At 46.2% G+C, this 288358-nt stretch overlaps 1 protein-coding gene across 1 annotated transcript; it reads left to right on the forward strand.

The window, feature by feature from the left end:
- The first annotated feature begins 5788 nt into the window (after window positions 1-5788).
- Window positions 5789-203164, forward strand: ABCG4 (ATP binding cassette subfamily G member 4). Its single transcript, XM_085645910.1, has 16 exons — window positions 5789-6746; window positions 54076-54313; window positions 56053-56151; window positions 123416-123533; window positions 129382-129514; window positions 157825-157875; window positions 160955-161100; window positions 163094-163217; window positions 167515-167629; window positions 168237-168379; window positions 168748-168846; window positions 182903-183071; window positions 183938-184038; window positions 185531-185689; window positions 193636-193754; window positions 199322-203164. Exons 2-16 carry the CDS (start codon window positions 54085-54087, stop codon window positions 199545-199547), a joined length of 2031 nt encoding a protein of 676 aa, XP_085502036.1. The 5' UTR covers window positions 5789-6746; window positions 54076-54084; the 3' UTR covers window positions 199548-203164.
- The last annotated feature ends 85194 nt before the right edge of the window (window positions 203165-288358 follow it).

Here is a 288358-nt window from a genome sequence, read left to right on the forward strand (position 1 = left end):
ATATGCAGGGATGCGTCAGTTATTATAAATATGCCCCTTCATCCTTAGCCAAAGTGTGTTAGCCCTTTGGGATACAATACTCAGGGCTTTTAGTGAGCCTGGTCCATCTGGGCCTCAGATACTGGAGTAGTGAAACAATGGACATTGCAGAGGGTCCCTCTTGAACCCTATATCATCCTCCTTTTGAGCTTACTGGTAAAAACACCAATCGATTTCTGACCAATTAATGTAAAAAAATGTTAAGTTAATAATCAGCTATTTAGCTCCTGCTTCTATTTTATACGTTTAACTTAATTTTGCATTGCTTAAGACTATCAGCTATTTCGAGGATGTCTTTTTTGTATTTTTTTCCATTCAGTATATTACCGTTATGTAGTACTTTAGCCTAAATAGCTGGTAATCATTGACGAAGCCAATAGTCTTGGCTGGTTTTAGGTGTATATCAGTAGTTGTATTTTTTTTTATCTGAATGTAATAACAGAAAGCTCAGATACGCCCCAAAATACCAGTTGGGTGGCGCTCTATAGAAATCACAGAAAGTTAGTTTAAATGTTGCAGCCACGTCCTTAATGATATAGGCCACGCCCTTTTTAGAGCCCCCTTCACATTTTTCATCCCACTTAAAACCCTGACTATACCACTGTTTAACAGCAGGACGCACATTAATTCTGCGACTGTGCTACAAGGATTTGAAAAAGGAGCTCAGGTGTTGTCCTCCGCAGCCGTCTGTGCATTAGCCCGGTGGTCTATCTTACATGATTGTAAACTGTAGGAAAGGCTCTGTTTTAAGCTGCAGGTACTTTGGTCCCTGGAGCTTCATGGGTCTGATCCAGCATAAGAGTGGCTTTTCTCATCAGCAGGTGTTGTAATCCTTTTTTTGTGATATTTTGGTGTTGTGACCTGCAGGACAGAAATTGTCCTCTACTGGAAGGGGACTAATCCTTATTCTGGTAGGGAGAGGATGTAGTCTAAGGGCTAGAGCTGCCAACCTTGGACCTGGGGAACCAGTTTTGAGTCTGGACAAATCACTTAATCTCCCCGTGCCTAACAAAAAATGAATGCATACCAGCCAACTCACACAGTGCCACCACTGTGTGACACACGATATCGGCTTCCGAGCCAATATCACATGGTGGCAGGGAAACCGAGCAGAAAACCGCAGTAAGTAGTGGTTTTCCAGCTCGTTTTCCAGGACTTTGAAGTACTGCCGATGTTCATTAAGTGGTGTGAAAACACCCCAGGACATGGGTGCCAGCCTTAACAAGCTTTTTTTTAGGAGGGGGAGGGGGTGGACTTGGGGCAGGGTGGTGTTCAAAAGTTTCAGGTAGATATATTTCTTGGCACAAGGCCCCATCCCCTTCAAGGCCCCGCCCCCTCCTCACAAGGTGAGATTGTTCCTCAAGTTAGCGGGTATGTCAATGTGTCCTTGTGTAATGTAACTGGTGCTCACGTAAAGCGCTCCGATACTTGACCCTTGACCCCTTAGGCAGGTCGCTCCCCACACCGCACAGCACCACCTGTGTGCCCGTGCCCTTAGCCCAGCTGCCGCTGCTGCTGAAGGAAGTTCGAGGCCCTCCTCCACCCGCAGGCTACCACCTGCGCCTCATTCCTGGTGGCCAGTGGTAGGCCATAGGTTGCTCAGTGTTATTGCATTGCTTGTTGTCTTTGTTGTTTTTTCTCTTCGTTTCATTCCTCCCTTTACCCTCTTGTGCTATTCTGTGCCCTGTGCCCTGTGCCCCTCTCTCCTTCTCACCGTTCCTCCCGTGGTTTTCCCGCCGCTGCGTCCCCTGCGGCCCCGCTTGCTTCACTTTTGCCTTAGAGTAATTGTATTGCTTGTTGCCACGGTTTATTTTGCCTTGTGCCATCCTGTGCCCTGTGCCCTTTTTTGTCTTCTGTACCCCTCGCTGTTCCTCACTCCTGTTTCCCGCAGCTGCGTCCCCTGCGGCCCCACCCCCCCGCTCTTCCGTTCGTCCGCTCCCACCTCCCAGCTGCTCCTCCCTCCCACCTCCCCTTCTTATGGCGGGGGCTGCGCGGGCGCGCCTAAGGCAAGCCCGTCTGCTCCCGTCGGCGCTTGGACAGCACCCAGCGTCAGAACCCCTGGACCCACAAACGCCACGACGCCCGTCTCCGCTACGACTCCAGCACCCTCCACGCACTCAATGCCAGACGATCACGCACCTGCTGCCTGGCCGCCCTGAAGCGCACCCAAGGACCCTTCTCCTGCCGGAACTGCAGCTTCACCAGCATCCAGCCTGCCAACCCACCGACCAGGAAAGAACCCTACTACCTCAGATGCATCCTTCTCAACGCCTGCTCTGCCCGCAAACACGCCGTCGAAGTCTGGGACCTACTCGACGCAACCTCCCCAGACGTTGCCTTCCTGACGGAGACCTGGCTGAACCCCTCCTCGACACCCGACATCGCTACAGCCATCCCGGAAGTCTACAAGATCACCCGCAGGGACTGCACCAACGGAGTAGGAGGAGGAATCGCCATCGTCCACAGAAACACTCTCAGAGTCTCGACCAACACCGACGACACCCTCAGCACCGCCGAACACCTGCACTTCCAGATCCACACCGACCCCAACACCACCCTCAGAGGAACCCTCGTCTACAGACCCCCCGGACCCTGACCACAGTTCAGCGACCCTATCGCCGACTTCGTCAGCACACACGCCCTCACCTCCACGGACTACATCCTCCTCGGGGACCTGAACTTCCACCTCGAGAACAACAACGACACCAACTCCACCACCCTGATCGACAACCTCGCCAACCTCGGACTCAGACAACTCGTCACAACACCCACCTACTACGCCGGCCACACGCTTGACCCCATCTTCTCTGCAAGCCCCCACGTCTCCTTCAACCACACCACCGAACTCCACTGGACCGACCATCGCTGCATCCACTTTACCTTCCGGAAACCCACCACGCACCACCGCACCCAACAGATCCATCGCCGCGCTGGGGCAGTCACCGAAGACCAGCTAACCACCGCCCTCGCCCGGAAACCACCCGCCGACCCCACCGACCCCAACACCGCCACCCGCAACCTCAGACAGTGGATCGATGACTGCGCCAACACACTTGCCTCGTTCAAGAAACCCTCCAACAGCCACACCAGCAAGAAAGCCAGCTGGTTCACTGAGGACCTCCGGGCCTCCAAGGAACCCTGCCGAAAGCTTGAGAAGAACTGGGACCGTGAACGAACACTGGACAGCCGCGCAGCCCACAAGTACGCCACCCGCAGACACCATCACCTCATCAGATCCGCCAAAAGGGCCTCCTTCAAAGACCGCCTAGACAACAACGCACACAACAGCAAAGAGCTCTTCAACATCGTGAAGGAACTCTCCAACCCCAGCTCCAACACCATTAAAACATCCCACCTTCGCAAGACCTGTGCGACTCGCTTGCCATCTTCTTCCATCGCAAGATCTCAGACATCCACGACAGCTTCAATGCCACGACCGTCCAGACAACCACTTAGACCTCCGCCCCACCACGACCACCATCCGCACTGACCGCCTGCTCTCCTGGACCAACATAAACGACGACGACACCATCAAAATCATGAACACCATTCACTCCGGATCTCCGTCAAACCCATGCGCACACCACATCTTCAACAAAGCCAGCACCGCCATTGCACCCCATCTCCGGAAAGCCATCCACATCTCCTTCGAGACAGCAACCTTCCCGGAGAGCTGGAAGCACGCCGAGATCAACACCTTACTCAAGAAGCCCAAGGCGGACCCCAAGGACCTTAAGAACTTCCGGCCCATCTCCCTGCTCCCGTTCCCGGCGGAGGTCATTGAGAAGACCGTTAACAAACAACTGATCCACTACCTCGAGGAGAACAGCATTCTGGACCCGTCCTAGTCCGGTTTCCGCAGCAACCACAACACCGAAACTGCTCTCCTCACCGCCACCGATGACATCAGGGCCCTGCTAGACAACAGAGAAACCGCAGCCCTCATCCTCCTGGACCTGTTAGACGCCTTCGACACGGTCTGCCACCGCACACTACGCACACGCCTCCACGACGCCGGGATCCAAGAGAAGGCCCTGGACTGGACCACCTCCATCCTCTCCGGCAGAACACAGAGCGTCCGCCTCCCCCCCTTCCGCTCCGAAGCCACCAAGATCATCTGCGGTGTACCCCAGGGCTCATCCCTCAGCCCAACGCTGTTTAACATCTACATGGCACCGCTCGCCCACGTCGCCCGACTGCACGACCTCAACATCATCTCTTACGCCGATGACACGCAGCTGATCCTTTCCCTCACCAAGGACCCCCACACCGCCAAAACCAACCTCCATCAAGGAATGAAAGCCGTCGCGGAGTGGATGAAGAACAGCTGACTGAAGCTGAACTCGGACAAGACAGAGGTCCTCATCCTCGGATCCACCCCCTCGGCCTGGGACGACTCCTGGTGGCCGACCGCACTGGGAACAGCTCCAACACCCACCGACCACACACGCAACCTAGGGGTCATCCTCGACTCCACCCTCTCCATGACAAAGCAGGTCAACGCTGTCTCTTCCTCCTACTTCAACCCCCTCTGCATGCTCCGCAAGATCTACAAGTGGATCCCCACCGAAACGAGAAGAACGGTCACCCAGGCCCTCATCAGCAGCAGGTTGGACTACGGAAACGCCCTCTACGCAGGAGCCTCGGCCAAACTCCTGAAACGACTTCAACGCATTCAGAACGCCTCGGCTCGCCTGATCCTCGACATCCCTCACCGCAGCCACATCACACCCCACCTGAGAGACCTGCCCTGGCTCCCCGTCAACAAGAGGATAACCTTCAAGCTCCTCACCCACGCACACAAGGCACTCCACAACACCGGACCAGCGTACCTCAACAGACGACTCAGCTTATACACCCCCACCCGCCAGCTTGGCTCCGCCGACCTCACCACCATCCCCCGCATCCGAAGAGCGACCTCTGGCAGAAGATCGTTCTCCCACCTCGCCGCCAAGACCTGGAACACCCTCCCCATCCACCTATGGCAGACCCAAGTCCTGCTGACCTTCAGAAGACTCCTCAAGACCTGGCTTTTTGAGCAGTAGCAGCATTCCCCACCCCCCAGTGCCTTGAGACCCTCACGGGTAAGTAGTGCGCTTTACAAATGCTAGGATTGATTGATACTTTCGGGTCCAGTTCGCGCTGAATAAAACTCCCCCCCACACAAAAAAATTGCGATGAGACACTGTTCTCCGCAGCAGATGCGTTACCCTCCTTTGCTATTTCACAAGGGTCACATCCCGCCTGGCAGGCACGTTCCTCCTCCGCAGCAGAAGCAATAAACGCCCCACCTCTTTCTCAGTAATTGGTGCTATCTCAGAGGGTCGGAACCTGCAGGTGAGGCATTGTGCTCAACCGGAACAGATGATCACCTACCACCACCTACCCCCATCTTCCAGTGGATGGATTCTGCAGGCAGCAGCGGTAGCCGGTTGGAGGTGCATTAACCCTCTGATCTATCTAACAGCGGTTATAACCTGCAGCGCAGCCACTGCAATCAGCTGGGTGTTCATAAGCCTCCTGGCTTATGTTACCGTTTTTGGCACCTGCAGGTGAGACGCTGTCCTTGCTGCAGGTGGCTCAGACGGAGGTGGATCAACCCCCCAGGCTGATTTACAGTTGTCGAAACCTGCAGTTCCATCACTGTCCTCCGCGGCAGGTGCATTAACCAGCTGCGCTCTCGCCCGCTAGTGACGCAGCCCCTTTAAGAGGATGCTGCGGTGTTTGCGCTCCTCCCCTCCGGACCATCAGAGGATGCTGAGCCGGCATAGATGGAGTCGGGCCGGAGGTGGGCTGGTGATCGAGGCGGCAAGGAGGGGGCCCGGGAACCGGAAAGGGCCCCTGCCGCTCAGGGTGGCACCGCTGGACGCGTTCACGCACGGACTCTAGGCGCTTCCCAGACATAAGCGTGACAACGCACTGGACACGCGTGACATCGGTCTCAGGAGGCGTCTGAGTGGACAGAGAGGCGCTAACCCTCCGGAGCAAAGCCTAGTAAGGGGGGTCTGTGAAGGGCAGATTCGTTCGAAGTGAAGGTCGCCTATGGGTATAGTGTCTGTCAGACTCGGGGCGGCCATTTGTCTTCAGAGGGCGGCGTTCGCCTGACAGGAGTTGGACCCGGGGGCTGGGGTATCGGGTAAGGGCTAGGGCTAGGGCTGGGTTAGAGCCAGGGTTAGAGGTTACGCCTGTGTTTGGGTCGGCAGCTCGCAGTGAGTAGAGTTGCTACAAATTACACAGAGACTAAGTGACGTGGAGGTAACCGGGAGTAAGGACTAGCGGATACTACTTAGGGGGTGAGGGCGCGGTTCTGGAACTAGGTGGTTCTGCCTAGGCGTCCTGGGACTTGAGGGCGAGGACTTGGGGGACTGGGGCTCGAAGGGGGGGCACTAGACCTCAGGCTAGGCGGTCTGATTCATAGGAGAAGACCATACTCTGAAGGGCTCTGAGTAGGATGTAGAGGGGCTGGAAGAGGGTCTCTCGAAGTGGGTGTCAGGGGAAGGGGCGAAGGCTGATGTTACTCATACCTCTTGGGACCCAGACTTAGGGTTCAGAGTGCGGAGGGTTGGAGTAGGGGGCCTCAAACTGGCGACTCCAAACAAAGAAGCGGCGTCTGAACAGTACGACCGACTTTGAACCAGCCCAAGCGAGGGCGCGACCACAGCGGCTCGAGTCTGGAGTCTAGGAGCTGACATCCGCTAAACATTAAGGTGAGTGCGCCATCATTACCGGGAAAGCTCCCGGTGAATATTGCAGCTGCATGCTGGATCAGTGCTGGAATAGAGGGGAAGGGGTGATCGGTGAATGATAGTGGAGCCGGAAGTGTGAGCTAGCGGAGTATGAACGGACGATGGATGACGAGTAGGAGACGAGTACTGGTGGAGTGTAGAAGGGTAGAGTATGGTTGGATATGAAAGCTTGTGGACAGGCTCGTAATTTCCATTGGTGCAGCAGGTGCAGTGGCACCGGGGCCCAGAGGTCTGAAAGCCCACTGAACCCGGGTTATTGCTGCATTTTTAAAGTTCATACAGAGGCCGGGAGGTGGTTCCTTCCTTGCACTAGGGCTCTTGGCACACTGGCTACGCCACCGAGGATGGGGTACTAGTAGTGAGCGCTGGTGAGATGTCTGAGAACAGAGCAGTGGAGTGAGCGTTTGAGCTGAGTTCTGGGGGGGGGGGGGGCTCTCATGGGTGAGTTACGGTGGATTCTCGATGGGTTGTTTAATTGGAGCGTCTCTGGTGATTCTCGACAGAACGGAGTTAGTGTCATGAGTGAGTGCGGGCAGAGTGCCTCTTCTGAGTGCCAGTGCAGTCAGTAATGATTGAGTGTCGGTGGTGAGTGGTGTCCGAGGTGCGTGTCTGTCGTGCATGCTGATCTGGAGTAACATGTGTGCTTGTGCAGCATCCGAGATTAGTGGTAGCAAAGTGTTCTTGAGTGCCTGTGTGGTTCTGGCTTGTGAGCCATAGAAGTGAGTGCTGGATCGGTCACTCTTGGTGAGTTCTAGCCAAGATCAAATATGAATGCTGTTTGTGAGTCTGGGGGTGGGACAGGTGTGACTGGTAGGGCAGTGTCAGGCGCCACTGCTTGTATGGTGTGATTGGTCAGAGTTTGTGGAGTGTGAGAGGCGATGAGATGAGTGTTGGAGGCGGGTGCTAGTGCGTAGTCAGTCCTGCTATACATTTTGTTGATATTTGGTGCCGGGTCAGAGGTTAGTGGCAGAGGATTGCCAGGGGTGACTGCTTGCACAGTGAAAGAGATATTGTTGGCAGAGAATCGAAAGTGTGTGCACACATTTTAAGGTATTGGCAAAGTGGCCAATTGCCCTGGCCACACCTTCCAGCCCCCCCTCCCCCCAAGGTAATCGTTTTCTCATCCTATCACACTTCGTCAGAACCTTTCTTTGCCTACGTCTGTCTCAGACTGTCTCTCTCACTAGCCTGTGTCGTGTTAAGAATGTGTGGGCTCCTGGGCAAGAAATACTGTAGGTGTTTTTTGTGAACGTTTAAGTATATTTCAATATTGTCTGGCATCAGGCAGGTTCGAATTAGTTGTAAAATTGAAAGTTGTTCCGAAAAAAACGACGCAAAATATATCTTTCCCAGAGCCCCATAAGTCCCTAAAATGACACGGAGTGAGTGCGGGTAATTTGCCAGAGGTGAGATCCAGAGGTGTGTCAACAGTTAGGGTTGGTGTAGTGCCAAAGGTGAGTGCTGGCAGTGTCAGAGGTGAGTGCCACTTTGGCGTCTCTCAGAAGGGAGTGTTGGCACAGGGCCGGAGGTGAGTGAGCGGCAGCGGAGCGTCGGAAGGGAATGTTAAGTTCTTTCTGCCCACTGACAGCAGCTTTTATTGGCACTGGTGAGGTAGAACTCGGCGGCCTGAAGCTGTCCCGCATCAGACGAGTGCGGCTACCCGGTGCTGACTTCTTCTTGCATGCTGGTACTTGTAGTTGTAAAGTCGGGGCGGGGGTCCTGCCGTCCTCTGGCTTGGAGTCACACTCTCTGGTTCCAGCATCACGCACGGCCGTTGAGCTCCAGGGCGCACCGCCCTTCTCTATCCTCCATTCTGACTGTCCCCACTCTGTGTGTTGCCCCCTTTTCACCTTGCCCTCCCTCCTCGTGCCCCTTTCTAGGCACCCTCCATTGTTTTTTGTCTCTCCTGGGATCACTGTCCGTCGTCTTCACTCCCGTCTGTCACCTGTCGGTCCTCACTCCTGCCCCCACCAGATCTTCCTCCTCCACCTCCAGACTGTCCTCGCACTTGTCCCTCTTCCCTTCCTCGCTTCATGTCCGCTGCCCTCTCTTGCTACAAGACTAATGGTATACCGCCTTTCCGCCCCGCCATCATTCCACCTATCTCTACCTATCCCCAGCCCCGCGCTGCCCTCCCTGGCGCCTGGCCTCATTCTCGTTCCATGTTTGCCCCGTGCCTGTTTCCCCATCAGTCTCCACACCCCGCCTTTTCTACTCCTGTGCAGGCGGTGCTCTCCCCCATCCCCAGTGCTGTCTATTCCCCTTCCGGGCCCGTCATTACTCTCCTGTACCTGTCTGTCGCCCGCCCCTTCCCTCACTCCCCTCTGGCAGCGTCTTTCTATTTCTGTCCTGCCTGCTGCCTTTTCTGCTTAGGTCCCATCTATCTCGCCCATAAGCTCCCTTTCCGTACCCCCCCCCCCCCTTCACACGCTCCCCCTAAATCTCCCCCCTCCTCAATTTTGCCCATCATTCCTCACAGCTGTGCGACTGGCATCCTAGCTGGCTGTTCCCTCCCACGAGCCCCCACCCCTACCCCCTTCGCCTCCTTTCATTCGTGGTCTCCCTGTTGCTGTTCTCACTCTTTTTACCTGCCTCCCCTTCAGTCCTTACCGTGGCCTGTCTCTTCCCGCCCATCTGTCTGGCTCCCCCTCCCCGGTCTGTCCTTCCTCCCAAGGACAGAAGCTGAATGTTCTCCCAGGAAGCACAACCTTGCTTCGAGGGCAGGCACGGGCCGGGGCACTACGGGCTCTCTGAATGGACGTGGCACGTGACGAGCAGGGGTAGTTCCTGTTTCTCACTTGCTAGAGCGGTGCAGTGCTCATAGGGTCTATAGGAGAGCAGTCTTTTCTGCCTGCAAGACGATACAGTGCTCAAAGTGCAGAATGAGGAAGTGGCGCTGGTGCCGAGGGTGCATTCGTGACCTATGGTAACACGGACTGGGCATGCAGTAATAACGGGACTGGGAGCTGTAGGGAGGGGGTTGTGATGGCGAGTCGCCTAAATCTGTGCTGGGCCTTGTTGCCGAGACGGAGCACCATACATGCAATTAATGGACAGGTCATTTACTATCTGGGAGTGGCCGTGGAACAGTGCACATCCCGTTTATTTACCTTCTGAGGCTGGACCCAGCGCCGTGCGCGCGTGCGACGTGGATGCACGCCACAAAGAGGTCCATCCAACCCTTCCTCCCTCCTTACGTTAGTTTACTTTGCATATCATGTTCAACATAAAAAGCAATCAGTGCACCACTGTATATCGATTCCATAAAATACAAGATCTGTATCCAATGTCGTGTTCTTCAAATTCTCCTTTTATTTCGACTCACAAACGATTCTAGTGTAACATACAACAGTAGAGTGGATCAGCCAATGCGTTTCGTCCACTACAAATGGACTTCTTCAGGGCATTCGCGGAGCCCTGAAGTGGTGCACCGATTGCTTTTTATGTTGAACATGGTACAGGTCAGTTGAGGACCACACCTTGACAGTGGGTGTTTATGACCGGGTGCACACATATTCTCTTGGGGGAACTCCCTCTATTTAATGTTCTTTGGGGATAGCAGGTTAGGTGCTAGTAGTTATAGGGCATCACTGTCAATTGTTGTTCTTTATTAGTTTGCCTATCATGTATTGACATTTTTTGTTGCTGTTTTGATATAGCGCAAACTCGACCCTAAGGAATTGGAGAGCTTTGCATGAGCACCAGTTACATTATACAAGGATATATAATTTTTTTCGTAGGCACGCCAGATTCAGTGATTTGCCCAGAATCACACGATACCTGCACCTCCCAGCCTCCGCACTGAGTCTTTGAGGACTAGACTGGGCGCTGGGTTGGGCCGCTGGTTACACGGTCATATCATCCCCTGGCCAGCGCCTTGGGTTTGGGGTATTGCACTTCCTCTGGTCAGATTGCCCTGCTGGGCTGCTCTCTCTCTCTCAGGGATGCGTCCTTCAGGAACGCCTTTGTGCTGCTGCTCTGGGTCGGAGGAGACCACTTTCCAGGGTCCTTTGGGATGCCGTCGGGCCTCCCAGTTCAGGACTTTCATGGTCACCTGTGCCTTCGGGCAGAGGTGACCATTATCTCTTTAATCTTGGAACTTGCCAGGGGTTCCTCTCAAATGGTGTTCGGAACTTGTTGCCTGGGGTGCGATCTTTGATAAAAGCCACATTTTCAACTTGAAGTGTTGGGGCAGAGGCACCTTGGGGACCATTGTGGGCGGTTGCCCTCGAAGACTGGTGGGGATGCCATCTGCCGCAGCCCACCTTAGCAGGAGATCCACGGGGTAGATCCCCTGATGGGTGCTGCGCAGCATTTGCCAGTAGGCCCTCAGAAGTTGATGGAGGCATTCTTTGAGGTCATCTCTATGTTTGACCCACTATCCTCAGTGCTTTTTTGAGGGAACACAGACACCTCTCAGCCTCTCCATTCGCTTGCGGCCGTCACAGCATGGTTTTCCTATGCCGTGCACTCAGGCTGTTAAATTATCTGCCAAAGTCCTGGCCTTGGAATGTTGGACCACTGTCTGTCTTTCCTTCTTCTGGATGTACGAATAGGATGAACGTTTTCTCCATCACAGGGTTTCCTCTACACTAAAGTCCATGCTCAGGTGAGCCCACAGGCGGCGGTGTAATTCTTCGGTGATAATGGGTGCCTGCTTTCTCCCATCTCCAGTGAGCTGGCAAGGGTGGCATCGACACACAGCGTCATCAACCATGACATCTGTTCCAGGAAACCAAACTTTTCTCCTGAGCCACCTTTGCTCTTGGCCATTCCTTGGTGGCCTTAATGTGCCAACGCAACCACCATGTTCCACTGGGCTCTCGGGATAATGATGTAGTACCCCAGCAGCAGGAGTCCATCCGTGGCGTGACTACGCTCGTATCGTAAGAGCTGCACAGCGGCGTCATGATCAGTTTTTCTGGGTGGTTCCATCCCATGGCTCCATCCAGAAAGTCTTGCCATGCTTTGAGCTGTAGCGCTTCCATCGCCTTCTTCAGGCATGCATTTGAGCAGATGGCTATCTCAATCTCTTCCTCGCCATGGTGTAGGCGCCTTGCACAATCATGCAGACAAAGTACTCGGTCACTCGTCCTCCGCCCATGCCTCAACCTCACCGACTTGTCGGTGTCGCAATAAGAAGTCGGCTGGATTTTGGGCCCCTGGGCAGTGTGTGACTTCAGAGTCGTACATCTGCAGCTGGATAGCCCATCACTCAATTTTCGGTGGTGGGTTACATGAGGTTCCCACGAATAGCGGGACCAGCTGCTTCTGTTTGGTGACGACCCAAAACAGTCTCCTACAAAGGTAGAGATGGAATTGGCAACAACGCCTCTGGATTACCAGCGCCTCCCTTTTTTTTATTTGGGTGTTCTGGGACTCGGTACCTGTCAGGGCCTGACTAGCGTATGCAATTGGGACCCACTTTCATGTCTCTTTTCTTGTAGCAGCATTGCTCCTAGCCCAACGAAGCAGGGATCCACCACCAGCTTTGTGTTACTGTAAGGAAAGTAGTACTCCATAATTGCATCCTTTAGCAAAGCGTCCTTCACATTCCAGAACGCTATATCCACTCTGGCATCCCACTCCCATGTTGTGTTGGCCTTTATGAGGGCCCTCGGGGGTATTGAGATGGGGGCTAGATTTGGTCTGCACCACCCACAGTAGGTGTCCATGTCCAGAAAGCTCAGAACATTTGATGAGTTTTGGAGCACCATTGCCTTTCGGGTGGCCACTGCTTCCTTTTAGTCCACCTATAGGCCGTCCATTTAGAAAATGTATCTGAAAAACTCTACAGACTGCTCAAAGAATTATAATTTTTGTTGATTTAGCATGAGGCCACGGTCTGCAGGGCTAGCTCGTGTCGCTCGGTCATCTGTGGTACTCTTCCAGCATGTTGGAGTATTGAAGAATATCAACACTGATATTACAAACCACTGCCAGTCCGGTTAGCTCTTCCCGAATTGTGTTCTGGAAGACCTCGGCAGCTAAGGAGATGCCAAAGGTCAGGCATTTGCATCACCCTAATCGTGGATGCATAGAGAAAGTTGTGATTTAGATGCAGACAGGGTCCAGGTCGAGATGTCGTACCCCTTTTTGAGGTCTAGGTTGGAGAATGAGTGCCCAGCGTTTAGTTCCGAGATGATGTCATCCATTGTTAGCATGAGATGACTCTCTCAGCGGATTCCATTTTCGGGAGACGCATCCCCACAGAGGTGGATGGCTACTGGCTGTCTGGGTTTGGGTACCACCACCATCAATGGGGATACTCACGGGGTTGGTCCAGTCACTTCCTCAATTATGACTCCAGCTGCTCAAGCTTTCATTGTTCTTGGTCCTCCAAGGGCCGTAGAAGGAAGGGAACTCACCGGTGGCGCTGAGCCAACAGTCATACAGTCGGTAATGTGGCAGTCTGACCTTTGTACCCTTCAGGCAGCCGAGGCCCTGGAACAGCTCTGGAAAGTCGTTCAGGACTGCCTCCGCTTGGGTGTTGTGGACGTGCCAGGCACAGAACATTAGCCTGAGGTCCTCTGCAGTGTGACATTCGAGGAGGGTGCCCGTCCCCTCCTCCATTGACAATGAATTGGGCCCACACACTGTGGCTGCTATTCGTCACCACCACGTAAATGACTCCAGATAAAGGCTGTAGACACCTACTGCCATAAGCGAATATCTTCGCTTTAGTAGTCTCCAGTGGGGGGGGGATCAACGTTGCAACTCCTCGAACTCCCGTATATCCATGATATTCATGGGTGCCCCCATGTCGATCAGGGCAGGGACTGTCCCCCCTCCCATCATCATAGTGAACAGCTTCATTTTGGTGTTCACGAGTTGTACCATGATAATCATGGAGACGTCTTTGTTGGTGTCCAGGATGCCTGCCCCAGAAAGTTGGCTCGCGCCTTATCTGAGCTCCTGCAGACACGGCAAAGTGATTCACCTTCCCACACCGGGAGCATGTCTTGCCTTTGGCAAGGCAGGTGTCTTCATAGTGAGATTCAACGCTGCAATTTCCACATTTTGTCTGGGTGCGCGTGGGTTGTGATGGTATTTGTGGGTACCCTGAACATCTGTAGACACCATCTACCCTATCCTCTTTGACCCGGCCAGGGCCCATCTCGTCCGATCCTGCTGAGCTGAACACTTGGAGAGGGCTAGTACCATATCCTCTGCCCTGCTGTTCGAGAGTTCATGCAAGCGAGCCAGTACAAGGATCGCACCAAACGTCATGCCATCAGACATCTCAACGTGGAGGAGCGACAATCATGTATGATATGGGCTCAGACCTTCTTGGCCTGGTCTTTGTCTATGCTCGTGCTGGCAAGTGTACGCAGACGGATGTGGAATGTCTCAATGTTCTCGTCCTCGCATTGTTTTGCCTGGCGCAGATTGAACCTCTCAAAATCAAAGTTTAGTGTGGGGCCAAAATAGGCATTGAGGGCAGCCACTGCAGCATCATGGTCATGGTCCGCCCCTCCCCCCGGCATAGTCTGAAATAGTTGTTAAATCTCCTCACTTCTGAGGTGCAGCTGGAGCTACCCTTAACAGTCCAGCTTTGCACGGAAAATAGTTGTTCAGCCTGGCGATCCACTGTGCCACCTTGGTGCTGCAATTGCCAGGTCTACCAGAGCGGCAAAAAGGGTCTGTGCCATCGGTGAGGCATGCACGTTCTGTACTTGAGGCAACAGCGGGGCAGGAGCATGCTGCTGGGGTGTCTAGTCCGCTATGGTAATGGCTCAGAGGAGATAGATTTTCCCAGAGTCCACCCCAACACACTGCACCTCAGGCGCACACCAGGAGCTGGGGCCCAGGAGGCGGATGGAAACATTCTTCCATGGAAGCAGACGCAATGCTGTTACACTGAAGGGGCAAATGCACTCCAAATTTTGACATTTGACAAGTTACTACTCTCTTTTATACTTTTAAATACGCCCGACTCAGATGGATTAACAACGTTAGCGTACAAATTAAGCCCTGAAGAAGGACGAAACGTGTTGGCTACTGTTCGTTGATGTGGTTTTAAAAGAAAAAAGACAAATCAAGATTTACTGAAAGAAGAAACCATTGTCATATGCATTTGTTGTGGCTCAGTGATAATGGTTATGAATACTGTTTGACATGGAAATCTATGCATAATATATATATGTCTTACTACACGTTATCAATAAATTCTGAATTTGGGTGCCTAACCACTATCTTGACGGATGGAAACAGTGCCGCTGCAGTTGGGAAGCGGGTGGAGATTCCGGCACAGTAGCAGCACCCTTCAGACGACAGGTGCTGGTCGTCCAGGGATCAAGTCCAGCATATCCATCGGTGGCGGTTGTGCACGCCACGCGATCTCACAAACACCTCTTTGTTGCCAGGGTAATTGTGCTTGTGCCTTGTTGTTGAGGCTGAGCACCCCACTTATTTATCCCCTTAGGCCATTCCCAGACCTCGGGTGTGTGTGACGTGACTACAATCCACGTTAAGGCCGGATGACACTCAGCGCCGTGGGTGGTCATAGGGTCAAAAGGCTTATTGTGTGTGCATATGATGTGCAGATGAACAGTGCTTTAAATGGAAATAAAGAAGTGCAGGTTCTCACTGTTTAGACTACTTGCTTGCTCCTGAGAAGAACTGGTCCTCTTCCAATAAATGTATTACAACAGTGTTGAAAAGGGCAGGTACTCTGTACTGGACAGTACTTGCCCATTTCAATGACTGCAGATGGGTGAATCGCAATGTTTTCAGCAGGCAGCAAGGCTGGACCAGATAGCTCCTTTCTGCTTAACCTGGGGACCTGGCCCCTGTGTCTGGGGACTATCTTGTTAGCCCAGCCCATGGCCGGACTGGTCGAAACCAAAGTCAGACACAGCATAAAGTTCAAACCAGCCCCACATGGGGGACTACAATGTAGGGTGACAACATTTTGAGAACCAAAAACCGGGACATTTAGCAAACATAGAAGAAGGACTACAATCTACCCTTCAAAGGAGCGGCAAAGAATGACAGCCCTCATCAACATAGAAACACAAAAGAGCACTAAGAAAATAAATAAAATGTCTTTTTTAAAACCAGCATCATACCTGTAAATTAAATTGCTTACTTATAACAGCTGCTAACTAGCCCTGCTTTGGAACACCTAGAAAAGTGCCTTTCACTGTTTTCAGTCAAACTTCTCTAAAAACCAGGACGTGAGCCAAATTTACCGAAATCTGCTGAGACAGCTGGTGAAACCCGGGACTGTCCCGGCAAATATGACTCTCCTGGGCACCCTGCTACAATGGGCTCCCGAACTTTCGTGGTTCGAAAGCATCCCCTAACCTGCAGCCGGCCGATAAAATGCGAAGTGCTGATTGGCCAGTTCGGCTCTTGTCCTGCCCCTCATTCAACAGGGGCATCTCTCACTCACATGCTTACAGCTGTGCTGCAGGCTCCTCTGAGCCCACTCAAAGCTTTTTTCCCCAACCGCCGACTAAAACTAGCTTTTCATTTTAAAAAGAGGAAAATTATTTTGGTGGAGCGTGGAATGAGGAATATACTCCGTTTAGTAAACCCTGAATGTTGTGTGCCTGCTTGCAGGTGAAAGTCTGTTTATGTGACAGTGTGTGTGTATGTGTAAGCATGTGTGTATGAGTGAAGGGAAAGGTCAAATGGCGTGTGATGTCACTTCTGTTACCCCAGGCAGTTTGGTGAATTGACGCTCATGGATAAGCCATTCGGTTTCTGATACCAGAGTGCACAAAATATGAACTTAAAGACTACCCTTTGAAGAATTTAGGTATCAGTCATTTCATAACATTTCAAATATCTTTAAAGGCAGTGAATCCCCCTTTGCAAAGTGAACTTTGTTATTCCAAAACAGTTCTTGAAATGGGAATAGTGAAGTGCACAGGATCCCAAAGTACCTGTTTGTTGCTGAGAAGGGCCGCTATTCTCCCATTATAGATTCTGCACCAGGCCTCGAAAAATCTACTCGCTCACTCACTATAGCGAGTCAGATTTTATCAGGTCAAGCTATTTTTAGCACCTACTCGCCCATGAGTGAATTTAAGCTGGAAAGAAACAGGTGTGCTGTTCATTCACAAAGGGAATCAGCAATAAAGACACTATTAAATCTTGTTTTTCTCTTGAGACATTTGCTGTCTGTTCATGGACAGAGGTTAAATGACAGTTTGTCTTTTTACTAATTGTTGCCTATCGTATCCTGGAAAATGCTGTTTACTTTTGAGGTTTTTGTTGAGTGAGCTGTCTGGCAATCATTGTAAAACAAAATGCTGTAAGATGTCAGTACTTTTTTTTCTAACACAACATTGAAACAGTTTGTAAATGAATAGCACGAGTATTTCAAAACATATCAGGAATTCTGAAATACATATTTTTTGTAATTCAGAAGCGTGATGAAAACAGAAGTGCTACCACTTCAAGCTGCAGGTATGAATTTATTAAATCTATAGTTTTTAAACATGATTCGAGAGATAGTCCTTCCCCGCCCTGATGAAAAGGCAATTAATGAACTAAGAGGCAAGTCAGCGGTCATCTGTATCTTGTATGTGGCTAGATTTGTATTCTATATGAAGCAAACGTTTTGTCTAATAAATCAAACCAAAATGTTTTTTTGTACAGCAGACATGCTGAACTCGCATATTTGAAGGTGCTCTCATATGTGATAAAGAAGAGAATGGCAGCTCAGTGAATTAAAATATTTCTCCAGGATCACATATTTTAAACCAGTTTATGGATCAAGAATATTATAATTAGGTCAAGTAGATTATTTAAGTCACTAGACCTGTAGGTCTCGTAAAGGTTTGATGATTTTTTTGAGGCCTGTGCACCTCTACTGAGAAGTGCCTGTATTCTTGCTTTACACTTTAAAGAAGTACAGGTACACAGTACATGACAGTATTTACCCATTTTAAGCACTGCTCTGAAATACATTTCAATTTGAGAGACCAACAAAAAAATCTAGCTACGATTTCACCATATTGAGAAAAGTGCAACTCTGTCCCATATCTTTCTAGAAATGTTAATCATGCGTTAGACTGTCCTGATCCTGAGCGAACAATACTGCTGTTGTCTGATTTGTTTTTATAGCATGAAAAGGCCCTAAGGGTACTGGAGCACTTTAAAACAGAATTACATTACGCTTTCTTTGGCACCGGAAGATTCTATGATTTGCCCAGAATCACAGGAGGTTGAGCCAAGGTTAGGATTCGAAAGTGATTCCACATCCAAAGTTGACACTCTAGACACTAGACCACATCTCCTCCTCCTATGTGATACTCTATCATGTTCCTCTCAAGTCCCACCCTTATAGTCCTTCTACCGTCCTTATTATCTCATTAAAACATTGAATCGGGGATCAGTCTCTGGCTTGCCCTCCCTTCCAGACGCTACACCCTCAGTTACCCTCCCCTTCCAGTCGGGCTGACTTGACTTGCACTCACCATAGTGCCAATATCGGCCACACGCACCAGCCCTCTCGCAGCAACATACAGGTAGCATAAATAAGCAGACAAGACAACGTTTTGGTGGAGAAAATTGCTGCAGGTTTATTAGCATACCAAATATGCCAACATGGTGGGTTATCTTACAGGCGATCCAAAGGCAAGCCGCCCCTCGCGGCCTACCACCTGATGGGCCAACTTGCATCGTGGTCTTAGCCAATCGGTGCTTAGCGGTTGTGGTGAGGGGATAGCCCCTCCCACTTCCGGTGAAACATTGGTCCACCATATAACTCACGCCCCCCCCAACGAGGGGCGGAGCGTTCAAGCGAACCCCGGTTGTACAGGTTTCCAACCGCCCGTAGGACAGATGGGGCGCCGTCGCGCCCCAGGGTCCACCGCACAGACTTCCTGGGGATATTCGGCCTAAGCACCCTTTGTGCTCCTGAAGAGGGTACCCCTGAGTACCTTTCCGCCTCTGGATCGCCATGTAACTCCGCCTGCAACACAAATAAAAAGATTAGAACATCCTTCCTCCCCTCAACCTGATCGCCGGGTAAGCAGATGGGAGGGAGTCGGCGTCGGGGCGAAGGGACAAAGAGGCCGACAGGGGGGCGGGGGAGGACTATATACCTCTCCCTGAACCCCCCCACGGCCGGAAGTGACGCGCGGGACCGCAGCAGGGGTCTCTGGCCAAAAGACTAGGCTGCCCAGTGTGCCATCTTGTGGCACTAAAGGGGCCGCACTCTTATGAGGGTCCCCTGCGGGGACTGTGTCGGTCAACCCGCATTTCTGTAAATCTTTCTCCTTCCCTCGTGCCATCCGGGGTAGTTTTATTATCACAAGGCCCTCCCATGCCCTGTGAAAATGCATATCCTTTTTTCATGCTTGTTGAGTAACCCAGTATTGGGAAATAGTTTGTTTAGCTGCTAGCAACAATCGCGATATTATCGTGGTCTTCCTCCCCCACGTAGTGGGTATATATTGAGGCTGATTGCTTTTCTCAGAATAACTACCCCCGACACTTATCTACAACTGACCTTGTTCTACTTTCAATTGCTTTGAAAACCTAGTAAAATCAGGTTTTGGGACAGATCCACAGGGTATGTGGCCTGACACCCCATTCCCGCCAGTACGTGTCCAACCTGTTTGGGCCTATCCGGTGTAATATTTCATCACGTCCGGTTCCAGATGGAACTCCATAATGGGGTTAGTGTTCTGGTCGCTCCCTCCCTTAATTGAGGCTGCATGAAGCAACACCGCCTGTGAAAATGTAAACAAAACAACATGCCTACCTAACCTGTAGATACCTACCCATTACCTCTATGCCCCTCGTCCCAGTCACTACTAATGGGGTGCCTGCCACATCACGACAGGCTAACAAAGCAGGATGATCCAAAAGAAACCTAGCCCTACTCACTTCCTGGGTGCCATAAAGAGGGCTGGCATTCGTGGCTCCTCCTGTTTTATTTTCCTGTCACCAGAAGGAGGAAGGCAGGAGGTCTCTGCTGGGCTGTAGATCTTAGCTGGGGCATTGTTACCTCCCTTGGTGTGCCTGGGAGTGGACGGGCCTCATTTGTGGGACAACAGTGTACAAGAGATGGGTTGTGGTGTTGCTCCAGTACTTTGGCGGTTTTCATTCTTCCCTTGTTCTCGATGGGGATGTTTGCCTCTGTGTACATTGCAGGGGGGCCCCTTAAACTTTCATTACGCCACTGTGTTTGCCGGCATGATTTCTCCCTTTTCCATGCTTTTTGTGGTGACAACGGAGCAGAGAAATGTTCATTGTTTGCGCTTATGCGTTCTGTCTTTGGTTTACGCATGCACGGTATAGCCTCTTCCAACTGAGCATCCTTTAATTTCGGACTTGCTTTAGTGAGCATGACACAGGAGGCATAAAACACATGCCAGGTAAGCAATTTCCCTTTGTCTGCGAATATTTTTGCTGCCTGGTCATTGTTCTGGGCTAACTTTAAATCTGCATTCCTTTATTTTAACGATGAGCAAACATCCCAGTAATTTGAGGCGTGTTTCTCCTTCTCCATCATCTTCCTCTCCTTAGTCCCCTAATCAAGCTCCCTCTTACAAGTAGGTGCTCCATATAAAGGAAAGAGGAGGAAAAGCAGAGAATTTGTAGGGTTGTGTTACAGACATTCTGTTCTTAGGGAGGGGGTAGGTCTTTAGTAAGAAAACGCTTGTGGTTCCCTCGGACTCTGGGGACCCTGATAGTGGTGAAGAGAGGCTAGCCACTATTGATCAGAAAGGCAAATATGTTTTGAAAGATGGCTTACCAGATGGCCCACATCAAGAGTAACATGAGCTCCCCTCCAGTTGTAAGACCAGGAACTTCAGATGACTCTCTTCTGAGACAGTTCCAGAAACCTCCTAATATGGTTTTGCAAATTCATCAATTTGTGTTGGATAGTCAGACGAGTGGAAGGATCCAGATAAGCTCATCCTTCCTAGATTCATGGTTAAACTTTATCCGTTGGAGGGATATGGATGGAGTATTGCCCGACAATGTTCACTTGGACTCTGGTGGCCAGTTTGGCGGGTCGGTCTTCAATGGCAGAAGAGATCATATTGAAAGATCCAGAAAATGAGAAAGTAGATTTTGATCTTAAAAATGACTGCACAAGATCCCATGTGGTTTTCAGGGCACAAATTCATGGAGCCTCAATCTTTGATTTAGGAAATGAAGGCTTTATTTTTGGCCATACTGGAGGAATTGGATTGTCTGCCTTTGTTAGAAGGCATGGAAAACCAGATAGAATTTCTACCAGACATCTAATTTGATGTTGCTAGGTCAGCCGCTTTGCCTGGGGGGCTTGTGTTGTTGCCACAAGAAGCCTATACCTTATGGACTGCAATACTGAAACTTCTCAAAGGGCAACAGCCCTAAAAATGCCATTCAAGAGTTCAGGTGCTGAACTTGAGGGCAAGCTTCCTCATATCCTGTCGGCATCCATCAAGAAGACAACAGTCACCAGATCAATCCTCTATGTTTCAGGGGAAGTCCACTTCTTTCAGATCTTATATGAAGCAAAAGCAGGACACTAGCACCAAGAGCCAGCACTCCTGACTTTGCCAGGATAGAAAGTTCTAGGTGAACGGTTGGAGGTCTAATACAAGCAGTTCATCAAAACAAAATGTTGGGTTCTCCAGGTAGTCAGCAGAGGCTTCTCAACAGAATTTCTGTCTCGTCTAGTGGCAACTGTGACCATTCACACTCTGCTCCCCTGAGACCAGATCAAGAGAGAAGCTTTCAAGAGAATGGCTGCTCTTCAGGACAAGGGAGCTATTATTCCAGTACCAGAGAAGGAGAAGGGACTGGGCGTGCACTCCATTGACTTTCAGGTTCTAAAATCTTTAGGAGAGTTTCATCCTGTGATCTATTTGAAGAACCTCAACACTCTTGTTTGCAATATCATATTCGATATAGAAACCTTGCAGAGGATTATCCCATTGATTCCGTTCGTCCATTTTCTTATAACATTGGATCTTATGGATGCGTATCTCCGTATTCCAATTGGAATCACCATTAGAAGTTTCTGCGGTGAACACAGTGGCGACTGCTGTGAAATAAAAGTGGGAGTGGCCAGCACGGGGGAGAAAAAGAAGAAATAAATAAAATAACACTTACCTGGCGACAGCTGCCTCGGTGCTCTTCAATTCCTCTGCTGCCCTCGACTACCGTGACTCCATGCACAGTCTCCCAGACTCCTATGCTGCTCTGTTGCTGGTAATGCCCAGCATGAGAGAAGTGCCGGGATTGATCTGAGCAGTCTGGTTTGATGCTCAGTCCGGCCCTGAGAGCCTGTGTCTGTTCTCCACTGGCTGTGCCACACAGCTCAGGTGCAGAGATCTAAGTGCGCATGTTGGTTTGGCAGTCCTAAGACGGCAGGCCAAACCGACATGCGCACTTGCAGCAGTGCCCATCACTTCTCCTCCCTGCTGCTGTCCATTAGGATGGCCAGCCCCGCCCTAGACTCAGTTCAGCAAGGAAAATAAGATGATAAGAAGCCATTTTATTATAATTTTATTTTCCATGCTTTACTGCTGAGAGAGCAGTGGGGCGACTCTCCTCCGCCTCAACGGAGTAGCCGCGGCTGGGTGAACAACCAGAATTTGCAGTTCAAAGTCCTTGCTTTCACGATGAAATTGGTGACGAGGTTCTTTACAAAAATAATGGCTCCACTGGTTGCTTATCTTCATCTGCAGGGGATTCCGGTCTTTCCATACCTAGACAACTGGTTATTTCATGCCCCAACAATAGAGCAGACCAGGGTCAGGTGGGATCAAAAGTAGATGATCACATCTCATCTAGGACTTCTTAACATAAAGAAATGCCAACTATCTTCATCCAAGGATCTAGTGTTCATTGGTGCTCAATTCAGGACGGATCTGGGAAGAGTGTTTCTCCCGGAAAAGAGAATCTTACACCTCAATTCTACAATTCACTAACTAGTATCCACCCGGAGGCTCCAGCTCCAGGGACTCATGTCCGCAACAGTGCACACAGTTCAGTGGGTAAGATTACACTTACGTTCTCTCTTATGGAATCTCAATAACCACTGGTCTTCAACCTTACATCATTTGGATAAATGAATGCCAATGTCATCAGAGGTAAAATAATCCCTAGACTGGTGGTTGGACATCCAGAATCTGATGAAAGGGGTGGGCATGCATCAAGACCCTCTGCTGATTCTCACAACTGATGCCAGTGAGTTGGGATGGCGAGCAACAGTCATAAACAAGTCTTGCCCGTTCAAGTGGTCATTTCTGAGGAGTTGGAGATCTTTGATTTGAAGAGAGTTGATGGCAGTATTTCAGGCACTGAAATTCTTTCAAGCTCTCCTGTTTCAAAAGTATGTGTTAGTGAAGATGGGCAACACTGTGATGGTCCCCGACATAAACCATCAGGGACGTACTCAGTCGAAGAGTCTCCATGATGTAGCAGTTTAATAGTGCTTCTGGGAAGAACAGGACTTGTTGAACCTGTCAGCAGTGCACATCAAGGAGACCAACACTGTGACTGTGAATCCGAGCAGGAGGTTTCCCTCATCACATGATCGAACTTTTTCCACAATGACTTGCAGGAAAATTTGCGCAAGGCTTGGGGTCCCGTTTCTGGCCCTCTTTGCAACAAAGGACTATGCGCATCTTCCAAGATTCTGCCCCAGGTTTCCAGAGGAGAAAGCCTGGGGAGTGGACGCTGTGGCAGTGAGATGACCAAAACAACTGCTCAATGCCTTTCCTCCTTTCCCGCCGATACAGAAGGTGTTCTTGAAATTTCTGAGGGAGAAGGGGGATCTCATCCTGGTGGTCCTCTATTGGCCAAGCAGTTACTGTTTCCTCTGCTCAAAACCCTAGAACTTTTTCCACCTCGGGAACTTCTGCAATTTCCATCTCTTCTACATCCCTCTATTCTGTCCCTCTCTTTCAAACTCACTATGTCAGTCTGGAAGTAGAGAAGTCCAATCTTTTAAAAAGGGGCCTTTCTCCTTCTTTGGTGTGGGTTATTCAGAATTTGAGAAGACCTTCCACCCTAAAATCTTACTCTGAAAACAGGAAAATCTTTTGACGTGGTGTTCTTCTCATAACTTATCTGCCCCTTCTTGTGAATTTTTGGCAGTCTCGCATTTTCTTCCGAATGGTTTTCATCTTAATCTATCCCTTTCTACATTAAGGTCTCAGTGGTTCGCCATTAAAGGCATGAGAGAATTTTCAGAACTACGAGGAAAAATGGAATCTTTGTTTTCCAGTTTATTTAAGAGTTTTGCGGTCTCTAGTCCGCCTTCATCTTCTCTTATCTCCTGCTTGGGATCTTTCAACTGTGTTGAAGGCTATATAGCTTTACCCCTTCGACCCTTAAGAGATGGTGGATTTAAACTTTGTGTCTTTCAAGGTCTTCTTCTTGGTCACTATTACTTTGGCCTGTAGATTCAAGATGTAATCCTCCTTTTATCAGGTTCATAAGCCATGGAGCAGTTTTTAGACCTCACCCTACCTTTATTCTAAAGGTTAATTCTATCTGTCACAGATCTCAAGAATTAATCCTTTCTGCGTTTCCTCCAATGATGAAGAAACTTTGTTGAGTACTCTCGATGTTAAAAGGGCTACTTTTCAATATCAACAGGGATGACTGATCGTTTGGTTGTAACTTTTGTCTGTCTGGTAGGCGGAAAAAGTCAACATCGATGACTCAAGGCAAGTGGATTAAATCAACCATTTTGACTGCAGGACAAGACAATTTATGTTAACTTTCAATTCAGGGAACATCCTTGAAGGGCATAGCTGCATTCTTGGCAGAGTTTCAGGAATCATCTATCAGGGAAATGTATATAGCAGCCACCTGGTCATCAGAGCATACGTTTGTCAGACATTATCATCTAAATTCTGTTTCAGGCTGTCAGGCTGTCAGCTGAATCTGGGAACAGGGGGTCTTACATTCTGTAAATTAGTTTAGAATTTGCAATTGTTTTTTTTCCGGTTATGCACAATTAAAATAGGGTGTTGCATATTTGACCCATTGTAATAGTTATTTTCTTTTGATATTTGTTTGACTTCAGTTTTGGTATACCGCATTAGTAATGACTAGGACAAGGGATATAGGGGTAATGCCCCATTTACTTACCAGTATTTGTCATTATACTTAGTCAATCTCTTCTTTGTCACAGTCATTACATCACACCCACTCTTCTTTCAGTCCTTTGACAGGGCTTGGATATATGCAGAATGAGCCAGGAGTGCCAGCCTCCTTTATAGCACCCAGTTAGGGTGGGTGGGGCTAGCTTTCTTTTTGATCCTTCTTCTTTGTTTCCTGTTGTGAGGTGACGGGCACCTACTTAATAATGACTGTGACGATAACGAAATGGACTAAGGGTATTAAAGATTACCTGTAAACAGGGCCACTGGAATTATGTGGCAGGGTTTAGTAAATTATGCGTCAAGAAAAGGCAAATTATGCAGTGAAAATCAGCAATTCTAATGATAGTATTACTGAATTTTTACACTTGTTAACACTTTCTGGGTAATGGTTGCACATCATTAATACCTGTTTAACATGCAAATATAGCAATGAGAAACCGAGAGGTGACCAGTCAATCTTTGCGAAGGGCCTTCCACTGTGCAGCAATTTAGTAACGTTATAACCGTTTGAGCTAGAAATACATTTTTTGTTAAAATCTGCTGATTATGCAGTACATTTATGTTTCTTTCCTGTCAATCCTTTTTGTGAACGTTTTACAGCAGTTCCCACAGTAGTGTAACACAAAATGATGCCCTCCCCGCCCCCACCAGGATGTGTTGAGAGACTCTTATATCTCAGAGATATTCTTAGGCCTTGTGCTGAATGGAGTTGCCCATGAAGGATGCTCCTCTGTGCCCCTTGCTACCTCCACCCACCCACATCCCCCCGCACAGCAGGAGCTGGCTTGTAGATAGATCCTTTTCTTATGTCATATGAAACGTCATGACATTTTGGTTAAAGAGAATCCCAAGTCTTGCCGGCACACACCAACTTCCTGAGTAGAGGCTAAGAAGTGACAGGCAGGTGCTGTAGAAAACAAATGCATACCCACAGATGGATCCCAGAAGCCTGCATCCTGCCAAGAGAGGCTGTCGGCATTAGCACTATCTCTGCCCTTCTCCCTGAGACAGCCCTGTCAAGCTCACAGGAAACCAGCCAATCTAGCCTACCCCACTTGTTATTGCATTTCATGGAGGGTTGATGAGTTGGGACCGTGGGTTGAGCAACAGAAGTCATTTCTTCAGTGCACAAACAATTGGCAAACATTCACTGTGGCACAATTTTCTTACCAGGATATTAATCCTCTTGGTATGTAAAGCGTGTGATTTTCTTTCTTACTGCTTCTGCCTGTGGTCTAGAATCCCCCACCCTTCTGAAGCATATGTTTTTGCTATAACCGTCAGGAGCCTTCACAGATTTCAAGAACAACACTGGAAAGTAAGGCTGTTTTTAGATCCTGATTGAATTTTGTAATGAGTTGTCCATGCATTTCTTACATCAGCCTTTCTTGGGGAGGTAAAGGATGCTGTGGGGCTCCTGCAGGGGTACCAATGTACTAGAGCATTCCCACCGTTTCTACTAGGTGTTAGCAGGGGTGACCATCCCAGGCTGTGGTTGCTTGGTCTAGACTGTCAACAGTTTCCTTCTGAACACATGATTCACTTTAGTACCTTAATGCTTGAAATTTGGGCCTAGACCCCAAATGTTCCAGTGATCTTCCAAGGAGTTTCTTTACACGATCACAACCCTATAGAGTGGCCTGGTCAGTGTACAGACTGGAACGCCTGCCTTTGAATCCAGCCAAGTCTGGGGCAAGTTATGTGCTCCTTCCATGATTCCTTGGTCAGGACAGTTGCAAGTAGCAATTCCACCAAAGCCCCTATTGTAGGCAGCAGAAACAACCAGGGACTGCAGGCCTGGGGGGTTGTCTCTCTGAACAGGTGCCTCCTGGACCTCTGGTGAGAATCCAGGGAGCTGGCCCTTAAAATCATGAATCAATTCAATGAGTGGTTTATGTAAATATCTTGCGAAAAGATGGCTCTACGGTGCTGGAATCCTACATTGTATTGTATTGTAATTGCATTTATAAAGCGCTTACTAACCCTGACGAGGCGTCAAATCGCTTTTTTCGGCGAGTAGCACGCTACTCCAGAACCCAAGAAGGATTAGTGTTGAATTAGTATAGTGAAATATGAAAGTAATTTGAGGGGTGGATATGTTAGTCAGTTATTTGGATTCAGAAGGATAGCGGAGGGATAGAAGAGGGAACAAGGTCTGCATTTATATAGCGCTTGTTACCCCTGATGGGTAGTGTGGAAGCGCTTATTTTGGTGAGTAGCACGCTACTCCGGAACCCATAAAGGATTAGTGGTGAATTAGTATGGTGAAATATGAAAGTAATTTGAGTGGTGGATATTGGTCAGGTATTTGGATTGAGAAGGATTCCGGAGGGATAGAATAGGGAAAAAGGTTTGCATTTATATGACGCTTGTTACCCCTAAGGAGGTGTCGAAGCACTTTTTGGGTGAGTAGCACGCTAATACGGAACCCAAAGGGTTGTGGCGGTCTCTTGTTTGTAAATGAGCAGAGAGACACTGCTCACGAGTAGACTATTGGCAGAGTATATGGAGCTCAGCACGATGGAAATGTAGCTAATTTACTGTGCATTAACTTATTTTGTCAAAAAACGTATTGATTAATGCTATTGTGTGACAATGTCTTTTGTTTCTGTTTGCACAAGCATGATGGTTACTCGACAGCTCTGCCTGCACAGTTGGTAATCTCAGCATCAGGACCTTTATTGAAGGAAAGTTGCAGGATTTAAAGTTTAGCATAAGTTCCTATTGAAGATGTTTATGAGCAACAACTACCACATGTGGATAATAATTCTCTTTCGACTGGATTTGCTTGAATTATTTTCTTTAATATCTCTTGTCTTCAATTTGCGTAATGTTATCAAACTTAAAGCGAAGCTTTATTATGATGCGGCTAGTTTCTTGAATACTTGCATACATAAACCTTCTCATTATTATTATAGGGATTTGTAGAGCGCAGCAGAGACTCGGTGAGTGTCCCGACGCTTGGCAGTAAAGTCTGATCCCATAATAACATGGGGCGCTAGAAAGCAGACCAGAAGGGCCAGGTCTTGAGGAGTCTCTTAAAGTTCTGGATGTTCATGGTGAAGCGGAGCTGTTGTGGAAGGGCATTCCCTTGAGGCTAGATAGAAGAGCTGCTGCCCCACTTTTTCCTTCTGAATAGAGGAATTACCACCAGCAAGGAGCTGGAAGACCATAGTGGCCTGGCCGGTTGGTAAGGGGTAAATTTGTTGGAGAGGTACTGAAGACCTTTGTGGTAGAAAGCTCTGTGTGTTAGAACCAGACCTTTGACCCTCGCATGTGCCTTGATAGGCAGACAGTGCAGTTCTTTTAGGTAAGGTTGGATGTGAACTCTCCTAGGGAGATGCAGCAAAATCCCGGCAGCTGTGTTCTGCACCAGCTGTAATATTTTCAGGAGGTAGGCAGGTAGACCCCAGTATAGAGAGTTGGCATAGTACAACCTTGAAGCGATCAGGCCTAGGATCAATGTTTTTGGCTGTGGAAGTGGGCTATGGTAAAAGAACCTTTTACCATCTTTAGCAGACCAAAACAGCTACCTACTACCCCCACAATCTGGGGGCAAACAAAGCAGTGTTATAGAATTTCACCTCCTGATTACGTGCCGCCGGGGAAGGTGGCGGCAGGACATAATTTGGCCGATAGCTGTTGTCCCAACTGGGCCGCAGAATCCCGAAGAGCAGGATTTCTGTCTTGCTGGTGTGGCATTGAAGGCAACTGTTGTGCATCCGTTGAAACACAGTGGTTCGGCATGCTTTGAAATCGCTTAATGTGTTGGGTGCATTCAAGTCCAGGGTGAGGAGCAGTTGCTCCTCTTGAGGATATATATGTTGTTTGCACAACCTTTTAATCAGATAATGTTCAGGAATCTCTGATTTACATTTCATATTTTGGCATTCTTTGGGCACACTTTATCAGAGCAGGCCTGCATTCAACTACTCAACTAAAACAGCACTCTCCTGCAAAAAGTGATCCTTTCAGGAACTCCTTTGGCGTGTGGATCCTGTTAGAACATTGATCATGTCACGGTTGGACTATAGAAATGCCTTGTACATCGGTCTCTACAATAAGCTGCAGGGTAAGCTTCAAGTGGTTATGAATAATGCTGCAAGAATATTGTTCAAGCTACCGAGACTGGTGCATGCTACGCCACTGCTGCAACAACTGCATTGGCTGCCAGTCAAACAAAGGGCCAGGATTAATGGCCTGTGCACAAGACGTTGTATGGCACGGTACCTTCCTATATTGAGAACCGGCTGAGGCACTATGTACCTGGGCGCTGTCTCCGCTCCTCTGAGGCAATCTTGCTGACCTGTCTACGCTTCAATAAAACTACCTTGGGCAGTCGGGCTTTTTCAGTTCGGATAACACAGATCTGGAATGGATTACCGGAAGGTTTGAGGAGAGAAACCACTCTTCTCCCATTTAGGAAGAGACTGAAAATATTTTTATTAGGACATGCTTTTGGAAGAGACTGACTTTCTCATTTTAATAATATCTGTTGCAGTATAGTTTCCTAACCCTTAGATAAGCGCCAAGAGACCTGTGGTATTTCTGCGCTATTATTATTATTATTAATTAACATTTGTTAAGCGCATAGCCACCCTGAGGCTTCCCAGTGCTAGCAGCAGATCAGGGAGTCAAGTGTTATTACCATAACATAACATTAGATCAAACTATCTCAGGTAGGTATGGTATGGTGATTGCGAAGGTGGGGAGAGTAGAGGCACAGTTTGGCCCCGAGGTAGCGATGCTCAGATTTATTTGGAGAGTGTGAGGTGGGAGAGACAGGCCAGTCAGATGGTTTAAGGGGGGGGGGGTTAGGTATTTGTTGAGGAGAAGTTTCAGTTTCTTCCTGAAATGAGGGAATGATGTTTGTAGCATAGAACCTTAGGCAGCGAGTTCCAGATTCTGGGAGCATTCCTGGAGAAGGAGCGGAATCAGGAGTAGACTGTTAGAGCTTCAAAGAGGTCTCTTTTGACCGGCTCTTGATTGTTTATTTGCGAGGTAGACAATTTTTTCTGTGTACAGAGCTTTGTGGGTTATGTGCAAGAAGTTTTGAATATAGATCTTGCCTCGATCAGTAGCCAGTTGAGTTTCTTGAGACTGGGAGTGAATTGGTCAAAGCCACTCTCCCCCGACAGTAGTCTGGCCACTGCTTGGAGTGTAGCTTTCAAAGGTGTATCTTTTGGGCAGCCGTGATCCTTGTGTTACCATAGTCCAGCTTGGGAAGGACTACGGATTGCATCACAGTCTTTAGGTCTTTGATTAGAATGAAGGGTTTGACTTTTAGGTGTTTCAATGTGTAGAAGGCACTTTTAGCTGAGGCATTCATATGCTCTTTCATGTCCCGGTGTCTGTCAAGAGAAATCCCCAGAGACTTGACAGAGTTGGAGATGGATAGTTTGCAGTTTAATGCAGTGAGGTTGTCTAGCCCAATATCTACGAGAAAGGACTTATCTTTCAGTTTGATGAAGAGAAGTTTGGTTTTGTTGGGGTTGAGCTTAAGAAGGTTGCTGGTCAGCCAGGTTTGAACCGTGGCGTATTATTTAGGTGCTGGATGTCTTTAGCTGATGAGATTTTAATGCAGAGTTGGGTTTCAGCTGCATAGAGATAATAGGCAATTCTGACTTGTGTCAGGATCATTGCAAGGGGCTCCATATAGATGTTGAATAGGGCAGGAGACAGGATTGACCCTTGAGGAACACCTTGAGAGACTGGTGTTGCTGTCGATATCCAGATGTTTAGTTTGATTAGCTGTGAGATTTGCTTCAGGAAAGATGAAACCACTGAAGGACAGTTCAATTGATGCCTGCATGCTGCGAGAGGGTGTTTAGGAGGATGTCATGGTTAACAGTATCAAAGGCAACCGAGAGTTCCCGGAGGACTAGGAGGCAGGCCTGGCCCTCATCTAGAGATCTGTGTAGGTAGCCTGTGATATTCAGTATTGCAGTCTCTGTACTACAGCCTTTCCTGAACCCATATTGGAAGGTGTTGTGCAGGTTGTATTTCTCACTGTGGTTGTTCGAGTTGTGGAAGCACACAATTTTCGATGGTTTGGGCAAGGAGATGGAGGGTAGTTATTGGTCTGTAATTATTAAGGTTGTTCTAGTCGGCGTAGGTTATTTTAATGAAGGGCGGTGTATTGGCCTAGTTTGGGGGGAGGCGGCATGGAGCTGTTTAATAGGGGGGTAATGATTTTCGTCATTATAGGAGAGATGATGTTACTGAGATTTTTGACCAGTGCAGCAGGGAGTGGTTCAGAAATGTGTGATGCTGGCTTTGTGCAAGTAATTTGAGATCTTCTTCGGGAAATAGTTGAATTTAGTCCAAATTGCATCATCATTAGGTCTCGCTGAGACAGCGAAAGCTGTCTCTTTGAGACATTTTGTAAGTGGGCTTTCAAAAGTGCTACCCACAGGGTTTTGCTGGCCTAAGGCTTGAGTGCACGATGGCGTGCACATGCACAGCTGCTCCTCTGCTCCTTGCATTCCCCCCTCCCTTCTAACCCAGCCCTTTGATGTTCTGCTCGATTACTTTCACTTTAGCCGCTTTGACCCTTGCATTCCCCCCTCCCTTCTCACCCAGCCCTTTGATGCTCTGCTCGATTACTTTCACTTTCGCCGCTTTGATGTTTGATCGCAAACGCGATCACTTCCGCTTGGCATAGCCTATACTTGTTCTCTTTGTCCTCACATATGCTCTTCCCTCTATGTTTTTCTCTCTGGTCTCACATGTGCTATTCCCTCTGTATTTTCACTCTGCCCTCACATGTGCTTTCCCCTCTCCATTTTTCTCTATTTCCTCACACATGCTATTCCCTCTGTATTTGTCACTCTTCCCTCACATGTACTCTTCCCTCTGCATTTTTTCTCTATGCTCTCAGATGTGCTCTTCGCTCTGTATTTTTTTCTCTGCCCTCGCATTCGTTCTTCTCTCTCTATTTTCTCTCTGCTCTCACATGCTCTCTTCCCTCTATGTTTTTATCTCCGGTCTAACATGCGCCCTACCCTCTGTATTTTTTGCTTTGCTCTCACATGAGCTCTTCCCTCTCTATTTTTCTCTCCTCCCTCACATGGACTCTCCCCTCTCTGTTTTTCTCTCTGCCCTCACGTGCTTTTCCCTCTCTATTTTTCTCTCTGCCCTCACATACTCTTCCCTGTATGTTTTCCTCTTTGCCCTCAAGTGCACTCTTCCCTCTGATCACATGCATACACAACTATGCACACATACAAACACACACATGCATTTACACACACATATGAACATATACAAACACACACAGACATGCATAAACATATGCATACACACCAACACACCAACCCCACATACACATATAAACAAGCACGCACACCAACATACTCAAACACATATACATACACAAACATGCATACACAGACATAGGTATACACACAAACATATGTGTACACATCCATGAAGACAAATGAACACAATGACACACCCATACTTGCACACCAACACACACATGCATACACAAACATATACACATACAAACACGCACATGCATACACACACAGATATATACATATAGACACACACACTATGCACACACACGCATCTCCCGTACTGTCTCAGGGGAAGAGTCGGTGTCAGCTGTCTCCTAGAGGGAGATCTCGCATGAGACAGTAAGACTCAGAGACATGTGGCGGTGGGGAGAGACAGACATGCCTCCCTTTAATTGTGTTGTTGCAAGATGATGACTATCTTCTGCCACTGGTGCATTCAGATAAGCGGCAGGAAGTTCGTCGGACACATGCACTGGTTTCAATTTCGAGAAAGTGGGGTGAACGTTTCACAGATCGGGAGTGTGTGTCAACACGTGTTTCTCCTTCACGGCAAGGCCAATCAGTACGTTTTGTTTAACCGTGTGGTCATGAATCCTTTAATTGCATAAGTGAGCGGGTATGGATGTACACAAAAATGTAACACTAATACCACATTTTCTGTCACTCTTGTGAACAGGTTTGCTGTGAATGTATGAATGAGAATGGCGTTTTAGAATATGTTGCATGGAAAAGGGTCAACATGGTGTATACGTGTTTTTTGGTGTTTTTTTATTTTTTTTAAATTTATTTTTTATTGCATGGTTAACGTCATGATATACCGGATTCGGATGCTTCATTGCAGATCAGTTGTTTGGCCCGTGGTTATTTACGAGTTTGGAAAATACTTTTGTATTGTTTCGATTCTTTTTGTCTCTGCCCTATCTCTTGGCTGCGTCCTTACTCTCTCCCATCTTCTCTCTCCACCTCTTTGCTACATGTTCTCTCATAATGTTTTCATTTTCCCCAACTCTCCTCTTTACTCTCTCTAATGCTTTTTTTGCTCCTTTTCTGTCTCTGTCCCTTCTCTCCTCTTTCTCTCCCCACCTGTCCCTTCTCTAACCCCACTCCTCTTCCTCTGCCCGCCCCCCCATCCCTCTCTCTCGCAGTACTGCAGCATAGGCAGCACCAGGTCTCTGATGCCTTCTCAGTGTTGGCCCTGGGGGTGGAGGAGGTAAGTCAGCCCCCCAAGTGAATCCCATTATCAACAGATAGTGAACCTCTATTTACCAACAAGTACGGAGCGGTCTCGGGTGACGGCTGATGCGAACAGTGATCTGCTCTCGGCCCCGGCAGGGCCTGTGGCGTGTCTCTCCTCACCCTACACATGTGTCTCTCCTCACCCTCCACGTGTCTCTCCTCACCCTCCACACGTCTCTCCTCACCCTCCACACGTCTCTCCTCACCCTCCACACGTCTCTCTCCTCACCCTCCACCTCACCCTCCACACGTGTCTCTCCTCACCCTCCACACGTGTCTCTCCTCACCCTCCACACGTGTCTCTCCTCGCCCTCCACGTGTCTCTCCTCACCCTCCTCACCCTCCACGTGTCTCTCCTCACCCTCCTCACCCTCCACGTGTCTCTCCTCACCCTCCACATGTCTCTCCTCACCCTCCACGTGTCTCCTCACCCTCCACGTGTCTCTCCTCACCCTCCACGTTTCTCTCCTCACCCTCCACGTTTCTCTCCTCACCCTCCACGTTTCTCTCCTCACCCTCCACGTTTCTCTCCTCACCCTCCACACGTCTCTCCTCACCATCCACACGTGTCTCTCCTCACCCTCCACACGTGTCTCTCCTCACCCTCCACACGTGTCTCTCCTCACCCTTCACACGTGTCTCTCCTCACCCTCCACACGTGTCTCCTCCCCTCCGCCTCACCCTCCACGTGTCTCCGCCTCACCCTCCACAGGTGTCTCCTCCTCACCCTCCACAGGTGTCTCCTCCTCACCCTCCACACGTGTCTCCTCCTCACCCTCCACACGTGTCTCTCCTCACCCTCCACACGTGTCTCTCCTCACCCTCCACGTGTCTCTCCTCACCCTCCACGTGTCTCTGCTGCACGCCTCACACTGCTGCACGCCTCACACTGCTGCACGCCACACACCGCTGCACGCCTCACACTGCTGCACGCCTCACACTGCTGCACGCCTCACACTGCTGCACGCCGCCCACTGCTGCATTCCACACACTGCTTTTATGCGAGTTCATGCTACTGACATTGTAAATGACAATGCCTTTTATTTGTTTTAAAACCAAAACATAAATAAAAGGCATTGTAATTTTACAATGCCAATAGCTCAAACTCTTATAAATGCGAGACCTATTGCATTGCAAATGCTTGTTTTTTAATTGCAAGTAGTTGAGGTTGGTGCGGGGGGGGGGTAATTGGGAGACAGCTATTAGTTGGAGGTAAGGCTTTTGTTCGACCGTTTTTGCTAGGGGGGCACCCTTGGTGCAGGGTGGGGAGGTGGGGAGGCTCAAGACAGAGTTCAATGTCAGATAAGGAAGTTGCTAATTCTTTGCATCGCTTAGTAGAGTCATTGATTGAGTGGTGAGGGAAGGATGAGATTTTCTGTTTGATGATGTTGGTAAGGTCTTTAGGTCTTCCTAGACCGGTCAAGTTGGGCTCGGAAGAGGGAGAAAATTTCTCTGAAGATGTGTTTTTTGTATTTTAGGCGTTCAGCTCGGAGGATCGAGAGATTGGTTAACGAGGGCTGTTGGCTCCAATTACATTCGGCAAATCATAGTTGTCACTTTTCTTTGTTAAGTTCTTTATTGAACAATGATCTGGAGGGGAGACTTCCTGATTTTTTGAGTTTCAGAAGGGCGACTGCTTCCACGAGTTCTGCCATTTTTGTGTTGTAGTTTTCTCACATCGTGGCAAGTTTGTTTATAGCTCGCCGCTTTTAATATGTGCTGAGTACTTTGTTTTTATTCTTCCTCTGTAAACTGTAATGTTTTGCACTTTTATGGTTGTTTGCTTTCAGCCGAATAAAGTTTGTTTTGATTTGATTTGTGTTGTAGTGGGCGGTGAGGTCATTCGCAGAAGTTAGGTCAGGCAGAGGTAGAATTTGGTAACTGACTAAGGCTTCTAGTTCTGCCTGGGGGATTTGATTTATGTTCCTCGCCCAGGGCCTGGTCCGGCTAGTTTGGGGGTGGGCCTTTGGTTGGATGGCATTGAGATCGAAAAGAACTAGATGGTGATCAGTCCAATCAGTGGGTAGGATAGAGTGGAGGGGATAAGGTGTTATGCTTACAGATGATAGTGTCAAGGGTAGAGCCCTTTTTGTGAGTTTGTTTATTGCAGTGTTGGGTAGGATCGTTCGTGACAGCTGGAGCACAGAATGCATTTGAGGTAAGTGACTACTGGAGACTGCGGGCGACTGTGTTGCTGAGGCGAGGGATTCTGTGCGCGAGTCACACGCTAAGCAGGGGCGTAACACAGCAGGAACCTGCAGGGCATGAACCCCTAAAGCTCAGGGCGCCCAATCATCCCAAAGTCAATGAATATCTGTGAGATACGGGAGACTTAAGGCCCCCTCTTCACACTCTGCGGGGGGTACAGCTCTATTATTTAGTGTTATGCCACTGACTAGAATTGAGGTAGTGTATAAGTCAAGACTGCCTTGACGAGTTGTGTGAGGAAGGATAGAACTGAGTATGACTCAAGCAACAGCGGGAGATAGCAAGGTCAGAGCGGTGCAGTGAGCTTGGCAGTGGAGTCGTTTTAGGCAGTGATGGGTGCAGGTGCTGTAGTGTTGCGGTGTAAGACCCTCATGTTGCATGTTGAAAAGATTGCAGTGTGGGACTGTACGAGGGCAGGCTGTCCCCGGCATAGTGTGATGCAGTGATGGTGCAGGAGGTGTAGTGCGAGGTTACAGGTGTGCAGAATGAAGCAATCATATTGCGAGCTGTGCAGTGCCTGATTGTAAGAGGCAGTAAAACCGCAGAGAGTTTGATTTGAGATTGCTAGTGCTGCAGTGTGTGACTTCTGGTGGTGCAGTTCTATCCAGTGAGGGGAGCGGTGCTGTGAGCAGTGAGGGTGACAGCGGGGCACCATGAGGTAAAGAGACAGCAGGTCGTGCAGCGGGAGGCAGTGGCTCTGCAGGTGGTGTAGTGTGAAGCAGTGAGACTGCAGGTCGTGTTCTGGAGGTAGAGAGGGTATAGGTATTTCAGAGTGGGACAAATACGGCAGATTATGCAGTGGGAAGCCGCGAGACTGCATGTCACGCACTGGGGCAGTGAGGCCCCAGATGGTTCTGTGTTAAGCTGCTGTGTTTCCAATGGCGCATTGTGAGAGTGAGGTTGCTAGACACTAGTGGTATGGGAAGTAGTGAGGCTGCAGGGCTGCATGTCGTGCAGTTGCTGCATATGAGGCAGCTTTCTTGGCACTATTACGGTGTGAAGCATAGTACCCCCAGGGGCACCCCGCTGTCCCCCCTCCCCCATAGTAGGTTACCCAAATGACACACACAAGACAGTTGGTGTTGGGTAACAATGCTGCAGGTTTATTACATAATTCCAGAATATGTAATGGGTGGGTTATCTTACGGGCGATCCAAGGGCAGGCAACCAACTGGGTCGCCTGCCCGCCTGATGAGCCGGGCAGTGCGGGAGCGATGCCCGCTGATGCTGCCATCCATGTGATTCTTTCTACGATCACGTGCCGTTGGTAACTTCTACTCACGCCCCCCTATCGGGGCGGAGCGTCGCTTAGCAAGCCCCCGGTTGTTCAGGCCCACAACCGCCTGCAGGACTAGTGGGGCGCCGACACGGCTTCCGGGACCCTCCCATGAGGCTCCTCGGTTTTGGCTCAGGCACCCCCAATGGTGCCGCGCAGATTGCTTCCAGATCGCCCTGTAACTCCGCCTGCAACGAAAAAAGAAAACATTACAACGCTCAGAAAACCCCCCCCACCCAACGCCTACGCCGGGTAAGCGGTAGGGAGGGAAATGGCGCGGTGGGCGACAAAGAGGTCGCCAGGAGGGTGGGGGAAGGCTAAATAGCCTCCCCCTCACCCCAGGGCCAGGAAGTGACACGCATTGCGCGTCACTTCCGGCCAGCCCGAGGAGGGGGGCTCCGGTCGGCATCCCCGCCCCCCCTGTGGGAGGGGATGGGGAGGGGTGACCGGTGCCCGGGGGCACTAAGGCGCCGACCGCCAATTGGCCCCCTGCGGGGGCCGCGGTCAGCGGCAGTGGTGCAGTGTGAGACAGCTAGATTCCAGTTGCGTAATGGAATCAGTATGGCCACAGGCTGTGCACTGGGAGGCTTTGAGGTTAAAGGTGGTTCATTGTGAGGTAGATGTACCATGTAGTGCAGTGTGAGGCGGGGAGTGTTCTATGTGTACAGCGTGGAGGGTGCAGTGAGCCTGCCTGTGGCAGGCTGGAAGGCAGTGGGTTGAAGGTAGTGAAATGGGGTTGAAGATAGTGCAGTGATAGTGCAGGTGAAGGAGTGAGAGACAGTAATGTTGCGGGTCACGCAGAGGGAGGAGCGCGGTTCAATGAGGACAGGATGAAGGCGGTGCTGTGGGAGGCAGTGACGCTTTAGGTGCTGTAGTGGGGCAGCAGTACAGGTGGTTCAGTGTCAGACACGAGCTGCAGGTGAGGGGCCGGTGCACAGGCTCCTGGGCTGCCCGTGCCTCCTCCTGCTCACTGGCAGCCAATGATGTCTCTCTGAGGTGCAGCTATTTATAGCGGCAGCTTCCTTTGTGCTGCTCCTGGGCCGGCCTTCTGCATGGAAACAAGGGGAAGTGCGCGAGTGGGGAAGAAGGGCTGTGGTCGGACCGCACCATGCCGGCCTAGAGATAGGGGTGTCCTAGGGGAAGGGCTGAGTGAGGTGGTGCAGAGAAGAGGTGTCCGGGGCTTGGGGATGTGGGGGATGCTTAGGGGCGGCGTGACAAGGAGTAGTCTAGAAAAGGGGTGTTAAGGGAAATTTCGAAAGGAGGTATCAAGAGCGGCTGGGGTCTCAGTCCGTAGGGGAGTCGGGTGGTGTAGGGAAAAGTAGTAAAGGTAATTGATTTTTTAGTGCCAGTTAGTGGCAGCCCCGACAGAGGGTTAACTGAGGTGTGAAAGGCACTCTGAAATGTGTCAGTGGCCTCCTGGACAGACATATATTGCGGCAGCCAAGTGGAGTGGGTGCCAGAGACCTCCCAGGGGGACGGACGCCAGTCAGGGCAAGCCTGTAGAGGGCACGGCAAGGGCAACTTGTTTGTTGTCGATGGCAGCGCAGGGTGGGGAGGGGCATTGGGGGGCAGCATGAAGCGAGTTTCAGTGCGGCAGCCTAGGAGGACGGGGTCAGGGGCAGCTCAGAACGGGGCCTGTCAAGGGCATCCGGGGGTGATATCAACTAAGAGGCAGGCTAGGAGACGGAAGAGTGCAGTTGGGTACTGCACGAAGGAATTGTTGGATAGTGCAGGCCAGGGGCGCGGGCCTATATTCTTCTTCTTACAGAGTTTTATATAGCGCGAACTTGACCCGAATCGGGTATCAGAGCGCTTTACATAGCACCAATTTCATTACACAAGGACACATTCATTGTTTTTTTTGTTTTTTGTTTTTTAGTCCTCATAAGCCTCTTTAATAGGAAGAAAAAGCAAAACGTTCTTCCACTTTGCATATCCTGATGGGCATCTAACGCCTCTGCCCTCTTATGCTTTTGGCAATACGGGTAGGTATGGATAAAGATAGGAGAAGGTGGGGTGGGGTCATGTGAGTTTGTCGGCTTCCTCCCTCTCATTTTCCGCCAAGCAGAACCAAATCACAAATACCAAAACCCGAATGCCGAGCGAGGCTGGTAAGGCATAATCATAGGACCGCTAGGAAACTATCTATTCTCGTTTAGATTGTTACACCATTCAATGAAAGGGAGCCAGAAATGTACATCTCTAGTACTCTTCCCATCTAAGGTGGCTATATATTTAACTGAGTTCAACAAATCATCTAAATTTGGAGAGAGATGGGATACCCATAGTTTACAGATTTCCCTGCGTGCAAGCAATGGAATGTAAAAGATAAGTATAGCCTGATCTTTGGTGGGTTTTACTTCAGGCTCCAACTGCCCAAAAATACAGGACACATTCATTGTTGTTAGGCACGGCGGAAATTAAGTGATTTGCCCAGAATCACAGGATGTTCAGTGTCACTGCAGAGACTCGAACCCAGTTCACCCAGTCGACCGCACTAGCCGTTAGGCCAACTCCTCTATTGGGCATCGTATGGGCGAAGGCGACTCAAGGATACCTAGGCAGGGGGAGGCCCTGGCGCACCTGTCGGGAGGAAGGGTTAGTGACGGGGTGGAGGGTGCAGGGACTAACTGTTAGCAGCAGCAAGGTCCGAGTAGGGATAAGAATGACCCCAGTTCAGATTGACGTCGGGGGGTCCCCTTGTTATTCCACGGACCAAATGCTGCCCACACGTGTACACCCCGACCCCCAAAACAAACTGTGCTGATCCATGGGGTGTCATTTCTTCTACACATGGGGCGTCATTTCCTCTGAATCGGAAAGGGTTTTGCAGAGCTGGCGCGGAGGCGCTCTCAGACAGCAGCGTAGCCCGTAAGTCATGAGACCCATTGCAAGGAAAGAAATGGGCCTCCAGGCTGCTGTGAATTACAGGGTGCAGTGCGCCACTCCGTTCTCTGGGCTTTGGCTCTACTGCACCAATTGCACTGATGGAAGCTAGGCCGTTGCCCCAATCTGTTTAATGTCTTCCTCGCACTTCCATTCACTACGTCACTCGTTCCTTGACGCTTCCGTTCCCCCGTCTCTTTTTTTCCACCGTGATACTCCCACCCTTCCATATACGTCTCTATCGTCCTCTCTCTCTTTTGTCACACTCTGCGATTTTTACTCTTTCCCCCCCTCAATGTCTCCTTAAATGTATTTCTCATTCTCTTTTTCGGCTCTCTGATTTCTTAGTTGGCACTAACTCGCCAACACCCTTTCCTCTTTCTCCGAATCCCTCAGCTCTTTTTTCTGTCACAATGTGTAGTGCCAGCTCTAGTTCAGGCGCACAGAGCATTGGCTGGGGGGTGGGGTGTTCACTCTGCAGGTATAGTATGGTTTTAGAAGCACCTGCTACCGCCTTTCTTGCCTCCAGCAATTTTCAGGCAACAATAAAAATATCAAGATAACCCCAGTGATTAATGTTCTTCTTGGAAAGAGATCAGAGTTGTGTCTTGTGGATGTTTTGATTAATCATAAAGTAGTGTGGATGGTTAACATGCCTTCTGCGAAGAATGTGTACCCATCAGATCACAAAGTGCATATAATATAAATAGGACAGTGGATTACTGCTTTTGTCAAAGCAATTCTTTTATTATTTGCAGTTTATAAGCTAAAATTCTAATATTGAATAGTGAGCTATTAACCGTTATCAAAGAGTTGCATGCAAATCCCAAGGTATCCAATAGAGCGTTATGATTTTTTTCCCCAGCCTTTCATTATCCTAATATTGCAAAAAGGGTTCATTTGGGTAGAAATAAATTCTTAATATTTTAGAGAACCACCAACCATGGAGTTACCTTTTAAAATCTGAGTTTATGTTTCTCTTCTCCAGACTAAGCACTCTTAAACTATCCTGCCTACCAGTAGGGATGACATGTGACTGCTACACCTTCTAATCCTCTGTCTTATGTAAAATTTCCTATAAACGGATTTATACACTTATGATTGATTGTCTCCGTGTAATGTGCTCTGGCACCCTGCACTGGTATGGGCGGTGCTATAAAACGCACTAAAAGCATCTGAGAGAGGTGGTTCTGGAGACTTGAGGGGCACTGTTAAAGGCTGGTAATAAAGGAATCGTGGCGGAGGTGGTCATTGGGGAGGCACAAACAAACACTGTCGCACTAGACACCACCATCGCTAAAGCTGGCCCTAACCCCAGGATGACCCTAGCTGTCAGGCCAGGTTACATTTTGCATCTGTTTTCTGATCTCTCACTCAATGCAAACCTGTATGTCAACACTCTGGAAAGTAATGCTAAATTTCACTACAAATGTTATTATTCAGAAAGCACCACCCTGTCCTCTCACAAAACAAAGCTCCTTCCATCTGACTGGATGGTTTCAGTGAGTTAATGCTCACCTGAGACATCTGATGTGAACTGCAGCTCATGGACACTGCCTACGCCAACTCAAGTCAAGCAGGGGACGAGTACATTTTTCCCATGCAATTTCGCAGATTAATTTTGGGAAGCGATACAGAAAAAACGGCTGAACAAAATGACTCCAAATTTGGCAGAAAGCTAGATCTTTTCTCAAAAAGCATGCTTAATGTGATTTAGTATACATTTGTTCAGCCGTTTTTTAAAAATTAAGCTTCAAAATATAGCAATATCGGGACTGTTGGAGTACCGTGATAAGAGTAGTGATACCCTGACCCCCTCGCCCTTGTTGCAGTCGAGGGTCCTTGAAGCCAAAATAAATAAAAAAAATCCATGCCACGGGTCTCGCGGTACTCCTGTGGAATCCAGCGAGACATCCTGTGAGGATTCCCCCATAACTCCCACAGGACCTAGCATGGCCCACTCCGTGCAGTCCCACGGTATTGTGTAAGCGTCAAAAAGTGAATCTTGCACTGTCCAGTGGAACCTTGGAGTGGCGCTTGTGCCACAGTAACATGGAAATACTGCCGTACAGTGGGAAAAAAATGACAAGGTTGGATGTGTTTCCATGGGGGGGATGTTTGTCAGCAACGGCGTGTCGGACAAAGGGCCTGCAGCCTACCTTACGCTGCATACTGTAAATGGCTGTGCGCCACGGGTGGGGTGTTGGTTGCAGGCCTGGCATCCAATCCCCTATTGCACACTGTCAAAGGCTGTGATCAGTGAGGGACTTGGGTAACTATGATAAAAATAAAAAAAAGAAATTCACTGAAAAAAATTCCAAAGGTTAAAGTGATGTTATAGTTAGATATGTTAATAAGATCTTACTATACGTTAAAAAAAACCTAGAAATTCATTAAAAAACAACGTTTAAAGTGATATTATCTTTAGATCTGGTAATAATAACTTACTTTATGTTAAAGAAACTTAGAAATTCACTATTCACCATGCACTTCTTATAATTCATATTTCCTCACATACTGCATTACCATACTCATGACATATTAAATGACATCTATAATCACTGATGACATCACCGATGACCAGGACTCCGGAAGGAGTTGAAACGCATCGTGTATCAGTGCCCGAATAAACCTGCTTTTCGTTAATAACTGCAGACCGGAGTGGCTTGTTTCTTTACCTAAACCCGAGGTGAGAGGATTTTTGTATATTATATATATATATAATATATATATTGCACTCCCAGCAACCATGAACATTTTTTGTGAAATACAAAAAGTAACTGTGCTGCTTGAAAAATGAGCCAACTTAATAAAAACCTCCAGTTTAGGATTTTGTTTCTCATAAGACTATCACAGACGGGTCATTCAGTTGTAAGAGAGTTGCAGATTTTGTTTCAAACTGAAGTGTTAATGGAATAAAGTTCAAGCACTAGAGGACAAAGCACAATGAATGAATGAAGTGTTGTTCAGCCTAGCAGGAGCGGCAGATTGTTGGGGTGGCAAGATGTGCGTAAAGGCAGACGAAGCACCAGACAGTTTCAGGGACAGGTCAGTGAGTAGGGAGTGCCAATAGGACCGTAAAGAAGAGGAGTGTCTGGGGCTAAGGGAAAGGATATTCACTGGCCACCAAGACAGATGGGGTATGTTTTGGCCCAGGATAGGTAGGATATGTTGAGGGGGCGGAGGAATGACAGGGTCGACCTAGGGAAGTGCTGTTATGTCTAAAAGTGAGATACGTCAGGAGGGATTGTCAAGTCGCGAGGGATTCAAGTGTCAGGAATCCAAGGGGCTTTGGTCTGTCGAGAGAGAGTAGCAATGGGTGTCAATGGTTGGCCTAGAGGAGGGGAGTGCCTGTGACCAGGGGACAGTCGCACTGCTCCGGTCGTTCCCAACGCAAAACGAGGGCGCTGAGTACTCTGGAAACGCTCTCGATTTCTATTGATTAGGTAACAGTTGAATGTGACCACTGTAACTAACAGCCTGTTATGTGTTTTTATAACTAGGTGTGCAGCCATTGTCCTTTATATGCTGCGCTGCTGCCTAAGGTGTAAATGATACCTCATCTCTCTTGAAAGTAGTGTTTCTATCTTGGTTACTCGTAGGTGTGGTTGGTGGCAGATACTGGTTACTATGTATCTTTATCGGTTTATAACTGAGCATACTCTGTCCATGCTCCCTGCTTTAGCCCACAATTCACCTGTACCAGCCGCTGCATATCACCTGTAACAGCGTTTGCCGTTTATTTTACTTCAGCATGTGACCCAGGTATGTTGTGCCAGAAAGGCAGCTTCCTCTACCCCTTTTTACCATCATGCATTGCAGCAGATGGAAGTTTAAATGAAGGATGCACGATTCTGATTGGTGCAAAAAGTTTGTTTCGGTGAAACCCACCCGCCCCTGGCGCTTATACTCTGGTAATAATGACCATCCAGTCATTTGTCGCAGCTGTCCCGCATTGCTGTTTTTTGACTTTTTCTCCTTTTCACAGCTGCCCACACACCTTTGTTTTTCACTGACTTCTGTGTGACCCTTGCGCGCATGTCAGCAGAGCCCTATCCTCTGGATAGCAACAGCCATAGTGTCCCCCGACATTGACCTGAGGGGAGTACATGTCTTTGCTTGGCTAAGGGGAGGCTGCATGGTTGTTGACATTTGATCAGAATCTGAGATGCAGCCTTTTACTGTAGCCTTGGAGTGAGGCCGCCACATTTATCTGTGTACAATTCACATGGCCACACAAAACTGGGATTGTTACTTCACTCACTTCAGAGTGTGGGTGGGAAGAATGAGATAATAAATGGCCGAGACTTCGACTTAAAGAGTACCTCAGTGCCGTCTTGCAGCAGAGATGCCGGATCGGGGGGGGGGGGATGGGGGGGCAGACTTGGGGGTTTCGCGACCACTAGGGAGAATAAAAATAAATAATACATTTTCCCTCGTCGTCGTCTGCCAACCATTACCCCACCCCACCGCTCTTACCTGCATGGGCCGCGGCCGAAGCCAACTCTTTTGATTTTGGAGCCACTGCCAAAATCCTACGTGACCATATATGGCATTGCTGTTGAAATGTCTGGCTTAATGCTTGAAGACACATTTTACCAGTGAGGAGACTCCGCACTAGTAACTTTACTGCACTTAAGTCCCTTTGTGAATTGGCCCCAGTGTCTGGTTATAGGATACTGAAGTGGTCTGCTGCCTGTTCCTCTACAGATGAGTAAAAGCTAAAAGTTGAAGGTCTGCGTGGACCCTGACAAAGTGCTTGCCTGGAGCCTGTCTGTGCACTTGCGGGCCCCCAGTGGATGGAGGACATCAGACTCAGACCAACCGTCTGGCTCCAGAGATCATATAAGCGTTCAAATAAGTGCCAGTTACTGTAGGGCCAAGTCAGACCACACCGACCCCCAGGGCTACGAAAATACAGATGAGCAACCAGGAGTAGTATCATAGGACATAAACCCTTGCACAGTTTATAACTTTGTCCCTCCCCCATCCCATAGGATATAGGGCCCCTAACTCACCCAACAAGGATGTAAATCTGCCCTGATGTTGACGTCCAACACATCTTGAAGCCAAGAGCCAGACCAACTGACTGAAAACTTTGCTGGAATTCAGGGCCTTCACCTACACTGGAAACCCCAAAACACTTCCAAAAGTGAGACCCCTGGGACTACCCCAGTTAAAGAACTATCCTGCTTTGACTAGAGAAGATTTATCAGTCTTTTCAGGTCTCCAGTGGTCTTTAATACTATCCGCAATATTCCCCTGACCCTATGGACCCCCGGGACTCTTCCTGGTAGATGCACACATCCTTGAAAGCCCCAAGTGCCTCAGAAAATGTGCATCGCTTGCAACCACTTCCAAGAATGTTAGCAGGACAAAACAGGCCTGTCATGCCCAACCATGCAGAATCCAAGAGAGGGTTCAGGGCATCAGAGGGCAATGGGCATTTTGCGGGTGAGGACCACAAATCTTTTTTAATAAAAAGAAACTTCGTTTCTCAAGTGAATGTGATATTTGGCGAGCAGCACTAAAGCTCACAGAGACCTTCGCTCTACATCAATAACTCCATTGTCATGTCTCACTGGCAGACAGTCCTGCCTTTTAAGCCAAAAACACACCGCATGCTGGGAATTTTTAGTGTACAATGTTAAAAGCGAAACCGGTTCCAGAATGCATTTTTGTGTTGGCTAAACATTCAGAGCTTTCTGAAGGTGTTATGCATGGCAGGAGGCTTGCAGTGGCTATTCAGGTTTCACGCCCAGAATTGCCACTTAGAATCGGAAGGCCTTTGTGCGCCATTGTCATTTCATTTATATAGTGCTTACTACGCCAGAGGAGGCATTGAAGCGCTAGTCCAAGACTAATGGTTAGTGGTTAATGATCTGATTATTGACAGAGAGCATCAAAAGATTATTAGTAGTTAAAGAAAACCAGGTAAGGGCTTTGGGTCGAGATGTGGACAATTCACAAAAGTAGGTATTGAGTATAAGCCAGAGCTATGTGAAGGGACTGAAGAAGGGAATGCAGTCTGAGGGTTCAAATAAGGGATGGGGCATGCAGAGGAGGATAGGTATTTATTTATTTTTGTTCTTGCTTTTTAAAGCTAGTGCATCAGGGTGTCTGTCCATGACGGTTAGTTGGGGAATTACCCGTCTTCAGCAAGACCAGTAGAAAGAGGCATCCTTCCAGACAGGCCTGGCCCTTACCACAGTTACTGTAACTTAGAAACTATTGGGAAGCAATGCAATCCCTCCAAGGAATGCTGCACATAGTAAACCAACGGACGTGCGAGGTCAAAAGGATAACAAGTAGTGTAGTGGATGTATCAGTAATCCTGCAACCACTTCCTACAGGACATAACGATGGACGGTGTTCTCTCCCTTCTATTTAATGTCTCTTAGTCAATCATTGGCAAAACCATGGATGACCTTTTGGCTTTCCGATGCATAGTGCTTATTTCTCTGTTTTTTATTTAAAGCCTCTCATTGTATGAAAACAAGCATTGTCTAAAATAAGAATAATTGCAACAACAAAAAATGTGTGTGTGTGTGTGTATAATATGCACTTGCACTTTATCTTGACATTTTCTGTGATCATCATACAACTCTGACAACAATAAGGAGTGACACATTTGTGATGATTGATGCACTTGCACTTTATCTTGACATTTTCTGTGATCATCACACAACTCTGACAACAATAAGGAATGATTAATTTGTGATGATTGGCAGTGATTTGCACTTTAGAGTAGTCTTTGCACTGTAAGATCGATACCCACTGATCTTGATGCACTTGCACTTTATTATATTTATATTATTTTTTTTGTCCATATACATTATTTGAACTCTGATATTTATTAATGGGTTTTAAATTGTGATGATTGGTGAAGATATGTACTTTAGCGTAGTCTCTGCACTTTATGCTTGATATATAAAGTGAGGTAATTTTATACACTTAAATAATTTCTATGATTCAAGGTTAGCATCCTCATGGCATTCTCTTCTTCTTCTAAAAAAACTAATTCTCCAGCTATTATTATGAAAAACTGTTTTTTAATGTGACAATGAAACCATGATGCAATGTGTTGACAATGTTCACCAAACATTCGCATATATTGCGTTGTTCTAGTTTACATGTTTTGACTATGATTGTATTTTATACAACGCAGTATTTTTTCTATTTCTTTGATTGTAGAAAAAATGTTTTACCAGTTTTTCTTCACCAACAAGAGTACTTAATGTGGATTGGCCCTTGGGGCGTCATGTGATCAAGACAGCGTCCTGCTGTCGAAACACGTCATGCTGGCCACTTGCTGTACGATAATGTAGCTGAGTAAGGATGCAATAAATCTGCACTGAAAACGCACGCTGTGGTCCGTACCTGTTTGTCGCTGATGAGAAGCGAGTCAGGAACGATAATCCTTATATATATGGAACGATAATCCTTATAGATATATATATATATATATATATATATATATATATATGATAAACAAAGCGCCCTTGCGGGGGGAGCACTCGATAGCTGGTGCCGGCCGTGAGGTAAGGACAAACCCCACGCGTATCTGAAGAACAAAATCAAAGCCGCACTCTTCCTGGATTTGGTAGTTGTAAATTTTAATGACCTCCTCTCCACCAACGCGTTTCGAACTTCAACAGTTCCTGGTCACGGTGTTTACACAAGTCCATCATTTATTTTACTTATTTATACCAACTAGTCCAAGTTGCCGATCATGAGGCATTATGGGAGTGGTAGTCTTTTACAGACGTTTATCATCAAATCAAGCTAGTGTCGCTCATCAATCATAAGAGTCTCTTATACGCATAAAATCTTTACGGCCAAAGTATCACATGACTTAAAAACATCATGGAACAAAGAGCAGCTAAAAGAATGGAGAAAGCAGAAAGCATGTTTGTCAAGTCATCTCCTATCACCTCGACATCCAAAGGAAGTACGACCGCATCAAATATAGCGACAACATTAAAACAACTATTGAACCAACTTGAGAAACTACTTCGGAAAGAAATATCACGAAGTTGGGAGATAATAACCCTGGAGAAGTATGTCGAATATGGTCTTGTACCTCGAGGATTTCGTATATTTACCCTTCCTAACCATCCTGATACCAACCTTGAAATGCTGGACGAATGGGGAAAAAATAACATGGATTGCTCGCGCACGATGATGTTAATCATCATCACGTATGCCAAGAAAAATGTCGAAGAACTGCATGGTAAAATAAATGAAGTAGAGCACCAAATAAAATCTTCTGGTCAAGAGGAAGAGAATATAAACAAATTACGAATAATAATGGAGAAAAACCTAGACAAACATGAAAGCGAAGTTCAAGAGAGAAAGCAACGGAAATTTAGGAGAGATGAGTCTGACTACGCAAATGGGACAATATTCACAATTGCAAAGAGATTTGACATCCTAAAGCAACAATGGGATAAAAAACAGCCAATTATAGAAGAATCTCCATACACAACGCCGAGTGAATCAGAGGGTGAAAAAAGTGAAGGAGAAGACCCATCCATTGCAATAACAACTAAAAAACTCTATTTTTTAGAAGAAATGAAAATGCTATACCAGGACCAACAAAACCCGAAAACAAGAGGAAGAGGACGAGGCAGTGGACGAACAAGGGCACGTGGAAGGGGCTACTTGGGAGACCAAGGCCGCAGAGAAAAACAAGAAGAAGCAGGAAAACAAAAATACTATCTACGCAATCGAACAGTGACAAGAAAATAAACTGCACAAGGAACATGCAAGCAGAACCGGATCTTATAATTAACCTGTCTCATCATAATCTATCTCAAGCAGAACGCACCCTACTAAATAAAGGACTAACATTCTGTCCTGAAAGATATTCAGATGCAGTTGAAACAAGGATAGATATGTATAAATATGTCCGCAAGTTAAAACTGAAAAAATTCTTTGCAAAACTGCCTGATAAAAATAAAAATATAACACAGGATATTTCAGCAAGAGATCCTGAATCCTCAATGACAACAGAAGGATATATTATAGCTGAAAAAATGGCACTCAGGACTGCGTATGAACTAGCTCACGAAATAGAGGAGACAGAATTAACGGACACACAAGTATTACAAGACATGGGGATATCAACAGATATTCACCCACGGACCAACTTTAAAAATAAATCTAAATTTTGTCCATCATTACATCCAGGAAATCGAATAGACATGTTCCAGGATCTAGTGGTGGCAGAACTGGAAACCCTGGAAAACACCAAATCAAGCATGAAAGAAAATCTATCTGTACAAGAACGTCAAGCACTACAAGCTTTAAAAAATAATAACAAAATTGAAATTAAACCAGCCGATAAGGGTGGCAACATTGTCATCTTAGACAAACAAGCATATATTGAGGAAGCACTCCGTCAGCTAAATGAAACAACAAATTATACTCTGGTAAAATCTAACCCCATCCCAGACATGACCAGAGATATACACAATCGTATATGCAACTGGTACGAACAAGGATTGCTCAGCCAGGATGAAAAAAACTTTCTGACAGTAACCAATCCTGTGACGCCAACTATATACTTCTTGCCGAAAGTCCATAAAACCTTACAGAAACCACCAGGTCGACCCATAATTTCCAGCTGTGGGTCCCTTTATGAAATCATAGCTGACTATGTAGATTACTTTCTAGCTCCCATTGTTCCAACTTTAAGTTCGTTCATCAAAGATACAGGTGATTTTTTGAGAATTTTGATGGAAACCCAATGGCAACAAGACTATCTTTTAGCAACAATCGATGTTGTTTCGCTATATACATTGATCGACCATAACATTGGATTGAGAGCTATTGCATATTTCCTCAAACAAAGACCAATCGGAGAATTGAGACACACTAACATGTTGATGCAAATGATTGAACTATGCCTGACTAACAATGTTTTCCTATTTAATAAACAACTGTATTCTCAAAACTGCGGTACAGCTATGGGAGTTTCCTTCTCTCCAAGCTATGCGAATCTCACCATGGGTTGGTGGGAGAGACAAATAACTTGGAGAGAGGAAAATGATCCATACACCGCAGACGTTGTATTATGGCTTCGATTTATTGACGACCTCTTCCTATTGTGGAGGGGGTCGAAAGAGAAACTAGTGGATTACATAAAAATCCTCAACTCAAATGATATAGGTCTCAAATTCACTTATAACATACAATCAAAAGAGATTGAATTTTTGGACACAAAAGTGTATATAAAATCGAACAAAATACACACGACAGTCTTTCGTAAGAAAACAGCAACAAATAGTATTCGGCACGGATCGAGCTTCCATCCACGCTCGTTAAAACAAAGTATTCCGTATGGAGAATTCATACGCATGAAAAGGAACTGCTCTGAATCTGAGGAAATGGAAAGAAAATTTTTGGACACCAAAACACGCTTCAAAGCACGTGGCTATAAACATGGTGATATCTTGCGGGGAGAAACAAAAGCAAGATTAAAGACAAGAGCCCAAACATTAACGGTGAGACACAAAACGGAAAAAAAGAACATGGAAGCAACAAAGAAAGATGATGCACCGCGTCTAATCCTGACGTATTCAAAAGAAAGCTTCCAAATTCGAAAAATTCTAATGAAATACTGGAACGCGATAAAGAAAGACCCTGACATCGGTCCCACAATGGGGAACTATCCATTGATCACATATAGAAAAGCACCATCATTATGTGATACACTGGTAAACAGCCATTTCCAAAACGTAAAACAACAAACATGGCTGGAAAAGAGACAACAGGGATTCACAAAGTGCACGTCCTGTAAAGCGTGTAAAATAGGCAGAAACCTCAAAACACTCAAGGATCCAAATGATCGAACTTTCAAAATTCAAAATCAAATTACATGCGAATCACAATTAGTGGTATACTTGATCGAATGCTCCTGCGGAAAACGTTATATTGGCTCAACAATCTGTCCACTCAAAAAGCGCATATTAGAGCATATACGCGCAATTCAGAACAACGATATGACCTATGCTCTAACAAAACACCTGCAGAATCACACTGGACAAACTTGGAAAAACATTAGCTATTCAGGCATAGCTTCTATTGATGAACATGAAAGAGGTGGTAACCGAACTGAAAGATTAAGAGGCCTGGAATCTAAATGAATAATTCGCTTCAAGACCCGAATCCCTCACGGGCTGAATGGAGACGAGGAACTTTATGTACATTTATGAAATAAGATTGGCATAATCTGATTCTCTTTAACAAATAGTGTCATCTGAATGTCTCTCTTCTTTCCTTATGAAATTGATAGTGCAGGTTGAGCTGCCTGTAGATGCATCCGTAACCTTTATTCACTGCTAGTGCTGCTCTCTATCATTACGTCTCGCATTAATTAATGGATAGACTTGGGGCACTCAGCCTTAACTCCTAATAACGCTGCATTTGTATTAATTCCGTGTATACGCATCAATTAACTGAAATATTTGGGGCACTCAGCCTTGATTCCCAATAACGCGGCATTTGAATTAATTCTGCATATACGCGTACACACAGATAAGCCTAGCACTGTTGAGCAAATCTGCGCACGCGTATAGACATGCCCAACACACCTGAGCAAATATGTATGCTCACTATATAAGGACTGACCGAATTAATAATGTGTCAACAAAATTCACCACACTAACTAGTATGTGATACTTTGGCCGTAAAGATTTTATGCGTATAAGAGACTCTTATGATCGATGAGCGACACTAGCTTGATTTGATGATGAACGTCTGTATACATTGACGTGAAAGACTACCACTCCCATAATGCCTCATGATCGGCAACTTGGACTAGTTGGTATAAATAAGTAAAATAAATGATGGACTTGTGTAAACAGCGTGACCAGGAACTGTTGAAGTTCGAAACGCGTTGGTGGAGAGGAGGTCATTAAAATTTACAACTACCAAATCCAGGAAGAGTGCGGATTTGATTTTGTTCTTCATATATATATATATATATATATATATTATACACACACACATTTTTGTTGTTGTAATTATTCTTATTTTAGACAATGCATGTTTTCATACAATGAGAGGCTTTAAATAAAATCCACACAAAGTTGCCCCTGTAGAAATGCCACATACGAGAGCTTTGACTCCTTTATTCAGCAGGTTGGCAGACAGAAGCGGCTCACTCCTCACGTGTAAATAATACGATGGCCTAATGCGATTCGGGCCGTCCTCTGCCCTTGATTACAGGGGCCAAGATGCTTTGTGACCACACCCACTGGGGCGGGACCCGGTGCTTTATTAGGTGTTCCTCATGGTAGACGGGACATTGTTGCCAGTGATCAAGGGCAGAGGACTGCCCGAAACGAGTTTGGTCATCGTATATATATATATATATATATATATATATATATATATATCTTCACGTTTGAGTAAAAGCATACTTTGCACATGTATTCCTGGCACTGAAAGGGACTACATATTGTGTAGAAGTGCACATTGTGTCACAGTGAAGTAAGCCAATGGCTGAAGTGGGCTCACGCTATGCCCCATGGTTTATGCTGTGATGGTCTGAGGCAAAACGGGAATGACACTGCAGGAGACCAATGGATCAAGAAAACTGATTGCTAGCCCCTATGACGAAGCATGTGTAAATAAAAAAGGTCAAGAGGAGAACATTAGGGGCACTTATAATCGGGTTTAAATAATCTTCTCAAGAAGTTTTAGGAGACCCATCCTGCTCTTTCCATTGTCATAGCAAGGTTTCCATGGCCCTAATGCAAGAAAGGATACATTGAGCCCTCTTACTTCTAGTTGGCTAGTAACAGACTGATAGAAGTGGGGTGCATTAGCTCCCCCCTCCACAGTTGTGGGCCTGGTGCCACTGCGCCTGCTCCAGCACAAACAGATGAGCTGGATCACTCTGACATTACCTGTGCTCACGTGCATCAAATGGTAAAGCACGTACTGGCTACCTGTTCCGTTTCAAGCAGTGAAGAACAACGAGCCGTGGTGAAACGCGCTGTGCTCAGGGACAGTATCTGAATCCCTTTCAAATGCCTCTTAGCTTGCTTGGTGCATATGTGTCAGAACTTGTCTAAGAGAATGATGACGTCAGGAGCAGTATGGCGCATGGTGACTGCACCGCAGTCTGTTATGTCTTTGGAGTGGGTGAAGGAGAAGGAAGAAAACTGCTGTCATGAGCTAGGAATGTTAGTTCGACGCTGCAGGGGGTGAATTCTGAGAGAAGTTTTAAAAACAGGTGTTGAGGCTACAGATCTGAGATCTAAGGAGGCATTCCAGTGGAGTGCGGAACGAGGCTGGAATGTGCGACAGCAAGATTGGGGCTGGAGGTTTGTGAACAGTGCGGATGTGAATGGTTGGCAGAACATGGAGGTGGGGAAGGTTAGTAGTGTGAAAGAGTATAAGCCAGGTAAGAAGGGGCTAGACCATGGATAGATCTAAAGACTACTAGCACAAGGGGCTTGAGTGGAGCTATGCTGTAGCGAAAGCCAACCAGTTTACTTACTGGCCAAGAGGCTGTCGGAGCCTTCTTCATGAGTCACACAACGATCACCCGCTCACAGTTGTCGGAAGGAACTCAAGGGTCAGCAGAGTTTCAGTTCCCTGCTGCAGTACAATGTCCATGGTGACTCTCTAAGAGTGGGGGTTTGGGGAGAGAAGGTGGCTACCACGCATGACTCTGACGTGCTTGTGGTCTCCCTGTTGCAATGCCAGGCCTTGTGGCTCATGTAGTGTGCCGAACAAAGTCTTGTAACAGCTGACTGGAGTGCAGAAGGATCGTCTGTTGTCGTGAGTAGTGTGGGACTGCTGACCGTGGATCAGTTGTGATGCCCGTGGTCACTCAAGGCTTGCTGGAATGACTGGTTAGTGTAGTGGTTCGAGGTCCACTGGAGTAATTATTGCTTGCTGGAGCTATTGACAGGTGTGGGTCTTCATGGTGTGTTGGAGTTATTGATTTATTTATTCATTCATTGCTTCTTGAAGCCATTTGCCAGTGTGGCGCTTCGTGGTCTTTTGCAGTTCATGACACAAGCAGTAATGCACAGCCTGTTGGTTTGATTGAACAGTGTGGCCTTTCATGGCTAGAAGTTACTGAATGGTGTGGTCTTCTATGGTCTGTTGAAGGCGTTGTGCTGTGTGGTCCTTCGTGATCTGTTGGAGTGAAATTGTGGTCTTTTGCAGTCTACTGCACTGACTGAACAGTGTTGAATTTCGTGGCCTTTTTGAGTGATTGAGCAATGTGATCCTCCATGGTCTGTTGGAGTGACCATCTCTTTCCATCCTGTCCTCCGCAGGTGCGAGTAATGGCTGAGAAGGGCATGGATTCCTCCGTTGTATCTATCGTCCTGGAAGACTCCGTGTGCAATGGCAGCTCCCAGGAGGCCCCACTCCTCACCACACATCTGAAGAAGGTAGAGAACACCATCATGGAGGCGCAGCGCTTCTCCCACCTGCCCAAGCGCTCGGCCGTGGACATCGAGTTCATGGAGCTCTCCTATTCCATCCGAGAGGGCTCCTGGTGGAAGAAGAGAGGTAGGAGATGCTCCACATTTATTTATTTATTTATCTGCCTATTTATACAGAACAACTCAGGCCCAAGTAGAGTTCCAGATCGGTCCACACAGCTTTGGGGGGAGTAATTACGTGTTCATAATTTAGGTTCCAGAGAGAAAAAGAGCAATCCAAAATGACTGAACTACACTTCGGCATCACAACAGTGCTCTCAGGGGGAACTCAGCAACTTGAAGAGAAACCACTGGTAGACATTTTGTCCTTCACATGGAAATCGGGAACAGAGACAGCCTGACACTCACAGCGATAACCATGAGAGAGACCCTCTCTTGGGGAGATATGTCACAGGCCTCCCAGTCCTACCGAATTCGGAATCTGACCACTCCCTTCCGCTGATGAATTAGGAATATACACCATTCGAGAAATGATATGCAGAGCCCTCACCATTCAGAAATTTTGAAAAACAGGAAACTGAACTTTTACCTTAGAAATCAGGGACCTGGCCTTCACCCCAAACAATGAAATATGCCACAGAACCGACCTTTTCACTGTGAAATCAGGGAAATACTGCTTACCCCACACAAAGAACTCTTGAGCAGAAAACTTATCTTCCACCGAGAAGTCCGTAACAGGCAGCTTAAATAATAGATAAATTGAGGTCTCACCCGCCTCGCCTCCTAGCAGATACGTATATAAGACAGCCCTTTCAACTTCAACAGAAGCATAGGATTGATCTCCTATTGAGAAGCCAGGAAATGACCCCAGTCCCACTTAGGAACTTAATGGACATCCTTCCACCTCTCACCTATTACAAATGAAGAAAGGAGAGGCTAGTCACCTTCCATCGAATGGGGGCAGGGCAAGTAAGTAGTTTTGAACATTATGGGTCTTCTATTATGTACAAGGATGAGTGCACACACATAGAATTTACCACGGAAGGGTTTAAATAGTTTTTGCACTACATATAATCTCAGACTCTTACTAGAAATACTTTCGGTGGACAAAACAGATGAACACAGGTTTTTTATAGCAAATTTCGGGATCAAAAGAGCTCCAAAATCCTTGGAGTAGAGCAGCTGTACGTCTGGTTTTGTAGCAATATCTGATCTGGCAGCTACATCATGTGGAAACTGGCTATGTGTTCTAAATTGTCTATGAAATGACCGCAGAAACAAATCTGCTTACTTCTATGAAAAGTTGTACCATTGCAGTAATGTTAAGTGTGGAGCAGACGGGTGAAATCATATGCAAGATACCGCCTTTCTTTGTTTAATACTGATGTTTAATTACATACACTTATCTCATGAGGTGGCTTGAGACCGTGACTGTGAGCATGTCCAACCTCTGGCTCTTATTACTTCGTAGTGGGACGGGGTTTTCGGAGAAAGGCATACAGGTTACTTGGCTGACAGCGGTTGTATGTTTGGTGGGAGCGACCTTCATTGGCTGGATCAAAATGGGCCCCTCTCCTCTGTACAGGTGGATCCTGTCTCAACTAACTCTACCTTCTTTCTTTTAAATTCAGCCTAGTTCAAGGCTCTTTCTGTATCATTATTTTCCCATATTTAAATCGCCTTCACTTAGGTCATACTTTATATATGTGGAAGAAAGGTGGATGTGCAACTCTGTCTCTGTGCTTTGGCCTAACTCTTTGTACAATGGCCTCTGCACTTTTTGATCAGCTTGCTTCGAGTTTGTCATTGTCACAATACCTGTGACTTCTCCAATGAAATCAGGGACTGACCTCTCACCTCCCACAGATACATCGTGGACAGACATCTCAACTCCAACAGAGGCATCCGAGAGAGAACCCTTACCTCCAACAGCGAAAGTGACAACATGTTGCTCACCTCCCGCAGGTAACGGACCCTGAGCTCTGCGCTTCTCTTCTGCTCAACTCTGTCTCTGTGATTTCCAACTCTACACTCTTGTGATCGTTGTGTTCATGTTCTTCCAAACTGTGAGTGGTGAGCGCTCACTCCAGGACCCATGCGTAGCGCTGAAACCATCCTGGACGGCCTCATCCTTACTGTATCATTCTTACAATCACCTCCTCTGGTTGGCTTCTATCCTGGATTGAATTCCTTGGATGGTCGATTTATCGACTTGAAAGTCTCTGTCTGGCACTCTCCTGACTGCTACTTCCACCTGTGATGGTACAGCTGCTTAGGCAGACTGTGTAAAACCCGGAACTGTTGGCACTTTAGATTTTTTACCCTCCTTTGACACAATTTACCACAACAATTTCCACAACACTGCCCGTCATCATATAGCTTGGCTGCTGTTGGGGAATTTTACATATAATTTGAATCAATCTAGAAGACTGGGACAAGATGGTGGGTCTATGCTCCAAGTGTGTCCCCCCCCCTACCCCCCCCCCCTCTAAGGTTAAACCATGTCTTCGGTCTTTCATATTTATGTTGTTCAAACATTGACTCTATTGTAAGTGCAAAGCATCAGTCTCCTCTCTTGTGCACCTGGCTTGGTACTTCCCGAGCCAGAAGTCTGCATGTTGCTTGTGTTGTCGCCAAGGGATTCTACTCAATCTTTTGTGGGTCCCAGTCATTTAGGCGCCTCTAAAGCACCGGGGCTGAAACACCATTTGTGTGCTAACTGACTGTTCCAAGCTCGAAGAGTTAGTCCACTCAACTCTCTGAGCGGTTTCCTAGGGTTCTGCTCTGCCTTCTTTTACTGTTGAGCGTTTCTCACTTTCTTGTTGGCTCTTCTCCAGTTGTGCTTCCTTATCCTTCTTCTTTATGTCAACTATGTGTTGCAAACATAGATGTTTTGTGTACTGTGTTCTATGTGGCTTTTCCCAGGGGCCTGATCTATTCCGCCCTCTTATTAACACCTCTTTCTCCCTTGGTGAACTTTCTTCACCATTGCTACATCACCCATCACTTTCATGCCTACTGTGTCTGTCTTCCAGGACTGGGCGATGAGTGATTGAGGCCTGTCTATGTACTGGCTTCAACACAACTAATGTTACAAAAATGCAGTATATCGAATGCAGGGTATCTCCTGTTACTTTGTAAATGTCTATTTGTTACCTTCCTCTTACCTACTGCTTTATTCAGGTGCTAAAATATGTGAGAATTTCACCTTGAGGGAGTACATTTCTATAATGTCATTAAAGATTGCGGCAAGACCTTCATCAACAATAGGAAACAAAACTCACATATTTTAATATATTTCAAACTTGGTGGAAATAATTATTTATCCTTAGTCATGAAGATATTAACGTCCGTTCATGTTTATATCACGATGACTTCAAAGGAGCTGATATTTCAAGAAGTCAAAAGAATCTTGAACACTTTGCACATCTTTTGAAAGTCCAATGTCTACAAATGTAAAGTACTTCCTAGTGAGAAGCGCACATCATATATAATGATATTCAATGCTGTTCTTTAGATGTTTCTTGTAGGAACTTGTACTCACCCTAGACCCATGGCGTGAAGCCAGAATAAACTGACGCTAATCTCTGATCAAACAGTTTTAAAACATTGCTATGGTATGGTGAATACAAGGGTAACACCATTTATTACAAGCAGTGTATGCAATGGGTGTTTGTTCTGCTGTGTATAACATAGTACATGTTTTGTACTGTTTACTTCAGTCCGTGCAATAGATAGGAAAGTGTTAATAAATGTTGTTCCCGTGCTTCCATGCACGTGTAAGTTGCATGCTGTTAGTAAACAGGCCATATTTGTAACTAGTGGTGTCCTCACGTTCTCCGCTTTTACGGCCAAAACTCCTTACACCCGCAGTCCAAACCATGTGCCTCGATCTCCTCCCTGTAGGTGCCCCAGTCGGCTCACCATGTCTATGCATGGGTTCAAAGCTTCACACAGTGCAAAAGCTCAGCACACTCTCTGCACAAGTGCCATGTCTCCTTGCACTAACTCCCCATGTCCCCTAAATTCTTTTCATTTCCAAACACGGGTTTCAATGTCTTACTGGTCCCTCAGGCCCCTCACACACCAACTTTTGAGCACCAACTTCCTCTGGCTTTTTATACACAAGTTCCTCTGATTGCCTGTGCACAGGTACCGAGCTCACCACTGTGTCCGTGAGCACCAAGCTTCTCACAGTGTCAGTATATGGGCTCAAAACATCTTTCATCTCCTTACACGATGTTCAGTCTGGTCACGCTGTCTCTTCATGAACCCAGTCTCTACAGTTGGTCCATGCCCTACTGGCACCTCACACTGTCTGCAAATTTACTATAAATACCTTACACTAGTTGTACACGAGCTTTAGCTCTTTACACGATCTGTGTCTTCATGTGAATCAACTCAGACACGGGGAAGAAATAGTGGCTAATCAGTATGTGTAGTAAGCATGGACTAGTGACATCAGTCTGAGCAGTAAGTGCAAGTCATTGACTTCAGCCTGAGTTTTTAAAAACATATTGGCATCATCACCCCGTTTCCTGGAAACATCCGGAGGTGACTAATACATGGTAGCATTTTGTAGAAGGAGGTCCGGACATGACCTGAGGTTACACGAAGCAGGTAAAATCCACGATTGTCCTACATTCCTGTGACTAGCTACGATTGTGGTTGTGAGGGAAGTTTTGGAGAGGGCAATGGTCCAGGCCGGACTGGCCATACCGGACATCAGGCGTTTCCCCGGGAGGCTGGAAGTGTGGGGGCCTCTTTTGTTACCTTGGACTGGTTTTGTAGCACTGCAGCAGTTTTAAAATCACTGCATAGTTTCTTGTATATCTAACAGTTTACAGGCAACAATAAATGGGAAAAATTACTCTGGTTATTAATGTACCTGCTGGAGAGAGATGGGAGATTTGTCTAGTGACAGTTTTGACTCATCTAAGGTAGCACAGAGGGTTAATCTGCCTGCTGCAAAGAACGTGTACTATGCAGATTACAGAACAGTATTTTATGTGCATAGTTGAGAGGGTTACTGCTTTTGTCACAGAGATCCTTTTGTTACTGTGGAGTGCATACATTATAATCGTAATCTAGGTTAGAAAGTAGTTTTTTCCCCCAGTCTTTTATTATCCTAATTTTGCTAAAAAAAAGGGTTTGTTTGGGTAGAAATACATTCTTAGCAGTAAAGTCAACCCTAACAACTGTGTTAGTTCTGAATCCTGAGTTTGTGCTTCCCCAAACCAAGGACTCTTGCTAATGTGACCAGTATGAATGACATGTGAATCCTACACCTTGAAATCCCCTTTGTCTTGGGTAACCTGTATACACACGTATGATTCACTGGCTCTGTATGTGAATGTGTGATGTAAAAATGCTCCGACGCCCTAAACTGGTTTCAGAGGCACTATAAAACAAATGAAATACACATTGGAGAGAGGCTATGGAGAGATGAGAGGCACTGTTGGAGGGTGATAGTGAGGGACTCATTGAAGCACCCCAATAAGAAAAATGGCGTATTCTGGTGCACCGTATGGTCATAATTTACTATGTTTTGAAAAGCTAATACAATTGAATATATAATGCACAATGTGTTGTAGAATGCATTTTTCTCCAAAAGTTGCTTGGAGGGAGACCCTCCCCCCAAACTCTCCTTGTAGTGGTCAGGCTCACTCGCTCGCTATGCACTCTATGGGGGGGCTGGTCTGACAAAATTTGCCATGGCTGCTTTGGGTTCCAAGTTCGGCCCCGGCAATGGTGCTGCTTGGTGGTGGCAGGACATGGCTGAGGGAAATATCCTGCTTCCAAAATGTAGACCAACTGAGAGTCTGCCAAGGGTAGAGGTAAAGTGGGCAGGGCCAACTGGGAGCGACATTTCCAAGCCTTTTTAATTTTATTAAACAGTTCCAATACTTTTTGTAATTTTTTTTTTTTAAACAACTTTTGCAGCATGGTAAATGTCTACCTTGTGTTTCCTTAGGGTTAAATGGAAGGAGTGGGTGCAGTGAGCGATAGGACAGGCAGATACCGAGACGCTTGGGAGCCCGTGTAGGCTTTAATTGATTGAATCATTTGACGCATCATGGTGACAAAGAGTTGTTTTTAAGAGGTACTGTAAGGCTATTACCTGGAACATGTCCTATAACTGGAAACCCGTAACAAAGTTTTGCAAAAGATACACTCTGATTGTGTATTACTAAAAATGTCACCTTTGGAAGCACTGAGAGCACTTAAACACTGATCTTTTTGCCCATTTTGCAGCAGCTTATCTTGTATTGTGTGTAATACACTTTTTAAACAAATGAGTTACATAGGGCTTTCTGTCACAGTCTCGGATCTCATAGCCCTACAATGCATGCCATTGTTCCCCAGTGCACCAGCTAGGATCTAAAGTGATCACATTAACCAGTTAAGCTTTCCTATCAGAATAATGCACTTTCCATAGAATGGTTTAACTAACATTTATTTTTAATTTAAGATGTATGTATTATATTTTAGATGTAGTCACCTGCAAGTGTAAGGCCAACCAAAGAATACAAAAAATGTATGTTATTTTTAGCTATGAATATGACCCTCCCCCGTTGTGCTCAGCATCACAGTTCCCATACTTTTTACGCACTTCGATCGCTGGCTCTAGTTACATAAAAATAACAATTCCTTTAAAAAGTCCCCTTTTCACATCTGATGAGCCTCTCAAAAAGAACATTAATCTTAAATGTAATGCCACACAGCTCCTCGTGTTTCAAATGTGTTGTGGATCCGCCGTCATTAAAGTGCTAGTCCCACTTCATTGAAATGAAGCGAATTTGAAGGTTATTAAAGAGAGCTGCAGTGCGAAAATAGTAATTTTCACATAAAAAATAGGTGTAAAATGCTGTATGGGCACTTAACACGATGAGAGTGGGGAGGGGAATCTTGAGAGATATGATGTTGCTTTGAACGCTGGTGACATTACTACCCCGCAGCACTTCCTTCCTGTTGGATGTGAGCCTGGGGCGGTCTGGCCTGCAGGCTTCCTTAGCATATCTTCAAGGGAAGAGAAACGTGGGATTCTATTCTGCGTGAAACTAGAACTACACATTCGTGCCTCAGACAGTTCCTGTTATTTGGGGGTGAGAGTGCTGCAGGTTATTCAAGTTTAACTGTGCTCGCCAGTCCAAAGCAGTTTCAACGGCAGGAAGTGGTTAGAGGCGGAAGGAGCCAAAATTACTGTGCTCGAAATGCGACTCTAACTATAACCACTTGACTTCTCATTTCAATGAAGTGGGACCAGGGAATCCCCAATAAAACTTTGAAGGGCGGGGAAGCTGTGTAATATTAAATCTATGGTGCATGTCAGTGGCGTAACAAAACTTCGCTCACCCCTCCCCCCAAGGTAAGGTGAGGGGGGGCCCCATTACCCATTCCCTAAATGCCTTGCTGCTTCTGAGTGTTTTATTTGTTTGCAGCTGGCCAGCTCAAGGGGACCCCCTTTGAGGTGAACACGGTGTGGGGGGCCCACGGGCTCCAGGAGCCTCCAATAAGCCCCTGGTGCTGTTGTTTTTAGGAGATTGTTACCTGTGAAAGAGGGGTTCTTTAAAAGGAATGTTTTGATGTCACATGTCTGTTAAAGCTCAGTCTGAGGAGGTCACCGACCTGCACTTACTGTTCACACTGTCGACGTCACGAGTCCATTCTTACCATACACGCGGATTAATCACTACGTGTGGTATCACGATGGGGGCACATGGACAGCAGGTGAAAGGAGTTAGGGACATAAGTGTGGAGAGCTTGGGAATGCTTGTAGGTACTAATATGGGTAAGGAAGCAGGGTTGGACTGGCCTACAGGGCAGTCAGGCAGTGCTCGACAGGCCGGTCTGACAAGTCAGTTTGTGGGCCGGCTTCTTGTCTGTTTTTGGGGCTGTTTAATCGTCTCGTGGGCCGTTTTTTAATGTTTGATTTCCCACAAGCATTGCCTGCAGCAAGCACAAATGTATGCAGTCCCTTATCCCCTGCGCAACAACTATACAAAGTGTCTTTACAAGTTGAAAACTTACCAGATTTGCAAATGTGGGCCACTTTTATAGCTATCAGATTCACTAACGGAGGCCACTTTTATTTTGGTGCCCGGGCCAATTTTCTGTCCCAATCTGACAGTGCGTGTAAGCATAGCAAGTCTCAGGGGGTCATAGCGCCTGCTAAAAAACTGCTGTGCAGCCTGCAGGTCACAGCTTTCAGTTACAGCAGAATTGCTTGACAGGTTGTTGTTAGTACTGTAGAAAATGCTAAGTAAAAAAAAATGTCCTTTAAACTGAACAGTCTGTTTACAGGCACACAAATAAAATTATTTTCTTTGCCTTAGCCTGATGCACCCTGCATGATTTTAGACCACTAACACGCTTGTGTTTTTTATATTTATGGAGGATTGTGCTATATATTTTTTTTTGTTTGCCAATTTCCTTTCCTCTAGTAGTAGTGTGAACATGCTGTATAACCTACAATAAATGCATGAAGATACTTCAGTTGTTAAAGCATCCAATTCAGACATGAGAGAGCATCTGTAAGCAGACGCAGTGTAGGTCACTGTTCCCATTCACAAAAAATATCGCTCATTGCGTCAATGTTTTCAGTGCAGAGACATGGGAGACAGGTACACAAAATATTGGTGGGGCCTCGGTCACAAGACCAATTTTGAATATAAATTAGGAAGTGTTGCAAGTTAGAGAGTATGCCAGATGTATAAACACGTGATATGGGTGCAGTTTGATTAATTTTAAAATTGGACTATTCCACTAATTTCATTGCCACATCTCTGCTCTTTCTTACCATTCACTGCTCTCTCTGCTCCTTCAGTTCACATGCTTCTCCTCTCTGCTTTATGTCCCCTCTGAACACTAACAGCACTCTCTGCTGGGATGCCATGGTGCACAGTACAGAGACTTACTTGGTGTTCAGGGTCAGGCTGTGATCACAATTAGGCCGGGGCACTTCCCCAAAAAAGTGGCCCACATTGCCAAATCGTTTGTATTTTTCTTGTGTGTCGTTTTCTATAGAGTGAACTCGGCCCAACATTGGAGCAATTACCATGAGCATCAGCTACATTGCATAAGATCAAATTCAATTTTTTTTTCGGTAGTGCGATTTAGGGCCTGATTACGTCTTTGGTGGTCTTGATACCGCCGTTGCAGTGGACTCCCTGACTGCCGACTAAGCGGTCCGCTAACCAAATTAAAATGTTGGTGGTCCGATTGATGAAAGTCCGCCCGAATTCCACCACATCTGCTGGTCTTTCCCTCCCACATTGATGGCGGTCACAGGCTACACCAGCTGACAGCTGGAGGCCGGTCTCCCTGTCCCGCAGGCAGGGGCGTAACACAGGCCCCTGCATCCCCCGCAGCGCGGGGGCCCCCCAACCTTCATGGGCCCACTCAGCACTGCACTTCGGCTGGAGAACTCCAGATTAAGTTCGGAGGGGGACCCTTCATGTACCCTGCAGTGGGGCCCCCCTCAAGTTTCGTTATGCCACTGCCCGCAGGCGAGATTATGATGAGGCTCACCCCCAAGCTGACTGTGGCAGAAAGACCTCCACACTCGACCTGGTGGGAACACGAGATATAAGGTGAGAACTCACTTCATATCTAGTTTCCACTCCTCTCCCCGTCACAGGCTCCTCATCCAGGTCCTTCCTTTGCTGCAGACACTTGCCCACGAAAAAACTGCACTCCGTTGGTGTCCACTCCTAAGGTAAGCCGCTCGTACATTTATTCACTGATACAATGGCTGTGGACCCGTGTTGTTAGGCAAGGTATGTGTTCCATAGCTGTAATACATCTGTGTATTTTCAGACTTGCTTTGTGTACATACACTCACATATGTATTTGCATTGTGGAACAAAACCTACAAATAGTGAGGTTCCTAGCGCCGCAGTCCAACTCTGTCGGAAGACAGGCGAGCTAGACCACCTGCACAACATTTACATCTTAAAACAGCGAGCGGGATGCTGCAGGCTTGGCAGCGTTTAAATGCCCGCTGCTGCGGCGGGCCGGTGGTAAGACCACCAAACTCGTAATCAGGCCCTATGTGATTTCCCCAGAATCACTGGATGTTGAGCTGGCGCCAAAACTCAAACGTACTTCCCCAGTAGCAACGTTAGCAGGTCTGAGATCATAAAGTTTCATTATATGTTACCCCCCAGCCATCCACCAAGGCCTAAAAGACACTGGAACCGAGGTGAAAACACCTGGCCCCTAGCAAGGCCACTTCTCTTATTCACCCCATCCCCAGCTCACTCTAGCCTCAGGGTATGATCTGGCAGGGGAGGGAGGGTCAAGAAAAGCACTCTGCTGCTACTCAAGGGGAGCTTAGGTGAGACTGCCCCCGTGAGGCCCCTGCATTCTCTCACACTCTCCATGCCCACCATTGCCTGAAAGTGATGGTCCAGAAGGAGAATGACACTGCTTCTGGGCCTGGCTGGCCACAGGAGGCAGGGGTGAAAATGTCTTAAGGGCCAGAACAACACCTGCCCCCACCCACAGTTTGACAGCATGGCAAGGGGGCGCCCATGACACTGGCGACATATTACAGTGGTCTGGTGGGGACTAGGGAAGACAGTAAGTCTCTGTGGGCCACTTTACAGATGCCCTAGAAAAACGGCTCACAGGTGACCATGAGGTCCTGGCTCATCGCCGTAAGCCCACTTTCCCAATCCTGCCCTGTTGGTGTCCATTGATTGCACGTTAAAAAAATCATATGTTGTACAGATTCTAATAGTCCCTATCAGAAAAACACCTCTTCTGGCACTTCATTTCCAGAGTCAAGCTTTGATGCCCTTTCACTTGCCTCACACCAGCACTTGTGCAACATGATGATACATGTGCTGCGGTGCGCTTCACCAATCCCGTCTACGAGCTGGGGAAAAAACAGCCCTTCGGCTGAAAATATTCAGCGCACCACGGAATTTAGTGCAGGCGTGCACAGATCTATGTTTATACTGAAAGTCACAGTTTCCAAATCCACACTCCATCCTTCCAAGAGAGGTGAAATGAGTAGCACTGACCGGTCAACCCCATCACCTGCTACTTTTTTTTTTTTTTTTTTTATATCTGTTTTTTATTGATTTTACACAACCAATCAAATAAACAACGAAACATGATACAATATCATAAGCATACGTGGCATAATGTCATACAGTCTCAGACAGCATAGTAGAATACACAGTTACAGTGTCGAAGCATCATGTGAGCAATTTAACCTTACTAAGTAAATCTCCTGTTGCTAACCAATGCGAGTGCTGCCAGCTTTCGGTCCCTCATCCCGTGCCCAACTACAGCCTACCCTGAGTACTCGAACCATCACCTGCTACTTACAGCGCATTAAAACTACGAGCTTGTAAAATAGCTTTATATTGTAAACACATACTACATGGTGTTACGCTCGTATGCTATCGTTAGCTGTGTTGTAATCATTATTCTAAGTCTTTATTATTCGTGTTTGTCGTGTTATCAAAGTTTCATTTTTTGCCTTGATGCACAGAACTCTATTTCGGTTTCTGTATATGGCCCTTCCTAAGATTCTAATAAAATATATTCGTGTTTGTATAGCGCTATGAGTAAGTATAGCTTACAGTAAAGACCCTTCTTTATTTGGCTATTGTGTAGCGCTGTATCTCATGTGTCAATAGGCACACAGATAGCGCTGGAGTGGCAGACTTAAGCCCCAGAGCAGTGTCAGGTTCAGCACAGTCTCTCACCGTCTACCATGATTTCTGTCATACACACACCCGCCGCCCCCTTTCCTCATCAGGCCCTCTCACCGCGAATCTTTCTTTCACTAACTACTGAACTAACGCTTATACCTCTGCACCTCTCTTGATTTATCTTTCGATTTATCTCTCGAGCTCCACGCTCTGAGGAACAGGGTGTCTTCTTCAGTGTGACCCAAAGTACTGTACTACTGCCAATCCTCCAGCAGTTTCACACGCGAGTCAGGGCGGGCGGCCGCGGCGTTCGAGGAGGGCGCGCGCTTTGCGCAGTGCCGCAGCGCCGGGGTTACTTCCAGTCATCGGACGCCAGTAACCCGGCGCAGCCGCAGTCGGAGCCCACGTCAACGTCAGTTGTGGGGAAGGCGCTGCGGCGAGCCGGGAGGGGGCGAGGCAGAGGGGAAGCGCAGGTTATTAATTAGCTTTCAAGTCTTTGTAGCCTACGGTGCCGGTCCCCCCAGCTGTAGGGATTCCTCTCACCCGCTAGGGGGCAGACGTGTTATGTTATGCTTCTTGCCATTTGTACAGGATGTTTCTGCTATTGGTATGACCTTTTAGCTAAAATACATGCTTCATAATAATGGCAAAAATAAGATCCTTAAAAACGCAATGCATTTATATATCAAACTACACAGTCGAATCGACCCTATTTACTTAACAGTGTTTCTGTTGCTCATCTAATGGTCCTCGAGTTTATCACCATTAGAAGCTGGCATGGCTGTGCTGACCCGTGGATGGTGAGTCATGGGGGCAATAATTTGTATGAAGGTTTGGGCCTGCCACCCATTGGTTACATGGTGGGCGCAGGGGGCTTTTTCTTTTTAGATGTTTAGGGCCCAACGTCCACGGGGCATGCTGTGGGCCGGGGTCATCGAGTCTTTGCGACCCTCACAGGAATGCAAGAAACCATCCTTCTATTTGCCCAGTGACGAGCCACTGGACCAATACAAAGGCGGTCACATTCTTACATTTTGCGGGCACTTTTATAAAAAAAGTGTAGGCTTTTTGCAAAATTGCCGATTTCGTTAATTTTGAAATCCTGGAAGGTCTGTACAATGGACCTGCTAATTCTCTTGATGTTTTTTTTATGCGGAACAAAAGCCGTGGGTTACAAGATACCTGAAGCTCAGTTTGTTGAGCACCTGTTGCATAACCCTATGTATTGTGCAGCTTAGGTTTCATTCTCGACAAGACAGCTCTAATGCACTTGAATCCGAAAGCTATATATAAACGCATGCTATGAGCCTATCAAGAGGCGAGGTGGTAAATGCAAGGCTGCTGGGGGAGGCGGTGGTGGGGTGTAACTAGCAACTCACAAGTTCTGATCCCAGTTGAACAGATCAGTGGCAGAGACGTTTTAAGGAGTGGGGTATTGCCCAGGGCCCCACCTCCAAACAGCCACCCTTGAAAAATAACTTTATCTCCATCTCACCTCTGCCTATTACTATTTATCAACGACTCTCCTTCTATTTGCCTTCCGCTAATTTCTTTGCCTAGTGTCATTTTTGGGATTTTTATGGCTTCTGGGAAGCCACAGTTTAACTGCTATATTGTGACTGTTGTGCGAAATGACTGCTAGACGTTTTAATACCACTAAAGCAACACAGTGTGTCAATGCACCAGATGCAGAGAGCTGCATATAACCTACAGGTTCTTGTCCTAGGAAAACAGCTCAGAGGGTTAATGCTGAGATGTGCATATACCCTTTAAGTCACAAGAGCTGATATCACTGATGCTGTTGAGTTGGAAATTGTGCCAGTTGCAGAGATCTATTTAACTTGCAACCCTCACACTTCAATACTAGTAAGGTTGTACCGTGGGTTAATGCACCTCCTGCAGAGGTGTTTAATGTGCTTTTTAGAAGCCTCACTATCAGCAAGATAACACACCTGCAGCAGAGGTCTGTAACTTGCAGGTGACATATTTGAATCACAGTAAGATAGCTCAAAGGTTTATTGTACAACATTTTTTTTCTTTCCAATTGCCGTATTTATGTTGTTAATCAAGTAGCTCTTAACCATTTGTTAAGATGGGCATTGTGCCCTGGCTGTTATGTTTTGATAGTAGGATATTATGCAATGGGCCTCAGAAGGTGTTGGTGTGGCAAAGCCTAGTCCATGGGAACTTAATTGATCAGAGTTTCTGAAACTGACTTAGCCAGGAGATGAAAACGCCTGTGGATAGACTGTGGATGTCTCTTCTGCACAAATTCATACTTCGAAATAGACCTTTTAGCCCCAATATGACTTCCCAATGGGGACCAGTTGCTGAAGTTGGAAGAGGAGGAGGAGTGTCCAGTAGCCAAATGGCAGAGTAGTCTGTTCTCTGCATGATGGTGTGAAGGGGCTAAAAGGGGGTTTGGGCTAGAGACTAGGGTGAACCGTTAAATACTTCTTGGCTGAGGCGGAAAGATGTTGGGTTGTCTGTAGGGTTAGGGGCCATGTATGACGTTTGTACTGGACACTGGCACTTGACCTTATCCAGCCTCTTTGCTGCAGATACCCTAGCATCTTTCCTGAACACCACCCCCATGCCCGAACTTCCATCATGCCCTGATTACTGGAGACTCCACTGACAGCATCATTTCTCCCTATTCTCTTCCATTCAAATGGAAAGTAATTAGTGCTGTTCATACCTCTCAGATTTCCCTTATGTAGCCACCGGCACATAAACAGGATAATGCAAGCCACCATTAGTTTGCTTGTCAATACTATGCCGAAGCCTGATACCTTGAGGGATCCCTGTTACCCTGTTGTCTGCTCGGGCATGGGTATTTTGATGTCAGAACATGCATATAGTAAGTTATTCCATGAAAGTTCTGAAGTCAGATTATTTTTAAAAGTTTACTCCTGGTGATAGAAATTGTCTTATGGAAATAATTTTCGGTAGTACACTATGGGGATGTGCAGATAGGACTCCAAAGAGCAGAGCTTGCCAAGTGACTGAGAGTGATCCAGCCCTGCCTGCTTCTCCACGAGCCTGGCAGGGTGGCAGCTAGGCACTTTTTGCATTGGCATCTCAACACCAGCTTTCAAATTAGGAACTGGGCATGAGTGGGAGAATATTTCCTGCCGCTTGGTGGTGTAGGAGCCACAGTACGTCATTTACATAGTGCACTCAACCCAGAATTTCCTTATGCATGGGACAGATTCAAAGATGACAACCATATTTGCTTATGGACATCAGCCCTGTGCAAAGGCCCGTTCTTGACCCTTTGTTTGAGATCTTGCGCCTTAGAGGGATCCTTGCACTTCATGGCCCACTAGGGTGACTCACTCAAATTCAGGGAAACAGCCTGTGTGCGGTAGTCTTGTAAAATAGTGCAGTGGCTGGAAGTGAGGGATGGCTATTGGTGGTAGACTGGTGAGAGGGCTGGCTACAGAGAGGTCACTGGTGTCTCTAGGGGAGAGAATTATATCTGCAAGATGCAATAGGGTGGTGTGGGGGGGGGTGGCCGGGATAGACATATCTCTGTCAAGTATATATCTTAGAGCCTTCATGCAGGACTTGTGACAGCTTTGGTGCAAACCCATCCTTAATAACCTGGCACTTTGAGACCTTTTCTTACAGTTCAGAGCCATCATGTGGCCATTTGGGAGGGGGCGTAAGATAGCTGCCTACGTTGACCACAGTGTACAACGGGCCCTTTATTTTATTTAATGCATTTATTGATTGTCTAATTTTGCACAAACTACACCTAAACACAGGATTTAGAGCGCTGTGCAATCAGTATAGGGATTTATAAAGCAACAGGTATTCACAAAGTTGCAGCAGCAAATAGAGAAAATAGGAAATAACAGAACTGTAGCATATAGGACTAGACCGCTTACAAGATCTAAGTACAACAATAACGTGCAGTGTGTATAGCTAGTTACATAAGGGGGTGTCATATTACCAACAAGAACTAAGAGTGCATATATATAAATTCAGATAATGGCAAAATCATAATAGGTAGGGGCGTGACTTGGTAAGTAAGATTGGGAGGTGAGCTGCAGATTTTCTAACAATCACACTGGCATATAATGTTAAACTACATTATATGACAATTGGGGCAGTGGAAAGGGAGACGAATGCAAATTGGTGCGGTACTACGTGAGAGAAAACAGAATATTTTGTAAAATAACCAATCTTTTTTGAAGACTTTCAATGCAGAGGGAGAGAGTGAGTGTGCGTTTTTGTCTGTAGCTGTGTAAAAATTCCTTCTGAAATCCGACTGATACATTAACCATACCTAACCAAAAGCACCTGTACCCAACTGTTTACCAGAAAATACATTTATTAGAGGAGTGTAACTCCCTAAACGGCCTGTTGAAGCTACGCCCCTGATAATAGGTCACAGGTAAGCGTGTGACGAGGTAGAAGCCACTGAGAAGTTAGGACAGTAAATGAAACAAAGTTGCAGACACCCTAATTGGTTAGTAAAAAGTGACGCAGTTAGCCATGCAAGTGGTAAACAGTAACATGAGCACTATGCTGACATTAACCCCTTCAGTGCCCGCCCCTTTCCCCGCCCTGTGCCGGCCGTTGTATTAGCGGGCGGGGTCTATGACGAGCTGGACTCGTCATGGGCACAGCGCCACCGCGGCCCATGACGAGTCCAGCTCGTCATGGGCACTGAAGGGGTTAATAGTATGACGACCAATGGCTTACCTAAAAAATAGGGGTGCGGGAGAGTTAACAGTGATAAACATAGAGTGGCAAGGGCATGAGTAGTGCCACGAGTGTGCAAAAGATAGGAATGGTGGGCAACAGAAATCATAAAAAAAGACATTCGTAGTGTGTGGCTTATTGAGCTGGCGAGCCACTAAGAGCTCAAACCAGGCTCGAGCCATATATCTAGCTCGAGGTCCTCTTGGGCCTTTGTGCCTAAACAAGCCTACCTTTCATGCGGCATTTGCCTGCCACGCGCTTTCTAACATCATGCACCAAGACTAAAAGACAAAGCATCAATCTTTATGTAAAAAATGAGCGCACAAGAGATAGCCTTCTAGTATATTAACTGCACAATCTGAAACCAGAAATACTGGGCTTAATCTCAGCTTACACTATTAATCAATTTGTGTTTTCTTAATCAACTCGTTTATTTCCCTTAGCCTCCTTTTCCTCATTATCACATATGAGAGCCCCTTCGAATACGCAACTTCAGGATTTGCGCTGTACAAACATTTCTTTTGTTATATTTAATAGGCTATAATGTTGCGCTACATATAAAAAGAATCTATCCACACATAGGTCACACATGATAACTGTCAGCTCACAAATGGCCAAGGCTGGACTGGGAACTTAAAACAGCCCTGGCAAAAATGATAAATTCAGCCCTCGTGTACAGACGTGCTAATGTGCGCTAGAACTAGAGCAACTCTTTCAAGTTGCCGCCGGGATCGCGTAACGTCCACCACCGCTCCTGTAGGCCGAAACCGGCCTCCAGGTGTCAAAACTGGCCTCCTGGGGCTCCAGCCTCCTGGGGGATTGCCCGCTTGCCCAGCTGGCCAGTCCGGCTGTGCAAATGGCATCGTTGTCAGGGCGGGTGAGCAGGGGAGGAATGCTTCTAAATTAATGAGTAAAAATTCATACTTTTAATAAATGACTCAATTTAGCGGTTTGTTGCATGATTTACATAGCAAATATTTTCATGGCTCTGGTCGTACACAGACTCTTAGAGACCGCCAGACCCTTGCCTTAGCTCTCCTTAGTAATTTGTTGGCTAAGCCACCTTTGGTGACTGGTGACTTGGCGCTCCAGAAAGAGATGATGGTCATTGAAACCTAACAGACGGGTGACAGACTGGGAGAAAATAACAGGTAAGGGAGACACTGACAGATTCGGCAGAGACTGCATGTTTATTATTCCAAATGCAGATAAGAGTAGTTTAAACTTTTAAAAATAAGGAGCATTGTTGTAATAAAGCGAGTGAGCATTCAAGAGTCTTGGAGTTTTGTCAGAGATGGAGCTGTAAACCGTTGTCTTTTTCTGGAAAAGGGAATTGCAGCTATATCTTCTGACTTAGCGCCTTAAGGTGCAGGAGCCTGCAGATAGGGATAACATCTGTGAAAGAAATTTGGGAGCCTGGAGGTTCAAATCTTGTACCTGATGCATGTAGCATTCATGGAAACCAGGGATGGGAAAGGTAGGTATTAGGCCTGTACTGAAATCCCCACCCTTTTCCCACAATCCCCTACTTTTCCCACAATGCCTCAGCCTACCTATGTCAATATCCCACAAGGCAACATTGCAGCGATCCCGGCCCATAATGCAACTGTAGCCTTCACAGCTCTCCATTCCTGTTTCCTTTTACCAATTACCCCACTTCCTCCTTCCACAAATCTCCGGACATTAGTTCCAGGTTGCTTGGGGCTCTACTAATGTCTTCTCTCACCTCACCTGTTGACACCGCTCTCAAGTGATACCACCAGCCGTCCCTCCTTTCCAAAATTGTACCTGTTCACACTTCTCTTTACAAGAGACATCAACCCATGGTTCACGTCCCACGATGCATCACTTTGCTCTCCTTTTCCTGCACAAGTCAATGCTTCTTTGCCTAAGCCCCCCTTCTAGGATTTTCACGCGACTCATTCTGAATTTCACTTTACACGATGCCCCAAAGCATCGTTTGATTGTTTACCACGTTTATTACTCTGTGCTTCACTTAGCACACAAACCCAGTGTAAGGTTAATTTCTTACAATGCAAAATTTCAGTATAGGTTTTGTTTCCCACAATGCATTACTCTATGCTTCAATTTACACAAGGCCTCCGTCCATTGCTTACTTCCCACTGTCTCGTCTTGTCTGTTGCCACAACGATATTTCTAAATTTGACTTTACACAATGTCCCAGAGCATGGTTTGTTTCTCACATTATCCCTCCAGGCTTTTTCCATAATGCACCGTTCTGCTCTTCTTTTTATGAAGTGCCTGGGGACGAGTAGCTCAAACAATAATGGCTGATAAGTCTCCACCCACTCACTCACAAAGCACTGATCTGTGGTTTCAGTCCCACAATGCATCTACCCGCCTTCACTTTACATAAAACTCTTCCACAGTTTGCGTTTGGTATTTTCCTGGTATTACTGCAGCACTGCGAAATGGTCACTTTGAAGGTTGACACGTTGAAAGTTATAGTTTGCGCAGAAACTTCATACTCGGAGATCGAGTGGTAGAGCTATAGAGAAAAAACCCACAAGGGGGAAGAAAAAACACACAACGAACACAGTGCATTAATACATTTTAAGAAATACATATTGGGAAGAGAAAAGAATTGAAAAGGAAAATAAAGAAAAATATATACGTAGATAATGAGAAGTTAAACGAAGTAGAAGTACATTTTTGAGGTGCAGTCATTGTCCCAAAATGCACTATTCTTTGACTCCATTTACAAATGGACCCCTGGCCATCGTGTCAGTGTTTAGTGCCGCTCCCCACAATGCATCATTCTGTGCTCCTCATTACGCGAGGAACGTGTCTGTAGCGCCACAACGAACCTCTTTTGTCTCTACCCACATTGAATCCTACCACATTTCTTTCTCCTCACCATCTCTTTCCGCAATACATCATTATGGTCTTTTTAATTACAAGGCACCTTTCTCTGGTGCCTCCCCCACAATGCCCTACTCCGGCCAGCACGTGCAATCCTTTACTCCATCCTTCCTGTAACAAAGTGACCCAGTCCATATTGGCTGTCCCACTGTATTCCTGTCTAGTGCCTATGACTGCAATGCAACATTTTCCTTTTTCTTTACAAGGCACATTTCCATGGTAAGTGCCCCACAATGCATCTCTTTTGAGTAGGTTCACATTGGACCATTCCATAGTGAGCAAACCCGGGTTATTCACACACATGCCACTGTCTTGGTCTAAAGAGACGATATCTTATTTTTATTGCATCAAGCACCAAACCTGGAATTTATCAGGTGGTATGCTAATTTGAGTGTGATAACTTAAGTTATATCAGTGCCTACAATTTGACGTATGACAGAAGGGCTATCATTTTTTTTTTTTTGTAAATCTTTTTTATTGTTTTCAGACAACAAATCATAAACAAGTCACACAAGACAGGTTTCTTTCATGCAATGCATCTGTGGTGGCGCAGCACCGGAAACTTATGAAGAGAGCCCAGAGACCAAGCTGGTAGACCGAAGCCAGGCTGCATCCTATGTTACGGCCGCACTTTCCAGGCCGGATAGACGGGCCCGCGGCGGCTCAACTATATATCCTCGGTATGCGTTCCAAAGCGACCATACCTCCTCCCATTTCCTGGGACACCCTCGTGCCATGTATACCGTCTTTTCCTGTAGCATACACCAGTACATATCGTTCTGCCACTCCCCCAATTTCGGCAGGGTCGACACCCCCCATAGACGGGCTATATTCCTTTTAGCGACCATTTGTCCCAGTGTGACCCATAGTCTCCCCCGTTGGGACAAGTCTGTGGGTTCCCAAATATTCAGCAAACATCTCTTAGCCTCCGTGCGTATCTCAGTTTCCCACACCTCCCCCATACATGACACCACTCGCCTCCAGTACCGCTGCACCCCTGGGCACTCCCATAAAATATGAAAGAAGGACCCTCTCTCTCCGCACCCCCGGCGGCACAATCCCTACCCTACCCATCGCCTGTAGCCTGGTGCAGGAGACATACACTCTGCAAAATTTTTAGCTGCACCAGTCGGAGTCTAGCTGATAAGAAGGGCCATCATTGACAAAATTGAATGATGGTAATATCTTATACAGCTTGATGTAGTTTAGTTTGCAACATCATTGGCAACTAATAAACATCATGTATAATATGATGTTAAATCTTTACCCTGCAGTACAGCCAGGCATTTAAACACTGATGCTAAATAACCAGAAAGGGCCACCCAGGACCGAACCCTAATATAACTCTCCAGGCAAACAAAATGAGGAACACTAGCATACAGCTAGAAGGTAGACCCCACCAGCAGGCCGCCCTTCTCTTCCAGCTGATCCCAAACCAACATCAGAACCACTCTGACCAACTATGGATTGACAGCAGTACACAATGAATGAAGAGCAGAGACAAAGGTGATTGGCTATAGGCCAAATTGATGTGTAAGCATGCTGCATGCTCATAAGGCCTTCCTTTCTGTGGATGTGTGAGACCCAAAACGCTTATTCCCTCCCCTAGGCCAACAATAGGAGTCTTTTTACCTCGGAAAAATGTAAAGGAGAAGGCCAAATGAAGATTGGGTAGCCCCAAAATGAGAACCCTTACCTTAGACTTCATAAAAGTATGGCCATGTATGTTCAGTCCCTCGTTGCTGACTATGGCCCTTCCCTCATCACTGATTGGGTGGCATGTTTCTTGCTCACAAAGTCCAGTATTTTACCCATAATCCCGTTGAAAAAGTGCTTTTTGGTTGGCCCTTCTGCTTTTTTCAATGTCAATCCTTGGTCATCTGTTGTCCATCTACTAGAACAAGCCCTTCAGCCTGGGGTTGACTGTGAATTACAGAGGCTCTCCCAGAGTGTAGGTCCCCTTTTGAAGTCTCTCCATATTGCCCAATTCTGAGCTCCTCTTTACTAAGAAACTTGACCATGGTTCCTGTCCCACAGTGCATGTGACCACGCTTCCCCGTTCCATGTCTTTTCGCACATGCTTCAGACATGGCAGAAGAGTTGCTTTTTGAGGACGCTATTGTTTCCTTTAACTACGCACTTTCTCCCAGATTGGTTTTTAAAATGTTTTTGATCGTCGTACTGTTAGTGCTTTTTTTGTGCAAATTATGGGCCTCATAAAGCACTATCGGATGAATCGAAGTTCACAACTGAGGCTGTGCAACAAATCAATGCATTCAAACAACATGAAGTACATTAGGCTTCACAAGGAAGACAGAGCATTATTATGCTTTCACACCATAAAGTTTTATTAATTCAATAAATCTTTATTTCGGCAATATTTCAGCCATAAAAGAACAGATAAAAGATATATACAATAAAAACATACAGTATTGGGGTAATAACTACAGTTTCAGTGTCTAATATAGACCAAAACTACTAACCACTGTTTGAAATTACGGAACTCCTTTTGATCCAAATAGTGTGCAAATACTTTGAGAGTGCAAACACAATGTGGCCTGCAGTGTCAGTTTTAAAAATCCTTAGTGCATCTGAGCATTTCCGGAAGCCTAAATTTCTACAAATTGGTACTATCCAGTACTTCCGGGCTCTACTATAGAGAGGGCAGAAAAATAAAATATGGCATTCATTTTCATTGTCCATTCCGCAACCTGGGCATTGAGAGGCCCTTGACGGAGACCATTTGCTGGTAAGGCACGCTATAGGAAGGGAGCCGAACCTCCATTGTATATAAAGCTTCCTAGCCAGAGTAGGGTAAATCACATTCAAATAATCTTCAAATGAATATACGGATTTAACCTCTAAGAATGCTTTTACCATCGAACCATTCTGCAACCAAACACTGGAGCAGCGAGATCTATGGTACTCAGTAAATGAATTCCCTGAAATCTCACTACAGGCTATTGCCGGGTTGAACCACATATCCGCAAGGCCCATTGTCAGGAGTTCTTGTTTGATATAAGAGAGCCAGGGAATATGCACTGCTTTGCTTAGACACAATATTTCTTGAAGTTCAGTTCTGTACTGCAGGAGTTCGGGCGTCAGCCATAGCCTCCTCCAAAACCTAAGAGGTTTAATGGCTAATTCCTCCTGGATGGGGGGTAGACCCAAGTCAAGCCTTAGCGGTAGGAGAGGTGTACTTTGGGGAAGCAGGAGCAGCTGCCGCAGAAATCTGTTTTCTACTTTTGTAATTTCAGGTCTAACTGCATGCCCCCATAATTCCCCTCCATACAATGCCGCCGCTCTTGCCCTCGTTTTATAAATTTCAAGGCCAGGGCTTATAGGCTTATATGTGGAGGCATTTGTCATTTTTAGTATTCCCCCAGCTATTTGGGTCAATTTGAGTTGAGATTTGGCCAGCTGGGGACCCCAGGAGAGATTTTCGCTTAATGTGACGCCCAGGTATTGAAATGTGTGGACTCTCTCCAATGAAACCAAATCCAAGGTGGGTGATGGTCTGGTGTGTGATGAGGGGTTAAAGATCATACATTTTGTCTTGTCTACATTTATCTGTAAACCATGTTCACAGCAGAAGTTGTTAAAACCATTCAATATGCGTTGTATCCCCATGGGTGATTTAGATAGTAGCAAGGTGTCGTCGGCAAACATTATAGCCGTCATTGTTTGGCTCCGCATCCAAGTAAGATATCATCCCATTTACATATAGACAGAACAAAGTGGGTGCCAGGACACACCCTTGCCTGACCCCCTTGTTCACCGGAAACCTAGCAGACAGTACACCCCCTCTCCCACACCTGACCTGTGCGAAATTTTGAGTGTGCAACCTCACCAGTAGCCCCAATAATGAATTCGGAACTCCCAAATCCTGTAAGACAGCCCAAAGTTTACCCCTGGGGACAGTGTCGAACGCTGAACGTAAATCTACAAACACCATATAGAGGCTGCCACCCTCTACCGTCACAGTCTTCCAATACAGCATTATTAAACGGAAGATCTGGTCCATGGTGGATGTTTTGCTCCTAAATCCAGCCTGGTATGGTGAAAGAATTTCATACTCATTGATCCACTCCTGCAAACGATCTAAAATGAGACGTGCGAATATTTTTTGGGGGACATCAATGAGACTAATGGGTCTGTAATTGACGGGGAGCAGGGGAGAACCCTTTTTATAAATTGGTATAATTTCTGCTACCAGCCAAGAATCCGGAACCTCAGCACCATGCAGAATGGAATTAAATAGAGCACATAAATATGGCGCCCATATCTTTGGCTGTTCTTTGAACATGTCCCCAGGGAGTTTGTCAATACCTGGTGCTTTACCCATCGTCAATTTTGCAAGGGCGTTAGAGACATCCTCTGGGGAAAATTCCAGGGCCTCATCATCCCCTGGAGGGAATGCATGGAAGGGCAAGAGATCTAAATCGGAAGTTGCTGCATAAAGAGATTTAAAATGAAGTTCCCACACCCCGCGTCTAGATTAGCTTCAATCGCGTTACGGGGTTCATCGCACCCTGTATTCACGATGGCCCAGAATCTCCGCGCTTCCTTATTAGTAAGTGCGGAGGCTAAATTCTCCCATCTTTCCCGATCCCAATCTATTTTAGCCTGTTTCATAACTTCTTTGTAGGAGTGCCTAAGGGCACAGATAGTTAACCTATCACTACCGTTTTTGATGGCATGAATCAAGTCGGATTTAGATCTCCTACACGTGGCATTATACCAGGACATTGGGGAATTCCTAAACTTACTAGAAGTAACAATAGGGTTAAAAATGCCTGCCAGAGTGTCTACCAATTCCTGGTGGACAGTAATCAGATTCATGGGTATACCGGTAGGCAGCCCCTGTGCCCAAATGTCACTAGCCATTTTAAGAAAAGGTAGGATGAGTGTATATAAATTTGAGAGAGCGTCCCTCCTCTCTCGCAGATTCCCCCACTTGACCCGCCTCCTGTTATTGGTAATGACCAGACCAGGGTCAGAGGTCGGTTCAGTGTGGCTTTTCAAGATATTAGGGAATTCCATTTTCAGCAACAGTGTGTTATGGTCGCTGTCCGTTCTATTCAATACCTCCAGATCCACTATCTTTTGCCACAACCTGGTCTCAACCATGACATAGTCTAAATGGGATTCCTGATCTTTTTTGTTGTAAGTAGGCTTGGAGGGAATGTCTGAGGACTTCCGACCATTAACCGCCCTGACCGAATGATGGAGAGTTAAAGTCATAATCTGCAAGGCCAATGGGGTCCAGGCCTTTGCATAAGTAGACTTACAAGGAGGGATTCCCCAGAACTCATCCTCTCCCGACAATGCCCCCTCATTCAGCCCATGCAGGGGCTCGAAATGGCAGTTAAAATCTCCTGCAATCACATAGTGAATATCTCGATTTAGAGTTTCAAGGAAAACTGATAGTTCCCCAATGGTCTTAGATTCCTTTGCCAATACAGTTGGTCGGGAATATACATTCACTACCGCCAATTTATATGAGGAGGGCCATGTCATAAGGACACATAGAATATCGTCCGAATTTGTTTGAATCGAATCCACCCTACACCCCAGATGTATACCGACCCACGTTGTCAGGCCACCAGAGGGGCGGCCTTTACCACCCCAACAGGCTGAGATATTGAAGGCCACAAACCCCAATCTGTGAGCCTCTTCCCTAGCCCAAGTCTCCTGGAGTAAGATCACGTCAGAAGTATCAATAAAGGTGCCCCATTCTGGGCAGGCTAACTTGTTTTTCAAACCTGCCACATTCCAAGATATTAAGTTCATAGGCTGAGGATGGAACGGAGGATTTGATACAGAATCTGATTGATGAGATGGACTCCTCTGGTACTGTAGTTCAATAAACCGCGGTGGAACAGCACTAGTACTTTCTGAGTTATCGGGCGAGCACGAGACACCAAGAGACAGTGTGGTATTCTCTGGGGGGAGACTGTTAGTAATCCCCATAGTATCAGAGGAGGGCCCCTGGTTGCAAGTTGACAGACTTTCCCCTATTGCCTCAATTAACTCAGGACCCAAAATGTTACCCCCCATTGTTCCCTGTGCTACTTGGGTATACCTGGGCAGTCAGTCAACCTGATCCAGAAGACTGTATCTGTTTGAGCAAGGGGTATAAGACCATTTCAGGGCGTATGGATCTCGCCTAGACTTCCCGTCGCCTCCCCTACGCGGATAAGGGATAAAGGTCCAGCCATTTCCCTCTATCCTCGATTGTCCAGATGGGTAGAAGAAGGAGAGGGGGCGCACCCCTATTTTTGTATCAAAGCGGGATGTTTCCCACTTGCAGATATAGTCTACTGTCCTGACATCCCGGAAATTGACTATAACGCAATCGCCAGTTAAATTTTTAGGGGTACACCCCACCCAACCCACCCTTCTGACCATGATGATCTCACTATTAACGTGAGGGGGCAGCGGCCTATGGATGCTAAGCCAGTGTATTGTCTTGTTTTTCAAATTAGTGAAGTCTTCACTGCTAGGGTCACTAATTTCTGGTACCCCTGTAAGGACAACCAGATAAGGGCTTGCTTCCGGGGGCAGATCAAATCTCGGGGTAAACCCAAGTGCCTCTCCCTGATTTCCCTTCTGCACCATCCTTCCATTGTCGCTCTCTTTAGCCAGGGTGGCCTTTCCTGTATTATGATTATTTAAATTTAGCTTATCAGGTGGCCTAGCTTCGTGTTGTACTTGTGGGGGATTAAGTGTAGTAGCAGGAACTACCTGGGGTACAAGATACGAATTAGTTACTGGCCGAATGTCTAAACTTAAAGAAGAAGAGGCATCAGTCACTACCCCTCCCGCCCTACCATTAGGAATGCAACTACAGGAACATGTGGGGCCTACTTTATTGTTGGCACCATCTATAAATCCCCTTATTTGCTGTTCGAGCTTTATGATGTGGGTCGCTAAGCTATCTAGCCTTTTTTCCAAAGGGCCAAGAAGAGTGCGCAGCAATGAGTCTATTTTGTATAATGTTATTGCATCCCCATCTGCGTTTGACGGTAAAACAGAAGAATCAACATGAACCTGGCTAACGGAATCCCCATGAGGCTTCAAATGGGTGGTCAATGGGAATAGGGTGTGGCTTCCCTGGCCATCTATGACCACGCTTGAAGTCTCTAAGACTATATTATTTTGCCGTTTTACAGGTTTAACTCCCCCAGTTTTAGATCTAGTTTCATTAGAGGCTTTGGGCTTGATTTTCGGAATCGGCTCTTTAGTATTTCCCTTTTTTTCCCGAAGGATCGGTCCATGTCTGATCACTGGGGGTGATAAATCTCTCGTAGTAGTCGCGAGATCATCACAACTCAGGGAATCACTGTGGGATGTGTCATCCATAAATTGGGTAAGGGGTAAAGTGGTAGTTTTAGCACCAGAACCATTTGGAGAGCGGGCAGTAGCAAAAAGGCCCAGCGAAGATCTCCTAGCATGGGCAAGATCCTGCGACACTCTACGCTGCATAAGATCAATGCCTTGATCAATCACAGAGTTTGCTCTGACAATAAAGTGGTCTAGGGTGCCAGTAAGATTTCCATTAGAAACAGGGATCCTGCTCTCTTTGGTTGCCATTTGTCAAATTAGAGAGAACAGGAAGGTTAGATTGTAGTATTATGCGCCAGTCAATACTGTAGTAACCTGTAATAAGAGGTGCCTCGTTCAAGGAGCAATAATAAAAAATGTAACTTAAATGGTACACATACAATTTAGTCCGCGGATTGAAGAGAGGGGGCCCAGTCCGGTCTCTTTCGGTCTCGAACGGGCTTAAACGGGCCCGCCCTTGGCCCGAGCTTCGCCCGGGACACGCCCCGGACGCGTCCCGCGTACGCGTGACTGTGGAATCAGTTATAGTGGGGAAGAGGGGAGGGGCCGGGAAGAGTCAGCAGCTGCGGCCAATGACCGTGAACAGGGAGGCCGCTGGTACTCGCAGTCCCGGCTCCTTGCGGGTCGTCCCCAGTACTCCCAGTAGTTTCAACAATCAGCAATCACCGCCATGAGGCTCCGCGATGCAGCTCCCAAGGTCCGTGGGCAAAGATGTGGCTCCGAGCGGCACAATCAATAATCAATATATAAATGCATCAATTAATATAGAGTTCAAATCAAAGTCTTAATAGAAGGAGGATGAACTAGCATAGAGTCACCTCAAAGGAAGGATTTACCCTGAATCTCCTAATCTGCTGTAAACTACATCAAAAAATGATACTGCCTTATAATCTACGCAACATTACGCAATTCTAACATTTGCTACACCTACACACAGCTCTCATGAAACAATTCAATCAGGTTAAACTGAGGTAATACAATTGTATATTCATTAGCTTCCCAGGACACTCACAATACAGCTTCTCGCAGTGTCCAACCGGTTTACATTATATGTAATGAGATGAGATACAGGGACCAACTTGTACACTGCAGGTGTCTCCGTGTGTATACTACCAATTATAACACTCCATGATTGTCATACTGAAAAGGAAACATTTCACAAGGGAAAGAAAGCAAAAGAATATTGCATTCGATCATTATGACTCCAGCTACATCAAGAAACAAAATGCAAACGTGTCACAAAGCAAGATGGCAACCAACATTAGCCATTTTAAAATGCAGGCCTACATTGGCTATGGTCAGTCTAAAAGTAACTAAAACATAGTTAATAAGATTTGCATGTTTAGATGTTAATGTAGATTTAAGGCAAAATATTGAATAATAAAATCCCGTTTCAAACCTGACCCCCAGTCGCAGCCTAGGTTGAACCGTATTCCCTTGAAAGCGAGGAACGTAGGATAGAAGTGCATTACGGGATTACCACTTTATGCTTGTGCGGTGTATCTTTTCTGCTTGGGCAGACCAGGCTTTGTCCGGCTCAGAGCTCCTTGGCATCCCGCTGTCTCAGCAGTGCTGCCAGCACTTTAATGGCTCTCTCCCACTCCTGGGTGTCTGCGAGAGGTGCTTCTTACGTTTCATAATTAAAAATCGAAACTCTGAGCATTAAGGTTGGTGCAAGAGGCCCTGGTCCATTCACGAGGCCTCTGGGAGCCCAGTCTCCAGCTCTTTATCCGCCCTGGGCTAAAGCCAGAGAGTGCTGTCTCCCCCCCCAATTACATCACTGGGCTCTCTGTACTAGCAACATATCCTCTAGGGCTTCCACTTTACCTCACTGCAGAAGCACCACTGCTCTCAGTGACTGGTGAGCGTTCTGTCCACCACTACACGCCGACACACAGAGAACAGCACAGGCGCACCACTGCTGCCTACCAGCGCACATCCCATGCATTTTACACTAGCAACATCTCCTGAGGGCCTGCACCTCACCTTACTCCATGAGTACCTTACTTCTAACTACTGCAGACCCTGCTGTTCAGCCCTGCATGCTATACACAGCACACTGCATTTGGGTCACCGTACACGCTACATGTGGCTCACTGCACCAGCAATATCTAATGTGTGGGCTTCAGCTTTACTGCACTGCAAGATCACAACTGCTCTGAACCACAATTGAGTCAGCTGCCCACCAGTGCATCCCCCAGAGTGCACTGCAGTGCAGCACCACATTGCCTACCACTGTTCACCAGACATACAGCACACTGTATTAGAACCATCGCCAATGTAGACCTCAACTTCACCTCACTGCAAGAGTGCCTCTGCTCTTAACCATTACTGAGTGTGCCTCCCACCACTGCATACATGGACGTCATTTCGGGGTTGCAGTTGTGACCCCTAGCTTGCTCCTTGCGACCCCTGGCACTGCATTTGCAACTCCTGGATTGAGAGGTGATACAATCAGTACCAGAAACACAGGGGCACCTCGTCCTTATGTACATCAGTTGGGGATCCAATCTCCTTGTTTTGTGTCATTTTTTTCCCCATTACACTAATAGTGAATAACAGTATAATATTCACTGATAGCTTAATAAAAAATGGAGTACAATTAGTTAGAATATAACCCTGCGTGTGAGAGTGTGTGAACATGTGATTGTGTGTTAATGTGTCAGCATCTGTGTGTGAGTGAATGTATAGGTGAAATGGGCTGTGATGTCACTTCCGCTATCGCTGACCTTTCGGTGAATTGATGTTCATGACTGCACACCATCTCTCACAGCACAGGTCAGGCACGTTGCTGTTGCCTGCTACTGCAAGCCCCAAGCAATGCTCTCCTCACTAGCATCCTTTCCTTTGGAGGCTTCTATTGATCTGACTGTAGGAGTACCACTGTTTCAGCCACTGCAGAGCGCTGCCTTCTTTCTCCACACCCCATTCAGGCATGATTGATGAGACGCCTGACATTGCCAGTTACTAGTCCATGGCGGAAGCGGCCGGGTGTGCTCCTGCCCTCCCTGCTGTTCCTATCTAATTTCCTCCTGTCTACACCCACGCAGCAGGAAGCCGGCGGATGGCAGCTTCTGCCCCCTCTGGCGGATAGCAGGTTCAAGCTCGTTGGAGGCCTGCTGTGAGAAAGGCAAAAGTCCTAAAAAAGAAGTGGGGGGACTAACCAAGTTAAGCAGTATGCAAGTGACAACAGGCGCGTGCCATCACAGCGAGTGAAGTCACTTTGTGTGACATCACACGTGGTATCACAGGAAGTGACCTCACTGGACAGTGACATCTAATATCAAGACCTCACACATCTGTTTATCAGGCACATCATAGGTACATTTAAGCACATTATAAGATTTAACAAATAAGATTTTGTGTCGGGTTGTGCCAAAAAAGTGACGCAACCCTGACGCAAAATCTGGACCTCAACTAATACATTTATGGGTTTTTTAAAAACCGGCCAAAAATAAATTGGCAACAAGGAGAAGCATGTTAGAAGATATGTGCTGCTTAATTGGTTGCAAAGTCTGCATTTTTTAAATATTTTATAGAATTAAGGCAGTAAATCTTGGGAAATAATAATGGTGAGAGAACTCTGGAGGATAACACATTTGGTGGAGAGTTATGTGTTTTGTGTTGTCCCAGATTTGAATCAAAGTAGTATAGAAGGTTAATGTGTCTCCTGCAAAGCACATCATGTAACATGCAGATGACAGAGTTTTACTTTATGTTGGTACGTACGTGAGTAACTGCTTTGAACACAGAGATCCTTTTGTTACTTGCAGCTCTTAGTTTGTAATATTTCTAATATAGCATAGTAACCTATAAAGGACATGTGACTCCTACATATTGTAACCCTCACTGTCTTATGTACCACACCTTGTACATTGATTTACACACTTTCATGGTTTATTGTCAATGTATAATGTGTATGTTACATAATGCACTCTGACACCCTGCTTGGGAGGACCAGAGCTATAAAATAAATAAAAACTGTTCTATTTAAATTGTTTTTTGTGTAAATACTGAGAGATCAACACATCTTACATACTTGCAGTGCATGCACGTATATACAACGACTGAACAAAGTCAAAAGCACGCCTCTCTTAATTACCTGTGAAGAGACAACAAGCTGTTATCCATTGTTTCCCTGCATTTGCATTTAAGTGTGAGGTTCAAGGCCGTGTCCAGTCGGTATACTCGATCAAAGGGAGGCCTGATGGCCCCTCAACTTTGGCCCTGCTGGAGGTAAAAATTGGAAAAAAAACAGGCCCCCTCGCTGCCTGCATACAGCTCCTGGAAATAGAAAACAGAAAACTTTCAGGTGCTGGTACCCCGTGTCTGAAAATTACACCGGGACAAGCATATTTCTGTGGAGCTCAACTTCTTCGCAGGGTGGACTGCGTCCACCCTGCGAAAATAGTAGATGGACGCTGTGTACCCACGTGTACCCCCGACCAGTGGCGTAACGAAACTTGAGGGGGCCCACCTGCAAAGTACGTAGAGGGGCCCCCCTACGGACTCCCTCAGGAGCACTCAGGCCAGGGTACTGTGCTGAAGGGGCCCCCTGGAGCTCAGGGCCTCCGCCCGGCGGGGGCTGCAGGGGCCTTTATTATGCCACTGCTCCCGATTTGTGCCCTGATTGTGAGGCACTTGGTGAGAAGGTGGTTCTGGTGCAGCTTGCGGCCTCACTGCTGATGGTGGGGTGTAGTACAAACAGTGAGTGGCTGGAGGCAAGGGCTACATTACAGAGAATATGTGCAAGGATCACTGACTAAAATCAGACTTCGATGTGGACCGTGAGCGGGGTCTGTCAATGAACGCAATGAACATGGCTTAGCTATCCTAAGGAAGGACAGATAGCGTTGAGACAGATGGAAGCCAAGGGAACCCAAGTGGAGGCAGAAAGTAAAGGAGAAAATTCATATCAATGTGTGCTTCAGCCTTGAGACCCGGCTCTTGCATGCGGGTCCTCAGGGCAGCAGGGGGTATGGCGGACACTGGAAGGTCATATTTATTATTCTAACTCCAGTCCTAGAATATTTGGGGAAAGAGCAACTTTCCCCCAAATATTCCAGGAGGCTTATTAACTATTCTAACTCCATTCCTGGAATATTTTGGGGAAAATGATACATTTTTAAAATATTTTTTGGAAAGGTTGCAAAAGTAGTAATTTTTAATTGGAGAAAGTGCTTGCCCTGAGGGCGCAGCAAAAGGCAAAAAACTAGAAATACCATGCGATTGCCATCAATGGCATTTTTTCTTCTCTCTTCTTCTTTGAGTGCTACAGGGCTTCCTGCTAAAAAGGGTGATAATAACAAACGGTTTTATTTGTGTAAAGACTTCCAAGTCAGATTTGAGCGAATTGGGTCATAAACTGCAAAATGCAAAAAGCAGCGGCATCCGGCAAAGGTGGAGGCGGTCGGGATGGGCGGGACGCGGCTGGGGGGAAGTCAACAGATGACGGAATAGGTATTATTTATTTATTTTACTATACCTATTCCATCATCTGTCGACTTCTCCCCCCCACTACAATCCTGCCCTACCACCTCACCGCGCTTACCTGTGCCAGCCGCCGCTGGCAAAAAGAATAAAAGATAAAATTGAGCTGATGCAGTAGCCAGTAATAGATTACTACTGTGTCTTCAACAAGTTGAATAGGACATAAGCCCCAAGACTCAAGTGCCAAGAGTGAAGCCTTAGCCTCCTCTCGCCTTCTTAGTATCGTGGGCTAGAATTGGAATGAGGGAGTGCTAGTATTAATAGGAAAGATACCTTTCCCTATTAATACTGCATAAAGAAGAGATGGCAGAGCTGGCCTCATTTAATACCAATATTCAGTGCTTAATTTGTAAATGAATACGTGCAGGGGTCAGAAGCCTGCAGCCAGGGCTATCAAAGGTCGGGGTGCCGAATATCTCCCAATTCCACTTCATGCCTCTTTCATCCACCACCAGACACTCTCTGCCTCTTTATCCCAATTTTCTTTTCGATCCCTGCTTTCTCACTTTGTCATATTTTCCATCTTTCTTTTCCTCCTTCTTTCCCCCTAGTGTGTTTTTCCCACTCTTGCTTTGGGTCACAGTCTGATTAGGAACAATAAGTGGCAGTCCCCAAAAATGAGTGCTAGTGGTCCCCACCCACCTGCAACCACCGGCTCAAATTAAGCACTGCTAATATGGATCCATCGTACATAGGGCCATCTCTATTTCCACCTACATGGAAGCGCATTAGGCCTTGCAGACCATGCATGTACCACTTAAAACCAATTAACCACGTTCAAAGAAAACAAGGGCCTACTTCAGAAGCAGGAAACAGCTTGGCAAAACTCCTCTATTATTGACATCATGAACAGCACTTTAAATGCTAATACAAGCAACTTTAAACAGGCAACAAATAAAAGCTAAAAAACAGGCAACAAATAAAAGCTAATAATAATCCATATATGTAAAGCGCAAACATATCACCCCTTAAGGTTTCAAGGCGCTGGGGGCCGTTGGGGAGATTAAGTGAGCTATTGCCCAGAGTCACATGGCTCTGAGCTGAGCTGCAGCTGGTGATCGAACCGTGAGCCCCACACTCCGGAGTCAGTCACTCTTGCTGCTGCGCCACACCTCGCAACACCTGAAATGCCATCTGCCCTGCCAGTTCTTTCCCTAATGAGGACAATGTGCTGAACCCTGGACATAACAGTGAGGGATTTGACCACCCAGTAAACTAATTTGGATGCACAGATTGAGGTCATGCAAGATGTGGCTTCCTAGATCTCTGCCATTGATACATGAATGGGAACAATGTAGGAGGTATTGGTGGAAACATAAAAAAAACTGCACTATTAAAAGCAATTCCTGCAATTGCCAGAAATCCTCTTTAAACTAGGAGAAGTACCAGAGATTATTCAATCAATATTAACAGACTGTAGGAGGGGTATGATACGCCATCGAAAATCACCAAGTAAGCCAATCATTGATGAAAATGATAAAAATGAACATAGTGTCTGTCATAAAAACAAACTCAAGGATAGGAATAATTTTGGCCGATCAGGACCGCCACCACCAAAATAATGAAAGCAGGTCGCGAAGAAGGCACAAGTGTTACATCAGTCAAACATAACTTGAAGACAAAAAAAAGCGGCATATTCGAAAATAGGATTAAAAACACCAAGAGGAAGTTATGAACCACCACTGCCTTGTGTTCCTCAGGAAGCATGGATAGGCGAGCTCACGGAACTGGACCGCAAGCCTCTTGTAAATTCCTGTCCTGTTTACTCTACTATAAGTCCTGCATGATGCATTCTCACATGCAGAGAATTATGACTGGCCCAACAGATATGAAGGGTGAAGGCCAGGGCTTAATTTGAGCTGGTGGTTGCAGGTGGGACAGTCAGAACTTATTTTTGAAGACCAGCAGTTACTTCTCCTCAACAAACCTTGATCCAGGATAAGAGAGAGAAAAACAAGAACGTGACAAGGAAGGAGGAAGAGAAAGACGGAAAAACAGTGGCAAACAGGGACACTGCAAGAGTGAGATAAAACAGTAGGGAGTGTCTGGTGATGATTTAAAGAGGCAAGAGGTGAAATAAAGACCATCAACCATTGTAATCGAGACCCGGACCTTTGATAGTCCAGCTGCCGGCTTCTTAACAAAACTTTGAGCCCAGCGCTTATTTATTTATTTCAAATTAATCACTGAAAGTCAAAGACCCATAGGCAAATCATCCAAACCAAGTAAGCTACAGACAGATCCTGGACTGGGCGACACTTACCTTGAAGGAGACAACAGTTTTAATACGGGAAGCACATTAGAGATCGCAGGAGACAGAGCCGATTGAGATAGCTCAGCCAAACTATTTCAAGAAAAATTACCAGAATTAGGCCTGTGTGATATTTAAATTACAAGTATGTAATTTTGGGAATTTTGCATTATGCTTTTTATGTGAAATTCCAGAAATGATACCATTACACCACATTCCATTATTACACTCATTTGCGGTAAAAACAATTATATCAAACATGCCTGGGAACAAGAGTGGCTGTTGTGTACAATGATTTTCTTTTTTTACACTATTTGTGCAAAATACATCCTTGCGTCAAAAATTCACTCAAGAACGCATTTTACACTAAAATATAGCACCAGGTGACGGATTTGCATTTCAAGTACCTACGTGTAATTTGGATCATTTTGCTGCCATTTCGTAAAATTACGTGAAACCAAATTACGCAAACTTCTCACACCCATACACAGAATCAGCAGATTGGCAGAGAAAGTGAGCGATGCTTCATCACCCCACCATCAACCATAAATGCAGAAGCAAAACCTATCATGCCCAAAGTCTTAACGAATATGGGCCATCCCATCCCGGAACAAGAAGGGATGATGAAATATATCAGGTGTAGGACATACAAAACTTCAGAAGGGGCCTTGGTGGTGCCAAACGGCAATTTAGTTTAGGGACTAACCCTAATAATGGAAATGCTGGCTAGAGAAATGACTTGCGTCAGGATGTTACTTGTGAAAGAGACAATGATAAAGATATTGACTAACTGTGTAGGACCACAGATATGCTAAGCACCCATGATATTCTGCGCACATCTAGATCGAACACTATCCCTTTTCCACCAATGCTTTCCTCCAGGCGCTATCATGATATTCTCAACAGCAGGAATATGCTGAAAATAATTAACTCTCTACCAAGCCTGGAGCATGTATCATCTAACGATTTGTTATCAATAAGGTTTCTGGATAACAGCTCTCTACTGAGACTTTGTAGATTAACCAGACCCTGGGGGTCGCACGAAATGGCTTCTACTTTTGTTCAAAATATATAAAATAGTGGACTGCATTAATGCTTTGAGATTGTGCTATAGGCCGGATCATTCGGAGATCTATAATGAAGTTGCCTCTTATATCTGGTCCATCTGGATTATGGTTGGTAAATTTAATAATAACTGAAAGCCCTACTGATTTTAACTACAATTGATAGGATTTTACATGGCTTGTTCTACCTTTTTCCTCTATGTTGGATAGAACATCAAGTATATTATGGAAAATAAGAGAATGATAGTCTTAGAGTTTTATAATTTCATTCTATTTGGTTATATAACTAATATGTTTAGTTTAAGTGAAATATGGATTTGGTTGTAACTGTTGTGAGAAGTTAGCCTGGTATATGCTGTCCACTAGTTAAAGTGGGAACCTTGTACTAGTCCAAACAACCCTTATTGATGATTAGGTTAAAGACAACCTTTATTGAAAGCTATCCTAGTGGTAGCTATGGACAGCGGCCTTCAAGCTAAGTCTCGAAGGAATGTAAAGCAGCTTGGTTTACCAGATAATAACCTCCTGAATTACCAAATGAAAGGAGAACCACACAAGGAATATATAAAATATATGTATTTATTACTAAACACACTTTACTAACCTCTTGAGATTAGAGAACAAGGCACACAATATTAAAGCACTAGAACAACAGTAAATAGCACAATACACAGTGGGCTCCAGGGGGAGACCGAACCATATACTAAGAAAGTGGTATAACAACCACGACTTGACTAGACACAGTGCCTAGAGCACGTAGAATCGCTGGGACCCCAAGGAACCACCCAAGGTAGTGACACAGGGAACCCACGGAGGACGGGTGCAGTGTGAGAACACAGACACGAGTTCCATACAACTCTATGGGAAAGTCACGGTTGGAATTTTAAAGATTAAGGACACTTAGGAGAGGACTTCATGCAAACCCTTTGGAACATAGAAGGGTCTAAGGCCAGCACCCTAGAGAGGACAGAGGTACCCGTGTTACCTATCTCAGAGGAACCGGGTGCATAGGGGTCAATTGGTGTCGGAAATGTTCATTCATTTCAATGGCGTGATGCGAAGAAGTGCTGCTGCCGGTAAGATGAGAAGTGTCCGGTGTGATCCAAGCCTGGATTGGAGCTGAGAAGAACCGGAAAGCAGAGGGGACAGAGTCTGGGTCACTTCACAGTGACCAGGGGCACGATAGACGAATGCCCACCAATGTCGGGTGTTTCAGGTGAGAAGAGGTGAAGCTTGACTCTGCAGCCACGGGGACCAGGAGATGTCGACGATGACCAAAGTCCAGAGGTGAGCTGTCCCACGAAGGATGTCAAGTGCTGGGGGGGGGTCAGTGTCCGGATTGAACACCAACAAGCCTTGGCAACTGAAACCCACACAGTCAGAGGAAAGATGCTTTGGTGAGGACCAGCAAGGTCCTGGGGAATCCCCAAACAATGGAGAGTCAGGGCACATCTGGAGCAACCAGGAAAGCCCACGGAAAGTTAAAATTACTTTCACAGGGACCCACAGGTTGACGGGCCAGGGATCGCGAAGGGACCTCAACCTGAATCACAAAATACCAGCCCACGGAACACTCGTGGAGTATAGACCAGAAATCTTTGGTGGAATTACTGCTTGGGGTCAGGACTACAGGTAACCCAAAGCACAGCCTCAGGGATCGCCAAAAAGTATATGCTGCTGCAAATGGACACGGTGCACAGGGGCACAGGTTGGACGGTCCCCATGAGGGCTGCGGGTCTCAGGATTGCAGAGAGCACTAGTCGACCTCGGGGGCACTTGGGAACCCACCTCCTGTGTTGCAGAAATCTTCAGAGTCCTCAGGAGCTTGGGAGATGCAAACCGGTCAGATGCATTTAAGGTGCCTGCCTTGCAGGGGAGTAACTCCTTTACTCCAAGTTCATCCAGCGTAGTGTAGATAGTCTAAGTACTTGGTTTCTGTAGCAGAGTTTTGTCCAGGTAAATCTGAAGTCCTGTAGTCAGGGGTTTCTACTTTATACCCAAGGAAGGGATGAGACAAACTCTGGGAACCCACCTATGGGACAGGTCAGGACAGAGGAGTGGCTACACCCATGTCCTTTGTCTAGTTTCATGCCAGAGCAGGAGCAAATGGCTCCTGCAACCGGTTTGAGCTGGACTATGCACAGGGACACCAAATGTGCCCCCAGTGCAGACATCAAAACACTCTCAGAGTGCACCCACCCACCCAGCCCCAATACACTAAAGCCTGTCTGGGAGGTGGTCACACCTCCCTGTGAGAGGAAACCTATTGTCCAGCCTTCCCCTGCTGGAGTTTTGTCCAGCAGCAGGAGGGCAGACTCATGTCTGTGGCTGGCAGCATCCATTTTATGATACCAGGGTCAAGAAAGCTGGTACCGGGTGTACCGGTGTTGTCATATTTCTCCCTCTAGGAGGGTGGAATCATAACTCCCACAACAGTTACTGGTGTGGAGGTATGATTCCAAGGTGTTTGACACCAAACATGACATGTTTCCATGCAGCCGTTTTAAAGTTAGCATGTACCGCGAGGTTATAATGCACTTAAGTATATATGGTTGGCTGCATCACAAACATCCCCGGAATATAGGTTCCGAATGCTGCAGAGGGGCTCTGCTCATATAGGAGTACCCTCTCACATAAAACCCAGCACCCTGCCTTCAGGATTGATAAGGCCTGCCATAGGGGTGACTGATAGGTTTATATGTGCAGTGATATGGAGTAGATATAGTGAACCTATATATAAGTAAGGTGTGCATGCGCCACCTTACACAGGCTGCTGTAGCAGACCTGTGGTGTCATTTTGAATGGTCTCCCAGGTGTGGCATAATAGATGCTGCAGCCCCTGAGAGGCCTCTAGGGTACTGTTACATCCTGCTTTTCCTTCTTCTCTGTCCTTCTTCTGTGTTTGTTCTAAGCCCCTCAGCCTGTATCTGTGATGTCACCCAAGAGTTCCTTTTGTGTATGTTTGATTCTACTGCGAGTTAGATCTGAGGCTGAGCAGCAGGGCTGCTGCTCCCGGTGGGGTTTAACTGGGCTTAAACTGGGCCTTAACTGAATCTTAACTGGGGCCTTTACCGATTTACATTCCTGCTTGTATCCTGTACATTGATTCCTGATTAATGAAAATAAACTTACATCTGGATGCAGCAACCCAAGGACTCGTTTTTATTTTTATGAAATGTTACACTGGCGACGAGGATGGGATTTATACACAGTATGCCACCTCAAAGGAATGAATAAGTCGTAGATTCTGTGATAAATGCAATATTTGAAAACACTTTATTAAAGCAAGACCATTTCTCAATTGAAAATAAGCCACAGATGAACTCAACAGTTGACTATAGGACACTAATATGACAAAAGAACTAATTCAGCAGCAAAATCGGAAAGAATGGTACTCTCATCAATATTCTGATTTACTTAATTATCATGCAGTGATAAAAGATATGAAAATCACATTCTACTTGAGATTAAAACAATTAACACCCAATGCACTTATGATATAATTATGCATGCATACCAGAGATATATAAAAGTTATTAATACTTTGAGGTGCATGTTATTATGAAATCAATTTAGGAAGCAATAAAACGTGTGAGTAATGTTGGATATTTCAGAATACATGCAAACAACATTCAAAGTATAAATGACACTTAATTATGAATTTCACCAAGTATCATTTCAAGTTTAAAGGTAAAGAGCCATAGTGTGCTCAGTTATATTTGTGCTCGCTTTCATGTGAGGAGTCTTAGTGCTTCTTTGTTTACATATGAACCACGTATGTGCTCTAATGTTTTAGAGGTGTTCATTTTCAATTGATGAGGAGGTTTTGGGAGCAGTGTTCTCCAATATTTTAAGAAGTTTTGGAACTTGAGTCAGAAATGTTGTATTGGATTTTTCCCAAGGGAAAGGAATGGTGATCATTTCATCTAAATGGTGTTATATTTGAAAATGCTAATCCATTGTGCCAGGGTGATTATTTCATCTAAATGGCATTATATTTGAAAATGTCGTTATATTTATGAATATTTTGTAAATGTTTCCATTTGATCTCTATCCTCTTTCACTTACTTGGGGAAGAGGGTTTTCTTTTATGTGCTGTTTGTTCTATCCTTTACTTTTCTTCTTTCTGTCGTTTCCGTATGTCTCTAATTTCCTTTAAAGGTGAAGTTGTGTTACTTCCATCTCTCCTGTATGTTCTACTTCACATCTGTCTCTTATTTCTGTCAAGGAGGGAGATGTGTTACATCCTGCATTTCCTTCTTCTCTGTCCTTCTTCTGTGTTTGTTCTAAGCCCCTCAGCCTGTATCCCGTGATGTCACCCAAGAGTTCCTTTTGTGTATGTTTGATTCTACTGCGAGTTAGATCTGAGGCTGAGCAGCAGGGCAGCTGCTCCCGGTGGGGTTTAACTGGGCTTAAACTGGGCCTTAACTGAATCTTAACTGGGGCCTTTACTCATTTACATTCCTGCTTGTATCCTGTACATTGACTCCTGATTAATGAAAATAAACTTACATCTGGATGCAGCAACCCAAGGACTCATTTTTATTTTTATGAAATGTTACAGGTACCTATGCCGAGGGTACATAGTATACCATATACTAGGGACTGATAAGGGTACCCCAGTATCCAATCTGGAGTGTACCTAAAGTACATGCACTCAATTTAGGGAGAACGCAGATAGACTGTGGTTCTGATTAGCAGGATCCCAGTCAAACTAAGTCAAAAACCAGCAAAACACCAGGAAAAAAGTGGGGGTAACCATGCAGTCAGATTCCACCTTCCTACAACTGTTTTAATGCATGTTTAATGATCTTAGGAATTTATATCTTAGAATTTGGTTACATGACATAATGGAATTTTGAATGCTTTTTGGCAATTATTTGTTGAGGCTTGTGCCGAGATCTATGAGGCACTCACTATATATTAGTGTTCCACTCTCAGAGATGTGTAGGACTACTGCTGGGGCTACACCTCCCACTTTGGTGCATCCTATCAAGCTTCAGGTGTGGAAGGTGGATGGGAAGAATTTTGGTTTTGATGATTTAAGTTTCGACATGTCATAAAAAATTCTTTATGTGACTTAAGATACTAATAAATCACTTGTGGTGCAATGAGACTTGATGTTTTGTGTTCCTTTTATGAGATGAAGACCAATGTTCCTCTGGTAATGCTCCCTAGTATTGACTGGCATGAGGACAAGGGACATAGAGGTAATGTCTTGATTACTTATTGGTAATATTCATTACTCCTAGTCCTAATCATCTTTGTCCAAGTCATTACAATCCAACCACTTGCCCAGTAGACTATGCTCTTCCTCTGGTCTTGGTATATCAGGAAAATGCTGGGAATGTCAGACACTTTGTGGCCGCCACTTTGGGTGGGATGGACTTTTAGCATTTCCGAGAGTTTTTTGTCTCAAGGAGTTGCGATCACTAATAATGACCGTGACAAGGATGAGTAGAACTAGAAGTAATGAAGATGATCAGTAAGTATTCAGGACAGTGCTACTCTCAAATACTGCACACCTGCTGCAGAGCTCTGAATTGGACCTGTGGAGGATAAATTGACGAAGTGGCAGACAACATGGGTGAGTGAACAGGGGAGCGTGTTGTTTTAGAAGCCACCCTGTGACTAGATCTTAGGATCGGTTGACTTGAACTTAGATAAGGAGTTAGAAATGTAATCAACCGCAGATTCTCTATAGTGTTAGAGAAGGCAGGTCCTGAGTAAGGGCCAGTCTGAAAGATCTAATGTCTGTTTATCAGCTGTGGTCATGGTTTAACAAATCTTCTTGATTTTATTAATGACAAAATTGTTCAGCTATCACAAAATTTCCGAGAGTGATTTATGTGAGAGAAACCCTGTGCATTACTGAACTTAGAGGCACAACTATTTTAAAGGGAGTGGGAGGCTGGTTGCTTGCTCTGCTAATTCCTGAGCCTCATCAGAATTGTTGAGCAGCAATAACTATTCTCTTGTTTATTTAAATAACCATATGCTACCCAGTTTTAATTAGAGTACACTTTTTTTCTGCCGATAAGACCGTAATTTCAGACGAGAACCAGTTGGCGTGATGGTCTTGACCACGCATCTCGTGGGAGGTACTTGGTTGTGACAATAAAGCCTTTATTTTGGAATCGTAAAGACAGAATTTCGCATGCGTGCCAAGGTTTCTACTCACTAGAATACAAAGAATTCCCCACATGGTGTTTTATCAATCACCCTTCCTTCATATGGGACTACACCCAATTCTTAAAAGGGTTGATTGGGTCAGAGACCTTTGTTATAGGTCCAAGTGATTCCAAAGTGGAAGAAAATAGAAAATTGTCCGACCAGATGACTGGTGTAGTAGCATGGTGACCTGCAAAAATGGTATCATTGGAATGCCCCATGATTTGAGAAATGCCAAGCAAGGTGGGAAGAACCCAACTCTGCTAAGCATTGTGTTAAGGTCTCCGCTAGGAGGTCTGAGCCACCTTGCAGACAAACTTTGAACTTACCTAAGACTATCCTGGCAGTCTGGCAGATAAGACTGTGGGCCAGAAGTTCGAAGGCTGCTGAGATGGAACGTTTATTACAGACACGTGGACCTTTTCTGCTGGGTGAGTTTACATGTCAGACTCAAACATTCCCATCCCTGGCACTGAAATGAAGAGGATTTAATTATAACCCTACTGCACATTCTTCTCTCTTGGTTTTGAAATTAAAAAGATGAAATAGTGGGTACCAACACTGAGAGCATTGTATTGTTGTAAGAATTCAGCCAATTCTTTGTTATAAAAAAATACATCTGGCTGCTCTTCTAATAATTCTTTCCACCAGAACCCAGTATGGCAGCTGGCTGCGGTCCAGGCGCATTCCAGGGTCTCTGCAGTCTAAATGAATGTGTGTCGTCTTACCAGAGTTGCCGCCATGATGTGGACATGTTGCACATTGTTTGCTTTTTGGCCTTTGTAGGACCAGGGCCTGTCAGTAAAGACCTGCCCAGATAGGATGCAGTGTTCCAGGCTACCATCTTGTTACCAGAGCTTTAAGTGCTGCCTTAAATTAGTTCAATGCCTTTTCTAGGAGAGACACCAGTCTCGGGCAACTCCCAGAGTAAGCCTGGAAAGCAAAAACGGCCCTTCCAAAAATGTGTAAAAACAAAAAAAAAGCCCCATAGTGCAGGAAGTTTTGACTAGTTTGGAACCATGGGGTCTTAGTTGGGTCATGGTAGCCTTTCAAGCATCCTGTCACCAACCAGGGAAATATCAGAGTGGCAGAATGGCCAGTGATTCCCCGCGAGGTCTGACACCAGAGATGCTCACGTGAAGAGGTGACAGATGGTTAAAGCTTCTCACATTGAGCGCAAACTCTTTATCCCACTATAAAGAGAAGGCGCCGGGCGGCCTTCAGCCGACAGTAATCCACCTCAAGGGCAGGCGGTCCTCTGGGAGACGGCAGCAGCAGCTCCTGGAGAGATGGTGACTGTGTGTGTGCATAAAGAGATGGCGACTGTATGTGTGTGCATAGAGAGATGGTGACTGTGTGTGTGTATGCATAGAGAAATGGTGACTGTGTGTGTGCATAGAGAGATGGTGACTGTGTGTGTGAGTGTGTGCATAGAGAGATGGTGACTGTGTGTGCATAGAGAGATGGTGGCTGTGTGCGTGCATAGAGAGATGGTGACTGCGTGTGTGCATAGAGAGATAGTGACTGTGTGTGTGCTTAGAGAGATGGTGACTGTATGTGTGTGCATAGAGAGATGGTGACTGTGTGTGTGTGTGTGTGTATAGAGAGATGGTGACTGTATGTATGAATACTAGGTCTAATGTTGAACCAGCTGTGTGCAGCGGTCCTGGAACTAGGGGTACTGCTGCACTCCCTCGTGTTATGGAGGATTATCGGAACAATGGAACAGGAAATTGAAAATTTAGTTTTTGAGCTTTTCTTTTAAAACAAGCACTCTGGGCCAGTGTTGGACTGGCTTGTTGGACACCCTGGCACTGCCAGATGTACCAGTTTGAAAAAGCTAGTGTTTTTGATCCCCTGGGCCGTAATTGGACCAAAAAACAGGGCCCACAAACTGGCCCTTTCAAGCTGTCCTATTTGCCAGCACAAGAGTACTTTACAGACCAGTCCAATAATATCCTGGACTCCAAATTGTGAGGCCTAATTTAACAGAAAACTTCAAACAACATTTTCCTAGCAAATTACTACTGCTAATCCTTTTATTTTACTTTTGGTTGGGGCAAAGGGTGACAAAAGAAAATTAAGTCAATTGTTTCTAAAACGAATAGATATTAACCCCTCCTTCTTTCATTAGGCAATTTACAAATATATTTTAAAAGTACAAGTCTCCCAAGAAGTGCAAATATGTGCTGTCATGGCAACACATATTTTTAATAGGCTTAAAAGGAACCAATAGTATAGAGGTATGCTATAGCACTCAAACTAAGCCATTTTGACTTTGTACTCTTTCTTCCATATTTTTTCAGGGCTCGACTCCATTAAAGACCAAAAAGTCAGTTAATTTTGTAGTATTCCTGTGTCATAGCAGGTCTATTGAAATATTACACACATTATACATCGTGTACTATATATTAAACAATGTTATGATGTTTCAACTTGCTTTCTCCAATACTCTTGGTACTTCCCCTGTCTAATGTATGCAGCAGGTGTGACCTTTTGGACAAAAAATACCATTTAAATTGTAATTGCTTCCCACCTGCTGGTTAGGAGATTCCTTCGATTACAAGTTTAGACAACTGGGTATGGATATGGTCAGGCGCAAGGTGCCTTTCAAACTCCACACATATCTGGGTGCAAAATAAAATAAAAAGTGATTGCCTACAATCTGATATTTAGCTAATTCATATTAAAGTCTTTAATAGTAAGCAGATTAATATACATCTTTCACAAATAAATTGCAATATGGCTCAGGAAGTTAAACACTTGCCACTGACTTTTGTGTGATCTACATGATATGAGTTCAAATCCCAGTAAAGCCAATTCAGCCTTTCATCCTTCTGAAAGAAAGAAATCAAGTACCATTAAATGAGTTAATAGTAACACCTTTAATTTGCACTGCTTATAAAAAGCAACACTATAGTATTAAGAGCAGTATGTTATTTAATGCCAATGGTCTAGAGATAACCTGGCAGCGACAGACAGTTCGTCAGTTTCTAGTGCCAATTAAAAGTAACCAATATAGCACTATCTCATATGCAAATAATATTGTTTCGTCCTTTTCGTCCTACAGTTTTGCATCTTCAAATGCCATTCTATCTAAAAAATTCAGCTTCATATTACTAAACTATGTTTAAAAACTGACCCTGATTTAAAATATCCAACTGTTGCCTCTAATTATTTTCGTTTAAATTACTCTTTCCATGGTTAAGGAAAGAGTAATTTACATGCCTTCTCTCTCACAGCCTACTCTTAATTTGCTCACTGGCTTCCCTTAATCTCTATTATTACATTCCTCCAAAATGACCAAAATTTGTTTAATTTCCTAGGTCACATCATCGCCTTTGAAACCATAGCCCTGCAATCTATCAGCGCATAATCTCGTTTATTTTATCGGTTAATCCCACCAACCATTTGCATGCACTCGCATAGCCCCCATAATGATCACAGCTAACGCTTCCAATTTAATCCACTAGAAGTAAACTGGAGCAGATGAATGGAATGATCCCTTTGAGAGCACAGACTAATCCCAATAACAAACAATAATCAGTAAGTACTGGATTAACCACTAAATTTGGGTTCCTGGGCAGCATCTTGCCCTCCATAAAGAGCTTCACGCCTCGTCTGGTGTAGTAAATTCTATAGAATTAGAATGAGAACACAGTATAATATAAAATTCATGCTATAAATGATTTAGATAAATACTTGTTGGGTGGGTGGTTTGGTAAAGGGTCAGGTCCATTTTAGAACTTCTTCTCACCACTGGGAGCGTACCACCAGTCAGTCCCCAGCCTGGGGTACAGGCGCTGTGATGCTAGTGAGATATTTGCTAGGTGAGAACTTTGTGTAATAACCATCACTATTAACACCATTAACAGTGAAAGGCGACAGGCTAAGTTAACAAAGTTAGAGCAGCCACAAAATAAGAAAACTCTTGAGGCCATCTGTTGTGAAAATATTCAACATCTGCCCAGAAAGGTAGATATGATATGGTGCAGTGCTTAATTTGTAAACTAGTAAGTGTGACTGTTAGATAAATGTAATAATATTAGGAGATTATTAAAGCAAAATTGAAAACTGAAAATGTTAAAACACTCTGTACATCTGGAGGAATTAGAAACTGGCAGCTAAAAATTAAGTTGGTACACTTATCTTGATTTGTGGAAGTAGAGCAAAGGGAATCTAATATGGATGATCAAAGGTTTCAATTGAAGTACTGATGTGCACCAACAAAAACAGAGCATGCATTCAGAGCAAAGAGGACAAAATGATGCACTAGAGTCAAGCATATTGCATTACTTTTTGAATTGCTTACACGGGGTCCCCGGCTTCCAGTAAGGATTCAGTAGGGGTCTCAGAAGTCAAAAGATTAAGAAACACTGCTCTAGCCAAACCTCAGTCATTTTCTGGTTGTTCTTTTATATCTTTGGCAGTCTTTTGGTTCAACAGATTGGTTTCGGTAAACATGTACGATATCATGACCAAAGTAGACATCTTTTGGGCATTTTTAGGAGCACCCCAGAATGTGTGCACATTTTATCAAGAGCGGAGCAATGGGCGAGTTGAGCTATTTTCATCAACGGAGCTGGTGGTGACTCTAGTGTATTAGGATCACACCTAAAATTTATTTTGGGAATTTGATAAGGACTTTGAGTGACACTGTGTATGATCAAGATGAGAGCTCTAAATAACAATGAATTATTATTCGGATGTGGGAGTGAGTTAGGATAGTATGTCATATATATATATATATTTTAAATTATATTTTTATTTGCAATTTTCATACATTAACAAAACAGAAAACAAAAATTAACAAAGACACTTCTCAAGAAGACCACATACCTAACAATCAGCATGGCAAATTGTAAAACATAGCTCTGAATACTTTGTGTTACATTGCATGGTTACTTCACCCTTTACAAGGCCCAAACCCTTATATAACCTACATTAAAACTGTGTAGCAGGAAGGCACTTCCAAATACCTATTGCTACCCAACTCTTGCTCACCGCAGATCTAAACAATAGAGCAAATGTTAGGCAATTAACATACCCTGGGCCTATCTCATCCATCTTAATCCGTTTATCAACCTTTTCAAGTAATGCTCCTAAGTGGGGGGTTCCCACTTCCAACCATAGTATGTCATATTCAAGCTATTTCCGAATATGAATATTATTATGAATGGAGCTCTAAATTACTGTTATAGAACAGCATATGATCCAGTTTATTAAGATATCATGTTTAATATCCATTCATCCTTTAAATGGGTGAATCACATACTCATTCACCTTTCAGGAAAATTTATACGAGACTCTAATACTGTAAATTGCAGTGATTAAGATTTAGGATTCGTAATTCCATAAGGCTTGGAAATGAGTTACCAGTGGTTAGTTCCGGTTATTTGCCAGCATTTGCAATTTTATATAGGGTCAACTCAGCCCAAGGGCATTAGAGTTCTTTACATGAGACCCAGTAAAAACTACAGATGGGTACCCGTAGACCCAGTTGAGACCTGGGTGATTTGTGTTTTGTAGCATACAACAATGTCTCAACAGGTAATATTCACAGACAGTTATATAAAACATGCAAAATAATTGCAGAAAGGAGGAGACAAGGAGACATTAATGGTTGCTTGACAAATGCAAGGAGCAGTCTAATTGTGGAAATGTTAGAGAACAGCATCAGCACTATTTACGTTAAATGTACGTGGACAACCCGGTGCAACTTTTGGCGCATTTTTGGTTCTCTAACTTGTTAACCACTTTGAATTTATTGCTTTGAACCTTTATAGTTTTGCAATTATTTACGTGACTGTTTTTCTAGCGCCGTTTTTCGCTGTTTCACCTGTCACTTGCATCGTTCACTTTTTTTGCATGAGCACATATGTTGACAAGATTTCATGGGTTACACGCACATCTAATGTAAACGGTGCTGATGCTGTTCTCTAACTTTTCCAAATATAGACTGCTCCTTGCATTTGTCAAACAACCATGAATGTCTCCTTGTCGCCCCTTCCTGCAATTATTTTGCATATTTATATAACTGTCTGTGAGTATTACCTGTTGAGACATTGTTGTATGCTATTATATGAGAACTAGACATTTTTTACAAGAGAACCGAATGTCGAACTATTTTTGTAGGCACTGGGAGATTAAATGATTTCCCCAGAATCAAAAGATGTTGACCCATGGCTGGGATTCGAACCTGCTTCCCTAGGTACAAGTCAGAAGCTCTAGCCATCTAGGCCACATCTCCTCATGGGAAGCCTGTTTAGATAGGAACATAACTCTTGATAAAGTAGTTGACCATACCAGCTTATCTTTTTTTTTTTTTTTTTTAAATCTATTTTTTATTGATTTTACACAACCATCTACTTAGGCAACATGACGTGGTACAATATCATAGTTACACATAGTAGAATGACATACAGTCTCAAACAGTATAGAAGAATACACAGCGACAGTGCCAATGCATTATGTGAATCCTCGCTAGACATTGTTAAATAATCTATCCTCTGTAATTGAATCTCCGATTGCAAACCAGTGCTTATGCTGCCAGCTCTTATTCCCTCATCTGGAGTCTAATAACAACATACCATGAGTACTTAAATCAATCAGTGCTTAATACGTTGCCAACAACCTAACTAAAAAACAAAACAAAAAAAAAATAAACGTTACCCACCCTTCCCTCCCCTTCCCGCATGTCCGGCAAGAAGTGTTTATAGTAGCAGTTACTCATGTCCACAGTTGGACACGTGTGCATTCCGGTCCCGCAATCTGATTGAGGTACATTGCGCCGCTTTATAAATCATATAGTGTGACTACCCATGGATAATGTAAGGAGCCTCTGCGTCATACGACCATACCAGCTTATCATACCATGTTTATGGTATTGCAGCTACATAGGCCTTACCGCCCCTTTGTGGGACATTCAAGTGCTTATCTAAATGGGCAGCAAGATACACCGTGTAGTGTGTGTAGCTGGCAGGGTGTTGTCTTTGCTTTTAAACATTTTTTTTATCCTATGTGTGAATTGTTTTGGTGCCGGGGCCTATTTTCTGCCACTGTACGACCTTGCTCCTAAACTACTGTAATTCATCGTCACACAGCTCACCACCGTCCAAAGTTCCATTCGTGTTTTGAGAAAATGCAGTTTAAAAGACACTGCTGCACCCTTATTCAAAAAATGCTTGTGTGGTTTGTAGTAGGTGAAAAGAGGAACAACATATTTCCACTGAGTTTGGTTGTTTCTACACTTTCTACACAGCAAATGTTCAAATAGGCTTTTCGACTTTATGAATGTAGTGAGAAGGCACTCTGGAGATAGTTCCAGCACCACTGGAGGTGTGTGGTGTGTTTGTACGAACGCCTAGCAGTGTGTGTTTGTTATGTAAATGATTCTGGCTACTGACTGGTTATCTCCATGCTTTGGGTTGTGCATTCGAGGCATGTCTGGAATTCAAGAGGGAAGGTTGTGCATGTGTAGACCTTCCACTCACTCCTTCCACCAGGGACAGCTTAAGGATTTTGGGGGCCCTGGGCCAAACGTGTTTTGGGGGCCCCTGTTCGGAACAATTTTGAATTTATGATCTAATTTCAGCTCTTTCATGCCCTCTTTGGCCAGAACATTGAGTGCACAGGCTCACTCATTCAAATTCTAAATGTGTTTACATCTAATATTTAGGGATATTTATGGTTGTTTTCAATATTGTAACACAGCAGCAGCTCACTAACATTACTGCAGGTAATCTCTGTGACCCCTTCCCATTTATCATATGTGAGGTTCTGTTTTGCTCTAAAATAAACTTTTTAATGGATGTTGCAAGAAACATAAACACAACATTTCTCTGCAAAATGTCTGTAATAGTCTCACACATCACCCACTTTAAAAATAAGATAAAGGGAAACGGTATTCAAAACAACCTGTTTAAGAATTATTCAAGATCACACGGGTAAGCTCTGCAAAACAGAGCTACCTCTATCAGGGGGTGGGGGGCTGAAAGGCTGGGGCACTGGGTCAGAGCCCATTTTGCTCATGCCTTAAAATGTCTCTGCCCCCTCCCTTGCAGAGGAAAAGGACAAGGACATCCCTGCAGCGTCCCTGATTGGCAGGAACCTGGGTGGATCTTGGGGTGACAAAGCACACTGGGTGACGTTTGGCCTCTTGTACTTGTGGAACGCAAGCACCAGCCTGAAGTAAAGAATGGACTGCCATCTCCCTAGGAGGCCGCGTCAGGTTTAAATTGCGTACCCTGGCCGTCCCTTATAGGTAAGTTGACCAGGATCCCTGGATTTGCCAGGACAGTCCCGGTTTTCCACTAGCTGTCCCGGCAGATTTTGGGAAATTTAGGTCTTATTCCGGTTTTTAGAGAGGGTCTAGTGAAACGGTGGGAGGGGCCTTTTTATGTTTTCCAAAGCGGGGATAGTTAGCAGCTGTTATAAGAAAGCAATTTAAATAACAGGCATGATACTGACGTTAAAAATTGAATTTCCTGTATGCTCTTACTGCCTTTTCTGTAATTCTATGGTGATTAGCGCGGTCATTCCGTTCACTCGGTTGAAGTAAAATTGTAGTCCTCCTTCTATTTGTGAGAAATATCCCAATTTTGGGCTTTAAAATTCTGGTTACCCAACTGATAGGCTGGCACAGGTGTGCATGAAAGGGTTAAGTAGGAAATTGAACACAGTAGAGGATGCCCCGCAAAAGCCACAATAGAAAGAAATAGAAATAAAAAAAATCGAGAAAGAAAGAAAAGCAACTATCTAGAGAAAAGGTGCTTAGTACAACGGTTTCCCTCTCTCTATAAGTGCTGTAAATAAATTACTGCTATAATTTTGGGTGGAGGTGCAGGGACAGTGGTGTGAGGTAAAGGGTGATAAGGACTTTAGTCTGATCCCAAGCCAGCAGGCCACGAGAAACCGGTTTGATGGAATTTGGAAGTGACTCTTCTGTGTTTACTTAGTACTGGTCTGCATTGAGACAGGGGGCGTCTAGGAGCACTTTGGTACCACTCAGAGGGGTCTCAGCAGGGCATCCGGCTCCATTCCTCTCATGCTCCTCGCCCTGCTGGGTGTCATTTAATGCCCGTCTCTTTCATATTGTCTGTGATCACACAAGGGTGGGGGCATTTGGAGCCAAACCAGCCCTCAATGAAGCAAACATTTTTGCAGTGAAATGGAGTCTCAAAAGAGAAGCTTTTACAGCAACTTAAAACAATTCTTGCAGTTTTGTTAATTGTATGTCTAGACTAGAAGTAGAGATGGCACTTCAAACTGTTTGTTTGAAGCCATAACATGCATGCCTCACAACTTTGAGAATTAGTCACTTATACCACTGTGTTGCGGTACTGAAAATGAACATGTTGGAAATACGTATAAAACAGTATTACATTTGACATATAACAATTGTGCAGTTTTATACAGCACACGTGTCCTAAGTGTGCTTTACAATAGAAATTAGCACGATGTACATTTTCAATTACTTCAGTTATTCATTGCGGTATGTAAATTCCAGTGTACAATAAAGTTACCATGTGGACACGTCCTGTAACACTTTCAGCCAGTCCTAACTTTCGATAAACAGCACTGAACATTCTGGGACTTGTAGATTTGAATTTAGCATTATAAGCATTGGACTGACTATCGCAACAGTCAAAATATTAGGAAACACATAGTTAGTTCTTTTATGAGATCTCATATAAAATGCATATTCAAAAAGTATGTTTTTCATTTTAAAGAGTCTTGATATATATTTTACATGATATATATATAACAGAGCTTGCATTGTTCATTTTATTGGCCGTTTGCAGAATGCTTTATTGTGGCATTTACTGTGGAATATCAGATATGCTATGGGCTGGGCTGCAAGAGAGGAAGCTGGGCGTCCCCCACAGGTTGGAAGCCATAACGAGATTCTAGAGGGCTTTCATACCCATGGGTCCTGGTGCCACTGTACCTGCTACACTATTGACAAGCACACCCTGAATTGAGATGACAATTCTTTTTCTGGCTCGGCTCGTGTTTGGGCTCATAGAGCCAAGCTAGAGCCCTGTCTCGGCTTTTCCCATGAATTCTCTGGCTTGCCCACTTCTCATTTTGCGTTACCCTACTCACTCACACATAGTGTACTTGCCCACCCTGCAGGCTGCTCCTCAGGCTGCTCCTACGCCCTCCCCTATTGGAGTAAGAGGAGATGATCTGCCAAGCTGGGTGGGAAGGGCAGGGTGGGAGCTAGGGTTTGAAGACTATGGGAACAGAGATGGACTGAGAAATTCCTAGGGCAAGAGGGGCGGGTCATGCAAGAACCAGTCAACAAACAGGAAACTGGTGTGAGCCGCAGAGGACCCCAGGGAGACTGCGGGAAACGCGAGGGGCCTGTTTATAAACGCCAGTGTCGCGCACGTGCTACCTGTCGGGGTCAAAGGGCAAAACACTGGGACCGTTGTAAGGGTAACAAGGTGTGAACGGACTGAGGACGGGGGTAGGCGCTGACCTTTTGGTGAGAGGGAGGAACGTTATGTGGACTGTTTGGGGTCACAGGGGTCAGCGAGCAGAATACTGTACCTTTGTTATGGCAGCACGGCTCAAACAACCAGCGCCTTGAGCCCCCGCTCTGTGCTCAGGCTGAGTCTGTCGACCTTTGAAGTGAAGCCTGGTGGAGGTCAGCGCCAGGCACGGGTCTCATGTCTCCATGTCAGCCGGGGTACCGTCGTCCAGTCCTAGACTTTTGTTGTAATTCGTAATTCTAATCTGAGCTTTATTAATGTATACAGTCAAGGTAGTTCCTTTATTTTGTTATAACATTATATTGGTATCCCCTCCCCCCTATCTCCTCTATATGGTGCATTCCTGCCGTTTGGGCTGAAGCCTGCTTTAGAATGTTGGGGTCGAGAAGAAAACTGTGAGGCTTTGCGTGCAGGGCGTTTGTAGTGGCGGAGAGTGGAGACTCGCAATAAAGACACTTCTACTCACTTGGGTGTCCAGTGAATTTGTAATAACTTTACTTTTAGAAACTATGGTCATTTTGCACTTTAACCCAACTGGTTTAAGTCCAAGTAAACAAAGACCCCAGCCCCCAAAATGCATCAGTTGTTAAACGGAACAGTGGGCTGCTGCATGGGGTCATCCGACCACTTTTTTTGAACCCCACTTCCTATCACCCCTGATCGCAAGGGTTGTTCAACGGGTTGTGGTGGTGGCCCCAGGAGATGCGAGGGTGGCTTTCAGATTTTTTTTTAAAGAGTTTTATATAGCGCGAACTTTACCCGAATCGGGTATCAGAGCGCTTTACATAGCACCAGTTGCATTACATGAGGACACATTCATTTGTAATTTTGTTAGGCACAGGGAGATTAAGTGATTTGCCCAGAATCACAGGATGTTCAGCATCATTGCCGAGACTCGAACCCAGTTCCCCAGATTCGAGGTCGACCGCCCTAGCCATTAGGCCAACTCCTCTCCCCATGTTGTCTTTTTTTATTTTTATTAATTATTACATTTATAGTTGTTCTTATATAGTGCTCATTTGGTCCCCTGGGCTTTCAGAGCTCTGCAGCTTGTGTCAAAATGACCTAAAGTGAGAGAAGGTAAGCACCAATTCATTTACACCTGGATTTTAAATAGGGGGCTCGCTATGACTGAATTACTTTACCATAAATAGGTCCTCAAGTGCGGGTTAAAAGTTGTCTCTGTACACTTCAATGCAGTGGTTAAATGGCTTCCGATTTTTGAAGTAAGTAGTGCTTTGCAAGGTTAGTCGTTGCGACCTCTAAAAAGATGAAACCAATGAGCGCCTCCGCGGTTATATTTGGTTGCAGAACCCTGGACGACACTAGGTAACTCAGTGCACATCTGTAGTGAATCATTCCCTGGTAGAGATGGAATTTGTTTCCTTGGAGGTTGAGGGCACACAGCACAAAGTCCATTCAATTCGGGTTGCCACGTTTGCCACAGGACACCATAACTTTTGGAAGTCCTCACTGTCTCCCAATCAGATCTGAGTGCCCTGTTGAATAGTTACATCTGTTAATTTATTTACACAGAATAGGCATTTCGATGCAGCATGTGCCATCCATCTCTCACACCTCACCATAATTAGCCATATCTTTGGAAAAATGCATTTATAATCCACTAATACACACCCCACCGCTTCCCCGCTCTTCGATTAATGTGTGGTGGGCGTGAAGAACCAGGCTGAATTAGGCCTGGCGGCGCAGGGTATGCCTGAAATCTTCTGAGTTTGCCTTCTAAATGTACAGAGACACGGAACACTCTGTTGGCATAGGAACTTCAAATTATTAGCTGCAGCTAGGTACAGTTGTCCTAGAAGTACATCAGTGATAGGTTCTCAGGAGACTGCCACTTCAATCCGTGGCTCACAGTCTTTTATAGCGCTTGAATCCCCTAAAGCAACAACCCCCTCAATGTGCAATAAAAACAAACAAATCATACACTAGCAAACATTCTTTGTACAAGATACAGGATAATAGGTAATAGAAATTCCTTCCCTAGGGTCGTGTTCTCTACCTGACCCTATAGGCCAGGTGGCATGAGCATTCCTAAGTTAAATTAATTTACAACAGGACGTGTTTGCGTGTTGCAGGTGGTGATTCGTAAAACAATTGGAGAGGCAGAGAAGGATCACCAAGGGTCAATAGATGGTTATCACGAGAATTAGTTGCTTCGAGCCGGGTCTCAGAATGTACTTTGCTCAGAGAGACAGGAAAAGGTTGTTTAACATGTTACAGTACAGAGTATGAAAGAAACGCTATGAAGGTCGTCGGTGCCTGAGTGAGGGCAACATCACAATGGTGTCAATACGCAAGATGGAGCCGTAATCAAATTTCCTCAGACCCTCCTTTTGCCATTACTCAGGCAAAAACACAGAGGCTGTTGTTAATCAGAATCGACTTCAATAGCCATGAAATCTACTAGCTGTTGTTGCAGCATTATCTTCGTGTTCTCTGCTTTCTGGGATACAGGATTTGGAACACACAGGGTGGCGCAGAGCCCGCATATAGCGGGACCACATTGTAGGCAAAGGCAACATGAGAAGAGAATAGCCATAGTCGCTACGACAAAGGTAAGAATCTTCCATCCCCATGTAGACAGTAGTCCCCCAAACCATCCCATCAGAGACCAATTCCCTTCATCCTGGTGAACGGACTCAGCGATCTTGTGTAGTTTAGAGATGGCTTGGTATACTGTAGGGACGTTGTCTGGAATATAAATGCAACAGCTAGATCCGATCAATTTGCATACGCCCCCACGGTCAGCAAGAATAATATCTAATACCATCCTGTTCTGAAGCGTGACAAGGCGGTCAGCAGCGAGTTCTGCAGTGAGATTACTCAAAGCTCCAGCTGTTTCATTGACAGTGGCTTCTACAACTCGAATTAGTTGTCTTATGTCTCTACTGTTGGCTATTGGCCCCAGAATGGAAGAAGTCCTTTCAAGACATCCCGACTTCTTGTCCTGACGTATCCTGGTCTGACGCCACCCTTCTTTTCTGTAAATGATGCTTGGCATCTGCTATATATGTAGGGGTCAACAACCAAGCGATATAACAAGTGCCTCTCCAATTACCAGGTAGAGAAGTGTAAGCCTTATTTCCACACACGAAGTATGTATTACGTGAGGGAACCATGCGAGGCCAATCTGTCCCATTCAAGGTCACAATATGTTGGCATTTGCTTGTACCTTTATATTCTAACCCTCCTTTCCTAATACAGAATGGTGCTTGTCCAGGTACCACTAGAAAAGTTTGTCCTTTTCGAGAGGTTTTATTAGAGGGCAGGAAATACAAATCCGTAGATCTGGTTTGGCGATCAGCATATTCTGACTTCTCACTATTCGTCCCATATATCCTTTTTCTGTCCCGCCAACATAAATGGTATAGATGTACTCCCAAGCTCCTTACGTCTCGGGTATCACCATCTCCAGAAAATACCCAACTGGCACTCAATTCCCACCATGCACTACACGAACCATTAAATGAAAAAGGAAGGGTAATGTATGGTATTCCAGTATTCACTGAACTTGGCAGAAGACCACAAACCCAACAGTTTGTCGCATTAGTAGCCAATTGATGTTGGTGTAGCATAGAAACAAATGTGTTGTTACGGAATTCACTCCTTCTTGACTCAACATGAGGGGGTAGAGCGACATGTGTATGCATTTCAACGGTAACTTTGGGAATAGGCTGCGTAAAAATTACATGTAGTCCCCATCCTATGCAAGAGAATATAATAAACATTAAAATCAATATTATTAAAGCCACTACAAAACGATTATGCAATAATTTACAATGCTTCGTGCTCATTGTTTGTATTTTGTCCGTTCCCTTTTGAACAGTCATTTCCATCTCTAAATGTTGCCCGTGACGGGAGGTTGCTTCACTCAGCTGTGATTGTCTGTAGTTCTTTTTATTTTCCTACAAGTCCCACAGGCCTAGAGCCACACCTTGGGTCACAATTCTGAGACTACGATCACGGCCCTGCAACATGTGGAAATTGGGATAAAGACAAAGTCAATGAGGCACTATTGAGGTATTTTGTTCACTCTGGGCCTCAAATCGTACCTCTGGGAACCAGGTACAGTTTGTTCTTGGAAAAGGAGATGTGGTTTAGTAGTGTCCAATTTCAATGCCGGTGGTATAGCTGCTTGGAGGACCTCGTCGTCATCTTTCTCTGATCTGGCAAAGTCTAGGTGTGCATCGCTAAACAGTCCAAATCTTGGTATTCTTTCACTTTCAGAATCGCTAATTGGGTTACGAACCCACTGATCATAAGGCAAAGGTAGGGGCACTTTCTTGCAATGTACCCCATGTACCCAGTTCTTTTTGCCGACCACCTTCACTGCAGTATGCGTCGTTAGAAGTACTTGACGAGGTTCTCTCCAGCGAGGTTCCAAGTTCTTCGACCTCTGGAAGTTTTTAATGCAGACCCAATCTCCGGGCCGTATGGTATGACCAGGATCCGTTGAAGCCTGAGGCAAAGTATCTTGTACCTGTTGGTGAAGGACACGTAACTTAGTGGTGAGATCATGCAAATAGTCAATCAACAATGGATGCTCTATCTCGGAGTATTTCTTTGGCCTTGGAACTCCCCAAACATTTGCAGGGCGTCCAAACACAACCTCATAAGGACTAAGCCCCATACGGGAATGGGTGGTTGTTCTGGTGGATAAGAGAGCCAAGGGCAAGGCATCAGGCCAAGCAAGACTCGTGCTGGCTTGTATTTTCACAAGTTTAAGCTTAAGAGTGCCATTATAGCATTCCACCAAACCTGCTGACTGAGGATGGTTTGCTGCGTGGAACTTTTGTTTAATGCCAAGGCCTGTACATACTTTCTGCATGATCTGACCCCCAAATTCACTTCCGTTGTCACTCCAAATAATTCTGGGTAACCCAAATCTCGGCACAAACTCCTTCAAAAGGACTTTTGCCGTGGATAGAGCAGTATTATCTTTCAGGGGATAGGCCTCTATCCATCGGGAGAAGGCACATGCCACAACAAGAACATACTTCAGATTGTTACATCGTTCCATGTGAATGTAATCTATTTGCGAAACCTCAAAAGGGTACGTTGGGGGAGCAAAGTGGCCTGCCGGAGTTGGTGTTCCCTTCCCCGGGTTATGCATTAAGCATATAATACAATGCTTAACCAGATTGTCTGCACATTTAGGGATCCCCACATTCTGCCATACCGGAGCCAGAAGTTTGCATATACCTTTAGCGCTTATGTGGGCTGGACCATGTGCCATGGTAACTACTGGGAGTACATAAGCATCTGGTAACAACCAGCGTTGATGTTCCGACAAGTCTGTCCAGCACCCTGTCACATCCAACCTTCCTATACTCTCTTTCCACGTACTCAATTCTTTCTCTGTGGCTTCTGCCTGGATCATTTTCACACTGTTCACAGTATTCTCACACATCCCTCCTTGTGCAACCCATCTAGCAGAGCCCGCAACATACATGCGGCTTGTAGTGTCTCTAGCTGTCTCTTTCGCTATCTGGTCTGCGAAAGCATTTCCTTGACCTACATCATCAGTGATCTTCTTATGTGCACTACACTTCACAATTGCTATCTGAGTGGGCAAGGTAAGTGATTCAAGAAGGTCATTTACCAATTGGCCATGCTGTATCTTAGTGCCATGGGATGTGAGAAACCCTCTTTCCTTCCACAGGAGGCCAAAACAATGGGGCACTCCAAACGCATACTGACTATCAGTATACACATTCACCCTTTTTCCTTCAGCCAACACACAAGCTCTAGTCAGTGCTATCAATTCAGCTGCCTGGGCTGAATTATGTATAATACGCGCTGTTTCCACAACAGTGTACAAGGTAGTGACTGCATAGGCTGAGGTCGTTTCACCATTGGGAAGCTTAAAACAAGAACCGTCAACCCATAGGAACCCATCCGGGTCTGGGAGTGGAGTATCCTTTAAATCAACTATGCCTCTTGTCTCTTCCTCCGTGCGGAGGAAGCAATCATGCTGCTCCTGAGTACCATTTTCTACTGGAATTGGCAGCAATGTTGCCGGGTTCAGGGCATTACATCGCTTAATGTGTATGTGGCTAGCCAAGAGCGTCAATTCGTACCCCGAAAGGCGGGCACTCGTGAGGTGTTGAGTCGTTGTTCTATTTTGGAGGGTGTCTACTGCATGCGGCACCATGACAATGAGGGTATTATCTAATACCAATCCAGCAGACTGGCGAATGGAAACTGCCGCTGCTGCTTTAGCCCTCAAACAGCTAGGTAATGCCTTGGCCACTGGATCTAACGTGGCCGAAAAATAGGCACGTGGACGTTGCTTGTCCCCAAATCGTTGCGTTAAAACTGATAATGCGCAACCCTCTTTCTCATGAACATAGAGTGTGAAAGGCTTACTGTAATCAGGAGTTCCTAACACAGGAGCAGAGCACAAGGCAGTACGTAAATCAGTGAAACTTTTCTGACATTCGGCAGTCCATGGGAGAGGGTGCGGTGTATCTTTAAGAGCGCCTCTGCACGACTTATCCTGGACACCCCCCGCTTCAGCCACATCTCCCCCCAGCTGAGAGACCTGCACTGGCTCCCCATCAGCATGAGGATCACGTTCAGGCTCCTCACCCACGCACACAAAGCTCTCCACGACATGGGCCCCGCATACCTCAACAACCGACTCACATCCTACTCGCCCACCCACCAGCTCCGCTCCGCCAGCCTCACCCTCGCCACCGTCCCACGCATCTACAAGACCACCGCCGGAGGAAGATCCTTCTCCTACCTGGCGGCTAAGACTTGGAATTCCCTCCCCACCCACCTACGTCTGACTCAGAATCATCTCTCCTTCAGGAAACAGCTCAAGACCTGGCTCTTCGAGCAGTAGCCCCCCCCCACCCACCCCCAGCGCCTTTAGACCCTCCGGGTGAGTGGCGCGCTCTATAAATCCTTTGATTGATTGATTGATTGATTGATTGAGAGTAAGTGCCAACAAGGGTTTCGCCAGAAGGGAAAAATTGGGGATCCATTGTCTACAATAAGAGGTAATACCTAAAAAGGCACGCACCTCTTTTTGCGTACATGGAATAGGCATTTGGGCAATTGCTTGTATACGTTCTGGGGTCAATCGCCGTCCCTCCTTTGACAAGAGATGACCTAGATAGGTAACCTCTTGGCAGCAATATTGTAATTTAGATGGTGAAACCTTGTGGTGGTGGTCAGATAAGTGGCGTAACAGTGAAATGGTAGCCTTTTTACAAGTGTCCTCAGAATCTGCTGCAACCAACAGGTCATCCACATATTGAATGAGAGTGGCCCCTGGTGGTAAAGACATAGTATCGAGCTGTGATTTTAATGCTTGACTATAAATGGAGGGGCTCACGCAATAACCTTGAGGAGCCCGCTTGAACTGGATGCTTCGGCCTGCTAAGGAGAAGCCAAAAATATCCCTACTTTCCTCAGCAATGGGAATGCTGAAGAAAGCATTTTTGAGGTCAATGACAGAAAACCAGGAAGCTGAGGCGGGTATCATTGTCAACAGGGCATTAATATCCGGGACAACAGGGAATTGAGGTACTACAATCTTGTTGACCTCTCTGAGATCAATCACAAAACGATAGACAGGTGGCTGAGAGGGGTCGGTTCATTTAAAAACAGGCAGAACAGGGCTATTGCATACATTTCTTCTAGTCTCTTCAACCACACCATTTTCTCCCAAATCATGAACTATAGTCAAAAGAGCTTTTTCGCCGTCACTGGAAATTTTATACTGTGGAATGCGAGGAAATTTAATATTAGGCTTGAGTGTTACAATGTAGGGCGGGATCCGCAGGAGGCCCACATCATTGGGGCAGGTGGCCCAGAGGGTGGCGGGAAGAGATTGTAATTCAGGGGGGAGCTGGTCTTTAGACAAGTACATCGGTGAGGTCAATTTCTTACCTAAGGTAAGACGTACACCAGAAGGGGAACAGTGTAATGTCGCATACAATCTCTTCAATAAATCCAAGCCCAACACATTTTCACCACAACCATTTGTTAAAAGGAGCGGGGCCTCCAATTTGTAAAGACCTATTGAAATGGGCAAAGGGCGTGAAACTGGGTTTTGAACTGGGGCGCCAGAAAAACCTACAGAAACATTCGTACAGCCAGACAAAGGTGCCGCAGGGAGTTTAGAGTGAATCATAGAGCTCTTCGTCGCACCAGTGTCTAATAGGAATGGCTCTGTAACACCTAGTGCTACCACATCAACATAAGGCCCGCTTTGGTCCACTGGGACTGATATTACTCCCTTACTTTGTCCATGGCTGTCCTAGCTAGATTGGGAATTCTGGCTCTCATACTCGGTATAATAATTATCATTGTAATAGTTGGTAGACTGAACATTTTGCTGATCAAAATAATTCGTGGAGTTTCCAGGGGGCATGGAACGTTGGTTATTAGGCGGCGTACCCCGTCCTCTACCTCTGGGTGCTGACTGATAACCACCCGGCCTCATGACCCGGGAATGCCGCTCGTACGCTGTAACAAAACCGGGCGATTATACTTTAAATGGCCTTCTTCTTTACAGTAGGCGCACTGATTCTGGCCCAGTGGGGGTCGGGGAACAAAAGGCCCAGGCCTCTGCAACTGTCTCTGAAATTGTGGAGACGGCTGATATTCACGTTGGGCAGGGCGAGGAGGATAAGCTTGTTGCAAAAGAACTTTTGTTTTCAGCTCTTTAGTTTATTTATCAAGTTTCTCTCTTTCCTCTTTATCCCTATTTTCATAATACTGAGCAGTAGCCAATATCTGGGCCGAAGAGGAGACCGCCCACGCACTTTCGGAATTCTTCAATTTATTAGATATTTCCGGAACTAAATTTGACACAAATTTATCTACAAACAGTCGTTGGCCACCTTCCATGCTCATATCCTGACCACTATGATCGATAAACGTCTCCTCAAAACGAGTGAAGAAATCAGAGACGTTTTCATCCGCTTTCTGCTTACAAGCTGCTAACTTATCCCAATTAACTCGCAGAGGGGGCATCATAGTTTTCAGTAAGGCAATGATCCTAGCTGGGAGTTCTGTAATTAAAGCCTCAGGTTTGGCACCACCCACTTGGAGTCTGTCCGCGGCAAGTATGGCAGCCCAATCACCCCCCAATTCCCCGGGATGGTCTTCCTTTCGAATCCTAGCCCATATTGGTTGTGGGACCACATTACCCATTAGCATGTCTATATCGGCCAAATTCATAATACATGCATCAACAGTTTGGGACAACTCTTTGTAGTACCCAGCAGGATTTTTACGGGGGTCCGGTAAGGACTGTTTAAGGGCCAATACCTCAGATCGTTTCCAAGGAACGTGTACCCACACACGTTGAAAGTGAGCAGGTATAAGAGGATTACCACCCTGAGCTGCAACCTCCTCTATCCACACTGGGGGAACCTCTCTCATAGGATAGTGTTTAATTTTCGCCTAACAGAGGAATCTCGTTTTGGCAAAGACCGGCAAGCAAACATCATTCTAAATGTGACAAGCATCCTTACCGCATCCTCAACCTCTGCGCCCACAATCAGCCCTTTATCAAACTCGGCCTGAACATCTAGCAGGCCCTGAGGGGCTGGTCCCAATCCCATATCCTCCCAGTCTTGACCTAAAATGTTACACATAGTATCAAAAACATATCTCTGCGTTGGTGCCTCCCACTGTTGAAAGGTGACCATAATGTCTTGCACACTATACTGGGGGCCATTCGTGATCCACCTTCGGGCAAGGAGATCTAACACTTCCCGTTCATCTGGACCTGGGAGCTGACTACGAGTTTGTCTACGAGGAGGAACAGGGGTCATTTGAAGTGTCCCAAAGAGAGGGGACAAAAGGCCAGAAACGGTATCAACCATTCGCCTCCGAGCGGAGGGAGAATTCGTCATTAGGACAGGAGACAGAATATTAGGCGGGGCAGAAGAGGGAGTAATAGGTACAAAGGGAGACGAAGGTAGGGGAGAGCTCGGTAATACCGGAAGAGGCTGTGATGGGGGTGCAGGAACCGATTGAGGAGCGACGGGTGGAACAACAGGTGGAACAGGTGGGGCAGGTGCTAATAATAAAGGTGCATTCGCTCCCGGGGCAGGCGGTAGTGTAAAAGGTACATTAGCCCCCTGCGCATAGGTCGGAGGTAATCTCAACAGATGGGACATTAAAGGATCCTTCTCAGGGTCCACATTTTTCTCTGTAGGGGAAGTTGACAACACTGGATAACATTTATCTACCGCCATACGATGTTGCCTATCTGAAACCTCAATCGCATGATCGGTCTCATTATTTTTGAACTGTTGGGCAGCTTGTAAAATAGACATATCCCTCCTATCTCTTTTAGCTTGTTTTATTTCTTTCTGTTTGGCCTCCTTACGCCATAAGCGAAAAGAGTCCAACATAGCCGGCCGGGCTTTTCGTTTAAACAAAGTGTCCTCCAAATTATCTAAGATATTGAGCTCAAAACTGCCATTCTGCGGCCACCGTAAAACACCATCTTTCCTAGTATAGCGAACCCACGCCTCATTAAAGGCTATGGGGCCAATACCTTGTTTAGAATATACTTCATAAGTGGGAGTCCCGGCCGGAGGAATTGGACAAGAGTCCTCTGTAGGAGAGTAGGGTCTGCTTTCTATGTTCACCCCCACTTTTTGCTTTTGCTTTACTGGTTTTCGACTTAGATGTGGCTGTGGGCCTGCTAACCAGACCCACAGCCCTGCTGTTCTCTCTCTAAATTGATACTATGTACTTTAGGTGCATAACCCATTTGGATAGGATCACCTTATTGGCCCCTGTACAGTGTACCTTAGGTACCCAGGGCATAGGTGTACCCTAGGCCTACCAGGGGCTGCAGCATGTATTATGCCACCCCTGGCCTGGCCTTCCATTATGACACAACTGGCTGATCACTCAGCTGGGGCAAGGTCGTGTAATCACCCCTTGCTTAGGTGTAGTATTCCTATACCTATCTCATATATAGACACATGTGTACCTATCAGCCACTCCAATGGCAGGCCTTAACAATCCTGGAGGCAGAGTGCTTGGTAACATGTGAGATGGTGCTCTAGCATGATCTGAGCCTGTCTGCTGCTTTCGGAACCATGTCCTTATAGCTGTTCTATGATATAGCCTACCATATACTCTTAAAGTGCCTTATAATCTTAAACGGTTATGGTAACTATGGTTTGGCTTTATCAAAACATGTTGTGTAAGGTGTCTAACACTTTGGAATAATACCCCCATCCCATTTCTGGGGATGAGGATATTATCCCTCCCTTCTAGCGGGAGAAGACCTGTTGTAACCTACTTACCCGGTTAAAGTTAACCAGAGCCCCAGCATCACAAAATGGATGCTGCTGCCACGTCACAAGTCTGACCTCCTGCTGCTGGGAGTGATCCCGGCAAGGGAGGCTTGGACAATAGGTTTCCTGCCTTGGGAGGTGCGAGCACCACCCCAGACAGGCCTTAGTGTATTGGGGCAGGGAGGGATGAAAGAAACGAGACACTGCCTGGGGCACACAAGGTGCTCCATGCATAGTCCAGTTGAAACCGGTGCTGGGGCACACCAGCCCCAGTCCTGGCGCGAAACTGGACAAAGGGAAGGGGGTGTAACCACCCCCCTCCCAGGTCCCACCCATAAGGCGTGACCTAGCAGGCAACCCAGCCCCCTAGATTAGTATAAGAGTGGTAGCTGGGCCCCAGGAGATTAGATTATCCTGAACCTGCAACTTGAACAGAAACTCTGGACCTTCGACATTCGACGAAAGAAGAAGACTGAAGAATCTCCCTTGTGGCCAAGGAGTGGCTACCCTGCAAACAGGCACCATCAAGAGACTACCCTTTGCTTTGCTGAAGTTCTACGAGGGACCGACTGCAGAGCCCGACCAGAGCCTTGACTTCCATACTTCTCCGACCCTGATCCACATCCACAGCCGAGCTGAGATCCATGGAGGCGACGAGAGACGTGGGACCGGCTACCTGGGAAAAGTGGCGAGTATCTTCCAGCGCAGCTTCTGAGGTACCCTCGAAGTTGTGCACCGGGGATTGAGAAGCCCCAACCCCAAGCACCATCTGCACCGAAGATCAGCCCCCCACACTCCACGAGTCCTGCGTGGGGCCCTTCTGTATTTTCCTGCTTGCCGCGTCTGTCCGGTTGCTTGCCCGTTGGCTAGCGGCCTCTGTGACGACGCACCTTGAAATCTTCACTTCTTGTTTGGCTCCTCCAGACTGGCTCCCGCTTCTTTGCAAAAGAGAAGCACCCCAGACCTTCCTGGTCTGCACCAGAAGCAAGTCCTCCGTTCTTCGTGGGTTCCGCTTGCCAAGGCTTGGTGAGTCCTAGTTTGACTTCGATGCCGCCGACAGCAAGAGCCTTCGTGGGACAGCTTGCCTCCTGGTCCTGGTCGTCCTCGACGTCTCCTGGTACCCGTGGCTGCAGCGACAAGCTTCACCCTTCACCTGCAATCTTCACGACATCGCCTGGTTCCTTCCTGGTTCCACGTGGTCACTGGCTGGTGATCTTGACTCTGTCCCTTCTGCTTGCAGGTACCCTTCCTTCTTGATCCCGGCCTTGGGATCCACCGGACACTCTGCACTGACTGCCTGTCAGCAACTTTCCTTCAGGCATCCATAGAAGTCCACGACGAAACCCGACGCAAGTTCACACCTATGCACCCGCAGCCCGTGGGCTAGGTAACTTGGGTACTTCGGTGCTCACAAGGGTAGTGACTATCCTAGGGTCTAGTTTCCGAGTCTCGACTCTCTAGCTGCTTCAGAAGTGTCCTTAAACTGCTTATTTCAAAACTGTACTATTCCAATCGACTATACGCATTACGCGTGAGTGTTTCCACTCTGCACCTGAATCCCGTGGGCCTCCCACTTCCTAACTGTTGGTAGTGTAGTGTAGCCCCAGCGATGGCCTAGGCCTAACCTATTTCTGTGACAGTGGTCCTTATACCACTTCTTTAGTATATGGTTTGCGTGGCCCCTAGGGCCTAACTGTATTACTTACCTGTGTGACTTAATGTATGCTTAAATAAGACTGTGTTGTACTTACCTCGAATCTCATAAAGAGTGCTGAGGGTTTGACTAGAATAAATACACTTTATTTTATATATATATCTGTTGTGGTGTCCTTTCATTTGGTATTCAAGGGATTACATATGGTATCACAGCTGGCTTCACATGCCATTCAGAGTTTAGCCTAAGACTGCTCTTGTCCATGCTACCACTAGGATAGCTGGTCTATAAGGTTGACTTTACAACCAATCACCATAAGGGTTGTTTGGACTGATATAAGGTGTACACTAGAACTAGTGACATCATACATCAGGCCAACTTCTCACATCCTCCAGTCGGGAATCCCTATCGCAACAACAACAAAATCATCTTCCAAACTTACTGAAACCAGGCATCGCTATCACACTAGTTTCTTTACAAACTTCAAGGGGTTAATTAGTCACTTTATAGTACAAAAACTGCACTCACCCCTCGGTTTCGGCTTTTGCAAAAGTCGAACAAAGACAAAACAAAGACAAAGGAGTGGCCACTATACTTAACTTAACCAGATGTTTTCTTACGCCAACAGAGGTCCGTCTAATGTCTCGCAATACCAATCACCAAGGGAGCCAAAGCGTGGTGGCAGTCAGGGCAGCAGGTCTTCGCAGCCGTTGGAAAGGAGAAGCCACACTGTAAAAACCTTCGGTCCACTTACGACATGCAGGGGTCGATCACGTGGTGCGCGTCCTCCGGAATTTCCTTGCGGGGCTCCTCACGATCCTCGGGCTGGACCCACGACCTCTGAAGCCGCCTCACAGAGGGCACCATTTGAAGAACCAGGCTGAATTAGGGCTGGCGGCGCAGGGTACGCCTGAAATCTTCTGAGTTCGCCTTCTAAATGTACAGAGACACGGAACACTCTGTTGGCATAGGAACTTCAATTTATTAGCTGAAGCTAGGTACAGTTGTCCTAGAAGTACATCAGTGGTAGGTTCTCAGGAGGCTGCCACTTCAATCCGTGGCTCACAGACTTTTATAGCGCTTGAATCCCCAAAAGCAACAACCCCCTCAATGTGCAATAAAAACAAACAAATCATCCACTAGCAAACATTCTTTGTACAAGATACAGGATAATAGGTAATAGAAATTCCTTCCCTAGGGTCGTGTTCTCTACCTGACCCTATAGGCCAGGTGGCATGAGCATTCCTAAGTTAAATTAATTTACAACAGGACGTGTTTGCGTGTTGCAGGTGGTGATTCGTAAAACAATTGGAGAGGCAGAGAAGGATCACCAAGGGTCAATAGATGGATATCACGGGAATTAGTTGCTTCGAGCCGGGTCTCAGAATGTACTTTGCTCAGAGAGACAGGAAAAGGTTGTTTAACATGTTACAGTACAGAGTATGAAAGAAACGCTACGAAGGTCGTCAGTGCCTGAGTGAGGGCAACATCACAATGGTGTCAATACGCAAGATGGAGCCGTAATCAAATTTCCTCAGGCGCTCTTTAAGTAGCAGTTATATTTTTCACAACCTTTCTGCCATTTGTGCAGTAACATTAATGGAAGGCACCCCTACTTTGAAAACTGTCCCAGCACCACTGCCTGTGTTCTATGTGTCCTGTAAAGGAGAAAGACTCATATGATGCTCCTTTTGGTACTGCCACCTGCCCTTCACGTATTTATGCATTAGGGACAATTGCATGGCTGGTGTCCAGGTTGTACCTTTGCTGTGTTGTGAAGCTCAGTATTAAACTTTCCACTTCACAAAATGCAAAACGACTCCCATTGCCAATGTTTGTTTCCATGCACGACGTGAATGAAAGAGTGATCCCTCAAAAAATATGTGAACAGAGCTTAGTTTTGGCTCTATATGTGAAACAATCAGTTTTTTTTTAAATGGACTAGATCGCTTTGTACCATTTTAAAACATTGCTGACACGTGGCACCATGTTAAAGCATTCGGCCAGTTCTGGTATTTTTGCCCACATCACTTCGATTTTTTGAGTCTTGGCCCCATAACGAAAGTATTAAAGGCAAAACTACATGTCCCACAATGCAATATGCTTTTGACTGAAAAGCGAGGAATGGACGCGGCTGCATATGTAATAGTGCACTTGGTAAACCTGCGAAATGAGAAATAAAATTTAGCACACAACTTGCTGCCTTTATTGTTTTGCAGGCAATCAGTGGTTAAAAAAACCAGTAGGTAAGAGGTTAGAGGCAGCCTTTCAAATGCAAATGCGAGCACCTCACTGCTAATGGGCTAACATTCAACCCCCCCCCCCCCCGTGGAAAATCAAAGACATTATATCCCAGAACGAGCACTGGATGCGCTGGAAAAGAAAAACCAACGTGCTGGCACCCTGAGCTCATCCTTGGTCTCGAGTTTGCCTTAATTTTGGTGGGGCACCAGCCTGCGATTTGCCCTGCCTTGAACTGGTGCAGCACATGCTGCATGTGCAGCCCAACGTGGACTATCCGCGGTTTATGACAACAACACTGTCATGTGCAGTGGCGGCTGGTAGGGAATGGTGGCGGGGATGAGGGGGTTTAGAAAAAAAGGCTTACCTTGTCATCGCTAGTCATCAGCCGCAGGCTCATCTCTGTCCTCGCTGTTCTCCTGGCTCCGGGCAGCACCCAGGCTCTCAAGCTCCCCTAAGCCAATCACGACGATGTTGTAACCATGACAGTAGTGTCGTGATTGGTCTGAGCGCTGTGGTTCGGCGGTCAGATGGGGACTGGGAGACTGTGCCTGTTCTCCACCCAGACTGGACAACACAGCTGGCGGAGAACATGCAAAGTGCACGTGACGGTTTGGCTGGCCAAAGACGACCGGCCAAACCGTCATGTGCACTTATGGTGCAGCAGCAACTAGTCCTCCTCCCTCTCCCTGTGATAAGCCTAGCCCACCCCAACCCGGCTCGCTCCTTACAGAAGAAGTAAATGATAATGTAATGTTATTAATGTTGCGTTATTATCATTTTCTTTTTACACTTAGTGGGGCAACGCTCCTCCGCCCTAGCAGAGGAGCCGCCCCTGGTGAGCCCATGGGTGAACTTGAAAAGGTTTTTACTAAGCATAACTAAAAACATTACAATTATTTATGTTGCCTTCAGCAAGCCTGCAGTTGAGCATATTTATGTATTTGGCTCTCTGCTTTGTAGGAAATTAAAAGTAGAGATAAAGTTGAACCAGTCCAAGATGGAAGCAAAAAATCTCCAAAGTTCCTTGTGGCAGTGCCTTTGGGAGGTTGGTATAGGGCAGCAATCATCATTTAGCTCAAGCTAGATACACCTACATGTCTATGGTCCTGCCTAGCCTCGCTGGCCTTGTAGAAGTCTTCATTTCACATAGAATGGATGGATACTGCCCAGTCCTACTGGCCTTCATGGCTCCTTGTCTTGATATGGGACTCACTGCTCCTCTATCACATCTCCTGATTTCCCTGAAGGTCTTTCGATCTCTGCTAATCATGGCCGACCAGGGCTTCTAAAGTCTTGTGTAAAAGGTAGGCTAGAAGGGCAGAGAGGTATATTTACCCTGCACAGCTATTAAATGCCACATGTGTGTAAACCTCACCCATGTCATAGTTTTCACTTCAGGCAGCTCACAACTGTTGGTCCAAACGAGTGGCGTTCTCCAACTTACACACGGGAAGGCTGTAGGCACAGCAGGTCTGAGTGGAGCTACAATCTACGCCATTATTGTCAGTTTCAGATCCTAAATCAACCACTGCCGCCACTGATGATGGGAAGTTGTGGTCTAAGTACCATGCTATTCTAGGGCACACATCAATTTGCGTAGAATTGTTTAACAACCAAGTTTCTTATGAACTTCATAAATAAGCTAAAATCAACAATGGGTCCAGCCTTATTGCAAAACGTAGGGAGACACCCTCTCTTTTCAAGGTACGTGTCCTTTCTCTCTTTCACTCTCTTGCCATTATACCTGGGGTCTTGTAGCTTTGTTTCAGGTAAGCTTTCATTTCTTTGGTCATCTCTCTAGGAGTGCCCAGATTTTCTAAGCTTAAGCTGTCTTTCTCTGATATCTCTCTTCCAAGCCTGTCCTTGAGACTGAGTTCCCAAGCCCTCACTTGGAGCTTCTTTCTACATTTCCTGTCTGAGATCACTGATCTTTTTTTTCAGGTTTCAAGGCCCTACTGAAATGCCTGTCTGGAAAGTTCTGCAGCCGCGAGTTGATTGGCATCATGGGTCCCTCTGGGGCTGGAAAGTCCACCCTGATGAATATCCTGGCAGGTTACAGGTGAGGCCTTCACTCAGACCACAGCTTGAACACGTTTTTCAGTAGCTGCATCATATCTTCTTTTGAAGCGCTCAATTTCCTCTTCAGTGGGGCAGTGCTGTTTTCACTGCCATTACATTGCATTCACTGCTCCACCTTATCCGCACTTCTGCCATCTTGGCTTCCTCACCGCCATCTTGTTAATCCTGGTACACCTTGTTATTAATATTGCCTTATCATTAACTTTTGTCTTCATTGCCGCCGTCTTATCTTCACTTCCATTTTGGCTTTAGTGTCACCATCATGTCTAAACTGTCACAATCTTATATTCACCAACTTATCACTGCTGTTTTGTTTTCTCTGTTGTTTCATTGTTTGCATTGCTATCTGCTCCTCACTGCTGACTTGTTCTTGCTGGTGCCATCTTCTTTCCACTGTTGTTACTTTTTACTCCCTTTACGTTTGCCTTGTTTTTACTACATTTGATTTATTTCCGCTGCCTCTTTTATTTTCACTACCTTTTTTTTTAGTTCTAATTGCTGTTTTCTATATTGGTTCTAATAGCAAGCTTGTTTTGTCCTCTTGATTTCACTTTTGTCTTTTCTTTCACAGCCACCTGTTTTGTTTTCCTGGCCTTCGTTTTTTTTCTTTTCTTCAGTTTTCGATGTGGTCATCTTTAGATTGAACCTACCAGACAGCACAGCTCACCAAGAGTGTACCTGGACATGTAGCCCACCCATTGCTTACCATTGGTTGGCATTATTGTCACTCCCATTTGCTTCCTTCTTATTAGACGACTTTCCATATGAAGCTTGTCAATCATGTGTTTGTCCCGCCCCTGGAGCATAGCCTCTTTACTATCATCTCTCTCATTGGCTGAATTTTAGACCTTCCACATCTGAGTTTGAGAAAACGATTTTTTCTTTGACCTGAAGCACTCAATTTAGTGCATGTATTTTCCAGGTGTCTCTTTTGTGTGCTTTTCTCCCCTGTGACCCCTTTGTCTGTCCCTCCTCCGTACTTCTCCCTTTGCCCTCATATTGGTCCTGCCTCATGTACCTAAACCTACTACCCACCCTCCCTCATTGTTGTTTGCTCGCCAGCCTGCTAGCCAGCTAACCCTCCTGTGGGATTGCTTGCCTTCTTTCCCCCTGCCCTTGATTGATGTTGCTTGCATTCCCTCGGTGTAGTATTCCCTCCATTACAAACGACGTGTCCGCAGCGCAATTTTCTTTTTTTCCCAAGCCATGCTGCACAGCACTAGCGATGCTATACAGCAGCACCAAAAAGCATTGGCAAAGGCAGTAGGTTTCAAAGATGAGACCTGTTAACTTTGCTACTGCTTGCTTTTCTATGCACCTTTGATATCCATGCATATTTGCTTTGGCTCCTGGCATACCTTTACTTTTGATGTTTTGCTCACATATATCCTGATCTTGTCTTTCTTTCACTGTTGGGCATTTTGTTTCCATACTTTTGTTTTGATTTCATTGTTTTATTTTTACTGTCACTTCTATGTTTTTGTTGCTACTGTTTTATTTTCATTCTTGTCGTTTTTTTGGGTAGTGTGAAGTTTTTCTGTCAACTTGTATTTGCACTTGTGGTTTTTTTTTTGCAACTGGCTTGTTTTTAAAAAATTTTTGGGAATCAATTGTTTGTCTTTTTATTTTTGCTACTGTTATGTTGCATTATTAGGTTATGTATCACCTTTCTGTTGACAGCAGCATTCAGCAATTCCTTGGTCTTTCTATGCTTTAGTTTTCGTGGGTGGAACGCTGTATGTGATTGTATGTTTGACCCCAAGTTGTGATTTTCTTTGGTAGGAGGGTCACACAACCTTTCTTGGTCCATGTAGGTGTGTCAGTCTGTTTTCCTTGCGGTGTGATTATTTGAGGGAGGGGCAACCGCTCTCGCATCCTTCCATCCCAAACCCATTTGAGTTTTAAACCCAGCAGGATGTTATGCAGTAAGGCATCACTTCTTGTGTTCCGCCACCTAATCTGTGGTAGGTATTGCAGTGATTGTATGTTGTTTTGGTGACCTCGCCTGATTGCCGCCCTGCTGAATGGTTTTGTGCATTCCTATGATCTATTTCGGTGGGTATCAAAAGTAAGGATATTGTTTTGCTGACCCCTTTTGATTGTTCTCAAAACGGTTTTTATCTGAGCTTTATTTGGGTACAGCCTTTGTTATTCTACCTGGTTATTCCATTTTCTTGGCCCTTTTCTTTTACTTTAGTTTAGGTGTTTTCACTATCCTTACCTTGTTTTCACTGTTGTTGTCCTTTGTTTCCAGTGTTCCCATTGCTGCTGTTTCCTTTTCACTGTTTTGTTTTTGCTATCGATTTGCTTTCAAAACTGTTTTATTTTCACCGCGGCTCTATTATCCCAGTTATTAACTCATCCAACAGCATTTGTAGAGCACAGCACTGTTACCACTAGGGGTATCTGGGCTCTGTCGAAGAGCCCGGTCTTGAGTCTCTTTCTGAGGTATGCCAGCGAGAGGGCTGTACAGAGGTGGAGGGAAAGGTCGTTCCAGGTCTTGGCAGTGATGTAGGAGAAAGAGTGCCCACCGCTGCGGCTGTGACAGATGTGGAGGATGTGGGAGGGTGAGTGAAGAGCAGCGCAGGTGTCTAGAGGGTTGGTGGAAGGTCAAACGATGGTTGAAGTTCAATCGATGGTTGAGGCTAGGTTGTGGAGGGCTTTGTAGGCGGGCGTGAAGATCTTGAACTGGCATCTCTTCTGGATAGGTAGCCAGTGGCGGTCTCTCAGGTGGGGAGCGATAAGGGTTTGTTTAGGGAGGTCCAGGATGAGTCTGGCTGCAGCGTTCTGTATGGTCTGGAGTCTTCTGAGGAGCTGATTGGAGATGCCGGCGTAGAGGACGTTGGTGTAGTCGAGGCAGCTGGTGATGAGGGCCTGAGTGATGGTCTTTCTGGTGTTGGTTGGCATCCATCTGAAGATTCTTCAGAGCATTAAAAGTGTGTGGAAGCAGGAGGAGGCGAATGCGATGACTTGTCGTTTCATGGTCAGCTGGCTTGTAGGGAATGATGCCGAGGTAGCGTGCATGGTCAGTCGGTGTGGGTCCGAGTTCTGCAGGCCACCAGCTGTGGTCCCATGAAGAGGCGTTCATCCCAAAGATAAGTACTTCAGTTTTGTTGGAGTTAAGCTGGAGGCAGTTGTCTCTCAGCCATTCGCCTACACTGGTCATGTCATAGTCTACGTTGCAGAAGTTGCTTTTGCCGCTTTAGGGGTCCTCGGTGAGCGAGAGGATCAGTTTAGTGTCGTCTGCATAGGAGATTATGTTCAGTCCGTGGGATCTGACGTCGTCTGCGAGGGGGGTCATGTAGATGTTGAAAAGATTGAGGTTGAGGGAAAATCCTTGTGGGATGCCGCATATGATGTCTTTGGGTCCAGAAGTGAAGGGATGTAGTCAGATGCTCTGTGTGTATCCTGCAAGGAAGGAGGTGATCCACTTGAGGGCATCTTGCTGTATGTCTATGTTGTAGAGTCTGTTGATGAGGGTGTTGTTGTAGACAGTGTCGAATGCGGCGAAGAGGTCTAAAAGGATCAGGGACACAGTTTCCTCATGGTCAAGGAGGTTTCTGATGTTGTCTGTGGCAGCAATCAGTGCAGTCTCAGTTGTGTGGTTGGCATGTAATCCTGATTCTGAGGCATCCAGTAGGTGGTTTTGTTCCACTAATTCTGTGAGCTGATGGTTGATTGCTTTCCCGAGTACTTTGGCTGGGTAGGGGAGCAGGGAGATCAGAAGATCATTTTTGAGATCGCTGGGGTCAGTGGAGGCTTTCTTTAAGAGGGGTCTGACGACTGCATGTTTCCATTTCTCCGGAAGGAAGCTGTGGAAATTGAGGTGTTGAGGATGCCAGTAAGTTGAATGCTGATTGGGTTCGCTGAGAGGTTGTAGAGGTGGTGGGGCAGGGGTCGGTGGGTGCCCTGGAGTAGATGGAAGACATGATGGCTGAGGTGGTCAGGGTGGTGAGTGGAGACATGGTGGTAATGGTTTGGCTAGTGTTCGCTGGTTGGTTGAGGTCGTTGGGGTTGCGGATGAGGGGCTGAAGGTTGAAATTGTTGTAGATGTTGTTGATCTTGCTGTGGAAGTAGTCTGAGAGGGTGTCACAGATTTCTTGGGAGGGGTGGATGGTGTTCTCTATGGCGGTCAGGTTGGAGAATTATTTGACTATTTTGAAGAGTTCCTTTGTGTGATTGGCCGTGGAGTTGATGCAGGTGGTGATGGCTGCTTTGATTTGCCAGTGATAGTTGTTGAAGACTGTTGAGTGAGCTGCTCTGTTGGCGGGGTTCTTGATGGTACATCATCGTTTCTCTAGTTGGTGGCAGTTTCGCTTGGTGGGCCTGAGTTCTAATGTGTACGAGCTGGCATGATTGATGGTCTTGTTGGATTTTGTGGATTTCAGTGGGGCGACTCTGTAGGCGCTGTCAGTGAACCAGGTGGCAAAGTTCTGCACGGCCTGTTGTTCAGGTTCTCTACTAGGGCGATGAAGTTGGCGTCGTTGATGTCATGGATGTGGATGTTGAGGACGCCAAGTAGTATGTAGTGGTGAGAGTCGATTGCTAGGGGGCCAATGACGTTGTGGGTAATGTCGCAGAAAGTTGCTTGGGGTCGTTGGGTTCTGCCTCTTATTGTGGTCTTTGCGTCTGTTTGTAGTAGGAAGTTGAGGTGTTCCATGACGCGTGTGGGGTCGTCATTGGTGATGGTGCATCTGATGGTTTCCTTGAAGATGATGATGATGCCTCCACCTTGTTTGTTGGTGCGGTCTCGGTGAATCATCTTGTAGCCTTTGGGGGTGGCAGTGGTGATTTTGGGCTTCGAGGAGGGGTTAGCCTGGTTTCGGTGATGAAGGCAATGTGCGTCAAGAGGGTGATGATGGTGTCTCAAATTTCCGTGGATACAATGGAGTGGTTCTGGGACCTTCTTGGTCTTTAGGCAGGAGTGGTGCAAGATCTTTCGTAGGTTGTGTCGCAGGAGAAGTGGCTGTGTCGGTAGGTGAAGGGTCCTTGGGTGGATCGTAGGGAGGAGGAGACGCAGCTGTTGTGTTTCCGCGTCCAGGTACAGGAGTTCCTTGGCGGTGTACCATCGGGTAGAGGGAGGGCCAGGGGTCCTTGTGCTAGGTGTTTTCCTATCGGCGGTGCGTTGATGGTTTGCCCGCTGCATGCGTCTGCTGCATGGCCGTACGGTGGCCTCCATTAGTGGGCCTGGTAGCTGGTCCTATTGGCCCTGGGTGCTGAGCAAGGACCTGGAACGGGCAGCACGGGGAAAGGGACAGCGGGCAGCGCAGGAGCAGGAACAGAAGGCAGCAGAGGGACAGCAGGCAGTGCAGGGACAGGGACAGCACATAGTGCAGGGGCAGCAGGCAGTGCAGGGGCCGGGGCAGCAGGCAGTGCAGGGGGCAGCAGACAGTACCTGTAATTGTCTTGCTTTCACAGTGGTCTTGCTTTGCATTCCTTTGTTTTGTTTTTTACTGTTGTTGGTTTGTTTTCTTTATTGTTGTCTTATTTTCATTGCTGTTTACTGATTTTTGTTGTCTGATTTTTGCTGTTCTCTTGTTATTGCTATCACAGTCTTGTCTTCACTCTCATCCTTTTTCATCACTGTACCCTTGTTTTTTCACAGACATCAATAGTTTTTTCATTGCTCTTTAGTTTTGTTTTACTTTGTTATGTTTCAGGCTTTGATTTTTTTTGCAGTTTTTTTTGTTTTCCCTTTTGTTTTTCACTGTTTACACGGTGGTCTTGTTCTCATTGTCCTTGTCTTGTTTTCACTGTCGTCTCTTGTTTTCACAAATGCCATGGCACTGCTGTTCTCGTGTCTTTGCGGCTGTCACCTTGCTGTGCAGAGAGACCGGGATGAAAGGGCAGATCCTGGTGAACGGCAGGCAGCGGGACCTTCGGACGTTCCGGAAGATGTCCTGTTACATCATGCAAGATGACATGCTCCTGCCTCACCTGACCGTCCGCGAGGCCATGATGGTGAGTGACAGAACTGCAGCATTTAATCTCATTGTTGTAGCTTCATTCAGCCTGCTAAGTGCTTGAAATCCAGTTAGAGTCTAAATACCTTTGCCCAGCTTTAATTACCTATGTTGTCCAGTACTATTAACGTCATTGTTCCAAAGCACTGAATTGAACGTAAGGTGTCATTTGAGTTCTTTGAAAAATCTTCAAACCAATTAGAGGGATAAAATAACTTATATGGGAAGCCAGATTTTTCACAGTTGACCATGTTCTTATGTACCTGTGAATAGGCTGGTGGCCACACCTCATGGGCCAGTGGGTGGTGACACCGATTTTATCATCCCACTCCTGAGAGCCTTACTGTGTTATGCAACAGTTATGTTAACAGTTTTGTAAAGTGCATGGTTACTCCAGGCTAACAAAGAAGAACTCATCAAATGGCAAGAAAAATCAAAAGATCTCCAATAAAGGGCATTGCAGCGCCGGCCCGACGAGGAGCACAATGATGTTGAAGCATGACACCCCCAGGGATGTGTGAGGGCAACAAGAAATAGTCTTGTTTACTGTCACCTATCATCTGGTTTAGTACCTAGCAGTTCTGTCTCTCTTCTCTTGGCATGCCTTTGTGCTTTATAAGTTACCCCCTTTTTTGAAACATACCAAAGAAGAACCACTGGTCTGCTGACTACCACAGTGATTCCTTAATTTCGCCTGAGGAGCCAGGGTTTTAAGCTTTTTCTGGAAAATGGACTTTGCCACTTCCATTCTCAACTCCAGTGGGAGAGCGTTCCATATTTTGTCTGTCAGGTATCTAAAGGAACGACCACCCAACCGTTCTCTATTCATCTTTGGGACTGCGACCAGCGCAGAGTCAGAAGATCTAATGCGTCTGCTAGGGAGATACCGATTGATTAGAGATAGAAGGAGGCAAGGGCCCTTTTGATGGAAAATCCTGGAGCAAAATAGAAGTTCTTTTAACAAAACAAGCTCCCTGACAGGCAGCCAGTGGAGTGTGGCAAGGGCTGAGCCTGTAGGAGAGAACTATGGGCTATTAAGAAGCATCCGTGCCGCCTTATTTTGGATTCTCTGTAGCCTTTTCAGTCTACCCGGTGTAGCACCCAGGTATAGCACGTTGAAGTAATCCAGTCTAGATGTCATGAGAGCCTGAACAACTGTCTTTCTAGCACCCTCTGGAAGAAACCCCAGGATCTTTCTAAGCATTTTCAATATCCCAAAGCAGGTGCTAGCTAGAGCAAAAATTTGGTTCTCAAAGGAGAGAGTACAGTCAAAAACAATCCCCAGGTATTTAACCTTAGGCTTCAGGGTCGGTGTAGGACCAAGGGCATCTGGCCACCAGGCAAAGGACCAGATGGTGGGCTGTTTCCCTACAATCATGGCTTCTGTGTTTTTACAGCGTTGAGTTTTGAACAGCTGAAAATCATCCATTCAGAGAGGTCCACCAAACATGCTCTAAATTTGTAAGCTGCAAGTCCTCCGTCCTGTGCAGGGGTGATTCTTAGCTGGGTGTCATCAGCTTAGGACACCAGCTTAACCCTGTGGTGCACGACTATTTCAGCAAGAGGATGCATGCATAAGTTAAAGATCGTAGGGCTTAGAGCTGAGCCCTGTGGTACTCCCTGCTGCAAGGGGATGATCTCTGAGGTATACAGTTACTGCATTATTTGAAAGGTGCGATGTTGGAGATAGTCAGCCAACCATTCGATCGCCCTGCCCCAACACCATAATGCCCTAGCTGCTTTATCAGGAGACCGTGGGACACGGTGTCAAAGGCCACACTCTATGCTTGATGGGCAATACATTCTGGCTGCAATGATCTAAGGGACTCCTGTACACTTTCCGCCACTGCCTATCCGGTGAAGATCGGCATCCTTTATCATTGGATTGGGCTAGGGGAGGGTGGTGCCTAGAAATCCTGGGCATAAGCATCTGTCCTCCGATCAGGCTGCCACTTCACATGAGAAACAAGCCAGAGTTATCCATCTAAATCTGTGCATTCGACATCTACATGTATGGATCTGAGAAGTTGGCTTGGCATATGCTGTCTCCTAGTTATAGGGGACACCTTGCACCAGTCCAATTCGACCCTTATTGATGATAGGTTTAAGATAACCTTTAAAGAAAGCTATCCTAGTGGTAGCTGTGGAGAGCAGCCTTCAGGCTAAGTCTTGAAGGAGTGTTAAGCTTATTGTTTTACCATAATAACCTCTTGAATAACCAAATGAAAGAGTAGCCCACACAGGTATATATATAAAATATATGTATTTATTCTAGACAGAATCCCACAGCCTCTTTATGAGGCTAGTGGCAAAGTTACAATTCAAACAAGCATTTATAAACACAATAAATAGCACAGGAATCACAGGGCCCCAGGGGGGGACCAAACCATATATCAAAAAAGTGGTATAAGAACCACGACAATTCTACAGACAATGCCTAGGGCATTTAGGATCACTGGCCCCTTGAGAATCCACCCCAGGTTATGAGGAAGGGGACCCACGGGAGGCGCGTGCAGTGGAAATAGCTGCTATCGGGATCTCTATTAAAGCCTATGGAGAATGTTGCGGTTTGATTTACACAGATTAAAGTCACTTCTAGCAGGAGTACAAAGTTAAAACTTTAGACTTAAGCTTTTGAGGAGCCCACTACCACGAGAGTACCGAGGTACCACTGTTACCTGCCCCTGGGAAGCCGGGTGCATAGGTCGTTTTCGATGTCGGGTCGCGGGCTGATTTTCAATGGGAAAATGTTCAAAAGTGCTGCTAGCCAAAAGCGTAGATGATGCCGTGAAGATTGAAGTTGTAGAAGTTGAGGAGAAGAACCTGAAAGCAGTGGGGACAGAGTCTGGGTCACGGCACAGTGACCAGGGAGCTCAAAGCAAAGAGCCCTTCAATGTCGGGTGCTTCAAGTGGAAAGAGGTGTAGCTTGGATCTGCAGCCACGGGCTCCGGGAGGCTTCAAGGAAGGCCAGCTTTGGGAGGGCGACTGTCCCACGTCGGATGAGGGTCGCTGCAGTGTTAGTGTCCGGATTGGATCCACTAAGCCTTGGCAACCGCAACCCACGCAAGATGAACAAATCAGCTACTGGTGCAGACCCACGAGGTCTGTGAGAGGTCTCCTTTGGGGAGACTGTAGAGCAGGCCTGGAGCAACTAGGGGAACTCTTAGTTTGTCCTCCGCTCGGGCCCACAAGTCGAGAGACAAGGGACCGCGGAAGGCAGCAAAATGGAGTGCGTAAAAGGGAGCCCCCGGGCCACCGGAAGGGGATGGGGCGCTGATCTTTGGCACGGATGCTGCTTGGTGGTTGGCTCAATAATTGGCCAAAGCACAACTTCCCCACTGGTCAGGGTCGTGTGCTACGCAAGAGGTGGCCGGTGTCCTGGGGTATTGGGAATCTCGGCACCCACGCAGTCCACGGTCAGGTTTGCTGTGCACACTCACTGGCCTCTGGGATGCTTAGGAAACCCACCTCAAGGGTGCTGGAAGTCGACGAAGTTCGTGAGAGCAGCGAAGTTCCAACCGGGTCACTTGCAGTGTTTCAGGTGCCTGCCAAGCAGGGGGATAACTCCTTTATCCCAAGGGAGATTTCTTCCATCAGCTGGGCAGCAGCAAGTCGAAGGTCAAGACTGTAAAGTTCAAGATTAATCCGAGGCTCTGGTGCCACGTTATTCACCTTTATCCCCAAGATTAGGGGAGTGTCCAGAGTAGCGTCCACCAATGAGTGGTGAGGCGGGAAAGGGTGGCTACACCCTCTCCCCTTTGTGTGTTTCCCGCCTGGGTGAGGGGCAGGATGCCCCTGAACCGGTTCCAAGTGGTGTATGCAGAATGAAGGCACTGCAGCTGCCTACGTGCAACTCTGAAAGGACATTTGGTGCACCCACCCTGTTCCAATCCACATATCCTGTCTGGGGAGATGCTAGCACCTCCCTGCCACAGGAGCCCTATTGTCCAGCTGGCGAGGCTGGGGTTTTCCCCAGCAACAGCCAGCCAGAGTCGTGTGGGTGGCGGGTAGTAGCCATTTTGTACTACTTGTGCACTTTTAAATTGGTGTCTAAATTCTGCCGCTTTTCCCATATCGCCCCTCTAGCAGGGGGGAATCGTACCCTCATGCCCATGGCTGGACTGGGGGTATGATTCCTACATGTTTGACACCAAGCACGATATGGTTCTGTGTAGCCATTCTCAAGTTATCGCGTTATCGCGATAGACTTATAATGCGGTTAAGAGTATATGGTATGGCTACACTACAAACAACCCAGCAATGATTTTATGAAGGTTGCAGGGAGGCCCTACTCATGTAGGGGTTCCCCCTCACACATACCTCAGCACCCTGCCTTGTAGGATTAGCAAGGCCTGCCATAGGGGTGACCCATGAGAGTACATGTGTTGTAATGGGGTGGGATATAGGGTACCTATATCCCTGTAAGGGGTGCTAGCACCACCTTACCCAGACTACAGTAGTGGTCTGGTGGTGTCAGTTTGTATGGCTGTCCCAGGGTGGCACAATAAGTGCTGCAGCCCTGGTAGGCCTACTGAGGGGCCCATGCCCTGGGTACCTAGGGTACCATCTACAAGGGACTGTCAGGGCATCCTCAGCATCCAATTGGTTTGTACCTAGGGTACTCACATCAGTTTAAGGAGAAAGCAGATAGGCTGGGGTCCTGGATAGCAGGATCCCAGCCAGACTAGTCAAAAACCACTCAAATACCAGGCAAAAAGTTGGGGGCAACCATTAGTCAGATTCCACCTTCCTACAATGGATATTGAGTAGCAGTAATTAATTGCGTTAGATTTGCCACCTAAAGTGGTGGATGTCATCCTTCCTGTCAGTAGCCCTGTCACAAAATTATTCTATGTCAGGTGCAGGGATAAACTTGATCCTTGTGTATGTTTGCAACACCGACCCCTTTCAGGCGCAGTTGTCAGATGTCCTTTAGTTTGTTTTGTCTTAAGCCCAGCGAGGCCTTGCAGTGGGCATTCTAAAATGTTGGTAGTATGATACGTTCGTTCGTTCAAATAACTTTATTCAATTCACTTGAATCATAAAAGTGGTCCGTACATACATAAAACAATTTGATAAAACATTGTTTAAATCTTCTATACAAAAGTTAGGGTGAGTTCATATCAAAATTCTCAATTTTAAAAACAAAATATTTGATAAAATGCAACATTCCATCAAGTTAATTCTCCGGTAACAATTCATACCTTTTCCTAATTGACAATGCCATTCTAATGAAGTTGAGCACAGCACTACAAATTACAATATTAGACAAAGAGCGTAAATAATTAAAACCTTCTTGATAAGAACAGGGGCGAATTTTCTTTAAAAGGGGCTTAAGAAAACGTGCCCTAATATCTTTGTAAAGTGTGCAAAATAGCATAAGAGGCAAAGTACTTTTTTGGGCCTGGTAAGGCAAGGACAGGGAATCAGCCTCTCACACCAACTCACCTGTTTAGGAAAAGCCACAAGAAAGTGCAAAGTAGAGAGACGAAACCTAGTCAAAAGGAAGCGAGCTTGAGTTTGTATAGTAAAGGACAAATAAAATTGCTGATGAAGTAGCAACCCATCAATAAAAACATAGTTTTCCCGGTCAGAAATGGTTATTTCATTATAATAAGCATTTTTTATAATGGATTTCATATTAGGTTGTATACCATCCGGATTATCATAGTAGTGACCCAAGCCGATCCTATAAAAAGTATTCTTGACATAACAAAGCCAGGGAATAGACAGGGCCTTATCCAAATTCATACAGTCGCTAATGATTGCTCTTGAAAATAGTAACTCTTCCGAAGTCCATACCTTTCCCCATAAATTCAATGGGGCAATATTTATTCTATCTCTGACATAGTCTAAGCCCACTTTAGAGTGACAACATTTTGTAGAAGAGCTAGTTAGAATCATCAATAATCTTTTCAAGAATTTATTTTCAAAAATTTGTATCTGGCTGCTTTTTTGGTGACCCCATACTCCTGCCCCATATGTTGCTACCGAGAGACACTTTGATTTATATAAAGTCAGCAATTCTACCACTGGCTTATGTCCCAATTTGGACGCAAAACGAAACAGCCCCTCTATAATTCTACTATTGTGTTGTACCCTGGTTACAATCAAATGGTCCCAATTTAATTTGTTATTAAAACATTACCCAGGTATGTAAAATTGGGTACCTTGTCAATGATATTTTCATTTACCACAAATGTTCGCGTTTTAGTCTGCTTGGGGTCACATACCATGACAGATGATTTGCTAAAATTTACTTTCAAGTCCAAACCCATCATAAAATTAGTGAAAGCAATCAACGCTTTTTGAAGGCTATTGGCCGTTGGGGCCATCAAAACTGTGTCATCGGCATATAACAATAAGAGGACCAGCTGCCCTCCTATACTGAGATAATCCAGGTGCTGGACTAATAAAAATTTCTCCACCCCATTTGTGTATAAAAGAAATTAAAAAGGAGCCAGGATGCAGCCCTGTCGAACGCCCTCTGTTGAGACAATGGGCCTAGTCTTCTCTCCTCCTGGGCCGTAGTGGATAGAGACAGTGGTTGACGCATGCAGCCTGCGTAACAGGGTAATAAGAGCTTCCTCAAAGCCCATTTTCTCCATAAGTGTCCATAACTTACCCCGACTCACTGTGTCAAATGCGCTGGATAAGTCCATGAAGGCTAGGTGGATTGAACCTCCCCTAGCCTTCATGTACTTACCCATGACTAAAGAGAGATTTAGACACTGTTCGCTTGTCCCCCTTCTCTTCCTAAAACCGTATTGGGTAGGGGACATTAGACCGGTATCATCAGCCCATGATTCCAGACGAGCCAGGATTACCCTACCCAGGACCTTACATGTAGCATCAATTAAGGAAATGGGCCTACAGCACACAGGGTCATGCCTGCTACCCTTCTTGTATATTGGTACCACCACTACCTCTTTCCACGAACTTGGGATATGGCCCACTATTACTGATCTAAAAACATTTAACAACAAGGGTGCCCATAGTTGTAAATTATGTTTGAACAAATCAAGCGGCACCCCATCTGGACCTGGTGCCTTTGAGGGGATGCCCTTTGTCAGAGCCTCTTCGACCTCACCAAGAGAAATGGATAAGCTAAGTTGGTTCGCAGTTTCCAAGTTGATTACTATTTTATCTCTTTGATCATGTGGTAGTAGGCCTTTTGGGTTAAATATATTTGAGAAATGTAACTCCCAAGCTTCGCCAGTTATTGTTGATTCAATGCTCCTTACATCAATAGTGAAGAGGGGGTGATTTATAACTTTCCAAAAACCCTTGGAATCATTGAAAGCACTAGCTCTCTCAAGATCTTCCCAAGCAAGTTTTCTAAGTTCATCCTTTCTATGTCTAATTACTTTTTTATAGGTTTGTCTCACTATCCTAATTAGTGCCCTATCACGGGGGGGCTATATGCAGGACCTCTTTAAGATCTTTTTGTGCTCTAGAGCACTCTGCATTAAACCCTCTAGTTTCTTGTGGAGCCTTTCCTTTTACTGTTTTTGTTAGATTATTTGCCACATCTTTACAATTTTTTTCAAAACACTATAACCTCCTCAGCAGAAGAGTCATCAGATAAGCATATTAGACATTGACTGAGGTTTGATGTGACAATCTCCCTCTCAAATCTAGGTGCATTTATTTTGCTCCATTTTAGCCTCAGCCCCTGATTTTGATTATATATTAAAGCAATTCCATCACTATCACCCTTAGAAGCCATTACATGCAAACTGGCAATAAGGGGATTGTGGTCACTAACAGGATTAGGTTCTACCACAAAACTGTCTACCAGATGAGCAAATTGTCTGGCTATTAGCATGAAATCGATGGTACTCGCCCTACCCCATCCCAAAAATGTAGGGTACTGTATATGTGGCTTACCAACCAGAGTATCAACGAAACATATTTTGTTTACAACAATAATGGTATTTAACGCTTCGCCATATAAAGAGTGTTTGAAATGACCAAGTGGTTCGTTTTCAGTATCTAGAAGCCCACATACCATTTGCGAACTATGCTGGCACAAAGTACAATTGAAATCTCCCACCCATATTATGCATAGAGGGACATTTTTCATCACAGCCTTATCGATTTGCTCTTTGAGGGTATTAATAATCGCACAGCTGTTCTGGTCAAAAATATTATAGTACAGGTTAATCAATAATGTTGGGGCATCAATCAAATTCCTGATCACGATAATCTGATTCCAGGGGGAGTCAGCTATAGTCTCAATCTTTACTGCTCCATATTTAACAGAAATCAGTGTCGCCAATCCTCCTTTTGCTCTCCCTGAAATAGATGGAGTTGCCTGGACATTAAATGAGTGGAAACCATCAATAATGACTTCCTCCCTACTCCATGTTTCGTGAATACAAATGACATCAAGTTTCTTCATATATTGTAGCCAAACCTCATCTGATAGTCTGGGTCTAATACCCGTGATATTCCAAGAGATAAGTCTCAGTGGACAATCATTTCGGCTGTGTCCCGCTGCCCCTACCCCTTCTATCTTAAGAGTGGGTTGTGCTACTAGCGTAATGTTTGTGTCCTCATTGACCCTCCCTTCGCTGTCTGAATACCGATGCAATGGGCAATTAGAGCTATCCTCTTGATCAGATAGGTGAGTATGATCCATAATGTCTTTTAATAAATTAGGGACTATCTCCGATTCATTGTTTATGATATCCATCTTCCCTAAATCACTCAAGTGTGGGGCCAGTCAATCAATATCTCCCAAACCACTCAATGCCTCATAGCGGTTTGGGTGATACCAGGGAGGATGCACAGGATACTGACTATCTATTCTAGGTCTCTCTTTATCCACAACAAGCCACAACATTCTAAGCGGCTGGTAAAAAAGCAAAGCGGTAAAACAGACACCCCCTTGAACATGCAGACCAGGTATTTGCCCTTTCTAGAACTGTCTTAACTAGACGTGGATGTCTAAATGTTAAGACAATACAATCGCCTGCAAATTTCTTAGTGGATTTCCCCACCCACCTAATCCGACATGCCATTTTGAATTCCACAAATAACTCCTCTTCTATGCCCGTCCTCCCCCTCAGAAAATGAAATGCCTTGTTCCTCAATGCAGACCAGTGCTCTGGTTCACTTGAAGACAGTGGGGGGACATTAGCTAAGATTATAGTATAAGGAGTTGCTTCAGGTGGTAAATGTAAGTTAGTATGTGGGCTATCTGAAGTTCTTTGATCATACAGCCTACCTTCCGTGATACTTGAGGTCTGGGGTCTCTCTCTGTTGGGGTGGGAGTCGTTTTCACCATGTGTGTTCTGAGGATTCGTTGGCATTATGTCTTTAACCCTAGAAGAGAACCCATCGCTATTTGATATTAATCCTGGTTCACTTGTACATTGTAAGTCAATCTGTTTTTTACTTCTATCACATGATTTGTTTTTGTCTAAAATCCTATTTTTAATAGTGCCCGCTGCCCCGTGAGATGTTACCGCATTTAGGTTACAACTTATCACTGGTTTTTCGAAATTCAGTAACCTATCCTCAATATTGTTTAGCCTTTGTAGCAATGGATCTAAAAGGGTCGCAACCGTCGTTTCCAATTTTTTCCAGAAATCATCCTTTGTTGGAAACCCACCCCCTCCTGAAGCTACTTCAGCGCAGGATTGAGCAGATGCCTGATTATGTTCAAATGTTCATTCGGTTTATTCCTACGCCCTAAAGACTTGGGCAGAGGAAAGTTTCGTTTATTCCCAGTTTGTCCCTTTCTTTTCTTAGGAGGTGGTGCAAGACTATTCGCATGATTGGTTTTAGCTTTAGCTTTTTGGCCCCGAGTGACAACATTTAGGCTTGTCGTTTTTCAGGATCATCTAAATTAACACATGTATCAGGAACGTTAATAGTTTCAATCGTTTCAAGGTCTGAAGTTGTTGAGTACAATGTGTTATTGTGAGGTATATTAGCTACCAAGTTCAGTTGAGAGACTGGGGCAGTAGCAACAGAGATGATGGATGTAGTTCGATTATCGATAATTTGCGGCTCCAAGGATAGTCTTCGCTCAGTGAGTTCTATTTCATGAATGAGCGCTGACTCGGCCCTCATCTATGAATGCATTTAGGGTCCCAACTACTCCCTGGCCGTTTCTAGACTTAGGCCTACTCATTATGTCCTCACTTGATGCAGAAGCAGAAACCAGGCTTTAAAAGGGGAAGATATTATGACAGTACCTTAATAGTTGAGCGTTCGTCTACTAGTTTTGCTCCAGGTCCAATGCCAAATGTCAGAGACGTGGCCCAGCCCGGCCTTCTTTGGTCTGTGACGGGCTCAGACGGGCCCGCCCTTGGCCCGGGCTTCGTCCGGACGCACCCGTGTGCGTCCTGCGGAGCGGGAGGCAGTGGCGGCCTTTAAGTTCTGGCTGGCGCGGAAATGATGCGCGGCTCCTGCCGCAATGCCCCCTGGACCCGGTAGTCCTCCTGCTGGTGTCTGACTGTGTGTCCCGCGGAGCGGGAGGCAGTGGCGGCTTTTAAGCACCGGCTGGCACGGAAATTATGCGCAGCTCCTGCCGCGATGCCCCCTGGACCCAGTAGTCCTCCTGCTGGTGTCTGCAGGTGTCTGACTGTGCGTCCCGTGGAGCAGGAGGCAGTGGCGGCCTTTAAGCGCTGGCTGGCGTGGAAATGGAGCGCGGCGCCTGTCGCGATGCCCCCTGGACCCGGTAGTCCTCCTGCTGGTGTCTGCTGGTGTCTGACTGATACAATAATGCATGCCTTAACCATGCATGCCTAAACAACGCGGTCTGAACCACAACCCCATCTTTACCACGCATGCCTTCACCACACAAGCCTTTACAATAAATTTCGTTGTAAAGGCATGAGTGGTAAAGGGATATGCATGGTAAAGATCACACAATAAGCCTTCAAACCCGATACCCCAGCCCTGCAATACACCCTGCCCCAACCCTAAAACTACCCAGAACTCCCCACCCTGAGCCCTAAAACTGATCCCCAGCCTTGAAAGCTGCTCCTTCAGCCGCCCTGAGTCCTAAAACCCGACCCGTGCCTTAAAAACTACCCCGACCCCCACCCGGCCCTCAGTTCTAAAATCGTCTCCCAGCCCTAAAACCCAACCCCCTTAAAATCCAACACTAGCCACTCCTACCAAGCCACATCCCAGTCCTCCCAATCCTTCCACTTTCTCTCCCTGCCAATCCGCTTTGCATCTAGACCACTGACTGCCTTAACCACGCATATACGTGGTTAAGGCATATGCATGGTTCAGGCAAGCGTTGTTCCTTTGGGTTGAAACGGCACGTACATTTGTTGGGCCAACCGTCCTTGTTCAGATCACCAGTTGTAGTGGGGCTTATTAAAGGTTTGACACACATTTCCTCCCACACTGTTTGTAATGCCTTAGTAGGACCTTAACTTGGTCTTGACATTTCTCGTGTATGCCTTTTGTGCCGATGGATAACTGCTTGCTGTGTCTCCTGACCTTAAAGACTGTCTTCCTCAATGTTATTACATCAGTTCGTCCGGTGAATAAACTATAGGCACTTTTGGTGCAACCGCTCTACACCACTTTTTCCAGGCAAATTGGTGCTTGGGACTCAGGATGCTTTCTAAGCAAAACTTGTGACTCCCTTCCATATTCGGCAGTCCATCAATCTACCAGCGTTCATTGTCACCGTCGCCCTTCGAAAGAGGAGGAGAGGCTCTACGGTTAGACACTTACCACAAAAGGACTTTATGTTTTTACATTGTTCTACCAAAGACTATTGAGTGGATACAATTTTTCTAGGGTTCTCTAGAGCAGTGGTCTTCAAACATGTTAATGCTGCACCTCCTCTCCTAGTGTAAAAACAAAATCATTGCCTCCCCCCAGAATGTTTCACAATTATTCTATTAAATTGGCAGTGTTTAAATATGTCTAGACTTATTTAAACATTACAGTTAAGTTCTGTTAACGCCTGCTCCTCAGTTTGAAGACCCCTGCTCTAGAGCAAATTAAAGGATAGCGATGACATCTACCAGGCTGCAACGTGGGAGCTAGTGCGTACGTTTACAAAGCACTACTACCGTGACAGTTCGGTCTGGCTGGAAGGTCATTTCGCCTGCTTAATAGTGCAAGAATGTTTGGTCTGAGCTTTTTCCACAGCCCCTTCACGTAGGCAAGGTACTGCTTTAGTCTCTATTCTAAAGTAAATAATCTACAGGTAGAAGTATCCCTCATGAAAAGAAGTTACTTACCTTTGGTAGCGTTCTTTCTGAAGGCTACTCTAACTGCATATTCATATATACTTATACACCTATAAAGGGGTGTGTTATATGGTGTGGTTGTGAGATCTCACTGTGTAATACATACCCAACCCCTTAAGGACCAGTCAGGTTTTGTTTGGTAAACATTTGCTCAATCTGGGGTAGCTGTGACTTTGAGCAGTCAGACTTTAACAAGGTAACAAAGGAACAAGTGCAAAGCATTGAAACTGCACCAAAACAACTGAGGAAGAAAAACAAACATGACTCAAGAAGTCTAACACTGATTTATATATATAGACTGTATGTTTATGAATTTATGGACACCAAATTGAAAACGATCCACCAGAGGGTTACAGAGATATAGATTTATCAAGCATTGGCAAATTCAAAACATTTGACACAGAAAAACTTTTTTCAAGAAAACGTTGGTCAAAGTAGAATGTGGTTACTTAGAGTTACTTTGACTGACCAACTCCAGAACTGAGCCAGTCAAGGGGACCAGCAAGGTTCTAATAACTAGTTACCTTGACAATGAAAGCAGTCTTCTGTCCAGTTCCAGTGTCAAAGGTCCCTTGCCATTGACTTCTTTAGGGTGGTCCTGATGCAAGAGATACAAGATGCTGAAGATGCTGTGCAATTGACAGGGGACTTCCTGGGGCCACTCCATGGTCCTGATTGGGTGACTTGGCCACAAAGTTCTCCTTTGTCAGGTAAAAGTTCAATTGCCACTGGACTCCTGATTACTGGGCACAGCAAACGCAGCTGTTTCCTTCTTTCGGCAATAACTCCTTCTGGGCCACCAAACTGCACTGTCAAGGTTCTGCCAACTCGTCTCCTGGGCTGCGCAGCGATGAGGAGTGATGTTTCGTGATCTCAGCTACCAATTTATCCAGGCATGCTTTTCAGCTTTTGTGGCCCTTTGCTGTGAAAAGGAAGTCAGCTAACTATCTTGTGGAGTCTCTGCTTTTGGCTCGGCTCAGGGGACAAGTTCTTCACGAACAGGACACAGCAGGCACAGTCCTTTCCTTTGCTAGTCCAAGGAGCAGCAGGTTCAGTCCAACTTCAGTGCAAGCTCTTCTTTGACTGTTCCATGGTCATCAGGATAGTCCTTCTCTGGCTCTCTTCTCCAGTCATGCAAGATCGAGTTCTGTGTGCCTGGGGTGTCCCTTTTATGGTTCCCTACTAGGTTCCCTTTCCGGAATCACATTTTACCTTGTCCCACTGAGGGTGGCACAACAAGTGATGTAGTCCCTGGGGGAACACTAACTTACAGGTGCTGGGTATCCCTAGTACCATATACTAGTGACTTAGAAGTAAGTTAGCGTATGCCAATTAGGTATAGGCCAATCAAACATACACATTTTAAGGGTCAGTGCACTGACAGGGAGGTCTGGTTAGCTGGCCTCAGTCCACTCTCAGTCGAAAAACCAGCAGCATCAGTCTGAAACTTCGGGGGCAACCATCTAAAAAGAAGCATTTCCGTACAGTACTTGTATGTGGAGTATACATACTTAACTATCAATATTTTTGCCTCTGTATTATAACTATGATGTTAAGGTAGCATGCAAATCGATGCTCAGTATTCTGGGCTCACACCCTGGTATGTTCGGGAGCCTTGCTGTATAAACATTCTTGCATTTTGGGGTTATGATGTGGAATTGGGTCAATATGCCAAGGTAAGAGATCTAGATCCAATGTCAGCAGGATATGTGATATCATGGTTCTGTCTCTTCATTTTTCTGATGATGAGTAGGAGTGGAGGAAAGGTGTGAGATTGAAAATGCATTTCCCCAGGATTCGGGCTGCACGTTATCTGCCCTAGAACCATCATGTAATTTCTTAATCTTGGAAAATAGCTGTTCCATGTTTCACTTGCCCCTTTGGTGAAAGACCTTGCTGAGTAAGGTTTAGTTAACCTTCCATTTGTGGCACTCTTATAGGGTTCAACTGATAGTGTGGGGCAGTCGTTCTGGTTACCTGGCATTTGCTCTGCTGTCAGATAAATAAATAAATAAATAAATAATCCATACTTGTAAAGCGCAAGCATATCAACCCTTAAGGCTTCAAGGTGCTGGGGGCCGTCAGGGAGATTAAGTAAGCTATTGCCCAGAGTCACATGATACTGAGCTGCTGCCGGCACCGGTGCTCAAACCGTCACCCCAGCGCTCCAGAGTCAGCCTCTCTGGCCACTGCACCACACCTCTCAGAGAAACTCAGCGTTCAGTGCTCTAGTCCCTAGGCATCTCATCCTCATTTGACAGAATACATAACCTTGTCTTCAATGATGTAAAATATGAGGTATCCTTGAGCATATGAATTAGAGCTGAGGACCCCACCCCCCGATCCTGGGAAGGATGGATTGTATTACCTGCCTGCTGGTCCTCAGTTCCAGTACATGTAAGAGGAGGTTTGACTCTTCTTGGGAGCCCCATCCATTCATGGCCAGGATCTGGAACTGGCCACCCTAGCACCAGTTGTATAGCGAAGCATGCTTCTTCTTGCCCGAGTTGAAGATCAGCCACTGAGTTAAATATGCCTAGAGTTAGTTAAGCATTGCAGTTAAGTTTTGTTAACGCCTGCCGCCCAGTTTGAAGACCATTGCTCTAGAGCGAATTAAAGGATAGCGATGACATCTACCAGGCTGCAGCATGGGAGCCAGTGCGTACGTACACAAAGCACTACTACCTTGACAGTCGGGTCTAGCAGGAAGGTCATTTCGCCTGCTTAGTACTGCAAGAATGTTTGGTCTGAGCTTTCCTCACAGTCCCTTCACGTAGGCAAGGTACTGCTTTGGTCTCTATTCTAAAGTAAATCATCTACAGGTAGAAGTATCCCTCATAAAAACAAGTTACTTACCTTTGGTAGCGTTCTTTCTAAAGGCTACTCTAACTAACTGCATAGTCATATATACATATACTTATACACATACAATGGGGTGTATTATGTGATGTGGTTGCGAGATCTCACTGTGTAATACATAACCAACCCCTTAAGGACCAGTCAGGTTTTGTTTGTCAAACCATAGCTCAATCTGGGGTAGCTTTGAGGAGTCCAACTTTAACAAGGTAACAAAGGAACAAGTGTAAAGCATTGGAACAGCAGGTAACCAGAACGACTGCCCCACACTATCAGTTGAACCCCATAAGAGTTTCACAGATGGGAAGTTAACAAAACCTTACTCAGCAAGGTCTTTCGCCAAAGGGGCAAGTGAAACATCGAACTACTATTTTCTAAGTTTAAGAAATTGCACGATGGTTCTAGGGTAGATAAAATGTGCAACCAGGATCCCGGGGAAATGCATTTTCAATCTCACACTTTTCCTCCACTCCTACTCATCATCAGAACAATGAGCAAAATGAAGAGACAGAACCATGATACCACATATCCTGCTAACATTGGATCTAGATCTCTTACCGTGGCATATTGACCCAATTCCACATCACAACCCCAAAATGCAAGAATGTTTACACAGCAAGGCTCCCGAACATACCGAATACTGAGCATCGATTTGCATGCTACCTTAACATCATAGTTATAATACAGAGGCAAAAATATTGACAGGTAAGTATGTACACTCCACATACAGTACTGTAATGAAATGCTTCTTTTTAGATGGTCGCCTCCAAAGTTTTGGACTGATGCTGCTGGTTTTTCGACTCAGAGAGTGGAGTAATCTTCACTTGCTTGTTGAAGGAACCTTCACTTTGATGCATACTTTGTCTGGTTCCTCTTGAAGTGGCCCATTCCTGAGACCGCAGAACAGAATTAGGGAGATGCAGGAAGAGATTTGAAAAGATCCACTGAAACTTTCTGTCTCTTTCAAATTTATAGGGTTAGGCCACGTAGCAGGAGAATCCATACTTTTGAAAAAAGTACTTTCCATTTGTATCTATGGAGAACAGCTCCTAGGTTTGGAATGTGCTTCTGAGGGGTGAACAATGATTTCTCCATGTTGCGAGATAGGCCCAACCTGCCAAAGCCTCGAACAAGCTGTCATGGACACCTTGGTGGAGTAGGATAAAGTTCCCTCTATCAGTAAGTCGTCAGGGTTAGGAAACACCATGTGACAGTGTTTTTTTAAGGTAGGCTACCAATGGTAAACATTCTTGCTGCAAACATAGGACTAAAAAGGAGCACTTGCAGTTGGTAATGGGCCCGGCTACTTCGTGTATGTATTTGTTATATTAAGAGTGGCTGAGAATGTGGAACTAAGTGTATTACAGATCAAGAGAAGCCATGAACTCCCCCTTCGTTAGGAGCTGAAGAATCTCCTGCAGGCAGACCGTGCATAAGAACTGTTTTTCAGATTTTTATTTAGTTTGTGTAGGCCTGAGATTAGATACTACTCATTGGACCTCTTTTTGACACAGATTAAAAACTTCCTTTTCTCTGGGATTTAGGGACAGATTTGAGGCCTCTTTTTTAGGTCTCGCTGAGTCAGCGTGCATGCGCTGCTCGGAGAGACTTTAGTAAGGGCTTTAAAAAATGCTACCGCTGGCTACAGCTTGCAGTGCATGTGCGCGGGCGCGCGCTTCAGCAGAGGCGCCATATGGCATGATTACTGCTGCGCGCGCACCACTCGCGCACATGCACTGCAAGCTGTGGCCGGCTGTAGCATGGTAGCATTTTTAGCTTGCTAATCGCGGCACCGGTGCTTTCCTTTTAACATTAAAAGTAAAGCGCCGGTGTCGCGATTATAGCAAAAGTAAAGAAATAGAAACAAACATCTATTTCTTTACCTTTGCTATAATCGCGGCACCCACGCTTTACTTTTATTGTTAAAAGTAAAGCACTGGTGCCGCGATTAGAAAGAAAACAAGCATTGGCATAGCCAATAGGTCTCGCCTTTGGGACCTTATAAGTGTTTAGCCATGCAACAGTTGCATAACTAAATATTTAGAAGGTCCCAAAAGCAAGACCTATTGGCTATGCCAATGCATGTTAGGTCTCGCTAGGCAGCGCAGCTGCTCTGGTGAGACATTTAGTTAGTGGATTTTCAAAGTGCTACCCAGGCTTTGGCTGGCCACAAGCTTGAGTGCACGTGCATGTGCACGCGCGCAGCCCCCATCTGCCTTTCCTTTGTTGTCATGGGTAATTAAGCGCCTCTCTCCGGGCACCCTTTCATGTCATCGCTCGTTACCTCTTCTGCCCTCCCCCGCCCTTGGCTGAGCTTCACTTTTTATTTTTCTATCACTTCAATCTCTGCCTGCTCTCCCAGCCCTTACTTTCCTCCCACCGCCCGCTCAATCTCTATCTGAGCCTCTGTCTGTCTTTCGTGTCATTGTCTCTCTGCCTCCTCCTATCTCTTCTTACTAACTCTCTTTCTCTCTCTGAGGTCAATCAGCCTCCTGCGTAGATTAATTAACAGACAGGGCATGAAGGAAGGAACTGTTCAGCCTGACTAATGGCAGTGTGTGCTCACTGGCAGTGCGCGAAGAATGTGCAGTGGGGATGAGAAAGGGGTCAAATGCGGGCAGGAAATTAGAATTGTTTGTAGCAACAGCTGCCTTTATAAGGAAGGGCCAGGTTCACAGAGTTGTGTGCTCATCCAAGAAACTTGATGATGTATAAATACTACCATTTTTTATTACAAATTCACACTCAGAAATAGCTGGATTTATTCGCATCTAAAGTGCAAACAGTGTGGTTCAATTTCAGTGTGAGGAAACCTCCTTAAAACCATAGACGGGAACAACTACAAAATATGCACGTTTGTGGACTTTTCCAATTGTTGTTAGGTTGTTTCATTCCAAGAAACCCAGCCGTCAATGTATTTCTGTCAGGGATTTGAGCCTATATATTTTTCAGGGTGGGAACGTGCAAGAAGGTCGAGAATTTAGTCTAAATATAGGGTCAGTCTTATAGGTGTAGAATTCAGATGTTCTCTGCGCATCATATCTATAGTCTTTTGACTCCCCTGTATTTCCCCTACAGGTTACAACTAAAGTGCTAGAAGATGTGTGACAGCTAAAGAATTATAATTACAATCACAATACATTTTTACTAGTGCCAAAATACAAGAGAGTTGACCTTCAAGTCTTTAACCAGTAAAATACCCGGTTTCAAAATAAAAGTATCTTTTCCATCAGCAATGGAAAAAGCTTGCTATGAGTAATGAGCTGGCCTTATCTTATCTATTGAAATAACCTGTTCTATTCTTGTCACCACCAGTGCTTAATTCATAAGTAGGATTTGTGGCAGATGCATCATGAAGAAGTGGTCATACCTTCTGAGTAGGTTACCTTATGAGTTGAAAGTTACTTCGATGCATGGCTCGGTGAAACCCGGCCTGTCCTTCATTCCCACCCCATGCCCATCCTGTCAGGGGCACTACGGCTTCGTATGAGGTTGATGCCAGTGTCATAGTTCTTAAGTTGTGCATAGAACATTATTTTCTGAGACAAATGCATGATCATAGTTTCCCCCAGTAAACTTTCCGGAGTTACTCATATGCAAGAGGTGGTTATTGGTTCCAGTCTAACCAATTCAATTCCCCATTATTCTTCAACCATTCCACTGGCGATCGTTCACCAGCAGCATTTGGTTGAGATGCTCAACATGGCACTCAAAGCATTGCTAGGGTCTAGGATGAACACCAATGGTCCTCCAGCAAAAGGTCAGTACAGAAAGCCCAGATTAATCTGTCAATCGGACTCCCAGCTCTGGCTGGAGATGCTTTGTTTCCTCAAATCTCACCTGGGAAGTTCCTCCACCTCATGACCCCATCAGCCGACATACCATATGTTCTGAAACTTTGCACTAGCTTCAACAAATGTGCAAGCCCATCATTCAATAGAATGGCTTTCATTTTCTGGGAGACTGCTATTGTGTGCATCTTTGCACATCTCACTTCGTGGGAATATGCCAAAGTCAGATTTACTCTTTGGCTACTCTCATTCAGATGGTGCAGGGATGAAGGCCTGCTGGAGACAACAGGCCTCCTGTACTACAGAGGTCTGTAGCATTCAGAGGATTGCCCTTAAAGGAGTTCTGGAGGCAATATGGGCAACAGGTGAAATACGCACCACCCTGATAATGGCAGACCGTTAGCATTTCTATCCCTTTTTTCGACCTTTAAGCTCCTTGAGCCATCTCCTATGCAATGTGTATGGGGGCAGATCTGAAGGGAAGCATCTCTAAAGACATCATGAACCATACAATATAGCAGAAGGGCACTCACTTTTTGGGAAAATCTGAAAATAAATATGACCTTGCTGAATGCTAAAATATTCACACCTGGGGAAGATATCACAAAAGGGAAGTGATCCCCGGTAGCAAGTAGCGCACATGTTTGGAAAATCCAGAATCTAATACTAAGAGTCAAAAACAGTATGTTTGCAATCTGTCTTCAATTCTTCTCAGGCATCAGACTGTACAGTGTGATGTAAAGTATGTCTCTACTTACCACACTCTCTGAATAGCTGTCACTTCTTTATACCACCCAATACATTTCTTTCTCTGTCGCACCTTTCTGTCCGATGTCTCATTCCTTTACCTAAACACTCCATTTTTACCTGTCTATTTATACATGGCTACGTACCTACCACACTATTGCTCTACCTTTAAACTCTCTCTGTACGTCAAACCTCTCCTTCAATAAACCTCAGTGACCCACAGCACTTACCGTTCATGACCTCAACTTGCCACCTCTCTCCGATCCTAGATCTCTAGCTCTCGGTCAGCTCTCTGCCCCTCTCTTCTCCTCAAGTGCCCCTCTCTCTCTCTTTCTCTCTCTCTCTCTCTCTCTCTACTTTCTCTTCTTTCTGCATCTTGCTGCTCTGTTTGCATCTCATCCCCCTTAATTTCTCTTCCATTTACTTCACCTCCCTCTTAATTTCATCTCTCTTTATCTTACCCTTTCTATCATTTTTGCCATCTATACCTTACCTTTCTCTACCTCTCGCATGCCTCTTTCTACCTCGCCATTCTCTCTTTCATTCCTCTCTCTGCCTCACAACTCACTGCCTCATCTCTCTCTTCCCCACCTCTCATACACTATCTAGCCTCCCAATTTACCTCACCTATTGGCCTTCTATGTCTCTCTTTATATTGATGTCCTCTTTCCCTCACCTTTTCCATTATTTTATTTCTTTCTTTCTCACTCCATCTATCACTCCCTTTGCTTTAATCTCTCTTTCTATCTCCTTCACTGTTTCCGTTCACTCTCTCTGCTTCCGATGTCTCGCTCGTTTAATACATCTGTCTTACCTCTGTCTCTCTCTCCCTATTTCACCATTCTCTACTTCTCCCTCGCCCTGCCTCTGTATTAGCCTCATCTCTCTACCTCATCTGCACCTCTTTACTCTCTACTTCTCATATCTTTCTATTTTTCATCCTACCGGCTCTACCTGCCTCTCTGCCTCGCTACTTTGTTTACCTGACCTGTCATTCTGTGCTTCACCTTTCTATTTGTGCTATCTCATTATAACTCACCTCTCTTCCTATCTTATTTCTCTCTAGACCTTGCACCTCGGGTTGGTACCTTTCTTACCAGCCTACATTTAAAACTTCATGCCAGGCCTCTAAAAACAAGCATTGGTATAGCCAATAGGTCTCACCTTTTGGACCTTATAAGTTTTTAGCCAAGCAATGCAACAGTTGATGTTATTGCACCAAGGATGTTGTGCTGCATAACTAAATACTTATAAGGTCCCAAAAGTGAGGCCTATTGGCTATGCCAATGCTTGTTTTAATATTGAGAGGATCTTGGCCAGAAGCAGATGTAAAATGATGAATGGCCCTCTTGGACGGTGGGGGTCTTTCAGTGAATGTCCGCATATGTCTAACTTGTACCAGAATTTTTTTATCTGTAGTGACGGAACTCCATTTGTTAGGGGAGAGGTGTGGTGCAGTGGCCTGAACTGCTGACTCCGGAGCGTGGGGTTCAAGGTTTGATCCCTGGCACCGGCAGCAGCTCAGTTCAGCATCGTGTGACTCTGGGCAATAGCTCACTTAATCTCCCGGACGACCCCCAGCGCCTTGAAACCCTTGGAGGTGATTAGTTTGCACTTTACAAATACCGGATTTATTTATTTACTTGTGAAGGAAGGCCAAGATTCTCACTCTTTATGGAATCCAGTGTGAGGAACGATGAGGGTGTAGCCTGTCCTGGTGTAGAGTCTGTTTCAACTTTAGGTGTCCAACAACATCAACTATCGCCTAGTGTTTGTCGTGGATAGACTGAAAAATGCAGGGTTCTGTATTTCTGCTGAAAATACAACTGGCGAAATGTCTCTTGAAGTGCCCAATAGGGCTGGTAGCTTTATTACTGAGCAGGATTACCCTCACTTTCTGGAACCCGGATAGGGAAGCTATTGCCTCTGCTAAATACCTCCCAGTGATCTAGTGGTAACAGTTTCCATCCTAATATCTAGAGTTGCATGTTCACTTGCCTGTGAAAAAATAGGGATTGACCACAAAATGGCATGTCCAGAATTCTACTCCTGACCTCAGGACTGAATGATGTATATTGGGGCCCGCCATGTCCTGTCAGCTGGCTTCCTTTGTTATGGTAGCATACATGTCAGGCTCTCCTATAGTTAAGGATGTCCTTTCTACTTTTCACAGGATATCCTTAGTCTCCACTTGCTTACCCCCCAGGATGATGCCTAAAAGGGTGTGATGCCTGGCCACATTTGCTGACAATGTCCTGCAAGAATTGCAAGGGAGTTGGCTATCCTAACTGACATTACTGTCATAGAGGACACTCACTTTCAAGTGTTGCTCAGGCCCCTTCCCTCCTGTCCAGAGGTGCACTGCATGTGGATGAAGGTTTCCAAGCCCGCTTTGGAGCTGCTTGCAACCATAGTGAATCCTCTTGAGGGTGTCTGATGAGACATGCTGGCGTGTACTCTGGAACTTTTGTAGTTTTTATTTTATCAGGCTGAGGGACCACCTTAACTAGATATGCTAGTGTCTGCATGACTCCATATATGGTCCACCATAATAATCATTGTGATGGTCTTTTGGCATGAGACTCTTAAGTCGCACAGAAAGTCTTCTGTCTCCTTGATGGTGACGGGTTATTCCAATTGTTTTAATGCTCTCTCTGTAAGGGAATGGACACCCACTATGTCTTCTGGTGATAAGACTACAGGTGACGGAGTGGATTGGGCTGTAGTTGAAAAGACATAGTTCCTTGATTCTGCTGCACTTGCATGCAGGATGCCATCTTGAACATCACTGTCTTGTTGTTTGCCCTCCCTGTACTGGCACTAAAGGATGTTGTGGCTGCAGAGCTGTTGCTATAGCAGCACTGGCTACAAGTGTGGTTATTGAAGAGGCAGTTATTGTGGTGGTGACAGCATCTGGGAAGGAGGCTGCCGAGACATTGGTTGGGTTCCCAGCTGCACTGGAACCTTGGAATTATTTACTGGTATTCATGGTAATTCTCCTGGTAGTATGGATAGTAACTGCTTTCAAAGTGAGGATTATGATGCCACAGTCATCGTCCAGTAGGTTGTGGCGCAGTTGGTGCTGCTCAGGGATGTGATAACCTTTCCGCTCACCTCAATCGTTTGCACCCTTAGGTGTAACATGTTCCTCATACTCTTGTCATTTCACCCTCAAACGGTTTTGTCTAAATGTTGGCATAAAAGGCCCTTGGTCATCTGGCTTCTCAGTGTCCTGAATCCTGGTTGGTGGTTGCAGCAATACCTACCCTTGTTATTGTGTGTGCAGGTAGTAGGAATCCGGTGATTCCTTTGATAGAGTTCGGGATAATCTTTGAGGATTTTAGAGGATGTAACGGTGATGGTGTTGTCTTTGACGGTGTTGTCAATGGAGCTATTCTCGACCATGCCAGCGGCAAATATGGAACTGTTTACGGCTTCGTTGCTGGACGGGTACCAACAGTGGACAAAGGATGAACCTCTTATTTGGCCTATCTCCAGGAGTGTATGTTCTGTCAGTGAAGGAGATGGAGCTGGTCTGCTTCTCTCTGTTAGTGATGAAAGTACTGAAGACCTTGTTGGTGCACGCATTAATGATCATCTTTTTGTAAACAGCAATGATGGTCGGAGACTCTCAGAGGCAGCCATAATAGAAGCAGCAGTCACTGATTTAGGCATCAACAGGCATACTCACTGAGGTTTTGGCAGTAATCTCTTGGTCATGCAGATTAAGTCAGGAGAGGGACTCCAGTAGCCTTGCTAGAAGATTTCGCTTATGGACGCTCTTTTTTTTAGTGCTTCTTATGACTCCCAATGCGCCCTCCAATGAAACGTATCCCCCTGATGAGTGGCTATACTTTACCTTGGATCTCTGGAACAAAAGGAGGAGGTGACCTTCCTTGACCTTTAAAATTTAGAGGAAAGTTATCTACAGATCCCTCAGTCTTTAGTGCTGGGAGATTGGTATAAGCAGTAGATTCAGTCTTTGTGCAGGTGCTCCACATGAGGCCTCAACTTTCTACTTGTCCCACAAGCCCTGAAAAAGCCTTTTTTGAATACGTCGACACAGCAGATGTACCTAGCCCACACTCCTGAGACAACCCACTGAATCATATGACTTCCTCGAGGACTGAAATATCAAAATCTTCAAGTCATAAACAAGAACAATCACTTATCTGAAGACGGTTGAGCAGAACTCTGAAGGACTCCCTTTACACATGTTTGGCAGGATTGAAAGAAGAAGAGATGTGGTGGCCTCTGGGGGGGGGAGTGGTGTTTATTGTACTCTCACCTCATTAGTTGACGTTGATGTCCCAGTCTGATGACTGGGAAAGATTCAAGCATGTGACTCTATGTAAGGTCCAATGAAAGATCAGCTTTGGGCCTAAGGTTGCAAAACTATAAAACCTTGCACTGTAGAGCTAAGCAGGTTAGACAGAGAGCAGGGTACTGTCAGAGACAGGGCTCTAATGTCGCAGGAAACAAAGCAATGTTTGAGGTGCAGAAATCTCTGGAAGAGAACAAACCAAACGACGAGCTTTGAGCACTGGCAGGGCTACGTTGGCGCCATCAGAAAGTAAGGCATCTTCAGTCTTTCGGCGCTGGTGGTTGATTTTGAAGATATATTCCAGATATATTGTGTAAAAAAAAGGCTAGATTGTTCCTGGCTTCTAACCTCATTGACGCTTAAGAGAGATAAAAAAAACACGACTCAGTGGTTTTAAAATTTCAAAAATGTGTCCTGAAGAAATGACTGGCTCACAAGCATTTCCTGGAGTATTATTTTAGGAATCCCACCACCTCAAATTCCACGTCCTCGTAGCAGGCAGGGACATGTCCGGGCAAAAATAATAACAAGCACATCAAACAGAAAACACTAAGGAATGGTAAAGGGAAAAACCAAGTCAGTGGGATTACTATTCTGGGAAGGATTGAAACCTGAAAAGTTTGGAGCAAGATAATATTTGACCGTAAATGAAGATTCCAAGACACAGAGAGTCATAGCTGCAAACACAGTACATGTATGGAATTAGAAACAGAAATTGCCCAGATGGTACAGAACCTATAGAAAAGGAGGCAGTGCGACCATACTCTTCTGTCTGGAACATACAGAAACAAGCCAACAGCATACATGCAGTGCTTAATTCGTAAAAAAGAAAATAAGTGCCAGGGCCCTCGTCAGGAGGCCACTGCAGCGCCACTGCAGCTTGCACCACCCGTTGCCTCTGCCAGAGCCTCCAATGACAGCACCAACACACTGATAAACAGCACACTCTTAAATATGTGACAATTCCAGGCCCCCAAAGCTATAAAAACGGCCTGGGTGGTAGCTATTAGTTATTTTTTTTTATTGTGTATTGAATTATTAAACATCTGTTGTCCTTATCTCTAAATTCAACTGACAGTGCCACCATGTGCAGACCGTCATTAGTGCCGCTGCTGACAAGTAAGTGCTGGTGCCGGGCACCGTAAACCACTGGTTCTAATTAAGCACTGCTTACATGCAAACATTTTTGAAGAGGAAAGTGGGAGATTTAAAAAAAACAATCTGGAAGATTTATTTTCTCTATTGACTTCTGTTGAAGCAGAGGCAATTTCAAGCAGAAGACAGGCAAAATAAAGCCATTTTTGGCTTAAAAACTCAGGACTCTTCCTTCTGAATCTGGTCTATTGGTATGTATGCAACAGAAGCTGGTACATGAAACTGGCACTGCTCAGTCCTCCTAAATGCCCAGTTGGTAAAGAAACTCAGGAGCCAGGAAAAACTGACAGTGGTCAGTTGGGCTAGACAGTGCTTAATTTGAGCCAGTGGTTTCCGGTGCTCGGCACCAGTACTTGATTGTGAACACCTGCTCTTATGACAGTCTGCCACAGGGTGGCGCTGTTTAACTTATTAAGAGATGAGCACAACAGCAGTTGTTTATTAATTCAATATACATTAAAGATTACTAATAACAGCCGCCCAAGCCATTCTTATGGGTTTGGGGGCTTGAAATAATCTGGGGCAGCTCCTCCATTAAGGCGTAGGAGCGTCACCCCACTGATTTAAATCCCCCTCATGCCCCACAGATGAAAAATAAAATGGTAATAAAGCCAATTTATTACTATTTTTCAATAACCACGTCCCAAGCCGTGTGAGAACGGGGCGGGGCCACTGCTGACTGGCAGCAGCAGAAGGAAGTGATGGACAGGGCACTTTAAATTAAAAGTGTACATGGCTCCTTGGCTGGCTGTCTTAAGATGGCCAGCCAGACATGCACACTTTAAACCTCTCAACCCAGCTGTCTTAAACAGCTGGGTTGAGAGCAAGGAAAGGCCTCCAGTGCTCTTGGGAGCTCTGCGAGAGCCTGCTCTATCCAATCCTGGCGACGTTCTCATTCTGATTAACAGCATGAAAGCAGCACCAGATAAGTTAGGGGAGATGGCTGGGGCCTGCGCTGGCGGGGAGGACACTGGAACCAGAGCGAGGAAGTGCAGCAAGGTGAGTTTTGCTTCTGTTCTTTGAAATGTTTTTAAATGTATTTTACGTGTGTGTGATAATGTGCACTAAATCGCCGACAACATGCATTTCATTACCGTTTTAAAGTTACAATAATGTAATGCCTGTCGCCAATTTTGTTAATGTCATCTTGCGCTGCATGCACCTACCACCCAATTGCCCGTCTCACCACTCTCCGTAGGTGGCAGCCGCCACTGGAAATAATATGAATTGTCACACTTGTAGGGTTGTGATAGTCAGTAGTTGTATTGGTAGTGTCGTTGGCAGCGCTAGCAGGGGCAATGGGTGGTGCAAGCTGCACTGACCTCGTGACGAGGGTCCTGGCACATTATTATTATTTGTTTTTACAAATTAAGCACTGCACAGGAAACCCACAGTGTTCAAGTAACATTAGATGTGAGCATGCCACAGCACTGCACAAATGATAAGAACAACATTAGAAACTGAAAATGTCTAGGTCTCGCAGGAAGTATGACGAACGGGCATTGTCCGAATACATAGGAAAGCAACGCGTTTACAGAGCCACGTGGCCATGGCACTGCTCAGCGAGTGATGTCTTAGTTTTGCTACCTGCTTTAGATCTGGAAAGAGAATGCGCAGACTGGACAGGCGAGGGAATTGTAATGCAGCTAAGTAATATTTGGAAGAGAACTATAATACTAATGGCAAACGTTTAACTCGGTAACAAGGTGGTAAACCTGCAAAGCGACTATTTATATTGTTCGAATAGGTTGTGAAACAGCGCCACTTAACGGCCAAAGTATAGACCACCGACAACAATGGTGTAATTTAATAAATGGCCCAATTTTAAGCGCCTGATTCAAAAAAATTAACTTACACTTTGGGGTAAGTTTATGATTTTTGCTACTCACAAAGGGATTTACGAGTAGTAAATACGAAAGTGCAAGTTTACCTTTGTGAATCAGGCCCTTAGCCTTTAAAATGCTTATATTTTTTGATGTAAGTAAATAGGTATTTTAAGAAATGTAACTGAATGTGCCACAGACTTATCAGAGGCACTAGCCTATATATGTAAATCCTATTTTTAGGTCTGGTCCCTAGACAGGTTTAGCTGTCTCTCCAACCTCAATGTAAAAACAAAAACAAGAGAAATACAAAAATGTATACATACAGAAGTATGCTTTTCGGTCAACCCTCTTGATCCTTTGGTCTGTTTAAGTGTTATTCATGATTTGTTTCCGCCCGCCCAGCACACAGAATGGGGCAATTCGTCAGCCTCCTTCAACCATTTGTTCTCGTGCGCTGGGAGTGACGACATTTTATCTTTGCGCACATGTTCTGAAAATGAGTACAATTCAGTAGCAAGGCTGCTGTACCTGGTCTGCTGGGCCATTGCATTTCTTTCTGTATGTTTTTATATGTTTTCCATTTTATGTATATTTAATACGTTTGGGAAAACATAACAATAGATTGCACGGTTGAGAAGGTCAGACCTAATGGCTTTTGCCAATGTTTATTTAAACTTTCTAATTCTTTGCAGGCGTTCACGTCCTATTTGACCACTTAGACCTTTGCACCCCTGGTGCCCATGGTCCGAGGTGGACACGGTCTGACTATGAGTTAGCGGTGAATTATAAGGATTAAGCTTCCGACCAGACCCAGGAGCAAAGTCCCACTGTGGTCCAAAATATTGTATGACGTTTCAAAAAAATTGAACGCAAATTTTATTAGGTGCATTTCAAAACTTTCCAAGCTTTGCCATTTTCTCAAAAGTTTCTGGGTTTAAATTGTGATATAACAATTCTGCAAAGGTAGGCATCAACAGAAAGAAATACCAGCAAAATAGACTTGAAGTTGGAGAATGCTCGTGCAAAAAAAGATTTTGTACAAAATTTGTCTGCAGAAACTTATTTTACAGGCATGCGTGGCACCATTTTGGGAAGTTTACAAAAGTTTGAAGTCATTATTTAAATTCAAACAGCCCCTGGGCCTCGGGTGAGGTTTCACATTGTAATACATTTAGTTTGCAGCTCCTTTTGAATGTATGTTGCCAAAGGCAAAGCGGGGTCTAAACATTTGTAGTTGATTTCTTGAAAGATCCCGAGTACATCCTCTCTGTCCCTGAGACCATATCTCTAAGAATCAGGACACTAACTAGGTGGCCTAACCTTCCAACACCCTGTTTGGATGATAAACTCATTACTTCCGGTTTTGTTTTTTTCAGGTGTCTGCAAACCTTAAATTAAGCGAGAAACAGGAAGTCAAAAAGGAGCTGGTGAGTCTTGGAAATGGGGGTTTAAGAGGTATTTTAATGTGTTTTTAATGACTGACATATAATATATAGAGGGGTGGAGTATTCTAATCTCTCCATTCCACTGATACCCATGCCAGACCAGGAGCCTCAACTTGGTGCCACAGGTGTCTCTGGCTGTGTCAGGTAAAAACTCTTCCAAATATCTGTGTGTCAGCATCCACCAGCTCACCTCTGACTGCCACTCAGTTGCCCACGTGCTGCTCAAAATGTCTGAATCCTCAATGGTACCCCACATGAGGGCCATAGGCAGAGTTATAAGGATCTGGTTCAAATATGGCGTGTCACATTATGTGTTTTATCATTGTTAATCTTATGCAATAAAAATGACAGGAGCTTTGTGGACATCTGAAGAATGAAAGGTGAAATGTGCCGGTCTGTGGAGAGGGCCTGGGTGTTTTTTGGGTTGCATTGGTGTTGTTGAATTACAGCGTTCACCTAGCTGCATTTGTGCTACTGAATCTTAATACTTTTTAAATTAGATTAATGATGTTGGATTTTGCTGTGTATTGTGTTTCTTGGGTGTTGTCAGGAATTGCCCCTTGTGTGCTATCTACTGCTAATGTTGAATTATGACATTAGTGGGTTTCCTGGGATCATGATCCCTTTTCAGTACCATTACTGCAGTTGGTGTATGCATTGTATTAAGCACCGTTGGCAGTGTTTGTACTGTTGCATTATGACGTCTGCTGAGGTCCATTGGCAGCGTCTGTGCTGTTAGATTATGTTCCTTTAGCTATCATAAGCCCTGGAGACCCCGTCTGGATCTCACCCCCTCCAACTCAACTGAATCAATGACAATATATCAATCTATTGATTGCTGTGGGTCCATAGATATGAAATACCAGCATTTGTAAAGCGCACAGCTACCTCTGGAGAGGTGTCCCGGCGCTGGGGGACGTTGGGAAGATTAACCAAGCTATTGCCCAGAGTCACAAGGTGCTGGGCTAACCTGCTGCCGGAGCCAGGGATCGAACCGTGAACCCTGTGGTTCGGAGTCAGGCCCCCTGGCCGCTGCGCCACACCTCTTCCATGTTTATTCCAACAACACATCAAAAACATAACATTTATAAAAACACACTGAAACCGTAGATGTTCACAATGGTACAAAAATACGTATAACAGTTGTGTTGGCTAGTAGGCAACAAAGTACACTTACCAAAAATAAATGACAATTGGTCTTAAGATGATTGATATATACATTTATTTTCATGAAGGCATTCCCTAGAAATGGCACAACGCTCCAGTCTAGAATTCCTTTAATTTCACTAGGACCACACGGGTGAACCTGTGTTCCTGAGGTAGGTTCCTAAATCTCTGTAACGCTGGACACCTCGATGGTGCAGTCCCCCCCACACTTCCAACCCAACACAAAACTGCCAAAGGGGGCCCTGGGGCTACAGCCCCACACCCTATATTGGAAAACTGTGGGCTTATGCCCCCAACCTGATGTGGAAGTAGTTGCAGAATAAGGATTGCTGGTTGTCACTTCAGTGCTGTCCTAAAAAGTAATTGATGGAGGGTACATCTGCTATGGGATTCATTTACTGTTGACGGCAGCTATATCCCAACAAGGGCGGCCAGTGCAGTGAGGCCCTTCCCTCTCCCTACTAAGAAATAGGAATTCAGCAAAAGCTCAGATACTGTCAGTGAAGAAACCAATCCCTTTATTGGATAAATTCACCCCAGTGTGTGGGAAAATGTGTATGCCCCTTATTAATTTACAGAGAATATGTCTCAAATGACTTGGCCTGGGACACTGCGTGACCATTTCAGGTTTAAGATGCATTAAACATATTGGTCTTAATGCCTGTGTCCCGGATGCGTCTACATATAATGTGGGATTTTGCTATACAAGCCTCTGGAAATGGCCAAACCATAAAATTATTTCAAGACACATTTCCTCAAATCCTTTCAACCCAGTTTTACTAGGTCAATAGCACTAAAAGAGAGCAAAGAGACAATATGGTGCCCCACAGGAAAGGAAAAACCACTATAACAATTCATAAGGGCTATAACATATCAGGCGGAAACAAGGGTGACCAGCACTTGTCTTCTTGCTGTGTAAGATCTGCTGGTGCGACTGTGCCCTGCCTCAATCCTGTCCTCCTGTAATGATGGCCTTTCGAAAAGGGCACGTGCAAAATGATACCTGCCCTAAATATTCCCCAGCCATTGCAACAATGGTGGTAGAAGTGATTCACCAAACGCATTATGCATTTCCTGGTTCCTGTCCCTTGATACGGAAGTCAGGAACCAGGAAGTCCTCCACATTGCCCCCCACCCCCCAAGTTTCATGTCAAAGACACAAAAGAAGGGGCGGTACAATGTGGTTGTGTATTGGGGACCAGAGCAAGTGTTGGTGCTGTTGGATTAAGACGTGTGTTTGTTTTGACTCAGCTGGTGAATTTGAATTTTGGTGTGTGTTGGGTACTTCTGTCTCTGGTGTTGGAGTATGAGTTTTTTGTAGTCCTGATGAAGCTGGTGCTGTCGTATTATGATGTGTGCTGGGGTCCTTTGGGAGATTTGTTGGATTATAATTTTGAATTATCCTATTTGTTGCATAGCATTCATCATGGTGAAGTATATTTGTTGTTGTTTATAGACGATGCAGTTGAGTACGAAGCAAGTTGAGTCTTTCTGGGTTTGTTGATTTATGGTGCCTGTTCAATACTGTTGACATGACTGGATCAGAGGGGATGGTTGATGACCACAGAATTATGATGCCTTTTGTTCAGTACGGTTGATCACGATGTTTGTTGTATAGTGTATGTTGCTTGTTTGTAGTGTTTGTGCTGTCGACCTATAGCACCTTTAGCACTAATTGGGAGCCATTGGTTTTATTAGATTATGTCGATTGTTTGGCATTGTTGAAAGCTATTGATTTACAGTGACTTCTGAGACTTATGGGTTTTGTTGTAATATGTTTCTCAATCCCTTGAGATTTGATGGGTACTGTTTCATCCTTTTCTCCTCCTCTTGCCCCCACACCCTTTTCCTTCACCCCCACACATTCCCCTTCCTACCTCCCACCCCTCTTCAGGTGAATGAGATCCTCACTGCTCTAGGACTCCTAGAGTGCGAATTTACCCGCACTCTCTCACTGTCGGGCGGGCAACGCAAGCGACTTGCCATCGCACTGGAGCTGGTCAACAACCCACCAGTCATGTTCTTTGATGAGCCAACCAGGTAAGAGCAGCTGCACCTTCCACTGCATTTGATGACCCAGCATCCCTTATTGCAGTAACTCTCCAGTCTCTGCGGCTTTCCTGTCTCTGAGGCTTGCCAACCTCTGCATCACTCGCAGATTCTGCTGTTGAGTATCTATCAGAAAACAGGTGTCAACTCCATAACTGGAAGAGCAGTGGCCCACTCTCTTCCACCTTTTTTGGACACTGCACACATTCACAGTGGTTCTTGTTTATTTCTCTGTCCAGGCCATAATTTACACTGTTTACAGTCCTGGACTTTAGAATACTTGGTGTATTCTGGGTCTTGTAGTCTTGTTTTTCTTGCATATAAATAATTGGGCTAACACTGGAAAAAATGATTTCTACGTGAAAAGCACAGAACTGCAGTCTAGAGTGAAGTGGTGAGCGTACATCTCCTTACAGTGTTGAATGCATTCCACGTCGCTTACCTCTCCTGGGCAGTGCCAGCTGGTCCCCCTCACCTCTCCCCCTTTTCTTTGCAGCTTAGAAGCACAGTGGTTGTTTGTGTCTACTTCTAGGCCTGGCAGAGAAGCTGCTGGCAGAATCTTGTTCTATACCTGTGTAGTTATCTTTCTCTCTGTGGACATTGGGAGTTTGTCTTGCATCAAGATGGACCCTTCTGAAAGACATGAGCACCACTGTCGCTTATGTGGTTGCATGCATTTAACGTAATTTTATGTAAAACCTAACCTTCACGAAATAGTGCTGCATCCATTTGATAACTGGGGCCTCCACCGAAGCCAGAAGGACTCTTGCCTCGCAGCATTTCTCCCCTTGTGTGAGCTGGTCTTTCCTTGTACATTCCAAGAAACCCTCTCTGACCTGCCTTGTCTCCTAGCTCTCCCTCTTCTGCAGCTGCTGCTTGGTCAGTAATGCCCGTAGGAGGGGGTCAGCACTATGTCCTCAACAGCTTAGGCTTTCAGCCACCAAAGTGTCAACTGAGGGATTCTTTGAGGCAGGTTCAACACTGGTCATCAAATAATCCCACTGGGAGGTTTGAATTTAACTACATCATTGTTGTACTTGACTCCTTGCATTGAATAGTAATCTTTAATCTCCTATTTGCTTTTTGGTAAGAACTTTTTATTGCTGGTCATGGAGACGGTTTTAAGGGGAAATCCACCAGAAGAGACCATAAGCATATTTTCAAATGAATAAACACCATGGGCCTACTTACCGCCATCACAGTGGGAATGAGACTGGCAGACAAGGAGTTGGCGGTCCCACCTACCATATGATTAGACCACCATGTAGGCAGTTGGAAACTGGCTCTTTCTACTGTGGCTTGTACTGCGGCCCAGGAAAAGGCAGTGGAAAAAAGCATTTTGTGCACATCCATGCATCGTGTGCCAGGCCCCATGTGGTACCTGGCACGTGGTGCATAAATGTGTGGGGGGGTACTACATGTGCCCCCCAGGCCACTTAGCAGTGGTCCACTGGGGACGGGTGCCCTGCTTGAGGCCCCCAAAGTCCCTTTCCAGCTGATGTTTCATGGCAGTGGAACCACCACAAAAAGGCAGTCAGAAAGGGATATCGTCCCCAATGTAGGGTTAGGAATCCCACAGCTGTCCCGATTGGATCTTTGTTCCTGCCGGAGGCCGCGGTCCTACCCCCATCCTCTGTGCTCCGACTGCCGGTATTTTAATCCGGTGATCAAACCAATTCCTAGTATGTCGGACGGGCCGCCACCCACGGCCTGTTGGTGACGGTCTACCCGACATCAAAAATTAACTAGATAAGTCCCACCACCACTCTCCTCCCACTAAGCGTGTGTCTATGATGTCTGGGCACTCTATGGCTGAATTAACGTCTGTGTGCTTTTGGTGAGATGTCTCCATATGAGCTGCAAAGAACTAGGGTCAGCTCTCTAATGAACCATAATGAAAAATAAACAGGAATTTCTTCTGTCAGCCTACAGTTGTCTCTTGCTGACCTCTCTTTATCTTGTCTCCTATCCCTCTCTCCTTCAGTGGCCTGGACAGCGCTTCCTGCTTCCAGGTGGTTTCCTTGATGAAGTCTCTGGCTCTCGGAGGGCGCACCATTATTTGCACTATCCACCAGCCCAGTGCCAAGCTCTTTGAGATGTTCGATAAGGTGAGTGTCCACAACGCAATCCTTCAAGGGTCAGTAACGCATCTTGTTACTGAATTGCATCGGGTGACATGTGGGAAATGGGAGACTGAGGTCTTCACTGGCTCTGATCTGTGATTGGATCCTCAATTTTTCTTTCCAAAAAATACATTTTCTGCTGCGCTCCTCACATTCCCTCTCAGTAACTTTCTTCATCACAGTGTTTGTTGTTTGCACATGGCTTTTTTCACAAAATTCCCATCGTAATACCACATACTTGACTTTCTAATCAAACTTTAATTTGCCCCCTAGTATTCCAGATATGAATTTATCAAACTTGCTTAACGATATTGAAAGTAAAAACTGACCATGCCAGACATTTCTAACATGTGACAAATTACAACCCTTCGCTCTTTGACTCAAACATGCCTCATCACAAGTATAAAGCTCTATATAAATTTGGCAAGATAACAAAGAACCACAGGTTGGAAAAGATACATTCCACATTATAGTGAGAGTTCCTGCTCCTCTGCAACCCATTTTAGGCCTGGCTAGACGAAGCTTTTGGATTCTTTAGGTTTCGCCTGGGATAGCACATGCACTGTTGCTTGGGAGACAGTTTGTTACCTTAAAGTGGGCTTAGAGGCCACTCATTGCTAACTATTGGCTGGCTTCATTGTCACTTTCATTTGCTTGCTTCTCGTTCATCAGTGGGTGCCACCTTCATTTCCTCTTTGTGTGTTTGACCCTCCCCTTGAGCATGGCCCAAGTACTTGTGCCTTTCCACTGCTTGCCTTGTGGGAGCTACTTTTTCCTTTTGTTGAAACACTCCCTGCGAGTGCATATGTTAGAACATGCTTACCTCATGTGTCCATCCCTCTGTGTGGACCTCTCTCATATGTATGCTTTTGTTCCCCACACACGTCCATGTTTTCCTCTCTTGCCATATGCTTCTGCCTTTCCGTTCCTTGCCCTCCTGTTCCACTCCGTGTTCTTGCTTGCCCCCAACGTCCTTTTCGGCTCTGTGTTATTGCTGCCACCACCCTCTTGCCACACTCAGCTCCATGTTGTTGCTTGCCCCCCTCCTGTCTGCTCTATGTTGATGTTTGTCCCCACCCACCTTCCTGTTCCACTCCGTGTTGTTGCTTGTCCCATCCACCCTCCCATCTCACTCTTCTCCTTGTTGTTGTTTACCCCCACCGTCCCACCCCACTCCGTTTTGTTGTTTGCAACCCACTCCGTGTTGTTTGACACTTGCTCTGCCATCCCTCAGCATGTTGTTGCTTGCCCACATCCACCAGTCCATCTCACTCCGCTCCCCGTTGTTGCTTGCCACACCCTTGCATAGAGCTTCAATCTATTTTGTTGCTTACCCCCACTCTCTCGTCCCACTCTGTGTTTTGCTTGCCTCACCCACTCTCCCGTCCTGCTCCGTTATTTCTCTGGAAATACACCTGACAGTGTAATTATATTTGATGCAAAATGAACCGTTTTCCAAAAAACCATGATGCCATAATTTATTAAATGAATCAAAACATACCCAGATAAAACCAAATGTCTACCCCATGAAGATTTTGACCGAACTTTTTAATCCAAATTGCTTGGGAAATGGGACTGATTTACAACTCAGCCGTATCAGTGAACCTACAAACCTCACTTTCCATCCTCTTAGTGAGGAAACATCCACATCTGACACATAGCCATGGGGGGTCCTTTAGGTTCAAATGGCATCTGCAACAATGGATCTCAAAACTCACACAAGCTTAAAACACTGACGCCATATCACATTAAGCTCCGTTATAATTACAACCACACAAATCATACACCTTAAAGGCGAGACCTATTGACTTTGCCAGTGCTTGTAGACAGTCCAGCGCAGTCGAACCACGATATTGGTGCTATGTCACATGACTGGAAGTTCTCAGCATTTTGTCTATGGAAAGTACATGACCTATGCATGGTACGAAAAAGAACTGTGTTTAGAGTTTGCATGGCTGCCTACCTTAAGATGATATCAATGGTGCATTGTTTGCAACATGTCTGGCTATTCGGAGCACATAGTACAAGAAGAGCCGTGCTTAACATATATCTGTGTAAAAACCGGAAGTAGATTGTGCATTGTTAACAGTGTGCCTGCCAGAAATGAGTGCATGATACAAATAGTGCAGTCTTGTGTGGTCTCTCCCTTGCCTGTTGCTGGTTCTGAGGGTCATACAGGTTTCAGTGTAAAGCTAAACCTTTTAATGGGGAAAGGCTTTGGGTACGTGCTGGGTTTTGGGGTTGCACGTGGAAACTGACCATTTTTTGGCCATCGCCCAGGAATAAAATACTGCTCAGCCAGCCCCTTTATATGTTTGTTGTACTTTAGCCCCCTCCCCTTTCTCTTTTTAATCATCTTTTTGTTGGCATCTCTTAGGTACATACACCATAGTCTTACAGTAAAGTTTAGAGGCGATGATGCCACTAAGTACCAAATACACGTGAATCGGCAATGTAAAACAAAAAAATCCCCTTAAAATTAAATCAGGAACCAATTCCGCGTCCCCGTTCCTTCGAAAGCCACAGCAAGGTACAGGATGCAAAAGTTACCTTCCTTATACTTTTAAGCACAAAAGATGTCCTCTCTTTTTCCCTGACCCCCGGAAGGCTCTCAAATACTTCTTTCTCCCGGGAAGCAGAGACTTTTTAAGATATGGCTAAGTGGGTTCTGGGCCAGGCTATTCAAGGGGCCCCCTGACAGTGTTAGGTCTGTTCGGCAGATGACCTTGAATAATTATTAAACAGATTGTTTTAAATAGTTTTCCTTGAATTTTTTTTTGTGGGTGATGTGTGAGAGTCTATTACAGACATTTATCAGAAACATGTGTTTATGTTTCATGCAACAACCATAACAAAGTTTTGCTTGGATCGAAACAGGACCTCACATATGAAAAAAGGGGGCGTGTCATAGAGATTATTTGCAGTAATATTAGTGAGCTGCTGCTGTGTTACAATATTGAAAACACACACCAGTAGCTCTGAATATTAGAAGTAAACACATTTAGAATTTGGGCCACTGCTTGGGAGAGGTGAAATTGGATCATAGGTTCAAAGTGTTCCGTACAAGGGCCCCCAAAATACGTTTGGCCCGGGGCCCCCAAAATCCTTTAGATGTCCCTGCTGGGAAAATGTCTTCTCAGAGTCCTTGTCCCTTGGAAAGTGTTCCTTCCCCTTTCTTGGCACTTGGAAGGTATACTCTCAATTCCTCTGTCCATAAAAACGTGTTCTTACCCCTGATTCTGAAATTGGGGTCTCTTCCCTCCCCTGAGCCAGGTAATGTGGTCTCTAACCTCCCCTGACCCTGGTAAGTTGTTAGCTCCCCTTCCCTACTATGGAAAGATGCTCTCTACTCTCCCATGACAATGGAAAGACCAATCCCCTGACCCTGGAAGCAGTGCTTAATTTGTAAAAGAAAGTACATGCTGGGACCAGGCCTGACTGGGGCTCTAGTCGGGAGGCCTCTGCAGCTTGCACCACCCATTGCCCCTGCCAGCGTTGCCAATGACAGTACCTACACAACTACTAACCAGCGCACTGATACAAGTGTGACAATTCAGTCTATTCCAAGCCCCCGAAACTATAAAAATAGCTTGAGCGGCAGGTTCTAGTCGTTTTTAATGCATACTGAATAATTAACAAGTGCTGTTCTGTTCATCTCTAAATTATATAAACAGCACGACCATGTGGCAGCTGTCATAAGTGCTGGTGTCGAAAATTAAGTGTCGGTGCCGACAATTAAGTGCCGGCGCCGAGCACCAAAAACCACTTGCTCAAATTAAGCACTGCCTGGGAGGTATTCTTCCCTGTATCTCTAACTCTCTAACCTGGGAAGGTGTCCCCTCCCTACCCTCAGGCACTGTCCTTTTCCTGCCCCCTCACGCTGGGAAGTTTTCTCTTCTTTGCCCTCATCCTCTGACAACCCCCTCCCATCTCGTGATTACCACATATATGTCTTAGGGCACCATTTATGTGACACTGCTATGCAACTTTGTGCTAACTTTTATTTCTTAAATTGCTCTTAATGATGAACAGTCTCTATCCTCATCTGGAGTTCACTATCACACTGAACTCTCTCTCTCCCACCATCACCCCTGTGTCCCCTTTGTTTCTGAACTTTGTACTGTCTGTTTTGGGTATAAGTTTGCTGACCGTGCTCCCTATGCCTTTCTCTCCCCTCCCAATGTGTGGCGCTCTTTCATATTCTGTGTCTGAAATTGCCATCTTTGCATTCTCTGTACCCTCTACTTCCTCTACCCTCACACAGTCTCACCTCTCGTTGCAGCTGTATATCCTGAGCCAGGGCCAGTGCATCTATAAAGGCATGGTAACCAACCTCATCCCTTACCTGAAGGGCCTGCACCTCCACTGTCCGACCTACCACAACCCCGCCGACTTCAGTAAGTGACAAACTAAAATCAGCTCCTCTGGCTCTTGCTGTGTGCTTGGGAGCCTCAACCTAGTCTTTTATTAAGAATACAGGGAGTCTGTTCACCAAGACTGCACCTATCTGCCCCCGAGCACTGTGTCCCTATGTTTTTCTATATATCTCTCTTTTTAATGTGACGTGACTCAAACATAGTAGTGCACACACCGAATAGTAAAGGCATCTGTGCTCTTGGCAGGTTGGGCATTTTTCTGTGCTTGGTTCATGCTGTGCAAGTAAACTGAAGAAAGCCTCTTTATCCTGAAGAAGCCCAGCTACTGATATGCCTTCCTAGAGCCAAAACATCATCACCCCTGTTAGAATGAATGCTGCTGTCCACTGCTCCAGTGTTCTATGCTTGATTAGAAGAAACACCTGCAGATAGATCACCTGGATGCAAATAGAAGGGATGAAGGTCGTGGGACATCCCAGCATGTGTTGGTTTTGTGTGAATTCATTCTGCTTATTTATCATACTACTAGAGTGAATGTGGCTGAGCAGCTGACATGGGGGAAAAGGGGGGCAATGGGAAAGAATTCCCTTCATTGAGGGACCTAGTTTTATGTTTGTTTCTCTCCCAGTTATAGAAGTGGCCTCAGGCGAGTATGGGGACTTGAACCCATTGCTCTTCCAAGCCGTCCAGGATGGCCTGTGCACCATGGAGGACAAGAAGAACCCCCCCAAAAAGAACGACGACACTCCCAGCCCTTTCACATGTCTGACAGTAAGTAAAGTTGAATCGTTATTTTATCTTCTGGGAAGAGTCTGATTATGACTTTCATCTGTATTACAATGAAAGAACGAGGCACAAACTCAGAGCCATGTGTCTCTGAAGAGCAGGCAAAGTTGGAGGAAGTTTGTTTGCAGGTTGACCGTAAGCTTTTACGAGAGGCATTGGCCCTCCCAAGGATCTCCAAATTCTCCTATTGGCCAATCCTCTGTTGTCTACTTGAATTAGTGGGAATTAGTTGCTTAATGCTCTGTGCATCAGGTTCCTCAGGAACAATGCCCACCCTCTTCTCTGTTGTTTCAAAATGCAAGTTCCCCAACCCCTCTTGGACTTCACTTAACGTTTTACCTCTTTTATCATAGGAAGTTGTTGCTATGGAGAGCCATACCTTTGCCACGAGCACCACGACACAATTCTGCATCCTGTTCAAGCGGACCTTTCTCTCCATCATGAGAGACACGGTAAGTGCTCAGGCTCCACCACCCACCATACACGTGCACAGCCCCTCTTTCTACCGGATCAGCCAAGCCGAACATTGAACATGGGTATCTGATAAGAGCTGTTTCCAACACTTCTGTAGATCACGGGGAATAGCTACATGTCGGCTGTTTCTTTACAAATTAATTGTGTTGAACCCCAAACTTTTGGGATTCTTCTCACACCATGTTAAAAGTCAGAGGAGGAGAGCACATGGCCACTTGAATAAAATCATTACTAAATCTTGGAATCTGAATTTATTTTGCATATTTTAGGGCACTGCAGTCAGAAAGCATAACAGAGAATTGCATGTCTCAGCTGCAGTGTACAGTTCTAGTGCAGTGGCGGCTCCTCTGCTAAGGCGGGGGAGAGTCGCCCCACTGCTTAAAAGGGAAAATAAAATTATAATAGGTTGTTATTATCATTTTATTTTCCCTATTGCAGTCAGTGGTGGGGCGGGGCGGGGTTGGCCATAGCAGGGGAGGAGTGGTGTGCACTCCCTAAGCGTGAATGAACTGTTTGTCCGGCCCTCTTGGGCTGACCAAACAGTTCATGCCCACTTTGCATGTTCCTAAAAGGCTGCATTATACAGCCTGGTCAGGAACATGCACAGGCTCCCTGTTTCAGTCTGAGTGCCGATCCACGGTGCTCAGACCAATCACAACACTGCATTGCAGCGTTGTGATTGGCTCAGGGGAGCCTGTCTGCCCGGGTGCTTCCTGCTGCTGCCGGCGGGGACAGGACGATTAAGAGGACGAAGGCGTAGGATGGAGGAGAGGCCGCGGCCGTATATTGAAGGTAAGTCCTGTTTTAAACTTGCATTGTTTCCCCCGCCCATCTCCCCCGTCCGGTAGCAGCCGCTGCTGTTCTAGTGTCATAGTGAGGTAAGTACTTTATGTCACTGTGTGGGGGATGTTAGCAGAAGACCAAAGAAAGTAATTTCATCAAGTATTTGGGTAACTAATCAAACATTCATACGCTCTATATTTTAATTTAAGCTTTTTATCATAATCCATCACTATGGAATGTTTAGATTTTAGTAGAAGAGGCTACTTTTGGCAAATTTTAATGAAAGTTCCTTTTTAGTGAAAGCACTTGTGTACATCCATGGAAACAAAGAAAAGTGTATTTGAAATGCACCAAGCAGGGATTCTCGTCTCTTTGATTTGACATATATGGAGTCTGTGAAATCCTTGCTTTTAGTGTTTGATCGTAGGTGCAAGGTATTTTGCAATTGTAATCGTAATTGTATTTATATGGCGTTACCCCTGACAAGGAGCTGAAGTGCTTTTCAGCGAGTAGCACGCTACTCCAGAACCCAAATGATACTGGTGGATTAGTATGGGGAAATATACATTGTTAATTTGAGCAGTGAACATGTGAGTCTGTTAGTTTGATTGAATAGGATTAAGGAGGGATAGAGGAAGGAAAGGTCTAGAGAGTGTTATTTGAGAGATCACATCAGTTAGATGAGGTTTGGGTGGAGTTAAAGGAGAGAAAAGTCTAGAAAGGGTTGTTAGGGAGATCATAGTCATAAAATTAGGTTTGGTATGAGTCAAAGGAAAGAGAAACAGGAGGAAAGAGTCTAGGAAGTGTTATTTTGGAGATCATAGTAGTAAAATGAGGTTTGGGGTGAGTCACGGAGGGATAGAGGAGGGAAGAGTCAGGAAAGGGTCTTAGGGAGATCGTAGTAGTAGAATGAGGTTTGGGATGAGTCCGATAGGGGAGGTAGAGGATATATTGAGAGAGGTATAGGATGAGACAGTAGTGGATTGGAAGGAGTTGAAGGTTTCTTTTTCCTTTCTTTCTACAGTAGAAGCAAAGTAATAAATATATAGATACATAAAAACATAGAAATGGTATACATGTATAAGGCAATAGAACCAGATGACAAAACATGTAACACAACCGTAAAATGATTCATACTCAATGAACTTACTACCCTATGGAAGACAACTGGCAAGTCAGGAGATGCTGCATGTTTTAATATTTTTTTTAAAGGGGTATCCTGTTTGCTGCCAAGCACTGCCAATATTTAATCTCTACCAAAAGAAAATAAGACCTCTTCAGGTGTAACCTGCCACATACAAGGATACGCACCTGTAGACTTTGCAGCGTACAACCTCGAACAACAGGAAACTGTGTGCAGAATAAGACCCGCTGCACCTTGTGGTTTACATGTCCCTTAATTACAAGGAAAGGCTCTGAATAATATCACTTGGGAAGTATTTGCAATGAATTGCACATCAATCTTATGCCAACAGCTTCAGCCTGCTCTTGTTTATTTTTGCTTTGCAATAGAGATACGCACAAGAACATTATTTTGGGAGCCATGGCTTACATTTTTTCGATTGCTACCTTATTAAATGCACAAGAGGCCAGGATGTTCACTACAGATATCCAAAAAGCAAAACATCACTGGAATGTTTTCTCAAAATATGCAGTTTTGGTAGGTAGATGAATGTCAACTGTTTCTCACCCATTGTCTTCACAGCTCTGCTTCTCTCAATACTTCTTCCTTGAAAGGGATGTCATTTGGAATTCCAGAGCCTTTCTTCGCTCTTTAGTGCCCTCTTTTTTCTTTGCTTCCTTTTAAAGCTTTCATTTGTGCTCCAGACCCTTTTATGGATTTTATGTTCTGCTTTAAACTGAGCCCTAGCACTTAATGTGGATCCCTGGGATTTAAATGCAGTGATGGTGCTGCATTATACAGCAAACATGCACATTTCAAAATGTGAGGAAACCTATTTTGTTCAAGTGTTTGAATGACATTCCTTATATGAGGGGGTAAACGCACATTTGCAACATAGGCAACTTTAGTAGCAGCATAACAATTTAAAAGAGCTCCCTTTTATTTTTTGCGTTGGGCTGGGGAGGGGCTGAGTACATAATTTTGTCTACCTGGCAGTAAAGTAGACTGTGAAGCAGAAGGGAATTACACTTTATGTCTTACAAGTCAAGAAAGTGTTTAGTGTGGACTGAGCACTGACTTCAGTAATATGATTGGCTTGTAGTGGGGCATGCTTCTTTATTTGTGGTGCAAGTTTTGTGTTCGTTTTTAGCAATGATCCTACTTTACAAACGGATTTTATTTTTACAATAAAAGAAATTAGAAACTGAGTGTTCGAGGCATGTGAGCTGTAGATCACATGCTTTGCATAGCCTGCCATCTAGTATTGGGTCCGGATGTTTGCACTTTGTTTTTCTTCGAAGAAGTCTTTTCCAGTCACGAGGTAGGTGACTCCTCGTTTCGGTGATAGTGCGCATGGGCATCGACTCCATTGTAGATTGTTTTTTTCCGCCATACGTTTTGGATGTGAATTACTGCGCTCCGGTTCGGCATAATTTCTCGGGTTCCCTTCGAGGCACAATCTACTACCCTCGACGGTATTGTTTCTTGATCACGTTTCCCATTCTCCACATATTGTTTCAACTCAAAGACCTATGATTGGAAACCTTGTGGAGGGCCATTGGGCCTACCCGCGCCGGGCTCGCTAGCAGTCGATGGAATGGACTCCATTCAAACTCTGTACCGGGTGTGGCGCCAAGTTTCCCCGCACCGACCTGCACGAAGTGTTCAACCTCTGTCTATCCCCGGAACACGACGAGAAAGACTGCGATGCGTGCCAATCATTTTGATCGAAGAATACACTTGACGTCACAAGATGCAACATCAAGGCGGCTCCGTACCGTACATCTTCGATGAAGATTCCGATCACGAAGAACAACAAGCTCAAGGAGCCGAGGAAGCAGAACACGTCTCTGTGTCTGAGGCCGACTTCGACATGGAAGAAGAGGAGCAAGTTACACTCAGCATACCATGAGTACAGAAGCCTCCTTGCCTCAACAACACAAGACCAAAAAGGCTCCGGTCTTACTCTGCCTGCGGACCAAGGTCGGCACCGAGAAAATGTTTTGAGTTCCCCAGCCCCGCCTCCGGGCCCGGCTAGGACTCGAGTCGGCCCCATGCTGGCGCCGAACCGAAATCATCAGCGTCCAAATCAAAGCATGTCGTGGTCGATATCCCAATTTTATCGAAGACTAAATCTTCTGAACCAAAAGGTTCGCAGCAGAAACTTTCGACGCCGAAAACAACAAGCAAAGACTCCACCAAAGGGACCTCAGTTCGACGTTCCACCTTCGGATCCGAAATGGAAGGAGCTGGTTATAAACCCAGACACTGGACATATCCATGCCAAATTGCCTGAAAAAAGGAAGATGGGCCAACAAGAAGAGTACCACATTCCTTTGAAGAGAAAAAATGTGGGTACTAACCCTTCACCACCTTATATTCCACCTCCTTCGCCCACTGATCCTAACTTACTCATCACACCCACAAATTCACCACCACCACTATCACCTGACCCACAGGATGAAGGGGTTGGGGGATCAGGATAGGCCACAGGATACTGACACGTGGGAGGACTATCACACTGACCCAAGCATGGATAATGACCCTGACTTACATCCGTCCAGACCCTCACCACCCGACGACAATATAGGTTACTTTGAGTTACTTAACAGGGCTGCTAATTACCATGGGGTGGAACTACATAAAGAGGCTTTAGAGGAGGATTTCTTATTTGAGACCCTAAGTTCCTCTCCAAGAACTACCCATACACTGCCAATGTTTAAGGAGATGCTTAAACATGCAGATGAGGTTTTTAAAGATCCTGTAAGAGCAAGAATCATCACGCCTAGGGTTGACAAAAAATATAAACCTGCATCTACTGACCCCGCCTACATCAAAGGTCAGCTGCCCTTAGACTTTCTTGTGGTTTCCAATGCTTGCAACAGAGCTAACTCACAGACCACAGGAGAGGCTCCTCCTCGTGATAAGGAGTCAAAATTAATTGATGCCTCTGGCAAAACAGGTAGCGTCACAAGCGGCTAATCATTGGCGCATTGCTAATGCTCAGGCTTGGTTAGCCGGATATGATAGGGCTCATTATGATGAGTTAGAAAAGCTCATGCAATTTCTGCCTGATGAGCACAAATCTAAGGCTAACGATCTTATTCAGCAGGGCAAACTAATCACCAATACCTTCATCAGGTGCGCCCTAGATGCAGCGCGCACAGTAAACACCAGGGTACCGCTACACAGGCATGCTTGGTTGAGAATTTCAGGTTTCAAACCTGAGGTGCAAGCCTGTATTCTCAACCAGCCATTTGACAAAGAACACTTCTTTGGTCCAGTAGTTGACACCTCGCTAGAAAAAATGAAAAAAGATACTGAGGTCGCAAAGTCCATGGGGGCCTTGCACTTACCTACAAATAGAAGTTCCTTTCGTCGCTCCTTTTACAGGGGTGGCTCCAAGAATATTTCCACAGAAAATCCCTCCTCCTCTTACAAGGGCAACAACCAATCGCCGTCATCAAGAGGCTATTTCATAGGAGGTTTTAGAGAAAACAATGGTAAGGGAAGAGGCAGCTCCACACGCACTTCCCCGCAAGTAACAAGCAGTGACGTGGTTCCACTCCTATCGGGGGACGTCTCTCCCTATTTCTCCCTGTCTGGAATACAATCACCTCAGACAAATGGGTTCTACAAATTATACAATATGGTTACTGCCTGGAACTTACAGACACTCCCCAAACATTCTTTCACGATCACACGCAATGTCACAAGAACATCTTACCCTTCTAGAGCAAGTAGTCTTCTCTCTGTTAGAGAAAGGAGCTATAGAACCAGTCCCATTAAAATATCAAGGGGCCGGGGTATACTCCCTGTACTTCTTAATTCCCAAGAAGGACGGCTCTCTCAGGCCTATGCTAGACCTCAGAGATCTACATCTATAAATTTAGTTCAAGTCAAGTCAAGTCAAAACCATTTTAATCGATTAATTAAAATCATAAAAGTACATCACTATAATTCATACAAATAATTAAATACATTTTGATAATACAATATAATACAAACCTCATAAAAATTCATCCAGACGAGTACATATATCACTAAAGTCATAATCTAGGCTGGGTATCGAGTCTTTCCCTTGACCGCGCCGCGGCAACCAGAAAGTTAGCAATGTTGAAAATATTCCATGGGCAGTCTAGTAATTGCAAATACATCAGTGCAGGTTTAACTTGAAAAAATCCTCTCCCTTGCAACAATGGTATAATATACTTCTTTCTGCATAATATTTACAAAATAAAATAAAGTGCGCTGTATCTTGAATTGAACTACCATCACAGTTACAACGAGCAGTATCTTCTGGTTTACTCCAGCCTTGAAAACTCCCTAAAGTAAAATGGATCAGATTAAAACGAAATCTGGTCAACAGCCAGCGGTGATAGTGTTTCGTGACCAATTTAAGATAAGGCTCAATCTGGGGGGGGGTTATTAGTAAAAAAGAGCCCTTACCGACACTTTTTTTAAGTTCCTCTCCCTCCCGCTCTTGAGACCTTAAATTCAAAAACTGAACTTTAACCCAGCCAATATCCCTCTTAGTAATCACTTCTGGGTTCTCATAAATCTCTGGGCGCCCTAGATTATAAAACATTTTCCTGATGTACAAGAGCCAAGGGATATCGGCCATTCTAACTAATCCAATACAGGCTTTTAAAATCAGTCGATTTAGGGAGAGTTCAGGGTTCAACCATATTTTCAACCAAAATATTAGGGGGGCCAGACTTATACGATCAGACAGATAATCCATCCCCAGTTCTTGATGTATTGAAAAGGTTGGGGTTGATTGGGGGGTGGAGAGGAGTGAACGAAAACATTTATTTTCTACCATCTGGACTCCCTCCGCTTTTTTATACCCCCAAATTGCAGCACCATAGACCGCTAAAGCTAAACATTTCGCCCTGTAGATGGCAAGAACTGCATCACATGGTTTGCCACCCAAACGTCGGGCTATACTTAGTATAGCGGAGGATGCTCTACCTACACTATTCTTTTTTGCTATAAACTGTGGGGCCCACGAACATCTATCATCAAATATGACCCCCAGGTAGGTAAATGCCTTTACTCTTGTGACCTCCACTCCTTTACAATAAAAATGTTTAACTTTATTTTTCCGTGTACCCAGGGACATAACATGCAATTTTGAATTATTCACCACTAGGTCCAGTGCGCTCATGAACTCCCCAAAGGAGTTCAGTAGTCTCTGTAATCCCAGAGGGGTACGAGCCATTAGGACAGCATCGTCCGCTTATAGAAGAACAGGGAGGATACTGTTCCCTATACGCGGAATATCCAAGCTGGCCTTACCTAAGGTTAAATCTAACCTATTGATATATAATGTGAAAAGTAAGGGGGCCAGGATGCATCCTTGGCGTACCCCTCTGACCGATTTAAAGTGACGTGTGCATTTGCCCTCATGGGACACCCTTACTGCAGCGTGCAAATCTTTGTGCAATTCTGCTAGAAAGTAAACCAGACAAGGATCAATCCCCAGATCCAACAGGATCGTCCACAGCCTCGATCTGTTCACCAGATCAAAGGCTGTGGATAGATCCATGAATGCCAGATATATGGATCCTTTAGTGGCTTTTGTATACTTGTTAATTAACAAGTACAGGTTAAGGCACTGGTCCATGGTACCTCTGCCTGATCTAAAACCGTATTGGACCTCCGATAAAATACCTCTCTCCGTCACCCAATCTGAAATTTTATTCAGGATCACTTTACCCAAGATTTTGACCGCTGAATCAATTAATGAGATGGGCCGGTAACATCTCGGGTCACCCCTCTCTCCCTTTTTAAAAACCGGTATAATGATTGATTTAGACCAAGACTCTGGAAACCCATTCACAACACTAGCATTAAAAACATTAGTTAAGATATTACTCCAGAGGTCAATGTCCCCTTTGTAAAGATCCAGCGGGACGCCATCTGGACCTGGGGCCTTATTAGTGGCAGAGTCTTTTATCGCCTTCCCCACATCATTCTTGTTGAATATCAAAAGGTTTAGGGGGGAGTAGGTTTCAGGAACCTTAAAAGATTCAGGAATCAAATTACTTGCATAAATTCCTTCAAAATTGATCAGCCACTCCCCCTCTGGAATATTAATGTCGAGTGGGGCATTTTCCTTCCCCATTAAGAGTGGACTATTAACCATACTCCAAAACTTTGCACTATCCTTAAGAACCTCAACTGATGTTAAGGCATCCCAGGCCTCCTTTTTTAGTTTGTTTTTTCGATCCTGGATAATAAGTTTGTAATCTTTCCTAAGGGAAGCTATTAGGGCCTTGTCCCGGGGTAGCTTTTTTAGGGCAGTTAATAAATTTTGATGAGCCCTAGAACAGCTAGTATCAAACCACTTTTTTCCCTGTAAAGGACGCGGTTTGCTAGTGATGGTTAGGTCTGAGGCAACCTGCTTACAGATAGAATCAAAGGCAGAAATTATCTCTCCTCCTGATATAGAAGGGTCCATACACTTCCTAAAGTCATCTCTGGTTTTCACAATTAGATTCTCCGTAAAATCCTCCGGAACTACTTTGGCCCACTTTAGTTTCCTTCCTTGTTCACAAGAGGCCAAGGTAACAGGGGGAACTGGAGCCAATAGGACCTCCTTAGAGCAAAAATCCTTGTCTAGTTCTAAGATCGCAGGATTGTGATCACTAAATGGTGAGCGAAAAACATTAATCCTATGAACCAACCTTAAAAGAGCAGGGGATAGGAAAATATAGTCAATAATTGATTCACTATCCCTTGCTTCAAATGTCGCTACCCGTTCACTCTTAGTTAAAAAACATGGTTCAAAAAGATCCGCCAAATGAAGGAGTTCTTCAAGAGCCTCACCCTTGGCGGAATGTTCAAAGTGTGGTGGGGCAGAGTGGGGAGGGCCATGAGGATCAACAATCTTACAATTAAAATCACAAAGATGAATGTTAAAATCATCCATAAAAATAATGTGTACAAAAGTGGATTGACGAGCGTTATCAATTCTAAAAATTTTGATAAAAAACTAAAGTGCTCATTCTCAGGTACACAATCACCAGCATTATAAAAGTTTATAAACAATATTTTGGATTGAGCCTCAGTAATGAATTCCACCATTTGACAGTTATGGGAGGTTGTGTCTATCTGGGATATCTTAGCCTTAAGTTTTATAGAGAAAACAAAACAACAGCCCTCCCTTTGCTCTGCCTGCTACCGATGGTAGGGCAGGCTGAAAGTAAGATTTAAAGCCATCAATCCACAGGCTGTTTTCCCTAGCCCATGTCTCCAGTAAAGCTATAATATCAAAACCAGTGACAAACTTTAACCAATTTTCATCTTCTTGTTTAGAGCGTAACTCAGCTGTATTCCAACTCATGAGCCTAACAAAGACTACATTGTCCCCTGAGTTAACTATTTCGTTTCCGATGCTACAGGAATTGGGGACTGGAAGGTCTAGTCAGTCATTTACATCTAGCTGGGATAGGGGTAGAAACCTGTTAGATGTGACAATAACATCTGTGGTCCTATCTATCCTATTGTTTCTGGGGTTAACCTGAGAAGAAACTTTAGGGGAACTCCAAGGCGCAGGCTCTTCACTAAATACTGCACAGGGCACAGATACCAATGGAGTCTCTGGTCGTGTTACGGGACGATATCTCCCTCGAGCGTTAAAAAGTCTAGGGGGCGATGGATAGAAAAAACTTAAGGGGACAGCCCTAATGTTACCAGCCTCCCCATCCAGATCTGAGGCATCCCATAGCATACGTGTTACTACAAAGGGGTTATTAAAATTAACCACCACACAATCCCCCTTAACTTTTTTCTTAGCACCTCCTATCCATCCAACCCGCCTAGCTGTTAAGATATTACGTGAGATATTGGCATCGCCTGAACAGTTCTGGTCACACCATTTCCTGGTAACTGACAATAGTGCTTCGGTTGATTCAACCTTACCATGCGCTAATGGCGGAACTCTAACCAGAATAACCACCAACGGATCGGCCTCGGGAGGGAGATTAATGCAAGGTTGAATTAATGTGTTGCATGGAATATGCCCGCTAACAGGTATGTCCTGAGACCTAAGTTGGGCTAAAGACTTAGTCTTCCTACTCGAATACCCCTCCGTGTCCCTTACCTCTAGGGTTGTAATTGTGGTGCTCGACTTGGGGGACACAGCTAGGCTCGAGATCCTAGAAGAATCCCCCACTGTCCTACTACTTGGGCCAGCGATTTTCGGATAAGCCGAACCAAGAGAGGTACTATTTTGAGGGGGGTTACAAATCTTATTTATAGCTGAAAGGGTGGAATCAATCTGAGCACATTTCTCTAGTAGGCTAGCAACACACAAGTTCAAAGTGTCAATAATATCTTTGGCAATACTAGATAAGGTCTCCCCGAGCCGGCTAGAAAAAATGTTCTCCACCATATCCCGAACAGAGGAGTGAAGGGAATCGATAATCACTGGGCTGGGGTCCGATAAGGTACATTTAGATGTAGAGTCCCGCTTAATTGGCTTTTTACTCGTTCTCCTTGTACACTTTGATTGGGGCTTAGATTGCCTTTTTTTTACAGGGACCTGAGGGAGCGTAGATTGTGGAGTAATCGTTGGTAAAACGGGGACCAAATCTTCTCCAGCAGCACTATGTTGTTCCACTGCCTGGGCTGGGGGACCAACAATAACAACAGGCTCTAGTGGGACGGGATTTTTCCCTGGAAGCTGCAAAGGACCAGTTTGTTGGGCTTCAATGGTATTAAGTTCAAGTTCTCTCTCAGCCTGCGCGATTTCTGATGTTAAAACCCCCACTGCTGAAGTTAGATATGATATAATAGTGGACGACTTTCGCTTTAGCCCCCCCCTGGTCCTGTGTGGTAAGAAGTTTCCTCTTACCCATATCGAACCTTGCTCTCAACGAGGAAGAGAGATGGCCCGGCCTGGCCTCCTCTGGCTCCTGACGGCCTCAGACGGCCCGCCCTTTGCCCGGGCTTAGCCCGGCGCACTCCCGCGCGTGTCCCGCGTAGCGGGAGCCGGGGCTTGTAGATATTGCCCGTGACCTCAGGGGGCGTGGCGTCGTTTGCTGGCGCTGCCCCTCGTGCTCCTGGGGCTTGTGGTCCGCTCCTGCTCTGCCCCCGGTCTGCAGCGCTGCGTCTCTAAATAAATTTAGTTGGTTCATTTTCACATGGTCACACTCCAACTAGTGTTCCCGCTGCTTCAACAAGGCGACTGTCTGTCCACTCTGAACTTAAAGGACGCCTACTTCCATATCCCAATACACCCTGTTCACCACAAATACCTCAGGTTCATAACAGCAGGTCAGCATTATCAGTTCATTCGTAGTAACTACCACACCCTGGGTTTTCACCAAATGCCTAGCAGTAGTCGCAGCTCATCTACGAAGACAACATATTCACGTCTTTCCATATTTGGATGACTGGTTCATAAAAGCCAGCTCGCAAGAAATCTGCCTACGTCACACTCCCAAAACAGTGCAGTTGCTCCAAAATCTTGGTTTCACAGTAAATCTGTCCAAGTCCCATCTCCAACCATTCAACACACAGGCGTATCTGGGAGCCACAATAGATGCACAAAAGGCTTTGGCCTACCCCAATCCAGCCAGAATCTGCAACATGCAGACTCTACTCCGTCAGTTTCAGCCACAACACTCATTGCCAGCTCGAGTGTTCATGCAGTTACTGGGGATGATGGCGTCTTGCATCCTAATAGTCCCTTATGCAAGACTTCAACTGCGTCCCCTTCAAGAGTGCTTGGCACGTCAGTGAAACCAGACTCAGGGTCTGCTATCAGATCTAGTGTTGATGGACAGCCGCACCCATTGTACTCTGCCGTGGTGGGATCCACAAAACCTTTCAAAAGGGTGGCCCTTCATCGACCCGGTTCCACAGATAGTGCTAACAGCAGACGCATCGCTCACTGGTTGCGGAGTCCATCTCCAGACGCATACAATTCAGGGCAAATGGAGCCTGCAGCAAAAGCAGCTTCACATAAATCATCTAGAGCTGCTAGCGATTTTTCTAGTGCTCAATGCGTTTCAAGTTCATCTAGTAGGCAAAGCTGTCCTGATCCGTACAGACAACATGACAGCAATGTCTATATACAAAAACAGGGGGGGCACACTCTCTCCAGCTGTCACAACTAGCACAAACCATCTCATGGGCCATACATCACACAATGTATCTCCTCGCAGAACACTTTCCAGGAGTAAACAATCAGATTGCAGATCTGCTAAGTCGTCAAAGACACCAGATCCATGAATGGGAACTCCACCCTCAAGTTCTCCTTCTATTCTTTCAGAGGCAGAGGTGGGATTTTCCAGATATAGATCTGTTCACCACAAACCTAAGCGCAAAATGCCCAAGCTTCACATCCATGTATCCACACCCATTGTCATTAGGCAATGCACTATGGATCAATTGGTCAGGGATATTTGCCTACGCTTTTCCGCCTCTCCCACTTATTCTGACTGAAACTCAGACAGGCGTCCCTGACACTAATCCTAGTTACTCCAACATGGGCCAGTCAACCCTGGTTCACAGCCCTGTTGGAGCTCTCAGTAGTCCCTCACCACAAACTACATATTACACCCAATCTCCTCACGCATATGAGTGTGGGCCAAGCAGTTTTACGCACCCTATTTCAAACAACTGCAACAGCTACAGGTTAGCCACCGCTTTGGGAGATAACTACTATATACTCTATGCAAAGCATGTGATCTACAGCTCACATGCCTCAAACGGAAAATGCTACTTACCCAGTATGCATCTGTTCTAGGCATGTAGAGCTGTAGATTCACATGCGCCCACCCACCTCCCCGGTTACCTATACCTGTTGCAGTGACATCTTACTTAGATACATATATACATGGACTTCTCTTTCTACTACTCTCACTAATTCCATTATCACCTTCTGTGGGAAAACACTCTAACAATGGAGTCGATGCCTATGCGCTCTATCACCAAAAGGAGGAGTCACCTACCTCATGACGGGAAAAGACTTCTCCGAAGAAAAACAAAGTGCAAACATCCGGACCCAACACTAGGTGGCAGGCTATGCAAAGCATGTGAATCTACAGCTCTCATGTCAAGAACAGATGCATACTGGGAAAGCAGCATTTTCCTTCCTGCTTCAGCTGCATTTGCTTGGGAACCTGCATGGGTGCCACTTTAGCTGCAGCGTGCGACAACTGGGAGAATAACATATTTTATAGGCTATGGTAATGCAGGATGTAATTACTGCACTAACAGAAGTGAAAGTTCACCGTAGTTATTCATACAATGAATGTAGCAATACATCTCCTTGATTTTAAAATTTAGTCCCCTAAATATACAAACTCTTATAAACGCCAGTGTTTTGAAACATATCTTTGATGTATTGGAATGTTGAGGTGCTTCAGCTAATGTCAGTGCTGTGAGAAGTGTTGCCTTGTAGAAATATGTGTTTCAGGGATGCAGATTGTGTGTTGATGGATAATTATCTGGTTATTTGGTGCATCTGTATGGAACTTTGATGCATTTCTTGTGTTGTATGATGTTTTCACCATTTATTGGCTGACATCTTTAGCATGCCTCTCGTAAGGATTCTTGGACACCCTGTATGTCTCACTGGAGAGTAGCAGTTGTCCCTCTTTGTGGCGAGGAACGAGTAAGGAGTGCAGAATGAATTAAACTAAAAACTGACCTCATATTCCATAACTTCCTAGCTACAATGTTTGAATGTGTATTGTTATAAGAAAGCAAGATAGTAAAGTGTCTGTTGCTTCACCACCTCCATTTCTTTGAGCCTGGGTCCCTAATTCTGCACTGCCTGCTTCGTACTAACGTCCAAGGTCTAACCATGACTTCCTTGAATAATCATCCCTCATCTCTTCTCTAACCGTCTATTGCAGTTCATCTGGACATATCACAAGTCAAATAAATAAATAGATAATAAACCAATGAAAGTAAGTAGAGGGCTGAATGTTCTGGGCATCTTTATGTGCTGCGTAGTCTGGGATCTGAGAAATCTGTTTCCCAGCACTTCTTGGTCAAGGGTACCCAATACTAACCATGGATGGTGCCTGTGACTGACTGCCTCTTGTTGAATGATGTTTGACTACCTGTTCTCACCTTTGTCTTTTACTTCTCCCCAATGCCTGCAGGTACTGACCCACCTGCGGTTCATGTCCCACATCTGTATCGGGGTGCTCATTGGCCTGCTCTACCTGCGCATCGGAAACGACGCTGGCAAGGTCTTCAACAACACGGGTTTCCTCTTCTTCTCCATGCTCTTCCTCATGTTTGCCGCACTGATGCCCACTGTCCTCACATGTAAGTCGCTGGTGGAGGAATACCTGGTGGGAGCGATCCAAGTTCACATCTGCATGAGCTTTGCCTGTCACCACTAGACTGACCAATAGGAGAAACTGCAAGACAGGCGAAGGCTATAAAAGTTGTTCGGGGCGGAGGTTGCTGACATTCCCTACAGTCATGCTCTTTTGGTGCGCGTCTAGTGTTTGGACCACGATGACTTTGTGGGGACCACCTTAGTAGGTTGGCCATTTTCCCACTTAATGGCCCGTCACAGTATATAGCTTCTCCCAGGCCCGGGCTCCATCTCCTACTGCACGTGGATACCCGTTGGCGTGCTAGATTTCACTTACAGGGCAAAATAAATAATTGTATGGCAAGTACATGAGCTGCTTGGCGGTGATGGATGGGTCACGTATCCTGTCTCCCTACTGCTGACCGTTCACAAAATACAATAATTGTTATGAAGGAAGGAAGAGGGCTGACTTTCACTTTTACAAACTGAGAACATTTTTATCTCTTAAAACACAATGTTCTTCTCGATATAGCAAATGTTTGATTTCCGGAACAATTGCTGGGTTTTTTCTCCTGAAGATATAAAGTCTGATCAGCGTCCATACTCTCCTCTTAACTGAACAGATATTTAATCTTCCCTTTTGGCTTGTGAGCAACCACGTGTTGCAATAAAAAAAAGTGTGTGTTTGCATCAAGTGTTACCCACAATGCACCCACAGCTGCTAAAGATGTCCCATAGCAGTAGATTGTCGATGAATGGTGTCTGTAGGTTCCCCCTGTTAGCCGTCAATCGTAAGCTTCTACACCATTCACGCTCAGCTCATATATTTCTCTCTGTCTCTGTTTTTTTTTTCTCTCTCCTCTCTCTGCAGTCCCACTGGAAATGTCTGTCTTCCTAAGAGAACACCTCAACTACTGGTACAGTTTGAAGGCGTACTACCTGGCGAAGACCATGGCTGATGTGCCTTTTCAGGTACAGCTCCCGTTCTCAAGATGTCTTGCCTTAATTCTGTTCCTTTCACTTTTTTCCACAGGAATTCTGTTGCTTCGTTGCTTTTCAACTATTTCACTTTCTGTGCAGTTTTTCCACCTGATCTCCGTTCCCCTGTTGCTTTTGTGCCCGCTGTCTGTTGCTCTGTTACCCTGGTGCACCTGGTTGTTTGCATTCTTTCATTTTCTCTTGTTTCCCTCTGTAGTTTTTAACCTCCTATTTTGCCTATGCAGTTTTTCACCAGATTTGTGGTTTTTACTTCACTTCTCTTCCTCTCTTGTTTTCGAACTCATCTCAGTTTTTCACCTGCTGTTTTTTCTCGGCACTTGCTTGTCTTGATTTGTTCCTCTGCTGTTTTTCACTAGGCCTATGTCTCCCTGCAGGTTATCACCTGAGCTATGTTTCCTTCTGGCTTCCCCATTATTTAAATTCATCAGATGTTTTAAGTTGATCTTAGCTGTTTCCCTTTTTAATCTACTCTCTGGATAACTGTACTTCCTCACCCAATATTCAAATCTCAGGTTTTCCACCTAATAATCACTCCTCTGTGTTTTTTAGCCTCATCTTTTTTCCCTTGTATTTTTTTCTCCTCAGAGATGCGTCTCTGCGTTTCTCCCCCTCCTCCCCACCTGGTCAATATTTATGCAGGTTTTTTTATTTGTTGTCTGTTTTTCTATAGTTTTTCAAAAACAAATTCTGTTTCTCTAGATTTTTTACTAGATCTTTCTGCTGATTCCCACCCTATATATGTTCCTTTTCTGCAGTTTTTCACCTGCTCACTCCTGTAGTTTTACATCAGATTTTCTTTTATTGCCTGTGTGTTTTTTAACTGACTCTTTGGGGCATATTTGAAAGCGGATATCGCCACCAAACCGTCACTTTTAATGACGTTCTGGTGTCAACATCTGTTTTTCCTTATTTACAAAGCGCTGCTAAGCCACTTAACGCAGCCTTTTAAATAGGGCCCCTTTTCACAATTTCACTTAGTGTGAAAGGGCCGTGCAATGAGTGTTGCAGTGGGCATTCCGTTTTAGGATGACGATATGAGGAGAAATTATTAATTTCTCCTCATATTTTGCTCTTTTTGTGTGTGCTGCCTTCAGCAAATCGCCTTTAAACATTGTTTATGTGCAGGAAGGTGTCCCTTCCTGCACATAAACAATCGCTCCTGCAGCGCAGGCACCCTGGCAACATGGCGCAAGGGTGCCTGCGCTGGTGCTAAGCAACTTTTTTAGCTTCAGCGCTAGGGGAAACGTGGGGGTGTGCCGTATTATAAAATGTCAAAATGTGGCATTACAAATTTTGGAGTAACACCGCGCTCTGACATTTTATTGTAAACATCCCCCTTTGTCTTTGTAATTCTGCAATGTAACACATTCTATTAAGTTGTGACATGTTGCTCTCATCATTAAGATTTTTTTTTATCTCTTTACTCTTTTGGAATACTCCACATGTGATCTCTTCTCTGTCACAGGTCATCTGTCCCATTACTTACTGCAGTATTGTGTACTGGATGACAGCGCAACCTCCAGAGGCCACCCGCTTCCTGCTTTTCTCTGCCCTCGCCACGAGCACAGCATTGGTGGCCCAATCTCTCGGCCTACTGATTGGAGCGGCTTCAACCTCATTACAGGTGAAGAAAATGAGGGCTCTTGGTAGAAGAAGCATGGAAGAAGTAATGCTGGGATCTGTGTAGTGATGCAAGGTGCAAAACACGTTCCCAGGTACAGTGTAGTTATGCAAGTTACAGTTGAAGATGAGCGAGCCAATAAATTGGGGAGCCAAGCCACACCAGAGCGAGGGTTTGGCTTGGCTCTAAGAGCTCGTGGACGAGCCAAGTCCAGAACATATTTAGCATGTAAAACATTGTAATTGTAATTGGATTTATATAGCGCTAACTACCCCTGATGAGACATTAAATCGCTTCATGGTGAGTAGCACGCTACTCCGGAATCCATAGTTAGCGGTTAATCTAGTGCTTATTGCGGGTTGTCAGGTGGTTTCATGTGGTGAGGAATAGGTCATGTTAGATTACAGGGATTGGGGTTCAAAGAGGAGCGGTTGTGATCTATGAAATGAGGGGGTGGTGTAGTTTTTCCAGACAGGAAGCAGGAGGGAGGAGACCGAAACACTGAAGTGAGGTCGAAGGGGACAAGGCTCCTCTAGATATTTGATTAGGTCCTTCTTGTGGCACTGTCACTGAGTAGAAGGTGTGGGGGAAGAGGGCTGCAGTCTGTTGTTCAGAGTCAGAAGGGTCTTTTAGATAAAGCGACCCATTTGTCCTCTTCCTGACCACTGTTTGTTGCTGTTCCTAGCCAGGTGAAGATAGTCCACACTTCTTAGCGCCTCTGTTGTCGGTGCTCCAGGCTGGAGACTACCCAACTGTGAGGAGCATGACCCCACACAAAGGGTGTGCCTGCAGAACTGTATAGAGGGGTACTTGAAAGGGAATCCAACACAAACCAGGTCACCTGCCAGCGGCGGTCGGTGCAGATAAGCTCGGCGGGGCGGGGGAGGAGGGGATGTCGAGAGACAATGGAATAGGGAAAATGAATTAAATAAATAAATCCTATTCAGTCGTCTCTCGACATCCCCCGCCCTACCGCGCTTACCTGCACCGATCACCACTGCCACCTGCCTGCAGAACTCTAAAACAATGTCACAAGTGAAACGCACAACAAAGATTATAACTATAAACCTTGACAATCTACTTCTACTGGACAGTGAAGACATAATTTTCACGGGAAAAAACTGCGGATATTTACAGGAAGTCACACATTTGCTGAGAAATGTAAACATCTGACTTTCATGAATATTACTTGGAGAAATGCATATATTTACATTCACAGTACGAGACGATTCTCATGCATAACTTTCTTTCTACTCTGAAGTAGGCAACTGGTCATTGTCCTATAACTAACCTTACCCAAAAAAAAGCATAAGGGCGTAAAGAGAGACCATAGAGTAACATCACGGAGGACACGTTACCATTCAATTCTTAAATGTTGATTCTTAAAGCGGCATGTTTCTGTTCAACTTTAGGTAAGTGTTTCGATAGGGGTGAGAGTAAACTTTAGGTAAGTGTATAGATAGGGGTGAGAGAGGACTTTAGGTAGGTATTTAGATAGGGGTGAGAGAGTGGACTTTATGTAATTGTATAGATAGGGGTGAGAGCAAACTTATGTAAATGTATAGATGGGGTGAGAGTGGACTTTAGGTAAGTGTAAAGATGGGGTGAGAGTGTGGACTTGAGTAAGTGTAGAGCTAGGAGTAAGAGAGTGGCCTTTAGGTAAGTGTATAGATAGGGGTGAGAGTGGACGTTAAATGAGTGTATTGATAGGGTAAGCGTATAAATAGGGGTAAGAGAGTGGACTTTAGGTAAGTGCGTAGATGGGGTGAGAGTGGACCTCAGGTAATTTAAATTCAGCAAAGTAGTCTGCATATAAATGCAACAGATCTATTTGTTTGTTTTGTGATGCACACAATTACTTCACCTTTATTTGTGCAGTTAATTATTTTTTATTTCTCATCAGAAAAATGGGTCTTCTAACAATAAGGATTGGCACCTACAATAGTTTACTCTGAGGCCACTGGCTCCAGTGGCAAAAAGTTTGAAGCCATGTACATGATCCAGCATTTTATAACTTCAACCCTGGGGGAGACTCATGGATTATTCAGAAGCCAAAAAAACCCAGCATATTATGACGGTAAACCGGGCTGAAACCCAATGTATGCCCTTTGCAAAGTCAAAATAATATTGTTACTGTATGGTGGGGTGAGCCCATCGTGCTATAACCAGGGAGTGCGAAACTGCGCTCTTCCAACTAAAAATTGCATAATGCAAAATCTCATGAATCCAGAATGTTTTTGTAAAGTCTATAAATGTTGCAAGAGTAATTACAATTTCACAGGGAGCTAGATAATGCCCAAACCGAGAGTTAAATTCATAGACATATATGTAACTCAAGGTCAGAGTATCATGCTGTGACCCCTAAAACTGGTTAAACTAGCTCAGCTGCCGTTACAAGGGGTTAAAAAGGCAGGAGGGACTAGCTGAAAATAAAATGCAAGCTAATCAAGTAAAAAAAAAAATATTCAAGACAAGACGCAAACATAATAGAATTCCTCGAGAGTTCATTCATTAGGCAGAGTGTGTGCACTTCAGTATGGAAATTTGGCGGGCAGCAGCTCCAGTCGCCGATTTTGTGGTCAAGTCCTTCCATTTGCACTCAATCTGCTAATTGTGTCGCAGCAGTACATCCGCTTCTGCCTGGTGAGGATGTTTCCATATCCTAGGATTCACCATTTGCCTTCCTCTCTTTCATGTGTTTATTTTTACTCTATGGCATCTTTTTCAACCAACTAGTACTCCCCTTTTAACAACAACAGACGCGCGTTCCAAGTACGGGTGAGAAGGCTATATAGCTTCATTTAAAAAACTAAAGACACTAAGGGCCTGAGTTAGATTTCGGTGGACATGTTACTCCATCACAACGATGACGGATATCCCATCTGCCGAAATGTAAACCCCGTAATATCCTATTGGATTTATATTTCGGCGGACGGGATGTCCATCACTGTTGAGATGGAGTAACCCGTCCGCCGAAATTTAAATCTGGCCATACGTTCCCCAGTCATGATTAGCTATTCTACCCCTCCTAACTGCTCTTGACTTCACAAATGACATCACAGATAATATAATCAATGACATTACTAGTGGCATCACATCGGACAACAACCAGTCATCAAGTAGATTCCACACAGACACTATCAGAAGAACATATGTAAATCCCCTGAGGACATGTCCTCAGATATTACATGGAAACTAAGGGCCTGATTTATATTTTAACGGACAAGTTACTCCATCACAATGGTGACAGATATCCCATCCACCAAAATATAAATCCTATAAGATATAATGAAATGTATATTTCAGCGAATGGGATATCCATCACCGTTGTGACGGAGTAACCCGTTCGCAGAAATATAAATCAGGCCCTAAAGCCTGTAGTACCACTGTCAGCAGCCAGGTGCCCTCACTGCATTTATATGAACAAGAAAAGCTGCTACCTGCTCATTTGCAAGAAGCAAATATCCCCACTGACATTAAATGCAGATGTGGGGCAGGAGTTTACATTCGACAACTGCATGTCAGTTACATACATGTGAAGGACTGCTGCTGTACAACTAGGACTGTACAAACACCCTCACAACTAAAATGCAAATGTAAGATGGCCATATCAATGTCAATATTGAGATGCTTTTTCTGCGAATATACGGAGAAGAAATTCAGCTGTAGCTGCACTCTGACGCACAGTTTGCTGCGGTTCCAATCACAAGTAACAGATATGCCAGCAGACATAAAGCACAGATATAAGCCTGCAGTTCACTGTCAGCAACTCCGCGACAAATATCATCATAGACTTATATATGAATGTAAGGTAAGAGTGTCCTTAACTAGATGCATTTGCTGCGGTCAGTGCTCAATTTGAGCCGGTTGTTGCCGGTGGGGGGCACCGGCACTTATTTTTGGGGTCCGGCACTTATTTTTCCTGCATAAGATATTTACAGAGTACAAGAAAGAGAAAAACACACAGATCGGAAAGACAGAGGAAGAAAAAGACAGCAAACAATCACTTACAGAAAGCAGGAAACAGCAAGTGCGAGAAAAAGGGCAGAGAGTGTTTGATAGTGAATTAAAGACCACCGGTCTTGGTATTCGGCACACCAATGTTGAATTGCACTAGCCGCCGACTTCTGACCAAAGCCTTGGGCAGTGGCACTCTTTCTTTCACAAATTAAGCACTGATTGCAATAATATACAGAAGCAAGGCTGCGGCAGTTGCACTATAAATATAGATACTCCCTTGCAAATGTAAATGCAAGTGTAAGACTGCAGTATTAATGTCCCCAACTAGATGACCTTTCCGAGATGGCACAGAGAACAGCTGCAGCAGTTGCACTCTGACGTGATACACACCCTCACAGACAATGTGAACTGAAATAAGCCTGCAGTGTCACTAACCGTGATTAGTGACGCTCGCCGAGACGATATAGAGATATAAAAAGCTTCTGCAGTTCGGGTCAGATATCTCCGCAGACAGTGACAGCAGATAAAAAGATGCAGTACCACTGTCCGTCGATTGTATGTGATTTCATGGACAACTGATTTCATTGAATACCATTACTGAGAAATCATTTCACCTAAAGTCACCTATACACACACAGACACACACACACCCTAAAATATAAGAACACTAATAAAAGATCAATGAAGATAATTTATAGCCAATGTAAATTATGTTTAAATGTGCAATGGAGACTTTACCTAAAGTCTTTTGTATGTGGATGCCATACTAAAAGCTAACTTCTTTATTGGCTGCTTGGAGGGATTCCCCAGTTTCATGTTTAGAGAGGTAGATACCGAGTCACAAGGCCTGTCTCACAGTGATGTCTCATCTCCTCCTTGGCTGTGCTTCTGCTGTATCCTGTACCGTCTTCAGCTTGCAATGGAGGATCCACATTTGAAGGGAGCAGAGGAAGTGTCTCATGTGCAGTGTAGTGGGAAGAATACAGGCCTCATAGCATCTCTGTTTTTTTAAACATGGCAGACCTATGTAAGAGAGTGCTTTGGAAATGGAGTACATCAATTTATGAAGCCAGAGAGTTCAATGGGACAAGAAAAAGGGACAGAGTGAGAATCGCTTTACAGGAGCAGCGCCTGGATACCCTCATGGGTGACAAGTAGCTCGCTACAAATCTACCGATTGATTGATTGAATTGCTCTTCCCTTGCTGGTCATCAATCAGGTAGTAGGCTTCTGTAGGGCCTGGCTTGAGAATTGTAGATAAGGGATTTTGTCAGCACAAGGTATTCAGTGTTCCAGTAATGTTTACTGTGGCATTGCCAGACATTCAGAAAATGCTGTAATGGCACTATAAAAAGATTCCTAATAAAAACAAGGGGCTACTAGGTCGAAATTCAACATTAAGGGCCTGATTACGATCTTGGTGGACAAAGTAATAGATATCCCGTTCACCAAATTACAATTCCATTATATCCCTATGGCGCTTGTAATACAGCGTAAAGGATATCCGTCACGTTTGTGACGGAGTATCCCATCCTCCAAGATTGTAATCGGACCCTAAGTTAATATCGCAGTATAGGAAAAATCTAATCAAATCAAATCAAATCAAATCAAGAGTGCTCTAAGGAAGTGCAAGGCACAGTGTTGAGATGAAAAGTGCTCTACGGCCGTGCAAGGCACAGTGTGGAGATGAGTAGTCTACGGACGTGCAAGGCACAGTGTAGAGATGACGAGTGCTCTACGGACGTGCAAGGCCCAGTGTAGAGATGAAGAGTGCTCTACGGGTGTTAAAGGCACAGTGTAGAGATGAAAAGTGCTCTACGGCCGTGCAAGGCACAGTGTGGAGATGAGTAGTCTATGGACGTGCAAGGCACAGTGTAGAGATGAAGAGTGCTCTACAGACGTGCAAGGCCCAATGTAGAGATGAAGAGTGCTCTACGAATGTGCATGGCACAGTGTAGAGATGAAGAGTGCTCTACGGACGTGCATGGCACAGTGTAGAGATGAAGGGTGCTCTAGGGGCGTGCAAGGCACAGTGTAGAGATGAAGAGTACTCTACGGACGTGCAAGGCACACTGTAGAGATGAAGAGTGCTCTACGGACGTGCACGGTACGGTGTAAAGATGCATGCCATAATCTAGACAGCAAGGCCACACCATAGAGATACGGGTAACAAACAGTATAGGCATGCAGGACATATTGCAGGAATGCACCTTGCTTGTAGTGATCAGGACACAGTGTAAAGAAAACCGGCTCTGTGCAGGATACAAATCACTGTATAGATTTGCATGGATGGTCTAGGGACATAGGACACAGTGGTGCTATCGAGGGCACAGTGTAGGTAAAGAAGCACATTGTAGGGATGCAGGGCAAAGTCTAGGCATGCAGGGCACAGTGTATATGTGTGGGGTACAATGTAAGTATACAGGACACATTATAAAGATGCAGGGCACAGTGTAGGTGTGTGGGGTGCAATGCAAAGTATACCGGACATATTATAAGGTTTCAGGGTAGAGTGTAGGTGGTACAATGTAAGTATACAGGACCCATTATAAGGATGCAGGGCACATTGTAGGTGTGTGGGGTACAATGTAAGTATACAGGACACATTATAAGGATGCCGGGAACTGTGTAGGTGTGCGGTACAATGTAAGTATACAGGACACATTCTAAATATGCAGGGAACAGTTTGCGTATTTAAGGCACAGTGTAGGTAGACAGCGCATGTTGCAAGAATGGAGGGCATGGTGTATGGATGTAAGGTAAGGTGTATAGTTGCAGGACACAATGGATCTACTCACAAACTGCCCTTTGTAGTATGTTTAGTAGTGCTACAATAGCATTACTCATGTACTACAAATGCTGTTCACAAACCTATGCATGCCGATCTCCACCTGTCCCATCTCTTCCATGCAGAATTTTCCGCTTTTGTTGCAGAGGTCTCCACAGATGTAGATATACATTTTAGTATACAACATGGGGGATGCTGGAGAATAGGAAATACTACTAAACTGGGGGAGATTAGAGAGGAGTAAGGAGGGGCTGAGGGAAGAGTCGGCACGTGTTCAGGGATGGACATGCAAATAAACCCCGCCGCCCCAAAAGAGTAAGCCTATTGCTATTCACAAACAGCACTTCTGAAGTTACTACAGCCAAAAATGACTAAAAACTGTTTCAAATGTACTCCAGCCCAGCATTGGAGTAAGTCCAGCACCACATATGGCCACTCACCGGCACTGCAATACAGTCCCATGGAAAATAATAGAGACAGGGACTTAAAAGAACACCACACAGGAAATAATATTAAATAAATCAATAATTTTGATTTCGAAATTTATATCCAATTTATTTTTTATAATCAAATACATTAATATTTATGAGCAAAAATGTGTAAAGATACCACAAGGTGCAGTGGTAGATTTACAGTTGAGTAAATCGACAAGTGTAAATCTACCTTTGTGAATAGGGCTCAAATCGGGATGCAACTAAAAGGTTAAGGATGCAGGTTACATTGTAGTATTGCAGACCGTAGTGTCGGGATGGAGGCGCTATGAATGATGGAAGGAAACATTGTAAGGATGCAGGGAACTGTGCACGCATGCAGGGATGTTTAGGGATGCATGGCACAGTGATGCACAGTATAGATACACAGGGCACCTTGTAAGCATACAGGACACAATGTGAGGGTGGAGTGTCTGCATACAGCAAAGTGTTCTTAGACAACAATTAGATATAGTAGCAGCCCTTGTTAGCTTGCTGTGTGGTATTCTGTGCTGTGAAAATGCAACTCCTGGTCTCTGGCTATCAAGGTAGCAGCAGAAAGGTAAAGTAACAGTGTTTTCACTCTTGGCCTTCACCTAATTCGCTAGTTGCAGACAGTAGTCTGCTGAAGAGGCGACTCCTGTGTCATCACAAGCACTGCATGAGGTCTCTTCTGATATCCCAGTCATTTTGGTGGATCGCCATCAATGATTTTTTTGTTTGTTTTACAGGTGGCAACTTTTGTGGGACCAGTGACTGCCATTCCAGTCCTGCTTTTTTCTGGCTTTTTCGTCAGTTTTAAGACCATCCCCACGTACTTGCAATGGAGCTCATATGTGTCATATGTCAGGTGAGTACTGAGTAGCAGAAGCCTGCAAGGTATGGTGGATACAGGCTGGCTAAACTTGTGTCGCTCCATCGTACATATGTGTTTGCGATTTGTGAGCTTGTCTGGGTAGAGGTGCATTGGAAGAGCTGTGTGTTTTCAGAGTAGTAGAGATTGTAATTGTAAGTGTATTTATTTAGCGCTTTCTACCCCTGATAAGGCATGGAAGCACTTTTTGGCGAGTAGCACGCTACTCCGGAACCCAAAAAGCATTAGGGGTGAATTAATATAGTGAAATATGACATTAATTCGAGCTGTGGACATGTGCGTCTGTTATTTGGATTGAAAAAGGATAGTTGTGGGATTGAAGAGGGCTAGAAGAGGGAGGGGTTTGCATTTATATAGAACTTGGTACCACTGACGAGGCCTATAAAAAGGAGGGACAGAGGGGATTGAAGGTCCAGCATACATGCCCCCAACAGGTAATGTCAAACAAAAGGTATGCAGTGCCTTGTAGAAAAGAAGGGGGATAACGGTCGGGAGGACCTGGAGGGGTCAGTTTGGAGGATCTCATCTCTCAGGAGCAAGGGCCTTCACACATCCAAATGGGCGTCATGCTTCATCATCGGGCAGCTCCTGGGGCTGGCACTGCAGTGCCCAATGGGCCCCGCAGGGTGGGTCATTGCCAGAGTCAATTGTTTTGCTGATGTGACGAGTGAGGTGCAGTGTAAATGTGATAGATTGAATAGTTTGGTGTGAAGTGATTTAAAAATAACTAAAGGAAAGCCAAGCCAAATTTAATATCTGTGTTCCATTGTTATAAGTAAAACCAAAAAGTGGCTAGAAGTGGATATGATGGTCCACACTAGCACTAAAAGATTACTTGAAAATCAACATGTTTCTTGCCTATCAAATGTCAAAAAAGATCACGGCAATTCATCAGGACCAATTTTCTTGGCTACTCAAGGGGTGGGCTGGTAAAGTGGCAAGTATTAGAAACCATACCCCACAATAATCACAAAAGTGTATACCGCCAAAGTTAATAGAGCGAACATAAGAGGGGAATTACCACACCCCAGCAGCCGGTAGCGGAGGGACACCCATTGGCGTCAGGCCACTAATCGTGGAGTGCGTGGCTGTCGAATGACCTACCCCAAGCTCCGCTACCGCAATGGTTTGACATTGACTTTGATGACTCCCCTGTTGAGGTGTCCAAGCACTTTTCGGTCAGTAGTACGCTACCACGGAAGCCAAACAGGATTAGTGGTGAAATAAGTATAGGGAAATATAAAATTAATTTGAGTGGCGGACATGTGAGTCTGACTGTGCCTGGCAGAGCTCACTAAATGTGGTGACATGTCCTCCACCAGGGCAGCGGAGTACATCTCTTCACTGATGTAGTGGAAATAAGCCTCTCAGATGATTTGTTGGATGATGTCATGCCTTCCCGTCACCTCTGCCTAAGCATGGGAAAGGCATATATTCCAGCAAAATGTATCATTATAGCAACAGATTTGTATGTGCATCTATAATTAGAACATTATTTGTTAATCTGTATATATAATATAGCATTAGAGCCCACCGTAGCGGACTCTACCGACTGTTAAAGGCCAGCTCCAGCATTAAAGTCCCGAGCCAAAGCGGAACTTTAACGACTGGTATAGCCCGCTACGGAGGGCTCTAACAGGCACATGCATCATCATAGGGTTTTGCGATTCCTTAATTGCGATTATTAAGGAATCGCAATTAAGGAATAGCAAAACCCTATGCATGTAGGAATCGGTAAAGAAATAGCGATTCCCACAAATTCCTTAATTGCAACTAGCAAATTGCGAGTCGCAATTAAGGAATGTCTTCCCATTCATTCCTATGGGCCTCCAGGCCCATAGGAATGAATTGGAGATTGCGGGAGCAATTTGCGAGTACCAGTAGGTACTCGCAAATTGCTCCCGCAATTTCGATGGTGCAAGGGTGTCAAAATGACACCCTATTGCACCCATGTATGTTAACTCTGCACATATGTTGCATACACACATGCTCTAAGGGCATGTGTGTGCGCAACATGAAACTTAGAAAAATGCAAATAAGTGCATTTTTCTAAGTTTTAGCAAATTACCATGAAGTCCAGCTTCATGGTAATTTGCTCACGCTATTAGCGAAATCGCTATTTTAAAAACTGTAATGCATTGCATTTAAGGAATCTCAATTAGGGATTCCTTAAATGCAATCGCTATTTAAGGAATCGCTATTTTGAGATTCCTTAAATAGCGATTTTTGCATTTGGGATGATGCATCCCAAATGCAAAAATACCGGTCGCAAAGGGGCAGATTCTGAGAATCTGCCCGTTTGCGACCGGTTTTGTGCTTGATGCATGTGCCTGTAAGACTATTAGAACATTTCACACCTAGAGGACAGAAGGTTCTAATTGGTAAAATAAAGGTCTCAAGGAGCCCGAGGGGATTGAAATCCCCTCGGACTCCGTGAGGCCTTTTTTTCACAGCAACAGCTGTGAGCAAACATTGGAATGATAGAGCTCCAGGCTTCTACCGGCCATTTCAAGCCCGGAGCACTTTCGAATCTTCTAATATTCAAGATTTCCGATTGCTGGAGAAGTGTCCTCTAAATAAGACATTGTGGTATTGCCAATGCTTCATACATTTATTTCAGTAAGGGATCTAGCATGCATTATTAATTCAGACAATAGACCCTCTTTCAATAATGCAGAGTTCAAGAAAATGCATTCAGTACTTACAAAATTAATCACAGAAGAATTACAACAATGTCCTCACAAGCCAACAGAATGACAGAACTTTTTAGGGCATGAACTAAAACACGGTTCCGAAAGCAAAGATCAATCCGATTTTGCTGTATCTATTGTGTGCCTTCTGGGGCATTTCCCCAGAGCCAAAACTAACTTGTGACGAGCAGATTTCTTGACTTGGCCCTGGTGTTAGCTAGGCGCCAGATAGCTATAAACTGGAAAAGTCCCTTGGGCCCTCATCTGGGAGAGTGGAGGAGAGAACACACTACCTGGGCCACCTGTGAGAGTGAGATTCTCTGAAGGGAGGCGAGACTGGGACTGCGCTGTCTTACTATTGTACATGCGCGGGATGCTATAAGAGTGTTGCCCAACTGTAGATGGCAATGTCGAGCTGCGGCTATAGCTGCGACAGCATAACAATGATAACTCGTCATGACCAGGAATGGCAGAAGCGCCCTTGTAGCTGAATGGCGGCACCCCCCGATGAACACCACTGAGTGCCCTCCCAGTCTCTACAATATACTGTTGGATGTAAATGTTCTTTTTACCTGACAGTACCGCCCCAACAGTTTTTCTAGTTTTGATTTGTGTTGACCTCGGAACGCTGGCAGTAAGTGATATGATTAAAAATCTGTATTTTGTTTCCCCTGTACTTATTGACAGACACTATTGCCATGGCTCTATCTAGCGTTACGCAACAGACCAATATAGCTGTGAATTGTACTTCGCAATAAGCAATAATATATATATAGAATCCGTTCAATGAAACTCCGCTCGTAGAGCTGCAATGTGCTGTTTGGTTGTAAAACAATACAAACGTTAAAAAATCAAATACTGCTGTGCCTGCCTCTGTATCAGATGCTGAGACAGTCAAAACACCACATACGGTCTATAGGAAATTGCTAAGAACTAATGTTTGGTCAAAGCGTCTATCTAGATTGCCTTAGGTGAGGAATCACTCACCCTTAGAAGATAAAGACTTTGTTCCGTGAGAAAAAGCAAAGAAGTGATGAAGGTGCAGACTGACCAGAGAAGGAGAGCTCAGTCGTCCACCATGAAAATGCAAAAGTTAGTGCTGGCCAAACAATGTACGACAACAAAACTGTCAACACCGCCATTTCAAGTTACTCTAATCAGAGTTAGGCAAGTAAAAGAAGCAATGGTCTCAGCTGAATCTTCTCACAACTTAGCCAATCTATATGCTTCTCCTTTTAAGAAATGTAATGACAGTAAACCACAAAAGACACACTGAAACAGTTCTGCAGAAGGGTAACTTCATTACAAGTGAGACAAGACGAAATAACAACTATGGACACAGAAGATCCACTAGAACTGTTTGTTGTTCAATACGACTCCTTGAGTGAATATAACGCAAATAATGTTCTGATGTTCAGTAGTTTTAAGCTCAACGTTTAGACATAGTTCACAACTCTACAAATATCGTGTTAGCTACAATTATTTATTAAATAATCTTATTTGTAAACCAGAGGTGTTTGTCGGGTTTAATACACAATGTTGTTCCCCAGTGGCACCTATAGGCTAAGGGCCAAGGAATCAACTTAATTATGTGTGTGTTAGAACCTTGAGGGCCAACAGTGAGGAAAAGCTTTTCCGAGTCAGTTAAGCTGCTTCATAAAGAATGAAATACATATTAAATAAAAGGAAAATTGCTTAATACCTTGTTGTTAACCAACTTTGATCCACACCACAATTTTTTTACTTTAAGAATAAGACATAGGAACATATCTTAGGGATAGAGCTTCCTCACACATGCACACAAGAGGTTTGCAGATGCCTCTGAGCAGACTCTTTTGGACTGAGGACATATTAGATCCACTTTCCTTTTCCACCAGTGAAGTGTTTCTCTTGTTTTTAAGCGTGCATGCATTACAGAGAGGTCAACATGAAATGCAGCACGCAAGGAAAGAGGAACTAACAAGTAGAAAGAAAGATATTTCCCCTCATTATGCTTCAGTGAGGTAGGCCCACCCTTTTGGTGCAAACCCAGGTTCACAAGTCTTTGTAAATCTGGATTTGCATCAAAATCCATGGGTGGATCCATGGGAATGCTTATGTCCCACTTATGTAACGCCTACCTGACGCAAAGTAAATCAAGGCAGTGATATGTGCTGCTTGCGATACTTTGTATTTATTAAACCACAGATAGAGGATTTATGTGGCTAAGTAAAATCACTGTAAATTTAGGCCTGGATTTCCTCGTGAAATTAGAGCCCAACTCATATGTTTCACAATCATAAAACAGGAGAAATCTCAGCGGGCTTGCATATTTGTCGAGGTTAATGGGTAAAAGTACACATGGTCAGGCAGAAAATGCTCATAAGCAGCAAGGGGCAACAATAGATTATTAAATTATGTAAAAAGACTTTCTCCATAATGTTAAGTTTGAGTTTCAGTGGCAAAGCTGAGTGGGAGTCTCAGTCCTGGAGTACCAGGAGGTGTGGCAGGTCAAGTTTGAGATTTATTGGCAGAGCTGTGTGGGGTCTCATTTCTGGAGCATTGTGTACCGCAGGCCATGTTTGTGGGACATTACTTGAACTGTGGTAGGCCTGGGCACTTCTGGTCATGTTTGCAGGGCAATGGCGAGCAGGGCATGGTCTAGGTGCTGGTGCAGCAAAGTGAGCTTCAGATCACGTGCGGTGCACTGGCTGAGCTGTGTGTGTTCTCTAACTTCTGAAGTAAAGCAGGTGTTGCAGGTCGGTAGTTGCAGCCTTAGAGGGCCAATAACCTGTAATAATCGACAGTGGTGGTTTTCACAGCTTGGTCTGCTTCTTCCCTTCTTTGAATAACACTCTTTTTTGACTTGTCCAGGTATGGGTTTGAAGGTGTCATCCTTACCATATACGGCATGAATCGCGAAGACCTTGAATGCAAGGAGGAGTTCTGTCCCTTCCAGAATCCAGAGAAAATCCTGCAAGAACTGGACGTGGAAGATGCCAAGCTGTACCTCGACTTTTTGGTCTTAGGCATCTTCTTTATCATCCTGAGGCTTTTGGCCTACTTGGTGCTGCGCTACAAAGTGAAGTCTCAGAGGTAGAGTACCCACTGCCCGTAGTGGACTCTGCTTTAGGGACCAGGGCAATGGAGCCGTAATCGACACGGTTGCCCCCAGCTGGAATGTTTACTCGAAACCATGGACCAAAGAACTGGATACTGGAGGAGAGACCGCCTCCGACCAAAGAAGGGACTAGCTTCTTGAAGCCACTCATACGTAATGCCAAGGTGTATTGGAAATTGCCTTTTTTAAGAAAAAAGAAATCATTGTATGCATCATTCATGCTAGGATTGGAACTTCTGAGATCTCTGTTCAATGCAGCTGGAATTTCGGGATCTCTGTGCAATTGCTAGTGCAGAGGCTTGTTGGGACATCTGCTGTTCTTGGTGATTAGGTGGATAGTGCTACCGTCATATGGAACTGGAGCTGGGCAGTGATGCTGCAGTGCCTGTTGGGGGCCAGTGGTTTCCCTTCACACATTCTCCGATCCGACCCTCTGCTGGTTCCCAAGCCATGTGAGACGTCTCTCTTGCTTATCGACTAAACAGTTGACTTCTTGATTTCCAACCTGGAGGACCTTATTTCAGTGTCCGAAGCATCACTAGGACTACTTGCCCATCTAACTAGCCAATGGAATGGTGGCCTTGCATTGAAAGTGACTCATCCAGCTTTGCAAGACCAGTTGGCCTACTTTGTGTTGAAGGCTGTTTTGCTGGTGGTGTATGATGTTGATTCCGGGTACTCAACAGATACATTTCCTGAGATTTGCCCCGTCTTCTAGAGAATTTCGCATGTGGATAGTATTACTGAGATGCAGCCACAGAGTTGAGTGTATGTCTTGCATCCGTTAGTTGTAGGGAGACTTCCCTTCTGTCCTCCCCAATATAATTTGCGCATTCGCTTGTTTGCTTACAATGAAGTATTTCTAGGGACTGTGGTGCAGACAAGTCGCTGCTATAAGGAATGTAAATGGACATGGAGGCTCGAGGGTAAATAATGCTGCCATGTGTGCCTCTGGTCAGAGGGTTGGAGGAGGTGTGAGTGGGGTGTAGAATATTGTGTAAAGCAATAGTAAGAGATGAAAATGGTGGGGACTACTTACCTTCAGTAGAAATAAAATACACCAGTGTAGGGTATTCGTCCTCCTCACAGAGCGTAAATACGTAGAGCTCTACAAATACAATACTGTTCAATAAATGTATCAGGTTGGGGCAAGTACTTGAAGTGCAACAAAGTGTGGCACAGAGAGAATAATAACTGGACAGGAATGGCCCTATACCATGAAATAAATAAGACCATGAGGAATCCCCGAAAGGGGCAGTGGTTGGTAAAATACATTAAATTCAGCTATGCAACAGGGACAGCTTAAGAAGCTTAGGGCCAGATATATCAAAGGGTTTTGCCCATTCTGTGTCTATTGGGAAATGCGTTGATACATATGGCCCTTAATGTCTTTTTTGTTTTTTTTAAACCTTTGGCATGCAAATGCCCCTCCTAGCAGGTGGCTGGGTGGGGGTATGCATTTTTTTTATTTCTATATGTGCGGGAGTCCTAGAAAGTTTATCCACATTTCTGGGTCAAGAGACAATGGCCTGATTCACAAAGGTAAACTTACACTTTTGTATAAGTTAGCTATTTTTTTCGTATTCACAAACCTCAAGTTTAATCTTACTAATAGTAATTTTACCAATGCAGTCGGGGTGGAGAATTCTACAAATAAAAAGATAGGACAATCCTTTATTTTTATGTGTGGAGTCTCCATCACGAGTGAAGAGTCTCCGTAGTCATAACATTACTAAAATTAAACACATAGTTTGTAAATACAAAAAAATTGTAAACTCACACAAAAGTTTAAGTTTTCCTTTGCGAATCAGGCCCAGCATATTTAAGGCTATCAGTTAGAAAAAATAAAACACTTTAGAAACGAAATTTTTATTTCCAGCGAGTGAATGTAAATTTAACATATTTCAATATTATGTGACCTAGATTTTAAATTCTGGATATTCCCTGGGGTGAAGTTCTAGAAAGCTTATCCAATTGTGGGTGGTTAAAATAAGTATATTGAGGCTACTCTTCTAAAAAACAGTGCTTACAGTATAGAAGGTTATTTTTTCACATGATTAACCACAACTTGAATCTATTCTGTGCCCGATGTTACCTACAGGCTGCATTTAGCCACTTAAAAATCACTGAAAAAGCATACATAAATATGTATTGGACAATTTCCTGATGCAGTTCACATTAAAATACCGTTTCAGTTATATTGTGGGGTTCCGAATGAGGTTATAGCGAAGTCCATAGAAACTCCTTCCACAGAAACAATTTATATATGTTAAGAAGTAAATCAACACATAACCAACTTTCCCCTTTTTGCTTCCTTTCCACCTGAGTGTGTGCCACACGCTCATTGTCTAGAACCCATTGTGTTAATGACAAACAGGAATCAACATATTGAACCGTTTGTCTAGGTTTTCTGTGGTTGCGAGAATAACAAAATTATTTCCAATTTCATCCAAATGGTTTATATGAAAGAGGCAAGGAGTAATCACTCAAAAATAATTGTTGGGTGGATTTGAAAATAATTATTAAGAAGTAGGAATGCACAGAAGCTAGAACCCAGATATAGATGTCGGGGTCATCATCTAGGGTCCCTCATGCCAGTTCGATCCAATCATAATTGTTCTTCTTTCCTGTTCCACTGGCCTGTTGTAATCTATGCCCAACTATTACTGTGTTCTATCTGTCCATTAGTCATTCTGCCACACAACTGCAGCGTACATCAGAGACTCCTCATATAGTTGCAGCACGCAGCAGACCCTCATTAAACTGCAGCACAAGCAGACCCTTATGTAAAATTGAACTTACCAGTATCCTGCCTGTACAGTTACAGCTTACATGAAGGGCTTCTATACAGCTATAGCATGAGGCAGACTCCTTGCACAGCTATGGCATAGAGTAGGAAAATATTGCACCCCTGCAACAGGGCGCTCCAGCAGTTAAGGCACACAGCTGAGACTTATTGTACAGCTGTAGTTTACTCAGTCAGTCTTAGGCAGCTACAGTATAAAGAGTGCTTCAAATAGCTGGGCTCTTATAAATCTGGATTAATCAGGGGTTTCTTCAAAAACCTCAGAATCCGGGGAGCTCCCAGTCCAGCCACAAAATACAGATGACCTTCTAGTACACTTGCAAAATACAATAGCCTTGTGGTTCAAGGCAGAGTGCAGAGGATTCATTTTACAGTACTCCCTACAACAGGGCATTTTGGAAGCTGTAGTAAACAGGGGCAACTTGGCAGACCTGCAGGATACAGCAGGACCCTCATTCAGCTGCACTTTAGAGCACAGCTACAGACACTTTGTGCCCGGGATATGATGTCCGACTATGACTGTTCAGCACTTTAGTCCAAAGCTGCTTTATTCCCCAGATCACTTTTTGGCCGGCATCAGGTGTGTGGAGTGATCAAGTGTTCGTAGTGGGCTTGGCGGCTTTGATAGGGCCCAGCTCACCGACTCTGGCTCCTCCGGACCTGAGATTGCCACAGGCAACCATCCAATGTAGTAGATACTTTGCAGTTCATTTAGGTTTTATTGAGATGCAAATTATAGCTGCTGGATCCATCTGGGTACATAACTAATAAGACATATATTTATACTATACCTCTGCAGGTCTTGGTGTCTTCATTTTTGGTATGTGTGTGCATGCACTTATGTACATGTATGTTTGCACATATATGCATTTGTATGTGCCTATGCCGGGGTATGCACATGTTTGTGAGTGTGTGTATGCATGGTTGTCTGTATGTGTGTTTCTAAACCTATGCATCTCTCTGCCTGTGTTTGCAGTTACATACTTGGGAATGTGTGTGTGCACCTTTTACATTTGCATATCTTTTCTTATAAACCTACATGTGTGTATGCTTTTGTATGCATGTGTTTGTTGCTTCTATGCGTGCATGTGTGTGTATGCGCATTCTAATGAACATAGTTCTCCAGCACACAGTCTTACATGTGACAAGCTAGGAAAGCTACATATGTACGTCTTTGCTGTTTTACTCTGCCTACTAAGACATGTTATCACAACCCCTGGAATAATATAGTTCTTCTGCCTCTGAGCGTTTATTAACCCATTAGAAATGTGGCACATCATTTTGTATTTGCTGTATACCCCAATATGAAAGATTATTCGAGATAAGATAGATACAACTTGTTCAAAATGGTGGCAACGAGAATCACCTTGGTGATTACATACACACTTTCTGCTTAGTGTTCCGATGTGGGCGACCAAATGTAACAACTATTTAAGGGTGTTATCCACTGAAGCCTGTGCACATGCCAATCGAAGTCTGAAAGGGTTTATTAACAAAAGGAAATATAGTTGTTAGTAAATCCAAACATTGCAACGGGATGCAGCTATCTGCTGAGCTAGTAGTAGCTGCCCCGCACAGCATTTACAGGACCCCTCGACACATAGCAACAGATGCAGGTGTAGCTCTTCAGTACGCTTGGAAGCCTTTGGTTTGGTACTCCGTTTGCAATGTGATGCTTGAATCCAGGAAGGCAGTCCTTGATACTAAATGTCAGAGTTCTTGGTGAGCAGGATCTAGTAGAGGTTGCCAATGGGTTTAGATTGGCAACTTTCACTGATGAATCTTCTTGTGGGCCCGGTCGCTAGGCTGCAGGTCTTGACGGAGTCTGGTTGTTTGCAAAACTGAAGAATCACATCAGCATTGAGGTGCATATTAAGCAAAGCTGGGGTTTCATTTTTAGGTCTCGCCTAGCTATTGTGTTTACGCAATCGCTATGCGAGACTCTAGTAAGAGGGGCATTTCAAAGTGCTCCCAAAAGTGGATTGCATGGCGAGCACGCGCACAATCACGTGCATCGTGCCGCCATGCAATCCGTTTGGGGAAGCGCTTCAGCCCACTGGCACGTGCATGTGTAGCCACAGCCTCGGCATCATACTTCAAAGGGTCCGCTCCCCCACCTGGAATGCGCTCCCCCGCCACAGCATGCCGAGAGATTGTTTTCTCATGGCGCCTCTCACAACTGTCCCTCCCCCACCACAGGGCTAGTCTCACGGACGCATTGCCATCCATCGATTTCACTTTCATGCCCGTGTTCTCTTTGCCTTTCAGCACACAGCCCGCCCTCCCCCCTCCGTGTTTTCTTGCAGCTTTGCCCAGATCTGAGTCTCAAACAACCAAAATAATAAGTTTGCCCTGCACGCTTTCTGCGCTTACAAAGTTAACATATGCCGCGCTCATTCTCTTTTCATCCTTCTAAGGTCGATAACATTAGCTCCATTAATTCTGCGTCTAAGGATTTAAATAACCATATGTTTTCTTGCAACTTTAGGCACTTCACACACACAGCCCCACTGCTCACACACACACACAGGCATCAAGGCAGCAACAGAATGCTCTGAGCCCCACCAGTGTTTGCCACACACACATGCCTCTCGCATCTCGTGTTTTCTTCCTGCTTTGGCCGTGTTCTCTTTGCCTTTCAGCACTCAGCTTCCCCGTAACCACCATTTAACTAACATCCTGCCACACTCATTCCATTTTCATCCTCGCTTTCACTTTCATGCCCGTGTTCTCTTTGCCTTTCAGCACACAGCTTCTCCGTAGCCACCATTTAACGACCATCCTGCCACACTCATTCGATTTTCATCCTCGCTTTCACTTTCATGCCCGTGTTCTCTTTGCATTTCAGCACACAGCTTCTCCGTAGCCACCATTTAACGACCATCCTGCCGTAAACACCATTTAACTACCATCCTTTTAGTTAAAATAAAAGAATTGCCGCTAAGGGTTTAAGGAACCATAGAAATACAAGGCAAGGCAGCAACAGAACGCTCTGAGCCCCACCAGTGTTTGCCACACACACATGCCTCTCGCCTATCTCTCCCCCGCCCTCCCCCCTCCGTGTTTTCTTGCAGCTTTGCCCAGATCTGAGTCTCAAACAACCAAAATAATAAGTTTGCCCTGCACTCTTTCTGCGCTTACAAAGTTAACATATGCCGCGCTCATTCCCTTTCCATCCTTCTAAGGTCGATAACATTAGCTCCATTAATTCTGCGTCTAAGGATTTAAATAACCATATGTTTTCTTGCAACTTTAGGCACTTCACACACACACAGCCCCACTGCTCACACACACAGGCATCAAGGCAGCAACAGAATGCTCTGAGCCCCACCAGTGTTTGCCACACACACATACTTCTCGCATCTCGTGTTTTCTTCCAGCTTTGGCCCGTGTTCTCTTTGCCTTTCAGCACACAGCTTCTCCGTAGCCACCATTTAATGACCATCCTGCCGTAAACACCATTTAACTACCATCCTTTTAGTTAAAATAAAAGAATTGCCTCTAAGGGTTTAAGGAACCATAGAAATACAAGGCAAGGCAACATACACTCCGAATGCCACTCAGAGCCACATAATTACATGCCACATAACTACAATGCACTCAATACAACAGGCACTCCAAAAACCAATCAGTGCCACATAGTTACACACCACATAATTACACAGCGCTCAATGCCACATACACTTCAAATACCACTCAGCGCCACATAATTACACACCACATAATTATACTACACTCAATGCCACATGCACTCCAAATAACACTCAGTACCAAATAATTACAATGCAAACAATGCAAGAGACACTCAAAATAACACTCAATGCCACATAATTACACACCACTAAAATCAACATACACTCCACACAAAACCACTCAGTGCCGCATAATTATATTCTACATAATTACACTCTATCTATCGCCCTCATTATCTATCTATCTATCTATCTATCTATCTATCTATCTATCTATCTATCTATCTATCTATCTATCTATCTATCTATCTATCTATCTATCTATCTATCTATCTATCTATCGATCGCACTCTATCTATCTAGCTATCGCATCACCACAGCATCACTTAGCACCACCACAGCATCACTCAAGGGCACCACTACATCACTATGCGCTACCACAGCATCAATTAACGCCACAGCATCACTCAACACCACCACAACATCACTCACCGCCACCACAGTATCAATCTGTACAACTATTCAACAACAACTGGCTCTAATATGTTCTCTCAATATTTAAGCTTTATTACAAATGGCACAAAAAAAATGATAATATTTAACTTCTGTTCTTGAATTTTAGGCGCAATTAAATACACTAAACATAATCTTCACAAGATTTATTAACAAAAGTTTAAACGATTGCCATTATAATTTACATTAACTTTTATTTAAGTATTAATTATTTGCAAAAATTAAAAGCCATTGTTATTTGTAATGTCAATACATCTAAGTCACGTAAATACAACACATATTGCATTACAAATGCTATAGGTGTCACATTTGCAACAGTTGCAACTATTGACATTGTACATGAGAAAGCTAGTAATTTGAATATTTTCAATACCAACACATAAATAAAAAATTTGTCAATTTACAATACAAAAAGCTCAAACTTTCCTAATGCGAGACCTCTTGTCTGGGAGTGTCTTGCATTGACCAAAGTGCCAAATGCAGAGCTCCAGGACATTTAAGCACTTTCTCACTACACATCTTCCATATCTTGTTATTCAGAAATCAATTAAATCTCTCTGCCCTTCATGAAGATTTGGGGTGGTAAGTGAAAGTGTTGCTTGATTCCTAGGGATTGGCATAGTTTATGGACTACCAATGACGCAAAGTTAGTACCCATTGGAAAAGGAATAGCACCTCTGAGTTGTTTCTTGGCTACAGTTATTACATCAGCTCAAGGACATGGCTAGGCCTCAATCAGTCTGGAAAACATGCAGTCTAAAACAAGAACATAAACATGAAAACAACATCAAGGTATTTGAATGACGCCAGTTTGGGTTTGGGTAAAGGAGCCTCATGTAGGTGAATGGGCAATGGAGCATCGTTTTGATACTTTTCCCTGTTATGGGCTTGGGAATTAGCACAGGAATGATAATACTGCTGGACAATGGAAGGTCAGAAGAGAGCAAACCGGTCAGTACCTAAAGCTCGTATCATGCTGCCTCTGCTTAGGTGGGCAATACCATTTAGCAGTCATGCAAAGTCCAGGGGTAGGACTTATGGAACAACCACCCTCCCCAGCGTGTCCTTCCACACACACCTGCATCGAATCCTTCTTCAGGTCTTGCTTTAACACTGTTTTTAATATCAGGCAGATCCCTATATTACATCAAGGTCTTTCAAGATGGGACTGAGGGGCTCTTTGACCTGAGATTCGTACAATGTGACCAGAATTGTAAGACAGCGGTCTGATCACTGAGAACATTCCCTGTAGTGTAGACACTTTATCTTATCTGCGCAGACTGATGAGCAGAACATTTAAGAATAGCTATTTTAGATGGAAGTTGGAGAGCACCAAACAAAACTTTTACAAAGGACCCATTTTTGATAGGGACGCCAGCAGAGGTAAGGAATCCGCATTGCATCAGAGAGGCCAAAGGCACATTTTAAATCACTGAATGTTGTTGTAATCTTTCGAGAAGCTTGAATGCATGCAGGAGTGAGAGCAGTTGGTTCACCTACTTCAGTGGAATACATGCTTGGCAGGCACTCACTTTAAAAACATCATTTAGAGCACAAACTGCATAGCCTGCCGTGAGACTTTCCTTAAATGGCCGAGATATAAATATAATTAACAAGTTCTCAAGGCTACAGAAGTTCAGTAAGATCGATTTGGGGTTTGGTTGGCATGGCAATTACTAAAATAGAGTCATGTGGCTCACCATTGAGAGCTGTGGGGAGAATGGAAGCAGTGCTCAACATGAGACTCCATGCTAGTCAGTGAATCTTAAGGATTTTGGGGGCCCTGGGCATGACATATTTTGGGGGCCCTGTATAGAGTCAATTTGAATTGTATTACCCATTCCTGCTAATTCAAGCCTCCATGATGCCAAACAATACTAAATTTTATATTGAACATTGATGAGGTTACAAAACAACAGTTGAAATACGTCTTGCCCAGGATACTGGATAGAGAGACTTAGTTTGAGACAGAGGTAAGTAGGAAGTGAAAGAAATAGAATAAACAGAGGTCAAAAAGAGAGAGGGTTCACTTTCACAGGTGTGCCTAGGAAGGTGGGACCCTGGGCAATTGCCCACTTGGCCAATGCCTTAAAACGTCTCTGATGCTGGTGTTATGTGAAAAGCAGACAGTGAGAGTATTTCATACCTTGACACCCCTGACATGGAGGGGTGCCAAGGTCTGGTGATCAATAACAAAGCGTTTAGAGAGTGAGGTACATCAACATTGAAATGGGACACTCGGACAATATTTTCAGAGGCTTCAACTAAATCGGCAGCAGTGGCCACTGCACGCAGACAAGGTGGCATCCCTGCAGCAACAGTATTAAGACCAAGGGAATTATAGGCTGTTGGGTTTGTTTTATCACCGTTATCCTGAGCTAGATTACTTAAAGCAAAACCCTCTCTCTCGTGACAATACAATGTTAACAGTTTGGAAAGAAAAGTTTAATCCCAATGCGGGTGCAGGATGCAATGCTTGTTTCATGCAGTGGTTTAATAATGTTAGCATTGCCTCAAAACTCATTGGCTACTATACTCTGCCATCCCCAGAAAAGTGCTTACATGGGAGTTGGTAACAGTTCTGAGTAGCTTATGGATGTGTTCAATGCAGTCTGAGTACAGGTGTCACTCACATGCAGAGATATCATGACCTAAATAATGAACATGGGGTAATCATAGTTGTAATATCTCTTAAGATGCTTTGTGCCTCTTCTTAACCAATTAAGTGAGCAGATACAGGGAATCAACCTTGCATTGCTCCAAAGAGCAAGACGCAGCCAATAAATCATCAGCATATTGTATTAGAATAGATTATTTCAAGAAGCTGGTGGTGTCAATATACTTCTTGAGAGTCTGTGAAAAGATGGAAGATGACTTTGTATATCCCTGGGGGAAACAAGACCATGTTAGTTGTCCCCTAGAGAATGAGAAAGTTAAATGATACTGTTAATCAGGGTGCATTTAAATGAAGAAAACGCAGGGCACAATTGTACAACAGAGAACCATGTAGCAATCGCTGGCATACATGACAGACTAGTATCAGGATTTTGTACAACAGGAAAACTGTTGAATACAACAGCATAAATAGTGTTTAAATATTGTACAAAATGTAAGTTTTCTTATCAGACTTTTTGATTGGTCTAATAGGAATATGACAAACTCCTACAATTGGCATCAAAACTGCTGTGTATTTAAAAGGTGGGAAATGTGCTTTTAAGTTTTACATGTCCTGGTAGTGACAAGCCGTTAGATTCGCTTTTCACTACAGCAAGGACTATCTTTCCCATAAGTTAGCATCAGAACTGCCCTGTAGCATTTTACACTGGTATCTTCCAATTGGGAGCTGATACAAAATAGGATTTTTGGTGTCTCTGGACTCCTAATTTAAAAATGCATCTTTTAGTGAAGTTGGTTTTTAAATTGCAGGTCTGAAAATACCGCTTTTGGAATGTAACAGTAAACACAACACGAGAAGTCCGTAAACCCAGTTGAGATCTGGGTGATTGTAATAGGATACAACAATGTTCCAACAAGTAGTATTCTAAAGACAAATGATTACACAGTAAATAAATTACAAGCGAACGAGGAGAAATGCGAGAAACACCAAGGTTGGCTATGGCGGTCTGTATTTAATCAACGGCACAGAAATCCATTTCAGACAGCAATATCAATATTACTTATACGTAAGTGTAATCAGCAAAGAAAGTGCACGCACAGTGCTCTTGAAAAAGTGAACGGCTTATGTGATGCACGTGACATGGTGAAAATAAAAAGCGAAAAAGTGTGACTTTTTAAAATGGTACATAACATGTGAAAGCTGAGGGGAAATAATTTACAGAAACATGTTATGTGCTAGAAGCCGTAAGTACGCTTAGTTTTTGGTAGATGGCAATTCGACATGTGTGATTTCAGGACAAGGATTACACAAATAACTTGTAATTGCTGAGCGCGATATACAAAAGCGTATCTATGTGGGTCCAGGAGATGGCAGGGAACCTCACCAAGAGGTAGGAGAAGTGCCAATAAGTAGGGGTGCCACTGAAGACCGCTGGAAATTATTGGAATCGTAGGAGTTGGAGAAGTCAATTGCCAGGTTGGAAGCCTCTTAAATGGGAAAGTGCTTCAGGAGAGGCACTCGCTCTGCCTCAGGGGAAATGTCCATTACAACGCAGGCATTACATCGTAATTCCTTTACAATGCAACTATTACAACGCATGCCATTACAAAGCATGTGCCATTACAACGCATGTGCCAATACAACGCATGCCATTACAACACATTTTAAGGTAAGTAATGGCTGGCGGAGTAGGAATGGTAAATTTGCCCCCACCACCATCCAGCACTTTCCCTTTGGCAAACCCCCACCCAAAACCCCTATTTCCCGTGCATCCCGTTCTAGGGGATGGTTATACACAAACATTTTTTGAAATTTAAGAAAAAAACTAAGAAAAAATATTATGCGTTGCAATGGTATCCGTAGTATTAGTATGCATTGTAATGGAATGTGTTGTAATGGTAGTTTTAATGTATCTCAATGAACATGCGTTGTAATGGTATGCGTTGTAAAAACATGCGATGTAATGGTAGTTGCATTGTAAAAACTGCGATGTCAATGTATGCGTTGTAACGGTACGCGCTGTAACATCAGATATTCCGGCCTCAGTGGATTGCTCCGTGAACTTACGGCTTTTGGCACATAACATGCTACTGTAAATTATTTTTCTTCAGCTTTCATATGTTATGTACCATTCTAAAAGTAATGCCTTCTCGCTGTTTACTTTCACCATGCAACATGCCTCACATGCACTGGTCACTTTTTCATAAACACTTTGTGTGTACATTTTTGCTGATTACACTTACATAATAACATAACGTGTATTTGTAAAGCACACGTTCAACCGTACATCTCTTGGCGCTGAATAACAGATGTTTGTTGTTACCCAACTCAATGGTACTCATTTTATCGAACTCAGATGGATGAAAGGCTGAGTGGACTCGCCGGGATTTAAACCTGTGACCATGAGGTCGAACACAGGCCGCTGCAATGGATGCATTAGTCCACTGAGCTTACAGACCCAACTTAAGTATAAGTAATATTGACATTGCGGTCTTAAATGTATTTCTGTACACATGATTGAACACAGACTGCAATAGCCCACCTTGGTGTTTCTCGCATTCCTCCTCATTTGCTTGTGATTTATTTTACTGTGTAATAATTTGTCTTTAGAATACTACCTGTTGACACATTGTTGTATGCTATAACTTTGAGAAAATTGCCAATTTCTTACTTTAACTAATCGGTGCCTATGTCTGTCCCTAGAATACATGTATGTGAATTCACTCTAGATAGCCACACACAAAGAGAGTTGAGGTGTGCCTCTCATATCCTGATGGCCCACCACCAGGCTGATGGGTCTTTCTGAGCTAGAGTGGTGGGCGGAGTTGACACTTGCACCTGAATAGGGCTGTGCCTGTCCACACACAAAGAACTTTATAACCCCCTGTAGTGCGTCTGGAGCCAGGGCCTGGAAGGGCAGGGTCTTGTGCACTACAAAGACCTTTCTATGAAGTTTCTCTACTTGAAAGGCCAAAATGGGTATATGTACTAGACCTCTTACGCCATAACAGCAAAAACACTTCTGGACTGAGGACATTCTGCCAGGAACAAGAGCTGTAGGACTGGGGGGACTGCCACGTTGCTGCTTGCTTTTTTATGCTGGCCTCCTGTCTGCTGCTTCGAGCTTGGGAGTGAGAGGAGTGTACTTCTGCATCTGCTTTCTCAAGTTTCTCAAAGGGCTTGAGTTGAGCTTGCCACCTATTGGAAATCTGAAGACCATCAAAGACTTCACCTTCATCTTGCTGCCAGCACCTGGGCTCATCTGTTGTGAGTTCTGACCTGCCAAGTGGTGCCAAACCCAGTCCCGGACCTTGAAAGTGATTCTGGTGCTGCAACCAAGACATCAACGCATCAACTTCAAGCGTCACTTTGTAACCGGCGCATTCCTGCGAGATCAACGCATCGTCACTGCCTGCACCTAAGCAATGATCCCCGCTCGCTGAGTGCGCAACTCAACGACCACAACTTGCAATGCAAACTCCAGCAGTGCAGCAGTGCCTCCGAAGTACCGCCGCTGTGTGAGTCTTGAGCACCGCATCACTGAAGTCCATGACGCACCGCTGCGGCTTTGATGTAGTACCTGCAGGCTGGTAGTTTGACATCGACACTGTGGAATCAACGCACCACGCTATGACATCGACGCAACATCAACACTGTATTGCCTTCAGGACCTGAGGTCTTGCATCTGCAACCAACGCATCACCTGCCCTGCACCCCGTATCATCCCTGGGCATTAGCGACTCAATGACCCTGCACCACCTCCAGGAAACCGATGCATCACTTTACTACAGTGACGCCTCACCTCCTTCGTGCAACACATCATCCCCAAGCACCAAATTTCCAAGGACCTGCAGAGCAGTAAGGAACTGACACATCCAAGGTACTGTACCGGGTTCCGTGCCAATCATGTAGCCGGCCTGCGCAACATCGCGGTCGGACTGAACTTGTGGATTTGTCTTCGTCAAGTGCAAACAAATAGCCGCAGTTGGAGCTATTGTTCTTCAAACGCTATAACTGCATTTAATATTGAAGAATTCATATCTTGACTTGTGTATGTTGGGTTTTTATTGTTCTGGTCTTGTTTTACTCAGATATATATTGGCTATTTCTCTAAACTGGTGAAGAGTTATTGTTTAGTGTTTTCACTGTGTTACTGTGTATGTGTGCACAAATTCTTTACACATATCCTCTTTTGTTTAGACTGACAGCTCTGTGTCAAGCTACCTGAGGATGAGCACAAGCAAACTTAGTGTGTACTACACTTACCCTACTTAAAAGGGGTGGAAACCACTGCCAGCTAGAGACCCCATTTCTAATAATATTCGCAGCGGTAGGATAGGACTTGTATTTGTGAATTACGTACAGTGATTGGTGTACACTACTTCCATATCGCAGACCATTACGCACCAGAATACTATTTTTATTTTTCCTCTTTTAGCAATATTTTGAGTTTTTGCAAACATGTCTTAGCCCGCAGAGCCATCAGCTGTACCTGCAGATTTGGGGGCATATTCTCAAGGACTTATCGCCGAGTTATCGGCACTTTAGCGCAGCAAAAGTGGCGACAGAATTATCGCCCCATTCTCAGGCTGGTGCAAAATGCTGAAATCGCCAGTTTTCCAGTGATAGCTTCTGCAAAAAACATCGCCATGGATGAGAGCGACAACTAACGCTAATGATATGCAGAGTAGGCGTTCCCGTGCAAAAACACACGAAAACACCACTTCGCAATATTCTCAACGGCCAGCCAGATCTGTGATGCGATCCAAAAACAGGCAATAAGGCGCGGTAGCAGCAGGGATTTAACACCTGCCTTTGAGTGGTGTAAAGCAGGACGACTACCTGCAGTATGAAAGGGAGCCTAGCCCAGAGCCACATCTGAAGACCAACACATGTCATGGAGACACTGATCATGCAGCTCGGAGACCTAAGAGGTCCACAACACCCACCGCCACCACCCCCATTCCGACTATCACCGAGGCAGCGCAGAACAGGACAGTGGACATTCCAAAAACAGCATGGCCCCTCAGCCACACAATAGCAGAATGTGGGGAGAGGTGGGAACAAAGTATGTGTGAAGGAGGCAAGTCACCCGTGAATAAGAATGCACACAATGCCAAGTGTGGTGGTGATGTGCTGGACAGACCTCAGTATGCAGAGCACAGACCTGTCCATGTGGACACATACTGCTGGTGTTTGCAGTGTTGTGGATAGTAGACGTAACCATGTTACCTCAGACAGTGGGGAAGACCTCGGTCATGTAGCTGTGTTCCCCCCCCCCCTGTAAACGTAAGCAGAGTGGGCTAGTCCAGCGTAGAAGTGTGAATAAATATGCTGGGGCTCTGGGCGTGGTTCACTTCCGGGATGGCCAACGCATCTGCCAGGGCGGCACCCCTCACCCTGCCATGAGGCCGCTGCCGTGACCGCCGGCCTCCTCAGCCGATCACTGGCATCCGCGACACAGGCCCCTGCGGCACAGCACCGCAGAGTTATGTCTGTGCTGACTACTGCCTTCGACCTACACTGCGGTCAGCAGGGCTCACAATTCGAATTCAGTCTTGATTAATTCAGTATGCCACAGACATTGCTACCAGTGCGGCCCACCCGGACTACGCATCATCGATGGCCATGCACAGGTGCCACTAACTCTGTGCACCACAAGTCAACGCCATGTGGATGTGGGCCCCTACTGACCTCTGCCTCTAGCCTACACTGCGGTCAGCAGGGCTCACAATTCAGATCGAGTTGCGATTGCAGATGACGCAGTCCAGTAGGCGACAGACATTGCTAGCAGTGCGGCCCGCCCGAACCCCGCATCATCGCAGGCCGCGCACCCCCTGAGCGCCACAGGTGCCACTAACTCTGTGCACCACAAGTCAACGCCACATGGCTGTGGGCCCCTACTGACCTCTGCCTCCAGCCTACACTGCGGCCAGCAGGGCTCACAATTCAGATCGAGTTGCGATTGCAGATGACGCAGTCCAGTAGGCGACAGACACTGCTACCAGTGCGGCCCGCCCGAACCCCGCATCATCGCAGGCCACGCACCCCCTGAGCGCCACAGGTGCCACTAACTCTGTGCACCACAACTCATGGACCCTTTATGATTGAGTTACGTGCTGTGGACGCAACAATGTCACCTCAGGCAGTGTGGAAGACCTGAGACGATGATGATGAAGATGAGGCAGGTGTAACACACCCCACTGCAGCTGCAGCAGGAATATCCTGAAGGGACACCATCATTGACAATTTTTTCACATGAGCATGCTCAGCTCTGGTGCCCCTACCTCAGTGCACCACAAGTCATGGCCCCTTCTGATTGAATATTGGGTGACCTCTGCATCTGCTCCGGCTACCTCCATGATGCTTCGCAGTTGTCTGTGTTATGTTGGTATTTTCTGTTTCCGCTTTAACAGTGATCCCTGTTCAAGTTGTTGCCAGCACCAACCACCCCCTGAGGGCTGGCTCACACTCACCCCACACCCATCCAGCACAGGCGTCACTGGATATGTGATCCTGGTAATAAAAAAGGGGCCAGGCACACGTGCCCGTAGCCAGTTCCACTACCTATCCAAGTGTGTCCGTGTGGTCATTATGTATGAATGATGGCCCCGGGCCCTACCACATTACATTGTGCTGTGGACAGCGGACGCAACCATGTCACCTCAGGCAGGTAAGAGCATAGATATGTAGCTAAGTATTCCCCCCCTGTAAGCGACAATGTTGCAATGTAGCATGCACCCGCAGGGGGGGTTCGCACGAACGGAGTAATGAAGGAGCGCAAGACCGCTTGGGGTCCAGGATCATACATGCCAAGTGTTGTGTGTATCTGTATTGCCGCAGAAGGAGCCAAATACCTAGCCACATTAGCAGCGCCAGTTCAGCCAGGCATGTATCCTACATCTGTGTCCGCCCTATCCTTACCATAGGTCTGCACTCACGTGACCACCTTCAACGGCCAACATCACAGTGTCGTTGTCAGGCTTGTGGACATGCGCAGACAGGAATGACAATACTGTGCTGTAGGAGTGCAAGTGAAGCAATCGTGCAGCGCACATAAGTAAATGAGTTTGGGGGGAGGGAGGAGCAGCTGTGTGGCAACGTAACACACAGTGATGCCGCTCATATGACCCATGCCAGACATGTCATAAATGAATCCCAAAGTCGCACTCATCTCACCCCACCCCCAACAAGCCACTTCACATTTCATGAATGCAAGCAGATTACAGACTTACACTAGGGATGAAAGCTCCTTTGTCTGAACTATCAGGCGGCAGCACATCTGCACCTCCGACCTCGGAATTGCATGTGCCCAGCAACCCCTGACAGATACTATAACAGTTGATGCCGACCCCCACACTATGCACAGCCCGACGAGAGACCAACATATACACACCCCACACACAGGAGTCCTTGCTCGAAGTTATCTTGCATGGAATGGCCTTCACACTTACTCCCACAACATCCCAGGCGTACAACCGGTGCACGCTAAAACAACTCATTGATCCGAGATGTGGCATTTCATCCACAGAACTGGCGCAGGTCAGAATAGTGCCGCTTCAACAAGAGCCACTAACGCAATGGCTGAACATCCCGGACACATGCACTACCCCTGTCACGTGGAACTGTACCATGCACAAATGCTGCATTTACTGGGGACACTGCCATTGTCAGTGCTGCAGATCAGTTACCGGCTAAGCTTCCACCTTGCCAACTTCACCTGTGTTCAGCCTGTGTTGCATTGTCGATCGTGCATATTCGAGTGGTCCATGGATGTCTGCCTAGCCAACAGGACGGTAGATTAACTGGATTTTGACGTGTGTGCGGCCCCTGTTGGCCCACGACCAGGAGTGTCACCGTGATACCCGTTTATGGGAGGCCTTGATACTTGGCATACTTGCTGGCAGCTGGACCTGGGAGATTGCACAAATCCGTGTGTGCAGTGACCACATTGAACCGCTCCCCTATTGGGCTGTAGAGCTAATTGATGTGAGGGGGTGGACGCAGCACATCTGTCTGGACCTGCTAATGGATCGTCTCGCCGTCCTGTTTGATGAAGTCGACAACTACCTCATGTTGGAAATGTTAGCCAATGAAGCTGCAATTGCTTTCATGGACGAGTAACTACGTACCTGCAGCCACAATAGATTAGAACACATTGCGCGTGTCCCGACACCTTGTTGCATCTTGGAGATCTGGTCACATATCCTATGACAACAGTGGACATGGCTGCATTCGCCTGCACTCCGAATACATGAGCGGACAACAACGCGGCTTAACACACACCTGTGAAAGGTGAGGCACTCCCCCGGATTGGACAGCGGTGCTTGGCAACGTTCCTCATTCTGACATACTGCTGCATTGATCTGCATGTTGTGGTACTTATCTTGCCCGTACTGATACGCATATGCTAAAAATGTCTACGCACCTTCACTTGTATTCAACTGTGATGAGTGTTTATTTGAATGACAATGTGTGTCTCAATGCCTATCTGGGTCACGGTCATACATGCGCATTGATAGCATTACCCAGGGAGTACATTTTTGTGGAATCACTGTCCCTACATTCATTCATACATTCATTCTTGATTGATCATGCCATGACACATCTGTGTGAATTGGAATGTTTTATTCACATTCAGTGGAGTGTTGAAGCTGGACCAGTACAGGGCCATGCAAACCCCACTTTACATTGTTGGCCCTTGGAGGGCCAGCCAGAGTCCTTTCGGGATTGACAAGTTCATAGGGAGTGGAAGACTACAGTCCGCAGTGTGATTGCTGTGTCATTGGTAACCAACAACGCAATAGGAGCTACAGGGGGGAAGAAAGGCCAGGCCGCCCCCCAACTCAACGCATTAACAACAACTAGCCTGACCTACAGTACACCTGATACTGAGAATGCGCCACTTGAAGAGTTTCCAATACTTTCCAATTCCCTCTGGAGTGTGTTCCCTATCACTACTCAGAGTGTTGTGGTGTATCAAATTTAAAATGTCATCAAACCATCATAAGGCAAATTCCACCCAGGAGTGACCAGAAAAAGTGTGGGAAAGGAGAGAACGCACCTCACGGTAGTAACACCAAGGGACTTGCTGGCTGGTACTCGCCGGCATACCCACTTATCATAGGTTGCTTTCTCTCCATACAGAAAAAGAAAGTGTGTGTATTCTCTTGAAAAAATCTCAAACCCAGTGAAGTAAGGAAAGATAGTAAAACTCAAGTGTAAATGAACTATCAGTGCCTAATGTCTTTGCAAGTGCCCATTAGACCCCTGTGAGAATATAAAAGTATAATTCTTACCATTAAAAACCGGTGAAGCTTACTAGCTCAACGTAACTTCATTAGGTGCTGTAAGCTTCCCCAATTAAAAATGGTTTTAATCATACCATAATCAATTTTCTAATGCCAACATGTTTCGTTGCTGAACTGTCATGCAACTTCTTCAGGGCTGTTGGGGTTCCAAGTTAAAACTTCACGTGAGAATCACATCAAACCAATTGGTTGCTAAGTCTCCTCGTACCTTCAACCGTCTTAGACTGGCACACGGGTCCTCCGATCACGTGCCCCCGGGGTGACTGCCGAATGTCTAGTCCCCCCTGCCGCGTCCCACCAGCGTGAGTGAAGCTCCATCATTGGTAACCAAACCATATATGGCAGTCCATGTCGAGGTCCTGGGTGAATGTCGCTCAGTGATAGGGGAACAGTGGGAGGTGTTATTCCAAGGCGTGATTCAAAGGGCAGAACCAAGCTGAATCCGGCCATATGGCGGAGATGAATGCTGCCACTTCATCCTAGCCACAAAGCCAGCTTCATCATCATCTTCGTCCTCTGATGTGTCAGGTGCCTCACATGCGGGTGATGGTGTTTTGTCTGCATCACTGTGTGGCAGTGACACATCATGGGACGGGGGTGGAGAATCTGCTGCACTGTGTGGCACTGACACTTCAGGGGGAGGAGATGTGGATGTACTAGTAGCTATATCTGCACAAAAAGGTTTTGGGGATTATCCCCGTACCAGAAGGGTTAGAGAGGTTTGTTTAAAAGGAGTATGTCCTCCCTGGGTAGAGTTTTAATCACAAAAAATGCTCCATTAGACCAACTAGTGGTCAGTGGTGTTAGTTAACTAACTACACGCAGGAAACAAGGAAGATAACTAGGCAAAAATAGGGGAAGGAAGAGGAAATAGGGGGCCTCTCTAGTGAAAAGTTGTACCTAACTCAACCATAAATGTGGGGAGGGGAACCTTAACATTTATTTAATTACCCTCACACACCCTAGTGGTGTCATGCTTCATCATCGGGTCACCCCGACTCCTACAAGTCGGGGTGGGCTCGACCACAGTGTTGGGAGCTCTTTGGATAAATGAAGGTCAGGGGGGTTTAAAGATTAAGAAACCTCAGGCAGACCCTTGGTGTCCCTTTATTCTTGGGTCTGTCTGGGTTATTAAAAATTGAAAAAAACGGGTCTGTAGGAGTGTTATGGTCCTAGAACCATCTTTAAACCTCCCTGACATCATTTATCCAAAGGGCTCCCAACACTGTGGTCGAGCCCACCCCGACTTGTAGGAGTTGGGGTGACCCGATGATGAAGCATGACACCACTAGGGTATGTGAGGGTAATTAAATAAATGTTAAGGTTCCCCTCCCCACATTTATGGATGAGTTAGGTACAACCTTTCACTAGAGAGGCCCCCTATTTCCTCTTCCTTCCCCTATTTTTGCCTAGTTATCTTCCTTGTTTCCCGCGTGTAGATAGTTAACTAACACCACTGACCACTAGTTGGTCTAATGATGTAGTAGTAGCACCAGCATCCATCCACGCCAGGCCTTGTGGTGGCAATGCCATGATGAGGAGCTGCAGGGCATGGAAGATCACAGCTACATCTCGCTGGTGTGCAGCCTTGGAAGCCATTTGTGAGGCTTGTATCCGTTCCATGTTCTCCATGATCATTCGCATGTGATGCAACTCCTTGCTGACATCGCTGGGGCCACTCTGACTAGACAGTTGTTCTTGGCTCAGAGTCACGACTCCAGCGATGTCAGCCATGGCTTGTTGTAGAACAAGGAGCAGACAGTGTGTGTCCATTAGGGACTGTGAGTGTTCCCTGATGGGACTTTAGACACCCACGTGTGGCATCTTGTTTGGCTGCCAAGAGGTCGCACCCCACCCGCAGCTGGTCAGACATCTCCTCACGGCACCCTAATACACGGCATTGGAAGGCCATGTGTTGGTCATGGGGGTCCTGGGAGACAGCCTTGGTAGTGGGTGCTTCCTGCCATGTGGTCTGTGCAGGGGGTGGGGTCTCATGGATGCAGCTGGGCTGTCCTGCTCCTGGAGGTGGGGTGCCGGAGCTGTCCCTGAGCTGTTGGAGGGCGTTGGTGTCAATGTTGGGGAGGTCCTCTTCATCATCAGTGCTGAGTTGTTGGGTCTGCTCTGCATGACGTGTTGATTCTCCCTCTGCAATGTGAAGGGGAAATGCAGATTGACATTGTGGTCACATGTATGTTCACGCATTGTACAAGTTTACTGTCAGACTGCATGGCAATGTACATTGTGTTTATGAGGAGACGCCTATTTGAAGCGGGACACTTGGCATTTCTACACCATCAGGGATGTGAGTTTGTACCTGTACATTGTCATCTCACAGTTTCCTGCTATGCCAAATTGCCAAATGCGAATGGCCATTTTCTACATACAAGCTGCAGCAGTTGTGTCCTCTGTTCTGTTGTGAAAGTGATGCAGTTTGTACCACACTGTTGTCAATGTTGGGGTGCTCTGCATCTTATGTGTGTGTGTGCTGCATTGTGGGTGAGTTGCCCTTTGGCTCTGATTTAGTTGGCCCTTATCCCTTTCAGGCGGTGTGCCTTTCACTTCTGTGCTTATACAGTGCTGAGATGTTGCAGACTTGTGTAAATAGGGCTCTTGGTCGGAGTTATGACTCTTGGGCATGGTTTGTCTGCAGATGTGCTATACTTACTTGTGCATGTGTGCCATTGTGCCCACCTCCTCCCATCCCCCAAGTCCCTGGCCGTTACTCATCCTGATGCTGTTGGCTCAGGTCATGTTGTGCAGTGTCCGGTCCCCCAACTCCTGCCACTGTCTCCCCAATGATGGTTCCAGGCTTGTCCTCCGTGGGGCTTGTGGGGTTCTGGTTGTCCTCTGTACTTGGTCCGGCTACCTCCATGGTGCTTCGCATTTGTTTGGGTCTTGTTTGTGTTTTTGGTTGCCGCTTTTATAGTGATTTTGGCCGCCTGACTTGTGGGACTTGCAGGCTGGCGCTGCTTCTCCCTGGATTTTTTATCACAGTTGTGCCCATCGCAAACTTTTTCACGTTCGGGTTTAGATTTTTATCACCGTACAGGGACTTTTATCTCAGACATTTGATGCGTTGTTGGGGAACTATCGCATGTTACCGCTGTGTTGTGAATAGGACGTTAACACAGAGTTATTTTCTCGCGAAAGACGGCGATATGAAAGATTGCGTTAACCTATTTTGGCAATGATTATCGCACGTTCTTGAGAATATCCCCCTTGGAGTTTTAGCGCAGGAGAGGCTGGAAACCTATACGGTTCCTCAGCTCAAAAAGTTATGCAGGGATTTCAAACGGGTTCCTTTACAGGCCTCACTAAAAAGGAGGAGCTCCAAAAGGCGCTGAGGGCCTGGTTAGCACAGGGAGGCAGCTGGGTACCCTGAGGATGAGAATGTTGTTGTGGAGAAAGTGAAACCAAGCTTGCATCTGAAATGACTGAAGGAGTCAGCATTGCCTGTGGGGCGGGGGCCAGCCTGAATGGTGGAAGAGCTCCTTCCAGAGCTAGCAGTAGCGTTTAATCTAAAAGCCTGTCTGCAGCAGAGTTGAGAGACAGACGAGATGAAAGGAAGCTCCAGTAGGAGCTGACAAACCTCAACGTGGATGTGCAAAAGCAGAAATTGGCCGTGGAGGAAAGGAAGATGCTCTTAGCTCAGGAGCTGAGCTTGGAGGTGTTGGATTTGAAAGCAAAATCCAGCAGAGATGGTGGCAGCATTTCTTTAGTACACTCAGAAGGAAAGTACACATACCCAAAAGTCTAGAGCCTGATTATGGAGTTGGAAACAACATAGATAGGTGGTTTTAGGCCTATGAGATTGGTTTGCAGATCCACAGGATTCCAGAGACGGATTGGAGTGATGGTCCCCAACAAAAGAAGGGGGGGGGGGGAAATAAAAGTAAGAAGTTCTCAAGAGGGCCCCAAACTAGTTCCCAGGTTAAGGATTCCCAACCCCCTGTTGAGAAGAAGAGTTGGTCACCTTCAGGGAAGCCTGCAGGGAAGGGACCTCTGAAGTGCTTCGTCTGTAGTCAGGAAGGGCACTTCAAGGGGGATCCCAAGTGTCCCAAGTGGGCACAGCCCCCTCCACTGGTGGGCAGTCACTGGCAGCTAGTGGTGGGGGGCCAGTGGATATGGCCCTAGTTTCCCTTGGTGACAGCGAGATGATCAAGAGACCCCTCATGCCTTACGACACTAGGGCATCCAGGCAGTTAGTGGTCATCAAGGGGAGGAGAGTGGAGGCTTTAAGAGACACAGGAGCCAGCATGACAACCGTCCAGTGTCCCCTGTGTCCTCAGAACAGGTAGTCTCTAATGCGGATCACCAAGTAGTTGGTGTAGACAACAGTGAGTGCTAATGTTTGGTGGCTCAGGTTCCATTTAAATGGGGGGGATCTCAGGTTCCTTGAGGGTAGCTGTGAGTCCATCCATGGGTGCTTGGCAACAACCAGGAACATATCATCTGGAAGGAGGTGAAGCTCAGGTTCCACTTGGAGATGTTGGGATTGCATGAGTGGGTGTACCCGACCACATGGTCCATGGCAACACATGAGGGTGGTCAGAAGGACATGAAGCCTGAAAGAGTGGCCCAGATCTCTGCCAGGAAGAGAAAGGGCAAGGGGCATGGGAAACCCACCCCTGAAATTCCCTCGGCCCGGGAGGAGGCTGAACATGAGGGGGACGCCCTGGAACCTACAGGTGAAGATGTGGCCGAATTGCGGAACCTGCTTGAGCTGTCTTAGTGGCAGCAGGACGGAGGTCTCTCCAGGGAAGAGTTCTGCGCTGCACAAAAAAAGTGCCCTACTCTTGTGGATCCTCAGAAGCAGGCCAAGGCCCAGGCAGCTGGTAACGCCTCTGGAACTCACCTGATTTATTGGGAGAATGGTCTTCTGTATGATGAGCCTAAGGTTGCTGAGCCTGGGGCAGCCCATTTGCTGGTGGTACCCCAGCGCTTCAGAGCCTTCCTACTGGGTCTGGCTCATGATGTGCCTATGGCAGGTCATTTGGGGCAAGACAAGACCTTTGACAGGCTTGTCACCCACTTTTATTGGCCCTAAATGAGGATAACCTCAGATGTGTTCTGCCGGTTCTGTCATACCTCCCAGGTGAGTGGCAAGACAGTGGGGAGATGCAAGACTCCGATCCAACTGTTTCATATTGTGAGCACCCTTTTCGAGTGGGTGGCCATTGACATTGTGGGGACTCTTGATCCCAAGACAGCTATGGGTAACTGGTTCTTCCTGGTCTTGCTGGACCATCCCACCCGGTACCCGGAAGCTATTCCTCTGAGAACGGTGACTGGACCTACCGTGGCCAGGGCACTGATGGCGATCTTTACCTGTGTGGGTTTCTCCAAGAAGGTCGTATCTGACCATGGTACTGATTTCATGTCTTTGCACATAAAGGCCATGTGGAAAGCCTATGGAGTTACCTATACGTGTTCCACTCCTTACCAGCCCCAGACCAATAGGTTGGTTGAAAGGTTCAATCGAACTCTGAAAGGTATGATTATGGGTCTCTCAGAGCCCATAAGACATAAGAGGGATGTCCTCTTGCCATGCCTTCTGTACCCCAGAATGGGGTTGGCTTCAGCCCTTTTGAACTTCTGACTGAGCACCCTGTGAGAAGACCTGCCAGTTTGGTTGAGGAGGGCCGGGAACAAGCTCCCAAGAAGTCACCTTCCATCGTGGTCGGACTGAACTTGTGGATTTGTCTCGGTCAAGCGTGACCAAATAGCCTCAGTTAGAGCCATTGTTCTCTAAATGGTATAACTGCATTTAATATTGAAGGTTTCATATCTTGACTTGTGTATGTTGGATTTTTATTGTTCTGGTCTTGTTTTACTCAGATAAATATTGGCTATTTTTCTAAACTGGTGTGGCGTACTTTTGTGGTGTTTTCACTGTGTTACTGTATATGTGTGCACAAATAAATTACACATTGCCTCTTCAGTTTAGTCTGACTGCTCTGAGCCAAGCTTCCTGAGGGTGAGCACAGGTAAACTTAGTGTGTACTACACTTACCCTGACTAGAGTGTGGGTCCCTACTTGAACGGAGGTGCAAGCTACTGCCAACTAGAGACCCCATTTCTAACATGGGGCATACTTTGATCGTGGTATTCATCTCTCGCAGCAATAAGGGCAGATACAGCAACAGGTTCTTGTTGCGGCCAATTAGTTTTTCCTAAGAAATTATTCTTTACTTCACTTGGTATAATAATGCACAACAATTGAGTAAAGTACACATACCTATATCCTCAACACTAACATTAACCATATCCCTAATGCATACCTTATGCTGAACTTTACCTTGAAGCTAGCCTATGCATCAGGCTTTTATCAGGCTGCTTTGCTTTTGAAACCCTTTTTGTTTTCCATGCATTTGGTTTGTCTAACTATGGGTATTTCTGACAATTAATTTGTACTTTAGACCTAACACCAAGGTTGCCCCTGTTCACTGCAAAACAAATGTTGCATAAGTTTCCAAAGTATGCCGCATGAATCTTTGAACTTTGCCTCACAAATTGAAACAGTGTGCCACATGACACCATGGCCCAGATATATTAAACTGTCACACAACCTAGCCCTAGCAACCAAAGTTGCTGCACTGCATTGCATGGTGGAGCAACCAGGAAAGCGCCCTGCCTACAGATATATGGCACTCTTCTCCTCTTTCCCTAGCACCAGTGCACAATGAGGCTGACGAGTGCCACGCACACACCTTCACATCATAGTGCAAATGTCTCTGCTTAAGTCCAGCATAGGTTTTGTAGTGGGAGAGTAACCTACCAATACAAAATACTATGCTTAGTCTAACTTAAAAAAAATTCCTACTTCTGTTGTGTGTTGTACAGTGCAGTACACACGCAAAGTTGGAAAAGTTAAGAGAAAGAAAAACATTTCTCCTTTTTAACGCTGGCTTCCAAGTGGTGTTAATTTCTGGTGCAAAACCTTGTCTACCATTGTTAGTAGATAAGGTTTTGCACCAAAAACCATGGGGGGTGCTGGGAACGTGCATGCACCACTCATGGATTGTCCTCTTGACACAAAGTAATGCAAAACAGTGTTGGAAAGTAAATCCAACCCAAACATTTTTACGCAGGTTTACGTCACTTTTGTGACGCAAACCCAACGTAAAAGGTTTATATAAATCTGGGCCCCTGCTATTGAGTAAAAGAAAGCCTCTGCGTGCAAATCCCTACAATGGGTCCATGGTTCCAGAAGTACACTTCCAATATTCTGAACATTATCTCCAGGTCTCTCTCTCATTATCGTATTGCACCCCGAAAAGGCAGACAGAGAGTTGATCTTTGTCAATTATATTCCTGGAATGCGAGGTGTCCTCTCTGCAGCAGTCTGTGTAGTCCACCTCTTGTTGATTCCAACTTCCAATTCCATCTCTTAGAAGCATGAGCGCCCCTGGTAAGGACTTTCCCCCTTGCCTTCAATAACTCTAATTAGATGCTCATTTAAATTATTAACAAGGACTACACCTATGGCCGTGAGGGGAGATTGGAACTGAGAGGTGATGAAGGTGAGCAGATGGCAGTAGAAAAGCTAACCTTCAGCATTTCTACATTAAGACATCACTAGAGATATTTCTGTAACTCCAGATTACCCCCAGGTCCCTCCGGTCCTCGTCCCATTCCTTACAAAGTGGAGATTACTATCTCCGCGACAGAAAAAAAGAACAGGAACATGCTGGGATACCTAACCCACTCCCTCCCGCTGGGAGTACATAAGCGGTACCAGCCCAGCATGCAGCCTGTTCTTTTTTTCTGTCTTCCGACAGAATGGCACGTGCTGTTACTTACCTTTGTGTTTCTTCCTTGGATGTCTCGTGGGCTGCTGGGCTGTCCTCGACGTCCTGTTTCCGCGTTTCCTGGCCTGCCGGGCTTGCTGGGAGTCGCGTTGATTGGCGCCCGGCCCTTTGCGGCTGGGGCGCCGGACCTCCGGATTCTTCCGGGTTACAGCGCGCGTCTTTCTACGGCTTGGCCTGGCTGGAAGACGCGCTGATGTGGCTGTTCTGGGGGTCCAGGGGCTGCGCCGGGCGGTGCTCCTGGTCCCCCTGCCTGGTTTGATGAGGTGCTGCTCGCCTTCCTTCCTCCCGGTAGCCCCTGCTGATGTTGGTGCATGGGCGGACCTTGATGGGGGTTCGGTCTCTGGCCGGTTAATGCAGTCCTCTTCATCGCCCAGCGCTGGTGTCTTGGAGGGCGCCTGGGCTGGTTCTTGGGGGCAGGGCGCCTGTTGGGGTGCTTTTCCTGCCCCTGGGGTGAGTACCGCATAGCGGCTCCGCTTTTTTTCCTTGTTCCTCTGGCTATGTGGTCTGTGCTTGCCTGGCTGGTTCTGGCTGTGCGCGGTGGGCTGCTTCGGCAGTCTTGGCTGGGGGACCTGCGCGGCTGCTTTGGTGATATTCTCGCCTTGCTTGCTGGCGCTTCCGGTGCTCTGGGACCCGGAATCCTCTGGTCTCTCAGTCTGCTGGTTGGTTCCGGTTGGGGTCTTTCCATGCTGGCTTGTGGCGCTCCCTGTTCCTGCTTGCTGGGTTGGGGGCATTGCGTGACTTTCTGCACTCTGTCTCTGCCTTGCTTCCTGATGCTGCGGGGATGGGGGCGGGGGGGTTCCTCCTCCGGTTGGGGGTTCCCTGGCCTCCTTGTTTTCCACTTGCTCGGCGCTTGTTGCTGGATGGCGTCTGGTCGTTGGAGTTGAGGGTCAGTCTCTGTTTGATGGTGTTGGCCTTTCCCCCTGGTGGGTGCCGTGTAGCGGGTTTCTTTTTTCCCCGTGCTGTGCTCTTCTGCTGGGCTGGCTTGCGGCCTTGGCTCCTGTTTTCCACTGCAGGGGGTGTGCCGGGGCTGGCGGGTGCTGTGGCCGTCCGCTCGTTCCCCTGTGCGTGCGTCTGCTCCCGGGGGCTTCTTCGTGTTTGGGTGAGGTTCGGCCTAGGTTCGTTCCTCTGGCCTGTGGGCTTCCGACCTTCCTGCCCTGCGTGCTTTTGTTCCCCCTGGTTGGTGCCTGGTTGGATGTCCACCTTGGTTGCCTGTTGCCCGGCTTCTTCCTCCTGTCCGCCCTGTTGGTTCATGCCTGTTCTTGTGGATTCGGGCCTGGTGCGTGCTTGTCTGGGTGCCTGCCTGCGACTCCTGGTGCTGGGTGCTTCTTGCGTTCTTCCGGGGGTTTTGGCGTGGCCCGTGCTTGGGGTGCCTTGTTTCTTCTGCCCCCCTGTGCCTGGCCGGTGCTCTGGGCTTACCTGTGTGGGGTTTCCTGGCCTGTGGCCTTTTCTCTCTGCTGGAGCCTGGTCATTCTGGGTGTTGCGGCTAGGTGCGCCGGTGCCCTTGCGTTCGCTCCTGTCCTGCCCTCCGGCGTGCCCTCCTGTCCGGCCTGGTGGGCTCCTTCCCCAGCGGGTTCCCTGTGGGTGGGGTTCGTGCTGGTTGTGGGTCGGGGTGGTGGCTCTGCCGCCCCCCGATGTTCCCCGTCTGCGACTCCTCTGCTCCTGCGCTTGGACCCTACTTGGGTTTGGCTGGGTCGCTACTTGCGTCCTGGGTCAGGGTCCTTGGTGCTTCCGGACTCCCTGTTTTTTGGGTTCCCGGGGGGGGGGATGTTGTGTCCCCCTCTGTCCTGTTTGGCCTTGTCCTTGGTTGACGGTTGGCTCCGGGGCTGTCCTGGTGGGGCTCCTGATGGGCTTTCTGTCTGGTGTTGCGGATTGCCTCTTGCCTGGTGCTGTGTTGTGTTGCGCTGGGTTGGCTGGTGGGGTTTGGTTTCCTGTTGTGGTTTCCTTTTCCCCTCTTGTGTATCTTCTTTGTGGCTTGGGGTCCTTTGCCTCTCGATGCCGCTCATTTGCCTCCTGTGGTGGCTGGGTGTTGTGGGTCTTCCTTGGCTTCTGCCTGGGTGGCTCCTTGGTTTCTTGGGTGCGCTGCTTCTGTGCCCCTCCCTGTCTGTGGGTTCGGGCTGCCATGTGCCCTTCTTTCCTGCTTGGGGGTGCCGTTCCCGGTGTCCTCCTCGACGTGCCTGCTCTTAGACTTGGCCGGTGGCTTTGTTGGTGGGGCTGCCGGTTGTGGTCTGGTGTCGGCCTCCCCTGTTGTGTGAGACGCGTTGCTGCGTCCCCGCTCCCTTTTCGGCCTTGTGCTGGTGGTTGGCTTTGCCTGGGCCCTGGGGCTGTGGTTTGCCCCTTGTGGGCCTGTCCTTGGGCTTCTGCGTTTCCCGCTATTGTGGGTCTGCTTTCGGCCTGTGGTGTCTCTGGCCGTTGCTCTTACTGGCTCTGCGTGGTTTCTTCTGACCTTTTGGGTCTGTTCCCTCTCCCTCCGGGGGTTGTGCGCCTTTGGTTTCTCCGGGCTCCTCTCCTTTGGTTTGGGGGTGCCTGGGGTGTTCCGGGGTGCGGCTGGGGCCTCGGCTCTGCCTTTGTGGCGTTTGCTCTCTTACGGTCCTTGTTTTGGCCTCCCTTTGCGGGCTCGCTGCCTGGGTCCCTGCCTGGGTTCTTCCCTGGCCGCTCGTTCTCTGGTGCTTTTGGGCCTCTTTTTGGCCTCTTGATGGCCGGTGGTTCTGGCCCTGCTGGTCTGGATGCCGGGTTGGTACTGTGTCCTTTCCTGTGCTGCTCTTTTGCACCTGGCTGGTGCGCTGTGGCCTTTGTGTTGGTTGACGGTTGTGGCTCTCTTGGTGGCTTGGCTTGCTTTGGTGCCGTTCCCTGGGCCCCTTCTTGGTTGGGGTTTTTGGGGTTGGGTCGGTTGGCCCTTTGCCTATCCTTTCGCGTTCTGATGCTCCGTATTGGGGTCTTCCGGGCTGGCTGGCTTGTTGGTTGTCCGCTTGGCTTCTGGGGTCTTTCTGGACAGCCTGCGTTGTTGGGCTCCTTGTTCGTCCTTCCTGTTTTGCCCTTCTTGGGGTTCGCCTTGGGTGGTTCCTTGGTGTCCTCCTGTCCTGTGGGTCGGCTCTAGGATGGTGGGGGTTCCTCCTTCCCGGTTCTGGGGTTTGTGTCCCGGTTCTGTGTTAGGCCCTTGGTTGTTCTCTCTGGGCTGTGCACTGACCGTGTGTGGAGTCTGCTTGGGTTGCGCTTGTTGCTCTCCCTGGCCTTGCTTGGGTGGGTTCCTGGGTTCGTGTCCCTGTGTCTCCTGCTTTTGGTTGCCTCGGTCCTGGCCTCTGGCTGGTTCCTGTGCCCGGGGTTTTCTTCTCCGGGTGTGGCGGCCTTGGCTGCTGCCGTCTGGTGTCTCTGCTGGGGTTGGCGGCCTGTCTTTCCTGCCTTTTGGCCTGGGCCTTCTGTGGGTTTTCTGTGCCTCCGGTTCCTTTTTACCGCGGTTGTCGGCTGTTGGTCGGTTGGGGCGGGGGGGGGGCCTTGTCGGGGTTCCTCGGCCCCTTTCTTCCTGTTGTTGTTCTGGGTCGGTGCCTGTTTTCTTGTCTGGTTCCTCCCTCTTCGGTTTTTGCGGCTCTGCTGGTGGCTTCCCCTGGTGTGTTGGGGTTGGTCCTGTGGTTGGTCGCGTTCGTAGTTTCTCTGGGTTAGGGGTGCCTCTTCGTTCTCCTCTTCCTTCCCCTCGCCTCTTGGTGTGATCTTTTGTGGGTTGGTCCGGCTATGGGTCGCCTTCTTCCCTGCTCTGGGGGGTTCGCTGCTGTCTGGCCCTGCTGTGTTCCTTCCTGGACCTTTGGCCTGTCTGCCTGTTCTGCCCGCTCTCGTGCGCCCTTTGGCGTAGGGCCTGGTTGTCCTGTTTTGTCCCTGTTGGAGCGGCTGATTGGTGGTGCTTGGTGCTGTGGGCTTCTCCCTTGGTGGTTTTTCTCACTGGTTCTTTGCCCTTCCTGGCTGGGTTGCTCCGTTGGGGCGCTTCGGCTTCTCCAGGGCTCCCTTTACCTGGTGGTTCGGGGGGTGGTTTTTCTTTCTGCCCCTCTGGGGGTTCCCTTGAGGCTTGCCTCTGGGTGCGGGGATTCCTTCGGGCTTGCCTGGGTGGTCTTGTGCTTGTTTGCGGTCCTTCGTGGTCGTCCCCTGCTTGTTTTGGGGTCTCGGCTCTGTCAGCTTGGTTGGGGGCGTGGCTGGTTGTGTGCTCCTGCCTGCGTTTTCTTGTGGGCTCCCTTCTGTTTCGGTTGGGTGCTGTTTTTTCTCGGTCGGGTGTCCCTGGTTTTGGTGGGGTTCCGGAAGGCCGGGTTCTCTGCTTTGGTATTCTCCACTTTGTAAGGAATGGGACGAGGACCGGAGGGACCTGGGGGTAATGTTCTATTACTTACCGGTAATCTTCATTACTCCTGGTCCCGTAGGTCCTCGTCCCATTCCTTACTTCCCTCCCTCCCTCCCTAGCGGCCGGCCTTCCGGTTGTTGGCTTGGTATTTTCAGGCAGCATGCTGGGCTGGTACCGCTTATGTACTCCCAGCGGGAGGGAGTGGGTTAGGTATCCCAGCATGCTCCTGTTCTTTTTTTCTGTCGCGGAGATAGTAATCTCCACTTTGTAAGGAATGGGACGAGGACCTACGGGACCAGGAGTAATGAAGATTACCGGTAACTAATAGGACATTCCTCATCGATTTGCTTGCTTGCTCTCTTTTTTCACTGGAAAACCTGCCACCCCCTTTCTGGAGGTTCTCTAAAAACTGGTAACCAATGGGTGCATCAATTAGTTGAAGGGTATTCTTTTATGTGAATATTTTAAATCTAGTTTTTATACTATTGTACCCAGGGCCGGCTTTAGCGCTGGTACCTGTCCGGTGCGACAATCTTTTTTTGCCCCCCCCCATCCATATGACGATTCCTCGGATTCTCTCACTACCACCTGGGCAAAAGTGCCCCTCATCTCTCCATAGCCCCTCTCTCAAATATATTTCATTTGTTTTAAATCGCTGGTAAAGGCTGGCTTTAATAATCCACTCAGCTATCCACATTAAATGCAGATCTGTTCTTTGCAGAAGGCATATTAACCCTCTGCGCTACTTTATGGTGAGTCAAAAATGCCACTAGACCAAACTCCGATCTCTCTCTCAAGCACAAACATTAATCACAAGAGTTAGCATGACATTTTTATTGCTGCCTGAAAGCTGGACTCACGAGGAACTCTGCAGCAGGTGCTTTTAAATCATATGTTTTTGCTAAACACAGCGCCCCCCCTGAGGTCAGTGCCTCCCTCCACGTCCGTGCCCAGTGCGGCCATACCACACGCACCGCCCTCAAGCGAGCCCTGATTGTACCCAACATAGACGCGCACCAGACTTTCAGTATATATGCTTTAGTTAAATTTAGATACTATAGCAGCTAAGGAAAAATTAAAATGAAAACACTTGTAGAATGCCTTATACGCCAAACCCTCTTGAGTCTTTGATCGCCAATTGCCAGGCATAATTTTAATACTGATATGACTTCTACAAAGCCTTTGCTCTCATTTGGAGACCCTGAAAAGTATTTCATATTTTGATGCCCGCACACAAATGTATGTAACAAACAACAGTGTCTCAAACAAGGGTATAATTTTAAGGTCAAGTACATGTGGCACAATTAGTTACAATGGATTAAATCCAAAGGGGGAGAAAACCAGGGAGACATTTTAATGTAAATGTGATTTGTATTTCAATCGATAAGCATGTTGGACATATTGAACTTCATATGTACAAGCACATGGGACTGTAGCACTGCGTTATATTAAATGACATGTAATCTACAAAATACTGTGCAGAAGTGCTCGTGAAGCTTTGTGACGGCGCAAGTGACACGTGACGTGGTATATACAGCGATGGTGATGGGTGCAACAAGAAACATGTGGGATTTAAAATTCTGTACATATTTGGGATACCCAGGCAGTTAATAATGCATGAATACAAAAATTCAAATGAGTGGGATATCTGTAAATGGGGGCGCCAGGAGTTCCGCTGTGGAAGTCGACAGCGTTTCGGCGGGCAGAAGTGTTAGGCCATCATCAGGACCAGGTTACGGTTTATTTAATTTGCAGTGTAGAATATCAAGGGCGGGCTTGGTCCAGGAAGATGCTGGGAGGCACCTGTAGAGACTTGGAAGAATCTGCCTCAGTAGGAACGAATCCGTAAAGCTGGCGGAAGTCGGGCTATGTCACTAGGACTCAATCCACAAAGCCGGCGGGAGTCAGGCTTATTAACTGCCTGTGTATCCCAAATATGTAAAGAATTTTAAATCCCACTTGTCTCTTGTTGCGCCCATCACCATCGCTGTATATACCACGTCACGTGTCACTTGCGCCGTCACAAAACTTCACGAACACTTGTGCACAGTATTTTGTAGGTTACATATCATTTAATGTAACGCAGTGCTACTGTCCCATGTGCTTGTACATATGAATTTCAACATGTGCAACATGCTTATCGATTGAAATACAAATGACATTTACATGAAAATGTCTCCCTGGTTTTCTCCCCCTTTGGATTTAATCCATCGCAACTACTTGTGCCTCATGTACTTGATCTTAAAATAATACCATGTTTGAGACACTGTTGTTTGTTACAGATTATTGCCCTAGTCTCCGTGGGGTATATGGGCTACCTCCTGTAGTCTGATACTGCTCACACAAATGTAAGCAGCAATCTGAAGAGGATAGCTAGATTTATTTTCTGGAAAATTGAGATCATTGTATGAACAAATAATGTATTTTACAAGTGCTTAAGTGTTGACCCAAACCTACATCTGTGTAAATTAGGCATAGAACCTTGAATTTGACTCTGGCAATTTTCGACTGGCCTCTGACACATGGTAGCTTTTTTCCAAAACCTGTATGTAGCCAGCGGGGGGGGGGGGGGGGGCTGCATTCAGAACTTTCTGTAGTTTATTCTGAGGTTTTTTTTAAAGGGCCAGGAATAAAGTATTGGCATAATTTATCCATGAATGAGCTGTAGATCTGAACAAAACGTTAGTGGTGGGGGGAAATCAGAGTGGCATCCTTAAAATCTGGCATTGACTTGGAGATATGTTGGATGGTATAGTACCAGATTATCCATGGCAGTATATCATCTGGTACGAATATACTTTTAAAATATATTTCTCTCAGAAAAATATTTGTGTAACTGATATGTGGGGCACAATATTTATGTCAGATTATATTTCTGCATACAGTGTCCTGACATGCATCCGTTTTCAACACTTTTTTTTTAAACACTCCTTCAACAGGAAACTCAGACAGCCCTCAATGATATCAGAGACAGTCAATTAGGTCAAACACTTTGAGCCTCTCTGCTCAAAAGTTTTTGATACCCACAGATTTCAGCTTGGCTCAGCGTTTCATACTTTTTAATATTAACACGCTTCATGAGTGCTTAGCCTATCAATGGCAAATGTTGATGCCACGTGGGTACATTTATCGTTCTGTTGTTGGAAGCCCATTGGGGATGCAGAGGTCTCCAAAAATCCAACCAAGGTTTTCAATTATTCAAAGAGTAGCGGAGTGTGAAGGATTAAAAATCAGGGTGGGCGGTGGCAGGCTCTAAATTCCAGGCATGTCGTCATCATACTAGCGGGCACCTTAACTAATACTCAGCAGAGGACGAGAATAATTGGTTGCACTTTTGAACAGTATCTTAGTGCCCAGTCTCCGTGGTCTGCAATTACTACCCAAAGCCGTCTTCAGCGAGTGCATCCGCTCAGCTGGAGCTCTCACAGGAGTGATGTCAGTCAAACTGGCCACGGCGCGTGCCGCAGGGGGGCGGAGTGTAGTGTGCTGGCGGCAGTGGGCCCTGAGGGGCGGAGCCTTCATGTCCTCAGCCTGGGGTGAAGCTAACGCCGAAGCTTACTGGGGTTTTTCAGGAGAGTGGTGCTGTTCAAAGTGAGGGGACAGGCGACAGGTGGATCTACATAGGGGTGGAGATAAGGCGGGGGTAATTGGCTAAATTAGGGAAGCTTCTGGCATGTTCTTGTCGGATCCCACCAGTAATGTTGGCAGGTGACCAAGAGGTCTTTGAATAGAGGTTTCTCCAAACATTTAGAGGCAGTCTTAGTTTGAAGATTATAGGACTTTTCAGACAGTTTTGGGTTGGGAAAGTAACTAGTGTGTTTAGTGGAGGAAACCGGGTTCCTGGGTTGTATAGGTAGGAAGGAGTGTTGCTATGGTAGTTAGAGGGATGCGTTTTTAATTTGGTGCCAAGTGTAGGCATGGCTTGATATTGCCAATGAGGGATAAAGTACATGAACCCTATCTGTCCTTAGGGGTGCAGGCACGAGAGTCTGTTGCAGCCTGGGATACTAGACCAGACATGGGTGGGTCTGGGGAGAAAGCAGAAGCAGGTGGGGGACAGGACAGCAGCCATGCCGATCGCCACATCCCCACCACTCGCCGCCACTTTCCACGATTAACTTGGTCAGGAGGAAGTCAAATTAGGTATGAGAAGCAGGGAGGCCAGGAGAGAACAAACACTATTGTTGCAAGCAACCATAGTCTCTTTACTTTGGTAGGTGGCAAGCGGGTTGATTATGGTGAGACATAGCGGCGGGGGCCGGGGGTCCAGCGGCTGTCAAGTAGGAAGTTCCAGCATGGAATGGGATACAGGTAACTAACTGGTGTGGTGCATGGCATCTGCCTTGGCTCGAGAAAGGCCTAAAGTAATGGAGGTAGTGTGGCATGCAACATTATGCGAGGAGGAGCATTCAGCTGGGAGTGTGGTGTTGGTGTGCTTGCTGCAGGTGGTGCCCAGAGGAGAGACGCAGCCTACTTGAGGGACGCTTACGAGCACTGGGCTGGAGTAGGAGTTGTAGCGTCCTCCCGGCCTGGGAGCATACAAATGAAACATGTCACACACGGAGCTATGCAACAGACATCTTTATACTTCAGCACAGGATCACACACTGCACAGATTGCGTCATGACTTTAATAACCACCACTTAACGCCACCCAGCAGCTTGTGTACTTCCTGTTTAAACTCCGCTCAGAATTGCGTGGGTCCTAGCACTCTTAATTTTAAAGACACTACATCTCCCTCTTTGGTAAATAAACAGTACTAACAACATTAACATCATATTTCCTCAATGAGTCGTCGAGGTGCTCAGACTGGTCTGGCAGATCGGGTGGTATGAAGTAGTTGAGGGGTATAGTGATCATTCACCAATGACATGGGCTCAGTGGCCATTCAGATGGGGTTGCCTTGGTCACAATCTCAGTAGCAGATTAACACAGAGGCAAATGTCTAAAATGTAACGAGTCCCTTGTGATAGACTTTCCATGACGATTTGCGGTCCCCATGTGTCCTCTGGTCTATACGGCTCTCAGAGGGTCAACAGCAAACGTAGTGTCTGTTTTCCACTTCCGTTTCTGTTTGACCAGTACCCAGTCTCCTTTATTGAAGACCATTTCCTCTGTGTGTCACTGCTGATCAGCATAGGTTTTCATCGTGCACTTTCGAGAAGTGTCTATGACGGTTGTATGGCAGAGGCACGCATAGCTAAACCACGCTGCCTCTACCACGCAGCCTGAACTATGAATGCGTCTTAACCATGCATGCCTTTACCACGCAATTTCGTTGTAAAGTCATGTTTGGTTAGGGGGTATGCTTGGTTAAGATCGTCACTACCCTGACCCCCTCTCCGCCCTAAAATTCTATCCCTCTACCTTGCACCCCCCGCCCTGAGTCCTAAAACCTGCCCTTAAAACTACCCCTTCCTTTGTCCTGAAGCCTAAAACCCTGCCCCTACCATAAACAACCCCAACCCCAGCCCCCCGCCCTGATCCCTAAAACATACCCCTGCACTGTCCATAAAACTACCTCAACCCCTTCCACTGCCCTGAGCCCTATAACCCTGCCCCAAATTAAAAACAACTACCAGACCCCTGCCCTGAGCTCCAAAACCTCCCCCATTCCTAAAAACTCCCCCCGCAACCCAAGCCCCAGCCCTTAAAACTACCCAACCCCCTTCGCCAGCCATAAAACCCTGCCCCTTCCCAAAAGTACCCTGACTCTCCCTCCTTAACCCTAAAAGCAACCCCACTCCTTAAACCTACCCCCCAACCTGGCCCCAGCCCCACTTACCTGTCCGCATCCGGAGATTCCTGTTCCAATGCTTCCTCTTCTTCTTCCCACCCATCCTGACACTTGACCTCTATCTGCTTAACCACACATATGCGCGGTTAAAGCAGATGCGTGGTTAAAGCAGATGCGTGGTTCATGCAAGCGTGGTTGCGCTTGCATTGGAATAGCACACGTAGCTCTGCCCACGTTGTTCCTGCTGTTTCCCTATGTGACACGAACCTTATTAGTTTTACTGATTGGCCCGATGTCCATTGTGATAGCTTAGTTCTAATGGCTCTCCCAAATAGCAAGGTGTCTGGACTCTCACCAGTAGTGGAGTGTGGAGTCTATCGTTAGGCACGAAGGGCTTGACACATGGCTTGTTTTAGATCGATTCCCTTCAATGATGTTCACTGAATCACTCTCTTGAGGGTGCCCATAAATCCTTCAACAACACCATTCGCCTGAGGGCAGAGCGGCATACTCCTTCTGATGCTTGATATTGAGTCGAACAAGAAACTCATCAAATTCTTTGCTATTGAAAGGTGGACCATTGTCAGATTTGTGAACAGCTGGGATGCCCCACGCTGCAAAGATCTGCTCAAGCCGCTCAATGACTTTGTCATGGGTTGTCGAAGATAAGTCTTCCACCAAAGTAAAACGTGTGTATTCATCAATGACAACCATTAGATGATGTCCATTTTCTAGTGGCCCAAAGAAATCAATAGCCACTCTCTCCTAGGCATACGCAGGAAGGTCAGACATGGTCAATGAGTGCTGCCTCACTTTGGGAGATAGGCAGTTACACGAATGACACGCATTCCGTTCTTTCTCAACTCGTTCATCTAGATGAGGGAACCATGCTCAATCTCTCAGTGCTCTTTTGGTAGCTGCAATGCTACAATGCCCTTACTGAGCCAGCTCAATGGCTTGCTGTTTCAGGCTCTCAGGGATGACGATTCTCGAGCCTCTCAATATTATACCCTCTCGAGTGACAGATAGTGTGTCCTGTTCTTTTTGAATTTTTGAAACTCAAAATCGTCAGCCAAGGGTTGAGTGTCTTTCTGCCATGCTTGAGTTGAAATTAGGTCCTTGAGCATAATCATGTTCTTGTCTGTATTAGAAGCAGCAATAATCTCTTCAATGGAGAGGGCTCCTGGCATACTGAACCTCACAATAAAGTTGACATACTCTTCAGCCGCATTGGATGTCAAACTGTGGTTATGTAGTAGCACTTGTGAAAAATAATCAGCACGGTTTTGACCTTTCCCCGGCTTGTGCACAATTTCATAGTCTTACAGTCACAACCCCTACCTTACAATGCGAGGGGGAATTTAAGCTTTTGGATTTCCAAAAATAGTGAGCAATGCCTGGTGGTCCATGATTATGGTGAAACTTTTTCCATAAAGAAACACAGGAACATTTTCACAAGTGCACACTACAGCCAGACTCTCCTTTCCCTGCTGAGAATAGGCACGTTTAGTTTTGGACAAGCTTTGATTGGCATAGGCCACAATGTCTCTTTGAGCATTTGGATGACCACTGTATTGAGCAAGAATGATCCCCAGTCCCACTGGGCTTGCATCTATTGTGATCTCAGTATGTAGTTTGGGGTCAAACTAGGCCATTTCAGTTGCATTCTCAATATCATGTTTAATTCTTTGGAAACTTTGGCCACATTCAGTAGAACACTGAAATAAAACATTTTGTTTTGTTAAGTCTCTCAAAGGGGCACTCATTGTCACAAAGTCACAAATGTACCTTGAGCAATAACTGGACATGCCTAAGGAGGATCCTGCATGGTTGCATCTTGTGGCGGACAAGAAGAGGGCAGTGCTTTCACCTTATCTGGGTCAGAAGCCATTACCTCATCAGCGAATATGTGCCCAAAGAATTTAACTTTGGTCTTGTGAAGCTCACACATTGCGGCATTCATAGTGAGATCTGCATCAGCCAATAACTGACACACTTGTGTAAGAGCCTTGCCATGCTCCTTTCGTGTTGTTCCAAATACCAGTATGTCATCACTGTAATTAAAAGCATGTGTAATAGGTTGAATTACTAAGCATATAACATACTGAAATATCTCTGTTGCTGAAGACACTCTAAAACTCCGTATTCTGTATCTGAACAAACCAACATGAGTCAAAAAAGTAGTAATGTACCTGCAATTCTCTCACAGCCGAGTTGATGGTATCCTTTGTTCAAATCAAGTCGGGAGAAGATTTTGGCTCCGTTTAATTGCATGATCATGCCTGCTATGTGGGGAACAGGATGTTTTTTTTCTCTCAATTGCTTTGTAGGCTTGGTTCGTATCAACACAAATGCACACTGCACCTCCACTGTCCTTTTTTTGCACCACCACTAAGGGCGAGACCGATGGTGTAGGACAGGTGGAGCGTTCAAGGATGTCATGAATAATGTTTCTAGTTCTTTCTCAATGACTTCTTACAAGTGAAAAGCTACTCTGTAGTGCTGCTGTGCAACAGGGCGAATGTCCTCATTAGTTTGAGGTTGAACTTTCAGTTCCTTGAGTGTTCCCAAACAATGAAACAACAATGGGAACTGACTTACAATACCAGACTGAGTGGGAAGGTTATAATTTAGAGATATCAGTCCCATGTCAGCAGCCGTGGCAAAACTGAGCAGGCATGCATGGGATGAGGTTCCTTGAAGGGCATGGATCGGCACTTGCACTGATGTTATTTTGTGTGGCATGGTTGCTGTGAATAATCCTTGGCTTTGCAGTGGTTCAGAAGCAGCCCAAGCACATACCTTTTCATGCCTGATGGAGTGAAGCAAAGCACAGGGGAGAGCCTGTTAAACATTCCCACTGGCATGATGTTGATTGAGGCACCACTGTCTATGATGAAAGTTACTGGTTCAGCATTCACTTTCAGTGAGATATTTGGACTACATCCAAATGAAGTTTATCGTTTTGTTTGATGAATTTCTTTTGAACTATGGTCTTCTTTACAAGCAGCTCATCCTACATGTGTATGCCGCTCTTTGGTAGATATCATTAATGCACACCCATCTTCTTCATTGGTACTCGACAAAAATGTTGCAGAGCCTTTGTACTATGAGCTTGACGATGATTGATCTAGCCTTATCTCCATTTGTCGTAGCTGATATTGCTTTTTGATTTTGTAGGCATGGCAAGAATGTTTCTGGTACTGTGTGGTGCCCATTTTCTCTTCTCCCAGTGACACATTTGATTTCTCTTTTGCTTTGCAGATCATTATGAAGTGTTTTTCTTTCCCGCTTACATGTCTGTCCTATGGCTGAACATTTACTTTCATGGAGAAATAAAAATCCACATTGGAAACATAACTGATTTTTTAAAAATATGTCGACTTGCATCTTGTTTTCGCTTGTGCTTGCTTTTCACGGTTAGGGTTGATTTATGATGGTCCATTCCCACTTCCATGTCAGCAGCTTGTCGATCTGCACATTCTTCTATCACATTCATTAGAATTTTCTCCAGACTGTGTGTTTCTCTCAACATGCGCCTTCTAAATAAATCAGAAAGGCAGCCATTGATGATTCTGAGACACATGGTTTCTTTGTTGGTGAACTCACAGAACTTGCAATGCGTGTATCAAGTCTTTCAACAAACTCACCCATAGTTTCACCAACCTGTTGTCGTGCTTGTTTGAAGATCTTTCTTTCATAGTTGACATTCGGCATTGGATTGAATTTAGCTTCAAATGTTTTTTTAAATCTTTTGGTGCGATTTTGCTTCTGTTGGCAAGACTTTATCACTTCTTTCACGCCATCACCAGCAAGGCTCTTTAAGTATCTAATGGCCTTCTTATAATCTTCTTCTTTTAGTGTAGCTTTGAAGTCATTAAACATTTTGATCCATGCAGCCCACCTGGCACAAATGTTCTGTTTCTTCGCCGTGTCGATTGGCGGTGGTGGTTTCAGGAACGCGTCTGCTGTATATTTTGCGCTTCCTTCCACCGATATTGTGTTGACACGTGCGGTCTGGCCGACCAAGATGGAGGGTTTGGCACTAGTAACATCTGCAAACACAACCTGTGTGTTTGTGCTTCGGTCTCCACGTCCGATCAAAGGTCGTAAAATACTTCACTCGCTTATGTCGGCCAGTAAGTTTCTGCTTTCGTACCTGGTTGTCACTGCCTTTAGCATTTGCTATACGTGGATGATGGATCTGTGTTATGGCGCAGTGCAATAGCTCTTCTATCAGCCCTACTAGCCGATTCTGATGGGCTTTCCAAATGTGCTCCTCTGACAAGCCTTAAACTTCTTCTAGGGCCATTTACGGGCTGAAGCGGGACTTTGACTCCGCATGCACCGACTTTAGACTACTTCATATCGATTTGGGGTGCATGTGGCAAGCAAGAGCAGTTTGCTGTACATTTGCAAACTATCAGGGAGAGCAGTCTTGTTTCAACGGTGCACATATCCCCTCCTCATCGCCAGTTGTAGGATCATCCCCAGCCTGGGCGCATGCAAATGAAACACCCCACACACGGAGCTCTGCAACGGAAGTCTTTATTCTTCAGCATGCCATTACACACTGCACGCATTGCGTCATGTCTTTAATAACCACACCTTAACACCTCCCAGCAGCTTGTGTAAATCCTGTTTAAAGTCCAACCAGAACCACAAGGGTCCTAGGGCTCATAATCTGAAAGACACTACAGGAGTGAAGGCGCAAGAGTTAAACCCTCCACTATTGAAGAAGGGGGGGAGGAGGATGCCTAGAAGTGGCCACTACTGTGTCAAGGAAAATATTTTTGGCAGGTGGAAGAAGTGTGTGCTGACAGGAGTGGTAGGCATACAATAGCAGAGGGGATCAAGGAGAAGAGGATATTTGGTGAGCAGGGAGGAGCAAGGAGAACACTGGATCTGGCTGCCTAGAGACACGAGCAGTGTAGTAGGGGTAGAAGAGCTTGCTATAGCTTGCTGGGCTCCCAGGAGTGAAGACCCTCATGGCAAGAGCGGCCTGGAGATCAGCAGGTGAGAGATCCTGGCACTGGAGGCCGCAGAAGGCATCCAGCGACTGGCGGAGCATGGTACGGCTCCAGGGCACCAGTTCGAAGAGAGGAGGAGGTCCAGTGCAGTTCTACCTATGGTGTGGAGGCTACAGCAGAAACAGAGGGTTTTACACCCTTGAAGTCCATAAAGTGGCAATAGCATGGTTATGGAGTGGGAATTGGTGAGTTCTCTGGGATGAGTAGGTAAGTTGTGGATGAGACGTAGAAGTCGATTTTAAAATGATGGATCTGGATTATGAGGAGGAAGTAGCTGAACAATTGGAAGAACGAGAGACCGATGAATGGATGCGGCAGCAGTGTTAAGAGAGAGGGAAGTTTTGCCTGAAGATTGGTGGGGGGTATAGGGGCAAGACTAAGGATAGGGAGAATGTTGGTGTTTTGCAGAGCAAACAACTGGAGATAGCTGGGAAGAAAACTTCAAGGAAAAATGGCACAGAAAGTAGAAAATACGGTTGAGGAAAATAGGACAGGATTTTGAAGAAGGCTGCAGCAAGATTCGAGGAGGTGTTGCTCAGCAGGGTGGGACTGGCCTATAGGCAGGGCCACTGGAATTATGCAGCCGGGTTGAGTTAATTATGCTGCAAGAAAAGGCAAATTATACAACATAATGTGGCACATTTTTTAATAGTATTACTTCATTATTTTGTACATTTTACATTTATTAACACTATCTGGGCATTGGGTGCACCTCATTAGTGCCGGTTTAATATCCAAATATAGCACTAAGCAACAGATCAGTCAACCTTTGCAAAAAGCCTTCCACTGCGCGGGACGCGTGCCACTGCAGTTTTAGTACCTTTTGAACTGTTTGAGGTAGAAACAATTTGTTTTGTTAAAATCTGCAGATTGTGCAGCAGATGATGGATTATGTGGTGAATGCGGCAAATCTATAACTATGCAAAAATTACCACAGCCACACAAATGCATAATTCAAGTGGCCCTGCCTATAGGGCAATCAGGTGTTTGGGAAATGTTTTTAAATACATTTTTTATTGGCATTTGCACATGACACCATGCTCTACATAGACATTCAACTCTCCCCAGTAGAGGGTCAACTCTCCCCAGTACAGTAGACGCTCTCCCCCAACTGTAACAGTTGGCATACTGCCATCTGGGGCTGCATGGGGTCAGGCTACCCCCCACAGGCCACCAGTCTTGATTCTGTGACTAGGGAGAAGGTCCTCGTTCTGTATCTTAGTGACTTCTGGGGTGCTAGGGGCAATTTGCCTGAGTTCTGTCCAATGTTGGGCATCGCCTCCCCACAACTGCTGTCACCTATGGATGCCGATCCACACCTCCAGGATAGATGGCAATCGCAAGCCCCCATACCGTCTCTGCCCGCCCAGGCTATCTCACCAGGTCCACAGCCCTACTGCCCATTTTCTTCACTTCTCCATGGATTCCATATTCTCTCAAACTTTCGGGGGCAGCCCATCATTTGTTTACCATCTCCACTGCACCAGTCTAGGTCTGACTTCCATTCCCGATGTGTGGGTGTGGCTGGGCTCCCCCAGCATCTGAGTATGTTTCTCCATGCTACAGCAGGGTCGACATTGCAGAAGGTTAATGTCTATCGTTCAAGTGTTTGTTCCGCCCATATGCTCAATGCTACCATTGGAGGTGTGAGCTGTATCTGTGTGTCCAGCACATTGGAGAGTCTGTTCGCTATCCTTTCCCAGTACCATTGTATGGCTGAGCATTCCCAAACCAGATGTAGTAAAGTGCCTTGCTGACCACATCCCCTCAAGCTCGGTCTGAGGCACACCAGCCCATTTTGTGTAATTTCATCCTGGTGTAGTATGCTCTGTGGAGTAGTTTCAGTTGTATCAGTCGGAAGTCTGTCCTGATTGCCACCTCCATCGGGTACCTGCAGGCCTCACCCCAGACATCATACTATAGTTTTCCCAGATCCTGTTCCCATCTGTGCCCATGGTTGTCCAGCGGGGGTAGGCTATGTGCGAGCAGTGTGGTGTACACCCGCGGGGCTGTATGATTGTGAAGAGGCTAGGTCAGCACCCTGTATTCCAGTGGTGATTCCTCCTATAGCTCTGCCAGGGGGTCACTGTGTTTTTCAGGATATTTTGTAGTTGGAGGTACCTAAAGTATTGACAGCACACTAGATAGTATTCTGCTTGCAGTTTGTCAAAGGGCACCAGCTTGCCCTCTCTCCAAACATCCCCCATGTAAGTAATCCCCAGGATGTCCCACTTTCTGTGCTCTTCAATCTCCCTGAGCTCGTTCATAGCTTCCATTTCCCATAATGGTGTCGCCAGGGTGAGTTTCCCCTGCAGCCCACAGCCCATAACGCCTTCCTCCACCCAGCCAGCGCCATATGTGGGGGGAGCCCTGTCAGCCTACCCTGACCATATAGATGGCTCAGCTATCCCTCTGGGTCTAGCACCCGCCTATCCACCAAAAGGGATGGCTCTTACTGGTCTGCATAAACACAGTCGTTCACCACTACCAGGTGGGTTGCCCAATAGTAACGTTTCAGTTGTGACAGGGCGATACCCACATCCCAGGGCTTTTGAGTCAGAGTAATCAGGGTGATTCTGAGGGCTTTGCCATCTCAAAGCAACATCCTGGTAACCGTATCCCCTTGTCTAAAGAATCTGTCTGGTACCACGTACAAGGTGTTCTGGAGGAAGCAGAGGAATATGGGCAAATATATAATTTTGTAGAGGGCCGCTCTACCCATTAAGGACAGCGGGAGGCCATGGCAATGACCCATATCTTGTTTGGACTTCTCTTGATAAAATCCTGCCCTTGGACGAGCGCCGGGAGGTTCCGGACACCACCGCCTGCAGTTTTGGGGCACGTACCTTTTGGCTAATAAGCCGGGACAGAGGTGGTGAACTGCACAACCAAAATTGGTTGTGCGTTGAACATACTGAGCAGGCTAAAACTCACTGGTTCAGTATTACACCATTATTTGTTGCACATGTTTTTCTAGTTTTTTTCACGTAGCTCACACGTTTCTATTGGCAGATAGCTATATCATTGACCTTGAAGAAGGCCGTGACACTTTGTATAGGTCTGTAGGCTGAAACATGTTGGTCTTGATACAACAGAGAAGCCTCTAGTCGGCACCTGTGTTACCAGCAAGATTCTGTTTTTAATCCTGACACCGGGTAGCGGAATAAAAGTTGCAGCAGAGCTAACCCTGAAGTTAGTTTTAAATCACTCACATTATAGCACTGCACGATCTCACAACACACCAGGCTCACATAGGGTGTTAGTACACCTGCTGACTTCGTAATAAAACATCCCTGAGCTCCTCCCTCGCAGAGAGGAGGTTGTAGCCCACGTAGAGACTAGGTCTCTCACGTGAGGAGGCACCCCTATGATGAAGCATGACACCTCTGGTGTGTGAGGGGAACCATCCTAAAAAGGGAATCCCCTGTTGCGCGTAAAAGTACACTCAGCTCTCCGCTGAACAACCCACATAGCTAACTGGACCCTGGAACCTTTGTTGTGATATTGTACTTCTCTAGACCCTGGACTAGGTTTTCACGGAAGAACCAATTTATGTCTGTTGTGACATATATCCTGAGGTAGCGAAATCCGACCGGCTCCGAGCGGACTGGGAACTGACCCAGGGATGGACTCCAGGTATATTTGCAAATACTGTCTGGCAGGGCCGGACTGGGAACCAAAACTGGCCCTGCAAAAAAGGCCCGCTACGGCCAGTACAGCCCTGCTGTCCGGGCCAAACGAAATACATGTATGACACAGATTTATCCCAGTTGATGCATATTTCTGAGTGGTCCCTCAAGATGCACAGGATCTCAGTATCCAGGGGAGGGATCACTTTGGGTCTGCCAGGTATAGGAAGATATATCAATATAACTGGTTAACTCAGGTGAATTTTTAGAGCCAGAACAACACGGCACCTAAACAAGAGATATGCAAATATAATAAATTAAATAGATTCACTTTCAAAATAACTGAATGCACACTAAGATAAATTAAAGAAAAAACTGTTTAAATACACAAGTCATACTCAAGACCCAATTGCAAAGTTAGAATCAAAGATATCATACAATGAAACTGCAAGTTAAAGAATTCTGGTGCAATCAAGAGAAGAAGTGAAATTCAAAATAATAGGCTGCCACTAAAAACACAAAATGTCAATATCACAAAATGAATTGAAAATATTCAATGCTAGCAAACATTATTCAAAGAAATAATGTAGCCCATATTATAAATCATAATTCGACATTTCAACCCCTAAGGTAAAATGACCAGGGCCATCTTCAAGACAGATTGTCAAAAGGACATATAGAAGAAAGCAATCTAAAAAGACAAAAAGAGAGAAGACAAATCACCAAAAGTGTGCGGGAAAGGGAAGAAGGAACAAATTTGGAAACCCAAATAGCGAGCACATAATGGCTTACCTAGAGAGTTCTACTAGAAATCTCAAAGGAGAAATGGCCAAGAAGGACCTAACAAAATTATAAGTAAACCCAAATTACATCAGGAGGCCCCAAAGCTCTGGTACATAAGCGATGGATGAAAGATTTGCAACAATACCGGGACCAAATCAAAGAATTGTAAACTGGAAAACAACCATCCAAGGAAAAGAAGAGGACAAATCTAAATGAAAAGCCAAATATGCAAAAATTAGAACCAATTAATCAAATTACAAATGAAAACAACATAACTGGGCAGAGGGACAGTTACTAGGAACAGTTTGGAGGTGTATAGTATTAACCCGCAGGGACATGTCTGCGGAGTCACCGCCAAAATGTCAAAATACATTTTGGACCTGTAAAGTCACGAAAAAGCAATATTTGCAAATTCTGTCCAGGCCAAACGAAATACACAGAGGACCATATTCACAAGGAGCTGTCGCCGAATTAACGGCACTTTATCGCAGCCAAAGTCGTGCTAAATGTACCTCCCCATTCACAAGCTGGTGTTAACAGTCCACAGCACCAGTATAACCGCGATAGCAGCCGCAAAAAACATTGCCACAGAGTATCCCCGCAACTATCGCTAATGCGATGCAGAGTGGGTGTTCCCGTGCCCAAATCCGTGACCACACCACTCCACACTATTATCAACGACGAGACAGATCGGCGATAAGGACACAAAACCGGCGATAAGGTGCGTTAGCAGCAGGACATCTACACCTGCTCTGACCTGGTGTTAAGTCGGACGGCAGCCAGCACCACAAAAGGGAGACCAGCCCAGGGCCACATTGGAAGGGCAACAGATGCCATGGAGCCACACATCATATGGCCCGGACACCCAAGAGGGCCACAACATTCGCCGACACCACCCCCAGGACCACCCATCCCTGGCACCCCCCCAAAGACATGCCACATCAGCTACCCAAAAACATGTACAAAATATTCTGCATGACATTGGACAATCACAACAGTTGAAATGCACGTGTCGTTGCAGAAATGAGCATCACACATTCACTTTCGAAGCTACAAATAAAACGTTATTAAAATGAACACCGAAATTAAATGAAGACACATGGCGGCTCCCCGCGGCATAGTCCGTAGGTCACAGCCTGCAAGACAATCAAGCATTTGCAATTCAATAGGTCTCGCATTTACGCGAGTTTAAGCTATTGGCATTGTAAATGTCAATGCCTTTTATTTATGTTTTAAAAGGAAAACAAAAATAAAAGGCATTGTTATTTACAATGTCAATAGCTGAAACTCGCGTAAATGCGAGACCTATTGCATTGCAAATGCTTGTTTAACTTCCCACTCACCCCTGTGCCTAGTGCTTTTTTCCCTCCCACCTATTCCATTCTCGATGTTGCTGCCTCTCAGGTGTTATTTATTCCTGATTTGTCAGTGTTATATAGTGCTTTACAAGAGCACCAATTACATTACATTTATGTTTTTTTTTAATTAGGTATGGGGATATTACACAAGTTATATTCATTTTTTTTTTTAATGTAGGCACCGGGTGATTAGGCAATTTGCCCAGAATCAGATAATGTAAAGCAGAAGCCAAGACTCGAGCCTGGCTCCCCAGTTCCAAAGTCGGAAACTCTGGTTATAATGCCACATCCTCTCCTCTGTAATGAATGTTAACAGCAAATTGTTTCCTGCTCTATTATGTGCAGTGTTATATAGCGCGAACTCAAGCGCTTTACAAGAGCACCAATTACATTACATTCATATTTTTTTTTTTGCTTTGGCAAAGCCAATAGGTCTCGCATATGAGAGCTATTGGCCTTGGCAATGTTTTGCAGCCATGTCGTACAGCAGCGAGGATGCTTTGCAGTGTGGCTGAAAGTAATTTAAGGAAGCTTTTTAGCCACACTGCAAAGCATCGGTGCTGCTGTACAACATGACTACAAAACATTAACCATGCCAGTAGATCTCATAGCGAGACCTATTGACTTTACCAATGCTTGTTACATATCAGAAGTCTGCCCTGTGCACTTACAAGGCCACTTTAGGGATATATATAAAAATAAGCTTTTTTAACATGGCAAAGACAGTTTTCTCTACTATGTATTCACTTCAGTGCATTATAAGTTGCTGCTCAGCCAGAGCACAGCGGTGCTTCTTGCAGACATATATTTTTGTGATATCTAATCGATCGGGTGGTGTAAATTAACTTCCCATGCCGTAGGTGCACTTTATGCCTTTTTACAAAGGACTTATAGGGAAGTTAAATAGGCCAAGTAGGGAGTTACAATGTTCAGCACGTGGTTTAGTGAGGAACCAAGTGCACTTTCACCACTGTTTAGCAGAGATAAAGATCGCAGAGTCCTAAGGCCAGCAAAACCGGATAGGTGAAAAAAGGGAGTACCATGATAAAAATAAGGTAATTTCTTACAGTCTGCTTTACCACGTGGATTGAATCTCTAACACGGCTCAAAATATTCTGCAGGATAGGGCTGCATCTTGAGTCACATGATTGCTTATTGGCTAAAGCACTTGGCTAGTAGTGCAGATACATAACATGAGGCAATGAGCATTGCTAGTATTTCAAAGAGAAAATGTGCAGCGATGTGGATGGAGTTCACAAAAAGGTGATGCATTGTGATCAGTACCTATTTTAAAGTAGTGATGCACTTTGTGCCTCAGTTTGCTGCATTTGATTGTCACTGGGCCTTATGACTGCCCTTGCTCCAAGAGGGAGTGACGGGGCTAGTGTACTTTCCTTGGGTGTAAGTAATGGCGAAAAAACTATCATTGGGAGTTGTAATAGTACTTGAAGAAAAATGGGAACAGCCTCCCAATGGGGACAGCAGGGACAGGACAGAACCACCCTTTTAGGAAGCGCAAAGCACTGTCAGGAACATTCTGCGTGAGAGAACTTCTGCAGTTGTGTAGCTACACAATGGCACCGATAACATTAAACTTTCAGTCTGCATAAGACATTCAAATGCGGTCACAGACTGCATGATGGAGGGAAGGGGGGGGGCTTGGCATGCTCTGAGTAAACACCATCATTACCCCCCTCTTTGATCAAGAGTAAAACACTTTCCAGTTTCTTCCCCACAAGATCCTGATGTTCTCATGGAATGTAATCCAGAAGGTACATACTGTAGAAAGGGCTGGTGTGTTTATTGTATTTTTACGAGGGAATAAAAGCATAACCTGCACGCTTCGCTGAAATTCAGTGCCGTGGCAGCGGCCTTGCTTTTAAAAGTTAAAAAAAACGCCCAGGGGGATGATACAAATGAGTCCACGAGGGGCGGGTTCGGTCGGTGTGCGTGGCACTCTGCTGTCAGCAAGTTGACTGACAGAGGAGACTTTGCATTTGTGTTTTCAGTTGTCTCTGGTATGTTGTTTTTCTGGAACGTTTCCAAACACCTGCTGATTGTTGAGCTTAGTTCGAATCTTCGCGTCATGGGCTTTCAAGGCCATTACGCGCTTTTCTTGATAAACAAACGCTGATTGTGCCTAGGTGTCTGCTTCAAAACCTACTGACAAATGGGCAGCTTCACCAATGTTGAGAATAAAAACGCATCCGAAAATCATTTTTACACCTTGCCAACTTTTTAACAAAAGACTGTTTTCCTCGAGACAAATCATTTTCTGACTACAGGTTGTTTGAATGCTAAAAAAAACTGTCACATATGATAAGCGTGAACTTAATGTGTACTTTAAACAAGTGCGCGAGGAGGGAGTGGGAGAAGGGAGGGAGTAGGGGAGGGGATTCACGCGCTGTAAGGCTTAATGAGCCATTACAGAAAGCCAGATGGTAGCTGCGTGCGTTTAAGCTCGCGTGAACGCAAGCGCTAGGCCACCAAAAGCCTGTGGCAGCACTTTTAAAACTCCACTCCTAAATGTCTTGCGAGGACAGCGCATGCGCTGGCTTAGGCGAGACCTAAAAACATGATGAGAAGGTGTGTCCTGCGCAAATCAAAGGACAGAGAGAGAGCAAAGGAGAGAGATAGAGGAAGAGAGGGAGAGAGAGAGAGAGAGAAGAAGAGAGGGGCAGAGAGAGAGAGAAGAAGAGAGGGGGAGAGAGAGAGAGAGAAGAAGAGGGGGAGAGAGAGAGAAGAAGAGAGGGAGAGAGAGAGGGAGAAGAAGAGAGGGGGAGAGAGAGAGAGAGAAGAAGAGAGGGGGAGAGAGAGAGAGAGAAGAAGAGAGGGAGCCGCCCCTGCGCACCCAGGCCACACTGCTCACCTGCTGCCACCGGTGTGTTTCCAACCACTTGCCGGCATGTTGTGCAGTCCATTAGGTCACACATCTGAGTCAGAGCCGTTATCTGAAACAGAGTCCAGATACATGACTGGCACAGTACAAACACTCGCACAAGACAACAGCGCCTGCCTGCCCATGCACACCCAGGCAGAAGCATCACAAAGGCACCCACCACCCACGGAGCATGCCCGCCCATGCACACCCAGGCCTCACTGCTCACCTTCCGCCACCAGCGTGTAGACTGGATGTCCCACCACGTGCCACTGCAATCCACAAGCCCGGGGCCCGCGGACATGGCACCCTCCACACCATGCAGCCACGCTCCGCAGGCCACCAGCGTCACATGTGTTGCTGGATTTTGAATACTCCATGGCTGGGGACATACCAGTGCACCCGGCAACATAGCAGGCTGCACACCCGCTCAGTTTTGATTTCTTCAGCATTACGTACATCAATTGTGTGTCGTTTGCACACCCTATCAGCTCAATGCATGCCACTAAGTCTGTGACCCGGAAGCGAGGCCACGTGGCGGTAGGCCTGCGCTGCCCGCTGGCTCTGGCCTACACTGCGGTCCAGCAGGGTACACAAAACCTGAGTTACCCAGACCGCCGGGAAGGGGCATGATCGCAGGGTGCTCACCCGCTCAGCAGCTTAAGGTGCCACTGACTCAGTGCACCCAAAGTCACCGTCCCGTGGCGGGGTGCCTGCCGCAATGCGCCGGGTGTGACTAATCCTGTGAAACCCCAGTCAGCACCACGTGGTGGTAGGCCCGTGCCGTACGCGGGCCTGGGTTGCCACTAACCCTTTGCAACCCCAGTCAGCACCACGTTGTGGTCGGCCCATGCCGTACGCAGGCCTGGGATCCCACCAACCCTATGCGCAACAAAACTCTTGTGCCCTTTATGATTGGGAACCGTGGCATCCGTCATCCAGTCACCACGGGCAGAGGAGTATGTGACGTTGTCTGCCCCTTATTTTGGCAGAGTCACATGGCCTGTGAAACCTGTGCCGGATGGGTGTGGTGTGCGTGCAAATCTGCCCTCAGGGAGTGGCTGTGACATGCTGACAACTAGACCAGTAATCTGCACACCACCAGCGAGTACGCCAGCGAAGGGTAGCAATGAGGGTCCCCCTCGGTGCGTAAGCGGAGTGGTCTGGCCTGCCGTATGCCGGATCAGCGCAGGGCTTGCCACAATGTCACGTGGGCCCTGGGCGTGGTTCAGTCCATGTCCGGACAAGGAAGTGAGTGATGCGTGTGTCTCAGTTGTAGTGTCCATAAAATGCAATGTAGCACCCTCTGACTGGCATCCCACAGGATGACCATCATTGACGCAAGGAAAATCACTGTCCTTACATTCATCCACACATGCATACATGACTGATGATGGACATGACACAGCAGTGCTTCAATGGATGTTTATTGCACATCCAATGCAGTTATGCATCCGGAGCGGTTCAGGGCAATGCCCAGCACACTACACACTATGGGCCCGTGGAGCGCCAGCCAGAGTCCATTCGGGGATGATAAGCCCTGTTGAAGGGAAGGGTACAGTCCGCAGCTTGGTCGCCGTGTCATTGGGCATCAATCCGGAAGTGGCAGTCCATGTCACTGTCCAAGGTGAGTGCATCGGAGTATATCGTGGGTCAGTGGAAGGTCATGAGGCCTCCATGTCACTGTCCAAGGTGAGTGCATCGGAGTGTATTGTTGGTCAGTGGAAGGTCATGAGGCCATGTGCGGGACCAAGCAGACACAGGCCAGGTGGCGGTGATGAATGCTAGTGCCTGGTCCTTCTGACCACAGTCCCATCCACGTCCTTGTCCCCGGTTTTGTGCCCTGCCCCACCTGTGGGTGTTGCTGACCGGCTGCTACACTGTGTGCCACTGACACATCAGGGGTCTGAGTGGATATGCCTGCTGCACTGTGTGCCACTGACACATCAGGGGCCTGAGTGGGTCCGGCTGCCGCACTGGGAGGCACTGACACACCAGGGGGCGGGGATGTGGATGGTGTGGGCGCAGCAGCATTCATCAGAGCCACGCCTGGTGGCGGCAATGCCATGGTGGAGGTCTGTAAGGCATGATAGATCACAGCTACATTTTGATGATGTGCAGCGGTGGCTGCCATCCTTTCCGCCTCCATCCGCACCATGTCCTCCATGAGCCTCCGTATGTGTGCCAGCTCACGGCTGGCATCACTGGAGCCACTCTGAGCGGACAGCTATTCTTCTCTCTGCATCATGACTCCAGCGATGTCAGTCAGGGCTCGTTGGAGACCATGGGGCGGACATAGACACCCAAGGATGGCGTCCAGTTTGGCAGCCATGATGCCGAAGCCCACCTGCACCTGCTCGGCCGCCTCCATCTAGCACTCCAGCACACGGCGTTGGAAGGCCATGTGTTGTTCCTGGAGGTCTTGAGAGGGTGCCGGGGCTGTGGGTGCCTCCTGCTGGGTGGTTTGGGTGGTGGGTGGGGTCTCATTGATGTAGCTGGGCTGCCCTGAGCCTGGAGGTGAGTGGCGGATGAGGTCAATAAGGTCTTGGATGGTTTGGGCGTCGATGCTGGCGTTGTCCTCCTTGTCATCCTTGAAGAGTGACTGGGACTGCTCTGCAGCAGGTGTTGATGGTGCCCCTGCAATGTGAAGGGGAGATGGTGTATTACAATGTGTCCACATGTGTGTAGACGCATGGTACAGGTTGATATTCAGACAGCATGGCATTGTACATTGTGACAGTCTGTAGATCTGGGCGATGACCCAGAGTCATTGAGGGTGTGCACTGTGCTCCGCTTGATTGTGCATGTGTGCCATCATGGCCATCTCCACCCATCACCCCAGTACATGGTGGTCACTCACCCTGTTGCGGTTGTGTCCTGTCGAGCAGTGTCCTGTCCTCCGACTCCGGCCACAGTCTCCACACTGATGACTGTCGACACCAGCTCCTCCATGTCATCCAGCTCCAGCTGTGGCGCTGGGCCCCCACCTCCAGTCTGCGTTGCTGCCTTCTGGTTGGCGGAGAGTTTCTCCTTGGTCTTTCTCTTGATGTCATTCCATCCCCTCTTGACCTCGTCCATTGTCCACTTGTGCTCTCCGATGGCATTCACCTTGTCGACGATGTCCCGCCATATTGCAGTTTTGGTGCCCAGTGACACGTTGGAGGTGACGAAGAGTTGTTGATGGTGTTCCATCACCTCCGTGACTATGATCCTGTTTGCCTGCGGACTGAACTTCGTCTTCCTCGTCTACTTGTCCTTGCCCTTCCCTGTCGCCGAGGTCCCAGGCTGGTCGTCCGGGGTGCTTGTGGGGTTGCGCTCGTCCTCTGCGCCTGCTCCGGCTGCCTCCATGGTGCTTGGGTGTAGATCAGTTTGTGTGGTTTTTTTTTTTTGCTTTTATGGAGATTTTTCCCACCTGCCAGGTGTGTGTTGCAGGCCTTGCGCTGCTTATCGCTGATTTCCTTATCGCGCTTTGGCCCATCGCAGGTTTTTTGGTGTTGTGGTTTGTGTTTTTATCTCCATCGTAGTGGTTTTATCGCATACATTGTCTGCGGTTTCGGCAGACTATCAAATGCTACCGCCTTGTTGTGAATCCCACGTTGTCACGGGGTTATTTTCCCGCGATGGGCTGCGATATTGAAAGTTGCATTACGCTACTCTTGCGGTAGTTATCACACGTTCTTGTGAATATACCCCAGAGTTGCTTGTCTGAGAAAGTCCAGCTCGCTGCAATCTGTGACTATGGAAAGCGGCTGATCGTGCAGTAGGACATAATCAGTAAAAACATTCAGCGTGTCTGAGGACTCAAAGTAAGTTGGAAATTTTATTGCAAGACCGAAGGCTCCTGTTATGCTTCTCTAATCTTGAATTTTATTAACAGCAACAGTCAAAAAACTTAACAAAATGGCAACTCCGATAAGGCTTAGAGAAGACTAGTCAATGGGAGATGAAATGGAATGTTTCCAACCAATAGGAATACAGCTACACCTATATCTCCTACTTGACTGCGAACAGCCCTCTTTTCTTGCTGCTTGCAGTCAGTAACTCAATTTACATTTCTATTATGTTGCGCTTTATGTAACACATGTATCCATTACTGTGCATTTGATATATTCAAAACTGTTTGTCTAACTGTGTTTTGTCTTGCCGTGTTGCGGTTACTTTAGCTGCCTCACGCACCCGCAAAAGCGTTTCTCGCTGCACGTGAACCACGCTTGCCATACTTGTTGCGCATTCCCTTTTCCTTATGACCCAGCGCAGCTGGTCTATTGGGGCTGAGGAGCCACGCCCCTCTATCTTTTATCCCTCACAGACAGTGTCTGTCAGGCTGACCGAAGGTCAGCCTGACAGACACTGTTCATTTTCAGGTCAGGCAGCCAGGAGCCAGACATACGCTAAATGCGCAGGCTCCTGGCTGCCTGAGCTGAAATTTGCTGGGCTGAGGAAGTCACAGTTCCTGTGGGTGTGACCTCCTCAGCTCAGCAAAGGTCACTGAGGCCCTTGCCTCAGTGACGAGGGGTAGCGTCACTGATTGCCTCGCACCTGGGCGCTTCGATTTTAAGCCCTAAAGCGCCCAGGGTTGAGTGTCAATCAGTGACACTTCATCACAGAGTGGGGTGGGGTCAGCAGTCTCACTGACCCCATCCCACTCTGTAATGACGTTGGGTCTGCTGCCTTCCCTCGGTCAGCCAAAGAGGGAAGGCAGCAGTCCCAAGCCTCTTGGGACCTCCGAGGCAGAGTTGCAGGTAAGTGTGTGTGGTTTTTAAAAATTCATGTTTGGTGCGAGCGTGCATGTATGTATGAATGTTTGCCAATGAGTGTTGTGAATGGATGCGTTTGTGTGCGTGTGAATGCATGGTTGTGAGTGTCTATATGTATGTGTGTGTGAGCGTGTGTTACCCATCCGCCCTCTCACTCCTAAAATTACCTGCCGCCACTGCTGTGACACCTGCCATTTCCTCTTGGCGGCACTTCCCTTTGGTACCTGTTCCCACTTATTTGGCCGCCCTTTTCAGTGTTCCTCACCCCGGAGCCTGGATCTGCCTCTGCTTCGGTTTAATACCCGGTACTGTTGCCGGATAGCCACTCCCTAGGGGCACTGCCTCTTCCTCGCCTTCGGAAGCCGGCCAGGCCTATTTTCTTCAGTATTCACACGTCCACTGGGAAGGCCTGGCTCTTCATACATGCCCTCTGAAACAAATTAACCCTTGCCTTCCTACATGAATATATTGGTGGATTTGGATATTTATTTTACAATGGAGTCAAATAGTTCTCCCGACCGGGTACTCCGTTTAAGGTAGTGGACGCATTGGTGGACAAAGAGGGCAGATATGTTATAGTTAAAGGGGTACTTAATGGGAAGATGGTAGTATTGGCATCACTCTATGCACCCAACACTGAGCAGGCAGCCTTCTTAGACCTCTTATCAAAGAAACTGTCCACATGGCATGATCTCCCTATGATCCTGGGTGGAGATTATAACTGTGTACTGGACGTCTACCTTGACTGGTCCTTCCCTCCCTTGCCTGGCACCGTCACACACACAGCCGCGAAAGCGTTGGGGCACTGGGCCCTACAGTGGCGTTTCTCCGATGCATGGCGACATAGAAACCCACTAGACATGGTGTACTCCTACTACTGCGGGGCCCATAGATTACATGTACGCTTGGACTGCTTCATGGTCCCACACGACCTCCTGCCATGTCTTTCAGACTCCACCTACATAGGCCGTACACACTCTGACCATAATCCGCATATCATGGAGTTACAGTGAGAGGATAATCACCACCAATCCCGATCTGGCGCCTTCAGCCAGATGTCCTCCTGGATGCGCCCTTTCGGGACTTATTAGCTACCACTATGGCACAATATTTTGAAGACAATGCAGGTACAGCCACGTCACCATTAGTGGAATGGGACGCCCTTAAGGTAGTTGCAAGAGGACATTGTCTGGGGATGCAGGCAGGTATGGGTGCGCAGCTGGAAAAGGAACTCACTGCTTTAGAGCGTAGGCTAACTGTCACAGAGCAGGCAGACGTAGATGACACTCAGGGGCAGCTGGGTTGCCTCAAGGAGGAACATGTGCAACTGCTGGAGCGGCTGAGATGTCTTAACTACGCTGCACATTCGGCAAGTACCCATACTATGGGTGATAAAGCGGGCAAATTGCTCTCATGGCTCATCCGACAGAATGAGTAGTCGGCACCCATAGCGTCGGTGAGGAAGTCGACTGGGGAAACTGCGTATACACAGCAGGACATACACAGTGCATTTGTGTCGCACTATTGGGATCTGTACAAGTCGGGTGCACAAGTCACACCCCTAGAGATACGTAGCCAAAGGACAAAGGGGGACCCCTAAAGAAATGATACGGGTAGAGAAACAGGGGAGAAAAACAAGCAAGAACACAAAAAGATATACTCTACCCTTGTTATTGAAGAATGTACAATGTATCATAAATTTAAATGCAAGCAAAATGACACTCTGGCTGAATCAAGATCATATGACATATACATACATATAGACACCCAAAAATTTATAAAAAGACAAAAAGAACTAGTATTACAGAATTTTTCTCTTTTTTTATTTTATTATTGGTACTTTTTTTTTATATAAAAAGTTGTTAAATTCTTTTCCAAAGTGATCACAATGTATAGATCAAATTTTTTTTTGTATTTTGAACACACAATATATATATCAAAAGTTCATACATCAACCAACTACAAATAGTTATACAAAAAACGAAACAAATATAATACACAACAGAATAAAGAAAAACAGGTTCCCAGTCAGAAAAGGAAAATTTAATCAGACATACATTCATTCAAACCCAAGAGAAACCTTCCATTCATACAACCTCACATAAACACATAGGGCCCGATTCACAGAACTAACTTAAGACAAAATCCTAAACTTACTACCATTTTGGTATTCACAGAAGGCACTTACTCATTTTGGTATTCACAGAAGACACTTACTCACTTCGGTATTCACAGAAGTTAGGAGTCCTAACATTAGGACTCCTAAATGCCTTCTGTGAATACCGAAAGTCTTAAAATTAGGATTTTTCTCAGTTTAGGAGTCCTAAAGTTAGGACTCCTACCTTTACTACTACTAAACTGCGAAAAATCCTAATTTTAAGGCTTTCGGTATTCACAGAAGGCATTTAGGAGTCCTAAAGTTAGGACTCCTATCTTTACTACTACTAAATTGAGCAAAAAATCCTAATTTTAAGACTTTCGGTATTCAGAGAAGGCATTTAGGAGTCCTAAAGTTAGGAGTCCTAACTATACTACTACTAAACTGAGAAAAATCCTAATTTTAAGGCTTTCGGTATTCACAGAAGGCATTTAGGAGTCCTAAAGTTAGGAGTCCTAACTTTACTACTACTAAATTGAGAAAAATCCTAATTTTAAGACTTTCGGTATTCACAGAAGGCATTTAGCAGTCCTAAAGTTAGGAGTCCTAACTATACTACTACTAAACTGAGAAAAATCCTAATTTTAAGACTTTCGGTATTCACAGAAGGCATTTAGGAGTCCTAAAGTTAGGACTCCTAACTTCTGTGAATACCGAAATGAGTAAGTGCCTTCTGTGAATACCAAAATGAGTAAGTGCCTTCTGTGGATACCAAAATGGTAGTAAGTTTAGGATTTTGTTTTAAGTTAGTTCTGTGAATCGGGCCCATAATTCATTCAGGAACAAACCAAAAGCACTCATAGGCCCCACCCAAAACAATGGAATAAAGAATCCAAGAAGATTCTAATAGTTGGTCAAGGCAAGTGTATGGATATTTTTTGAAATACACAAATCCAATCAAGGGAGTAGAGGGGCCCTGTTCAACAACGCCGACACGCGTTTCGGTGAGACAACTCCTAATAGGGAGTACCACCTTCTTCAGGGCGTAACAAAAGAGTACCAAAGAGACGGGACCTGCGTTGATAAGAAGAAACTGTTCAACGCAAATATTTTCTAGATGGAATTCCACAGGAACAGAGGAACCACTAGGTATCGTGGAAGATCAAATCTGAAGAACTAATTTACGACAGCTGGACCTTAACGGAAACATGCTTCATTTTATCTCTCTCCTTTCCTTATTCTATTTGTCAACGTGAAACTGTTTCAACGGACACTCTCCTGGTGCCTGGCATCCAGGTAGATTCCAGCGAGTTCACTAAGATAATATTAGATGGCTAAACATTCAAAGAATCGTTTTCAAAGCAGTAGAAGAAATAACAGGTGCTTAAAGGATAAACACCACGTCGAAAAACGATCGGCCAGCGTCTGGGTAACAAGGATCAACGGAAAAAGGTCGCAGACACCTAGAGATACGGACATACCTGGCTGACCTAGATCTGCCGCGGCCCACGCGCCCACAGAGCGACGACCTCAACGCCCCTCTCCACTCAGAGGAACTTCGAGACAGTATTTTTTCCCTGTCCAATGGAAAGTCGCCAGGGCCGGACGGCCTACCGACTGAGTTTTATAAGGGATATACACACATTTTGGTACCACAACTGCTAAAGGTATATGAAACAGCAATAGATGACTCTACCCTCACAGCTATGCAGAATGAGGCTCTGTTGGTCTCCCTCCTTAAACATGATAAGAATCCCGACCTCTTAGGCTCCTATCGTCCATTAGCGCTCCTTAACACAGATTATAAAATGTTTGCATCACTATTAGCTAGGCGTCTCTCGCCTCTCGTAAAAATGTTGGTGCACCCCGATCAGAATGGTTTTGTTCCTGCACGCTGCACTTCCCTTAATATACGTAGATTTTTTAGAGTGCAACAGTATGCCACACATACCTGGCCTCGTTCGGGCTACCTAGTACTGGATTTGGAGAAGGCCTTTGATTAATTGGAATGGCCTTATCTGGCGGCTGTGCTGGGTAAATAAGAACTAGGGGAACACTACTTAAATATGGTTTGTTTGTTGGGGTCCGTACTGGCAGGTTAATTTCGGACTGCATCAGATTGAGACGGGGAACACATCAAGGATACCCACTATCTCCTCTACTGTTCTCTCTAGCTATGGAGCCTTTAGGAATGCTGCTCCGGAGAGATGGCGAAGAATGTGGGGTACGGTTGGGAGATAGGCTGCACGCCGTTTCCCTTTATGTGGATGCTTTGTTACTGTATCTTCGTGACATTACTTCAATCCCGACCTCCATTACGGATATACTTAAAACCTTTGAGGAGAAGTCAGGACTCAGGGTCAATTGGGCCAAATCGGGGATCTATTCATTCAGCGCTAACACACCAGAGGTGGAAGTATCTCTAACTGGCACACCCCTTGCTGGAAGGTAATTTAACGAGAGCGATATTAGCCATAAGCGCTTAAATGCAATTCTGGAAGACGCATCCGTTAAACGTAATGAGCCGCATCACCTTGCTGAAAATGATTGTACTCCCCAAACTGCTATCTTATTTTCAAATCTCCCACTTTATGTTTCACCTAAAACATTTCGAGACCTGGAGCGACTGTTCCGGGACTTGATATGGAATAAAGGGAGACCACGTGTCACTTTGTGGAAGATGTATGCTCCCACTAGTCAGGGAGGGCTGTCGGTCCCTAATATGGAATTGTACTATTTAGCCGCCCAGCTCCAATGGGTGACCAAGTGGTTGGCTGGAAAGAGTCTGGAAGACACAGCAACCATGCATCAGCCCTGGACTCATTCCCAAATTTGCCACTTGTTCCATCCCATTGCCAAAACTCCACGGCCACCACAGTTGCATTTGGGATTAGCCCAGAAATGTTATATAAGAAGCCTATATCTTACCCGCAAGACACTTCCATACACCCCGATTTTACCACTAATGGGGACACCAAGGGGTAGACTTGGTACCTCGGAAGTGGCTCTGGCGACCTGGCATGTGGCAGAGCTCGACACACTGGGAGACTTCTATCGAGATGGCGCATTATTAACATTCGAGACTCTGGTTAAAGATAATGAGTTGCCAGCGGGTGAATTTCTTTTACACACCTCCCTCCTGAAGGCTTTGTCAACTGCCTGGGGAGATTTGGGGATTGAGCCACCGACACATCTGCTAGTACAATATCTACACGTAATGGGAGCAGGGTCACATGTGGTACATTGGCTGGTGGAGGCACTTCTCATACACACACTGAGGCCGATGCAACGGCTTAGAGCGAGATGGGAGGTGGATAGGGACAGGCCTTGGACGGATAAGGAATGGGATGCCATACTAATGGGCGCTAGGAACATACCAAGGAACTTGAGGTTCAAGCATTTCCAAACATACATTATACAGAGGGCATACCTTTAGCCGGACATGATAAATAGATACTTCCACATCACCACCTCTACAGGCCCACGCTGTCAACACCCTGATGCGGACCTGCTTCATATGCTGTGGGCCTGCGCATCCTTTCTGCATTATTGGCAAGAAGTAGTCACGATCCTAGCTTCATGCACAAACACGGCACTACCGCTGTCATGGGAAGTCTGCCTTCTAGGACTTTATACTAGATCCAAAAAAACTAAAGTAATCTTGAAGTTCAGAGATTTGGGTCTTATTACTGCAAAACGTCTCCTAACCAAAAAATGGAAAAATGCAGCCCCACCAGAGATACTTAGCTGGAAGCGCTCATTCATAATATGGGCACAGGCGGAAAGTACAGCACTACATAGAGAGGAGACAGCGGGGCTTCGTAAATTTCCCTTTGCGCAGAGCTGGGATACATTACTCACTGCCTTACAGACCGGCAACTTCAGCACAGTTGATACCGCCCCAGCATTTACTCAGGGATAAACCCTTTAACCCCCCCTGTCTCTCAGTTAGGTGGAGTTGACATGTCTCAAAGTCTGCAGAGTGGGTATATGTCGCTCCCCTCCTTGTCCACCATGAATGGACGCCTACACCACACCTGCCCTCAGGCATAAAAGTTCTCTTTGTTGGCACGCTATCGTTCCCTGGCATGCGCACTATTTCACCTACCCATCAGATACATGGCTGTGTGAAAATGTACTGATAATGCACCTTTGTACTCAATCATGCATAATTGATATTGTTTGTGTTTAATGAATGGCGGAAGTTCTTTCTATGTTTTAAGTTTCAATCAGTATTGTATATTTTTAAAAATGAGACATTGGTAACTACTAATGACCATTATCTGCGCTCTATCAACATTTAAGTCCTTGCTCCTCTAATGCAGTGAATTGACGAATAGGTCGGCATGGTAAAGATCTACATGTATGTGGCACACACACGCTCAGATAAGATGTATTAAAAGTAAGAAGCGGATAGCAATGCCACCAATGTACAAATAATGACATAGCTGAACAGTGGGCATTGGCACACAGAGGTGCTAAAACATAAGCACATGCACGTTATAAATGTTTGTAAAGGTGAATGGCAGTGTTGATTATATATTGTTGTGATAGATAATGCTATTCTGTACATGGGATCTGTATTTCTGTTCTGAACATCTACATATTTTGTACGGACTCGTGATAATAGCCATGTTAAAAAGAAAAATACCAATAAAGAGATTTAAACATGGAGTCAAATAGTTCTCCCTTGTCACAAAGAAATGAAGATGATGAGAGAGGAGTTGGCCTAACGGCTAGGGCGGTCGACCTTGAATCTGGAAAACTGGGTTTGAGTCTTGGCAATGAGGCTGAACAGCCTGTGATTCTGAGCAAATCAATTAATCTCCTCGTGCCTAACAAAAATGAATGTGTCCTCATGTAATGCAACTGGTGCTATGTAAAACGCTCTGATACCGGATTCGGGTCAAGTTCGCTCTATATAAAACTCTGTAAAAAAAAAAGAACAGTTTAAAAATGATTTGAATGAATGTATTCATTCTTCCTTGGAACAGACTGTGGCAGCCTCCATGAATAAAATGTCAAAGAACATTGAGACTTCTGTGTTGAATATTATGTCAAAGACATTTATGGCCCACTCTGCGGGGAGAAAGCAGAAAGCGAAAGGCCACTTCTGCTTTTTCTTCATAACCTACTCCGTCCAAGAAGGTGCAATCAGCGACTAATATCTGTAAAGTAGCATTTCTGACTAGTGAGGTTCCCTCACAGATGGATGAGGACGTGGTTCCTCCCAGGCCTCCAAACTAGGAGGGGAATACTAAGACACCTCTGAAGTGCAAAGAAAAGTAAAAAAAATACACAAGACAAGGTGTCAAAAATGGTTATTTCCCAGATACTTGATACAGATGACGACATGGGTGATGATATCGATGATGATAAGAACAATGTTGCGACCTTTGATCCTTTTTCTTCTCTTCCTTCCAAAAAGCCTACATTTTCGTTTTCTTCTACTGATCCTTGTATGGCAAAAACTGTCCTTGATCTCAAGGGAAACCTGTGTTCAATCCTACTCTTATTCACCATCCTAATTCTACGGAATGGTTTCCAGCTGAACACGTGGGGAATTATATTGACTCAAGACTTCGCTTGCCCTTAGACAAGCCACCCAGGGCCAAATTGAAGTCATAGTGCCCTAGCCCTACGCTGTCTCCCAGTATTACCTACACTCCAACTATTGAACCTACTTTTCCAAATTTCTTTTATAAGTTCGGCAAGGATCACTGCAAAGGTGTGGACAAAGCCTGGTCCACATGCCAGGGCAAGCTACCTGATATTGTTTGTCCTTAAGCACACATATTCGATATGGCGGAAAGGCTAGATCGGAAAGCACTCCTGTTGATACGGAAGAACTGTTCTTATGGATCCAGAGGGCCTTTTGCCTTTTAGGCAATGCAAACTCCGCATTCACCCATGAGCGAAGGAAGGGTGTTCTTCTCAAGGTAGATCCTAAATTGCCAAATTTGGCTACTTTAGACCCTAGTATCAAAGCGGAAGGGCTTTTGCTTGGTGAATCTTTTATCAAAGAGCTCTGTAGATACGTTATACCTTTACATCTATTGACAAGGCACAGCAATCGCTTAAAAAAAGTTTTTCTCAATGGGTTTTTGCAAGGGATGGCAGAGTTAGAAGCCGCTTTACCGACCGTAATTACACCACCAGGGATATAGAGCTTCCTACAACAACAGCAACTACTACTCCACTTCCCAAGACTACAAACCCCAGTTTTATCCCCAAAGAAGCAGAGGATAGAGAGGACGGGGACAAAAAAGCTTCAGAGCTAATACTCAGCAATGTGAGTCCATGTTCTGGCTAACCTCCAGTAGGAGGTTGTCTCGTCTTATGTATTTTCTAACAAAGTGGCAAACAATAACATCAGACCCTTGGGTTTTAAATACAGTTCAAGGTTATGTTATAGAACTCTATGCAAAGCCTTTTCAAATAGTCTTTCTTCAGCCTCCAAAGTTTTCCTCAGAAGTGGCCCACATGATTTTGCAAGAAATGCAGTCCCTTTTAAAAAAACATTCAAGAGGGGCGTGGCCAAGATGGCGGGGTGAGCGGACGTCTTCTCGACCGGCTCCAGCTCCTCGAGGCCCCCGGACCTGGTTAAATCGCAGATTCTCCCCCCAATTCTCCGGGAGAACGCGCAGGGGAGCCGTCGGAGCACGAAAGGAGGCTGTTTGGTGGAATCGGAGGGCGCGACACATGTACACGGCGCCCGCCGGACGGCAGAGACGGCATCACCGACGGGAGGCGGAGCTTCAGGCCGGGCCCCGGGAGAGTGTGCCCGGCCGCGAGACTACGGGACGCGGCCTCCAGCTTCGGGACGAGGCCTGCCGACGCCAGACAGAGGAGGGCAGCATTGGCCGGGTGAGGAGGGCACGCCAACAGCGGCACATCGAGGGGCGAGCTGACTTCGCTGGCCGCGCGCTCAGATCTGGGCTCGCCACGTGGATGACCGCACGCGGAGCGGCGGCCGGATCACGGAGCCCCAAGGTCGCGGCGGAACCCGAGAGGCAGTGGGGTGCACCGGCGAGGGGCAGAGCAGCAACGGCCAGCGCCCAGGGGGCGGCAGGCAAGTAGCCTACAGGACGGCGGCCTTCCCCGGAGCAGCCTGCGGACCCGACTGAGCGGGGCTGCTGGGACTACACCCCTCCACACGGGCGGCGGCGGCGGACGGACCGTGATACGGTGCACTGCGGAGGACGGGCAGGAGTGGACTGGTGGCCCCCGTTCTCCTTTCCGTCCCCCCCGACCTCGGTAGGTCCCGGCGAGAGCAGAGGAACACCGAGTGGAGCACGAGCCGGGGCGACCCGGTGGACAAGTAAGACTGGCGGGGTAGAAGGCCTGGACTCTGCAGCAGCCGGGCTCCCCCACGCGCCGGGTCGGGAGGAGGCCGCCGAGGGGGAGCTGGTCCACAGCATGGAGCGCCCCCAACAGCCGGGGGACTGAAGCGCAGCACCCACGCTAGGAAGTGGAGAAGGCCACGTGGACGGCAGAGTAGGAGTGGGTGGAGAAGACGCGGACGCGCGGAGCCGGAGTAGGGACCTCGGCAGGGGCCTAGCGGCGCGGACATGGCAGGCAGTAAAGGTGGGAAGAAAGGAGAACGCACCCTCCCCGAACTGTTGAACCGCCACCCGCAGAGAGTGGACAGAGGGCAGCAGTCGCCCCACGCCTCCGGGAGTGCCCCGGACCCCAACGGGGGAGAACCCCCACTCACCAGGTCCTTTATGGAGTCCCTCTTCGGATCCCTGCGGGAGGATTTCCAAACTCTAAAGAAAGAAATAGCCGGGGAAGTGCGGGAGATCCGCCGAGAGGTGGACGGATTGGGCGAACGGGTGGCTACGGCGGAAGAAGCAGGCCAACGGAGGGACGAGGAGGTTGAACAACTCCAACAGGAGGTGCTGAGACTCAGAGATCAGCAGATTGACCTTCAAGCACATGCGGAGGACCTTGAGAATAGGTCTCGGCGAAACAACATACGGGTTCGCGGAGTCCCATCTGCAGAGGAGGGTGCGGACGTGGCAGGTTACTTGAGAGGCCTGTTCCGAGAGGTTCTGGCGGAGCCACAGGACTTTCCCATCCGCATAGACAGGGCGCACAGAGTAGGAGCACCGCGGAGAGCATCCATGCTTCCCCCGGACATTCTGGCGTACCTCCCGGACTACCCGCTCAAGGAGCGTATCATGGCGGAGGCTCGGAAGCGGCAGGCCCTGACTTTCCGGGGACACTCGGTGACATTATATCAGGACTTATCGGCCATCACGCTCCAGAAACGGAAGACATTTAAGGTGGCCACCGACTTCCTGAGAGAACACCGAACGCCTTACGCCTGGGGCCACCCCTTTAGACTTATTTTCAGATGGAATGGAACCTTGCATCAATTACGCTCCCTTCAGGAAACATGTGGGGTCCTGGGCCTCACCGCTGGGGAGGAGGACATTGTCTCACGACGCCGGAGGCGCAATGGAGAGGACGGATGGCAGCGGGTGGCCGGGCGGCGGTCCCGGGATCGGCGAACCCGGCCGGACTCTCCCACACGGGGGGCAGGTATGGCCGACGCGGTGTCGGCGGTGGCCGAGACCACGGGCTCTGGCGATGTTGCGCTGACGGCGTAAGGAAGCTCCGGGGGGAGATTACCATAGCCACCTACTAATGCAGGTTTGGGGGCTGGGGGGGTGGGGGGTCGCGGGGAGGGGACAGTGGCTGGACGTCCACTTCGGAACTTCTCCATAGACTGGTTCCCTCGGGAACTCGACTTAGACTATTGAGGGATGGGGTTTGGTACTGGGGGTGGAGTGGGAGAGGAGGGGGATTCAGGGGTGTTGGGGGGTTGTTTTGGTTGGGGTGTGGGGGTAGTTTCGGGGTGTTCTGACGGGAAGCGGGAGGAGGGAGGGAGGGAAGGGGGTCCGGGGGTGGGGTGGGTCGGGGGGGGGTCCAGGGAGGGACGGGAGGGAGTCCAGTGCGTTAGCGGATCACAAGCCGCGGGGAGGGCCTCTGCGACACAGCTGCTTGGCCCACAGGTGACCTATGCTATCCCTATAGTTTCTCAACATGCCTCCAGTGACTCTTAAGATAGTGACGCTTAACGTCCGGGGCCTCAATAATCCAGTGAAACGGCGCGCGGTACTGTCCCTGTTAGAAGGCACCCAGGCTGATATATGTCTCCTCCAGGAGACTCACCTCCTGCCCAGAGATTGCCACAGACTGCGCTCACATAAATTCCCGACACAATTCATCAGGCAATACTAAGACAGCGGGGGTCGCGATTCTGGTAGCTAGGACGTTCAGGGGAGAGGTCCTCCACAAAGTAGCGGAACAAAAAGGCCGGCTGTTGGCATGCCGGTGTAGAGTGGGGGATCTTCACTTCACGATAGGATCCCTCTACAGCCCGAACGAGCAGCAGGAGCGCTTTCTCCGCGCGGCGCTGGGGGAGATCACGGCCACACCAGACAGGCACGTTATAATAGGGGGGGACTTTAATATGGTCTTTAGCTCGGAGCTTGACAGATCAGCACACCGTTCACCTCAGGCCGGTGAATTTTCGGCCGGGTGCAAGATGCACCTGTCCGACTTGGACCTTCATGATCTATGGCGCAGCCAGCACCCCACGGAGCGGGAGTACTCATACTATTCCCACGCACACAAAACCTACGCGAGACTGGACCACCTGCTGGTCACCGGGCCAGTTCGCGCCCTGGCTACCGGGTCGGAGATGGGAGTGATCTCCTTGTCAGATCACGCCCCGGTTAGCGCTACGCTTAACCTACCGCCGGTTTCCTGCCCCCCACGGGTGTGGCGTCTGCGGGACGCCTTACTACACAGGCGAGCGGTCGTCTCAGATATTTCCAACAAGATTCGGGAATATCAATCTCATAATGATGAATCGGACACATCTCGAGCGACCCAATGGGCTGCTCTGAAGGCGGTACTCCGGGGGGAGTTTATTGCTATCTCGTCGGCGGACAACAAGGACCGGCGGCATAAGCGGGAGGAACTCACTCAAAGGGTACGGGAGCTAGAACAGATGCACTGTAGAACAGGCGCTCCTAGGATATGGCGCCAGCTTAAGGCGGCGAGGAAACTCCTGACAGCCTTAGATATGGACCGCGCCGAATACGCGGCCTTGCGTCTCCGGCACGCCTATTACACAGGGGGGGACAAATGCGGGCGGCTGTTGGCGACTAGACTTCGGGTGGCCCGACAGAAACAGATAGTGAAAGAAATCTCCGACCCTAGGGGTCGGTTGATCACGGATGATGCGCAGATAGCGGAGACTTTTCGGAGGTTTTACGCTGACCTCTACACCGGGGACCCCCCGGACGAATCCGCGATGACGAAGTACCTAGACTCGGTTTCACTGCCTTCCTTGTCCCCTACCCAAGCGGCGGATCTAGACCGGGACATACGGGTGGAGGAAGTGATCTCCGCCATTGCCAACCTCAAGCACGGCAAATCTCCGGGGCCGGACGGTTATACGCCCCTTTTCTATAAAACGTTCTGCGGGTTGCTGGCCCCACTCCTCGTGCGCCTTTTTAACTCGTTCTCGGAGCCGGGCGCCATCCCACCGGACCTGCTGCAGGCCTCCCTCACGGTCATTCCCAAGCCGGGGAAGGATCGGGCGCAGTGTGGGTCCTATCGGCCAATTTCTCTTCTAAATATAGATCTTAAACTATATACCGGGATCCTGGCGTCCCGATTGGCCCCTCACTTACCGGGACTCGTGGACCCGGACCAGGCGGGCTTCGTCCCGGGTCGGCAGACGGTGGACAATACCAAGAGGATTGTTCATCTGATAGAGAAGGCGTCTCGGATCCCGGGGGAGAGGATGCTTCTCTCGATAGACGCCGAAAAGGCGTTCGACCGAGTCCACTGGCCGTACTTTGAGCGGGTGTTATTGAAGGCGGGGCTGGGGGACCGGTTCCGACGCCAGATCCTCAATTGCTATAAACTCCCAACAGCGGTGGTGCGGGTGAACGGGTACAGCTCCGGGAGCTTTGCCATCGAGAGGGGAACGAGGCAGGGATGCCCGTTGTCCCCTCTCCTCTTCGCTCTGTACATGGAGCCTTTTGCTCAACGGGTACGTGACAACCCAGCTGTGAGAGGGGTGAAGTTTGGAGGCTTTATCCACGCTATTAGCCTGTATGCTGACGATGTCATCTTGTCCCTGGAAGACCCGCTTCAGGCCCTCCCGGCCAGTATTGCAGAGCTGACCGCCTTTGCGGAGGTGGCGGGCTTCAAGATGAACGTGGGGAAGTCGGTGGCATTGGACCTGTCTCTTAAATCGGCAACTCGCGCCCACCTGCAGGACCGGTTCCCGATAGTCTGGTCAACGGACCTGGTGCCGTATTTGGGGATCCAACTGGCCCCCACGGTCCCCGCGATGGTGGCGGCTAATTACCTCGCCTTGGGCAGGAAGGTCCGGGAGGAGATGGGCCGATGGGGCCGCGGCACCCTCTCGTTGCTAGGTAAAATAGCGGCCGTCAAAATGACGATCCTGCCCCAGATACTGTACCTGTTCCGAGCACTCCCAGTGCAACCGCCAGTCGGCTGGCTTCAGCAGATGCAATCAGACATGGGACGTTTTATTTGGCAGGGCAAGCGGCCTAGGATGAGGAGAGCTCTCTCAATGTTGGCGCCGGAGGCGGGGGGTCTGGGAATTCCGGATCTCCGTAAGTACTATCAAGCGGCACAACTACGGTACCTGGTAGAATGGAGCAGATGGGAATCGGACAAGCACTGGCTCTTCCAGGATCAGGCGGTGGCCGGTCGCCCACTACAGGAAATACCGTTCTTGCGCAGGGCTCACCGACCGGCAAGCCTCTTATATCACAAGGGTGCCGTTGCGTGTATGGGATGCTACCTTTGCCCTGCACGGTCTGACGACCTTCCCATCGCCGCTAACTCCCTTGATGGATAACCCCGACTTCACCCCGGGCATGGATGGCAGAGCCTTTGGTCACTGGCGTGAGGCGGGCTGCAGGGCCCTATGCCACATGTATGATCCGGAGGGGGTTATCCCCTTCACGCTCTTCCGACAGGAATACACCTTTCCGGAGACCGAGAGGCTACGCTATTTGCAGGTTCGCCACTGGGCCATGAATCCTCAGGTGCGGGAAACGGCGAATCGGAGACTCCTTCCCTACGAACGCTGGCTCCTATCCCGCACGACCGACGCAAAGCTCATAACTGACCTGTATCGATTCCTCCAGCTTCCAGCCTCGCACTATCACAACCCAGGGAGGGAACGATGGGAGAGAGAGTTGGGAAGGCCCTTGAGCACTAAAGAGTGGGACCAAGTAGCATACAGATCCAGACACTCGGCATATCACACGGGCCTCACTGAAACCTTCACGAAAGTCTCCACATATTGGTATTATACCCCGGAACGCATACACGACATGGACCACAGTAAAGATGCCAGCTGTTGGAGGGGGTGTGGACGAGTGGGTACATTGACACACATTCTGTGGGATTGCCCGCTCCTGGGTTCCTACTGGAGGGAGGTGATAGACGAGGTTGACCGTCATTTCAGTATTGAGCTGCCACGTTTCCCCGCATATGTCTTATTGGGCCTCCCGAACAGCCTGATGTACCCGTTGAAATCCCGCAGAGGTAGGCAGATAGCCATCGCATTAGGATCAGCGATACAGAACATCCTAGCACACTGGCGCACCGCGACACTCCCCACGGTTACGGGTTGGCTCCACAGACTGTGGCATGTTTTGGGCATGGAGAAGATGTCACTTACAGTGGCGGGGGATGTAGAGCAGTTCCCTGAGATTTGACAGCCGTTTCAGTCTCTACTGGTTGCGGAGTTTCGAGAGATGACATGCCCGAGATACCTCCGGCTTCTGCGGCTCACCTCGCCGGAGGATTAGGCTTTCGGAATGGACGCAGAGCCGGGACCTGGAGGGAGGAGGCGACAGAAGGAGACGGGGAGATCCTACATACGCACTGGACGGAGGGAGGGTTGGGGGGGTGTGGGAGTTTGGGGGGGGGTTTCTTTTCTACTTGAGTGTCAGGAGCGGCTGCTCCGGGGGGACAGCGGAGCCGGTGAGCCCCCTACTCAGCATAGCGCACGGGCCTTCTAGCGTTGCAACCTCTTGGGCCAATGACTTCAGGAAAGGGGTCCTCCTTATTCTATACTAAAGGCTTCCCATGCAGGCACAGTCCTCAGGCAGAGGCTACGTGGGAATGAGTGTGTCCTTATCCTCCTGGTTAGAAACGCGGCCGGCCCAGAAGGGTTGTAGGCGACATGCTGTGTTAGAGCTCCTACTGTTCGATGTGTCCCTACCGCTGCTACCGTGCTGCTATCATTTTGAGGCATTCGCCGGCCCGTTGGGTTGTAGGCGCCAAATGCTACTGCCACTCTTGACACTCTTCAATAAAAACGATTTAAACCTAAAAAAACATTCAAAACAACCATCAATCCCAAATCCCTCAGGGGTTTTCAGTTCCATCTTTTTAGTACAAAATAAAAACAAACAGATTAGATCCATCATCTATCTCAAACTTTCAATCATTTTGTAGTATACCGTCATTTCAACATGGAAACAATTGTTCACCTCAGGGATTCCCTGCTTCAACACAACTGGATGGTCAGATTGGATCTCCAAGATGCCTACCTTACAATTCCCATTCACCACAGTTGCCAAAAATGTCTTCAGTTTCGATGGCAGGAACACAAATTTCATTTTTCCTCCTTTCCTTTCGGTCTCTCTTCAGCACCATGGTGCTTTAAAAAACGAATGAAACCAGTAGTTGCATACCTCCGATCTCGAGGGCTCTGTCTCATCAGCTATCTAGACGATATCCTTCTTATGTGTCAAAACCTTCAAAATCTTCACTCTCAGCTAGAACTCACATGTTCTCTTCTGTGAGATTTGGGATTTCTTATCAACAAAGAAAAGTCTATGATCACTCTATCGAAGCAGATAGAATTCCTAGGATTTCTGATAAACTCTTTCACTGCTACTCTTCATCTTCCTTTGTCAAAGGTCAAAGCAATAAAATCCAAAAATCTTCTCACACTTCAAGGCTCACTTATTTACCTCAGGTCTTCAGTGAGAATTGTGGGCCTCCTGTCGTCCTCCATCCAGGCAATATTGCCAGGTCCCCTTCACTATCGGGCCCTTCAAAGACTAAAGATTTGACATTTACGCAGAGGTCTCGCCTATTCCAACATCATTGCTATAGATCCAGAATCCCAGTTACAACTTCAGTGGTGGATAGACCATTTAGATGCTTGGAACGGCAGGACTATCTTTGTGTCAGCCCCTGATCTTGTGTTAGAATCCGATGCAAGTCGCATGTGCTGGGGCACCCGATGTGGACCAATGTTGACAGGGAGTACATGGTCTCTAGAGGAGTCCAGGTTTCATATCAACTGTTTAGAGATGTTCGCAGGCTCCTTTGCAATCAAAAACCTGGTAAAAAACTGCAATGCTCCATTCTTGTGCGCGTGGACCACATTACTGCGGTCCAATACATCAATTATCTCAGGGGCACCAAATCCAGACCACTTACAGAACTTGCAAAGTTTTGGGGAATTCTGTCTTCTCAACAAGATCCGGTTCATGCAGAATACTTGCCAGGAGAACTTAATACCATAGCAGATTGGCATTCCCGTCATCTACACTACTCAAGCAACTGGAGACTTCATCCTTCGGTCTTCAGGTCGTTTCTCCACAAATGGGGTCCATTCCACCTAGACCTATTCACCACCAGACTGAATTCTCAACTTCCTTGATCCTTCAGTGGGCGTCCAGATCCTTTAGCTTTAGCTACAGATGCTTTCTTACATGATTGGACCCATTCCATCAATTACGCTTTCCCTCCTTTTCTCATGATCAACAGGGTCCACACTCAAACCAGACGCCAGTTGGCAACCCTTGTGTTGGTGGTTCCCTTCTGGCAATCACAAGTTTGGTTCCCACCTCTTCTAGAACTAGCAATAGACTATCTAGTTCTCCTCCCATCTTTTCCCAACTTCCTCCTGAATCCATTGGAACAGCCCCACAACCTAATATTAGACAACTCCCTCACTCTTTCAGCTTGGAAAATAGTGGGATCTCCCAGTCCTGCTCTTTCATTTCGCCAGAAGCTTCAGCATATATCAACAGATCCTGGGCTCTTGGTACCACCAAGGCTTACAAGTTAGCTTGGTTTCTTTGGGCAAGCTGGTGTATGGGAAAATCTATTGATCCCTTTTCAGCAGATATAGTGTACACAGTACATTTTCTGGCAGCTCAAGCTAGTGCAGGTAAGTCCACCATTAATTTCTACAGATCCTCCATTTCCATAAATCATCCTTTAATCAATGGAAATCGGTGGGAGAACATCTGCTTGTTTGTCGAGTTTTAAAGGGAGTAACATTTCGAATCCTCCTATTCCGAAATACAGAAATCTATGGGATGGGAATAATGTTTTGAAACTGTTTATTTCTTGGCCTGATAACTCTGACCTTTCATTAAAAATGTTGTCTGCAAAACTGACCATGCTTTTATTTCTGATCTCTATCAGACGTCTATCTAATATCAAAGCACTAGATATTACTTCACGTCACTTTACTCCCACCAGCGTTCTTTTTTCAGTTCACAAATGTGCAAAGACAAATTTAATATCTGTGTTTTATCCTTATTTTCCTGATCAACCAAAACATTGTGTTGGACAATGCCTTAAAGTCTATGAACATAGAACAATTGATCTCAGAATATCCTCTCCACACCAACTTCTTATCTCCTTTTAGAAAGCCCCACAAACCACATTCTTCTTCAACTCTGGCTCACTGGGTCAGGTGGGTTATGTACCTTGCTGGCATTGATACCTCCATTTTTGGAGTCCATTCTTCCAGAGGTGTTATGGCTTCTAAAGCATTTTGGGCTGGCTCCTGGCTTGAGGACGTACTAAAAGAAACTACCCTCCCAACATCATTGCTAAAGTGATCGCTGAAAAGGGCCAGGAACAATAATAGAGAGGGCCTTCTGGAAGTGAGAACTCCCAAACCAAGAGAAGAGAGATGGATCTGTAAACCAAGTGAGCAAAATAGTCAACAAGCATTGGCGTCTCCTGAACAGTGAATCTCTGAACTTCCCAAAACCGATGTTTTCACATAAACGTAGAAGGAGCCTGAGAGACATGATAGTCCACACCAGACTACGTAGCAGACAGATGCATCACAAATATTCCTTTCCCCTCTCACGGGTCACCACCCATGCGGCAATTGCAGTGTCTGCCATCTGACCACTACATTCAAGAATAATACAACCTGGGAGCAGAGACAGTTCACTAACTGCAATTCACAACGTGTTAAATACATGATCACCTGTCTGTGTCATCTCCATTACATAGGGATGACAAAACGCACGATTAAGACACGTATCTGTGAACATCGCAGTAACCTGAGATGCGACAGTGCCACAACAAAAATGTCTGCCCACTACAAGGAGACAGGACACACTATACAGGATCTTCGCTGGACCGTCCTTGAAAAAATCTCCAATGGCTCACAATTGTTCCAAAAGGAACAACGTTGGGTTTTCAGATTAAAAACAGTGGACTGAACGAGGGTATACCCTGGAGCCATTTGTCTTGAATATGCCCACCCCACCACTGTATGTCAATTTTTGTGATGGGATCTTCTAACGAGAATCCCGTCAGAATACCTTGGCCGTGTCCCAGTCAGAACCTTAAGGAACTCTTAAGACCTAACTGAAACAAGTATAGTTGCTACCAGTCTATCCAACTATCAGACACTGTAACCTATTTATGAAGGTCAAGAAATGGCCTGACAAATGGTACCTGTAACATCCCTAATGTGTCCTTTATTTTCACAATCCCTGGGTTTTATTTAGGGACTAACACATGTACTTTGAAGAGGGTTGTTCTCAGTACTACTGTCTTTCTGTAGACATCATTACCCCACTGCATAATTCGCATAGTGTTTTTTTTGGCATCTTTGCACTACATTCTCTCAGGACTACCTCAAATGTTTTCTGCATTTTACATTGTTATGTCTAGTACTCAACAGGTGAACCATCTGACTCAATCTAGGAAAGATGTATCATTCTTCTCCCACTCAGCAGACTATAAGTGCCATATATACACGAATAGACCTTAGGTAAATGGTAGGACCAGCATTTATTTATTATAATTTCTCCTCCTTTTTCCTCCTTAAAACAATGAGGGAAATATCTCATATTTTTTGCAATGATTAAGCCTTTCTCAAATTTTTCAAGAAGTTAAACAGATTATGCATCGATAAAACTTCAGAACATTCCCCGTAATGACCAAATTCCTAATTTCTAGTTCTGACCTTTTATTGTGATCATTTGTTTAAATCTTTTCAATTTTTTCCAACTTTTTTCACAAAACACCCCACAGCGTGGTCCCGCTGCATACTCAAACCGGGACCACCAAGCACTGAGCAACCAGGAAGTGGTGCCATCGCAGGTGGCCAGTTTGTGGGAATGAGCGTTCTAGCTTTCTCCAGCACGCGGACGACAACTCTGCCTGTCAAATACAGGTCGGGCTCCTCAGTTCAGGAATATTGTCGAAGCTGCAGGCTAGCAAAAGTTAATCGAAAAGGGAGTCGCTTTGACAATGTAAGTACGGCATAGCTGGGATCCCTGATAGCGAGCAGATAGCCTAATATTTCCTGAATACTGTTGCAACTTATCCTAGGTCTTACTTTACCTTTCAGTGTTTGACTACAAGCGTACCTTCCCCCATTTAGCTCATGGGGCCAGATTCCAGCACAATAGATGTATATTCCACACTTTTTATGAATATCAATAGCACATTATTATGCTATAGCATTTTGACAGATGATGGTCTACATTGACCAATACCACGAGCACCTAACGTATTGATATTAGCAAAGGTTGGCATTTTATAAGTCTACAATATATGATACAGGATTACACTTTTGGTGAATCAATGCCACAGACATAAAAATGGCCTGTTTCCACAGTGGCATTCACATGGATGCGACACAGTGTGTTTTTATGTTCATTGTTTGTATTGTCTTGTTTGTATCACAAACCTAATCAAGAGCAGCTCTGACACATGCAGCGATAAAGTTAAAGTCATCGAACACAGTAGCTGGAGAAAAATATATCACGTGTTTCTCCACATATGGTAATGTGTTTTATTGATTTTCTTTTATTAAAAAGACTTTAATTTTTCTGTCCTATCTTTCCAAATTTGAAAAGAACCAATACCGATTGGGTATTGTATTGTATGTATATTTTCTATAACACTTATTGAGAAGACCTTTTTTGGTGTCACTACCTGGAGTGGTACTAGGGATCAGTATAATGGTCCTGACGAAAAACCCTGGGGTAATGACTAAAAACATGTTGACCGTGAGGTACACAAACATAGACGTGTGCCTTTCCTTTCCCTGTTTTTTACAATACCAGCAAGAGGATGAAATAAATATTTAGTTCCTACTTGGCCAGGTATTTTTTAACCCTAAAATAGACCCTCGCACTCCTATGCCATCAATTGCCTTATAGTATTCAACTTATAAAGTGCTCCCATGTCTTAGTTGGTCGCAGCATGCCCTGTCCTGCAGAGGGATGGGAAGAACCCTATGAAAAAGCATGTCATCATGAGACACCTTGGTGGGTGAGGTTTATTTTAAGAAAACTTTCTGTTTTCCTAACACTATAAAGAACAGTGTAAAGATAGCCCATTTAGCACAGAGGGACTCTTCTTGAGTGTTAGATAGACGTACTGAGATCAGCTGATTGGTCCAATGATAATGTGTTTTGCACGTTTTATTGCAAACCTGTTCACACTGCATCTTCTGTGTTAATTAACTTGCTTTGAACAAGCATAATAAGAGCTCCAGTCTTGTAATAAAATGTAGATTCTCCTAGTAATTTATGAAGGAAAGTCTTAATTTTATTAACAACACAAGGCGGGTATTATCCCACCTCAACACTTGTTTAACTTAATGTGTTTTTCCTCCACTGACAGTTGCTCCAGCATTACCACCTTCATCCTGAGGACGTTCCAGGTGGTTCTGGTCATCCATTCTTCGCTCCTCCAATGGCAAACCTTCCTGGACCACTCCTTTCTGGCATTCTGGGTAACTTTCAAAGACTTCTGTCAAAAACGTTTTACGTTTACATTAGCTTGTTTCATCGTTTTATCTAGTTTTTCTTTGTGGATCATCATTAACTTCTCGCACAAACAAGAGGGCTGTTCAAAGTCAAGTAGGGGGATGTAGGTGTAGCTGTATTCCTATTGGTTGGAAAAGTTCTTTTTTGTCTCCCATTGGCTAGTCTTCTCTAAGCCCTATGGGAGTTGTAGTTTTGTTAGGTTTCTTGACTGCTGCTGTTAATAAAGTGCAAGATTAGAGAAGCATAATACTTGCTTCTGTCTCTTCAATAAAATGAAGACTTTTCTTCTTAAATTACAGGAAAATCTACATTATAGTCCACCTACTAACACGTGCATGTCAAACATAGCACATAAACATAAAAATAGGACCAACAAAAAAAAAATTGAGGGCAGAGCAAAACAACAAGTTTTGAACATCTGCCGGCCCTATCACGTCTTAGTCCTATAACTCAATCTATAACAGATGTGAAGGGCTAAGTGTGCCGATCATATAATCGAAAATAGAGATTATGGCGTTTGGGATCTCGAGGTGAGATGGGAAGTTCACCTTGACCAATACAAGCAAGTGAGGCTCAAAAGAGAAGGAATGGGAGTTGATGAAGTGACAGAAAGTGCCACTTAATATTGAAAGATGGACTTCGGCCTTTTTAATATATGCCAGTGTCTAATATGAGAAGCATTCAGACAGAGCTGTGGCTTTTTTTTTAAATATATGGATGTGATCAGGAAGGATCAGGTGGATTTTGGGGGGCCAACATGGTTACATGAGGGGTTCTGTGCTATGCTGACTATAGATACGGACAACCAATGGGGTGAAGCAGACGGGGAACCTTGGTTTCAGTGAATCACAACGAGGCCAGCTCCTTCAGTACATCCTTCAAGTGGGTTACCAGTTCTGTTCCGGCCCTTTCTGGGACGTCTCACCCAGTTTTGGGCGAGAGAATGGCAAAACGACAGTGCAATACGGCAGGGGCATGCTGAAGATTTTTATTATGACACCATCATTGGCCTCGGAGACTCGCACCATCTACCTCAGGAAGTTGGCAGCCCAGCCATCGCCAGGGGCAGAGAAACAGGACGTTTGCCACTGTGCCTGTTGACGCTGAGGATTTAACAGGGAATTTGTTCTAAGATAAGGTGCCATTTCAAATGTGCTGGGAAACACCTAGTCATGCAATGTTTGAGCGTGCTGCCTAGAGGCAGACAATGGTAGGAGTAGTGGTAGTCACAGGCAACAACAACCTATGCCTAAGGGTGCCTACTCCAGTTAAGGCTGGGCAACTGAATGTCTCACTGGCAAGATATCTGCACAGGAAGGCAGCAAAAGTACTGGATTGGGGATTTCGGGAAGGGTTTAGATTGGTTTACCAAAGGTCAAGGGTTATAAGATGGGCAGATAACTTTAGAACAGCAAGGGAGTTACCTCAAGTGGTGAGCACGAAGCTGAGAAAGGAGGCTGAAGAAGGGAGCTGGCTGGCTGTTTCCAAATATGGCCAATGCACAAACTGATAATACTGCCTTGGGGCAGTGACAAAAAAGAAGGAGGGAGAACTTCAGCTGGTACATCACTTATCCTGGCCTGAGGGCACCTCGGTTAATGATTTTATTGTACAGAAGTCATTTCAGGATGACTGGATCGATGATGCAATGAAGTTAGTACAAACTTGTGGTGCAGGTGCAGAGTTGGAGAAGAGTGATATTAAATCAGCATTATTTATCATGCAGTGCAACCAGCTGGTGTTTCCCCAATACAATTTGGTGGTTTAATATTTGTAGCAAAAGTTTTGCCAATGAGCTGTGCCATATCTTTTTCTCTAATTGAATTGCTCAGTGCTTTTTTTGCAATGGGCTTTTTCAGTGAAGGCAGGTTGGAGTGAGGTGACTCACATTTTGGATGATTTGTTTGTTGGGTCAGGGGGTTCGGGTGTGTGTGGGAAGGCTTTGGAAAATGTACAGCTACTGACTGAGGTTTTGGGTGTCTTTTCATCACTGGAAAAAAAACACTGGAAGATTGCAACACTGACCTCTCGGGGTATTGAATTGGATATTACGCTGATGTGTGCAAAGGTGCTGCAGAGAAAAGTTGAGATTGTAATACTTTAGGATGAAGCAATGGAGGCACGGAAGTTGATGATGAGGGAAGCTCAGATTCATTTCGGCCATTTAAATTTCCCATGCAAGGTGGTAAGATAAGGAGGGACATTCTGTAGCAGTGTTGCCTCATCACAGAGTGTGGATTATGATGGTGGTTTGAGCAGACTTTCAAGTTTGGAAAGTTGTTGGAATATTTTAATGGTGTGATTATGTAGTCTTTGAAGGATGAGTTGTTGTGGAGGATACATATTTATTTGGAACGTGCACACGCATGTGGTTTTGTTTTGTTTTGGGATGAGAGACTGTGTGTGGATGAATGACCAGAATCATGGTTGAGAGAGCCTAGGAGCATAGTTTTTTAGGAGTTTTTCCTATTGGTGGTGGCAAGTGATTTGTGGGGTGCAGGACTGATGAACAAGACCATGAATTTAATGTTACAACCAAGCCTTGGTAGATTTGGTTAATTGATAAAAGGTGTAAGATGTAAGGGTTATGAGATTACTGTAAAGATTTATGTTGGGATGTTTACTGCTTGCCTTTAGAGCAAACACATGCCATGTGTTGACAATAATATGTCTGATGTTTTGTCTCACGCACAGTGGCAGAGAATTTGTAAACTGGCTCTAAAAGAGAGCCCCAGAAGCCCGTCATGGTGCAAGATTTATGGGTATTAGGGAGTTGAGGGGGATTTAACTGGTCAGACATATAGACTGTGGGATGAGAAGAAGGAGGTGTGAGAATATGGCTTTTTGCAGGTTCACCCCCACTTTTTGCCCCATGTTTTGACTATTAGGTACTGGTGTAATTACTCTGAGAGTGAACTGGGGCCTGCTAACCAGACCTCAGTACCAGTGCTCTGTCCCTCAAAAGTCTATGTTTAATTGTCTAATACCCAATTGCCAAAATTTAACTTACTTATAAGTCCCTTTTATATGGTATCGGGGCTGGCTTTAAGTGGGATGAAAAAACTAGGTGGTCCCTCAGAGGAGTGTGGCGGATGTAATTAATGGCATGGCTTAAAAACACATAAGCTAAAAATCTGTGCTAGCATAGTGTGCCGTCCGACTGTTTCTGTAATTCCATCAAGATATATGATACAACAAGTAACATTAAACCTACCACAAGCCAGGACTATTGGTTTTGTCAATGGTTGTTAGTTGCATAAAATAAATAAGCAACAACTATGGCTTTGTTGTATATAATATTGAAAATGCTTCAGTTCTGTAATGATGAGACTCGAAAGAACTATAACGAGTTTAAGTTACATCACATGTAGTGAAGGATGGTACTGCTGCGGAATTGAGATTTTTTTTTCACTCTGAGGTTGATGGCAAAATGGAGAGCCAGATAGGGACCCGTCTCAGCACCTGCTTTTAAGAAATGCCCGTGCTAAGCACCAGCAGGACCCGGCCCACTTAAGGCCCTGTACCAGGGGTAGCCCGGGCCAGGGCTTTAAGTGGGAAAAAAAGCTGGGGGGGTCTCTCATAGGGGCGTGGCTGCTGTAATTAAGGGCATGGCTTAAAAACATTTAAGCTAAAATCTGTGCTTGGCATATTGTACTGTCCCGCTCGTATTTTGCTGCTTCTGTCTATTCATCCAGATATATAACACAATAAGTAACAGTACACCTAGAACAAGCCAGGACTATGGGCTTGGTCAATGGTTGTAAGTTGCATAAAATAAATAAGCAACAACTATCATTTTGTTATATATAATATTGAAGATGCGACTCACTCTTGTGGGCGAGGTTGTGGCGTAAGGCTAGAGCAACCGAACTTTAAGCTGAGAAAACAGATTAAAAAAATAAATATGCCCTTGTGTAATGTAACTGGTGCTCATGTAAAGCGTTCAAAGTATGCGCTGTATAAAACTGAAAAACAAGTCCCTTTTTAGTTACATCAACGGCAGTCACTATTGCAGCGCTAAGGGTTTTTTTTTTTTTTTCACCCTGAGGGTAAAAATGGAGAGCCCGAAGGGAACCTTCTCGCACCTGCTTTTAAAAACTGCCGGTGCTGAGCACCGGCAGGCCCCGGCCCACTTAAAGCCCTGGCCTGGGCCTGTAAGTTAAAGTGTCCCTTATGGGCTGCAGGATTTATTGTACCCCCATGAGTGTGACAAAGTAAAACATGACTCCCTAGCCTGTCACTGTGCAGACTGGTAGAGCAGTTAGAAACTTCTAACTCAACTTTGCCATTTAAACTGTTGACAAAGTCCAGAACTTCCTTTTCAATACTTAGGACTTGGCGTAACTCGCGGAGTTTCACTCCATGGAATTCTTCCGAGTTATCGGAAAACTCTGCTAAATTCCGCTGACTTCCATGAGCTGACGGAGTTACCTGCTCCGTCCTCCACTCGCGCCATACAGCTGTAGAGAGTGTGCATAGGCATTCATGCCCGCTGCCATTGTCCCGGGCCTCCCCTCCCACCTTTGTACCTGTGACCAGCAGGGAGTGCTTCCTTACTCCCCTGTGTACCCACGTGCTGAAGGGAAAAGAATATTTGTGGATGCTGATCTGAATATGCGTGGGCGCTGTGTCCTCCACTTAGCCAAGATGGGTTTTACCGCTTCCTCCATTATGCAAAGAGAGAATCCCTGACTCCCTTAAACGGCATGTGACCAGGGTGGGGGCTCATTCTCTATCTATAAAACAAGAATTGAAATTCTATTCACTCATGGTTAGTGACTGTTTGCTGTGCATACAGTGTGAATGCGATTGAGCCTGTGTAAATCATGAGCTGGGAGTGCCTTAAAAAACGTCGAAATCTACCCCTGTGAAGGGCACCTTGTCTCCACATTGTATAAGAAAAAAACCGACAGAAACAAAGCTTTACTCTATTCAAGCAACCACCCACGTAGCCTACGGGACAATTTGCCCTATGGCCAATTTTTACGAATCCGTCGAAACTGCACATTCAAGGATGAATTCTTTCTTCATGCTGAAAAATTAAAAACCAACCTCTTAGCAAGAGGGTACCCTAAAAAACTTCTGAAGAGATCCATGAAACGTGCATGTTGGACCCCACGGGAGGCACTTTTCGAAAGGAGAGATAAATCCAAAATGGACAGGATTGTCTGCGTGTCCCTAACTACGTGCATTGAACTATCAATAGCCCCAACCTCTGCGCACATTTCGTACAAAGGACTTTGGCCTCCTCGTACTCGGTGCTCTGCTAGCTGTGTCTTTGTGAAACTGCTAGAGGTCCCCTTGCGACTCCTATGCCTTCGGCCTGTGGGTCCGTTTGAGGGACAACACTGCTTTTCTTGGGTTACCCTGGTTGCTCCAGGCCTGCCCTGACTCCCCTTGCTGTGGTGAGTCCTCTGGTCTTTGCTGGGCCAGACTGTAACCTTCCTTGACCTTCTTCGTGGGTTACTGCTGCCAAGGCTTGTTGGTGCTCCCGCTGGACACCACCCTTGAGTACTCGACATTCTTCGTGGGACAGCTCGTATCCAGCTCCTGGTTGTCCTCGACGTCTCCCGGTCCCTGCAGCTGTAGAGTCAAGGTTTCCATCATCACATCTGTAGCCCCCGACATCGGTGGGTATTTGTCTACAAGCCCCTAGTCACTCCTGAGTCACCCAGATTATGTCCCCTATGCTTTAAGGTACTCTTCATCGAGAATCCACCATTGTATTCCACCGGACACTTTTCCTCCTTCCCGCAGTGGCATTTCCTTGAAGTCCTCCATTGAGATCAACAACTTTTTCCGACACCACTTCAGCCCTATGCACCCAGCTTCCCTGGTATAGGTAACTCTGGTACTACAGTATCCACAAGTGGGGTGGCTCTTCAACCTCCTCTGATCCAAAGAGCGTCCTTGTAATCCACTGGGAAGGGTCCTTAAACTTTAAAACTGCAACTGCGACTCTCCCATTGAATTGTACGTAGCACGCGGTCGTGTTCTCACACTGCACCCTTCCTCCATGGGGTCCCTACTTACTCACCTTGGGTGGTTCCTTGAGGTCCCAGCGATTCTACATCCTCTAGACTGTGACTTGACTCGAGTCGTGGTTCTTGTACCACTATTTTAGTATATGGTTTGGTCACCCCCTGGAGCCCACTGTGTATTAGTGCTACTTATGATTGTTTCTGTGCTACAGTATTGTGTGCTTTGTGTTTACGTGTAGCAGATACTGTGAGGTATTTAGTGTGTTATATTAATAAATATATATTTTATAACTACTGTGTGGTTCTTCTTTCATTTAACCAATACAATAAGGTTGCATTGTGGTAAAACAAGCTGCTTAACATTGCTTCAACACTAAGTCTGAAGGCTGCTCTCCACAGCTACCACTTGGATAGCTTTCAAAGGTTATCTTTGACCTCTTAAATCATCATAGGAGTTGTTTGGACTGGTACAAGGTGCCCACTTTAATTAGTGGACAGCATATACCAAGCCAACTTCTCACAGACACGTATCAATATTCTGCTATCGCACCCTCCTGTCAACCCTGTTATTATCTGGAGATGTTTTTTTATCCCTCCAGTGAACTGGGAAAAACAATACCTTGCAGGAAAACAAGTCCCTTTAAAACCTTTGCTACTTATACAGGCTGGCAAAGTACTTACTTGTTTTACTAACTATCGTTGTAAAGCAAACAGGTAAACTCATTCTAGGATTGGAATTGCTGCTTAGAATTGTGGAAGTTAATACTGAGATGTAGGGGGATATTTTTGTAAGTCTACCAGACACTCATTCTTCCCTGCATGCGCACACAATGCAACAATACAATTTAGCTTAACAAATTTGTTCAGAAATGTACCAGAAGGTAAAGAAACAGCCCATATTATTTTTACAAAGAAAAATAGACAATCGTCAACTTTATACCCCATGGCATAAAAGCCATAGTGTGCACAGCTTGTCCAAATCCACGCCACCTAATTCTACCATACACAGCACATTTGAACATCTCATAATGCCACACAATTCAACTATGAATAATTTAACTCTACAACATTCCATACCACATAATTACAATCCTAAAAAATAAAAAACACATATTTCCACTTCACTCCATACCACATAATTCCACATCACATAATAACATTCCACACAACTTAATACCACTCCAACCACATAATTACACTCCAAAGAACACAATTCAACTACACATAATTCCACTTCAACCTATATAATTACACTTCACAAAAACATATTTACACTCAACTCCAAAACACATAATTACCCTCCACAAAATACAACTCTGCGACATGCTGCATAATTCACCTCCGCATAATTATACACCACACCATGCCACATAATTCCACACATCACACAATTCCACAATTCATCCACACACAATTCATCACACAACATAGTTAAACTCCACATAATACCACTCAGCACCACATTATTAAGCTATACTGCATAAATACACTCCACATAAATCCAGTCTATGCCACATAGCAACACTCCATATAACTACACTTCACCATGCCTCATAATACCACTCAACATAATTTTCACTCAACACCGCACGCTTCCACGTCACACAATTTAACTCTACACTTTTCCATTCCACACCCCATAATTCAACAACAAACTACATAATTCAAACCAACAAAACAATTACACAATACACCACATACATCCAATCTACACCACAAAATTCCACATCATGCTACAATGTTTAACAGCGCACCATATAAGTAAACTCCACTACATACCACTCCCCAACACAAAATACCATTCCAGATAATCCCACTCCAAGACACACAATCCCACTCCATATAATTCCAGTACACTCAATACCACATTATTACACTGCACACCATGCCACATTATTTCACTGCACAGATTCAATCCACACAACACAATTCCACAACTAAAAATTCCAATCCAAACCACATAAATCCACTTGACACCACCCACATTCACTCCACTCCTAACGGAACACGTATAGGTGAAATACATTGTCCTTTACGTCAATAGCTCTAACTCTCACAAATGTGTGTTTACCTTCCAATGCGTCCCAGTAGAGTCCTGTTCCTGGAGCTGCAAACCAATGCTCTCTCTGAGGGCTCCCACCCTGTTGCCACGGTCCTGAGCAGTGCCCTGTGGGGAATGCTCTCTCAGAGGGCCCCCACCCCACCCTTTTTCCGGGCCTGGCTCTGACTGAAGAGAAACAATGTAAGTTGTTACTTTGTTTCTCTTCAGTCCTGGGTCAACCTGGGGAGCTCAGAGCAGACTGCACACTGCAGCTGCTTTAGAGCAAACCTTTCACAGCTCTCTACAGATGAGCTGAGGGGGCCCCCTTCATGTACTGAAGACTGGGCCCCCCCCACACTGCAGAGGTTGCGGGGGTGTCTTTTACGCCCCTGAGTCCGATAATTTTCTCAATCCAAGCGCACAATGCATCTACACCACTACTTGATTGGTTACAAGCCCCTGGGTATTTCAAACTGAAGCAGTGGTGGCTAAATACTGCAGCAAGAAATAACAGTGAGAGCGTCTCCGAGACCACAGGGGTGGGTGCCGCAGCAGCGCTGGTAAACTCAGCCACAGAGTGGCAAAACTCCATGAACTCCACCAGCGGAGTGAAATGTGCCTCCCTCCCCTTATATATATAAGTCACCCCTCAGGTAGGCCTGTTGAGCCCTAAGCATACATCCTAACAGTAAAAACCCCAACTTTCTGTTTTTGTGGTGGAAAGGACAGTAGTATAATCAATCAATCAATCAATCAGTACATTTGTAAAGCGTGCTACTTACCCTTGAGGGTCTCAAGGCGCTGGGGGAGGGAGGGGGTGCTGCTACTGCTCGAATAGCCAGGTCTTGAGAAGCCTCCTGATTGTTAGTTGGTCCTGGGTCTGCCGTAGGAGGATGGGGAGGGTGTTCCAGGTCTTGGCGGCGAGGTGGGAGAACGATCTGCCGTCGGTGGTCGCTCTTCGGATGCGGGGGACAGTGGCGAGGGCGAGGTCGGTGGAGCGGAGCTGTCGGTTCGGGGTGTAGAAGGTGAGTCGGCTGTTGAGGTATGCCGGTCCGGTGTTGTGGAGCGCCTTGTGTGCGTCGGTGAGGAGCTTGAAGGTGATCCTCTTGTTGACGGGAAGCTAGTGCAGGTCTCTCAGGTGTGGTGTGATGTGGCTGTGGCGCGGGATGTCGAGGATCAGGCGTGCAGAGGCGTTCTGTATGCGTTGTAGTCGTTTCAGGAGTTTGCCCGAGGCTCCTGCGTAGAGGGCGTTTCCGTAGCCCACCCTGCTGCTGACTAGGGCCTGGGTGACCGTTCTTCTTGTTTGGGTGGGGATCCATCTGTAGATCTTGCGGAGCATGTGGAGGGCGTTGAAGCAGGAGGACGAGATGGCGTTGACTTGCTTGGTCATGGAGAGTGTTGAGTCGAGGATAACCCCAGGTTGCCTGCGTGGTCGGCGGGCGTCGACGCTGCTCCCAGTGCGGACGGCCACCAGGAGTCGTCCCAGGCTGAGGGGGTGGAGCTGAGGATGAGCACCTCTTTCTTTCCTTCGTGGAGGTTGGTTTTGGAGGTGAGGGGGTCCTTGGTGAGGGAGAGGATCAGCTGGGTGTCGTCGGCATAGGAGATGATGTTTAGCCGGCGTTACCGCTGGAGGGATCCCCAAGCGGGGTGGGGACACTCACCACCCGCATGCTCACGGACTGGCGAGATGCTGATGTATGCACCCTGGGAGATCTGTACCGTGACGGTGCCCTTCGGTCATATGATCAGCTGATGGAGGAGGAGGGATTGCCCCAGGACAGTTCCTTCTGCATCGCTCACTTGTTGCATCCCTGACAACGAAATGGGGGGACGTGTCCACGGAGCCTCCTCAGCACCTCACCATACAATACCTACACGTTATGGGACGTGGTAGGCGTCTGATGCGCTGGTTCGCGGCGTCGCTGCGCACTCATGCAGCGATAGCGCTGGAATCTCTCAGACATAAGTGGGAAGCTGACATGGGTAGGCCACTGGAGGATAAGGAATGGGAGCGAGTGTTGGGGAGCCCAGTGCGCATACCCAGAAATATGAGGTTCAGGCAGATCCAGCTGTTCATTATACATAGGGCGTACCTCACACCGGAGGCAGTCAACATGTATTTCCACCGTACAGATGCAGGGTGTCCCAGATGCGCCGAGCTGGGGGTGGGTATAGTTTATATGTTATGGAGCTGTAGCCGACTTCATACGTACTGGCATACAATCAGCAGGTTACTACATGCGTGCACTGGCAGTGCCCTACCGTTTGAGTGGACCGTATATCTGTTACACCTGTTCCGCAGAACTCCGGCCACGAAGGTAGTGTCCCGGTTTATAGACCTGGGTATGATAGTAGCTAAGAGACTGCTCACCAAGAGATGGAAGGCGCAGGACCCGCCTCACGCGCTGGCATGGAGAAATTCACTGCTCGCGTGGGCTAGAGCAGAGGGAACGGCCATCGGGAGGGAGGAGACGTTGGGGTTGCGTAAAGAACCCATAGCTGCCCAGTGGGAGGTTTTGATCCAGGCACTGCAGAGCGCAGGGGAAGAGTGATCAGGGGGTTAGATTGAAGGGGAAGACGGAGACAGAGGGAAGATACAAGAACCTCTCAACGTGTGCAGCCGTGATGTTAGCACGTGGGAGTTGATTTGTGTAGCTATCTGTGAAGACAACGGTGGTCGCTATTGCCAGTAAATAACAGTCAATTTGAAATACTGTGATGCATGGTAAGGGGGGTGGGGGAAGGGGCGGGGGGAAGGGGAAAATGGGGTGCTCACACCGGTCTATGTTGAGTTGGTTAGCTGTTTATAATTGTCATGATTCCAAACTGTTTGTATTGAAACCCACGTTGAAATAACTGAAAGACTGTACCTAGGGGACTGTCGCGCCTAACCGCGCACCGACCTATGAAACATCGCACTAATGTAAGGAGCTGTAAATTGTAAGTTGTGTATGTAATCGATTCAGAGCGACGAATGAGCCTTGAATGTTGAAGGGCTCAGCTGACGTGTAATGAAAACACGATTGGATGATTGACATGAGGCGACATGCGTGAATATTGGGAAAGTACGTTTATTTTTTTATTTTTTTATTCTGTATGTCTCTGTTAAAAACTCAATAAAACAGATTTGAACAAAATAGGAGATGATGTTGAGGTCGTGTAGTTGGGCGACGTGGGCGAGCGGTGCCATGTAGACGTTGAACAATGTCAGGCTGAGGGATGATCCTTGGGGTACGCCGCAGGTGATCTCAGAGGCTTCGGAACAGAAAGGGAGAAGGCGGACGCTCTGGGTTCTGCCGGAGAGGAAGGAGGTGGTCCATTCTAGAGCCTTGTCTCGGATCCCTGCATTGTGGAGGTGTGTGCGTAGGGTGCGGTGGCAGACAGTGTCGAAGGCGGCTGATAGGCCCAGGAGGATGAGGGCCCTGATGTCATCGGTGGCGGCGATGAGGGCGGTCTCGGTGCTGTGGTTGCTGCGGAACCCGGACTGGGACGGGTCCAGGATGTTGTTCTCTTTGAGGTAGCGGGTCAGCTGTCTGTTGACGGTCTTCTCGATGACCTTCGCTGGGAACGGGAGCAGGGAGATGGGCCGGAGGTTCTTGAGGTCCCTCGGATCCGCCTTGGGTTTCTTCAGTAAGGCGTTGATCTTGGCGTACTTCCAGCTCTCCGGCAATGTTGCGGTCTCAAAGGAGATGTTGATGGCCTTGCGGAGATGGGGTGTGATGGTGGTGCTTGCTTTGTTGAAGATGTGGTGTGTGCATGGGTCTGACGGAGAGCCGGAGTGGATGGTGTTCATGATTTTGATGGTGTCGACGTCGTTTATGTTGGTCCAGGTGAGCAGGGGATCGATGTGGGTGGTGGCTGCGGTGTCTGAGATGTCTATGGTTGTCGTGGTGGTCTGGTTGTTGAAGCTGTCGTGGATGTCTGCGATCTTGCGATGGAAGAAGGTGGCAAGGGAGTCGCACAGGTCTTGCGATGGTGGGATGTCGTTGGTGTTGGAGCTGGGGTTGGAGAGTTCCTTCACGATGTTGAAGAGCTATTTGCTGTTGTGCACGTTGCTGTCGAGTCGGTCCTTGAAGGAGGCCCATTTGGCGGATCTGATGAGGTGATGGTGTCTGTGGATGGCGTTCTTGTGGGCTGTGTAGCTGTCTGGTGTCTATTCGCGGAGCCATTTCTTCTCTAGTGTACGGCAGGTTTGCTTGGAGGCCTGGGGGTCTGCGGTGAACCAGCTGGCTTTCTTGTTAGTGTTTCTGTTGGAGGGTTTCTTGATCGGGCGAGAGTGTTGGCGCAGTTGTCGATCCAA

Source organism: Triturus cristatus, chromosome 3_1, assembly GCF_964204655.1.
Source record: "Triturus cristatus chromosome 3_1, aTriCri1.1, whole genome shotgun sequence".
Taxonomy (NCBI): domain Eukaryota; kingdom Metazoa; phylum Chordata; class Amphibia; order Caudata; family Salamandridae; genus Triturus; species Triturus cristatus.

Coding starts and splice junctions, on each gene's coding strand:
- ABCG4 (XM_085645910.1), top strand. CDS start 54,085: ATGGCTGAGAAGGGCATGGATTCCTCCGTTGTATCTATCGTCCTGGAA. Junction 168,847..182,902: donor TCTCCATCATGAGAGACACG/GTAAGTGCTCAG, acceptor CAATGCCTGCAG/GTACTGACCCACCTGCGGTT. Junction 183,072..183,937: donor GATGCCCACTGTCCTCACAT/GTAAGTCGCTGG, acceptor CTCTCTCTGCAG/TCCCACTGGAAATGTCTGTC.